The 288,358-nt window shown below is 36.8% G+C and overlaps 4 protein-coding genes and 1 non-coding gene across 8 annotated transcripts; 3 read left to right on the forward strand and 2 right to left on the reverse strand.

Annotated features, from left to right (window-relative positions):
* The first annotated feature begins 51,529 nt into the window (after nucleotides 1-51,529).
* On the forward strand, nucleotides 51,530-98,194 carry LOC149780707 (DENN domain-containing protein 11-like). Of its 2 annotated transcripts, XM_089937753.1 has the most exons (9): nucleotides 51,530-51,778; nucleotides 58,523-58,622; nucleotides 59,781-59,939; nucleotides 61,030-61,189; nucleotides 74,915-75,053; nucleotides 81,178-81,300; nucleotides 82,314-82,464; nucleotides 86,499-86,567; nucleotides 92,367-98,194. In XM_089937753.1, exons 1-9 carry the CDS (start codon nucleotides 51,550-51,552, stop codon nucleotides 92,563-92,565), a joined length of 1,329 nt encoding a protein of 442 aa, XP_089793879.1. In that variant the 5' UTR covers nucleotides 51,530-51,549; the 3' UTR covers nucleotides 92,566-98,194. The 2 variants fall into 2 exon arrangements, with proteins under 2 accessions (XP_089793879.1, XP_089793880.1); XM_089937754.1 differs by lacking the exon at nucleotides 86,499-86,567.
* Nucleotides 98,195-103,178: 4,984 nt separating this feature from the next.
* On the reverse strand, nucleotides 103,179-103,250 carry Trnaq-cug (transfer RNA glutamine (anticodon CUG)). The gene has a single exon. It is a non-coding gene; the product is annotated as a tRNA-Gln (tRNA).
* Nucleotides 103,251-103,456: 206 nt separating this feature from the next.
* On the forward strand, nucleotides 103,457-133,642 carry LOC149780709 (WW domain-containing oxidoreductase-like). The gene is made up of 8 exons (XM_089937755.1): nucleotides 103,457-103,754; nucleotides 109,069-109,133; nucleotides 111,920-111,977; nucleotides 112,365-112,543; nucleotides 118,483-118,678; nucleotides 119,416-119,601; nucleotides 127,404-127,662; nucleotides 130,901-133,642. The coding sequence occupies exons 1-8, from the start codon at nucleotides 103,657-103,659 to the stop codon at nucleotides 131,084-131,086; spliced, it is 1,227 nt and encodes a 408-aa protein (XP_089793881.1). The 5' UTR covers nucleotides 103,457-103,656; the 3' UTR covers nucleotides 131,087-133,642.
* Nucleotides 133,643-143,878: 10,236 nt separating this feature from the next.
* LOC149780710 (uncharacterized) lies at nucleotides 143,879-193,987 on the reverse strand. The gene is made up of 6 exons (XM_089937757.1): nucleotides 193,323-193,987; nucleotides 187,956-188,039; nucleotides 179,914-180,062; nucleotides 170,467-170,536; nucleotides 165,766-165,902; nucleotides 143,879-160,252 (listed from the first exon to the last, which is right to left on the reverse strand). Exons 1-6 carry the CDS (start codon nucleotides 193,944-193,946, stop codon nucleotides 160,075-160,077), a joined length of 1,242 nt encoding a protein of 413 aa, XP_089793883.1. The 5' UTR covers nucleotides 193,947-193,987; the 3' UTR covers nucleotides 143,879-160,074.
* Nucleotides 193,988-210,436: 16,449 nt separating this feature from the next.
* LOC149780711 (heat shock 70 kDa protein 12A-like) lies at nucleotides 210,437-264,996 on the forward strand. 3 transcript variants are annotated; one of them, XM_089937758.1, is made up of 5 exons: nucleotides 210,437-210,520; nucleotides 212,342-212,692; nucleotides 230,319-230,537; nucleotides 251,091-251,250; nucleotides 263,244-264,996. In XM_089937758.1, exons 2-5 carry the CDS (start codon nucleotides 212,387-212,389, stop codon nucleotides 264,293-264,295), a joined length of 1,737 nt encoding a protein of 578 aa, XP_089793884.1. In that variant the 5' UTR covers nucleotides 210,437-210,520; nucleotides 212,342-212,386; the 3' UTR covers nucleotides 264,296-264,996. The 3 variants fall into 3 exon arrangements, with proteins under 3 accessions (XP_089793884.1, XP_089793886.1, XP_089793885.1); XM_089937760.1 differs by having other exon boundaries at nucleotides 230,319-230,531; XM_089937759.1 differs by lacking the exon at nucleotides 210,437-210,520 and adding an exon at nucleotides 210,671-210,933.
* The last annotated feature ends 23,362 nt before the right edge of the window (nucleotides 264,997-288,358 follow it).

The raw sequence follows: 288,358 nt of genomic DNA on the forward strand, positions 1-288,358 counted from the left end.
GCCGCCAAATCGCGAGTAAACCAAAAGTGTAAAAAAAACAACACCAAACTAAAACAAACTACAGCATATTGTTACAATAGACGAGATCCCCGGTGTTACGAACTATCCCACCAGACCGTAAAAAGACATTATTTTACGATTATATCACTTTTGGCAAGCACCTTCTATCATAGAATCCACACTTCTCTGCAAGAGCTTTTTCCAAATAGAAAGGGTTTGTTGCTTAGATGTTATCACTGGATAACAATTTAAAAATCATTACTTATGTATGAATATGCGTTACCTTTTACTAAGTGAAATTAGTATTTCGTTGCATTAAATGAGACATGGCATTATAAAACTGTCTGAGCACACGAGTGTCTTCCAAGTTGCCATGAATGTCTACATCCTTAATGGCTTAAAGTTCCCTGATAGGCTCATTATTCTTTTTGAAAAGTCGATAAGTCTGAAGAAATTAAACCTTTCGTTTAGAACATAATGCGTTCATGAACTTAATAATACATTTCATATTCCCATGACTTTTTTATGGCTAAGACATGATGAGAGAAATGAGGTTGCTGCATGAATTTAAGATCTATGAAACGGTTAGACTATTTGTAGCATTTGTGTAAATGTGAATAACAGTAGAATTGGAGATAGTGTAACAGAATTGAAACCGAGTGGGTTTTGGATTAAATGAATAACACAAACACAATGTGTGAAAGATGGAAATTTATAAAATGAATTAATAAAGAAAAAAATATACAGTGTATAAATACAATGATTCTCTCACGCTCTCAACATACGATTGATCCAATCACTCTACACAAACATTCACAAATTGAAAAACGAAAATATGATTCTTGTAATCTTATGTATAGAAAGTGAGATTCAAATGACCTCATGAACTGCAAATACGTTTCAAATAATAGTAAGCAATGTAAGAGAGATTCACATAATCTCACGTATGGAATACGATTAAGATTCAAATAATCTCAAGGAATTCAAATATGGTTCAAATAATATTATGCACTGTAAAGTGAGATTCACATAATCTCCTATATTATGCATTGTAAGTGAGATTCACATAATCTCCTGGAATACAAATAAGATTCAAAATAATCTCATGTAATTGAAAATATACTCAACTGAACATCAATTGGAACAAACATATGACTCTTGACACTTGTACAGTCGTATGATTCATAAACTGATGAACCGCACAGTTTCACCGAATCCTTGGGTTGGCCGCTCACGGATCCACCACATGTACAGACATACGTATACACATACGTACAGACAGCATACAGCACCCTTGTATTGGCTACACCTACATTCGTGGCTCCACCACATGTACAGACATACATATACACATACGTATAGACAGCACACAGCACTAAACAGCAACAGTCAGTCCTAAACAGCTACCGTCAGCCCTAAACAGCTACTGTCAGCCCTAAACAGCTACCGTCAGCCCTAAACATCTTCAGTCAGCTCTAAACAGCCATATGGCTGGAGAACACAATGGAGAACGTTCACTCCTTGACAAGATCCAAAACTATCAGTGTATCGGTTAGAAATGGAATCTACCTTAAATCCATAGGAGAGTGAGTAATAGTCAGGGTAAAATACCCGTGCATATCGTGCTTTTAATGTCTCTCGTCGCAAGTAATTTTCGACGAGATACATGCTAGTACAGTCGCTTACCTAGAAAAACAATTATTCACCCTAGGTAACGTTGTACGCATGTACAACGAAAAATGATCAAATAGTTCTAAGGCAAAACCAAGTTATTTCTTGCCTTATTCTGTGACAGATAGATACAGGCCTGATTTGTTTGATTCTTATTTTGTAATTTTGACATGGTAATTCCTAGGAATGCTTGACGTTTGGGGATGGAATCACTCAAAACAAAAATGAAAAATGTCTTTGTTTCTGGAAGAAAAGAAATTTAAAGTTTGATTCAAAATCAAAGATCTCGTGTTTTGAAAAACAATGTTTTTCTCTTCAAAGTCATAACACATGTATCCCTTGTAGGCATCACTAATACTGAATTAGACAGGCTTTTAGCAGGGTTCTGGTTCCTTCAGAACCTATTCAACTACGTGCACACGGAGATGGCTCTATGAAGTTGAATTAGTTCTGAAGTAAGCATAGCTTAAAAAAATATATTTTCTACCTTTAGAGAATATCTTTAATTTTTGCACAAATCACAGATATCTCGACTGAGCAATGTTGAACGATTTTAATTCCTAAAAAGAGGACAAAAAGGATTGATTAATCAGTAGATGAAAAAATTTAATTGTAGGGCCAGAAACTGTTCCATTTCGGTTTTTGCAAAGTGATAAAGTGTTATTTTTTCATACAGAGTTGAAGATCTCTTTACAATTATGACCCGTTTTGAATGTCAAAATATATCGATCTATCTAACTATATGTGGATACAGCTTGACAAAAGGGTTTTAAATTTCATAGTGATGTCTTGTATGCTCTGCAGTTCTACAGATCTACATACATTTTACAAACGGGTATAAAGTTTTCTGGTAGGAAGATGTTAATCAACTGGATTAATTGAAACCATCAAATTAAATTATAAGGAAACCTGTATTGTACATTATAATCAACTGGGTAAAGCTTCACTTCAGATTTTAACACTTGAACGTAAAGTAAAAACGTGACTTTCTCTAATCATAAGAATACACTTTTAATAGTACAGACAACAGTAACAAAGCCCACTTATTGACACGTGGTTGAAGGTTACTTGATTGTATACTGACACAATATTAGCCTTAGCCAATGAGTGGCTATGTAGCAATGACGCTTAGAGCAAATATGCGTTTTGATCCGCAAAGGGACGGAATACCTTTGACCACTTTCGTTTTGTGGTGTGTTGTCATATGAAAAGTTTATGTATATTGGACGAATTCTATTTACTACCGTTCGTTAATGTTCTGACACTTAATCGGTACAAGTAAAATAAGAATAAAAAGAAATAATGTTGTAACAGAGTGTAATATGTACCTTCTATGTGAATGGATACTGTGACTACTATACTATACTATAACACCTTATCTCCATAGGCCTGTTTCAAAAATTGCATTAACAAGCTTTAACAGAAAATGATCAAGAATATCAACGGAATTAACAATTACTTCAAATTTTATAATTTCTAATCCTGCAGACATTTTGGTTTGACGTAACATATATTTTTTAACTCTCATCTAGGGTAATACCGAAAACTTAATGAGTGTTTCAGGTGTATCCTTACTCAAAAAGTCTGGAGCACGTGTTCATGTACTTCTAAAATATTCAATAAAGACGTTTGTTGGTTATTCGTTCATTTGTTTTCTATTCTTTTTTGTAACGTTCGTTAATATGCAATGGCCATGTAACTATCAGTATTATTAATAATATGTTTCTTGTGACAAACATCTGATATACTTATTAAGATGTTGGTATTACGTTTGTCGTGTGACTTAGCAGCCCATCTGAATAGTAAACACCACCCATTTCAAGGTAATGCAGCAGGTATTGACTGGCTGAAAGGCCTAACGAAACGGCTTCCAAACCTGGCCATTAGAGCTCCAGAGGCAACGAGTGTCTGCCGAGCTGTGTGTTTTAACCGGCCACAGGTTGCCAATTTTAACCAAGTATATAAGGAATCACTTGATGCAACACGTGTTGATGGTCTCAGAATGTGGAACATGGATGATTCGGGCATTAGTATTGTGCGCAAGCCAGTAAACGTCGTTGCCTCAAAAGGCATTAGATGCGTCGGTAAAATTACAAGTGGTGAACGTGGTCAAACTATTACTGTTATATGTGTCAGGAATGCAGTTGGTACCTTTGTACCGCCAGCATTTATCTAGCCAGTTAAACGAATGGTTCCATCACTGATGAATCGCGCTCTTCAGTAGGAGCACTGGTCTTGTGTATGCCAATTGTGTGGACAGTCATATTTTCTTGCGATGGTTAGAAGATTTCACTAATTTTGTGAAATGTACGAAAGTCTCTCCACACATTCTTCTTTTTGATGGGTACCATAGCGATAAAACGTTCGAAGCTGTTCTCTATGCACGCGAGAAAAGGATTGTGTTGATAATGTTTCTCCCCATTGCAAATATCGGCTCCAGCCTCATGATGCCACATGTTTCAAGGCGCTAAAAAGTGCTTACAATATGGTGTCTGGAAATTGGATGACATGCAATCCAGAAAGACGAATGTGTGCATTTGAAGTTGCTACAATTTTTCTGCAGCATTCAACATATCTACGGGCTTACAGAAAGCTAATACTGACTTTGAAGCCTGCGAGCTTTGGCCTTTTAATCCAAAATAAGTTCATAGATGACAATTTCGCTCCCTCTATGGTAACTCGTGTACCTCATCGGTATCTGATCTGCATAATGCCTGTCAACAAGCACTACCTACGTCACCACGATTGAATGAATAGGACGAGTCATGTTGGAGGGTTCTGGTGACGCAGAAACATCTGTTCAAGTGGACAAGATAGTTGACAAGCTATCAGTTAGTAATCTTGTAGCTACTGCAGGTGGGTCAGGAAATACAGAAACATTGAATGAAGCTAATAAGTCAGTTGATGATCAATCGCTTAGTAGTGTTATTATCACTTCCGAAGTGTGGCAATGCAGAACATTGGCTGAACCAGACAAACGGGTTTACACTCTGCTAACTGGTAGTTCTACAGCCACTGTGAATGGGTCAGGCAATCCAGAGACATCATACGAAGCAGACAAAACAATTTATACTCAGTCCGTGGTAATCAACAAACACGTCATTCTGCAGTCATCGTCGAAGAGTCTGGAAAGTTTGGACGAAGCTATTCTTGCTGGAAGAACTGCTGGTGCTACCTTAGAGGCACCTCATAATGAAGCAAAAGGCAGACGATTCTACATATATAGATATACTACTTCAACTTTCGCCCAAGTCTAGAACACCCATTCAGCGCACAATAAAGCGAAAGACAGAACGGGCATGAACTTAACATCGTCACCGTATAAAAAGATGCGTATGGAAAAGCAAGGAAAGGCGATGACAAGTACAAAAAGCAGATGTGATAGGACTGTATAGGGAAGTGGGAACAAACGGAATGAAGTCTAGGATTCAGGACAGAAAGAAATGCAGACAAAGAATCAGGCAGAGAGAAGAAAAAGATATGCAGAAAACCGTATAAAAACAACGAAGAAACTTGTAGGGAGAACAGTGCAAAGGGAAAAAAGACATTAGGTCCAAAGTCTATTGTTAAACATATGTTGCCTTATCAGCAGAAATAACAAAGAACAAGACAGCATTTGCGTAAACTGCAAATTTGAATATGGGGAAGTGATAATTCATTAATAGAAGATTTCTAGTCGCAGTGCAAGGAATGCCATAAATCCTTTCGCACTACTCTCATTACTCAGCTTCGCTGTGCTAAGTGTGAGTAAGAAATAACTTACCTTAAATATTCACGACTTTTGGGTTTTGTCTTTCTCTTCATTAACGGTATTACTAGAGACTGATTGAGACTTGGGCATTGTTGTAGGTGTTTGCTTGTATACATTGTTTTGCTAATTTGAATGATGAAAGAGGGTATACTGTTAGCATATTTGTCATATATAAAATGCCCTCATAGGAATAATAATTGATTTTTATAGTTCAGTATTTTCCCCATTGTTTTACAAACGTTTAAAGATGTCAAATGCACTTGTGGGGTAAAATGCCCCCGTGGGGGTGGGTGTTGCCTCACCACAGGAGCAAAATGTCCCTTTAAAAATTTGTACCATTTTTCAATTTTCTCGTAAACAGTTTCTTCACTATGATCAAACATCATTCCATATTTTAGACGTAAATCATACTTCAAATGAAATTGTCCCGCTGCAAGTAAAGTCGTGTGAATCATGCCATAAATTACCAAAAGTTGTTAAAAGGGGAATATTTCCCCCTCACCTATTTACCTTATGTACTCCGGCGTGATTGTTGTAAATCTAGATTTGGTGATTTAAGTAATTTCATGCGTAAAACAAAGACCTCATTCGAATATACTCTTCGCATCTGTCACAAAAATTGATTGAAATTTTTATTTCCTCCGTACATTACGAAGAGTACAGTCAATAATATAAAGAATATGGAAAATATGGAAAGCAGCAGTGGTTGAAGGAGAGAAATACCATCCATTTACAAATTATCATAAAGGAATAAACGCTTACATAATGATCAATGAGCATGAGGTCTTAGAACAAATATCATCAAGGATAAATGATCGGTATATTGTCAAGGACGAATCACAAGGGCTCGTTACGAAGAAAATTAAAACTACGTCAATGAATAGAGCGCGGGGTGGGTGGGTGGTGGTGTCCAACCAGTAACAATATAACACAATGGAAGACACGAGTCCGCACCCCTCAGTTTTTCCAACCCTGCTACTTTGTCCTAATTAGGAAAGGTCGAGATTATTTGGATCTTACCTTTGGATCAATGGTGAAATGCGAAACTTTCCGAATGCTAAGGACAGCTTCCTTTCATGTACTTTTTGATTCATCAAAATCGGCGAACAATTGTTGGCTTTTCTCCAATATGTCACTAACTGAACGAAGCGTGTTAAGCTGTTTTTGGAAAATGAACTATTCTTGATTACGGCTGACGTAAGTTGGAAATTAGCAGACGTAATTAGGACAAAGTTAGCAGGTTGGAAATAACCGAGCGGTGCTGACTCTTGTCTTGCATTGGGTTATACTGTTACAGGTTGGATCCCCTCCCCTCCCCCAGCCCTCTTTTCATTGATGGATAGTCTTAATTTACCTGGTACAGAGCCCCTTTGGGACGAATAACTCGAAATATCGTCAGGTGATAATTCGTTTTTCAACATTTTCCCCCACTCATATAACACTGAGATTAACATTTAAGTGAACACAGTTAGCACGGTTGCAATGAAGATGTCTGCCTACAGCAACAAGGAAATGCAATTTCAGAAATTTAATTAAAGGAGTAACGTTACTAAACCTTGAACGGTTGGTACCACACAAGCTCGCATTAGTACTACAGGTGAAACACAATATATTTGTTCCAAAATATTCCTTACCAAATAGTCATTGTTTACTGCGTATAGTGACAGGGTGATTCTCAGACGTCGTGATGTGCAGTATTCATGAGACTTATGACATCATGGATTAGTTTCGTAAACCAGACCCCCTCTCATTTCTTAACATAGGGGACTCTCTTGATATTTTTGGGTCTACGTGTTAGTAATTTGAAATAAAAAGAAGTCCTTGTATAATGTGTTTGGTTCGTATTTTGCATTGCATGGCGTGAAGCACTAAAATTCGACGCAAAAAAGCTATCTGCATACAAATGTGAAACGAAATAAACCATGCAAGTGTGAATATATATTTTTGCGATATGTGGTTGTTAGGTGATTAGGCAACAATTTACTGTAGTATTTGCGTGTGTTTCAGTTGACAAGGACTGTTGTCTTGCTGTCCATGGAAAGAGAGGAAAACATGGAATTTCAAGTCACGCTCACACAAGTGTTTTATTTTTACGGCATGATTCTCCTTCCGAGGAACAACAAGTTCATTATCCCCATCAATACAGTCAATAGACGCAACAATATAAAATACATATCAGATGGAAGTACATAAGTTTTTTGTTGCTCAAAATAATTACCCAAATCATAGCTCTTCTTTCACAGGAGATTATTCACAAAGTCAGTATTGGACATTGAATCTAAATACATGTAAAGATGCTCCCCAAATTGGTCAGTAAATATGACACTAAAACTTCACAATGTTTGACAATGAGTACACGCATCTTCTTCCAGGACTCACGGTACTAATTAGGTGCCCATAGTAAACCTATGCAAACACCATGATAATAAGAATTCAATAACTTAAATTTTTTGAGTGCTCATGATCAAGCCTATATTTATCAGTATAGATGAAACCTGGATGTCAGCTTCTGTGGGGAGGAAAGGATATGAGCCACAGCATTTTCTGGATCTGCATGTGTTTGCAATATGTGCTTTCAAATCCGCACCAAAGAATCAGGTGCTAATTTTAGTAAAGAGTGTTCCAAACTCAAGACTGTTAAAGGACTGAAATTCCATCAATAAAACAATGTCTCTATTTTTTCACTTACAACTAGGATAAGCTCTCAAAAGATTCTTGTTCCTAAAATATAACTTACATTATTAACCAATCCTGGTCAGCCAGACCCATATGTTCTCTATTATATGTTCAGGGCTGGTTCCCATTTTTCCATATTATTATTACCAAGTGTCCTCCAGTGATGAATACAGTCTAGTTACAATACTGGCAACGTGACAGCTGCGATTTTCCCCTACTTCTCATATTACAGAAGGAATTAAACTGCAATCAAGTAAAAACGTCTAGGATAGACTAAAAGAAATATCTCCATAAAGTCAACATTGTAAAGCCTTTTCATAAAACAAATAAGTTTGGAATTTAACAACATTCTTCCATTCAGATTTCCTAACCGGGAATTGACCTTGAAGAAAGTACGATTATGTAATACCATTTAGGGATCTATGTATCTCTAGATATACACGATGACGTTTCTTGAAGCATTTTATGTATTTTACCAGTTGAAGCTTACATTGATATATAAAAAAAAAATCTTTGCACAAGGATACAAGCTGTCTGCAGGTTATTTTGAAAAAATAATTTTACTTCTCTTTTTTAAACTATTCGATCCCTGAATGACAATATAGAATCGTGCTGATTGTAAAACAGTAGATCTTCAAGTAATTCTTCTAGAAAGGTTAACTAATGATATCAACAAAATGGGAGAGTGGTCAAGGATATGCCACTGGAAATCAAGGCAGCCATGTGCAAGATGATGCACGTAATCTACACCATTTTATATATATATATATATATATATATATATATATATATATATATATATATATATATATATATATATATATATATATATATATATATATATATATATATATATATATACATACATACATATATATATATATATATATATATATATATATATATATATATATATATATATATATATATATATATATATATATATATATATATATAAAATCCATAGACGGAACAGTTATCGAGTTGGCAAGAGTATCAAAAGAAAATAAAACCTGTGTGTCCTGATTGATGACGATCTGAAATTTTGCAAAAAGATGGCTGCAGCAGTTAAGAAAGTCAATAGGGTCAATAGGCCATTTAATAGCGTCATCATCAGCAAAGTGCATATCCTGCAGTTTAATGGGGAGCTTTGTCAGTCGGCAGTTGTTCGTAATGTGTGACATGATCTGTTACAGGAAGAGTCAGTGGCCTGGTCCCATCGGACAAGGTTGACTGCACATCACCCGTCCTATTCAGCAATGGTTCAGCTTGGTACAAAGATTTCATGGAACGATGAAGCCAGGAGAGCAGACAGATGGCTCAGCTACGAGGGAGTGGTTTACAACATCTTTTGAAGACAACTCATTACTCCATGTCGAAATAGCTCTCATATCCTCAGACAACGGACCTGGGTGTCTCGAAGCCAAGAAAACTGCTGGATGTGAAGTGATGTCCTTGTACAGTGGAAGTTTCTCGCTGACATAAACCTTAGCCAGCGGTTTTGTGGTTGCTTCCCGGCGACGGAGATGTGGAGGAGGAATGTTTCTAAGTACCGGTAGCCATGGTTAAAGAGTAGGACATAATGTTCCAGAGATTATTCGTATTGTTGTGTTGAGCTTGACATCAATTAGCTTGGTATGGAACGATCGAGCCCAGACAGGAGCGCAATAATCTGATGTCAAATAACAGAGGGTCAGTGCTGATGTATGAGTGTATAAGCACTAACTCCTCTGGTTGATCCAGCCAGTTTGCGGTGAAGGTTGTTTCGAGTGCTCACTTTTACGCAGTTTTCTCCAGGTGGTTGTAGAATGTCAGCGATCTGTCCAAAGTCACATCAAGGTATGTTGGTATCGGGTCGCGTTTTATGTGCTGCCCGTTGAGGAGGATCAAAAGCTCACGTATCGCATTTGCATTGTTAAGGTGGAAGACGCTGGAGACTGTCTTTGTTGCACTTGACTGTAGGCACCATTTCTTGAAGAAGTATGCCATTTTCTCCAGGTCCTTGTCCAGTACCTCCTCAAGCTCAGTAAACGAGCGACTTTAGGTCCCGAGAGCTATGTCAACTGCAAACATGAGCGTGCGCGACCGTGCTTCAGGCAAGTCATTGGTATAAAAATTGAGCAGACTTGGCAAGAGAACAGGCCCCAGTTGGAATCTATTAGTTCTCGGATGTGCTGTCTGAATAGCCTGTAGCGAAGGTACGTTTCAATAGTTTCAACTAGCCAGCGCGAAAATACCCTGGAAATTTTCAACACCAGCCATGCATGCTAGACCGTGTCATATGCCGCTGTTAGATCAAGGAAAACAACTCCACTTTTGATGTTCATCTGAAAACCGTTTTCAACAAACGTAGTCAGGGCAAGAACTTGATCGCAAGTACTGAAGTCATGCCTGAAGCCTGGCTGCACAAGAGTTATGACGTTCTCCATCTACGGACAGATTCTTTGGAGAATCAGGCGCTCAAGTACCTTAAAACAGACTGAAAGCAAGGAGACTGCCAGATAGCTCGCCGCATTATGGGGATCATTGTCAGGCTTAGGGATCGCAATAATCTTTTCCTGGCGCCATAAAGTCGGCATGCACTTTTCCCTAACAACCCGGGTGTGCAAAGCGGCGAGCCATACCTTTGCCTTCCGGCCAAGATGCTTCAGGACTTCAGGAACTCAGACAGGGTATCCTGCTGCTTTGCATGATTTGATGTAGCAGAGCAACTTTCAAGCCCTGTTGTTATAAATGCCTCTGGAGTATTTTGATCTAGTTCATCTGACCTCCGACGTCAGTATTGTCGCCACTCATCTCGTACTTGTCGTCGGTGCTGTTTCTCCAGGGGGGTGTTTGCCACTTGTAGTAAATAGTTAGCAACATCATTTGGTTTGACAACAGGGTGGACTTGAATCGGTGGGTGCTCAACGGTGCCAAGTCGACATATCAACCTCCAACATTTCCAGCTGGAGTGCGTGAATTTGAGTGACCCTGTAAAGTCCAGGGATTCAAACAGGTGATCTGCTATGTCTGGGTCTCCAGATGCTTCATACTCCTTGAGAAGAGCCTGACACTCTTCATCCAAACAGGGTGTATAGACTGAACGACGGCCGCGAGGGACAGACTGAGTGGTTGCCTTGAATTTGGCTCTTTGGAACTGCTGGTAAGCTTTATTGATTGGGATGCATCGAGTAGTGACTATGCTGCGCTCCAGTATGTCACTGTACTTTGTCCAGTCTGCTTTGCGAAAGTTTCAGCGCCGCTGCGAAGAACTGTGTATAGTCCAATATGTATAAGAATTGATCTGTACTGATTGTGTGGGAAGTCGCCTAGAACTGTTTGGCTTGCTGGTTGAGGATTGTCACCAACATAGGTCCGGTGAATAGTTCTTTTGCCATCTTGCAGAATGAAAGTTCCCACGGTGCTTGGAGTCGTGGGTCAGTAGGTGGTCATTGTTCGTTTTCCACTCTACCAAGTGTTCCCCGTCTTGATCGAGGTGCAAATATCCACATTCAGGGTGATGACTGTTGACGTCGCCAGCATAGACGGCTGGGTGTTCGACAGTTGGAATCATATAGTTGTCCCAATGGTCACTGGGCGGTTTGTAGACATTAGCAATCTTGTACCCTCCAACCTAGACCACATCGCATAATCTGGTGGAGGAAACTGGAGAGGCATCAGATATGTCACAGCGTGCATACGCTGGACCGCCGAATTTGGATTGATGAGGTGAGGTCAAAGCATTCAATGGTGTATATTCCTGCTACTTGGTCTGCTATGTGAGTGTTCTACGTACATATTATATCAATATTATGACGGTAGCATATAGGACTGATGATGGTTCTTTTGGCTGCCGAGAACCCTCGACGTTAAGTTGTAAATTCGTAGGGCCGGTCCAATGACTTGAAAGTTAGAGGTCATTTGCGAGTCGGGGGATGCTCTTGGTAGTGGCACATAACCGGGATCCAATGCTGAATTCGGTTTGCAAGGTGGATGTGACGTTTGCACGCATTGGGGTGGGGTTCTTCCAATATAATTTAATTAAATTATGATGAAAGTTCCACCCTGGCTCGTGAGGTTAGAAAGTTAAATTAGTGACGAGGTAGATTTACAGCTCTGAGCCCCCAGTCAACTATGCCGACGGCTAAATTATAAGAACACGAAGATGAAATTCAATCAATAAAAATTTAATAAATTCGATAATTTAAAAACGATAACTTCCAATCACTCGTCTTTCCCTCGACCAAGTGACAGCCTAATTCATCCCGTGATTTACAGTGTGAGTTCGATTTTCTCCCTGTCCTTGAATCTACTCATCTCTTTCTTTCCCACTAATTCCTTCCTTTTTCCGTTCCTCTAACTCCTCCTTTGTCTCCGTTTCCCTCTCTACTATCTCCTCCTCCAATTTCGCTCCCAGACTTCAACTTCTCCTTTCTTCTCCTTTCCTCCGTCTCTCTATCTGAGACTACGGGACCAAACTGTAACTGGTCTGTCCCTCAAAGCTTCCTGTGAAAAACCACAAGGCGTTAACATATGTTTTATCGAATCTCACCTCACACTATATCGACAATTAATCATCAGGTAAGGCCATCACGGTTTCTGTCACGCATGCGTACACATCGAAATTCCCACACACTTCTTGCAGGGTAAACAATAGCGTAATAACACGGTATCAGCGAATTGTCATACAGACATCAATACATTGCGTCACATCAGTATATACACGTATATATTTAATCTCATGGTACTACAATCTGACAACAATAAGACGCATGTCTGTACATTACAAATATTCAACAATGGCAAAATCTATAATCATATGAACACATGTGTTAGTCTACTATAAAATACCCACATAGTGAATTACAATATTAACTCTTACGACGGCTAGCAAGCTATATAATTCTTTATAAATATCAACTCATTTCTTCAAAATATGCAAACATATTAACAAAACAAAGTAATTCTTCGTACTATGATTCTAGCAATAATAAAGTATACATACGACCTACAATTCAAATGCAGTCGCATTCCACAAAGACCGAACAAATACCCCACTGACCTTATTTGAAGCTCTCTGTACTTAGAATTTCCTGCTGTACGATTTCCCGCCAATAACGAATGGCTATTCGGAGTTACGCTAATCTCCACTCTGGGTAATTTCTCTTAGCGAACTAATTCTTGCCGGAAGACGCGGAGGTATCATTCTACCCAAATCAAGGTCTCTCCCCTATCTCGATTCTTATTGGGTGGCGCTGTGACCCTGTCCAATCGTCTTAGCGGCCAGTTCAACCTGTCTGTCTGTCTGCGGGGAAAAGAAGTTAAGACACTCCCACTTCTTCAGGCATCTTCTTTTGATCTTGGACAAACATTTACACACCTAGGTGATAATTGGCTGTCTGTGACTTCGCAACTCCGAGGTCCGGCTCTCCACTTCTAGCTACGGCAATCTTATGTAATGGATTAGTGCTAGCCTGCGGCAATGTTTAACATCAAACAATGGCTTGTCAGAATTACTTTGATTATACATGTTTCAACTGGGCTACTCTGGGTCGGGGTAAACATGACAGTGGATCTTTTTTCTCCCCAGCCTCGGGCGGAGCCTTGGCTGAGTAAAGACGGGGATCGCGACAACAACCAGAAGGGTCAAGATAGATATGGATAACATAGAGGAAAAAAAATATGAGAGCAACAAGGTTATTTAAAGACCTTAAGGGACTGGCATATGAGGATAGGCTGAAAACCCTCAACATCCACTCACTGCACCACATACGAAGGCTTGGTGACATGGTCAAAGCGTACAAGGTGTTGAATGGGGAAGTCGCAGTTTCATCAGAGAAGTTATTCGCTTTTTCAGAATTGACAACAATGGGGCACAAGGAAGATGCTACTGAAGAATGATTGTAGGCTGGGTACACACAAATATTTCTTTTTATTTAGAGTGATCAAATAATGGAATTAACTCCCCCGGTGATACGTATTACGGTAAGCATCCTATCACTGGTCAACTTTAAGAACCGACTTAACCAAAACTGGTGGATTATGAGATTTGATTATCCGTAAAACTTCAAAGAAGCATGAAAGTAATACCCCCAAAAATGTTATCTATTTATTTTTACGACCACACAACAAGTATGCAAGAAGTATTTAAAGTATTTTTTGTAAGAAAAGGAGGTACATATGATCAGCCTTTTAACCATTCAGCAAGACTTTATTTTTCAGAAAGCTTCAGGTCCTATATCTTATTTAATGAAATTTTATTATAAAAATTTTTACAAATTACTGGTGGATGCGTTAATGGCCGGTAATTATTCGAATTTTTGTTTTGTTCCATCCCCTAAAATGATTTTTCTCAGACCTTTAGTTGATCAGAAATATGAACACATATCGACATAAAGCTGAACAAGCAACCAAGACTGACGCACATGTAATTCCACCTTTCTTAAGGTGTCCATAATTTGTATTATCTACTATTATCTGCTCCATCTGCCTTTACAGGTAGAGAAATCATAAAGAGTACAGATGAAAGCTCTTCGTGTGAGCTGTAATCCGACTCCCCACCACAGGAAGACTTTATACATGTACCGCCAATTTCAGTAATTTTCTCGTGTAAATCTATATACGTGTTGTCCGGATTCGAAGATGAATATAAAGTTTCAAAGTATACTGTCCATCGATCTACAACATTTGCACGAAAACCAATGTTGCTAAATTTAAGATTTCTGAATTGGTTTGGTACATTGATGGCTGTCCAAAATTGGTTTTGGTCAAACTTATCAATGTCATCATTATCTTGATTAAACTTTTCATGGTACTCATTTCCTCTGAGTTTCAGAAAGGTTGTTTTGTATTTTCATATTTTTATAAAGGGAGATATTTGTTATGAGCATTATCCTTTTTAAACTCACTCTTGCCTTCTGTTATGTAATGCCCTCAAATGAAGTCAGTAGGGCTTTAAGAAAGGTTTTTATCTTGAAATGGCAAGAATGTTTCAGTCCGCAAGAGTAGTAGTTGTTGTTGTGGGGTTTAACGCCATATTTCAGCACACGATAGGTTATGCAAGGCGGCCAGTATTAATGGTGGAGGAAGAACCCGGGAAAACCCGGGAAAGAACCACCGACCCACGAGAAGCTACTGGCAAGATTTTCTCACATACCCACATTGGCTGAATCCTAGACTCGAACCCACGCAGACAAAGGTGAGATGGCAGTGATCCGTAACGGAGAGCGCTTTAGACCACGCGGCCACTCCGGGCCCCTCCGCAAGAGTAATGGCATGAACTATTTAGCTATTTAGCTATGCAACCAATCATTTTGCTTCTTGTACAGTAAAATAAACGTCTTACGGTGCTCTAAAAATCGATCTAATCATTGCTCATACTCATATTTTTTTACCAGTTGTAAATGAAACTAGTGAAGTTTCTATCACACATTTTGTAAAACTGAAATTTAAGAGATCCAAATGTAGGTATGTGATTGAAAAACTATAAAGCCTTTTCATCAATTATCATTGTCCCTTTGGCAGGGTTCAGGATAAAATTCCCAAGCACTCATCCCTGCGACGAGTGTTGAGCAGTAGTTACTCGTCTCTGCCCTCATTGTACTTAACTCAGCACAGTTCTCCACCAAACTTCTTACAATTTTACTGAAGAACCACATGTTTGTGTTACAAGCTTGATACTAAAATCGGTAAATGTCATAAAAATAGCATGTACGAATACATGGAATTTTAAATAAACATATAACGAGAGACAGCGATTGTAAAATGAAAATGAACAGTTGTATATAGTCCTTGCTTTCTTGGTGGTATTCGTATTTACAATGAAACCTTCGAATAATGTATGTGTTATAATTCATAGTTTGATCGCGCACATCTTCATGATTTTTATATGGGAGAAGCATGAGTTTGATATGGGAGAAACCAAGAGACTGAGGATGCTAAATTTTTTGATTATCGTCTGGTCAGACATTGTTACGCTTGCCTCAGATCGACATTATTTACAAGGCTGCACGGCTTTGTTGCTGCATTGTCACGCCAGAGTAAAGACGCAAATATGTACTTATTTAAGTATATATTTACTTTTCAAAGGGCAACCTAAAAATAGATGTATGATTGATCAAAAGAATTGGAGCATTTCTATGTTATTACCAAACTAGATTTCTGCCGATCAGCTGTTGTCTTGACATTAACATCTTTATAAATAGATGATAACAGCATATATTGCATGAAGTTTGTGGGAATTTCTCCAGAGACTTAAAGTACTCAATTGTCAACATTTGACTAGTAAAAAGTAATTATTTATAGAAAAGATTTGCTTGCATTTTCCCTTTTGTCATTAGTCCTGAAAATATTGGGGACCTGGGGCAACTTTAACATTGCCTGACAAGATCAAAAACCACACAAATTGGAACATTCTCTGTTTCTTAACTTCTAATATACTTGATTCATGAAGATGTATGATAGATTGTTGAAATGGAAACTTTCTCCACAACAGACACGCCATAATTACTGAAAAGGGCCACTGTAAATGCGAACATAATTAGAAAATCGAAAACTGCAATATAATATGCTGATAACATTTACTCATTTCAGCATCAAGCTTAGATCGGGCATCTGTGTAAAAAGAACGAAGTCGCCACCTTTGCGACGTATTCTAAACTTACAACAAATCGAGAAATAGGCTAATGTTATTTGTTATTGAAGCACACCAATGCTAAGCGATTCTGAACTTCGGCGCTTGTCAACGGCAGAAAATGGATTCAGATTTATCCTCGAGGTACGAATCTGCATCTACTAGGCCTAGGGTAGATACATGAAGTATTGGTTTTATCCGGCCAATTCAATATTTGCCTGGCCAGGACGTGAGGACAAGTGGTTTTCCTGAACCCTGCTCTCTAACCATATCAATATTCAAAGTGGCAGAAGCTATCAGTCAGATTCTCTTGCACCAGAATAGGAGACATGTGTATGGCAGGGACAAGTCTGTCTTGTTAGATTGAGATTGACAACCTTTTGGCGATCGGCAAATAGAGAGACGGGCAAAGTCATGCCACTTGCTTCAGTGGTGAATGATGCATCAGGTGAAACATCCATGTGGAAATTAAAGTCAGAATATAACAACGAACACTTTTGATGGCGACAAAATACAATGTTTATTTATGAATGATTCAATGAAAAAGACTGTTTGATTCGTGCGCCAACACAATCCGAATATTGGATATTTAACAAAATATTCACGAATCTGATAATTTATTGCTATTAAAATGAATTGTGCACTGATATGCAAGAAAACACTTAAATGGTGAAAAGATACAATGATTACTGATTCAAAGCGATTCCACACAAACAATGGGAAAAATGACTCACGCAAACACCGACAATTCCCTCACAAATAGTAATACATGATATAGTTCACTCAATAGTGATGTATGATATGTTTCATATATCTAATGATATATGATGAGTTTCCACTCAACTAATGATATATGATGAGTTTCCACTCATCTAATGATATATGATTAGTTTTCACTCATCTAATGACATATGATGAGTTTCCATTCAACTAATGATATATGATGAGTTTCCATTCAACTAATGATATATGATGAGTTTCCACTCATCTAATGATATATGATGAGTTTCCATTCAACTAATGGTATATGATTAGTTTTCACTCAAATAGTGAAATATGAAACATTGGGACATATATCTTGCGGAGTCTAACAAAAATCCGAAAGGTCTTAGCCTCAGCGTTCTGTCGAATGGTTGAGAGCCACCCCGAACAGTCTGCCCCTCCTGGTCTGCCTAAAGATTCGTAAAATCTCTTGTTCTCTGCAGACCCGTTGGTCCAGAAGCCTTGGTTCTTCACCACGTGATGATCTTTATCTTCTTACGGACCAACGTCACCCCCTATAGCAGCACCATTGGGTATAACACAACCCGAATTAGCACCATGGCTAAACAAACACATACAATATGGTGCATATACAGAGATACGGCATAACTATCACCCCATCCCTCCTTCAGCACTACCCTCAGCATTCAATAGTCACCATTCATCAGTCACCGGCCATCAATCAATCACCAATCAGTCAGTAGAAAATATAATATCCATGTACTACAAATGACATGGTCATGTACAACAGCACGTACCGACGTTATGCACTGTAAACTTGAATTGATTATTTTATAAAAATTTTATTATCCGGACTACTGTGCAAGGTGATAATCAGGTTCAGAATATCATAGTACTTAACCTTCTATTCCTTAATAAATACAACATTATTGCGAATGTAATCGTTTTGTTAAGTCACATACAGGTAAACTAGGAAACATGCTATAACACTGCATTTTACGACATAAGTCGGAATTACCTATAAAACAAGATAAATGTGACAGTAAAACAATTAGGAAAATAATATTTAACTCACATACATCTACAACTGGAGATCAAGCGTCATAAAGTGGACTGCTCACTGACAGGACTCTTCGCAATGTGATGTTCAACTCAACGATGAGGTAATTTATACACAGGCCATGTAGCCATACACTGCCTGAGCCCTCAAGGTATATCGGTTTTCCCATCGTAAGCACTTTGCTCGTATAGCATGGGATGAACCGAACTCACCATTTTGAAATAATATACGATATACATAAACCACCCTCGGGTAACGCTGTTCACCAAAAACGAAACCCTAGTATATGTATTTAATCCAAATAATAAATAAACGATAGATATATACAATGCCTTGACTATATATATATATATATATATATATATATATATATATATATATATATATATATATATATATATATATATATATATATATATATATAGTGAAGGGACAAATTTCTGGCGATCTATGAAGTACACATTTACACTATATATATATAGTGAAGGGACAAATTTCTGGCGATCTATGAAGTACACATTAACTTGGGCCAGAGAACAATTAATTAGATTTATGGGGACAGGCGCGTATCTAATAGCCTTACTGCCATGATCGGTAATGTCATTTCGAGGGGAGAATTTTATTCTTAATAAAGCGTTCGTTTATTTAGCCAACAGAAGACCGTTGGAAACAAGAGCTTATTTCGATTCCTTAGTGTAAATGACAGGATTGAAAGATTGCAGAACTCTGTTACTCAAACTACAAGGTCATGTTGACCACGACTTTGGCGCCTCTGGAAAAATGGCGGCAAATATATTTGAGTCTGATTGGTTACGCTAAATAAGGGGCGTGTTTCCTACACTAAATTTCCTAGTTTAATATCGCCACATCGAAAATTTGGATCAGTCTGAGCTTTTCTGCAATAGAAAACAATTGTAAGAAGAAATCGAGAGTAAATTTGGGAGAAATTCTCTCGTAAAACTGTTGTCCAAGAGGACTGGTGTCGAGAAAAACCTACGAACAAATTTGGCGGTAGAAGCGATCAACGCTGAAAGCTCAAAGGTATATGTGACAATTCCATATAATTTGTTGATGTGATGCCATGTATAATGCTTTGCTGAATTTATTTACTTATATTTGCCTGAATCTATTCGCTAGGTTCGTATATCAGTTTTCTTTATGAGTTATAACTGTTGAGTTATACATAGGAAGTCGTAATTAATCTTCTTTAGATAAGTTTGACGAATTGTTTAAATGTGTCGTCTTGTTTGCATAAGAATTAGGTTCTAAGAATTTCATGCATTACCTAAGTTAATATGAGTTACGAGAATCCGTGTGAATTCACCGAATTTAGAAGATTCCACTTATGATTAAGGTTGAATGTGTATTGACTGAAAATGATGTAGTAAGGCATGTAATGTATTTCAATCATTCACTTGTGTAAATTGAGGCTGGCTTGGAACCGTTGTGCCTCGTGTGGTGTTAATGTGTGATGCTAATTCGTGATAACTAGGGTCATTATAGGACATGTGGAGCCGACTGTTAGCCTTATCATCTGTTTAGCACCGATAGTAAGATCTGATAACGAGAGGGGGATATTGCAAGCCCCTGTTATGATAAACAACAGAAAATTAAGGTTGTCTCTATTTATATTTTTTAAAAGGAAGAAAATAGCTCCTGGGACGTATTATCTCTGAGAAGTATCCTGAGATGTATCCTGTGAAGTGTTAACTCTGGGACGTATCCTATGATGTATTATCTCTGAGACGTATTCTGTGGCGTATCCTGAGACGTATAGTGAGACGTATTATCCTGAGATCCAGGTATATGTGAATCTACGTGCTACGCACAGAGTTGAGGACCGGAAGAGACAAGACAGAGGGAAGTCGAAGGAACAGCTACAGTGGACGTGGAGAAAACCGGAGAAGCAGGTTATGCAATTGTACATGGCATTGACTTCGATTGTTCACTCGATCCTATGATGAACTAAATCTATCAGTAAAACAGATAGGCTACTTTATTTAAATATATTTGTGGGTTTTTTTTGTAATTCGATGAAAGTTTTATTTCTAGAAGCAGAGTATATTCCTGAGGTAATGAATCTTCACAGGTGTTTTGTGTAATTGATTAAATTGTTGTTTACATGTACGGGGGCTCGTGTTGATCTGTTCTATATATCTGCTCAGATCTCTATATATTCCACCTATAAGTTTCACCACTTATATTTATATTTACTCGAACCGGGCAATAACATCGAGAGTGGTCAACCTCTAGATAACGAGAACCACATTAAGCGGACACCTTGAATGAAGGTACAATCCGCCAACCCACAAACCTCTTGCAAGAAGAGGGGACTTTGTGTAAGGTTTCTACAAAGTGGACCATAGGTCGCTTATATATATATATATATATATATATATATATATATATATATATATATATATATATATATATATATATATATATATATATATATATATATATATATATATATATATATATATATATATTCACGCGAAAAGTATAGCAGAACTGAACATTTTTCGGGAGCTAGTTATTCCGAATGATCGATTATACGGGAGACCACTATGTCCCGCGAGTATGTAAAACCTCAATCGATTAAAATAGATTATCCGGATAATTATTTTCCGATGCCTCCGGAGAATCGGCATATTACTGCGTCAAAATCAAATGAGTATGAAAATATTGATTGCTGTAAATTTCACATTAAAATTGCGTGTTTACAGATATAATAATACAAGAAGATTCAATAGTTTGCATCTCGAAAAGGACATATTGAGAAGATTCCGTCTGATGCTGTTACTTTTTCACACTCATTCTCTATACTACTACTACTACTACTACTACTACTAATAATAATAATAATAATAATAATAATAATGATAATAATAACGTAGATTTAGTACATGCCCATATCTTTAGAAGCCCTAAGCGCTTAATATTAGATAATACACACACAAAAAGCAGCGACTTGATTATAAAAGCATAAACCATGAAATTACAAAACTAAATCATGGTGGCAATAATTAAGGAAACAAACATTGAGTCCTTATGTCTGTTCTTGTAAATCTTTTTAGAAGCTCATTCTCAATCCAAATCAAGGCACCATATTTAGACTGACCGCAGCTACTCGTGTGAATTTAATCATACCACCTACATGGACATCGGGAGATTAAATCTATTAATCTATTTATTCGCCTATTCATCAGTTATATCAATCAATGATTACACACACACATATACTCACACACAGACACATACACACACATGCATACAAACATAGATACATACATACATACATACATACATACATACATACATACATACATACCCTTACTTATTCCATTTCGAGTTAGATATTGTTTTGAAAATATGCAATATTAACTACACAGTGCGTAAACTGATACCATTGCAAAGTACAAAAGTCGGTTAAGAATTTATTGAAACTGAAGGCTGCTCCTTGAAATCGTATAAAGTTTCATGTTGGTTGCTAGCCTGATGGATGGATCCAGATGTAGACAACATTAACTGGGGGGAGTGAAAGCAATGCTCTCAGCGAATAAAACATGTTAAATTAATACTTCTAGGAATCAAATTTCTATTATTTCTAATTTAGTTGCGTATTTATTTATCAATGTTGTTGTAGGGCTTAACGCCATTTTTCAGCACTAGATAGGCTATACATGGCGGCCAGTATTAATGGTGGAGGAAGAACCCGGAAAAACCCCGGAAAGAACCACCGACCCACGAGAAGCTACTGGCAAGCTTTCTCACATAACCACATTAGCCGAATCCGAGACTCGAACCGACGCAGACAGAGGTGAGATGGCAGTGATCCGTAACGGTCAGCGCTTTAGACCACTCGGCCACTCGGGGCCCCTATTATTACTTATCAGTGAGTTATTATGATGATGATGACTATGATGAAGATGATGATGAAGATGATTATTATTATTTGCAACTTATGTTTTCATTATTTGTCTATTGAACTTCAGCTGATAGGGTCAAGAAAATGAATAGTTGAGAATTAATTTCCCATTAGTGGTTCATATGTTCCAACTAAAATGATGGGTTTTGTTTGTCCTGGTGTTTTATGACACGACAGCGTATGGTTATTTAGTGCCAAAACAAGTGTAGTAAAGTGTCGTGCCCAGGAACACGCCACAATAGTCGATGAGGGCTGATCCGAAGGTAAGATTAGAACCCATATCCGATTTATCGATGGAATGACCTCTGAGCTTTCTTGCATAGAAAGATGGAGGCATTTTTTTTAATAGTGGAAGATGGAAATATGCTACATATAAATAATGAATGCTTTAGGGCAATAAGTACTTTCTAAACTTTGTCATGCTGCATATTGATTTAATTTAAAAGATGCATAGGAATCGTCTTTTGCATTTCCGAAGGATGCTGCTTACATTCATGTCGAATACTTAATTACGTTATTGGATTAAATCAAACCTGGGTCGGCTGTCTCGGAATGTCCTTGGAAACTATGCCCATATTCTCGGCATAAAACTGCAAATATTGTGTTGAAGTGTCATTAAAAAAACCCATATACATTAAATTAAAATAAAAGATTTTGTCCATATTACGCTTGTTTAATAGCATTATGTAATTAAAGGAAAACTAACTGCTTGTGACAAACATATTTTACAATATGTAAAAAAAAATTGGTATCTGCCAAAGCTGTCCAATATAATTTCTCGATTTCTTTTCCTCAGTCGATGATGTCATCGTATGTAAGCTTTTTTGCTGTCTGACAGCAGTAAATCTCCGTACATGTGATATGGTTGAGTCTATTGCTGTTATGCGACGAAATAATAGTCGGTTAAAAGCTTGTTTATTAGAAAGTTTGGATTCAATTTGGATATAAGTTTATTTTAAATGTAAACGTACACGTTATACCATTGTCTCAGAACATCTTTAAAAACTGTTGAGTTTACGCAATTAATCATTTGTAATTATCCCGCCGTGGTGAAATGTGGTAGGTTCTTAGGTTAGCTTGTAATAAACGTCTGACAAACTTTTAAACTCGTCCCTCATTCATTTCGATAATACTAATACTATACCAATACTATCCAAACCTGGAACTAGTATTATTTCATACAATCATATCGTAGGACTTGTAACATGTAATACGCTCCAAATCTGGAAATTGTGTCATCTAATACGATCCAAACCTGGAACATGTACAAGGATCAAAACTTGTAACTTGTATCATCTAATACGGTCTAAATCCTGGAAATTGTATCGTTCTATACGATTCAAACATAGAACTTGTATCATCTTGTATAATCCTAACCTCGAACTTTTATCGTCTCATACGACCCTAACTTGGAACTTGTATCATATCATACGATACTAACCTGGAACGTTTATAAACTCTTGCGATCCAAAATAAAATTCTGTGTCAATGTAAGTTGGTGATTTTGTTTGATTTTTAAGAAGTCTTATTTAGCAGCAGTTCAAATTCAGCTTGTTAACTTTCGAATATGTTAAAAAAATACAGCCTACATTTTGTATTGCTTTTTCATCCCTTGTCTGATAAATGAATTTTTGCTAAATACGTTCTCAAACAGACATTTAAGGACCCTTGTCTTTCTCTAGGCAAATTTTGAAGAAAATTCGAACGACTCGTTTTTATATACATTTTATTGTTACAGTTTCTGATTTAAAGAAGTAGGCGTTACGTCTGATCGTGTACTGTCACCCCCTGTGGTACACATCCTTAAACGGATAGCAACTGCGGTTGGTGAATGTTCGATGCTGACCTTAGCATTCTCGGTCTCCTTTAAATAGTACAGTTTTCCATGACGACTTTCGTTGCTCAGATTATCGAGGCCAAATCATTTCAACTTAATAGGTTATATCTTTAAAACAGTTGAGTAGATATTAAAACAAATTTTGTATATCATTTCCACTTACTTTATATTCGTTTGAAGCAAATATGAAAAAGATGTCATTTTCCTTCAAAGCTGCTACTACAACAACTGCAGGTTATGTTGTTCTGTTGAATAAGTGGTTGATGTAGTCATATTTTATCCATCCATCTGTATGTCTGTCTGTCTATATGTAAACATCTAGAACATTGTGTGTTTAACATGTGCATATTGTTAAGACATGTACGAGTCTACTTGCATATTCGTGCAAACATCGCAACAAAGTTACATTCTTGTTGCACGTTCTGTTCCTTGTAACTTGTCATTCAGAACCTATGTCTTACTGTGGCGGAACGAACTACTTCTTTTAGTGAATGTTGGTTACACAAAGAACGTTTACTGTATGTTAGTTACACAAAAGCTAACAATTACAGATCGTTAGTTACACAATAGCTAATTATTACACAAGAAAGTATTATAACATATTATTTACATATGACACGAATATTCATTTCTTAGGTACGACACAAATACTCGTCATTTGCGACCCAGTCAGTGCCCGTTTACACTGCACCATGCAACCCAAAACTCTCATTTACTAAATAGCCTGTGGAAAGATTAATTTGCAAAGGTATAGAATTATTCTCGAGGATAGTAACTGACATTAACGGCTTGAAATAAAATCAATTACGTCTAAAGATGCCATGCATATTAAGGTTATCTTAAGGTTGAACCAGAAGCAAAATTTACTTATGTAATTATTATTTATATAAAGCTATGTCGTCTGTGACGTTACAAGTCATGATTCCTGCATAAGAAAGCTTTACTGTAGACAACTTGTTAAAGCTACCATGGTATGCTATTGTGCAGCGGCAACACTACGCGGTTAGGGGCAAAACCTTACGTTGGAAGTGACTGCAAGGTTAGCCATTTTGAATAAATCTAGGTTGACGGATATGAATAACATGAAGATGCTAATCTTGATCAAAATTAAACCTCTCTCTCTCTCTCTCTCTCTCTCTCTCTCTCTCTCTCATACATGCATGCATGCATACATACATACATACATACATACGTACAATTGCAACAGTTGGTTATTTACTTGTGTATAGTGCTTGAGGATGCGTAAATAAACTGATTTGGGTTTATTGCAGAGGCGAGAGAAATATTATACTCTTCAACTGTGTCAAAGAGGATATTATATAAAGTTTCAAAGAAAAGACAAACTAGGAAAGTATGCCAATTTTAAATGAAATGACAAAAAAGGTTATTATTGGCGTAGAAAAACGAAACACGTTTTACACAAAGATGGCAAACAAGCTTTGGATGTATATATTACTGTCACATGTGTAAGTCTGAGGGAGGAAATTGACATGTATGTGTGGATGGATGGATGGAAGGATGGTCGAATGGATTAAGGAATTAGGGTGATAATTATATAACATGATAGTTGGTGTTTACTGAATCAAGTTTGTCTCTATTAATGGTGTGTGTGTGTGTGTGTGTGTGTGTGTGAGAGAGAGAGAGAGAGTTCAGCTAGGGTTGCATTGGAAGCCTTTTTGGAATGATTCATCATAAGAACTGGCTTGTACGGTCAGAGAACGTTTGCATTGCACAAGGCATCATTAGCAATACTACATTCGGAAAACTTAGTCTTCTTTGTTCTACTTGAAAAGAGAAGGGGATTTTTTTGTGACTTAAATAAAGATCTCAATAAAAATGATATGTTACCCTTGCTGCCAAGGTAACAATACCACGCTGATAGGGAAATAAAGGAGCCGGGATTTTAAAAAAAGCAAAAAGCAAATGAAATTATCAGTAAAAGTACATGGTCCAATCGGTATTAGACGTAGTGGGTTAGTAGTGTGCATGAATGTGTGAGTAGGTGATATTTGATCGTCTGCGCCCAAATTTTGCGTTGCTAGAAATTCTACTACATGTAAAATGTGAGAACGTTGTGTGTGTGTGTGTGTGTGTGTGTGTGTATATCGAGAGTGGGATATATGTGTGTGGATAGTAGGTATGTGTGTATATCGAGAGTGGATATGTGTGTGTGAAGAGTGGATGTGTGTGTGTGAGAGAGAGAGAGTGTTGATATATATGTGTGTTGAGTGAGATATTTATGTGTGTATGGAAAGTGCAGTAATGTCCTTAGGAAACGCGGGACCCGAATTGGATTATTTTGGCGACACCCCTTGGATTTACGCGTGGGGCTCCCCGTGAGCACGCATTTGGAAATAAACTTTTAAACAAGTTTTATATGATATTGAACATAAAAATTTCTTCCATCGCTTTAAAATTACTTTCTATAGCACCATATCACTACATTGTTAAAGCCTTCAAGGCTAAATTTGTCAACACTATTAAGACTCTCAGGCGTTAGCAAAATATACTTTTATACTGCTGTACAGTATACGTTGGCACACGAAGAGCAGCCAAAAATCTCTTACTGGTGGCACGCGCTCGTTCATTATGTTATTAATTCGGAAAAAAGTGTCACGCTATGTAAAACAGGTTGCCGACCCCTGTTCTATAGATATATTTTTAATAATTACTAACGGGGGCCCCGAGTGGCCGAGTGGTCTAAAGCGCTCTCCGTTACGGATCACTGCCATCTCACCTCTGTCTGCGGCGGTTCGAGTCTAGGATTCAGCCAATGTGGGTATGTGAGAAAGCTTGCCAGTAGCTTCTCGTAGGTCGGTGGTTCTTTCCGGGGTTTTCCCGGGTTCTTCCTCCACCATTAATACTGGCCGCCATGTATAGCCTATCGTGTGCTGAAAAATGGCGTTAAGCCCCAAAACAACAACAAAAACAACAACAATAATTACTAACGCGCAAAGCCCCTGTGAGCGCGGCCCAATCAGCCTAAGACCGGCCCTGGGAAAGTGGATATATATGTTATAGTGTGTGTGTGTGTGAAGAGCGGATGCGAGCGTGTGTGAGTGCATGATGTTACATATACAACTGTATATTTTTCATGTAAACTTGCTGTGTGTGTGTGTGTGTATTTTCGTTCAAGGTCAGTGCGACAATATTCGCTATATGGTATCTTGTGCACGTTGTAAATAAGTTGCAGCTACCCTAGGTATCAAAGGTCTAGTGCGTAACTGGTTGTGGGTATTTATAAGTCTACCACCGTTATGCTTCTGCCGCACAGAGCTCTCATTTCTAGGGAACAAACTCTAGCTTATTAGATGTTTAATGGGCAAGGTGATTGTCTCCCACAGACGGTGAGATCTACAAAATATACTTTTGAAAAATTTGGGTTTCGGATTATGAATTTTCAACGTAACTTTAAAATCTGAATAATATCGCTACGATGTCTGCATGTGGCAATTTAAAGTGATGTCTAGCACTTGAGGCATCATGTCGCAGACATGTGGTATCATGCTCCACCCAGTCACATTATCCTGACACTAAGACGATCAGTCCTAATAGAGGCAGCTGTTTGTATCATTTGCCTAAGTCTTCGGTATGACTCGGCTGGGTTCGTACCCGCGACCTAACGAATTCGATGCGTACAAAAATCTAACGACTTAGGTCACCGGACTAAATAAAACATTGATGCATCAATGTGTGCATGTGTGTGTGTGTTTACGTCTCTGAATGGACGCAGCGTTGACAATTCCACGATGATGTATGTGAACTTAGATACTAGAAAATAAAAGAACTTAGAATTTCTATTTTAAAACTGAACTTGGAAATTTAACGAAAACTCAAGAAAGTTAAAGACAACAGCAAAACATGATCTAGGTAATACTATTTGGAATCTACATTTACCTCGTGCGAAAATACAATAACGTTTGATTATGATGTTTCACTGGTCAAAGTTGGCGAAGAAGAAGGATCAAATTAATAAAGCTGCAAGAAAGCCATATCAAAAATAAGCTAAATAAATTCAAGAACACGGAACAATAGGGACAGATAGGATGTAAGAGCGAATATGATTTAAATTGCAATTTCGTAGTCTAGCGGTAGCAAATGGCCCCTGGATTTCAACCTAACAAGCTATGGACATAATTAGATCTTACTTGCAAAATGGCATTAAGTTTTTTTTTTTAAATGTTCATGGTGGAGGGCTCCTTTGTGTAGGATACCAAGTTATTTGCCTTAGCCACTACAACTAATAAAGAGTCGAAAGAGGAAATTACCTTGGGAGAAAATATGTGTTTAAAGATTTTAATACGGCCTAAAGTTTAGAGATTTTTTAAAAATGTTTTCTAAATGCGCAATATCATTCATTATTTCACTATAAACGGTGAACAGGTCCAAACAGAGTTTATGTGAAAGAAACCCAATTTTTTTAAAACTAGCATAAACTATCGTCGTGTCTCACCTGCACATAGACTGAAGACCATGCTGGTATCTTTTTTTAAACTGATATTAGTTGTGTACGTCTCAATTTAAATAATGGCTAAGAAAGCGATGAGATGACTTTCAGAGTTAGATGAACGTTTCTTAAATATAGTCTGTATGTACAATATTTTGTTTTAACTACACAAATAGTTACATTTTGTTGTTTATTTTATATACTTTTTTAAAAGTCAGGACAGGAGTAAAACAAATGTCCTTTCTCAGAATTCACCGTTGAAGAGTTGTACCTGTAAACATACCAAAGACACATGTCGTTAGAAAGACAAGGATGCCAAGTGATAGAAATGTGGGAACGCGATTACGATCGACGTTTCAAAACTGATTAGAATTTAAACGCATTACCGAAAATTGTGTGATACCTTGGAACTTTTAGGAGATCGAGTATTTACTTTGACAACGACATTTGTCTGTAAATACTCATATCAATCACTCAAACATCGAAGGGGATCGTTTATCCTCATGGTCTGATGAACGTCGAAAATTACAATATTGTATATGGGTTACAATATTGTATATGGGTTACAATACAGAGACCAATATAAAACAATCATGACAAGTGAAGAAATTTATACCAAGTGAAGAAAGTCATGACAAGTGCTAATTCAAATGACTAACTGAATTATCGTTTGAATCAAGTACAAATTTAAAATAGTGGAAAGAAAATTTACAGGTCGGGCAAGATCCAGTGTTTCGAGTGAAAACATTGCATCCACACAAAATTGTACTATTACAAAACCACCAAATTGTCAGTAGACCTTAAGATCAAATCGGTCAAATTATTTACCATTAATGAGTGCGACCACGGACACACTATTTTACTGTAGGGATAAAGGAGAGAGTTCCGCGATAAACAATTCATTCCGAAAACAAACACCGGACTGGAAAGATGAATAATTTAACACAGCAAAAGAATTTGGTACTCAATATGGACTTAAAAGTTAAGTTATGAAGCCGGCACACTTTCGTCGATAATAACAAATTCGGTTGAGCAACCCATTGTGTTCCAACTTCACTCAACTCAAGTGCGATGTTGTGCCTTGCAATTAGAGTGATGCCGTACTCTGCGACATCAGTGATGCAGCACGACCTTCCTGCTCCTCTACAACTATAGAAACCGGTGTCATCCGTCTGCCTTACCGCTCTACCAGCAAAAGCGATGCAGTACGATATTTCTGCTTTACTGGCAAAAATGATGCCGTGCGTGTACCTATCTGGATTTATTATTGCACTCAGCAACCACTCTGTATAACAATAACTCATCGAGATGTACAAATCAAAGACTAGTTTCCTTTGGCTTTGTCTGACTATTGTGACTTCTTCCCCCACATCACATGCGTATGAACGCGTATCCGCGGATTGTAATTCGTGAACGTTGCCAATAGGCACCCATGCAAGATGATAGTCATGTGTAGTAGAAGGGTGTGACCTTGAACAGGAAACAACCAAAAACCGCAATTATGTCACTACTGTTCCCAATCACAAGAGTGTTGATACTTGCAAACTGGCAACCATTTACTCGATTTTTACCGCCTATAAATCTACTACGTGTTTTGGCTCACCCATGGTGCTTAAATGTGCTTAAAGTCCCTGGTAGTTTTCCAATTCCGCGAACACGGTGTCCAACTTAACAATGCTAATTATTTTTATCTTCAATAGCTATCGAATACCGTTTCCTAACCGTAATATGACTAATGTTGTGTATTTGAATTTGTATTCGCGAAGCAGCCTTGATGATATGTTTTTACCAGCGCCACCAGTCACATCGGTTATAGGAACAGAAAAATGTCGGCAATCAGAAAAACAAACTAGACACAAGCACAAAAATGTTTGTAAGCCCATTTTGCTCCTTTATTAAACAGCAAAATGTTTCGATTGGTCTTGTATCGGCCCATATATTTTGTCCACCAGTGCAAACGTATATAGCAAGCCGAAACTAATTTTGTTCCCCTACTGGAGAATATTGCCCTAATACATATGGGCAACAGTAGTGTGCCGAAGTAAATTTCAGCAACAAAGACGGAAGCGAATACAAAAAAAAAAACAGTTAAATATTGTGTGGTGCGCACAACCAATTTTAACATGTCAAACATTACCAAAGGGTCGATAGTGACGTTATTTCAAACCCAGTCAGTGTGTCTTACCATTCCTCATCGACTGTGTACAGAACACAGAAATAGTAAAATGAAAACATTGCCAATTGCTCGAATTTATGGAAGATACCACCTTCATGAGTTTAGTGGAACAGATGGAATTCAAGCGGCAGTTAAAGCGGGAAAAACCTCTCTGACAATTGTTTAAGAGTTTGTCAGAGCCTCAATTGAGACTCGTGGTCTCCACCAGGAAGTCATGGAACAAATGGCGTCACAAATATAGTGTCAGACCCAAAAGTTTCATTGGCTGTTAAATGTAACGGTAGCAAAACTTCAGGGACACCTACATCTCTAGAATAGAGAGATAATAATCATTTGTCAATTAAATTTGTTTTTGTGTGTATTTGTTTGTGTATGCCTTTGTTTTCCACAATAGATAAAACTTTAAGCAATTTATCCCTTGTGTGGGCCATCATATTTGTTTGTGCAATGGTATGGTTGAATGTCTTTAATCAGTTTCTACCCTTGTGTGACAGTTATTATGTGTGTGTGTGTGTGTGTGTGTGTGTGTGTGTGTGTGTGTGTATATATATATATATATATATATATATATATATATATATATATATATATATGTGTGTGTGTGTGTGTGTGTGTGTGTGTGTGTGTGTGTGAACACTCCTACAGTTGTTTTTTTGATAATTAGGTGATCCGCTTCGATAGTCGAGTATGTGTTTGGATGGTAATAAAAACGCGGTTGATGGATTGCAGGGGAGTATATTTTGGATATTATGAGGTATGTTTGGATTGTATCTAAAAAAAATGTAACATTACCATTCCCGTGTGTCGTAACAAACTTTCGACCTATCGTCCATATAAACTTTCGACCTTTTTTGTGAGTCTAAAACGTTTGATCCCACAATACTATTATCATGTTAACATATGTTGACAATTTTTATAGGATTTTCCATTTGACCCCATGCCGCCCTATAATGTAAACCTATGGGCTAAAGTTAATTCCCGTTAGACCCAAATAGCCACATCTAACTAGTGATTTTCAGTGTTCTGCTGATATTTTTCTTGCATTAGTATTATTAATGTCAATATGATTTTGCAAATCATTATCCGCATCAAACATTAAATTAAAATCTCCACATGTAATAGCATGTGCATTTCCGACATATTTTTGAATTACATTTGCTTACAGTGACGAACAATCATTACTTTGGCCATATACATTTATTAGTGGATTTGGTTTCTTTGAATTGCTGCATCCACTATAAAATAATTACCTACAGTATCCATTTAAAATTTATCTTAAATTCAAAATCACATTTTAAAAGAGCTGTTACTCATCTAAGGTATCTGCTGTTATTTCTATAAAAACTGAAAATGACTATTTGTTTACATCCTCTCTCTCTCTCTCATCTATTAGAAAATATTTGTTCTTCAGTGGATATATCTTACGTCTTTTCTTTTGTTCAAAACCTGGTGCATCGGAATACAGGGAGTGCTGCCTTTTTGGTAACACGGGAATTTTAATAAATGTAACAATGTAAACATTTGGTTCTGGATCACCTGGTTATAAAATCAAAGAACACAATTGTTTTCAAACTGGATGCAAATTTATTGCATTTTTTATATATAATCAAAGTCGTTTTTATTAAAGAATGAAATGTGCTTGTTCTGGAAAAAGCTAGTGGGAGTAATTTTGGGACTAGGATGTTTATTTGGTTATTCATGGCTATGAACATACATACAGATTAATATGATTATTATTTGCTGTTTCTGTACTGTCATCTATGTATGCGGAACATTCTCTCCAATGTCTTATTCTACCATAAAAAAAATATTTTTACTCCAGTTTAAGTTTGTAAACTACCCAGTTCATCAGGATTTTCTGTAACAATCTGCCAGTTGCTAATTCCGGTTTTGAACATTACCATTGATGGAATGTTTGTTCAAGTTTAGTTTGTTCAATCATTTGGTGTTCCTTAACTAAATATCATAAGTTAAATTGGCAGAGAAAGATAATGAAAAGTCTCCTTTGTTAGAACGTGATAAAGACTCATATGAGAGTCTTAGACAACGCTGATAGAGTCATAATGCCCATGAGTCTACATGGACAAAAACTTCCACAGGCAGACCAAATCATCCTCTCAGCAAACCATCTCTCAAGACGACTGATGCTAACCAGAGTGTATGGTTGGATGAGCCCTTTGTCACAAGACCAGGTTGTGCATATGTGATAGTGAATCTGCTACTTATTGTTGCTCACATTATATTGTCAAGAACCTATAATCACTAAAAGCCAGTATAATGTCACACAGAGAGAGAGAGAGAGCATTGTTTCATAATCACATGATCGCCAAATCACGTGACATCATTATTCAATAACAGTGGTCTATTTCCAAGCATTGCGTGTTTGTGTTAGATAATACCTTGATCTCTGGTGTAAGAAAAATGTTAAGTTACGATATTTGGATCATTTGTCAATGAAATGTAAGAAATTGCAAAATCAGTGTCTTCAGTAAATTTGGCTAATACTTTGGTTCATTAAACAGATGAAAAACGTTTGGATTGCTATGAATGAGAAGCTAAAGCAAAGTACAATAAAGTGAAAGCAAATTTTACTTCGGCACATATATACATGAAAACCAATAACATGAGCTTTCATGAGCTCTTACAGCCGACTGGAACTTATTTGCAAACATTCATATAAAAAAATTAAATGCATACAGATGCTAGCATACTGTAAAAAGTTACAGGCAAGGAAACATTATTAATAAATGAATGAAATTGCACAGTCTTAGTACACAAGCAAAGCAACATATCCATAACGTTTAGATGGATATTCTGCGTATTGATATCAGATACGTAGGGTTTTATGCAATGCTGCTTAATTGTATTTGCCCATTTAAAATGATTATCTTCTGGTGCTAATGAGTGGTTTTGGTGAAGTCCAAGTCTTTGATAGGGAACCTGCTCAACCTTCCCACTCAAATATAAGTATCCAAATATACTAATTAAGTTGTGAAGGGCAGAGGAAACTCTGACTACAGACAGATTATTACTTTCTGAAGGTTATCGTATTTGTCTTCAGTAAAGAAATGTTGAAAAGTAAACGTCTAACATTAAAACAGCATAGTCATCTTTTAACCATTTAATCTTAACCTTTTATCTTTCACTTCCATCTTCCTAGCAAATAACTGCCATAGTGCCATTTAAAATCATTATTGCAAGCCACCGGTGAATATATACTGTCATTGGATCTGGGGCTGCATGCAATAAGATTTATTTGTTTGTCATAGATCTGTATAAAGAACAATACATAATCTGCAAGCTAATGAAATATGCTTTTAGGTATTAATAAACGTTACTTTTAATCAAAACATCAGTGACAGAATGGAATAGAAACTCTGATTGTCTCACTCAATCAACATGAATCAACCTTCCGAATAAACTCAGACTGGCAATGATTGGTTAAGAAGGTGTATGCATATTCGTGAGATTTGCTTCTGTCGTTTCAACAATGCTGCAAAATACATCATTAATATTTGTATTGCTAATTATATTTTGGGGATATACTATAGTTGGTAATGCCCCTCCATACATCCATCCAAACAAGCCAGTTTCTATTATAACTCGAATTCAGTGTGAACTGGCCGAGGAAGAGGAATCAATCATGATTTGGTATTTTGTTTCTGGAGGAAGTGTAGATGACAATGAAATTTCCTATCATCCTTGATGCAGCCTTATCGTGCTTGAGGGAATAGAGGTTAAAAGTTAATTTGTATAAGTATATTACAGTTGCGGGTTGTGTGGAAAGTAACTTGAGTGTACCTTGGGAAGTGAAAATGAAAAAGAAAAACAAAGCCATTGTTTCTGATGGTTTCAATCTCTAGTGTTCAAATGGAAAAGATAGAGATGAAATGTTCCAGTATTTTTTAGATTTATGAGAGAGTGTAATAGAACATGGATATGAAAATGAATTTTATTAGAACATGATAATTAAGAAGAAAATTAGAAAGTATTAAGTGATATTATATAATTTCTAACGAATGCAACAATGACCCTGTTTGGATTTTGGAATATGGTACTGACTGAAAATATCCCATTTGTGTTAACCCCAAATATAAAATCTGCAATCCTCTTTTTCAAACAAATATCGACTTTTTATGACAAACTCTGAATGTATAATGGCATATAAGCATTGATAATTTGTTCTGCATCATGCCAAAATTTTATGTTTATATTTTAAAACTGCACATATTTCATTTGCATATATAATTAGTTATTATAATTACTTGCAATTAGTATTATTCAATTAATACATTTAACTTGTTTGCATAATATGCATTTTTGTCCAGTTAACACATTACTCCATTTGTAATAAAGTGTAAACTTTATGTATGTTTACAGTGTTTTAACAATGATTCAAAGACATTGTATACAACTACATATTCTGAAAAATTTATTGCACTAAGCAGTATTTATTATGAAAGAAATTTTGTATATAAAGCAATAAATATATTTGTATTTGTCATAACTTCCATTATTAAAAAGTTGTACATCTATTAGTGCAGGTTAATGTAAGGCACATTATAATAAAGGTGATAATCGTTCAATGTAGTCTCTTTTTCAAATACATTTCCCGATCATAATACCTTAGAAGAACTACTGCCATCTCGCAATCCAGCCCTTCCAGGCTAAAACGTTTTAGCTAAACAGTTATCTGCATATCTAGGTAACAGTCAGATACATTGATACCCACGTGACACAAGGATTGGTGTCAAAGCCTGTGAAAACGTCTGTTACTACTTCTGCTTGTGCCAAGTAGTATTCTCTGTACAGGCTGAGAGACTTTGCATTCAAGTGTACTGGAAGTTTAAACTATAAAGCAAGCTTGAGGAATATTCTCTTCTAAATATTACAATTTACCATCTTTTTGGCATGATCACTTTGCTGTCTTCATACACTTATGCACCCTTGGTATGTACCTGCATGGGTCGCTAATGGGTCCCATCACATTGCTATAGCTATATATCAATATGTGCAGGTTTGGTGTATGAATATAAAACACTAATACACTATTGCTGTGTAATTTCCCTATAGAAAGCAACAATTAACATACATACGAGATTGAAGTACACAAGTTTTTATTGCCTAAAGAAATTACCAAGTCACAGGTCATTATTCCCAATAGAATAGTCACAAAGTCAATATTGGACATTGAATCTAAATAAACGAAAAGACGTTCCCCAGATTGGTCAATAAATATGACATAAAAACTTCTCGATGTTTGATAATAAGTACATACAGCTTCTTACAGAGATGAACAAAAGTTTAGTTATAATATTGGCAACGTGCCAATATGACAAAGACATTTTCGACATTTTCCCTACGTTTCATATTACAGAGGGAATCGGACTGCAATCAAGCCAATACTTATGGAATCGACTAAAATAAATATATCCATAAAGTCTACATTTTAAATCACTTTCGTATAACAAACAGGCTTGGAATCTAACAACACATTTACATTCGGAGATCCTAACTGGGAATCGAACTTGAAGAATGTACGATTATGTAATGTCATTTAGGGATCTAGAAGGTATCTCTATATATACACGATGACGTTTATTGGAGCTTAATGTGTATTTTACCAGTTTCTATTGATAGAAACAAAATCTTTGCACGAAGATGCAAGCTGTCTGCATGTTATTTTGAAAAACAAGTACTTTTACTTCTCGTTGTTAACAATTAGGTCCCTGAATGACAATACAGATTCGTGTTGCTTGTAAAACAGGACATCTTCAAGCAATTATTCTAGAAAGGATTACTATTGATATCAAGAAAATGGGAGAGTGGTCAAGGATTTGGCAACTGCAAAATCAAGGTAGCCATGTGGAAGATGATGCACCTAATCCAAACTATACCTAATATACGAAATCCATAAATGGAGCAGTTACCGAGCTTGCAAGCGTATCAGAAGAAAATATCCTGGGTGTTCTGATTGATGACGAACTGAAGTTTCACAAACAGGTGGCTGCAGCGGTTAAGAAATTCAATAGTGTCTTATTTTGATCAAGAAAAGTTTTTTGTCACGTTGACGGGACTACGCTAACTAAGCTCTACTTGGCAATGATTAGACCAATCTTACCGTATGGGAACGAGGTCCGCCCTTGAAGATTCAAGATAGATATAGATAACACAGAGTAATACATATGACAGCAACGATGTTAATTGAAGATTTCTCCACATGTCGTTACAGTGGAGAAATCATAAACTTCATAAGAAAGCCCATAATGTGAGATGTAATCTAACTCTCCATCACAAGAAGACTCTTTACATGTTCCGCCAATTTCAATAACTTTCTAGTGGAAATCTGTACATGCATTACATGTATCTGAATTTAATGCATGTACAGATTTCCACGAGAAAGTTTTTGAAATTGGTGGAACATACTAGTCTTCGAGACTAGTATAAAGTTGCAATGTATACTACCCAATGATCTACACAATAGGCAATAATACCAAAGTTGCTGAATTGAAGATTCCTTGATTTTTTTTTTTACATTAATTGCTGTCCAAAATTGGTTTCGGTCAACTTTATCAATGTCATCATTTTCTTCATTAAAATAACAGGACACTCATTTTCTTTTAGTTACCAAAAGGTTTTCTTGTGTTTTAATATATTTTTATAACGGGCGAAAGAGATATCTTTATTATCATGAGCAAACACACTCATGCCTTCTTTTGTGCAATGTTCTCAAATGAAGTTAGCAGGGTTTCAAGAAAGTTTTGAAGTTTAAAATGGGGAGTGTGTTTCAGTTCTAATGAGCCATATCATGAAATATATAACCATGCAATTAATCAATTTGCTTCTGGTACAGTAAAAGAAACGTCTTAAGTGCTCTAACAATCGATCTAATTATTGCTCATACTCATATTTATTACCAATTGTAAATGAAACGAGTGAAATTTCTATCACACATTTTGTAATACTGAATTTTAAAAGATCCAAATGTAGGTCTGTGATTGAAAAACTATAAAGCATTATCATCAGTTATCATTGTCCCTTTGGCAGAGTTCAAGATAAAATTCTCAAGCACTCATTCCTGAGACGAGTGTTGTGCAGTAGTTACTCGTCTCTGCCATCAGTTTACTCAACACAGCACAGTTCTGCACTACACTTCTCACACTTTTACCAAATAATTACAGGTTCTTGTTGCATGCTTGATCCTAAACTGGGTGAAAGTTATGAAAATATCATGTTCCAATACATAGATTCTTAAATGAACATATTATGAGAGACAGAGTTTTTAACTCTAAAATGTGCAGTTGTCCAAATACCCGTTTCTTTCTTGGTGTTATTCGTGTTTACAATGAAACATATGTGTAATGTACGTGTAATGTATGTGTAATACTTTCTTTTTAATCAGCTATATGTATCTTCATGAGTTTTATATTAGAGAAACATGAGTTTGATATGGGAGAAGCCAGGAAACTGAAAATGTCAGAATTTTATGAGTATAGTCTTGTCAGACATTGTTACGCGTGCCCCACATCAACAGTATTTACAAGACTGCACAGCTTTTATTTAAGCATGTAATTACATTTCATTGACTCCATAAAAGAATATTTCTTACTGGTCAAAAGAAGTGGAGCATTTCTAGGTTATAACCTCAACAAAAATGTATACCAATCATTTCTTGTCTTGAAATTAACGTTTTAATAAATAGACTATAACAGCATATAGTATGTAAAAGTTGGATGGGAAATAGCGCAGACACTTACAATAATCAATTGTCAGCACACAAAAATGGTGAAATCTAAATACTTATTAAAATATCTGCTAGCATCTTCCCTTCTGGCATGAAGTGTGTTAATAAAGTTTATGTCTTGAAAATACTGAGGACCTGGGTCAACTTTAACATTGTCTAACCAGATGAAAACTCCAGGGGACATTCTCTGTCTCTTGACTTTTCGGATATCTGAATAATAAAAATGCATGATAACTCGTTAAAACGGAAAGTTTCTCCACATCACAGTGACGCCTTAATTGCTGGAAAGTGTCACTGTAAATATGAACATAATTAGGAAATAAGAGACGTGTGTGGCAGGGACCTTTGCAAGAGACACAGTCTTGTTGAATTTGCAATCTTTTTGGCGATCGGCAAATATTGAGACGGCAACGTTATGCCACTTGATTCGATGGAGAATGATGCATCAGGTGACACATCCGAGTAGAAGTCAAAATTTCAAGGATCTGTTAATTTGGCTTGTTGATGCCACATGTAAGTTAATCACCGTTTAAATCTGAATGGTGCTAAAATTTAGAATGTTGACCTGTCAAGTCTCCATGAAATTGCACAAGATCATGGGCCGACGGAGAACGATAGTTTAGGGGAACCGTAACAGAATAGGTCTGGAATCCTGGGATATGGAACTCACATTGGGGGCCCAAGGGAAAAACCGTAGCAGCTTCAGCATTTTTAGCGTTTCCTTGTCGTAACTGTAACCATATTACGTTAATAATAACTATTAATTCGCTATAATTTGTTGATGGTGGCATGGGTTGGTCTAAAGTCACTAAATTTAAGCAAACCAAGTGTTCCAGATTCAATTTCGACTGAACACTTTCAATATGCTAATGACCTCTTGATCTTACAAGGATATATACTAACTACTCTTTCCTTCTGTGAAAAGCAAATCTGGTGTTATCACATACAAAGATCATTACTGGCATATAACTCCTGCCACTTTACTTTATAAACTGTACGAAAATGGCGTGCTGAAACGATTCCAGTCTGATGAATTATTATCTGATAATCAGCTTTCGACTAAAAATACAGCATTCTACTGATCAAATTTTATTTGCGTACCGGAAAGCTGTGTAGTATTATATATTTTAATGTAATCTAATATTTGCTTGTTTTTATATATCTTCGAAAAGGCATTGTATAGGGGCAACCACATGAAAATCCGTTTAAAACTTTTGGATAAGGTTGTCTCTCTAATTCATGTTTTTTGTCTTGAGTGTCACTTGTATCGTGTTCAGTTATTCCGTGTAAGATTGGGAAAAGCCAGTCAGGTGTCTGTCGCGTATCGAATGGGCTACAATAGAATAGTTTTGCTCCCTTTCTTGTTAACATTTTCATTGATGTTCTGAATCAGAGATTATCTGGACCTAATGTAATTTGTTGCATCAATAGTGTATGTCTGAATCACTTTGGCTATCGGGAGTCTATGTCCATATTTGACCAAACTGTAAAGCTATTCGAGAGGAGTACACTGTTGAAAATGATATATTGTATTAGTACTGTGTTCATTGAAACTAAGAACAGATGCCTTTCTGTAGCATAATAGGTTATGACTCCTTAGCTTTTGACCTTGTCACAAGGCCTTCATCAGAGGAATGAAATCTGGACTGGAGTCACGTGATCAACTAAATGTTGACCTCGTGACAAAACAATTATGTACAAACGGCGGAAGTTCCAATCCAGAATCATGGTTCAACACTGGCTCCCCCTCCATGATTCCAACAGCTTCTCTGATTTTCCTCTACAGGGTATTGTGTGTGTGTGTGTGTGTGTGTGTGATTTGGATTTTTAACGTAGCCTTAAAAAAATCAGTCATATCGCTACGATGCCTGCAGTGTAACAGTTTCTAGTGATGTCTATCACTGGGGCATCATGCCGCAGACATGTAGCATGATGTCCGACCCAGTCACATTATCCTGACACCAGGCCGAACAGTCCTCACACTAACCTGTTAATGGCGAGCGCTAAGCGAGGTAGCTGTTAGTACCATTATTGTAAGTCTTTTGTATGACTCGGCCGGGGGTCGAACCCACGATCTCCCGCATCCAAGGCGGACGCTCTAACCACTAGGCCACCGGAACGGTCGCATGATTTTTGATGACCCGGTCTATTGCATAATGCTATTAATGTACATATTCTATTGTCCGTCTATTCTTATACCCGTCATGGTCAAGGTCCCGCACCCTGGCGGATAATTGAAGTTCTACTATATAATATATAATATATATATATATATATATATATATATATATATATATATATATATATATATATATATATATATATATATATATATACATATACATACCTTCCCTCGGAGGTCAACCATGTCCCTCGAGAAAGTAAAACCTCAATCGATTGAAATAGATTATCAGGATATTTATTTCCCGCGGGGGGGGGGGGGTGAGTGGCCGAGTGGTCTAAAGCGCTCTCCGTTATGGATCACTGCCATCTCACCTCTGTCTGCGTGGGTTCGAGTCTCGGATTCAGCCAATGTGGGTATGTGAGAAAGCTTGCCAGTAGCTTCTGGTGGGTCGGTGGTTCTTTCCGGGGTTTTCCCGGGTTCTTCCTCCACTATTAATACTGGCCGCCATGTATCTTGTGCTGAAAAATGGCGTTAAACCCTACAACAACAATTTCCCGAGGGGTCCGGGGAAATGACATTTTACTGTATGATATCAAATGAGTATGAAACCATTGATTCCACTCAGAGTATTGAAGTAAATTTCACATTAAAACTCAATGATTGAAGATATAAGAATAAAAGAAGATTCAATAGTTTGTGCCACGAAAAGGACAAACTGAGAAGATTCCGTCTGATGCTGGCACTTTTTCACGATCATTCTTAATAATAATAATAATAATAATAATAATAATAATGTATATTTAGCATATTGCCTAATCTTTATAAGCTCTAAGCGCTTAACGATATTAGATAATACATAAAAACCAAATACAACGACGAGATTACAAAAACATCAACCATGAAATTATAGAACAAAAAGGTTGTCTCTGTAAATATTGTCTTTTTTGTCTTTAGTGTCACTTGTAAGGTCGAAGTGACGTTTCACAAAGACTTTTCTGTCTTAAATGTGACACACACACACACACACACACACACACACACACACACACACACTTATTCCATTTCAAGATAGATATTGTTTTTCAAATATACAATATTAACTACACACATTAAACTACAAAAGTCGGTTAAGAATTTATTCAAATTGAAGACTGCTCCTTGAAATCATATAAAGTTTCATGTTCGTTGCTGGCTAGTTGGATGGATCCAGATGTAAACAACATTAACTGGGGGAAGTGAAGGCAATGCTCTCAGCGAATAAAACATGTTTAATTAATACTTCATGGAATGAAATTTCTATTATTTCTAATTTAGTTGAGTATTTATTTATGTATGTGTTATTGTTATGATGATGATTATGATGAAGATGATGATGAAGATGATTATTATTATTTGCAAATTATATTTTTATTATTTGTCCATTGAACTTCAGCAGATAGGGCATTGAAAATGAATAGTTGATAATTAATTTCCCATTAGTTGTTTATATGTGATGATGGGTTTGGTTTGGCCAGGTGTTTGATGACATGACAGCGTATGAAGGTTATTTAGTGCCAAAACAAGTATAGTAAAGTGCCGTATCCAGAGAAACGCCACAGTACCCGACGAGGGCTGATCCGAAGTTGAATTCGAACCCATATCCGATTTTTGTTGGTGGAATCAGCATTGAACGTTCTCTCATAGAAAGATGATTAGTGGGAGAGGTGGTTTTAAAAGATAGTGAAAGGTCGAAATTTGCTATATGTAAATTATGAATGCTTTAGGGCAATAAGCATTTTCTAAACTTTTACATTGTCTATAATCATACTGAATTAATCGAAAAGATGCGTAGGAATCGTCTTTTACATTTCGGAAGGACGCTGCATGAATTCATAGTGAGTGCCTAGTTTCATCATTGAATTAAATCAATGAAAGCAGCGACGGTAGCTCGGCTGGAATCCAAGGGTCGTGGGTTCTAAAACTGGGTCGGCTGCCACTGAATATCATTGGAAAAGGTTCCAACCCATATTCTCAGCATGATATTGCTAATACTGTGTTGAAATGTCATTAAAAACCAATAAATGTTATATTAAAATCAAAGATTTTGTAAATATTACGCTGTGTAATAGCATTATGTAATCAAAGGACACCTAATTGCTTGTGACAAACATATTGTATTAAATGTACAAGTACACGTTAAAGCAATGCCTCAGAACATCTTTAAAAACTGTTGAGGGAACCAATAAATCATTTATAATTATCCTGTCATGAAGAAATGTGGTAGGTCCTTAGGTTATCTTGTAATAAACGTCGAAAAGCCTTATAAAATCTTCCCTCGTTCATCTCGATAACCCGAGGTCTTGTTCATCACATAGTTAACACCGTTAACCTGTATTACTTTTTCCAAATTGAACTTTAGACTAACCTCCACAGTTTTCACAAGATTTCGCTTTCTCACACGTACGTCTTATGTTTGAGGTTCAAACTTCGCCATGAAACTGCCCTAACCTGGATAGTTTATCATGTAATACAATCCAAAACTGGAACCTGTATCATCTAGTACGATCCAAACCTGGAACTTGTATCATCTAATACGATCCAAACTTGGAACTTTTTTCATCTGATTCGATTCAAACCTATAATTTGTATCATCTAACTCGGTCCAAACCTGGAACTTGTATCATCTAATACGTTCATAACCTATAACTTGTATCATCTAATACGATCAGATACTGGGAATTGTATCACCTAATACAATCCAAAACCTGGAATTTGTATGATATAATAATGATCCAAACCTGCAACTTGTATCATCTTTTACGATCCAAACCTGGACCTTGTATCATGTAATACAATCCTAACCTGGAATATTTATCGTCTCATACGACCCTTTCTTGAAATTTGTATCATCTTATACGATCCTAACATAGACATTTCATAATCTGTTATAATCCGACCGCTCCGGTGGCCTAAGTGGTTAGAGTGTCCGCCTCGGATGCGGGAGGTCGCGGGTTCGAAGCCCGGCCTAGTCATACCAAAGAATTATAAAAATGGTACTTGCAGCTGCCTCGCTTTGCGCTCAGCCTTAAGATATTAGTTTTAGGAGTGGTCGGCATGGTGTCAGGATAATGTAACTGGGTGGGACGCGCCCCCGTGCTAGACATCACTATAAACTGCCACACTGCAGACATCGTAGCGATATGACTGGAAAATTGTTAAAAGACTCACGGTACCAATTCAGTTCCATAGTAAACCTATGCAAACACCATGATATTAATAATTCAATAACTTTAAATTTCTGCGTGATCATGATCAAACCTATATTTATGAGTATAGATGAATCCTGGATGTCCGCTTCTGTGTAGAGAAAAGGATATGAACCGCGGCATTTTCTGGACCTACATGTGTTTGAAACATATGTTTTCAATTCCGCACCAAAGCGTCAGGTTCTAATTTATGTGATATGTGTTCCAAACTCACGACTGTTAAAGGACTGAAATTCCATCAATAAAACAATGTCTATATTTTCTTCAGTTACAACTAGGATAAGTTCTCACAAGATTCTTTTTCCTAAAAGATAACTTACATTATTAACCAATCCTGGCCAGCCAAACCCATATTTAATCTATTTTATCTTCACACATTTCCAGACTAGTTCATATTTTTCCATACATTTAGTACAGTGTGTCATAAAGCTACGTTACAAATCAAAATCACACACACACACACACACACACACACACATCTCTTATGATCCAAAATAAACTTCTTTATCAGTGTCAGTTGGTGATTTTGTCTGATTTTTAAGAAGACTTATTTTGAAGCAGTTTAAATCTAGCTTATTAATTTGCAAAGATGTTTAAAAATACAATCGAAGCCATGTATTGTTTTTTCATCCCTTTTTTGATAAATGAATTTTCCTAAATGCTCGCTCAAACGGATATTTAAGTATCCTTATTTGCCTTTCTCTAGACAGCTTCTGATGTAAATAACTGGGAGTTCCAGCTGATCATGTACTGTCCCATGTGTACCCGCTATGGTACTCTTACTTTAATGGATACCAAAAGCAGTTGGTGCATGATGGATGCTTTCCTAAGCATTCTCTGTCTCCCTTCCAGAGTATATTATCACGTAACGTCTTTCATAGCCCATATTATCGACGCCAAATCATTTCATTTTAATTGTCCGTATCTTACAAACAGTGAAGTGGATATTTAAACAAATGTTGTATATCATTTCCTTTTACTTCATATTCATTCGAAGCACATGTGAAAAAGAGGTAACTTTGCTTTAAAGCTGCAACACCAACAAATGCAGGTTATGTTTTCTGTTGAATAAATGGTTGATATTGTCATAGTTGTATCTATTCATCTGCCTGTCTGAATGTCTATCTATAAACACGTACACGTGCGCGCACATTGTGTGTTTAACATTTACATATTGTTAAGACCAATACGAGTCTATTGGCACATACGTGCAAACGTCGCAACACAGTTACATTCTTGTTGCACGTTCTGTTCCTTGTAACTTGTTATTCAGTACCTATATCTTACTGTAGCGGAACGAACTATTCACAGAATGTTGGTTGCACAAAAGACATGTAGTTAGTTAGTTACACGAGAGCAAACTATTACAGATTGTTAGTTACACAAGAGCTAGTACATCTTGTTAGTTACACAAGAGCTAATTATTACAGCTTGTTAGTTACACAAGAGCTAGTACATCTTGTTAGTTATACAGGAGTTAACTATTACATCTGGTTAGTTACACAAGAAAGTATTATAACATATGCAAATAGGACACGGATACTCGTTTATTACGTAAGACACGAATACTCGTTTGGTACGTAAGAAAAAGCGATGGTAATTATAAGAAGTTTTGAAGCAGTATGAAAGATGTATGAAGATATTTTAGTCACAGATTATGAGAGTTTTATAACTCTCTCTCTCTCTCTCTCTCTTTATTTATATATATATATATATATATATATATATATATATATATATATATATATATATATATATATATATATGTGTGTGTGTGTGTGTGTGTGTGTGTGTGTGTGTGTGTGTACACATTTATCAGTTGCGACCCAATCAGTGCTCATTTTCATTGCACGAACTCTAGTTTGCTTGATAGCCCTGGGGAAAGATTAATTTGCAAAGTTATAGAATTAAACTCTAAGATAGTCACTGACATTAACGGCCGTGAAATAAAATCAGTTACTTACTTTATGTATGGTACCTGAGGATGCGTAAGTAAACTAATTTGGGTTACTTGCAGACGATAGAAAAATAGTGTACTCTTCAGCCATGAATTAAAAAGAGGATATTTTATAAAGTTTTAAAGAAAATACAAAACTATACATATTTTAAAAATAAATGGCCAAAAAGTTACAATTGGCGTAGAAAAGTCAACACAAGCATTACACGCAGACAGTAATGTATATGTTATGTATATGTTTCTGTAACATTTGTAACTGACGGGGAGGAATATGACTTGCATGTATATATTCATGGGAAGGATGGTCGAATGGATGATGGAATTAGAATTATGATTATATAACACGATGGTTATTGTTTGATTATATAACACGATGGTTGTTGTTTGATTATATAACACGATGGTTGTTGTTTACTGAATCATATTTGTGTCTCTACGAGAGAGAGAGAGAGAGAGAGAGAGAGAGAGAGAGAGGCTTCAGCTAGGATTGCATTAGAAACCTTATTTTGGAATAATACATCATAAGAACTGATCTGTACAGTCAGAGAATGACTTCAGTAAGGATCTGACCTTTCTATTTTACCCTCATTGAAAAGGTACAGATACAACGCTGAAAGTAATCTACCACACATTTCAAAGCAAATAAAAAGCCGGGACTAAGAAGACAAAAAGAAACAAAATGCATTGGATAAAAATCAAGTGTGTGATATGTGAACGTCTTCGCCCAAATTTTGCGTTGCTTTTAGGTCTACGCGCGTATGTATGATAATGCGTCTAAAACTGTAAATATTTCCATGTAAACTTGCTGAATTGTATGTTGGTGTCGTTTCATTCAAGGTCAGAGCTACAATATCTGTTCCTGGGTATCTTGTGTATATTATAAATAAGTTGCAGCTACTTTAGCTGTCATAAGTCTAGTGTATGACTGGGGGTATTTATAACACTGCCCCCATTATACCTGTGCCGCACAGGGCTCTCTTTTCCAGAGAGCAAACTCTAGTTACTAAGATGTTTAATGGACAAGGTTGTTGTTATTGTTGTTATAGGGTTTAACGCCATTTTTCAGCGCAAGATAGGCTATACATGGCGGCCAGTATTAATGGTGGAGGAAGAACCCGGGAAAACCTCGGAAAGAACCACCGACCCACGAGAAGCTACCGGCAAGCTTTCTCACATATCCACATTGGCCGAGCCCGAGACTCGAACCTACGCAGACAGAGGTGAGATGGCAGTGATCCATGACGGAGAGCGCTTTAGACCACTCGGCCACTCCGGGCCCCCTTAATGGACAAGGTGATTGTCTCCCAGAGATGGCGGTGGTATATTCGTACACATTTTCATTCTATAAATGCCACATCCTTTTGGTTACTTCATATATCGCAATGTTTTTGTCGCAATTCATTAAACCGCTCCGGTGGCCTAGTGGTTAGAGCATCCGCCTCGGATGCGGGAGGTCGTGGGTTCGATCCCCGGCCGAGTCATACCAGAGACTTAAAAAATGGTACTAACAGCTGCCTCGCTTGGCGTTCAGCATTAAGAGGTTAGTGTTAGGACTGTTCGGCCTGGTGTCAGAATAATGTTACTGGGTGGGACATCATGCTACATGTCTGCGGCATGATACCCCAGTGCTAGACATCACTATAAACTGCCACATTGCAGACATCGTAGCGATATGACTGAAAAATTGTTAAAAGCTACGATAAAAATAAAAATTACATCACATCACATCACATCACATCACATCACAACTCATTACGTCATATTTTCCTTCCCGTGTTTCTTTTGCGAATTCATTTTAGGCTTGGTCAAGACAAAGCAGAATGTGTGTGTGTGTGTGTGTGTGTGTGTGTGTGTGTGTTTGTTTGTGTTAACGTCTCTGAATGGACACAAGGTTGGTAGTTCAACAAAGATGGTGGTTGTGAACATATATGTAAAAAATTATAAGATTTTAACTGATATTTTAAAACTCAGTTATGTAATTTAATGAAAACCTTCGAAAGTTAAAGACAACAACAACAACAAGATGACCATCTAGGTCATGCTATAAGGTATCTACATCCGCTTCTAGAAAAAATGCAAACACAATTGACTATGATGCTTCGATAGGTCACAACAGGCTGAGAAGAACGATTAAATAAATAAAGATATAAAAAAAAAACATAGCAAAAATAATTTTACAAAATAAATTAAAGAACACAGAATAATAAGGATAGAAAGGATGTACGAAAAAAAGACGATTCAAGTTACAGTTTCTTAGTCTGCCAGTATCACGTGATTTCAACCTAATAAACTCAACACATCATTGCAAACGTTTTTATTTAATCTTCAGGGTGGAGAAGGATACCAAGTCATTTGCTTTAGCTACTGCAGCTGATATTCCAAAGAGGAAATGACCTTGGGAAAAAGGTGTGTGGATGTTTATTCTGCCTAGATTTTCTAAAATTATTTTTTTATTTTATGACTCTTTATTTTTTCTAAATGTTTAATATAATTCAATATTTCAAAATATATGGCGGCGTCCAGAGAGATTATCTGTAACAAACTCAAAATGTAGATAGATAGATAGATAGATAGATAGATAGACAGACAGTCAGACAGACAGACAGGCAGGCAGACAGACAGACAGACAGATAGATAGATAGATAGATAGATAGATAGATAGATAGATAGATAGATAGATAGATAGGTAGATAGATAGAGAGATAGATAGATAGATATACTACAAGAAGCAATAACACAGGAAAGTATTGCCATTTTAAGCTCTAACACATTAATTATATCTAAACTGTCATTTTATTTGGCATACATATTGATTGGAGGCCATTTTTATTACATATTTATTAATATTAGCTGTGTTATTATCAGTTTGATAATGGCTTTTAAAAACAGTGAGACGACTTTAAAAATTATATGAAATTGTTTTAAAGACAGTCGGTATGTACAATATTTTGTAACAACACAAAAGTATTCCAAATACTTCTAGAGTTATACTTAGATTGTTATTTAGCCAGTGTTGTACATACATTCTTCATTTCACAACAGGAGTACAATAAATGATTTCCGCAACGAAACCTGACAAGTCCTTTATCAGAGTTTACCGTGGACGAGTTGTACGAGCAAACATACCAATGACACCTGGGGTTAGAAAGACAAGGATTCCAAGTGATATAATGTGGGAACACGATTACGATCGACGAGTCAAAACCGATCTAGAAGTTAGACGCATTACCGAACGTTAAGACATGGTGGTCATCGAACTATTGTTTGTTTGGAGGACGAACCGATGCGACACGCTTGCTATATGACGTGAAAGAATCTCAAGGAGTGCAAATCAAAAACATCGGTGTGTGTTCCTTGTATATAATACTATCAGAACGACGACTCCAATGGAGGAATTGCTTTCGGGTACGTCAACAAGTTCTTAATAACTGAAGCAAGATGCTAGCGGCAATCCTTCTTTGTGTAAGATATAAAGACAAATTCAAACAAAAAAGGTACCGAACTCAACGCGGCATCGTTTTGGAACACGTAGAAAAGAACGAAGTTAGATGATCTTCTACCAAAGTCATGTTTTATTTTTTTTCAGGGAAAACTGTTTCAGTGTCGGATATTACTGAAGACGGAATACTTGGCTGATTAAAGTCGCTGCATACAACTGTTTTACAACAAGGGACAACGTATGAAATGCATGGAGATCGTCCGTGAAGATTTTATCTTGATAAATTATGAAGAAGAAACGTAATCTGCACCATTGACGAATTTGTAAATGTTAACATCCATTTAAAATTGTCTGATTGACACCGATAGTTGTATGCACATCCATCGCATTCAGAGCAGCCACCCATACATCAAAGGTATTCGTTTAGGCCCATGGACTAACAGTGACCAGGAAGACTTTTATTGTATACGGGTTCCAATACAGAAGACCGACATGAAGAAATTCATACCAAGCGCAAATGCACAGGATTGACACTGAACTATCGTTCGAGTCAAGTAGTCAACTTTTACGTGTTGAAAGAACATTTACAGTTAAGGCAAAATCAAGACTTTCATGTGAAAACATGGCATCAGCACACAACTGTACGATTGCAAAATCACCAAATTGTCATTGTCATTCAGCCTTTAGAAAAGGTTGGTAAAATTGTGTAACCAAAAATGAGTGCGAGCCCAGACCATAACATTTTACTGTAGGGACACGATATGTTCCAGTACAGAATATATATATATATAGTTCTAAGAAAAACAATTCATGCCAAATACAATGACCTGTCTGGAAAGATGAATTTAACACAGCAACAGAGTGAGGGACACATTTTCACCGATAACGACAAATTTGACAGAACAACTGACTTAAGTTCACTCAACTCGAGTACGGCCAGAGCGATGTTGTGCTTGGAACATCATTGATGCAGTACAACCTTTCGGCGATACCACGATAGAAACCATTCTTGTTTGTCCCCATAAACTTTCGACCTATCGTCCCTATAAACTTTCGATACATTTTTGTCCGTCTAAAACTTCCACTTTTGACCCCATATTATTATCCTCATGTTAAAGCCTACGGACAATTTATACATAGGACTTTCCGTGTGACCCCATTTCGCCCCATTATATAAACATGTGAGCTAAGGTTAATTATCGTTAGATCTCCAATAGCCACATACGAGTATTCATGTTTCACCGATATGCAGGCCTTCGTTTCTTGCATTAGTATCACTTTTGTCAATATCATTACGCAAATCATTTTCCGCGTTAAGCATCAAATTAAAATCCGCACGTGTAATAACATATTCATACGCCCCCACGTGTAGTAACATATATTTGAATTACATTAGCTTAAAATGACGAACAATCATTATTTGGGTCATATAAATGTATTAGGGTGATTTGTTTCCCTTTAACTTTAGCATCCAATATTAAATAACTACCTTCAGTATCGATATTAACGTGATTTATTTTATTGTTATACCTCTTTCTTCATATCTGTAAGAACTGAAAATGTCTACTTGTTTTCATTATACATTTTTTCTTCAGAATGGATGTATCTTTTCTTAAGTTCAAAACTTGACACATCGACATGCATATAATGCCGATTATTTGGCACCTTGGAAATTTTGATCGATAAAAGAACGTCAAATTTTGATTTATGAGCACCACAAATGTTCCAGAATGTATCACAGTTTCTTGCGTTTATATCTGTAATCAAGACGATTTTTTTCTCTAAAAGAATCGACTGTTCTTTTTCTGGAAAATGCTGGGTAATAAATTCTGGGACTGTGATGTCGATAACGTTATTCGTGGTTTTGAATATGCATACATATTTATGCAACAAATTATTGACGCTTTTGAAATGCAGTATAATCACATAGAACAATCTCTCTGCTGTTTTCTTGTTACATACAAATATTTTCACTTCAGTTTTTTTTCTCAGTAAGACTACATTGTAGTCAGAATTTTCCCCGAGAAGCCGCCAGGGGCTCATTCCGTTTTTGAAGATTACCTTTGTTAGGCTGTTTGTTCTCGTTTTAGTTTGTTCAATCATTTGGTCTTCTTTGGCTGTGTAGGTTAAGTTAAACTATAGTAACTGTCAAATCGATGCAGAATATGGCAGAGCAGGAGGATGAAAAATCTCCTTTGTTAGAACGTGATGAAGACTCATATAAGAGTCTTAGACACCGTGGAGAGGGTCATAATGCCCATGAGTCTACATGGACAGAAGCTTCCACCGACAGACCAACTCATCCTCTCAGCAAACCATCTCCCAAGACCACCGCGGTTGACCAGATTGTGTGTATTTTTGTTGTGGCTTTTGACACACGATCAGGTAATCCATAGTCAGGGAATCTTCTAATTATTGTTGCTAAAAATGTATTGTCAACAATCTGTAGTCACTAAAAATCAGTCTAATGCCATAGAGAGATCATTGGCTATTCATATGATCGCCAAATCACGTGGCAGTAGTATTACAATTTCCCTGCATTGGTCGTTTATGTTAGAGAATCCATTGATCTCTGATGTAAATAAAATCTAAACTACGATATTTAGATCACATGGCCATGTAAGAATTGTCAAAGTATGGTGTCTTCAGTAATACTGGCTAATACCTTTCGTGAAGTGTCGAATTTTGAATTTCAGTGAATTTTAAGAGTTGAATGCATTAAGCATTAAAATTTGTATCGCATTTAAGCCAGAAAAGTCTTTGTGAAGGATTACTTCGACCTTTCTTCGTTCATCTCCCCCATGTCAATGTAAACTTCAAAGGGGCAGCATGTGAACTTCAGTGAAATTTACAGGGGTATCTTAACATGGTCCTTAGAAAGTAAACATTTGAGCTACCAACCTTAACTGCTTGGTAGGAACCTGTGTCCACTTATCTTTTTTTTCAAAGGGAAATTGTCATGCGCTATTGTTCACAGATTCTGAGCTGTCTAAACCTGATGAAAGGAATTATTTCTTTGGGAAATATTAGGGACGACTGCCTACGATTGGGCAGAATAAATTAAGGCATACACTTTAGAGCAATCAGATTTTAAAGTGACGACCTTAGTCGAAATTCTTTAGTCTGAAAATTTCCTAGAAGAGGAAATGTAGTCGACTCCGTGGAAAGCAGATGGAGAATAGTGCTTTCCTTGTGAAACAGGAAAGGTACCAGGTGGTCATCTTGTAAACAGACAGACATGGTTTAGTGCTAGGATGCACAATTCTGACAGAACGGCAGTAAGGAGGTTCTGAAAGAGAACAGTAATAAGGTACGCAATTTTTGTTTCACGTAATATTCTATTATTTGATCGTTTGTTTTATGCAAATGTGTTTGCTATGATTAGGTTTCCATATTATGTATTGTTTATTCAATTCATGGAAATGTGTTGATGCTAGAGATGTTATGCAATTTATTTTATTCTTGTTTATGGAAATGTGTTGATGCTAGAGATGTTATGCAATTTATTTTATTCTTGTTTATGGAAGTGTGTTGATGCTAGAGTTATTATGCAATTTATTTTCATTCAGTTTTATGGAAAGTGTTGATGCTAGAATTGTGATGCAGTTTACCTTTTAATTTTACAGCTATTATTTCATTGGTAGAATTGATTACATGCGATCCAAATGTTCAAATGTGTAGGATTTCATAGGGTTATATGAAATAACTTCCTTTGTTTGTTAGGACAATACAGATTTCGTGAGCTAACGATACTTACCTAATTATATCTGATTTTGTAATGTTTGAATAATCTTGTAGGTTATGGATTGCTGTGAGTTACAATTTGTGAATTTCATGCACTAGTAATCGAACATGTAGTAGCATATGTAAAATAATACGATAATATTCGATAGACGCTTCCGTGGTAATTTAAGACTTGCTGCTGGAAGCGATGTTAATGTCCTACTGTACTAAGTCAGAATTTACGCAATGTGTGGATAGCAGCATGCTCTGAATAATGTAAGTGAATTGTATGTACCTCTAGAAAGTGGAGTATACAGAATTCTGGGGTAATTTTGTCTTTTAAGGAACAGCTTTCTGAGAGAAAGACCGGACAGTCTAGAGACAGAAGTCCGAGGGAAAAGGCATAGAGCTTAGGAAGGATGAACTAGGACACATTGATATATGGTCCAGACAGGAAGGTGATGCAAATCGGTCGTGGACATTGCGCTCTTTTCACCTCTCGTTATGATGATGATGAAATAAATCCAAATTGGACACACCTGTTAAATTATATTAATATGATCTAACTTGAATTGGAATTGCTGTTATTAATTTGTTATGATTAAATTTGTTATTTTCTTGTCAAAATAGGGCACGTATTGCTTTATTTCTTCCATTCTTCTTTCACTCCTGTCAGGCTATAATATCAAGAGAGATCAGCCTCTAGATAATGCCAGCCAAATCCAATTAACCACCCCTCTTACTAAGAGGGCGATGTTACACTTCTGGATTATTAAATGGATGAAAATGTTTTGATTGTTATAAATGAGAAGGTGAATATTCTACTTATTGATATCAGTGATGTAGGGTTTTATACAAAATTGCTTAATTCTACTAGCCTATTTAAAATGCTATTCTATGTGCAGCTGAGAGGTTTTGGTGATTTCTAATTTTTTTAAATAGGGAACCTGGATAATTTCCTGTATAACTGCAAATATGTTAATGTGTTAGTAAGTGTAAGGGTACATAGGGATAAGGGCTTTATGACAGTTATAGGAATTGCCTTAGGTAATGAAAGGTTAAAAAATAAAGTTCAGTCTAACATCAGATCAGCGCAGTCATCCTTTACCCAATTCATCATAACCTTTGATGTTTCAATTTCATCTTCCAAACTCCATCTGCAGAGGTCAATGAACTGTTTTGAATAGCAACATATAATTGCCATAGCACCATTGAAATCATGTTTGCAAGCCATGGGAAAATATCCACTTCACTGCCATTGCATCTGTGGCTGCCTGCATTAAGATTTCATTGTTTCTGATGGATATTTATAAACGAAATTATGTAATTTACAAGTTAATGAAATGTGCTTATATATATAAATTTAAGTGATTTTTTTGTCAAAAGATAATTGAAGAGAAACTCTGATTGGCTATTTAATTGTCATGAAAGGTCATGTTCAGTCAACCTTCTGAGAAAATTGTACTCAGATTGGCAATGATTGGTTAAGAAGGTATATGAATATTTATGAGATTTGTATCTGTCTGACATTTGCTTTTTTATTGCTAATTATATTTTGTGGATATACTATAGTAGGTAATGTTCTTCCGTAAATCCAGGCAGCCATTTCAGTTTCTCTTGAAACTAGAACTAAAGTTGGCATTGGGTGAGGAAGAGGAATCATAATTTGTTATTATGTTTCTGGAGAAGGAGTAAATGATGATTAAATTTGATATTTTTCTTGATGCAGTTCCTTGTTAGATAATGGAATAGGGCTTAAGGTTACATTTTTAAAGGTATATTAGAGTGGTGGGTTATGTGGAATTTAATTTGGATGTAGTTTGGAAAGAGCACATGAAAAAGTAAAAACAAAAACTGATAATATTTCAGATGGTTTCCGTCTCTAGTGTTCAGATAAGAAACATTCAGAAAAAATGTTCCAGTAGTGTTTACATTTTATGAAGTAACATTTAGATTTTATGATAGTGAAACAGAAAATTGAGGCAAAGAATGGACTTTATTGGAGCATAATAATTAAAAAACAAACCAGAAAGTATTATGTATAAAAAAAAGGAACACTTAGAAATTGTGTATGTGCAGTCTGCTGTCAGATGCTAGTATTTGTTGAAAAAATCATGTGAAAAGCAAATCAGACTTTAATTGTTCTTAAATATTATTTATTATATATATTTATGTGCTACTTTGACAATAAAGTTAGTTTGGACATAAAATATTTGTTTGTTGATGTTTGTTGATTATTAGCTGCTGCTGCCATTTCCAAAAACATTACATTCTAGTTAGATCAAAATGGGACTTCACTCATCTACATGAAAAAGTTAAAATAGCTTTTTTTATGTTTGCAAGTACATAAAACTATATATACTTGGTATGAACTTGTGTATTCTGATTTCTAATCTGTACATTTGTCTTGATTGTTGAAAAGGTAATGTTAAAAAATAAATTTTTAACACCCCACTGTTGCATCTGATGTGGCTGTCTGACTGCTGACTTGATGATCAATGACTTGCCCTGTCATAATACTTTCAGTAAATAAATAGTAATATATGGAGTCATTTTATATTTATGTTTGAATCAAGAAAAGTTAAATATTTTTATATATTCAACATTTGACAAATTTATGAATTTAAAGACAAACCATCAGTGTTTATCCACTTTCACCATTATGTGAGGAAATTGTTGGTTTCTATTTTTACCGAAAACCCGAACAGTTGCACACAATCTTCAGTTTGCATATGGCACACTTGCTATTCTTTGTCAAAAACCATCGTGGAACTGATCAGAGGTTGTTTACAGCTGATAGGATGCTTGCTAAAAATGTCGTTAAGATGTTATGTGAACCAGTAAGTTATGTGTAAAATAAGAGAATTCTTTGCAAAACAGACTTAACATATATTGTTTATCTTTAATTACAAATATGTGATGACCTTTAAAATGAAAGATTTCAGTGAGGGAACACCAGTAATTTCTTTGTACTTTTGAGATGGTTGTTTATGACTGACATGAAAACAAACCTCGCATAAGATTTATGGACTGGAAGTGTTTGACCATGTTATGTTGTTGTGCATAAATGTATCCCATTGACATGCCTGAAAGTAGGCTTAACACTGACATTTGGTCTTTTTGCAGTGCAATCAATAGTTTTCTTTCTGACCAACCTGTTTGCTAATAACATGATTTGGACAGAATGGCAGTCAAAAAACTTTATTATTATTTAGTGATTGCTGTTTGTTGTTATTTTAAGAGGATAGCACTCATATGCACCTAATTAAACTTCAATTAATACTGCATTTCCAATTAAGGAGTGTGTATAATTTGGTTACTTCTAATTAACATATGTTCATCTTGTGTAACAATTATGAAACAGAAATTGGCAGTCATAGTAAATGTGATTCTTTTCTCTAGTAAAGTTCCACATTACTTTGCTTAGTAAAAGATTTTGAAAGAATTTACATTGAGTACTTCCAAGAGACTTTATAGCAACAGCAGAATTTACATTGAGTACTGCCTAGAGACTTTATAGCAACAGCAGAATTTACATTGAGTACTGCCTAGAGACTTTATAGCAGCAGCAAAATTTACATTGAGTACTGCCTAGAGACTTTATAGCAACAGCAGAATTTACATTGAGTACTGCCTAGAGACTTTGTAGCAACAGCAGAATTTACATTGAGTACTGCCTAGAGACTTTATAGCAACAGCAGAATTTACATTGAGTACTGCCTAGAGACTTTATTGCAACAGCAGAATTTACATTGAGTACTGCCTAGAGACTTTATAGCAACAGCAGAATTTACATTGAGTACTGCCTAGAGACTTTATAGCAACAGCAGCATCAGGTCAGCAATAAGGACCACAAAGTTTCCTTTGACATCAAGTGCTTACGGTAGTTCAAAAATCACCTTAAGCAAATTGGCATGCCACTAAGCTTACGTAAAAGCCAAGAAGTGCATGATGAATAAATATTATGTGATGCAGATGAAAATAATGCAACAAAATATAAATCTACCTGCATGTACTAATATGTTACAGACCCAGCATATTAAATAATTAGTACATTGTACAATAATATTTATGTTTTTCGATTACATCAAAATTACCACTGGAGGCCAATTTTGTTATGAAAGTTGGCACAATAAGCAGTAACTGAAGCATTCACAGGATTTGGCACCAATCCCTGTATCAAGGGGAGATCAATCCAACTGCCAGCTAGGTTGGCCTATAGCTTTTTAGCAACATTTTAGCCTGGGAGGGTTGGATTTGTGAGGTAGTAGTAGTTCTCCTAAGGTATTATGACTGGGTAAGTATTAGTAAAGAAGACTGATCTTGTGACCTATTTGGTTAGAGCATCCACCTCAAATGCGTGAGATTCTGGGTTTGAACCCTGGCTGAGTCTTACCAGAGACTTATAAAATTGGTACTAGCAGGTGCCTTACTTGGTACTAAGCATTAAGAGGATAGTGTTAGGACTGGTTGGCCTGGTGTTAGGATAGTATGACTGGGTCGGATATGGAGCTAGATGTCTGTGGTATGATGACAACATGCTAGACATCACTATAAACTGCTACTCTGAGACATCGTAGTGATATGACTGAAATTGTTAAAACTATGTTAAAAATTTAAAAAATGCACACATTAAAGAAACATCTTTAACTTTAATTTTTTTTTAAATGTTGTTATTTCAAGAATAATTTCATTGTGTGTCAGGCAGAGTTTTATGATATAATCCAAAGAGGAAATAATGCAACATGTATACCACAAACAGAAGTAAAATGTCTGCCATCATACATCATTTGAACTGTGATCTGTTGAATGTAATATAGAAATGAGGTAATAATAATGCGTGTCTTTCCACTGATTGAAGCAGTGTCATAGTTAAAATTAGCACTACAATGGGCCATTGGCAGCCTCCCTTAACATAATTGGATTCTATATGAATGAATGCAGTTTAAGAAATCAATCAAAGAAAAAGCCTGAGATAGGTTTATAAGGATGATATTGATTGTACAAAGTAATTAATAGCTTTTCAGTTTGCTTTAGGACATTTGTGATACTCAATAATATGACATTATGGATGTCTATATGCATCATTATGTTATAGTATTTTATTTAAAATAATACTATTTTTGAGGCTGAAAAATGGGAATTTATGGAGAAAAATGTCACTTAAAATTGGGAATGATCTGATATGTGAAATACAGTTCTAATGAAGCTGGGTTGGTAACAGTGTATCTATCATAGTTTTTATTCATTAAAAGGTTGGTAACAAACAAGTAGATCCTGTTAAAAAAAAAAATCCTTATGTATTCCATTACTTTTCCCCATACACTGTAACAGAGTCATGTATGTCAGAACATGCAGACCTGGATATTTTATATTTTACATGTGTATTCCATTACTTTTCCATAGGTAATGTAATAGAGTGGTGCATGCCAGAAGATGTGGACCTAGATGGTGTAGAATTTAAGGCCATGGTCAGTGGTTCCCACACACTTACAACAGATTTTGTGTAAGTCTCACAATTCATCAGCACTAAACTATATTTTATACTTCTTATTGCTAAAGCATTTTCTGTCTAAAATACATAATCAAAATTAAATTAACATAACATTCAGAAGGCATTTTATGTATTAAACTATCAAATTGTAAAAATATTGTAAAATTTTATAACCATCTACAGAAGATAAAAACATTTTAAAATTTTTATTTTGCATATTACAGGACTCCTTTATTATAATGATATCCATGGGAGTCCTATGGTGAGACTGCCTTATAATGTAGTGCATTAAACATATAGTTTCACTATGATTTATTGAAATGGGATCCATTTGCAAACCTGCCTTATAAAAGGAACAGTGTTATTATGAAGTGCTTTATAATGAGGATGGTCTGTATTATCTTTCAAAAATAAGACATAGGAATTACAGTGTCAAGAATGTTCTGGCAACCATCCTTTTTTGGGATAAAGATATTTACACTCTAACCTAAATACACAGAATGATTGATATAAAATGGATTGAAGTTTGTTTCTTGGATATTTGTAAAGGAAAATTTCATAAGATGTATGTAACAATTATTGATACAACTCTTGATTTCAGGAAGACCATCAGTGAAAAACTTTAAAAGCAAGAAAATAATTTGGTCCTCATGACTGTCATCGGCACTCTACATGACAGCTCCTGTGGCCTAGTGGTTAGAGTGTCCTCCTTGGATGCGGGAGGACGCAGATTTGAACCCCGGTTGAGTTATACCAAAAACTGATAAAAATGGTACTAAAAGCTGCCTCGCTAGGTGCTCAGCATTAAGAAGTTATCATTAGGACTGGTTGGCATGGTGTCAGGTTAATGTGACTTGGTGGGACATCGTGCCATGTGTCTGTGGCATGATGTCCCGGTGCTAGACATCACTATAAACTGCCACACTGCAGATATCATAGCGATATGACTGAAAAATTGTTAAAGCCACATTGAAAATCCAAATCTCACACACTCTAAATGCTTTTATTATGCATTTCTTTGAGACATCTTCACTGCATCATGAAAATGTTAAAAATTAATAAACCTTGAGTTAAAAACATAATTATTTTAAAATCTGTTCACTTTTTAAACATTTTAGTTTGGTATTCAGAAACAGTCTAAACTAGATATTTTCTTTTCTTTTCTTACAGTTACTTTAGAAAAGACAACATGTATGGTTTGGCTTGTTTTGAGAATATGCCAGTAGAGAGTGAGATTGAGAGAGGAGCTAGAATGAAGTCTGTGGGGATCTTGGCCACCTCTTATACCCTGCTATATAGACACATGCAGTTTCTAGAAACTCAAGTCAGGTAAAATCTACCAGTTCTGATCATAACACATTGGAATATTATAATTAAATTTGTTGGATGATTACTGTGTTATTTACATTAATATACCTTAGATCTATAATGCATGTAATAACACCCATGACATCACATAACATCACCAGTGATGTCATAATATTTTGCAAAGGAAGGGCATATTGACAGAGGCATCCAGACGTGTTTTCAAGTCATTTCACTACACAATAGTGCGATATGGTCAAATTGGTATTTTTCATTATGTCATAAGAAGAATCTCACATTTCAACTCATTTCAAGTACAATTTATGAAACTTCTAAAATAATTTACATTTGTTGGTTGCAAAAGATTGTAAAGATAGAATTTGTTTGCACTCATTTCATACATTTTATTTGTTATGAGTACTCATGTAGGATCCCTTGGTGTGTTTATTTTTTACCCATCCACTGTTAAAACATCTTGGTCAGTGAACCAACATTTTTAAAGAAATTCCTTCTTTTTACTGTGAATAATTTATGTGAGGTTCAGCATTCTGTAGAATTATAGTTCATGGGATGATAAATATCTTTAATTGCAGCCAACTTAAGCTTACTTTGACCTTTTCTTTTTTACTGTCATCAGTTGTTATCTCATTTTCTTTCGACTGCTCCCGTGGCCTAATGGTTAGAGCATCTGCCTCAGATGCAGGAGGTCATGGGTTCAATCCCTGACCAAGTCTACCAAAGACTTACAAAAATGGTACTAACAGCTTTGATGCTTGGCATTAAGAGGTTAGTGTTAGGACTGGTCTGCCTGGTGTCAGGATAATGCGACTGGGTGGGACATCATACTACATGTCTGTGGCATGATGTCCCAGTGCTAGACATCACTATAAACTGTCACACTGCATTCATCGTAGTGATATGACTGAAACATTGTTAAAGCTACGTTAGAAATCCAAATCATGCACACACACACACAACACACACACATTTTCTTTCCCAGCAATATATACCCATTTATTCTGACATGTAGTTCCTACATATTTTGTTTTTGTGACCCAAATTGTTATTATTAAATGAGAGGAAAATTGTTTTAATGGTCGATTTTAATTCCAAGGCATCAGTTGGAAACTCCAGGAAAATACTCACAACTTCTGGCATTCTATGAAGATAAGAAAGGATTGCTGCCTTCTAGCAGTGTTATGACTGACGGTTGCACAATTCTCTCCCCAGCTTCCACACCATCATCCAGCAGTGAACCATTTCTAGATATGAAGGTAACCCTGAGCTTTGTAATTTAGCATTCTGATCTTACATGTCGTAATAGCAACCTTTAATATTGTATTTAATCATTATCGTAGAGGAGTTTGTTTGGGCGAGTGTATGAAGATACCCAGGGTGTGACAGACTTAAAAAGCAAATTGTGGGCTAAAAGAAAAGCTGGCTAGCGTAAATGTAGAAGCTAATTGAAAGCAAACTAGACACCTGTATTTATAGCTGTTAGCTTCAAGGCTATACTTTTACTTTTTTATATCTCAGTATGTGATGTTTTACCCCAACCCCTTGTATTATACATGTATTTATAAGTCTGTAAGTGGAGCCAGGTAAGCTTTGTTTTTCCAAGTGCCTAAGTTGGCTAATCCTCTTACGTAACCCAGTCTTTGTTTGAGCTCTTGAGTGGAAATCTGGCGGGAATCTTTGTACATGGGAACACGTGACGTAGACAACTTCAAAGAGCCGGAAGCCGACAATGGTAGGCTGGACAGTACATGGGGACACACAGACTGACATTTTTATGATTGACAGTTCGATCAAATGACCAGAGTCCGTCGCCATCCAATCGGGATGCGTTGTAGGTGGGACTTGATTCGAGAAGCTGGAATAAGACTTGTACAAGCCTGAAATTCGTCAGTTGGTGTTTAAGAGTCGCAGTGACACACACTCCGTTAGCCATTCGTAAAAATTGGCGGAATTTAGGAAATTCATGAAATAGCTTCGATCAGGAAGCTTTCGGGGGACGAAAGAATCTCAGAGAATTTCGGGGGACGAGAGAAGTTCAGAGAATTTCGGGTGACGGTGAGAGATACCGAGTGAATTTCGGGTGACCTCAAGGGATACCGTCAAGGGTTCCGGATACTAGAAGAGGAACCGGAAGTCAAGATAACGGCAAGGAACAAGGATAATAGAAGAGGAAGCGGAAGTGGAGATCACGAAAGGAGAGAAAGACAAGGGAACGAAGAGATTTAGATGAGTAGCACTCAAGAAGGGAAAAATCTCCTCACACTGTGAACTCAAATGATGATCAAAGGGATCATTGGGTGAAAGAGAGACATTGATTACTTTAAATTCTTTTAAATTTCATTTATTAAATTGTTATTGTTTAAATTTCATCTTTGTATTTCTTTTAATTTAACTGTCGGCATTGCTGACTGGGGGCTCGTAGCCATAAATATATTTAGTCAATAAATAATATAGTGTCCAGAATTAACCTTCTGAATAAGGACCAGGGGAACTTCTCATAATTCGTTAAAGTCTATAAGAAGAACCCCACCCCTAGACAACCACAACACCCCCACAGTGGGCGCTTCGTCCGGGATATGAATTAGACATATATATTATTTTGGGACTTAAAGTTATTGGTAGAAGTATTAGTGAACAGTGTGAGATATTTTCCATTCTTTGTATCTGAAATTTTGTGATTTTCTCATCTTGTATTTTTATTGTCATATGTGCAGGCTTTGTAGATCTTCCATTCATAGCAGTACGTGTGAAGCAGATATCGAACAAATATCTTACCTGAACGAAACTAGTTGTTGTCGACAGGTAAGTATTTAAACTGGTATTACAAATATCTGTATATTGTTTGAATTTTGAGACAAGGTATCAATTTACATTAGTATAATGGCTATCGAACGACAAATGATAAAGGAATACCGCGCCATGGGGTCGGAAGATCTTGGATACGAGGGAGATCGCCTGGCAACCTTTATAGAAGAAAGGATCAAGGAATGGAAGGCCGAAAAAGCAGCGGAAAGAGAAGCCCAGAGAGAACTAGCCAAGATAGCAGCGGACCAAGAGTTAGCCAAGATCGCAGCGGATCAAGCCAAGATAGCCGCGGACCGAGAAGCAGCGGACCGAGACGCCCAGAAAGAGCTGGAGCTAGCCAGACTCGCTCACACTCTGGAGATGGAAAAGGTCAGAGTTGAAGCTAGGACCAACGGACGGGACGACGCCAGTACAAGCTCTGGAACAACCGGCCGACCTTTCATCGACCACCGGATAGTCCAGATCAACATGTCACGCTTCAATGATAGGGAGGAGGCTATTGACGATTTTCTCGTCCAGTTTGAGAAACTCGCACGCGCTCATCAGGTCCCTGAACAGCACTGGGCCATTAATGTCTCAGCCTTTTTGCAAGGTGCAGCTCGGGAAGTCTACCACGGCTTAACTGCAGAAGAGGCTGATGACTACACTGCCCTCAAGAAGGCGCTTCTCTGCCATTATCGGCTGACCGCCGAGACTTACCGGAAACTTTTCCGGGACTCGGTGAAAAAGGTAACAGAGACCCACTCTCAATTCCACAACCGTGTTCGAGGTTTATTTGAGAAGTGGATGAAAATGGCCGAAGTCGAACGCACGTACGAAGGGCTACGCGAGGTAATACTCAAGGAACATGTCCTGGGTACTTACCGTCGCGAGTTGACAGTTTTCTTAGCAGAAAGAGAACACCGGACGCTCGAAGAGATCGCTAACATGGCGGAGCGATACGAGCAGGCGCACTCGAAGAGTGGAGGTTCCGGGGTTGCTGACCGACCCCGACCCTCTGAGTCGCGTCGTATGGGGGAGGTTGAGCCGGCTGTCCGTAACCGTCAGGGCGACGGGAAGGTCGGAGGGGCACCTACAGGTAGGGCTGCCGCCTATCGACCTGGACAGGCCTCACCCACGAAACCAGGACTTGCAAGTCGGCGAGGGCCGCCGACATGTTTTAATTGCAAGCGCCTGGGGCATTTTGCCAGGGACTGTCCCAAGGGCAGGCAGACCCAGGTGAATGTCGTAGCTAAGAAGGAAGGTGTGCCGGAAGCGAGTCGCAACCCAGCCAACCTTGCGGCCGCAACTGTCAATGGTGAAGGCGCCACCATCTTGTATGACACTGGGTGCAGCGTCCCCGCGCTTGTCGACGAGAAATATGTCAAGCCGGAGGACTATACAGGGGAGGTAATAGAAGTTCAGTACGCGAACTGCGCGCGTGACTCATTACCAGTAGCTGTCATTGACCTCGATTCACCATACGTGAAGGGGAAAATTGAAGCTGCTTGCTTGGAGGGGCTATCACATGACGTCATATTGGGTTGCCGTTATGTGTTACCCCAGCCGAACCCCGAAACCTGCACACCTATGCCAGTGAGTGCTGTTGAAACCAGGGCCATGAGTCGACAGCCGAAACAAAAGCCAATCCAAGTTACATCGACACCGGTTAGTAATGTTATTCCAGCGGAGTTAAGGAAGCTGCAACAGGAGGACGCAACTCTGGCGCAGTTGCACAAACACGCAGAAGCGGGAACAGAAAGGGAAACTCCGAACGGCGCGGTGAAGTTTGTCTACAAGAAGGGAATCTTGTATCGCCACGCCAGGAAACACAACGAACACTTCAAGCAAGTCGTCGTGCCAAAGGAAAAGCGTTGCGAAGTACTGAAACTTGCACACGAGAGTCTCATGGGTGGACACATGGGAATTGCTAAGACGCGTGACCGTCTTGTAAAAGAGTTTTACTGGCCAGGGGTCCAGGGAGACGTAAAACGGTTCTGTCTCTCCTGTGACAAATGCCAGAGAATGGCACCGAAAACGGATCAGCGACCCATCCCTTTGGGGAGTACGCCCCTTATCGATGAACCATTTAGACGTGTTGCCATGGATTTAATCGGACCGATAAAACCCGCGTCTGCGCACGGAAATCGATATATTTTAACGGTTGTCGATTATGCTACACGCTATCCGGAGGCCGTTGCGTTGCGTAACATTGACACGGAAACCGTCGCGGAAGCTCTGTTTGCGATCTGGTCAAGAGTCGGAGTGCCCGACGAGATCTTGACCGATCAAGGAACACAATTTATGAGTCGTGTGATGGCGGAGGTGAATCGTCTCATGTCGATTAAACACCTCACGACTACACCGTATCACCCCCAATGTAACGGATTGGTCGAACGGTTTAATGGGACCTTGAAAAACACGCTCAAGAAATTGTGCGAAGGCCGCCCCAAGGATTGGGACCGGTATATTCCGGCCATGCTTTTTGCATACCGGGAAGTACCGCAAGCGAGTTTGGGGTTCTCTCCCTTTGAACTCTTGTACGGGAGAACCGTACGCGGCCCAATCGCCGTACTGAGACAGCTGTGGACAGACGACCACGCTGTAGAGGAAGTACGCACTACCTACCAGTACGTCGCGGACTTGCGCAACAAACTGGAAGAGGTTTGTTCTCTCGCGCAAGAAAATCTCAAACGAGCTAGGGCGCAACAGGCGAAAAATTACAATAAGCGCGCAAAACCACGTCAGTTTGAGGTAGGGGACAAAGTGTTGTTGTTGTTGCCCCAGGAACACAACAAGTTGCAAGTTTCCTGGAGGGGTCCATACGTCGTCACCAAGAAGGTCGGAGGTCAAACCTACCGGATACAGCTACCGACGAAAGAGAAATTGTACCATGCCAATTTGCTCAAGAGGTACCGGGAAAGGGAGACCGCCAGCGATTTTGTTGTCGCAGCGATAGTCACCGAGGATATCGAAGGCGATACGGAAGGTGCTAACACTGTCCCGAGCTGTCCATTAACGAGGGCCGAGACTCCGTCGGACGTGGAGTGTGACCCCATGTTAACTGAAGGGCAGCGGAACGAGATAGAGACCTTGCTGGCCGGATATTCCGACGTGCTAACAGAAAAACCCGGGAGGACGACGCTTGTCGAGTTCGGGTTAAAGATGGTGGACGACCGACCAGTTCAGCGTAAACCCTACCCCTTGCCCCACGCGAAACGACAAGTTGTAAGGGAAGAAATCGAGCAGATGATTGCTCTGGGAGTAATCGAACCTGCCGACTCTCCGTACAGCTCACCAGTAGTCTTAGTGCAGAAGAAGGACGGCACCCATCGGTTCTGCGTCGACTACCGGAAGCTGAATCAGGTGACAGAATTTCAAGTTGAAATGCTACCTGACCCCGAACATATCTTCGCTTCGGTCTCGAAAGCGAAATATTTTTCCAAACTGGATTTGTCCAAGGGGTATTGGCAAATTCCGGTAAGGAAAGAAGACCGACCGAAGCTTGCTTTTGCTACTCCCGACGGGACATACCAATGGTTGGTGATGCCGTTCGGGGTACAAAACGCGCCCAGCGTCTTTACCAGAATGATGCGGAAGTTGTTGGAGCCCTTGCGCGATAGGGGTGTCCACAACTTCATGGATGACCTCTTGTTAGCTACAGAGACATGGGGTGAACACCTCGCTCTGTTAGCTGACGTTTTGGAGCGGCTACGTCAGGAGGGCTTGACAGCCCGCCCTTCCAAATGTCACCTTGGTTTCAGGACATTAGACTATTTAGGACATACCCTGAGCCAAGGCACGCTGTCTCCAGAGAAGTCGAAGGTGGAGCAGTTGAGAAACGCCGCACGCCCCACCACGAAAACGGAAGTGAGGTCATTCCTGGGACTGGCCGGATATTACCGGAGGTATGTCGCTAATTTCAGCGCGATTGCGGGCCCGTTGTCTGACCTAACCAAGAAACGGACCCCGAGTAAGTTCGTTTGGACAGATGCGTGTGAGCACGCATTCCAAACGCTAAAGGATAGACTTACATCCGACGCAGTTGTTCGTCTACCGGACTTGGATAAAGAATTCGTTCTGCGCACCGATGCATGCGACACGGGACTGGGAGCAGTACTGCTCCAGGAGCATGACAAGACGCTTTTTCCTGTCGCATACGGCAGCCGGAAGTTGTCTGCTGCCGAGAAGAATTACTCAGTATCGGAGAGGGAATGTCTCGGAATCGTGTTCGGCATATCACGGTTCGAGCGATACCTATATGGACGTAAGTTCATATTGGAGACCGACCACCAACCACTCGCCTATCTGGTGCAGGCAAAGTTGTCCAATGGTCGATTGATGCGATGGTCGCTGTTTTTACAGCAGTACCAGATGCAGATCAGATACGTGAAAGGATCTGAAAACGTAGGCGCAGATTTCATGAGTAGAAGCGCCGAAATGATATAGATCATTTGTTATATTTTCGTGTTCATACTCAGTTTAGCATTTAGTTCATTTTGCTGATTTTGTTCTTTATATCGTGTAACACTTTTGCTTTTTTAGTTTGAGTGAATAAAATCCTGATTTTATTCTCAAGCGTGGGGGGATGTGATGTTTTACCCCAACCCCTTGTATTATACATGTATTTATAAGTCTGTAAGTGGAGCCAGGTAAGCTTTGTTTTTCCAAGTGCCTAAGTTGGCTAATCCTCTTACGTAACCCAGTCTTTGTTTGAGCTCTTGAGTGGAAATCTGGCGGGAATCTTTGTACATGGGAACACGTGACGTAGACAACTTCAAAGAGCCGGAAGCCGACAATGGTAGGCTGGACAGTACATGGGGACACACAGACTGACATTTTTATGATTGACAGTTCGATCAAATGACCAGAGTCCGTCGCCATCCAATCGGGATGCGTTGTAGGTGGGACTTGATTCGAGAAGCTGGAATAAGACTTGTACAAGCCTGAAATTCGTCAGTTGGTGTTTAAGAGTCGCAGTGACACACACTCCGTTAGCCATTCGTAAAAATTGGCGGAATTTAGGAAATTCATGAAATAGCTTCGATCAGGAAGCTTTCGGGGGACGAAAGAATCTCAGAGAATTTCGGGGGACGAGAGAAGTTCAGAGAATTTCGGGTGACGGTGAGAGATACCGAGTGAATTTCGGGTGACCTCAAGGGATACCGTCAAGGGTTCCGGATACTAGAAGAGGAACCGGAAGTCAAGATAACGGCAAGGAACAAGGATAATAGAAGAGGAAGCGGAAGTGGAGATCACGAAAGGAGAGAAAGACAAGGGAACGAAGAGATTTAGATGAGTAGCACTCAAGAAGGGAAAAATCTCCTCACACTGTGAACTCAAATGATGATCAAAGGGATCATTGGGTGAAAGAGAGACATTGATTACTTTAAATTCTTTTAAATTTCATTTATTAAATTGTTATTGTTTAAATTTCATCTTTGTATTTCTTTTAATTTAACTGTCGGCATTGCTGACTGGGGGCTCGTAGCCATAAATATATTTAGTCAATAAATAATATAGTGTCCAGAATTAACCTTCTGAATAAGGACCAGGGGAACTTCTCATAATTCGTTAAAGTCTATAAGAAGAACCCCACCCCTAGACAACCGCTACACCCCCACACAGTAACAGTTTTTATCCTTGTAAAGCATTTTCCTTTGTGTGTTTTGAAAAGAAATACATTGTATAACATTTGATGATATGAAATAATAGCCCACTGGGATACCTCACCTCAATGTATGTTAGCCCAGACTCAGCATTTAGTAGTTCTTGGGCTCTGAGCACATTATTTGTTGGACCCTGTACAATATCATTATTGGAAATTATTGAAAATATTTAAGCATTCACCCAGCTTCAGACCGCATTGAGCCAAACTTGCTGGAACATAACCAAGCTATATGCTATTTGTTCAGCTTATTATTTACAGCACACATGGACTTTGATCTGCATGCTCATTTAGGTCAATGTTATGATATTCACAGCTGGGTCTATGTTAGACATATGAGTCTATCATAGATTTATTAATATGATTATTATACTCAAATTAATACATTGTGACTTATTGATTTTTTATGCACTGAAAAGCTTTGAAGGTCAGAGGCCATTGGTGAAGTAATGCCTGCAGTTATAAGAGAATTCAGTTTGGTTGTTATAGATTCAATGCCATCTATTAGCATGATAGACAATTTCTGGTGGCCAGTGTATATGGTGGAGGAAGAACCTGGGAAAACTCTGGGAAGAACCAACAGCCCACAGGAAGCCACTGGCAGTCTTTCTCACATACCCACATTGGCCAAGCCACAGACTGGAAACCGCACAGACAGAAGTGAGATGTCAGTGATCTGTAAAGGTGAGCACCTTAGACCACAAAGCCAACAAGGACCCTGAGAATTTAAGAATTTGATTACTAAAGTACAGTCCTTCTTCTATACTTAAAAGCACCACTTGTAATTCAATTTAAAATAAGAGGAGGGGTGTTTAGAGATAACAAAAAGTGTTTTTTATCTACGGAGGTGTCTGTATTAGTGCACTTGAGCGAAATAAGCAGCATTTTACAGTTGAGATTAAGTAATCTACTCATATGAGCCAATAACAATGACTAGAAATTCAAACTTGAATAAATTAAAATGATATGATTTCCTTGAGATATTTAGTTCACTTCCAGACAAAAACTGGAATTTATTGTCATGTATCATTAACACACACATGCACACACATATGTGTAGGCAATAACAAAATCAAAACCAAACATATTAAATAAAAATTAGGCACAGTTTCTGTCCTTGAAATCCGTTTGATCAATTATTAAAATTTAGTTGTTGACTTTTGTTACTCTCAGTAATCTGTCGGATGCTTTGAATTTGTCACATGTGTCATTACTTTTTATCTTTGTATTCATTTGAGACTGGACAGTAATGTTGTTTAGACCTCTCTGAAGAACTTTCAGAACTTTTATGAGCATTAAAAATGCTCTTTCTGAATCTTCCTAATGCAAGATGGTGTTGTGTTGACACATGTTGCATACATTACTTCAGAATGACTAATGCTGGTGTGATGCTTACAGTATAAAATGAAAGTTTACAATGTACCACCACTAGCTGCTGAGTTTCATAAAATCTGACTCTGTCAGCCAGAAGTTCTGAAATTTGGGTTTGCTTCACTTTGCTCACTTCACAAATGTCTTATCCTTCACAGACTCATTTGTGTTTCAAAATTTGCCATCAAAATTAATCACTGCGCTTGCTTTACCATTTCAGCTGCCAGATTAATCATATTTTACATTTTTTGTATGAAGTCAAATTGGACTTCAAAGAAATATTGCCATTGATCATGTAATAGTTAGTAATCCTTAATAAAGATGTTGTAAGCAAAGTGTAACAACTTTTATTTCTTCAACACACATCTCTGATTTTCTGAAATGCAAGTAAATTGGGTCGTTCACTTTATGTACTTTGCCAACGCAAACTAGCCTAATGAGCTCTCCCACAGATGTACTCTAAGGAATACCAAACACAAAATCTCTTTTTTTTTCTGGTTGTACATACTACAGTACTTTTCACTATCCTTCAGTAAAGGATGAAATTCCCAAGTAAAAAGGATAACAATTTAATGATATTAACAGCATGTTTTCATTTTCAGGACAAATTAATTAAAAAAATGATTATAATTTTGTACAAAACAGTTGTATTTTTTAAAATCTATTTTAAATGTTACTAATATAATTATATTTCTGATTCTTTAATCACTTGTCTGATGTGTGTCAGATATGCCTACATGCTGGCCAAATAGGATTTCATGATAGATATTTGAGCCAAATAACTTCTGTAAAAATTTAATTTAAAAAAGAACACTCTGCTAACTCAGAATGTCATTTTGTTTAGTTATATACTTGCATTTGATAATGTGTTAAGAACAATTAATGCAGGGAATCATCCAAAGTTTTTCAGGTAAGCAGTTGTTCAAATTTTGCATAATTTCTCAAGTCCACTAAATATTTTCTTATTGTTTGAGTGAGTGTTTTATGTTTACTGATCCTTTCTGATAAATATCTTGCCTGGGTGTTGGCATCCAAGTTTATTTGCCAATTATTACAACATGTAGCAAGTAAATTGTAGGCTTCACTGGGTGTCAGCTATAGTGCTAACTTAATCATCCTACCTGTAATGTCAGCACAATATCTTTCATAGGGTGTCAATTGTAGTGCTAACTTAATCATCCTACCTGTAATGTCAGCACATTATCTTTCATAGGGTGTTAGCTATAGTGCTGACTTAATCAAACTACATGTAATGTCAGCACAATATCTTTCATAGGGTGTCAGTTGTAGTGCTAACTTAATCATCCTACCTGTAATGTCAGCACAATATATTTCATAGGGTGTCAGTTTTAGTGCTAACTTAATCATCCTACCTGGAATGTCAGCACAGTATCTTTCATAGGGTGTCAGTTGTAGTGCTAACTTAATCATCCTACCTGGAATGTCAGCACAGTATCTTTCATAGGGTGTCAGTTGTAGTGCTAACTTAATCATCCTACCTGAAATGTCAGCACAATATCTTTCATAGGGTGTCAGCTATAGTGCTGACTTAATCATCCTACATGTAATGTCAGCACAATATCTTTCATAGGGTGTCAATTGTAGTGCTGACTTAATCATCCTACCTGTAATGTCAGCACAATATATTTCATAGGGTGTCAGTTGTAGCGCTAACTTAATCATCTTACCTGTAATGTCAGCACAATATATTTCATGGGGTGTCAGCAGTAGTGCTAACTTAATAATCCTACCTGTAATGCCAGCACACTATCAGTCAAAGGGTGTCAGCTAACTTAATCATCCTATCTGTAATGTCAGCACAATATCTTTATAGGGTGTCAGCTATAGTGCTAACTTAATCATCCTACCTGTAATGTCAGCACAATATCTTTCATAGGGTGTCAGCTATAGTGCTAATTTAATCATCCTACCTGTAATGTCAGCACAGTATCTTTCATAGGGTGTCAGCTATAGTGCTGACTTAATCATCCTACATGGAATGTCAGCACAATATTTTTCGTAGGGTGTCAGTTGTAGTGTTAACTTAATCATCCTACCTGTAATGTCAGCACAATATCTCAAGGAAGGACTATCTGTATTCATAATATTTTCTGGAATTTGTGTATTTACAAACATGATCATTTTTGTGGGTTTGGGGATAAAAGCTTTTGCATTTTGTGTGACATTGTAACCTGACTGGTATGAGTTTTTGAGATCACTTACTGATCATTCCAGCTGGTCTCAACATGTAAGTCTAATGGTATGCACGTGTTATTGTGTGCCCTTGTAACCTGACAGTACATTAGTCATTTACTCATCATTCCAGCTGGTTTCAACATGTAAGTCTAGTGGTATGTATGTCTGAGTGTGTGACATTTTAATCTGACAGTACTTGAGGTCACATATTAATCATTCCAGCTGGTCTCAGTGTGTAAATCAAGTGGTATGTATGTCTGATTGTGTTACATTGTAACCTGTTTGGTATGAGTACATGATGTCACATATTGATCATTCCAGTTGGTCTCGAGATGCAGGTCTATTGGTATATGTGTCTAATTGTGTGACATTGTAACCTGATAGTACATGAGGTCACTTACTCATCATTCCAGCTTGTCTCAACATGTAAGTCTAGTGGTATGTATGTCTGATTGTGTAACATTGTAACCTGTTTGGTATGAGTACATGAGGTCACATATTGATAATTCCAGCTGGTCTCACCCTGTAAATCTAGTGGCATATGTGCCTCGTTATGATGTACAAGCTGTGGTGACTCAATGGTTAGCATAACATGGTGTGTTCTTGAGGAAGGCATTGTCTTGTAATAAATGTCAAATTAAACCTGATTGTGATGCAGAGGACCTGCATTAAAATCGTGACACATATGCTTTCTTTCTCTTTTACTGTTAAAGATAGTTCAGAAAGACTCCTTAAGATTAAAAATTGAGAAAACATCCTTCTGTGAAAGAGATTTTATCCTTTTTTTTTAATTTTCCTTTGTAGAAAGGTTATACAGGATTTGAGATTTGATATACAGTGGTATCATTTACTCTTGTGGGTACTTAAATTTGTGCTTTTGTCTTTCAAAGTTTGCATGTTTGTAAGTACAGGTACTCCGGATACATGTAAACTGCAACATATGTAAACTTTTTCAATCTTCAAATCAAGTGCACCCACAGCACATAGTTCTGCTTCTCCTCACATGTATATGTGTACGTCATTCCTGTTATATTTCTTCATAATCTTAAGGATTTTTGTTGTGTTGTTTTAAAGTTACCCTTCACCGTGATATCAAACCATATGTAGCCTAGTAAAACCCAACTTTTGTACAGACTAAAATACCTACAAGTCCCAGGGACATAACCATTACGTATCTCAGGGAGTACCTGCATTTAACTTTCGTACAAACTGAAATACCTACAAGTCCCAGAGACATAACCATTACATATCTCAGGGATTACCTGTATTTAATTTTATACAAACTGAAATACCTACAAGTCCCAGGGACATAACCATTACATATCTCAGGGATTACCTGTATTTAACTTTTGTACAAACTGAAATACCTACAAGTCCCAGGGACATAACCATTACATATCTCAGGGATTACCTGTATTTAACTTTTGTACAGACTGAAATACCTACCAGTTCCAGGGACATAACCATTACATATCTCAGGTAATATCTGCATTTAACTTTTGGATTAACATCTATATATCCCAAATAGAGAACACAGAAAAATAACAAAACTATACTGATAACAGTGGTTGCCTCAGTGGTTAAAGCGGTACTACTACATATATGCACACAAATCTAACACCTGTTAAAATGAATCAGTTCATCTCAACCTCAGTTTGAACCAATGCAGCCAACAGTAACTAAGTTTATCAGTTATTAAAGTACATTTATATGATCTCTTCAATAAACCAATGTTCACAAAGTTAAAACTTCAGTTGCTTTTTGATGACCATAGGATTAACAAGGTGGATTAAGAGTGGTCACATTCAGCGTTGAACCCCATCTATTTAGATAATGTCATTATTCCACATGCAAACCAGATATGTGACCAGTTGACCCTTGGTCAGTGCATTAGGAATCAGTAACAATGTCAGTGTTTTTAGAACTCATCAAAGTGTGATGATGCTAACTAAACTGAAAAACAATGGAATCACTCCTTTCTTTGAGTCTGCCTTAAGTACAAAGCAACTTCAACAACAAGAGTTTACTTAAAACTTCATCAGTCAGGCCAGTTGATACTAAATGTATAATTGTGCCTCATGCAAAAATGTGTGAAGGATTGGACCTAATTTTCTAGACTTGTTTAATTCAACAGTTTCAGGATTATTTAATCTGTGCGTACAGGTAGACTTACTTTAATGTTGATTTAGTGGTTTTGTCCAAAGATCAGTGAAATGTAAGTTTCAGTGCTCTGCAGTATTTAACGTATATACCTGCTGTTTCATTACTGTTTGTGCTTCAAGTGATAGTTCTAATATTTTACAGTCATATTGTTCATTTGGATTAATCATGAATGGATAAACTCAGACATGCTTTCACAAGGATTTAAATTTTATGACAACAATTCAACTTCAAGGAAGAATGTTTTGAATAAGTATTAAATCTAATTTTCATATACATGTACTAATATAATTTATTATTCTTTCTTTCCTTTTCATTGGTACAAGTGTTTGAATACCTTAGGATTTTTCTCATATCTCACTATATTTATGTAACAAAGAGTGAAAATAGTATTTGCTGGATACTGTATAGAAGATACATGTACATTGAAATAATATAGAATTCATCATAATTCTTTTTGTAAAGGGTGCAAATAAAACAAACACAAATAAAGTTATTATGTTATTATCAGATTACAGAAAAGATATTGATTTGTTATATGTGTACAATTTTCCATTGTCTTTAAAAATTTGTGGTTCAGGGCAACAACAAAATCCATGAAAATTGGTACCCCACAAAAATTAATGATACTGCAGTATATGTCTTGGTAAAGGCTCCGTTGGTTTTGTAAATCTGTGATATTACTATAAACCTTGTTTATGCTGTTCCTTTACAGAGCACGTTTACTTAGTTTTAGCTGCATTTGTGGCAGAAAAATAAGAGACTTGCAGTCCTACAAATAATAATACTGTCTATCTTGCAGATTACGCATCCAGCTGGCTGCTTCTCTCAGTTTACACGATTTTTTGGGGAACAGATATTCATTATGTGGAAGTATGCTTTACTCAGAAGAAGGATATTATTCTTCTCTCCTCCTCCTATTGGTGTTGTTTGTTACAGAGGTAATATTATCTTTTGTATGTACTGTAAGACTCCATTTTTGGTATACCCATGTTTTACGATATGCACGTCTTGCTATAAAGTATTCATACATGGTTATCACTGTTTAAAAGTTTTCCAACTAGCAATAGATTGTTCATATATGGTTACCAATGCTTAAAACTTTGTCAAACTTGCTGGACATATTCTGTTCGTGTAAATATATGGGTTCATATCAGGACTTGATTCTGTGTTTAATTTTTTGCTGATAATGGAATTATATGGAAATAAGATGAAAAATATATACTTGCAGATCAATATGCCTGTTAAGAGGCACATAAAGTAATTACTTGATAGGCATTTGTTCATCATCCTTATAAAAAAACCAAGAAAACATTATGAAACTTACAGTCACTGTTTATGCATCTGTAGATAAGCAGTGCTTATTGTGGTGAACACAACACTAGATAAACACAAGGGCAAACTTAGAAGTCAAACTTAGAAGTCACATTCACTTATACGAAGGAAAGAAATGGGGACAAATCTAATTTATCATATTTAATGTAAGTCAACGTTTCAGCATTAGTAAATTTTAGCACATCTTTAATTGGAGCCATTTATCATCATACAGTTCTGGAGATTAATTTATGAGTAAAACTATAAATGTGTGGAGTAGTTGTACTCTGCCTAATTAACTATGATAAGCAGTTTCATGCAGTGCTGTCAAGACACCTGTAATGAAGTCTTGTCATTTTTATTCAGATATGAGGTTTTAGCAAACTGAATAGCTCCCTATTGTTAGGAACATTAAACTAACCAATAAAATTAGGCAAATCAGACTATTTCTTCAAATTATGACACCCAGTATTAATACCTGAGGTGAGAACTACTAGTATCTCGCAAATCCAGTCCTCCCAGGTTGAAACTTGTAGATAAGGTGGCGCTCTACAGTTTCGTATTTTGCATAGGGTTAGGATTTTAAAGAAAAAGAATTTCCCACGCTTTCCTCACTGGTTATACTGGCTATTTAAAAAAGACCTTGTATATCTTAGGTATAATTCAAAGAACCTTTAATTCCCTTTATTTTGGTGTATGATTGGTGGGTGTACTATAGGTTATAGAGTATACAGTTTGGCTTTACTTCAGATGTGCACCTTTCAAAAAAGTGCTAGCTCTACTTGGTCATTTTCACTTCCTGAGCTTCAGAGGTAAACTGTATAAAAAAGAGCCAATAACTTTTTTTATATTTTATATATTTGGTAATTCATTCATTACACTTTCAGAAGCTGGTATTGTCTAGTCTAGCAAAATTCATTTTCCCTATTTTAATAGCTGCTATGGATAGTGAACTTTAGACTAATTCAGGCTGATTTTTTAACACAAGGGAGCAGTCATTTTAGTTAGCAGTGTGTTTAAATCATGTAAAATTTCCAAAAGTACAATATCCAAAGAAATATCATCCGCATTACATTAATGTAGCATAGAGGTATGCCAACATTCTCTCCATTGGGCATGTTTTAAATGCAAACTACTTCACCTTACATACGTCACTCTCTCAAAAGTACATATTAACTGGAGAGCGCCCCCTAAATAGCTAAATGTTATCTGCACCTAGGTGGCAGCTGGATAGAGTGATCTCCCCTTGATACCAGGATTGGTGCCAAAGCCTGTGAAATTACCAGTTACTAATTCTGCTTGTGCCAAGTAGCATGCTCTGTACAGACAGAGAGGCCTCACAAAATCCATACAATTAGTTTGTAAGTTTTCAGTACAAACTCGGAAGTGGTATCTATAAAAACTGAGTCGTTGCATTGAGGGAAATCACGCCTCATTTTGCCTTCGAAAAGGGGAAAGGATGCTGAGTCAACCCAAACACTTTTGTCCAGAATATTTTTTCCACATATGAGACTGAACCCATACCAATGAATTTGCTTTACATATCATCTGACAGCGTTAGGACAGTTGCCATGAACATTGCATATGAGTGAAACTGTTCTTTAACTGCAATTATCCATGCCATGGGATGGAGATCCGAGTGCACTTATAAAAAGTCTTTTCAGAGATCTTTCATCTTAAAATGGTTGATTCAGTCAGAAGGAACATTTGCCCATAGTGCAAAAGGTTACCTTTCCAGGTCATTTGACAGCTGTGTAAAGATGCAGTTTCATGACTTATGACAGATTTGCAGGAGGGAAAATTGCTCCCTTTTTGAAGCCACTCCCTAATGTATGGAGTCTATTTCCAGTCAGGCTATCTAGAAGCTGTCTCACATACCTTAGGGAACTGGAGATGACCTCTCCGGGGTAAAGAGATGTATTTCCCTCCAACTCTTGCCTATTCTCCTAAGGTATTATGATTGGGTAATGTTTTTTTTTTGAAGAAACTAATTTTTTTCTTGTGAAGTCTGATTCTTCATAAAACTTACCCAATCACAATACACATACACCCTCCCAGCTTCCCTGCAATTACGTTACTGTAGAGAGCATGCCTTCTGCTCCAGTAGTAACTGATGATTTCATGGGATATGGTGCCAATCCAGATGTCAGGGGAAGATAACTCTAACTGCCACCTAGGTGGGCAGATAACTTTTATCTTTCTTGTTAAACATTTTGACCTGGGAGAGCTGGATTAGCAAGTAGTAGTAGTTTTTGTCAGTCGGTATTATGGTTGGGTAAGTGTTATTGAAGAAACACATTTTACTAGGAATTTTATATTTTTAGGTTACTCTAAAAATTTCAGCTGTTCACTTTTGCTATTACATTCTTAGTATGATCTTCTGCTTATGTAATGGTGGCTACTAATATATGTCCCCAACTACAAAATTTCAGAGCGTTTGTTCACTTTTGTTATCATATTTAGTGGCTGCTTTTACCTGTCCCCTGTACCAGACTTTCAGAACATGTTTTTCTGTTATTACAATCTTAATAGAACATTGTACTTGTGTAACAGTGGCTACTATTATGTGTCCTCTGTGTGTGACTTTCTGTTTATTCTTGTTTTTACCTTCTTAGTAGAACACTGTATCTATGTAATGGTTGCTGCTATTACCTGTCCCCTTTTAGAGACCTTGAGGACATCAGTTTTTCATATTTGTGTAACATAGTGTTTATGGTAGCTTCTAATATTTGTCCCCAGTTACAGACTTTCAGAACAGTTGTTTGCTCTTGTTATTACATTCTTAGCTCTTGTTATTACATTCTTAGCTCTTGTTATTACATTCTTAGCTCTTGTTATTACATTCTTAGTATAGCTTGATGCTTTATGTAATAGGATTTTCTTTTACCTGTCCCCATTTATTGGCTTTTAGAACATCTGATTATTCTCTTGTTGCATTCATGAAGAAAATTGTCTTGTGTGATGGTGGCTGCTGATACCTGTCTCTTGTTACATGTTTCAGAACATTTTTTCAATCCTGTTGTTACAGTCTTAGTAGAACACTGTACTTGGGTGGGCAGTGTTGAAATATTTGTTTACTATTATTATCACATACTTAATAGAATATAGTGCTTTTATGATAGTAGTTACTTGTATCTGTCCCTGGCTACAAAAGCTCTGAACTTCAAGGCATATATATATATATATATATATATATATATATATATATATATATATATATATATATATATATATATATACCATGTCAGCCAATTCTGCATGTCAAGTAATTCTGCACAATGATACATCATTTCTGTAAACATTGGATCGTGTGTTTTTTTGGGGTCAAAAATCTATTTTTTTAATAAAGAAAGAACTATTTTACTGTAAGGAAATTGATATTCATAAAGTGTACAAAAATATCCCACATTTCGACTCAAAATGAATATCAAAATGTGATTTCTAAATGTCAACATGAAGACCCACTCTATGACCTTCTTGAACCCGTAACCCAGAAAATCATATTTACTATATATCTTTTAGAATCATACAAATAAATACATTATATAAAAGATGGAAATGTATGCCTTAAAACGATTCTACATAACATGATTATTGTAATATAATATTTTCATGTATAACATGATTATTGTAATATAATATTTTCATGTATAACATGACTATTGTAATATTTTTATTTAAGTAGCATGTATAAATAACACCTGCTGATGTCACAATGACATCATGTAATGGCCAAATGAGGAAGGTATTAGAATGTGTTATATTGAAGATAATATTTATGATCTGGTGTTATCAAATGAAATAATTATTTATGCCCCCACCGCAAACACTGCCATGCTCATGTCTGGCAATCATTCTGTCTTGATAAGCTTGTTTGCAAGATTGTTAAAAAACTACTTGACTTAGAGCAATGAAATTTATATACCGTATCTGTATACATATACGGTACAACTCACATGTATTTTTGGAACCCCACACAACATGGTGGGTCAGGAGAGTGGAGAGGATTAAGAAGAAAAAAAATTTCCACCATCTCTCTATGCATCCTGACAGAATTGCCATGGTGGCTCGTGGAGAATTGCTCAGCACACCAATCTTTCTCATGGAGTTGTTGAGGATTTTCATCACATAATAGATGTGGTCTCTATCAAGTGGGTGTAGTTTACTATATGTTACCCTTGCAAGTGTGCTCTACAGAGGTTTATGGAGAGAGAGAAAGAGAGAGATGTCAATTTATCTAAATCTCTATCAGACAATTATACACATTTCTAATGAAGATTATATAATAGATATAATGCAAATCAAGTTTTAGATAATATTCACATAGTCGCAATGCTTCAAAAACTACTATTACTACTGTACTTTTTTCATTTATAAAAGGTTGATTGTAAACCTTTTGCAGTAAGTTTATGCTTTTACTTTATTCAAAGGAATCTGAACAGAATTACAAACTGACATGAGACCTTTTTGGTCTTCTCATGAACAGTGCAAAGTTATCTTACTGTTTAAAAATGTAACATAATCCACTGAGGTATGGATAATTCAACTCCCAATGATAGCAGCTTCTGTTTAAAAAGAAAAGAAAAACCCACTCAGTTTACACTTAAATGTGAACCACATGTCTAATCCTTGAAAAGTAAATGTGATTCATGAGGCTAAATCTATATGTACACAGTTATGAACTTTAGATTAATTCTGACTGCATTTATACTCTATGGGACTGGTCGTTTAATTTAAGTTTATGAATTTTGTTTAATTCTTTCATTCATCACAAGATATAATTATTCGAATAATATAACACTTTGGAAACTTAAATGGTCTCTCCCTAATAAAGAATTAGCTTGAGTGGATGTTCAATTGAAATAAAGATAGTAACCATTGTAAAAACTGTTATAAAATTTAGCATGCATTAGTCAACGTAACATCCAAAAGGATGAAACATACCCAAAGCTAGCCGTAAAATGTTTTTTGTGTTAAATATATGTGTTAGATAAGCATTAGGGGTTGTAAATTCATGTATATGGTTCTCTTGAAATTGGTGAAAAGGTCTTGGAAAAGTTTTGAAAAAGTCATGGAATTACATTTTTTAAAGTTTGTAGGAACCCTGGCATTTGGCTGATTTCCGTATTTGATATACTGCTTTGCAGCTAAAATGGATTCAGTGGAAGACATGGAATTGATTTCTCATCTCTCCTTCTCTTTCTCTCCCTCCCTCTCTCTTCCTCTCTCTCTCTCTCTCTTGCTCTCTCTCTCTCTCTCTCTCGATTGATTGATTGAGATCAATAAAATTATGTCTTGTATCTTGCAAATAAAATATCAATAACAGTAATACCATGTTTGGTATCTTCTTTTATTATCAGGTTAGTTTAAGTGCTTTCTACTGCATATTATGGAGCCCTCTACTTATAACAGAACAAAAACTTCAGAAAGTGCTAATAGATCTATTTCTAGCACAGATCGTGCACCGAATCATATTTTTAAAATTCTCTCTATACTATGTTTTTGTAATGTACAAGATGCATTAAGTTCCATATTTATGTCGCAGTTCATGAAAAGAACGATAATGAACAGTAGACATTCATTTACCTGTATAGATTTTTGCTGATCATAATAGCAAGGTCTTCATTTTAAAAATGTCTAAAAAAATGCATATATTTACAGTACAGATGTTTTAAGTGTTTAATGTAACATAACTTATTGTATTATCAGTATTCATATTACCTATTTTAAGCATTTTTGTTAATGTTGCAGTCTACTGTGCTTGCTGCCTAGCCCTTCACAGTGTACCTGGCCTGGGAGAGGACATAAAACCACATTTTTATGTAAATGTTGCAGATATAGAGACCTTAGAAACAGAAGTAGCTTACATCGCTTGTAAGTATATACATTACTTATTATCAGAACACACACAGTGAATTTAAAACTTACGTCATCATTATCTATCTTGGATTTTCCATCAGGATTCAAACTTGAAATTATTAGAACATTTATTACTAGGGCTTTTGCAATTTAATTCGTGGATTATTCTTAGATTATTTTTGGATTTGATTCTTGAAGCCATAAGTTCTTCTCCTTTTTTCATTTTTACATAATTCTTCCAGGAAAATAAATTATTTGTTAAATTTTAAAAAGCTTATTATTTTCACTCTTTCTCTGTTACTGTTTATTCGAGCCTAAACATGTTACAACACACACAGTGAATTTAAAACTTGGCAGCATAAGGCAGTCCATTATATGGTATAAATATAGTCATGGATTCTCAGATATTGGATGACTCATTTTTTAAGTTACTAGGTGATTTACATTACTTTATGTTAGTTCTGATCAATTTTAATCCCTTAAAAGTCAATTTTTCATCGAGCATGTACTATCATCATTTGTTTTTTTATGTACAGCATACCAAGTATGACACACTCACTTGTTATGTACCTCAGCATAGGGTATCATTATCCACAGGGTAGTACTTATTGATGTAGGCTTGAGAATTGAGAGTGAAATTTTCCTAAGGTATCCATTTGGTATTCTCTTGCAGACTAGCCATGATTTGGTCCCAGTCAATCTTTTCTAATGATGATTAGAGCTTTGTATATTGCCCATATCTCTGAATTGGCCAAAAATGTTGGTCCCAAAATTGACTTGTTTAAGGTTGGTCCCAATTGTGACCAGTCTAAGGAAGTTTCACCGTATATAATTTCGGTGAAGAATCAAGCAACTTACATGTGCATATTTGGGAAAGAGCAATATAAATTTGATCAGGTTAACTTTACGTTAAATATTCCCAGTTAAAAATAAATTTATAATTTATTGCAAAGAGGATAAATGGACTATTTGTTAAAATTATAATTCAAAATAAAAAAGACTACATTAAAAATTGTTTCCTTAAAAAGGTACAACGGAGAAGATTTTTGAGAGCAAACATGACCTCTATGATGTATATGTCGATAACCAGGTTGTGCGAACACATTTCCCAGCCCTGAAGGAATTGCTGAAAATTAGTTCTGCAGACAGAGAAAAATACCAAAAGTTAAATAATTTAAGGTAAAGTCTTTGTCATCTTGCAAAATATTATTTTTTAGCATATATCATTGTTTACACTTTGTAACTCTTTTGCCAGGAAAAATTGTCCATTCATATTTATTACATTGTTTATGACAATTTGAGAATAATTAGTTATAGGGACCACTGTAAATTCATGAACTTTTTTTGTTGTATGTATCCATTTTTGGTTTGTGAAAAGAAAATATTTTTTACATGGATACTTAAATTTTAATAATGTGCTTTTGTTGAGTCTTAAAACTCGTGGCTCAAAGGAGATAAACATTTGATTTAATTGAAGACAGACAGCATTCCACTATCAAATACATCACCTGATGACAATAGCATTTAGAAACAACTTTTACTTCCTCTGAATCTAGCCTTCTCTGAAAGATGAGAAAAGTTTTTCCATCAATATAGTATCATAGATAAAGGGAAGTAGCTCTTACAGATTATCTCCCCTTGCTCCCACTTTATGGCAACCGGGATATTTTTAAGGTGGTGAAGAGATCTACAGAAATTTTCCACAGTATCAATATGTAAGGTCAAGACCTCAGTAGGCAAAGATTGCTGAAACTACCAAGAATTGCTTGGATACAATTCATAACCTGATAATTACCATTTATTGCAAGGATAAGATTTGTAACCTGATAATTGCCAAGCATTGCTTGAATAAGATTTGTAACCTGATAATTACCAGGTATTGCTTGGATAAGATTCGTAACCTGATAATTACCAAGCATTACTTGGATAAGATTTGTAACCTGATAATTACCAAGCATTGCTTGGATAAGATTCATAACCTGATAATTACCAAGCATTGCTTGAATAAGATTCGCAACTTGATTATTCAGGTTCCTTCGTTTTGGTTAGTCTGTGCAACTTGCTCAGTTTGTTTGTGTTAAGTCAAATTCTGATGCTTACCTTACCTTCTTGACTTAATGCTCTTGTCATCTTTCACCTAGCCAAGAAGCCAAAGATCCTACACAGTCAAACAAAACTGATATTTCTTGGTCTTTTGCTCAGATATTTTGACTACTAAGCAGATATCAACCATATGATCAATCCCAGGCCCACTTATGCTGCATAATTCCCAGGGGATCTTACAAGATGTTGTAGATGATCTCATATACATTTGGTTTTAGTATGCAGCACGCAGTACAAGATGTAGAATATTCCTGCAGAGGATCATGTATGAGTATGTTAATTATAGGTTACTGCATTTGTATGGGAAAATGTGAACGAGTTTTTCAGATGGAAGTACTGCATAACCTTGTGAGTACAGTATATCCATCCAACAAAACGAGTTCATATTTTCCCACACAAATACAGTAACGATTTTATTATATGCTCATTTTCTTATTCTACCTAAGGCTTAATTACATAAACAAAAATACACTACAAGAAACAAAGTAACTGAATATATGCTGTATTCCAAACTAAATACACAAGCGCAAAATCATCATTACACAACAACATTATTAATGCGCACAGAACTAATACCCAGATAAATATGAACTTAGTCACGTGCTAGACAAAAATAACTTTCAGAAGAAAATAGCATTTATTTCTACTTAAAAATGAAATTTGGAGTCGTATGGTGAATGAATGAGCATTGCAATAACTTTTCCATATGATCTGGAATGAATATGTGTCAATTCTACATGAAGTTCATTGGATTTCTGCAGTGAGGGAGCAGCATGTTGACAACTGCAAGTGTGTTTCTGTTTTGTCATTGGATGTGGAGAAAAATGTGAAGTCTTTCAATTGCAATTATCAAAACGATGCTATGGAATATTATGTTTATTTCATTTTGAGTGCAGTAAGGAGGATGTAATTGCGCTTGGAATATAGTCGAAATTACAGTACAATTTCTAAATGTCTAATCAAGCTTGAGAACCCATGACATGGCTCATGTAATTCAGATTTGCAGAACTAAGAAAGTACATTTTGAGGAAATTCAGGATGTGAAACGGTAAGTATATTTTTTGCCATTCTTATTACCAACTAAAGAAGACAGTTTATGCCCTGTCACTTGCATCGTCACTTGCATCATCTTTGTAGGGACCCAGCAATTTTATGAAATCTGGCGTCTATTGCTAGCTGAAATCCAAAACATTGTATCAAGAAAGTTAACATGAATAAGGCAAAGCAACTCTTATGTGGCAGTCCACGAAACATCTGGTTTAGTTTATTCAGAAACAAATTTAATCAACCAAAATGTAAAGTGCCTACTACGTGAGTGTACATAATGTGTTTACAAAGTAGTTCCTAATATACTATTGGGCGTATGTGAGTGTAGTATGAAGTACACGTGAGTGCTGTATCATAAATTATTATATGCTCATTTTTATCCCTGTTAGCTTTACATTGTCAGAATCATACAGTATTACCCGATATTGAATCCGCGTGTCAATACACATATAGCATTCACATGCTTAAAGGGACTGCTTTCTGTTGTAAACAAACAATGGACGCAGACGCCAGCACTTTTGATTTGTACACAAATCATGTACACTCGCGTAAGAGGCTCTTTACATTGTGGTTGTTTAAATTTGTTTCTGAATGAACTAAAACATGTTTCGTGGACTGCCACATACCAGCTGCTTTGGCACATTCCGCATTGATACAGTATTACGGATTTAGTCTAGCTACAGTATATAACAGACGCAAGATAAGGTCCTTACAAATAACGTACAAGTGACAAGTCATATACTCTCTTTAGCCGGTGATAAGAATGGCAAAATAAAATATACTTAGTTTTACATCCTGAATTTCCTCAAAATGTATGTTCTTAATTCTGCAAATCCGAATTACATGAGCCATGTCATAGGTTTTCAATCTGGATTACACATTTCAAAATTGTGCTGTAATTTTGATGATAAGTGCAATTGCATCCTCCTTACTGCACTCAAAATGAAATAAGCATTAAATTCCATAGCGTCTTTTTGATAACTGCAATTGAAAGACTTCCTATTTTTCCCACATTAGGATTTCAAACATTCAGTGACAGAAACAGAAACACATTTGCAGATGTAAACATGCTTCTCCTGTGCCGCTTCAATCTGATGTATTTCGTGTATAATTTGCACAGATGAATCCAGTCCAAAATCACAAACTTTCATTGAATTGAAACAAAATACCAAAATATATTCATTCCAGATCAAATGGAAAAGTTGTTGCAATGCGCATTCATTCACCATATTAATGCAAAAATTTCAATTTTAACTAGACACACCATTTTCTTTCAAAAGTTATGTCGAGCGCGTGACTAAGTTCAGATTTATCTGGGCAGAGTTATGTGTGCTTTAATAATGATGTTGTTATGTTATGATAAATCTGCACTTGTGTATTTAGTTTGGAATACGGCATTCATTCATTTACATTGTTTCTTGTAGTGTGTTTTGTTTATATAAGTAAGCCTTAGGTAGAATAAGAAAATGAGCATATAATAAAAAGGTTACTGCATTTTTATGGGAAAATATGAACTCGTTGTGTCGGATGGATATACTGCACTCTTAAGGTCGTGCAGTATTCCAGCCAAAAAACTGGTTCATATTTTCCCATACAAATGCAGTAACCGATAAACACTGAATGTTTCTGACAATGTACAGTTAATGGAGAAAAAACTGAGCATATAATAAAGATATATACTGAGACACTCACACAGACATACCCTTAGAGGATCACACCTGAATGTGTTAACTAGATATGAAATGTGTGAGTTGCATAATATACTGTGTATACTATACTGTGTATTATTCAGATAGTTAATGAACTTCATGTCAAAAATATTTTAGTTCAGTATCATTTTTATCACATTCTTTAAGTTCACAATTTAAATTGCTCCATGATATTGCACTGTTAAGTTGCTCAGTATTATGTCGGCATCGTACAATAATTATTATGATTTGATATTACAGTGTTAGGAGTGTTACATGAAAAATATCATCAATAATCTCTGCTACAAAACTATCTTAATTAATACTCATAAGATTCTACGCAAATGAAACCATGGTGTATCTTATTGCTTTTAGATCGGCCCATCAGTTTTCATATGAAGAACTAGGAGAGGAAACCTTGGATGAGGAGGAGTTGTTTATAACGTTAGTAGAAGATGAAAAAATTTGATGGCATATAAGGATCATACATAAATTTATAGTCATGGTGACATAATGACTTCCACTTGTTCTATCTCTTATGTAGAAGATATTAGAGTACTCTGTCAGTGTAAGGTGCCTCACTATAAGGTATTCTCTTGTATTAAGATGTGTATGGGTATGAAACCCATTTACTTAATAGTAATATTGTGTATAATATACCTCACTATAAGGGGTCCCTTTTATAAGTTGTGTATATTCATGAAACCCATTCTATTAATTGTAATATTGCATATACTTCATTATAAGGTGATCCCTTGTATTAAGATGTGTACGGTCATGAAACCAGTTTCCTAAATAGTAATATTGTGTATGATATAACTCATTATAAGGGGGTCCCTTGTATAAAGTGTATATGTTCATGAAACCCATTTCATTAATAGTAATATTGTGTATAATATACCTCACTATAAGGGGGTCCCTTGTACAAGTTGTGTATGTTCATGAAGCCCATTTCATTATTAGCAATATTGTGTATAATATACCTCACTATAAGGGGGGACCTTGTACAAGTTGTGTATGTTCATGAAGCCCATTTCATTAATAGCAATATTGCATGTACCTCATTATAAGGTCCCTTGATTAAGATGTGTATGCTCATGAAACCTATTCCATTAATAGTAATATTGTGTATAATATACCTCACTATAAGGGGGTAGTTTGTACAAGTTGTGTATGTTCATGAAGCCCATTTCATTAATAGCAATATTGTGTATAATATACCTCACTATAAGGGGGGACCTTGTACAAGTTGTGTATGTTCATGAAGCCCATTTCATTAATAGTAATTATGCATGTACCTCATTATAAGGTCCCTTTATTAAGGTGTGCATGCTCGTGAAACCTGTTCCATTAATAGTAATATTGTGTATAATATACCTCACTATATGGGATCCCTGGTATAAAGTGTTAATGCTTATGAAACCCAATCCATTATTGGTAATATTGTATATAATATATCTCACTGTAAAGAGGTCCCTTGTATAAGGTATGTATGTTCATGCAACCCATTTCCTTAATAGTAATAGTGTGTATAATATATTTAAGTATAAAGTAATGTCATGTATAAGGTTATCCACTTGTATGATTTCTATCAACAGCTTTATATTGAGGGAGTAATGTATTTGTCATCATTACTTGCATATGACTATGATTCTAAGTGCAGACATTGTAGTTCTCAATATGCAGTTACATTATGTGACAGCATTGTCAGTTCTATGGTGTTTAGTCTCTTTGAACATTGTAAACCCTGTTCATCCAGCACATCATGTGACACCAGTACTGTGATGTTCATGGTTGGATGCTGATGATATGAGTGGATATGTTTCCAGCTCTTCTAATCACTTTGGTTGTGTCTGTAGAGACTGATTGGAATGGGATCTATAAGATTGGTATCCTGGAGTGCATTTCATTCACTTTTGATTGCATTTGAACTAAAAGCAGGTGCTACCTGATAGGATGTGGGAGCATTCCCGCCCATCTGATGGGGGGTCTAAGTCTTGTCAATTTAAAAAAAAAACGGTCAGGGACCAGCAGTGACTAAACCACCCTATTAGATGAGAGGGAATACTTCCACATCCAACCATTAGCAGCATTTGAACCTGTCTCTGTGGATTTTGTATGTACAATCCTGATGAAGATTGCACCAAAGTCATGTGAACTTGATCCAATTCCAACATCACTGCTGCTTGAGTGCTTAGATGCAGTATTGCCTTCACTAACTGATGTTATTAATACCTCTCTCTCATCCGGGGAATTCCCATCATTTTTCAAAACTGCCATTGTAAAGCCTTTGCTGAAGAAACCAACACTAGACCATAATAATTTAAAGAACTACCACCCAGTTTCTAATCTCCCATTCATATAAAAATCTTAGAAAAGGTTGTTCTATCCCAGCTTGTATCTCATCTAAATTCAAAGTCTTTTTAGCAATGTACAATCTGCATATCACACTTGTCACAGTACTGAAACTACTCTTCTAAAAGTAGTTAATGACATTCTCTCTGCATTGGATAGCAGAAAGATTACAGCTCTCACCCTCCTTGATTTGTATGCAGCATTTGACACAATAGACCATGATATATTACTTCACCGTCTCCAGCATGTATTTGGCATTCATGATACAGTATTACTGTGGTTTAAGTCCTACTTGGTCAACAGGACACAAATTGTATCTGCAAATGGAATACACTCCAGTCCAGTTGATCTATGTTGTGGTGTTCCACAGGGGTCTGTTCTTGGACCTGTTCTCTTCATTCTGTACACTCAGTCACTCTCAAGTGTCATATATCATCATCCAGTGTCTCGTCAATTGTACGCTGATGACACCCAGATATACAAGTCTAGCCACCCAACTGCAGTTGATGCTAACATCCAAGGTGTAGAGAGGTGCATTTCTGATGTGAAATCATGGATGACATGTAACAAGCTGCAGATGAATGATGATAAAACTGAGGCCATTCTGATCACAACACAAAGACTTTCTCATTCACATCCTTTACCTCAAACAATAAATATCAGCAACACCAACATTAAATTCACACAATCAGTACGAAACCTAGGTGTTGCTCTGGACAGTACTCTCACATTGCACCAACATGTCATGAACATATGCAGGGCTGCATATCTTGAGCTGAGATGCATCAGCTCAATTCACAAATATCTTTCAGTTGATGCCACTAAAACACTTGTGTGTTCATTAGTACTTTCAAGACTGGACTATTGTAACTCAGTTCTTTCTGGTTCATCTCAATATCTGCTCCAGAAACTTCAAAAAGTTCAAAACACAGCTGCTCAGATCATACTTAGAGTACCTCGATCAGAGCACACCTCCCCACTGCTCTGTACCCTACACTGGCTATCCATTCGATCCAGAATCAAACACAAAATTTGTTCCCTGTGCTACGTTTCACTATCAGACACTTCCAAAATACCTATCTGACCTCACCCATGTGTACACACCAGCAAGATATTTATGTTCATCTTCTGACAATTGTATACTCATTATTCCAAGTATGAAAACAAAGTCATATGGACAGCGTTCTTTTGTATACCAGGGCTCAGCAACGTGGAATGAATTGCCCACTGAACTTAGACACAAAGACACAGTGATCACATTCAAGAGGGCTCTCAAAACTCACTTATTTTGACTGCAAGAACAAACTTAAAGACCTAATAATGTTTCCTACCTTAAATATTCTCAGCATGTTTTCTCATTTCATGGTGTTAGTTTTTGTAATCATATTATGATGTTTTTTACGTTATAGGTGTTGTCTAATGTTGTAAAGCGCTTAGAGCTTCTAAAGATTAGGCGCTATACAAAGTCCTCATTATTATTATTATTATTATTTAGCACCAATCCTTGTAACAAAGGGAGATCAATCTAATTGCCATCTAGTTGGGCAGATAACTTTTAGCTTTTTATCTTTTTATCTGAGAGGACTGGATTTATGAGGTATTGTAGTTCTCCATAAGTATTATGATTGGGTAACTGTTGCTGAATAAACATATTTTACTAAAAAAAATTGGTTTCCTAACATTTACATTGGTCAATATTTTTTGTATATGGTCTTATTTATTGAGAAAATGTTTTTCTTTTTATAAGTCTTGCAAAATAGTTTAGTTAAAATTTGCTAATTTCATATTGTCGATTCCATATTAATACACAAACAATTTTCAACTATTAAATGAGTGATTTATTGAGCAGTCATCTACCATTTTGGAACATGAGTTTTAAAAATTAGGCAAATAGGAGCATGTTTTTGACCTCTTATATTAGAAAGATCCACGTCTGCTTCTGTGCTATCAGCAGAGTCACAATTTATTGGAGATTCACTATTGAGTGAATAGTTTATGTTATTGATCTTGGATGACTTTTGATAATGAGTCAGTGCTTATTAATGAGGTGATCTTGCATTTGATTGTCTCTGTTGTTACCACTCTGGAAGTTATATGTTTGATGAAACTTTGAATGTAAGCTTGTATGATCAAGATCTTTTATGAGTATGTTAGTGTGTTGGATCCACTTATATTACTGTGGTGACCTACGTGTGAGTGACTCAGCTTGTTACCAGTGTAGAGACTATTTCTGATCATATTTTGATTACACTTGGTTTACAGCATTGAGATCATGGATGAGTACAGTTGTGAGCATGATTCTTATTCATGGGATGTCATTCTATTGGCCTGACTAAACTTGTCAACAATTTACTCTTTTTTGGATCATTTTTAAAAAAAACTATGCAAATAGGCTTATATCATCAAGATATATAACGTGTTTTAGTATGAGCAAGGTCTATGCATTAATATGCATAAGGTGATTTTGCATGTGATAGACTGAGCTTCTTAGCACTTGAAGAACTATTTCTGGAACACTTTTTATCAGATTTGGCAAACAGACTAATAAAAAAATGTCAGACAGTTTTTATTATGATCAAAACCCGTTGGATATGCAGGGCTCGAATTTAACATTATTTGTGAGTTGATCTTGGACTATTTGGCTGAGTTAGTTTCCACTCTGTAACTGTAATTTTGGTTTGGAGTATGATTATGAGTGAAATTCATGCATATTAGTGATGTGACCTTGCATCTGATTGGCTGAGCTTGTCACCAATAGTACATGTATGTTTCTGGTCAGATTTTAGTCTTGTAAGACTTTGGATGAGTATGATTATGAGCAAGATCTATACATATTAATGCAGCCATCTTTTATCTGATTGGCTAAGATTATTAGCCCTCGGGATTCTGAATCCCATCTGAATTTTGTTCCACCTTTGTAAATAAGCTTGTTTTGTCATTGTCATAGACAGGTTCTATAGTAATAGAGATCTGCACATATTAATGACATACCTTACATCTGCGTGGCAGACCTTATTCCACAATTAGCTTTAGAGACTTTATTTTCCTTCCAAAAGATGAGTTATAAAATGAGCATGATGTTTGCATATTAAGGAGATGATCATGCATTTGATAAGTTTGTTACCACTCTAGAGACCATATCTCTGATCTTGTTATAATCAAATAATATATATATATATATATACTACAATATGTACTCACTGGTGTAGCTTATATCATCAAGACCTTTGATTAAGTAAATATCAAGCAGAATGCATCCATCTTGATAAAGTGAGTTGCATTTGATTGGCTGAATTTGTTTCTCTCTGGAAGCCATATATCTGATTCAGTCATGATCAGAACCTAGATGAATAAACTTGTATTACACAGATCCTGTATGAGGTGTGCAATGAGCAAGATTCATGCATTTTGATATGGTGATCTTACATCTGATTTCCAGAACTTGTTACAACTCTAGTGGCTGTTTATTTGATCCAATTTAGATTAAACTTAAGCAATATATTTAGATTTAAATAATTTAGATTGTGGATACATTTAAAAGTGAAATTCTTGTATTTTAATGAGGTAAGCTTGTATCTGATTGGCTGCGCTTGTCAATATGTTTGTGACTATTATCAGATTTTTATCAAATTTAGTTTATCATTGAGCTTTGCATACATTGATGATGTGGTCTTACATGCGATTGTATGAACTTTTTACCACTCGGTAGATGAAATTTCTGACCTGATTTAGTCAGATTTGGTAAATAGACAGATATCAAGATGTTGGATCATTAAAGTATAATTTGCTACCAAATTGTTATCAATATTTTGACATTACTCATCTCACTTCTTGTTACAGCAGTATCATGGTATTGATTAAAATTGCCGTTAACTTACTATATTTCAGGTTCTTCTCAGAGCAGAACAACAGGATATTTCAGACCTTGTTGGATGTTGCTAACTCTCAGGATCAGCAGTTGACCAATGAGCACATGAAGAGCATGGGGTTGGACCCTGTTGGAGATCGACAGTTTCTGATGGAATTAGTGGAGCATTATGGGATTGATGTGGTTTTAATGGTGGACAATCCATGTTGCCCAAAGTAAAAGGTGCAGCTAAATCCATTGTTCTACAAGAAATCATGGGACCAGGTTGTCACAGGATTGATTTATTATAGTAAATCATGACATTGTATACTCATCAACTTATTAGAAGTACATTGTATTTTGAAAGTAGCATATTTCTAAGATTTAATTTGTGCAGATAAATGATTGTCTAAGTGAGTAATGCCTTGCAGTAAGGTTTCTTGCTTTTGATAATAGTTGATGCAAATCAAGTTTATCTTCTAAATTATAAAAATTCTGTGCTTAAGAAAATTGAGCGATCTACTGTATTTTTAGAGCAACAAGTTTACAAGTCTATAATTTGTTTTCATGAAGAACAAACTTGTGTTTTAGACATATCTTTATGAGAGTGACACAGTGTAGGGGCAGTATCAATTGTCTAATGATTCAAGGACATACTCTTTGCTCACAAACTATGAGCCTTAAGAAAACAAACCAGATTGCAGTTTTACTTGCTACTCGCATTGCTTCTGATATTGTTCTGCCAATTTCAACTGTCAGCAGTCCACTGCAGAGTTTCTGCACTTCTGACATTTTCAAGAACCCAGTTCATCAAGGGTTATTCATAATCTCCCGAGTCACTGAGTTATATCAAGCCGAGCTGAATCTACAGTACCAGTTTTTGCATCTGTCAGTGCCATTGTGGTCAAACTGTATGACATTTTATCAGTCAGATGGCAGTATTTCAACTTTTCATTAATGTAATCATCATGATCATTATTCCTTTTGCCGGTGACACACAACTGCCTGAACACAAGATTGAACTCGGACTCAAAGCTTTGAAATGAAAATCATTCTCATAACCTCACAGTATTACTGCAAGTTGGCAGGTATGTAGAGATGCAAAAATTAAGGAAGAATTATCATGATTGTAACATCACAAAGTCAGAATCTTAAATTGGTGTAGAAGCTCAGTTTTTGTCTTTTTTGACTGCAGGGCCTGGTTTTTGAGTCATTTGGGAGTTCATTTTTGCAGCAAGTTCCCATTGAAATCCTTTAGAACACATTTTTATAAACCATGACTAGATTTTAGTGCAGTGATTATTCTCAAGTATACATGTCTTTTTGTTGTTTTTGTTTCCATGAAGAAAAGGACAACACATATATATGGAAATAGTTGCAATGAGAAAATAATTTAAATAAAGAGCTTTGAATTTTAAAAAGCAATGTAGGTAAGTACAAATATTTCATTCTTAAGTGTTAATGTGATCTGCATTCATTTTTCCTGCCTGAAGAAAATTTCGCTTAGTGAACAAATTTTACTGTTGTTTTTATTTGCTACAGATACATTTCACTGATTTCTTTTTTGTATGCAGAATAATCTCAGAAGAATAATAACAGATAACACTTAATTCTGACTTTTGTGACAAAGACAATTCATAGATTTGTAATTCTTACTTTTCTTTCTCAGGTTGTCAAGTGTTGGTTGTATTGGCTGATTATGTAATAATGTTATATAAGACTTGATGATGTCATACTGTTCATTGTCTTTGTAAAATAATTGTTTCATTGTCTTTGTAAAAATATTTGTTTAGAAAAATAATTGACATAGGGAGTTGACAGCAAGGCAAGGAAGAGTCAGAGTTGTATTATTTTGTTTGCTGCACATTAGAGTGTGAGAGAAGGCAAATTAAATGTCTTAGAGCAAATCCAAAAAAAATTCTATTAGTTTGAATATTGACTGGTATCTCTCAGCCTGTGGTGAAAGTTCTTATAAATTGCTATGTATCCTGCAGGAGTGGATCCAAGATTATTTCCTGGAGGTTTAATTTTTCAAAAGTCCTTTATGGGTTTTAGATTTCAGTGTAGAGCACCTTGAATGACCTAATGGTTAGAAGGTCAGAGATCAAGGTCATGTGTGAACATTTATCATTACAAGTGACATACAATTTCTGGACTTAAGTTGAAGTAAATACAATTTAACTTCACTGTATTTACTGTTGGAAGGTCTGATCACCAGACTGCAGATACAACTTGATAGCAACAAATTCCATCTGCAGCTCATCTGCCAATCAGGTTAAGTGGAAAACTTATATTTGAATGAAGTCTTGATCAAATACAGAGCTATTAAAGCAGGGAAAATCAGCTTTTATATTTGTTCTAAGTTATTTTTTTTATGTATATGTGAATGTAAGTTACTATTTATTTTTGTATATTTACCTGTGATTGACTTCTTGTTCACATTCATGAAAGTTTGGCTTTTTTGTTAATTGATAAATTATTTTGCTTATATAATCAGATCATATGGCTTCAGAATTGTTGTATTCAGTTTGTTCTTCTGCGAGAAACCATTCCTGTGATGCATCTACAAACATATAAAATTTAAGTATTTGTGTGAATGAGATTTTTTTGTAGCATTTTTATTATCTTGTAAACCAAAGAGGTTTTATCACAGGTAATACAATAGTATGTCAAATAAAAAAAAAATGTCTGGAATTTTGAAAATCAGTGTACACGGTCACAGAATACTTATTCTGCACAAAAGGCAGTTAGACTTATCTTTAAAGATTGAGAGGTATTTTTGAACATACTGATAACAGTAAATTGACAGGTTAGGGTGGTCTGAAGATATTACATATCAATTTCATAATTGCAAGAATATGTGAAAGATTGTATGGTTGACAGAGTATATTTTCTTGTATTATAAATAAATAAATGCACACTTGGAGATATATCAAATCTGGACCCTGACTAATCAAAATTCTTATTAAATCTGGACAGATGATTCTATTTCATAATTAAATTATCAACAAAACTACCAAGTGCTAATCATTTGGAAAAGATTTTCTGGTCGGTAATAGTCCAGAGTGCACACATATCACAGTACTTACTACTGTCACTATGGATAAAACAAATGCCTGCAAGCCTGTTATAAAGTTAATCAGATTGTGATTCAGTTTCAAAGAATATTTCAAATCCTGATGTCTTCTCTAAATAATCATAGATCATCTATCTCCTCAACCTGGCAGTGAAAATTCACCATTGCTTTGTGTCTTCAATTTTTGCTGAAACAGTCACACATGCAGGTTTTCAGACAGAATGCAGAAATAATGAAACTGCATATACCTTTCCTGCAGCTCTCAATGAATTGCAGAAAGTGAGGAAATCAGAGTTCCAACTGAACCTTGTTGTTTCCCCCAAGTTGTAAAAATCACAGATCTGTGATAACTTCAACTTGACAAAGGAGATTCTCAGGATGAAATCGCTTTCTCTGCATCAAATGAAACAACTGCAGATGCTGGTTTTCCATCCAAATAAGGAGGTATTGGGAGATTCATTTCTCCAAAACAAGTGGTAGCCAGAATTACTCAAAGGTCAACCACTCTGAAACCTATAAGGGAATAGAAGGGATGTTCTTCTGGTACAAGCAGAGACACATCTCTCTTATAAAAACTATATATAAATGGCAAACATCCTCCATTATCTCTTTCAGGAGAAGTTAGCTCCCTGCATCATCAAGGAATACTGTTCCAAATATGCTTAGAGAAGGGGATAGAGGCAAAAAAAAATAATCCCTCTCTATCCTTCTTGTAAACATTGACCCTATCTTGAATGAAGGCCTTGGCTCTTTGTCTGACTCAGAAATCATGCATGAATTATCATTTGATTAGAACTGTCTGCATTATCGTCATGATGGTTCGGTTTTCTTACGACGGCTCCTGCTATCATGGTCAAGAACAGGCTCCCACTCAAAGGGAATCAGTCCTTTGATATACCACTGCCTTTTTTATATGCATTAAAGCAAACAGCTATCAAAATGTTTGCTCCCATGAACTTAGAAAATGAGACTGAACTAGTACAAAAGTAAACTAATTTTAGGAGTTATTAATATTAGGAAAATTAATCTTGCCAGAGTAGACAATACCTATTTCTGACTGTGTAACAAATGGATGATAATATATATATATATATATATATATATATATATATATATATATATATATATATATATATATATATATATATATATATATAATTATTTTAAGTCCAGGCAGTGAAAAGGATTGAGTGGAGCTAGCAGTCTTGAAAGGTGCACAACTGAAGAAAGACCAATCTAAATTCTCTATATCCCAAATTACACCTGTCAATCATATACCAAAATAAAGGGAATTAAATCTTATTTTAACAATACCTAACATTAGGAGACCAGCAACAGGGCCAGTCTTGGTGAAGGGGAAGTAACTCTTTTTACCTCATGACCATTTTCTTGATGTAATATGATTGGGTAATGTAATTGAAGCAGAAAACAGTTTATGAAGTAAAATGTTTCTTTGATTATACCCATTTATAATATGGGCACACCTTCCCAAGGAATCCCCGAATTTAATAGCCTGAAAGAAGAAGCACATTGGCTCCAGTATGATTTAATCTGGCGCCAGTGTGTCCAAGAGGAGTTCACTCTAGTCTGATTTCTACTTGGTAGGATGTCTACCTTTTGACATTTCTGTTGCTAAACAAGCCAAAAATCATGGTGACTTTTTGAGTTTGGAAGGGCTGAATTTGCTAGGTAGTGGATATAGTCCCTAACATATTATGATTGAATACAAATTTTAATAAGAAAGTTTGTATGTTTTGATTTCTCTGTACCAAAGAATGGTAAAATGTAGTATTAGTTGATGGATCATAGTTGTTCCACCAAGTCATCAGCATGAATATTTAATTTAAAATTGGGTAAAAAAGATATCCTTTGCATGTAAATTTAATTCTCAGGAGTTACTGAAAATATATAAATTAAATGAGAAATCTGGAGTTATGACTATTTGAATTTGAAATGTCTTGTATAGTGGCAGTCATGTGGGTGTTGGAGCCTTTCTGACAAATCATGGAACAAGCTTTCAGTTATGTAACACTTAACACCTAGTCATTGATAGGACTGGAAAGTGGGCCATTGTTAGTTGCAATCAATCTATTAACATCTGTGTAGCTGTTAGGTGGAGTTGGCGATCCACAAATTGGTAACCATGTGAAAATGCACTGGTCTTTTTCACCGAATTAAAGCCACACCCAAATTAATACCTCTTGTCTACAGTGATTGATATTCTTAAATGGGACATTTTACCTTAGGTTTTGTAGATTCACTGTTAATGTTTATACACTTAGTTTACAAACAATGTGTTCATTTTATTTTTCCTTTTTAATTTCTTTCCAGGAAAAATATTATGAATGTGAAATAGTTATATAGCAAGAAGACATTTTTATGTTTATTGCACAAGTATACATGTCTGGTACACTGGATATTCTCCAGACTTGTGATAATATTTCTATTTTTTTGTCTATTCACATTTTTGAAGCTTTTATGATGGGTAAAGTGCAAATATTGACTTGCTTATGTACATGTACATATTAATTATTGCTTATTATATAATCATTTTCTTGGTGTATTTTCCTCTCGTCTTATCAGTGAAGTTATAAATTCCTTGTGAGTATATAAACATTTGTCTAAAAAATGTATTTCAGTTACTGTCTTTAAGCTGTCGATAACATTTTGTTTTATTTCTAAATACATATACAATGGCAGACTTTGTTAACTGTTTTGTTTGTATCTCATGTTCAGCTAGTGAATTAAATGTATTCTTTACATAAGGTGGAAAGAATTAAACTCCGAATCTTACATGTCTTTGTTTAGTCTATATGTCAGGTTTTAGAACCCTTGTACTACATCTCTGGCTAATTGTTACAACACCATTTATAAATACATCCATTGCAGTAACATTTAGTGAAAAAAGCAGTTTTCCACACATATCTGAATATGGCTTACCACACACATCTTATGGCTACATCACCCCTCTTCAGCATAAACATAAATCTTAAAATGGTGAGTTTTCATCTGCTTAGGTTTCAGAAGAGTAAAATACATTTCCATTTATTGATTTCAAGTCTGTAGCTAAAGGTTATTTGGAAATACTCTAAAACACAAAGGAACACCATCTGACCCATTTCAGCTCATGCCTGAAACACAAAGGAATAACATCTGACCCGATTTAGTTCCTGCATGGAACGTAATGGAACATCTGACTCAAGGTTAGTTTATGCATGGAACATGAAGATATAACATCGGACTTGATTTAGTTCATGCGTGGAACACAAAGGAATAACATCTGACATGATTTAGTTCATGCCTGGAACACAAAGGAATAAGTTCTGACTTGATTTAGTCCCTGCATGGAACATGGAGGAATAACATCGGACTTGATTTAGTTCATGCATGAAATGCAAAGGAATAACATTGGACTTGATTTAGTTAATGCATGCAACATAAAGGAATAACATTGGACTTGATTTAGTTCATGCCTGGAACATAAAGGAATAACATCTGACTTGATTTAGTTCATGTGTGGAACACAAAGGAATAACATCTGACATGATTTAGTTCATGCCTGGAACACAAAGGAATAACTTCTGACTTTATTTAGTCCCTGCATGGAACATGGAGGAATAACATCGGACTTGATTTAGTTCATGTGTGGAATGCAAAGGAATAACATTGGACTTGATTTAGTTCATGCCTGGAACATAAAGGAATAACATCAGACTTTATTTAGTTAATGCATGCAACATAATTGAACAACATCTGACCCATATCAGCTCATGACTGGAAGACAAAGGAACAAAATCAGACCCATTTAAGTGATTGCCAGGAACACAATGGAAAACATCTGACCCTTTTCAGCTAATATCTGGAAGACAAAGGAACCATATTGACCCTTCTCAGTTTATGCCTGAAACACAAAGGAACCATAACTGATCCATTGCAGCTCATGCTTGGAACACAAAGATACACTATCTGACCCATTTCAGTTCATACCTGGAAAAAACAATGGAACACCATCTAACTTGATTTGGTTCATTCACTGAACATACAGGAACAAAATGTTACCCATTTTAGCTCATGACTGGAGGACAAAGGAACAAAATCAGACCCCTTTAAGTGTTTGCCAGGAACACAGTGGAAAAACATCTAACCAATTTCAGCTTATGTCTGGAACACAATGGAACAAGATCTGAGTTTTAGTTCATGCCAGGAATACCAAAGAACAGCATGTGAATCATTTCAGCTCATGCATGAACACAAAGGGGCAACATCTGACTCAAGCCAGGAACACAAAGGGGCAACATCTGACTCAAGCCAGGAATGCAGAAGGACATTTGACCCATTTCAGCTCCTGCAGGGAAAAGGAAAGGAACAATATCCGATTTATTGCAGCTCATGCTAGGAACATAAAGGAATAACAACATACTCATATTCTGGGGATAAGTGAATGCTAAAGATGTTTCTATTAACTTCATATCAAGTCAGTTATACACAAAATTATCATTTGAACATGCCTGGCTTACAACAGTTGTTATAGGAAGATGAAAAACAGCATTTATGAACATGTGATCTGCCATGTAATTTAACTATTTTATACAGTTGCTCTATCCATTTCAGGGTGTAAGATATTCTATAGTTTCCTGTATTTTTAGGATAATCCAATATATTCCTATATTTCATTTATTTGGGTAAAATAAAAAAATACAAAACTGAGAAAAGATTCTAAATTTGGTGTCTCTTTTCAAAGTAAACAATTATATTATGTTTCCTTTAAGTGTATTTCTTTCCTACCCAGCCCAGTCATTTTGACAGCTGATGTGTACAGGTTATAATGGGAATGTACTAAAAAAATATTGAGCACAATATCATGTGGTGCAGAATGCCCAGCCTTGTTAAGGAATTCTGTGCCACATGAACAAGGGTACAGTAGTTTTAAGCATTTAATTTTTTTATTTAATTATGGTCAATACTGCTGGATATTCATGGGTATCAACAATGTTAAGCTAATGGGAATGTGTATATAATGTTTGATATTTCATAAGATTAAAAATAGAATTCTTGGATTTACTGTATCACATTTCTTTAATATTTCTAAACATAAATTGTTATGAATCTATGTCCTTAAACAATATAACAGAAAAGAGCAAAAACAAAACCAAAACAAGTGTTGTATAATTTACAAAACAATTTATTTCCTTAAAATACAAGAGTGAAAATGTACAAAAACCAAAGGTATTCAAATTAAATCCCAAATAAATAATCTTAAAATTTCTAATACAAGTCCTAATGATTAAAGTTCTGAATAAACTTTAGTGATGTTTCAAAATAAATCCAGTGCTGAACTTGTTGATGTGCCTGTGATGGCCAGAATAGTAATGATGTGCAAACAGTCTTTTGTTGAATCACGATAATAATATCCAAGAATATATCCTTATTTCAATTTCACTTTAAATCCAAATCTTTATTTCCAAGAATATTATAGATGAGACTTTGTATTTCCAGTGAATAAATAATTTGAATAAATAAATTCCAGCCCAAATGAAATACTAGACTCAACAGTAAGACTGAGTTTCTGCTTTAGATGTTATTGCTGGAATCATTAATTTTCCCAAAAAACAAGATATTAAACTTCTCTACCTGACCTAGGTCACAATTAGTATTTTCTTTATAAAAAAAATCTATTACCTAATGGAAAATTTCATACTAGAAGATTACTGATGTGTACAAGATAAAATTTTACTTATAATTAGAAGGTCTGTTACTAAAATTATAATAAAGAACATGGCAAACACAATGTCCTTGACGTAGACCAAGACAATAATCCTAATATTTATCCTTCGGTCAAAAAAAGGTCAACCGTGTTGTTTACAAAACTGTCACTGATTTTTGACAAGGTAAGCTACAGAAAAACAATTTTACATAACCTACAGAATATCATGAAAGAAACAAAAATATATAAGAAAATAACTAGCAAAACAATGGAAATTAAATACATGTATACATAACATAAAACTGTAATAATATATAACACGATGAGGTGTATGTATTCACACAAATAGTATCAGTACACATTGTGCTTAGAACAATATAACACTCATGAAAATATGCCCATGACCACTATTAGCACATATTCCCAAATAAAGTTTCTTGCATCATTTGCTTTAACCAAAGAGAGATTTCAGAATCTTAGTTACAAATTCATGGTCGGCCTCTATTCACTGTATAATCTTAGTTACATATGGTCAGCCTCTAGTCAAAGTATAACCTTAGTTACAAATTCATGGTCAACTTCTATTCACATTATAACCTTAGTTGCAAATGGTCAACCTCTGTTTACATTATAACATTAGATACAAATTCATGGTGAACCTCTATTCACATTATAACATTAGTTACAAATTCATGTTTAACCTCTATTCACATTATAGCCTTAGTTACAAATTCATGATTAACCTCTATTGACATTACAACCCTCTCTTACTAATTCATGATCAACCTCTATTCACATTATAACCTTAATTACTAATTCATGGTCAACCTCTATTCACATTATAACCTTAATTACTAATTCATAGTCAACCTCTATTCACATTATAACCTTAATTACTAATTCATAGTCAACCTCTATTCACATTATAACCTTAATTACTAATTCATGGTCAACCTCTATTCACATTATAACCTTAATTACTAATTCATGGTCAACCTCTATTCACATTATAACCTTAATTACTAATTCATGGTCAACCTCTATTCACATTATAACCTTAATTACTAATTCATGATGAGATTGGCTTACTTACTGTCATAGAACTTTTTCCATTTGCAGCATCTTGTGAAGAAGTGTTTGAATGTTGATTTTTTTAAAAGTTTTTAATTCTGGCTACTGGTAAATGGATAGAGTTCATGTTTGGAAGAAGATAATTATACCCTGTCCCTGTTCTCATTTACTTTTCTTATATTTTTGTGTACTTGTACAACAAAATTCATGTTTTTTTTTTCTCCAACACCATAACTATATAACTGTCAATAAATGATATCTTGACTCCCTGACCCTTGTGGGGTGGAATGTCTTATACAGTACTAGTTTTGAAAAGCAACAAACTTCGAGATGTCACAAAAGGTACGTGTGCAAGGGTATTAGATTAATCATGATTATCCATTTCAGAGTTTGATTTTACATTATCAAAATTAGTAAATACGGTCATTTTTTGTGATTTTATTAGAATAAAATTGGTACATTAAAATTCAAAATCAGTAAATACAGCCATTTTTGTTTGATTTTATTAGAATAAAATTAGTGCATTAAAATTAAAAATTAGTAAATATGGTCATTTTTGTGTGATTTTATTAGAATAAAATTGGTACATTAAAATTCAAAAAGGACTAATGAGAATAATCACTTCCCCATATGTGGCATTTTTAGTGTAAAGAAAATGCACATTAGGAGACATTGGAAATGTTACTGTAAATAAGGTATATATTATGTTACTGGGGAGAGCTATTGTTCCAAAGGTGTATTGAACGATGAATTGCACCAGATAAGTTTAAATTATGCATGGCAAAGTATTTGTAAAATTATATTGTCCACAATATTAGGTATCACTGTCATCTTCACAACACCCAGTAGTACTAAAAAGGTGCTCAAGCACAAACTTTAAACCAGAATCAAGATAAAAAATATGAAGTAAAATTTGTGTTGGCTTGAGGTTATAAGAAAATATGGAAGAAATAGCTTAATAATATTTTGAAATAATTTGGAGGAAAAAAAAAAAGTTTCATCAGGTCCCACCGAGATTTGAACTCGGATTGCTGGATTCAGAGTCCAGAGTGCTAACCATTACACCATGGGACCTTTGATGAGTTAAGGGGATGCAAAGTAGGTAATTAACAGTAATCAATCATTATTCAACGTATTTTATATTTTTTTAATGGTGTGTTTCAGCTTAAATATAATGTTGTAATTCTATATATCATATATACATATGGTGTTGATTTCTGATTCCAAATAGCTATCCGAACATTGTTCGTCCCTTTCCGTCAATAGCCTGGTTCCCATGTGTTTGAGATAACTCTGTGTAAGGACGGCATACTCTTCAGTCAAACACTCTATTGACGTCAGTTTGATGAACGCATAACTTTATTCTTGAATTTATAAAAAGCGTCTTATTCGTGATCATGCGACAGCATTCGTTACTCCTTATCCATGTACACCTACCGCTGGTCCTTGCCATCTAGTACTGACCCAAAGTTGACAACAGATGGCAGACAACGCAATTTTGGACACTGATAGCGATGATGAAGTACCGCCGGGATGGGAAGAAAGAGTTACACTTAGTGGAAAAGTCTATTATGCGAAGTATATCTCACTCGCACCACATGAATCTGACGTTGTATCAGTAATGGACGTATTCCTACATATAAGACCTTGACGCTGATATTTGTTTTGGGCGTCAGGGTCTTACGGCCTAACTAACAGCGCTGTATAGTTTGTTTTGATGTCGACAAACAGTGTAACGTCGTAACGAAAGTCACATTTTCAGGAATATCTCACACAACTGGCAACTAAAATGACGCTTTCCTACAAAATAAAGTAATAATGTTTTAGTCAGACTTTATTTACTCTGATGTCTTTTCTATAATAAATTCAAATTCTCATAAAAGAAATAGACCTGTTTTCAAGTTTCGTTGGCCTATATTTCAGTGGACTGGAAAGCGATGAAAGCCAGGAATGCCGAAATCGGGTTAAGTTGAAAAATTATTCTTAAACGAATACAAATATATTATACCTATTGGAACTGTAAAGCAACGTTTCATTTCGTTCATGAAACATATCCGCCACATGAACCTACTTAAACATACTTTGGCATACCTCGACTACTGTCACATTGCAACAGATTCAAATGTATGTCAACAGAACATGAAAATACGTTTATTTGCTTGTGTCATATTTTCATTCTGCCAGGATAAAGACAGCACAGTAAGTATATTAATTACACATAAATTAGTGGAAGAGTGACGATATATGCTGCCAAATGTGTGAGATATTCTTGAAACATTGACCACTCATTCCGATGTCAACTACATCGGAACACGCTATACAAGGCCATTATTTGGATAATAAGACATAGCACTAAAATAAAACCAACATGTGCTGTGTCTTACGTTGTAGGACTATAATGGACAATGAAATCGCTGACAACACAAAATCACCTCATCAGTACTATAAATTAGCACAAGGAGTGCAAGCATGACACCAGCCTCCGCTAGATTTGACTTTTGTCTTTTATCGTTTCAGAATCACCAAAATAATGAAAAGCTATACACATCCATTCAAAATACAATAACATAGTCCTAGAATGTAAGACATAGCACATACAAAGATTCCTCTTTCACAAATTTGGATGTGTGTCAGTTTATCTTGCTCTGATTGGTCAAATTATAGAGGCATGTTATAAATTGATCACTTAATCTTGTGTGGAAAAACTTAAAGTAGCATGACTATTATAACCAGTAATTATATAAATAATGTGGTTTTGCTACTTTATACCAATAGTGGTATTCATAATTAAATAAATACACTTGGATCAATTGTTCACACTTTTGACATGGTTTATAAATTATGTGTGCCATTAAGTCTCTTTGTTGTTTACCTATTGTATATAACAATCACAGTCTGTTGCTGGCTGTACATAAAACATTGATTGATTTAAGCTTCTGGACAGCATAGGGCTTCATTTCAAAATGTAATGTCAATTACGCCTCCTTAGAAGCTCTAACAGTTGTCAAATACAACTTATAACAATAACTGCATTTTATTAGTTTACCATATTGCATTTAAATGCAAACCATAAGTTTGTATTCTTTGTACCTTTTACATTACATGCATTATGATGACATCATCAAGCAAGCATAAATGAGTAGAAATAATGGCTGGCATAAAAAGGATTTTGCCAGTAAATTTTTTTTAAACTTATATTTATGTACAAGTCAGGGATCATGCTACTTGGCAAAGTATGTGACTAAATCGCCTAAAAAAAAGTTAACCGCGCCTCCTTTTATTAGGAAAGTGAAAATGACTTTGCCCTGTGATTTTTTAGAGATACACGACCATCCATTTTTAGATGCTTCCTCGCCTTAGCCAGTTTAGTCCCAGTGTTATCTTATTGCTCAAGGTGAAATGTAGTCATCAAGCCATCAAATAGCTGATGTTGATATCAGTTGCACCAACAAAAAAACTCTTGCACATTCACAGGCGTGTGTTTTGATAACTGATTGACCATTAACCCTTTCCCAAGTATGTTAGCAACTATTACTGCCCAATTTCTGTAAGTTATCCTTTGATAATAAAAGCATACAAACTTGTGTTCTTAAACTTAAACTTATGTAAATACCAATTTGTGTTTTATGAATATAATCAGTAGTATGAATATTTTAACAGCTGTGTTCTTCATAAATATCAGTTTGGAACCATAAGTGAACCCATCATGGGGAAATAATGGCAGATCAGAGATCTCGGTAATGCTTAATTACGCGTATTTGGATGCCAATATTTGATCTGGGACACAGAAAATCACTGAGGCGGGGGTCCTCCATACACATGTAATAGGTGTGCGGCAAAATTCAAAGACTTGCTAATTCTGCTTCAGCCACCTGCTTAGTGGGAAAATGTGTTGATCAGTTAGCTGTGCTGATATTTACAATGACAGAATTCAATGACTGAAAGACCCCTTGATAAATACATGTTGCCATTTTATAAAAGTACATAAAAAAGAACATGATGCAATAATGGGAGGCAAATTCAAAGGCTTTGACTGGTGGCTGCGTGGGAAAATGTAGATATTTACAGATTGAATTCAGAGGCAGAAAGACCCAGAGATGTACATGTGGTCATTTATAAAAGTACGTCAAATAAACAACTTTAGCTTTCGTTATTGTGTTCATTTCCGAATGTAGCGGAATAAGCAGTGCTCGTGACCTCAGAATCAAGACATTCTGGTCCAAAACATTGTTGTAGTGTCATCCCTACTTGATTTAGTTGCTTTTTTCTATTTTCTGCATGCCGAGGTTAATAAGAGAGTGGCACACCAAATAATTACTCTTATGTCTTCATGCAACAAAGACTTCGGAAGATTGAATTTCTCTCTACACTTGTTACTTAAATCAGAAGCAGGTTGCACAGGAACTGCCCCATCAACTATTATTGCCAGCCACTTCCACTTTATGGCTGCATTAGTCTCAAATACAGAAGTGAAATGTTCCTCACCAGAAGGATAAGAGTGCAGCTTCAACACCAGCATATCTTCTGCACTCATAGAGCTTTGGGTTGTGACAGGCCCTATCATTTTGTAGGAAGTCTTGGAGATGGAAGAAACAGTTGTTTTTCCTTCCCCAAACCAGCTAGTTCACAAGAAACTTGGAAACTCCAAATTCATAAGACATAAGAGTAATTATTTGGTGTGCCACTCTCTTATTAACTCCAAATTCAGTATCAAGGGAGATATTTTACAAGTGATTGAGCTGCTACCCTCAGAGATGGCATTAGAGATATAGTGTAGATTGCAGGCTAAACTTTCCAGATCTTTACCTTTAGTTTTCTGGTTACCAAAGGTCAGGGGAACATGGAGTGATCTTTCAATCCTTTGGGCTTTGTTCACTGTTTAACTGTCTGATGATAGACATCTTTGCAATAAGGAGGAACCACAAATTACCTGCCTTTCTATCCATTTCTAGATCCACATGTTATGAGTACCCTACAAATCAAGTGGGAGGGGTTTTGTAACTGTCTTTACCCCATACATCTTGTTCTTGAAGGTGGTAAAGAAAGTGAGGGTTCATAATTGCAGATTGGTTCTGATCAACAGTTGCCACTGGGTAAAGTCAAGTCCTTGGTTAGTAAGTTACTCAACTTGCAGAAGCATGTGAGGTTCCAGGTTTTCTATCCATGTCCAGAGAGTCAGGAGAACCATGACAGCTAGAAGGCCATTCACTTTCAAGTCATACAGAGGAAATTGGCTTGCCATTCTACACTGGTGTAAGGACAAAAACATCATTACCTTCCAGGTCATTGTTCCTAAATTTTCTGATTTCTTCCTTTGCCTCTTTAATGTGTAGCTAGCCATCATTCAAGGTTATTAATGTGTGATTTCTGACATATTCCTATTATCATGGGAGAAAAGATATTATTCCTTGAGTATGCTATTATTATCAAAGGGTGACTAAGGTTTTCCTTTTCCTGTTAAAAGAAATATAATACTGTTGAAACAGTTTGAAATGTTCAGATATGTCATGCAGCACAAAGGAATAATTGTTGTCCAACTTTTAATATCTGTTCTGAGCAGACGAGAAAGGATTTGAACTAAGAATGCCATGAATGATCATTATACATGCATGAGAAAGTACATAATTAATAAACTTACTTATTAGTTTTCAAAAAGCATGGTTGTCTACCAGACAATTCTTTTGTAAAAAATCTGAAGCCCTGCAAAATTGTCTTATTAAAAAATTATTTTATAATGAACTGTTGGAGTTCTTAAAAATTATGTGAAAATGAGTGTCGGCATCTATAATTTTACTTTTATCATTTCATATAGAGAGCGTATTTTATTGATTTTTCATCATGGCAAACACTTATTTTCAACTATTGCCACCAAAAGTTCGTTGTTTGGCTGGGATTTGACCAGTAGTGGTTGTGCATCAGAGCTTTGACTTGAAATCATATGGCTGCCAAGCTTTTACTGATAAGTTGTCCAGGATTACTATGCAGTTTATGTTTCTACTTCAGCGGGGCCCCGAGTGGCCGAGTGGTCTAAAGCGCTCACTGTTCTGGATCACTGCCATCTCACCTCTGTCTGCGTGGGTTCGAGTCCAAGGCTTGGCTAGCGTGGGTACGTGGAAAAGCCTGCCAGTAGCTTCTTGTGGGTCGGTGGTTCTTCCCTGGGTTTTCCAAGGTTCTTCCTCCACCAGTTATACTGGCCGCCATGTGTAGCCTATCCAGTGCTGAAAAATGGCATTAAACCCTAGAACAACAACAACATTTCTACTTCAGCTCTTGATCTGAGATACCAGAATAGTTTATTTTTTTACCATTTTGTCAGCCACATGAAAGGTCACCCCTATTATGAGATCACCTTTTCATTGCAGGAAAGATAGCCTCATAATAGGGAACCACAATACCTAAAACAAAATGTTGAGAGTTTTAAAAAAATGTTACAAAGGAAGATAAACTTGGAAGTCAGCATATGGAATTCTAGTAACACCTGCACATTTATTGACTTAGATGAAAGCAGCCTGAAGAAGTTAGAAATATTTTGATGTTACACATTGTACATGTACAGTGCCCCTCTTGATAATGCCTGTTACGGGAGCCTGTGTTCTAAGAGAGGTAACATTAAACTGAATCCTGTTATAACAAAGCTGAGTCAAATAGAGCATTGAACCATAACAATAGTATTATTTAATAAGATGTGAGGTTGTTATATACCACGGTAATTGGTTATTATTAACCAAGAACTGAAATAAACAAAGTTAAGCAGCACAGATGAAGTAGAACTCTGGCAATTTAATCTGATTCATTGCATGCATGGCCATGCTTAACAGTGTTTTATAATGGGCAATACTATTCTGATCTTTTCATAGGGAACAATCATTGTTCTTGACATCTTTATTTTCAGTCATGAGACTAAATCAACACAGTGGACACATCCAACAACAGGCAAAAGAAAAACTATTAAAGGAGGTATGAAAAATGTATGACTTAACCCCCAAGGACATTTTTTCATTGCCATTCAGACATCCTTTTATGATGTCTAGTTTGTCCTAATGAAAATGGTGCCATACTGACATCCAGCATGGCCACCATGGCAGCCATCTTTTAAAAAATCTTGTTATTAATACTCCTCATTAACCCAAAGATGTATCACCAGACAACTTTTTATGGTGTCATTGTGATTGAAAATGGTGCATATCTAACAATGAATATGGCCACAATCACAGCCATCTTACAAATCTTGTTATTAATACTCATAAATGGAATGTAATATCAGCAAGTAATTTCCCCGAGATGTTTTACTTGGATGTCTAGTTCTGTGTTAAAATGGTGCCAATCTGCCCTCTGATATGGCCCCAAGATATTATGAAAATCTTGTTATTTCTAATCCTCAATGATTAATGGCCATATGAACAATCGTCTTTTGCCCAAAGACACGTGCACACAATATCTGTATATTGTTACGACATTAGGTCATATACTATGTAACAAGCAAAATCAACAAGTATAGTAAAAACAACACATAATTTAATTCTCTAAGTTACAATGTGAAAATTTAAGATACACATTATTAAATCCCAAATAATCCTAAATGTACTGTCACAAGACCAAAAGTATAGAAATATTCCAAATGTATTCCGATAGTCTCGAATGATATGATGTACCACATATACAATCCAGAATGTATTTGAATGAGTTCTCAGAAATTCTACAGTAATGTTTTAGCTTAAAAAGTCAATGGCTACTTTGTAATTCTAATGAATATTTTAAATAAATAATTCTTTTATAATTATATCTGATCATAGATTGCCAGAGAATGATAAGAAACAGGAAGGGTAATTGTTTACCAAATCTATATACACAAATTTCACTTGACCTATGATAGAAAAACCTAGTTTAAATTTAAACAAGACTGACCTCTGACACAGATTTAGTAAACATCATGTTTACTACTTAACATCATGTCAAAGTCAGGTAGACAAAAGCTCCAAACCCCTCAGTCACAGACAAAACTTGAGCACACAAGAAGACCAGGTTGGATTTCAAATTCACAACAGAACACTTTTGATGGTTGATACAAATACAATATTAATTGACGAATGACTTGAATGAAAAAAGAATTAAGATTAATATGTGCATGTATAAAATCCAGATATTGGACCAGTTAACACAATCCGCACGAACCTAATAATTAACATAAATGTGAATAGAAGTAAATGACCTTGCATAGTACAAGGACAAAGGTTAATGATTCACTATAATTTCACACGACAAAAATGATGTTTCACTCGAATAGTACAAATGATTACTTTACTCATATAGTAAAATGATGTATTCACTCAAATAGTGAAAAATGATGCACTTTACTCAGTAAAATGATGTGAAAATGGGATAGATATTATACAGTATATCTTTACAATCACCAAAAACACTGGATATAAAAATAAAAAAAACTATCCAATGGCTAAAAGAATACATGTATGGAGTTACACAAAACGCTCCATCACCAGAATACTTGGCTACCAGTCACACTGGTCAATCAAGCAGTCAGCATTACAGGTAGTCACTGACCACCATTCAATCACTGGGTCAGTCAGTCAGTCAGTCAGTGCCTGCCAATTGGTGAGCAACGTTCGATCACCTGCTACTCGACCAGCAAAACACTGTTCAGTCAGCTCTACGGCTGCTATGGTCAGCTTCTATGGTCAGCTGTACAGCTGGTACCCCACCAACTCTGATCAGCTGAAAATAAATCTAACACCGTGTACTAAGAATGACACGTAATGATGTTATATACGATAAGCTATGCAAATATAAATTATCGGCACACCATTACAAATCAGTAAACAGGTTTTGAAGTGAACCTACCTGTGTCAGAAACAAATACTATGATACTAAATGTTTCTTAATAAATTGCAACTGTATTGCTAATATAGATCTCCTGTTAAGTCACATACAGGAATAGAAAATCTTTGCATTATACTACACCTGCTGGAGCTACATAGAAAATATACAAAAAACTAAACGTGGTAGTACAGTAGCTGTAACTTATAATATACTTTAAGAAATTAATAAGTAACTCTCATACCTCTACAGCTGAAGATGCAAAAGACCTTAAGTAGACTGCTCACTGACAAGGCATTTCTGTAGTATATTGATTTTGACCTATGGTGAGGTATTTATACACATTATTAAACTATTACAAAGCAATAAACAGGTTTAGAAGTGAACCTAACTGTGTCCAATAATACAATGGTGAGGTAATTATGCACAGACAATGTAGCCCTACATTGTGTGTTTGATGAATATATAAGTTTTTCCCATCGAAAGCACTTTGCACATGCGGCATAGGATGAACTGAACTCACTGTTTCGAAATATTGTACAATATACATAAATCACCCTCTGGTATTGCTGTACACAAAAAACGAAGCCAGAGTACATGTATTTAATAAATAAAGGGATTCATACAATTCCTTGACTCTGTGTGTGTGTTCTTTAAAAGATATTTTACTTAAAATTGTTCATAACATAATCTTATGAAGTATAATAGAAAACAGATTTCTTATAGGTTTCTGGATTTGCATTTTGACCAGTGGAGTACACATCTTTTGGGGAGACTATTGTTTACAGAATATTTGACATTTCATCATACTGTATTATATAATGTCATTGCCTAATAAAATACGTTTTTTTATATATCAGCATCTGTTACAGAAAATGTACTTGTAAATTAAATTTTTACAATAATTTCAGAATTGCCCTATGGTTGGGAGAGGAAGGTTGGAGAAGATGGACTTGTATTTTATGTGGAGTAAGTCAAACCAATACCATAGACTTTTGCACAATGCTGAAAATAGTTTGAGAAACATTTTTTTAAAATCTGATATGACTCAGTCTGTTTAATTCCAGGGCATTTGTAAATCATCATTTGAAACCCATGGAAGTTCCTCTTTAAATTTCTACATATTTATTATTTTAAGACATTCTGGGTATTTAATTTTGGGGAATATGGCACTTTGTGACACAAATAGTTTACTTCTGTACTTTGTCTGCTTTACCATAAAAGTTGTGAAAATATAACCATGCAGAAATTACCCCATGCATATGCTGAATTTGACAGAATTTGTAAAACTGTTATGATTCTAAAGCATCATGTTCTACAATATACCTTACAAAATATTTACTACTATTTTTCCAGCCACGTCAATCAGAAGACCACTCTGACAGACCCCCGGCTGGCTTTTGCAGAAATAGTGAAGGAGGATAACACAACATTCAGACAGAAATTTGATGGAAACAGTACAGCTCTTGAAGTTTTACAGGGGAGGGATCTGACAGGACAATATGCTATTGTAACAGGGGCCAACAGTGGCATTGGTTTGTATTCAGAGAGCACACATAGAAAAGTCACTAGGCTTATTAATCAAATATATCTGTCAGCTCGGTTTCTCCGTCTCTATTTAACTGACTTTCTTTGGACTTAAAGTTTAAGTGACAGTCTCATGTTCAAGCTCTGGTACTGGACATGTACAAATCAACCGTTTATTGATCCATTGCTGTAATCAACTGCCTCATTGGTTAAATGATGTGAGATGTGTTAAGTTGGTTTACTGTGCTTGTAATAATGAAAATGTAAAACCAGAGGTGTATCAAATGCAGTAGTCAAGGGGTGTAATGTACATGCCAGTAACTTAGCCAAATTAATCGTCTCTTTCATGAACTTGAATACATATCAATACCTGTACAAAGGTATAGTAGGTCTGTAGGTAATTTTTGTTGGATAAATGACAGTACACTGTATCATATGTCTTACAGAGTAACTTACTGCAGATCATTCCAAATCTTAATCCAGTTAATGGTAATGTTGATTGATTATTAGTGGGTTAATTAACTTTATTGGGAAAATAACAACTGACAGTATATACTTGCTTATTGGAGATTAAGGATGGATGAGCCTGGCACTGGTATATGACTGAATTAATGTTTTGTCAATGGAAGTAACTCCAGTTTGCTAAATATGCATCATCTTTACTGAACAAGGACAATTCAGCACTGTTATAAAAAATTTGATAGAAGAAGATGAGAGTGATGCAGTACAGCAATTGGATTGAGGACAGAGTTTGTGGACTTTATGATTTACCATCATTTGGCAAAAGGTTTAGACATGTAGACAAGTTAAAGTGAGTGTTGAATATAAATAAGTTTTCAGTATGTTTTGTGTTTGTATTCTGGGTCTAATCCATGTGGATTTGGCCCATTTGTGCCAAGTATTTTGACCTGCAGATCAGGTTAGTAGTAATAAATAAATTACATTTTTCATACAGTGTACTTTAATTATGGCATGTAATATATTAGCTGCAATGTCATAGCAAAGTAAGGGTTCTAATCTTAGTAACAATAATACATAGATTACGCTTTTTATGCTCTGATTGCACTTTTTCCACCAATAATAGCAAAAATTACACATATACATATCTTGGTATTGGCACGTGTGCCAAAGATCATTGATAGATTATATTTTGTACAGACTGGATGGATGTTTTTAAAGTTTTAACTCATTATTTGTTATCTGGACCCTCCACTCTCATCTTTCTGTTTTCTTGAAGGAACTTTGAAGTGATCCCATGGAGGAGAATGTTTTTACACAAGAAAATCCAGTTTTTTGCTTTTAATGGATGGTGTAAATGGTATAAAACACACAACCATGGTTTTTACTCCAGAACATTTCTTGTTATGAAGTCTACTGGTACTTGAGATTTGCGATAGGGATGTAACTAGTACTTTATCAGTTTTAACATGTCCAACAAGTACTTCAGTATACTATTTCATACGGCCCCAATCTAAGCCAATGGGTCTCACTAAGAGTTTAGGCCTTCCACTCTAGAGACAGAAACATTTCTACACAACACACCATAAAAAGATTGGGGAAGTTTGGCTTTTGGTTTTTAGGTTAATGACGTGAGCAACCTTACTTTGCTCATTGTGTGGTGGATAATTATTGCAGAGAAGTCATGCTTTCTCCCTTCTCAATATTTTGGTTTATATAGATATGGAACCCTTAACTTTCACTCAAATGCATAAAAAGAATAATTCATGGGTTGGAGAAGGCATCAACCATGATATTGAAGTTGGACCATAAGTATAACATTAGACCAAATCATATCCCAGTTCAGGACATCTTCCACAGACAAGGCAGCATTCCTGGATAACACACTACCAAACCATTTGGTGATGGTTTTGGGCTAAAGACATGAACAACTTTAAATACAACTTCAACGTCAGTCACAGTTCATGGTAGATAATCACTGTACAAAATGTCCGACCTTATCTCTGTTCAACATTTTGTCCATCACGATGTGGAACTCTTAACAAATATTAACTTTGCACCTTTCTCCCAAAAACATTGAAAGTATAATTGTACAATGGAGAAAGCATCAGACATGACATTGTTTAGGCTCCATTTCCTACTAAATGCAGGGATGGACCAGTTTCAGTGCTAGATTACCAGTAGACCTGTGATCGTCAGTGGCATAACTTTTCTTAACGAGAAAGTTGTTCATATTTAGCCCCTGGGAAATGAAAGCTATTCTCAGTGCCTTCCAATTATAGATGAAACATATCTATGAAACATGGTACAGATAATATCAGAAAATTTACTTGTGATGCAGAACAATCAGCTGACCTTGTCCTCACTGTGGGGGAAATACCTTCATGGGTACTCACAATATCAGTTAATATTCAAGTCCATCACATCCTGTCTGGTTCAGAGTTCTGTCTTGCTTGTTATCAAGGGAAGAAAATGGCTTCATACAAAGTTGTCCCTCCAAGAACGTTCCATCAGGTCTGTATCCTTTGGGGCAATCCAACGCTTGACATTTATTTTACATTTTTCCACTACCCTTGAGGTACCGGCTGTACATATTCTTTAATCACCTGGGTGGTACCGCAATTGGAGTGTAATCCTTCCCTTCATCAGTTTTGATTGCAAAAACAATAATAAATTATGGGGACATGCTGCAGTACCTCTGATTGATGCCTTACTAAGATGAAACACCCTGGATCAAAGATCTGCTTGATATGGTGACAAATGTACCCAGACAAATCGTATCAATCTCAATTCTGCCCAAGCTGTCACGATCTCCACCAATCCCTCCATGTCCAAACAAACTCCTTCTTTCCTGGCTCTTTTAAGGAATGCCCTGATTGAAGAGGAATTTGGACCGTTAGTCTTGGAGAGGATTGAAATAGCCATGATCCTCCACTTTGAGGACATAAAGGGGGAAATTGTATGTTGTCAGTGATTGGAGTCAGATCTAAGAAGTCACACCACTCTCACTGATCATTCCCCAATGTGAACTTTTTTCTCATTCTCTTTATAGACAAGAAGTTAGCCCCTGTCACAATAAAGGGATACTATTCAATGATCTCAGATAAATTTGGACTTCATAGAAGAGATGATGTTTACTGCAGCAAGTTAATCTCTGATTTGCAATCCAATTCTGACAAATCTGAACTTACTCACTTGCGTTATTCTCAGTGGAATCTGTCATGGGGCTTGACACGCCAAGCTCATCAAAGTTTAAACCACGGTCTTCCTCTCTCACCACACACATTGAAGCAGCTGTCATACATGACTTGCAGTTTGTTAACACTAACATCAACATGCATATACGATACACATAGATCCAGACTACACATAGTTCTATTCTAATGGTTTATTTGTTTTAATGACACAACCTGGTTCCTTCCTAAGAACAGCTTGCTGTCACTAGTCAACAAACAATGACTATCCATTCCCTGGCCTTGATTGATCTTTCGAGAGTAGCAAAGATGCAGGACCCAGTATGTCTATCCTCAGCTGTTGCCTGAGATGCATGGACAGTAACAGCATCAACTGTGAAAGACTACTGCAGAAGGCAGGAATGCCATACATAACTCCACAAGCACAGTCTCCGTGGCTAAAGTGAGTTCTTAAGTGAGCATACTCTGAACTCTCACAAGATCAGGTGAAGATTTCAGCTCATGAAATACAAGTGACTTCTGTGAGCCTTGTCTTGAATGTAATGTTTAAATTCTGAACATAGTGCAGTTAGCTGACTGATATGCCAAGTCCACCTTCTCTAGTTTCATTTACATGAAATGGCCTTGCTAAGGAGAGAATGGAATCACATTGGGTAGTGGTAGCTGCACAGACAGTAATCACTCCCCATTCATGAAAGCACAACCTCTAGCCCAGATATAAATTTACCACTTTCATTTGATTTGCCTCTGAAACTTTTGATGGTCAGACAATACTCAGGTGCAGAATCTCACATGGATTTCCCACGCATGTGTATAAACAAATGGTCTTTTATTGTAGTAAATTACCATTAGGAAAGTTCACCCATTTAGTACTACAGTCATGCTCCTGCTGGGTGACACAGGAGACTGGATGCTCAGCATTGTCTCATTCTCTGACTTGTTCTCTTAATGTAATATGATCAGGTAATGTATTTGATGGAGAACGCACATTTTTTAGCAAATTATGTTTCTCTGATAATACTTACATGATCACATTACAAATGGTTCCTCCCTCCCTTCTCCTTAATATGAGCATCCTTTGAGGTCTTGCTTAAATGAAAAACTGGTTTAAATCAGCTATAATAGTGGCCAATTTGCAGGTTGATAGGGGAGTAAACCTGTAAGAGTTGCTTCCCTGTGTCTACATAACACACATGCACACAGGTCATTCTGAGAGGGCTGGATTCAGAGGTAGCAAAGAATGTTATTCTAATGTAATGCAATGAGGTTAGTCTTATTGAGGGAACATGATTTACTAAACTTTTGTTTTCTTAACATGCATTGGGTGAACCAAGCTCAGTATTTTGAATTAACAATGGCTAAAATTAAATCATGTTTGGGTCATTTGCTGTAATCATGAATAATAAAAGGTATTTTGAAACATTACCATTTAAAAGAAATTGAAAATCAAAGATGAAATGTTTTTGTACATGATGGTGGTAAAATTAGCTTGTCAAAAGGAGACAAAATGAGTGCAATTTTAATAATATGGTCATGTGTCTAAAATGATAATTTACATTGGTCCCAGTATAATGGTTTAGACAAGTTTCAATCTTTGCATGTACTAAAATGCATAGAGGAAGGATTTAGCCCACCTGGCCAAAGGACAACATTAGATAATTATAGAACAAAGTATAGGTTAGAAGTGTGCAGCTTCCTTTCATGGTGACTTTGATTTTCTCTAATCCAAACCCAAGATTGTATATTCAAGTTTGAATAGGAAAAATCTCACCAAAAAATTGTCAATAAGGAAAACAAATGACAGTTTGTGACATTGGTGAAACCTCGCAATCTCAATTGTATCTGAGTTTGTGAACATTCTAGAGGTCATATTTTTTTTATTATACATATTATGTAAGCTTATGTCATCAAAATCTTCAATCAGTTAATTATAAGTGAAATCCCAGCATATTGATGAGGTGATGTTGTATCTCATTGGATGACTTTGTGAACACTACAGAGGCCATCTTCTAATCTAATTTGATATGTAAGCGTATATTAATGAGATCTCACATGGGTTTGATATTTGAATGACAGCCACACATATCAGTGAAGCTATTTTGCATCTGATTGGCTGAGCCAGTGGACACTCCTAGATTTTGATTGGACATGGTATGTGAGTTATTGTGTGTCTGATCAGTTATGAGCAACATCAACTTATATTGTGTATGTGTTCTTCTATCAGATTGATTGTGATTGTGAACACTCAAGAGGCCACTTATTTTGAGCATATTTGGTGAGTAAAGCTTTATCAGGATCTTGGGTGGTCAATTCATTTATTTTTGACATTGATGCATAATGATGAGGTCATCTTGCATTTGATGGGTTGAGCTGGGGAACACTCTAGAACACTCTGTTTTCTGATTAGATCTTGATTAGATTTAGTAAGCTTATATCTTTAAGATCTCCTATGAGATATTAGATCGTATTGGCTGAGCTTGTGAACACTCTTGAAGCCACGTTTCTGATTGGATTTTGATCTGATTTGAAATGTAAACTTGATACATCAAGATTGCAGATGAGTTCAGTCTTGAACAATATCAACACACATTAAAGAGGATCCAGGCCAAGCAGTTAGCGAGAGTCAAATATAAATTAGGGTTGTAAAATTATACTTTGTACATGCTTACACTGATACTTAAACAATTTGTAAATTTTACAGTATTTGCACAATATGTTGTCTTTTTCATAAATGAAACTTCCGAGTAATTATACACATTACGTTGACTTACGGTCCATCATTCATTTTTTTCCAGGTTATGAGACAGCAAGATCTATGGCATTCCATGGGGCCTGGGTCATAATGGCTTGCCGCAATCTAAATTCTGCAGAATTGTGTAAAAAGGCAATCGTGACAGAACGTCCAGATTCACAAGTTGAAGTAATGCATTTGGATCTTTCATCCCTAGCCAGTGTTAAAGATTTTGCCGATAAATACAAAGAGAATAAATGGTAATACTTTGTTTGATATCCTGGTTTTCTAATTTTATAAAAGATCTTGGAATTTTAGGACTGTGTCCAAAGTGAATTTTGACAATGAAATATGGGGTTTGGCTACCTGGGACAATTCTGTCAACTTTGGATTCAGAGACAGTGTTCTGCAGTCTAAAGGTAGTTTTTTTTAAAGGGATGGTCATGTGATGGGGATAATATGGTAACAATACCAAGAAAAAAGAGGGGGTAGGATAAGATATTTTGAAACATGACCTCTAAAATGAAAGTTTCAAGATACTCTGTGCAGTAAAAAATAGCCTAAAGCTAGATCTTTTGTATGTTGATCAATTTTTCCTTAATCAAAATAATCAGTGAACATGACAAAACAGTTTGTACAATAAAGTGTCAAAAATTATATTCCTTCCCCCCGCCCCCCCCCAAAAAAAGATTTTTAGAAAAGCTGCTGTTCAATTCTATCCTAAATTCTTATAGACTGGTCTTAAATTGTTGAAACATAATTTTTACATTGATTGTTCAAGAGTTTTTCACAGACTGTATTAAGCACTCTTAACAGGTCAGTTGCTAGTAAAGAGTATACCTAGAGAACAGGTAGAACAAATTCCAGTATTGGATGAAAACAGTTACTTTATGATGCACATGCAAAAGCAATGTGTTGAACCTGAGACCAAAGATGATCTGACTCTGTGATTCCAGTTCTAATGCTTGTATTCTGTATGTTTTTACTGTGATTTTAGGCCTTTGCATATGTTGATTTTGAATGCAGCTGTGTTTGGTATGCAGCACACTTGGACAGAAGACCACCTGGAGATGACCTTTCAGGTGAACCACCTGTCCCATTTTTACCTGACCAAGCTATTATGGGATATTCTGATGAAAAGTGCACCAGCTCGAGTCATAGTTGTGTCCTCAGAGTCACACAGGTGAATAGAATGTGGTATTTGCGTGAATAAATATGTATGCATTTGTAAACAACATAAACCAGAGTTTCTGCAAGTCAGGCATGGGGTTGATTGCAGGTGCTCAATTACATTATGATTATGACTATCGGTTGTTGGGCACTAATGATTACAATTATGATAATTACACTTTGTTTGGAAACCGTTATTACAACATGAATACAGCGGGATGATTTGCTTTGCATTTGCTTGTTATTTTGTTTTGTTTTTGGCGGATATCATACATTGTATAACAGAAAAACAAACAGTTTTAACTCTATGTAAATGTTTACTGACAATTATTTACATACAGATTAACATTCTAAATGAGCACTACTTAGCAGTGTTTACATTCACATCAACAATTTTAGTTGTTATTACTGTTACAATGGGTAAACATTAAGCGTTCAAAGTTTGCATCTGTCAGATCACATCTGTCTGCTGTGAAGATTTTGCCTGCAACAGAGAACAGGAATTCAACTGAATCACTTGATGCAGGAATCTGTCGGTAGAAACATGCAAGCTTGGACAAAATAGGGGTGAGGTCCTGTTGTCATGGCTATTAAATAATAAAATTCAGACATTTAAAGGCAGTGGAAGACAATCGTGAATCCTGCCTTGCCTCCGTTAATGCCCATTGTCCAAATTCTTTAAGGTGTAGTCTTTGTGGACAGAAGACATAAGGTCATGTTCTTCAGAGACAGCTCTAGAGCAGGGAAAAAAGGGCTTAATTCAAATCTAGTAATCAAGACATTTTAAGTTCACACCCTCCCTCTGATTCATTATATAATTTAGCTATGGATGTGGGAATGCCTCCACCTCCACCCATTAAATTACATTGTATGATGGAGATGTTGCAAATGATCGGCAACAGTGATCTAGAATTGAGGGTGATCAATATGATTCATAATGCTTTATCAACAAAAATGTCAGCAAGTGATATGTTCAAGTGGCATGATAAAAATCTAGGCAACCCACTTGGTATAAGTCCAGCTCCCCACCTGGACATGATATAGCATGAAGCCAGGTGTATGGGAGTGTTTTTTTTAATTTTGTTATCCATTCCTGCCAGTGTCATTCTTATGGTGATTTATTTACTGCTCCAGCTATTGACTAACCCATCCAGCCATCTGTCCAACAAACTAACCATGGGTAATATATGTGCAGTCCCAACTGCAGACAGGATTATCCAGCTGTTCAGACACAGTAAATACAGTACAGATTTGGTTTTAAACATCATTCATTGGTACCATCATCAACAATGTCTTATGCTGACTTTGCTGTTGGGCCATCAACAGAACCGTCCAGCCACTCAGACACAGCCGATACAGCACAGGTTGAGTTTTCAAACATTGTTCATCAGTACCATCAGTAATGATGTCTTATGATGACTTTGCTGCCTGGACTGTCTAGCCAGCCATACAACTGACCTGGCAGCACCCATAATGCTGGTTGTGTGCACAAGTGCAGCAGCCTAACCAGTCAAACGAGCTGGCCATACCAACCTAGTCAGCCATATCAGACAATCATATTAACATATAAGTGGACTGAACTGTTCTAAGACCACCTTTCATAGCCATCCAGTGCAGAAGATTTTTGGCAGTACATGCCGATGTGATGGCAGTGCCTTTGCCATCTGGTCTGACATATCTCTGTACTTTCCCATTGAAGGAGGAGTACCCTATAGTCAATGACTGCTCAAACTTAACTGTCTTATGACCCTGCAAAGAACTGAACTCATTTTCAAAGCTGCAGTAGAAGAAATTTTTTGTATCCTACCCTCTACGGACTGACCCCAACCACTGGTTACAAAGTCAGTTCTTTGGCTAATAAAGATAAGTGTATATACTATCATATAAGCCAAATAATTTAGGAAACAATAAAGGCCTGGAAGAAGGGGGGTCGGCTTAACCATGGGCCAATGTCTAAACTTTACAGTTTTTAGGTCTTTTTGTTGACTGCTGTAATGGCTGTAAATCTTAGGACACAAAAAAAAAAATCCGTGTCCTAAGACAAAGGCGTGTAAAAAGAATTAATTTATGTTGACCCAATAGTTATTAAACTGTTATAGATTACTATGATTGATTTTGTTATTATTTTTCATGTGCATATTTTCTGATTTCTCCAACATGAAATTAAATAAAGGTAAATACAGACTTCATAATTCGCAGGCCGGTTGAGTTTACATGGGAGAGCAGGCACAATTATAATTTACAATGCTTACACAGTGCAAAGCGTGCATAGCGTCACTTAAATCCTTATTTATTCACAAATATATTAGATGCAGATTTCGCTTTATTGTTTCAACCAAATTGCATTCTTCCAGATAACATTTCAGCTAATCTTTAATAGCTGCTTCATTTACATTGAATCACGCGCTCACTAGTTACTCATTTTCAATGATATAAGTGATACTACAAATTGAGGTAATATTTTTAAAAAAGTATGCATGTTTAATTGTACAAGGCACATAACCAGCATAATTTACATTTTCATGAACAGTGGTAATAATAAAGGCTAAAATTCTCATCTAGATCAACTAAGATCATAACTTTCCACTCAATGGAAAGCTTAATGTTTTTGTGTCTCCTATGTTAAACAGTCAGTGAATTTGATTTCGTTTTATACAGGCAAATTAATCATTAAAAACCTGAAACTGGCTTGTGTTAAGAGGGAATTTTTACTGGCAACTATACCATTACATTGATGTGTAATTGCCTTTTATTCCATAATATTGGCACGTTTACTGTAGTTTTGTAAAACAAGGTGTAAGGCATACCTATGAACTTTTCAAAAGCCAATTAGGGAGTCTGAAAATAAAAAAATAGAGATTGGGACCTAAAATTGGGAGGTTTTTCATGGGTTTTTTAAAGCCTTGTTTTCACTAAATATTGACTGATCTTCCTGATCCAGTATGCATGAAATTTGCAAGACTTGCCGTTTCTCCCTGTGATGAGCCCTATTTTCCCCCAGGACATGCCCTATTTTCATATTCTGCTGAGCTGTGGTCATACTGCGCAATAGCTAAAGATTAGTCTTAAATAAACAAGCAAGAAAGCCAGCACGACTAATTAAAAGTTAATCTTTATCAATGCAACTATTATGTGAAAACAACTGGCCCTCCATCGTAATTCAAAGAAACCACATTCTACACTATTGTGTGTTATGCAAGCACCAGCAATTGATTGGCAAATAAAGGATTCCCAGTTTTGTTGAACTATAGGTACTTACCGTTAAGTAGGTAGCCTTATGGTACTGTACATGTGGCAACTATTTTTTGCTTGTATATCCAACCTTATTCCCTTATTGTCAACTCATAAAGCATTTAGTATTCTTTGCTATAAAACATGTACTCTGAATTAGTTTTTTGAGGACACATTTGCTGCATGGTATGTATTTAATTCCTTCTTTTAATTTAATGATGGTAATTAACATTGGTATATATGGTATACAAATGTCAGATGTTCACTCGTGAAAGTTTCTTTTGTGGGAAGTGTCGCAATAGTGTATGGAGTTACAGCATTTGTAGTGATCATTCTTGGGATTGAAAATTAATTGTGGTTGATTTTATTGTTGTGGTTTATTTTTTTGTTCTGGTTTAATTTTTTATTTTTGTATTGTTGTAGAGGTAAAAAAATATTAATTTACGTGATTAATGTTTAACCTTAAGATTCTATTCAGTGAATAAGTGAATTCTTTCTAGTAAAGTAATTATTTCGTAACAACAATTATTTACTGGTGATAAAACAGAACATTTAGGGCTTTTCTTGTTTAGAAGAAATGAAAATCGAAGATATAATGTAATAATCTGGACTTCTCTGCAAAAATCGGAAGATATTATGAAATCAGGAGGTAGACTTGGGGCGATCCCAAAAATCAGGAGGTTTTTTTTTCTCCTCCTGGCGTGAAAGTTTACAGGTATGGTGTAAGGTCGCTTACATCAAAGCAAACTTCAACTCAGCTTTTATGGTATTAGAATAATTTTCAGAGCATTATTTCTGAAACTTCATTATTGTATTTTGGAGATATCATTAAAGTTTAACGCAGTGGTGCCCATGATTTGACTCCAAGGGATGAACTTAATTCAGTGTGTAATGAAACCTACAATGTACATGCAGTTGCACCATTATGTAAATACGTTCAGTAGCCTAATTGCGAGCGTTGAATCGAAGCATATTTTTATTGTGTTGTCATACTGGGATTACATTTCAATGAGTCAGGTATTTACAATATCAAAGCAAAGTAAAAACGTAATTACTGGTGCACTGATATAAAATGTCCAATGCAATAATGCATAAACAAACAAGTCAAATGGGAGAGGTGGTGTTACAGCAAAAACGTGATTGCTAAATTCTTGTCATCGTTAAGTCAAATGATACACAAATTTAAATTAGGCAGAAACAGTAAGAAAGCAGAAAATTAAATAAATTACTTTTCAAACAAGTTTATACCTTTTTTTTTAATAATCATGCATAAGTTTGCCTAAATAAATGATTTAGACTTTACCTTGTGCATCTTGAGATGTCTAGGAGTTGTGGGTTGGGTTATACGAGGGTCATACACTTTTTAGTGTTTATACCTGTTCAGTTTGGGGGTGGGCTTATACACAAATGGGCTTATACAAGAGTATATACAGTACATCAGTACTTCAGTTTTACCTCAGTCTTGGAAGATTGCAGAAATAGCCAGTCATTTATCAGAAAAAAATCCACAGTTGTGGTCATAAGAGGACCTTTTATGCCAGACCAACTTCCAGCCACCTTTATTCTTTATTGGTACAGGTAGCACAACAACATCCGTCATACAGATCAGCCTGGTCTTGACAAAGATTTCACAGCCATAAGTATTTTGTCCCATCTGAATTACAATGTGGACAGACAAGTTTTCAAATGCCACCTGAAAACTTGTAGGGACTGTGGTTTCTGTTTCCTCTCTGTTGGATTGGCCTCTCTTTAGCAGATTACCAGTTGGCAGAGAGAGCAAAGAATGATCACACTTTGGATGCAGTCAGTTGAATCTCCCGAGTCATTAATGGGGCAGCCCATCATGCTATGACTAATGCCCTAACAGCCTCATCTAACCTAGATGTAATATGAAAGGATACTCTGTTGCACTCTGCATCACTCAAACCACACCATGTAGTGACTTTGCATTCCCTTCCTTTCAGATCCCCCTCATGTTTGGGGGATTATAGAGAAATCATAAAACAGGCAGCACAGGAGATGGGGTTAGCATCCGAGGTATGATGGAGATTATACACAGATGTGACTTCCTTTGTTGGTGTTCCCAGCATCATATAAACATTCAGGTATGACACATTCCAGGAAGGCTCACTGTTCTGGTCTGTTCTTTATGAAGGAGGGGACAGTTACTGCACACAGTATTCCCTCTATCCATCTTTCTTTCATCCAGTGTGCAACCTGTGGGGTTGACTTGCAAAGTGGAACAAAAAGCTGCCCACCTTCACCCCATTCACAAATCTAAAAGCGTGGGCTTGGTAACCACCTTTGATCTATCCCAACCCTGCTCGCTTACTCTGTTTCTGAAGTGGAATCTGTCCTCGGTCTTGACATAGTTCAACTAAGTTTGAAACTTTATCCATTGTGTGGCTGAAGCAACTATCGTGCTAGATGTGCTTCATGATTGCCTTGGCTTCGGCATCATGAGTAAGTTAGCTCCATGTTCTGTTCACAGAACAAAATTACCTACAGTTTCGTTCCATTGGTTCAGTTGTTTTAATGACAAGATGGATTTTGTTGTTAAGAACAGGCTTCCAATTACTGGCAGCCAGAAATAATTGTCCTGCCCTTTTTGTTGTTTGATCCTTTGAGAGAGGCAAGGTTACAGGACCCAGTATGTGCTCTCCAAATTTATCTGAAACACATGAAGTCCATGCAGTACAGATGCTAGAGGCTTTCCTCCCACTAAAACCAGAGAAACACGACTTAACCCCACCGACATTATCATCCTTGCTAGAGGGAGTCATCCATTATACATACTCTAATCTCACAATAACTGTTTTGTCTGATGGTGATTCTATCTCATGAAATGCAAGCTATTTCTACGATCCTTACCATTTAGTGTAATGTCTTAGTTAAGATTATAATGGAATCTGTCAGCTGGCATGCCCAGATCACTTATTCATCTTTCAGTTTGCTTGACATGGCCTCACAATACAAGGAGTTGAATCTAGTTGGTCCGTTCCACTCCTGACATAACTGCATCCTTAGGTAGTACCTGTTCATTTTGCTGGATTGATGCATGATAAGAAAACCTTTTTTTTGTAATTATTTTTTATTTATCAAGCTTGGGAGTCGGGTTAGTTCTTTGCACATATATATACACTTATATTCATTTTTGTCAACTATTATTAGGAGAGTGCTCAAGTTTAAAGTGACGATAGCAATATATGGTGCACCAACTAGTTGGGTAAGGGTAGATAATCTGTAAGAGTTACTTCCCTACAGAAACATTTTAAGTCTGCAGACGGGCTGGATTTGGAAGTAACAGAAGAAATTACATATGTTAATGTGATGGGATAAGTATTTCAGAGAAACAAAATTTGCTTTAAAATTTCCTTTATTCAAACTAACCAATGGGAAAGTTGTCTATTGCTTGTCCTATAATTTGAACAAAACAGCATGAACATGCAGTCAGGGTGGTCTAATTGGCCAGAGGGAAAACAAAAATACTGGAACTGGTTATCCTGGCTCAAGATTGTCTGATCAGCTAATTAGGTAGGCAAAAAGTAGAATAATAACTGCAGTTGGTGACATTATTGCAGTTACAAATGATTTTAAATTGAATGGTCTCAGATGTGCCATCATGTAATGCACTAGCAGATCTATATCTGTGGGGGAGTAATCAGTAGAACAAATAACATAGACATTGATCTGCAGTCACTTGATGAACTGGTAGATCAGGGTCTGTGTTGTTTGCAGATGTATTTGACTTACAGTTGAGTATATGCAGTAGGTGGAGCTTAGAGAATCATGAGATTAATAGCTTTTAAAGTTCTTGAGGAATTATCATTGATCCCTCTTTATTAATGGCATAAATAGTTGTAAGGTTAACACAAAAATTTAGTAGATACTAAAGATGGATTTAAAGATTTTTGCTTCCCAAGATGATACATGTACAAAAAAAGTTATTTATATGATTTTAAAGTACATTCCAGTGTAAGTTGTTGAGTACTGTGATAAATAGGATTTTTCCAGTAAAATATATTTGGAACTTGGGGAATTTTGAAGATTGAATAGTCACCCATAAGTGCATTGTAAAAATTTCATAGAACTCTGTGAGTAATAAGAGCATACCAAGAATGTTTTCTTAAAAACTTCCTTCTCTGGATGTGTATTTAAATGGAAGAGACCTTATTATACAATTCTGTAATGGTTATCACAATTAAATTTTTTAATTTTTGGGGTACTTTTTGTATTTCTAACCTTCACCAGCCTTTTTAGAGTGAATCCTTTGTACATGGCTAACCCTTGTCTATCCTTAGTTATGTTACAGAGTGACTATAACTTGTTAGGTGTGGGTGACAAACATGCAAGCAAGTACAGACACAATTACAGTGTTATATTTTATGATTATATAATATGCTTTTAAATCATGTTTTATATTAACTTTTTTGCTAAACTTTATGACATCCCAATGCCAAATGAGTTTGCATGATTTTATAATGACTGATATGGTGGTAAAATAGGTACTTATCAGCATTGAAAACCATGATTGTTTAATTTATGAATTTCTTAATTATTTGACACTGTTCTTTTTCATTTTAGAGGCACAGACTTGAGTATGGCAAATATAAGTGAAGAAAAGTTGTCACCAAATGCTGAAAACTACAGTGATCTCAAAGCTTACAATTTGTCCAAGTTGTGCAATGTACTTTTCTCCATGCATCTCAATAGACTTTTATCACCGTACAGAGTTACATCCCTTTCACTACATCCAGGAAACATTATGTACAGTGGACTGCAGAGAAATTGGTGGTTATACAGACTATTATTCTTTATAGCGCGACCTTTTACCAAATCAATGGTAAGTTTTATCATCTAAAAATGCCTAGCATTCTTTATATCTGTAACTGTAATGAATTTCCATCCTTACAAAAAAAATGTGTGGGCAACATTGTGGCTTTGATGTTTTGTTTATCCTTCTGCAGGCCACACCAATTCAGATTACTTGCATTGTATGTGTATTGACTTAAAACATTCAATCCTCATTGGTTCTCCAGTTGCACAGAAGGGACAAAATTTCCAAGAAGAGAAATGAGATGAGCTACCTAGCCCCAATACATCTTACTTATTCTGTGATACAAATAACAATGAACACAAAGGGGAGTTTTCGACTTGTCTGACCAACAGCAACTGGTGTATATTTTCAGTTGCTTGTAAACCCGAACATATAGTTCAGAAACTGAATAGTTTCATATAATTAGCTGCTAGAGATCTGGTAGTTGCTGTACTCCTCAGAAGTTACATGTTTTATATGGACTATACCCTCAGGATTTTGTGAACATTTTATATCAGTAAATAATGTACAATCTCAATATTAAAAGTTTACATGGTGTAGCTATTTCTTGAATTTCAAACCTGGCTATTCTGTGTGATTCTCATCCATTTTAATCAACCACTTGTGAGTGCATTTTGCCCTGGAAAAAGATTAAACATGGTCAACAGATTGGTAATTTAAATTTTACAAGGTTGCTTTTTTTCTAATTTTTTATGCAAAAAATAGTAATCATACCTTTTTTCTGGTATAAACATTTACTGAATCTTTTCAGTGCTTAAACCCTTGCTCTTTTGGCTCTGGCTTCAACAACACCCTCAGGATTTCGTGAACATTTTATATCAAAAAGTAATATACAATCCCTACATTATGTCAAGACCCAGGACAGATTCCACGTCAGGAACAGAGTTAGCGAGCAGGGTTGGGATAGATCAAAGGTGGTTACCACCTACTGCATATACTCAATTGTAATTTTGGGACTTTGTTTTCTCATCTGTGCAAGCATTGTAAGATGTCATTTTTTGAATGGTGCAGATGGCACTATGAATGGTGTTCAAATTTGACAGAGTTTATGAAACACATTTTCTATATCTGAGGCTGCATTGAACTGAAACTCTCGGATGATATTACCATGTGTCTGAGCCCCTATTGGCCAAGTATAAAGTGCTCACCATTATGGATCATTGCCTTCTCACACCTGTCAGCCTCAGGTTCAGCCAATGTGGGTATGTGAGAAAGCATGCCAGTAGCTTCTTGTGGCTTGGTGGTTCTTTCTGGGGTTTTCCTCCACCATTTATACTGGCCACCATGTATAGCCTATCTTGTGCTGAAAAATGGTTTTAACCCTACAACAGCAACAACCATGTTTCTAAAGTTTTTATTCTGGTATGCTTAATAATCTAAGGAAAATTAACTGTTTGTGACATATCAATTTTATTAATGTAAAATGTGTAGAAAATTTGGTTTTTACCAAAGTTTTGCTTTTCAGCACTTTTGTAAGACATTATTTCTTGATTTCATTTCTGCAATTGGTGACTTTCCCAATGCACAGTATGTCACTGTTGTTGCAAATGGACAAAATCTTGATGTATTGAAGATTCTGGGATGCTAATGAAAAAACATTATTAAGGGTCTGTCAATGAATTATTGATTTTCATGTTTTATTTTCTGTGCAAGGTGCAGAAACCTGGATGATATTTTAGGGTAGAGTGAACTATTGGTAAAATATTTTAGCCATCACTTTGTCTTCTTGGCATTTTATTTGACTGTACTTCATATACATTACTTATTTGTGACCTGAGCTCAAAGCTACTCTTATGTTTCCTGGTTAAACGACAAATATCTGCAGCATTCTAAGAATAAAAAAGGAACTGTCCCGTCTTTACTTAATAAATGAAGTGCAATCACATCACTGGAAAACTCCTCATTTTCTTCATGTAATGGTTTTTTGATGCAGTTCAGTCACTTTCATTAGTTTGGATTGGATTAACTACAAATAAAATGGATGGCAATATTTTCTTATAACAGTGATAATTACCTGGTTAATCTAACCATTACTTTATCAGATGTGTCATCAAGATGTATCTGATTTAGTTCATGATGGTGTTACCATTTTGAAAATACATGTTACAATAATTTTGTTATTAAGCTGAAACTTTTGTGGATTACTCTTTTTCTGCTTGGATTACACTTTTTCCTCGCCAAGGGTTGGCATGTATGTAATTATGACAATGGCAACTCGATATGTCTGCCTCATTACTGTGCCTTACCTATGACAGAGCCATCTAGACCTGCCTGCCTAATTACTGTGCCTTACCTATGACAGTGGCAACTAGACATGCCTGCCTAATTACTGTACCTTACCTATGACAGTTGCAACTAGACATGCCGGCCTAATTACTGTACCTTACCTATGACATTGGCAACTAGACCTGCCTGCCTAATTACTGTGCCTTACCTATGACAGTGGCAGCTAGACATGCCTGCCTAATTACTGTACCTTACCTATGACAGTGGCAACTAGACATGCTTGGCTCATTACTGTCCCTTACCTATGACAGTGGCAACTAAACATGCTTGCCTAATTACTGTACCTTACCTATGACAATTACATCTAGATATGTCTGCCTCTTTACTATACTTTACCTATGACAGATGCAGCTACATATGCCTGCCTCATTACTGTGCCTTACCTATGACAATGCCAACTAGACATGCCTGCCTAATTACTGTGCCTTACATATGACAATGGCAACTAGACATGCATGCCACATTACTGTATAATGCCAGTGACAGTGGTAACTAGACATGCCTGCTACATTACTGTACCTGACCTGTGACAATGACAACTAGATATACATATCTTATATTACTTTTCCATCTAGACATGCATGCATCATTACTTACCATGCTTGTGACAATGGCAACCAGGCATTCCTTATTACTATAAAATGCCAGTGACAGTGGCAACTAGACAAGCTTGCTTCATTACTGTACTTTACCTGTGACAATGGCAACAAAGACATGCCTGCCACATTACTGTACCTTACCTGTGACAATGGCCACAGGATATACATACCTCATGATATTGTACAATGCCTATTAACAATGCTTCAAAACTTTAGTGCACTTGCACCTAAGGACCTTTTAGCGTAGACTGAAGTCAGCACACATCTAAATCAGAACATAAAAATACTAAACAGAATATTTTTTCTTGTACTGTTATTACTTGTTTGACAGTTGGATTTTTTTTCTCTTCTTATTTCAGCAACAAGGAGCTGCTACCACTGTGTACTGTGCAACATCTCATGACTTGGAGGATATTGGAGGAATGTATTTTAATAATTGCTGCAGGTGCCCACCATCTGCTGCTGCTGAGGATGAGAATCTAGCCAAAGCCTTGTGGGACATTAGTGAACAAATGTTGAGCAAGAGGATAGGTCGGCCAATCTAGTGCAAATCATTAGCAACAATTCTGATGTGAAAACTAAATATATTTTGTATGCGCAAGGAAGGATACTCATTCTGCAAGCTTCAAAGCACTGATCTATGTATTCTTAGGCCACCTTTCCCCCAATCTTCAGATGTAAAAAACAGATAAGGGTTGTGACTTGTCTCCTTGACATTTATGAAATTTTATCTTAATCACTTACTGGGTCAATAAAGTTTCTAAACTACTTTGCAGCTGTGAACTAGTTGAATGCAAATTGTCACAAATTTGTGGTCAAATATTAATGTATCATAAATCTGTGTTTTTTTAAATAATAATATGCTACAATGAAAAAAAGTTATGTTATTAACACAAAAACACCAGAAAGAAATAAGTTACTTTGGACTGCTTCTGTGGCCTAGTGGTTAGAGTGTCTGCCTTGGATGCGGGAGGTCATAGGTTTGATTCCCAGCTGAGTCTTACCAAAGACTTACAAAAAATGGTACTAACAGCTACCTCGCTTGGCGCTCAGCATTAAGAGGTTAGTGTTAGGACTGATCGGCCTGGTGTCAGGATAATGTGACTGGGTGGGACATCATGGTACATGTCTGTGACATGATGCCCCTGTGCTAGGCATCACTATAAACTGCCACACTGCAGACATTGTAGTGATATGACTGAAAAGTTATTAAAGCTACGTTAAAAATCCAAATATCACACACACACACACACACACACACTCACACTCTCTCTCTCTCTGTGCCTTCTTGGAGACTGAATATGACATTTAAGCCAGTGAATTATTTACACCTCATTGCCATGGTCAGAGTTCAGGATTGAGTGTGTGCACTAAAAAATGTTTTATCAAAAAATTGGTTTGTAGTGAGTTAGCAAGTTTTCAGGTAAGACAAAATTTTACACTGAGATTTAAGCAAGTTATTAAAATGATTCAGAAATATTAAGGTGGCATCACCATGTCATCCCATTGATGCAGAATAGTAATTTAGCAGGCAAGATAAAGTTTTACCCTTTTAGTGGTATAAGGGTTTAAGGTAGCATATGCAAGCCAATCCAGTGATTGACACAGAGTATTAATATAACAGGAAAGAGAAAGTTTTACACTTGGACTGAACACATTATGACAGTGGTGCAGAGGGTTAAAGTAGCATGAACAACTCATTCCACTGAATAGAGTATTAAGGTAGCAGGTAAGAGAAAGATTTACATTTGGACTGAACAGATTATTAAAGTAGTGCAAGGATTAAGGTAGCATGAACAAGTCAATCCACTGATGCAGAGTATTAAGATATCAGGCAAGAGAATGTTTTACATTAAAGTGATGCAAAGTTTTAAGTAACTGATGTTTGATTTAATGGAGATTGTATTTAAGAAATCAAGAAAAACCTATTTCCTCAGAGTTTGTTTTCTTTTTCTTTACATGTAGATATGATTGACACTTTAGTTAAATAGAATTATAATTGACAGTATTATGTATAGCTATCTGTGTTTAACTTTTGTCCAAGATTGTAGACTGAATGTTTACTTGTTAAAAGCATAGCACACACCTGTATGTGGAGCTGCAAGGGGCTGATACGAGGTATATAGGGACACTGATAACCGAAACTCAGTAAGTCTGATCCTGAGGATTGCTATGATAATAAACATCAGCCAATACTCCATACATGCATCGTAGGAAGCGGGTATGAAGTATATGGGCATAATAGTACATTTAAATACTGACACAAATTGGGGGTCGAAAGCAAAGTTGTGAATGCAGGAATACCTCAGGAAGAGATATTCGGGGGAGTTTGTAGGTATGTGAAGAGTGTCCGACACCTGTATGTGGAACCACAAGGGGCTGATGCGAGGTATATAGGGACACTGATAACCGAAACTCAATAAGTCTGATCCTGAGGATTGCTATAATAACAAACCTCTGCCGATACTCTATTCATGCACCATAGGCAGCTGGTATGAAGTATATGGGCATAATAGTTGAGTACTTTTAAGTACTGACACAAATAAGGGGTCAAAAGCAAAGCTGTAAATGCATGAAACTTGGCAATGGCTATACCTCAGGAAGGGAGACTTGGGGAGTTTGTAGCATTGTGAAGAATGTCCGAAACCTATGTGGAGCCGCAAGGGGCTGATACGAGGTATATAGGGACACCAATAACTGAAGGAGGGGAGTCGGATCCTGAGGATTGCCATGATAATGTAAAGCCCTTTTTGGTCCTTAAGGTTGCTACATATTTTTGTACATAGGAACTGATAGTGTTATGTTAGAAAAGGTCAAAAGCTTGGGGTTGGGGCGATGGAAGAGGGGTTATATCATCAACATAAAATCGAGAACAATTTGACAATGTTTAATGAATTGTGAAAATAAATAAATAAGAGCTATAGTTATTGTGTACAACCAGATTATGTAATTCTAATATAACAAACTGGAAATGGGGGGCTGTCAGGTGTGGTGGGAAACAACTGTTAACAATCTATTTTTGTTGGAATAAATATATTATTCTTGTTCATTCGATATTGTAAAACATGCTATTTATAAAGATCCAAAATGTACTAACTTGACACTTTGCTTTTTCTTTTTGTCACTTTGGATTTTGGCGCCAACTGTACTCGTCAGTTGTCTGACCAACAATGACAGCGCTCCCCTATTTATAACCTTCTCACAGACACCACATGACACAATTCAACCAATCGCTGAATGCATGGCAACCCATGCAGCCAATCAGTGTCTTGTATTGTGTGCCATGTATTGCATTGTAAACAATAGTTTTGCATGGTATACCATGTCAACATTACAAATACATAAATTACATAACAAGAAGTATTTGAATACTGTATGACTTGTCTATGAAATGAATAAGAACATTTTATGAGATCAAGTTTATGTGAAATTAAACTTTATAATGATAACTTAAGTCTTGAATAATTGAATCGATTCATGTAGACGCGGGTTCTGCACTTGATGCAGACGACCGGTACTGTCACATCAAAACATGAATTGCATACATCAGTACAACTGTATTGCAATGATGTTATCACTAAAACATACAAATTACTTTCTTACAGTACCCTACTATCATTAGAGAGAATAATTGCGAATGCGAAAGTATAGAATCTCTAAATACGAAACACTCATGCTAATGCAAAATGGCGGACATCGTGATATAAGGATATACATGGACTTTTCTAGTCATGATTTTGCAGGTATTTTACATAGATTACAAATAGTAATAGCATAAGAGCATAATATATGTAGCAGATAAGCTAAACAGTACACTCTGAAAACTTTATGACAGACTTTCAAAGACATTTTACCGAAAGAACCTCTACCTCGAAAATAGGTTACACATGTTAAGATTGGTTGCCAGGATTGGCTGCTAGTTTGACAGTCGATAGACATTAGAGATAAATATAATTGCTATGCTTTGTAAGCAAACATTCTAATTCATATTCGTATTCACCATCTTTATAAAAACAAACTTAACGGAAGCAAAGACTGAAAATAGTATCCAAGTTATTGTGGTTCTAGCCATGGTCATTACACTCCTCTCCGCCAAGTTACAAAATTCTCCTGAATTTTCTTTTCACAGTAAATCAGATTCAGAGTTTTTAGCATTTTTTTATATAAAGAAAGCATCTAGTCAGCATCTAGGCGCAGGTTAACCCCATCAGTCTTTTGTATTAAAGAATCATAACCATTGTCACGACTTTCTGCCCCTTGTTCCAATATGGACAACCAATGTTTCATTGCAGGTTCTTCTCCACCTTCCTTGGCTACTTGTCTTAAAACTTCATAGGTGTAATATCTGCTTTTTGCCAAGCATTGGTCCTTTTTCCTCAAATGATAAGTTGCTGTTCCTGGTAGGGCCAGGAAGTTGAAGGTGTCTAATAGATCTAGCCTTTCCTGGGGTGGGAACTGCAGACCACTCTTTGCAGAAGATTATGCCATAGCTGTATATTCCCATATCAGCAGATTTCTGTCAGGGGTCATTCCCTCCCATCCTTTTGGTGGCCACTTGATGGATGTCTGGCCAATTGAAAATGTGATGTCTTCTTCAGGCACCGAGTTCCAGTCCCTCCTGGATGGTGGAAATAGTGGCATGCATCCTTGAGACAGCAAGGCAACTGCTCTGGCCTGATTTGTAGACATTTCCTCTTGGGGTTTGGTTCCATCTGTTTTGGATGTTTTAGCACACTGTTTGCGGACAGGAGAAAACTTTGATGGCTTCGATGGGAATGACACAGTGACTAATGCTGCTGGTAATGCTAGTTCTAGTTCCAGCTGCAAAATCATGGCAGACTCTGGCAAAGATGGTTCTTCTATCTCCCTAGCCCTTGCTCTTTTGGCTGGTTTCCACTCTGAGGAGATTGCACGGGAAACAGATAAAATGTATTCTGGTGACACATCAAGTGCATCTCTTACGGGAAGTCAGGGTCTGGTCAGACAGTGGCAGAAACTGGCCATCAGGGGCAGATGAAATATTTGGCATCAAAGTTGCCATTCTTCTAGCGATGGCAGCCATGGCCTTAGGGTCATATAGGACTTGATCCTTCAACAATGCTTTGTATTTTGTCATGGCCTGCAATACTGTTGCATTTATATTTTGTGGGACCAAGGAAATCTCACATAGGATCATTTTCCCCATGTCTGGTCTAGTAGGGTTATATGCATTCATTGTCATCCTCCTAATCGGACTGGAAATGCGACTCCGACAAGGGGGTGGCACCATCAAATCTGTAAGTCATGGCATTGGTCTGCTGGTCCTGGCTCGTCAGCTGGGGTGTGGGTTGGCGTGTATTTTGTCTACCTTCTGCTTCCCAGCCTTGTAGCCACTCACTTCTGCTTCGGGTGGATCTCATGATCTTCCTTGCCCATTCTAGTACTACAACTCTTGCTCTAATGACTCTTCAGGTCAGGTATGCGCTTCAATGTTCGCTCCTCGTGGTAGCACCATGGGCAGATAACCACCAGGTGAGCATGTGGTGCTGGAATCGTGGTTTTTCAGCTCTCTCTTGCTGTTGAAAGTTTTGCTGCATAGCCAACAAGTCTCCACCATTCTGCAAGGACACAAAAATGATTCATTGTTGGTTGCTGGAATTACTCTTTCTTCCAGCATATGTTATAGCTATATCACAGATTTGGAAGGGAGGTGGGGGATGAAAGGACTAATCAGGTTCTACATAATACATAAGGGTAATAATGCTATGTATTTCTGATTCCATCCATGTCAACTTTACTGATATGGAACATGCTCGGTTAATTAGTTCCTGTCAGGTCAGTGGTATAAGCAGGCACTTAATTTGTGTTTTGACCATTTCTTTCTCATTAGTCATGTCCAAACAAGGATTATCTTGTATGCTTTGTTGAACTCATTTTACTCAGCATGGGAGGGAACATGGTTGATCAGGCCAGATCCCTTACCATTGTATACCATAGGATTCATCTTTGCTTTGACTTGGTCCATCCTGGATCACCATCTGTCAGACTTATATTGCTCATACTTAATAATACCTCTAAGTTCTGTAAAATCTGACATGGCCCATCCCGGATCACCATCTGTCAATAAAGGCTCACTATAGTACTCATCAGTTATCATTGGAGACGTATATACTATTCCTTGAATGGTTACCACTGAGGGTTCATATACTTCTATACTGAAAGGAAAAGGAATATGTACCAAACATCCTATAGTTGTGGCAAACTAAAACTATAAATATATATATATATATATATATATATATATATATATATATATATATATATATATATATATATATATATATATATATATAAAATCTTTATGAAGAATTCAGATATCTGTCATATGCAAAGATGACTCTAACTTTGAAGGTTTACTGATCTTTACTAAACCAAGTAGGTGGGTTTCTACCCTGGTACAGCAGGGGTCTGTCAATATGGTATACTTTAGAGAGCTGTTTTGGTGACCTCTTAATAAGGTAAGTAACATCATCAATCTTCTTGACAACAACAAATGGTCTTTTCCATTTTGAGGTAAATTTGTGGCATACGCCAACTCTTTTGGATGCATGATAGATCCAAACTGGCTGTCCTGCTGTAAAGGAACGTTTCTTTACATGCAAGTCATAATGCCTTTTCTGATATTAAGAGTTCTTTCTAAGATATTGTCGAGCGATATTATGGGCATTCTCCATGTTGGCGTGCAGTCGTTCCAGATAGTGGTCTGGGCCTACTTCATCATCACTAAATTAAGATGGGTATGGTCTCCCTACAACTGCTTCCATTGGTAAGGTGACGTTTCTTCCCAGCATCATCATATTTGGTGTTTTTCCTGTTGTGGAGTTTATTGAAGCTCGATCAGCCATCATGACTTGGGACAGGTAAGTATCCCAGTGCTTTTGATCCTTTTCAGCATACATGGTCAGCATTTGTTGTAAGGTCCTATCAAATCTCTCAACTGTTCCATTGGCCTGTGGCCTCATACTAGTAGTTCTTGTTTGATCTATTTTCAGAAAGTCGCACATTTCTTGAAATATCTTGGACTGCAAGTTTTGGCCTTGATCTGTCAAGACCTTTAATGGTGTGCCAAAACAACATACAAATTCATTTACAAATGTTTTAATAATGGTGCTGGACTCTTGGTCTGGAATGGGGAAAGCCTCGCTCCACTTGGTAAAGCAGTCACAGACAACCAGGATAAACAACATGGTGGAAGGAGGGGAGGCGAGTGGTTCTTTCCGCAAATAATGTTAAAATATAAATGCAGCATCTGTACTGAAAAGAATGCATCTCCACAGGTGTATTAGTTATATGAATGATGCCTAACTGACACAATGTTTGATCACATGCTTCAACTCAGTCATCTGATTGGTTCAAGATGACAACGTATCTAAATTTAGTTACTAGCTTATTAACATCTATTGGCTGCAATGACATCATTTCTGGACAGAGAACCCTGGTAGACAAAGAGGGGCCCATCAAGGAGCCAGAGAAGAATGTACTGTGTATTACTTAGAGTACATTTATCCAATTAAATTGTAATTTAAATAACACACAGTACATATGTTCAATATAAACTTTATTGTTAATATAAATATTCTTTGGCATAATGGTGGCAAATCCTGTCACAGCACACTGCACCAGCCTAGCTCTAAATTGTTCCTATAGGAATACCCCAGGAAGAGAGACTTGGGGGAGTTTGTACAGTTGTGAAGAGTGTCCAACACCTGTATGTGGAGCTGCAAGGGGCTGATACGAGGTATATAGGGACACTGATAACTGGAACTCGATAAGTCTGATCCTGAGGATTGCTATGATAACAAACAGCCGTTACTCCATACATGCACTGTAGGAAGTGGGTATGAAGTATATGGGCATAATAGTTGAGTACATTTAAGTACTGACACAAATTGGGGATCAAAAGCAAAGTTGTGAATGTGGGAAACTTGGCAATGGCCCAAACGAAGTGACTATGGAACGGTGTGACTGTAACAAAGGCCCCCAATTTAAGGAAATGTAAAGAAAAAGAAAAATGATGGATAACGCAATAATGTGGAAAATACATGAACTAGATTTCAAACTGCATAATCCAGATGTGCCTAAAGGTATCAATATTAGATATATGTATTTGATAACCAGTTAGGAATTCACATGTCCACTAATAGAAGGTACAGCTAAAATGGAAATGTAGCAAAGGATGTGAAAATGAACAACTGGCATGAACAGCTACACAATGTCTCTGAAGTATTACACATTTGTATGATGGGATCTATAAGTAAAGAAGCGGAATAGTGCATTGATCAACACAAGTGTGTACCGACAAGTGAGGCACACGCTATGATATATGCCTCAACACAAAGCAAATTCTATTCTATCAGAGTGCCCCTGAATATATCTACAAGATACATTAAAGGACCATTGACCCAAGGCTGGATCAGATGGTACATCGTTACAGCCTTAGCAGCACTGGTATTTGCCGCAGTGTGGCAGGTATGTACATCATAGTGATGTGAATCATAACCTAACCTGAGCAAAACAGCCTCAATGGTAGCGATAAGGATAGTAGTTATACTTGATGCACAAGCATTGTCCACGAGAAACAGTGGATCACAGAGGCAAGCTCCAGCTAATATCTGAATACGATGGAATTTCCTCTTCACCTGGAAAGGACATCATAGTTCATATCATTAATATGATATCCTCATGTTGATGGTAAATATCATTCTTAGATGCTCTACAATACTGAATGAATAGGCATTTATCCATAAGAAATATCATGTCTGACATACACTGATTGTTTGTTGCAGAAATAATGGGCGCCACAAATAGCAAATTATCCACACTACAACAAAGCAAAAGAAACCAGTGCACAATTTGTAGAAATAGATCAGTGGACTCCATATCAAATTAGAGGCCCCAAAGAGAATGCCAGTTTGAACCTAACAATCCTTTTGGAAGGAATGGGGTCCAAAGCATGACACTAAATGTATGTACACAAATGTTCCTGAGCAGAAAAAAGATGGTTAGGAAGAAATCTAATGTAGCACATATAACATGACAAAGACTATTGTCCTAAAGTTAAAATAAAATGGTCCTCCGTACCATCTCCAGCTGTAAATGTGGCTGCACCATGACCTCCAGCCAAAGCGCTTTGCTGCTGCAGACTCAAATACTGCTCCATATTGGACATTGGACACAACCACGAGTTCCCAAGGATTGATATGTTGACATTAGCATGAACAGAGGTCACATCTTGAATCCTCAGGCAGTTGCATGTGGACTTTATCTGCAATGCTCGAACTGTAAATTCACCATATTGCAAGAATCCAAGAAATACCACTAGACACATGCACTGCAGCAACAAGTCCACAGCCGGTGAACTCCCTCTCACAACATAGGTGACAACTGCACCACCATCCTGTATGAAATAGGGAATCGGGACTTATTATGATATGTTGTTCAGTTTTTTCCCACAAAGTATACTCTGTAACCTATCTGACTCCTGAAATGGTTACTATGACCAAATAGTAGGTTATGGAATCTAATTCCTGCATGGTACAGCTTAATTGTGTTCTGTAGCTGCAGGCTGGTGTGACAGCCTATGACAAATTAAATCAAAACATCTGAGAATTTATTAAAGAGTACAAATGAACAACAATGCCTGACATTGCCAAAAATTTCAACAAACAATTGAAGCCATTTGTGTACACTGACCTAGTTAACAGACAGAAAAACACAAATTATTGTGCAGTTTATGTCAAAATAGCATGAATTCTGAAATCAGGGGGCATACAATATCCAGAAACATTTGTATTCCATGTCACAGAATGTCTGTGGGAAACTGAAGTGTTGTAAAATAGTTACGTCTTCAATGAACCCATAAGAAGTGCTCTTCAACGAACTGATATGGAGTGCAGTGCCATATGATATGGATGGCTCTTTCGGTCTGTGCACCCCCAAGCCTGCCAAACTGTGCACACAATATCCAGAAATGCTTGTATTCTATGTCACAGGACACCAGTGGAAGAATATGTTGTAAGAAGGTCACGTCTTCAGTGAACCCATATGAAGTGAAGTGCTCTCCAAGGAACCCATATGAAGTGCAGTGCCTGTATGATGTGGACGGCTGTGTCAATTTGTGCACCAATGAAACCTGAAAGCAGGACAAATTGGAAAGCAGAACCAGGCAGTAGGAAGTGCTATAGTAATGTGTAGAAAAAACTGAAGTCAGCACTGAATTACAAACTAGAAATTCTATTGCTCAGGTGGATTTATTTCTAAAGGCATCAGACTGCCACCTATGTAAGACCCAAATAGCTGCCCAATCCTAAAACTACGAGTCTTGAATAATTGAGGATTAAAACCACGCACCAAGAGCAGCGTGGGCAAGGATTGGTTGAACTCCTGTATAGTTATGGGCAACCCTTTCACAGATAAGGAAGAGTGGGTCCAAATGACAACCCAGCATTTGTAAATATTGAAGCAGCGCATGGCCAGGGCTCTGGTCTTTTGAATAGGAGGGTGGGAGTGTTTAAGGCAATAAAGGGTACCCATGGAGTGTTGTAATGCTTAATAAACTCGACAACTAAACCATTGTCACTGATCTGAACCTGAGAGAACTGAAGTTAAGTTTGGGTTCCTGCAACCAGGTTGTCTTACTGTCATTCCCCAACTCACAGGAATGCCCAAAATGCAAGTTAAAAAATGGACTTAAATAGACCTACACAGAAGGCATTGTGTGTGGATCGTGGCAGGACTTATTTTTTAGAATACATTGTCAATTGGTAGACTGGCATCTGTGTGCGGTAAAAGTTTACAAAGCAATTGCATTAGTTTGGAAAAATAAAAGAATTTGTTGGATCAGGGATATTATTCAGTGTGTGTTATCCTAACCAATAGCCAAGATATAGGTAGATAATGCATAGTGTTTTGCAAAAGATACAAATGAAAAGTACCAAATTTTTTAAACCGGGTAAGTGCTGTGGAGTTTTAATGTGGTTAAAATGATGCACTGTATTCTAAGCCTCCATCAAACAGGGAATGGGCACTTTATAGTAAAATGAAACAATATTACTCCCTGTCTGTTAATGTAGATAGCTCTGGGCCCTGTTCTGGGATTTTTTCTGCATAGGCTGGGTCAAAAAACCTGGTAGTTTTTCACATACAGGGCATTTTCAATGCATAGTTATGACTGCTGAGGTGAAAGCAGCCTCCATTTTTCTTGGTGACCTCGCAATATTGCAGAAAGTAGGTCACTAAGCCAGTGACATCATCCTGGAAGAATCTATGAACTTTCTTGAATTTGTAAGCAACAACGGCAAGGACTCCACTGCGTATCATTTGATTGTTTTAATGAAATTGGCTGCAGTTAGCTCAAATGCCAAACAGGTCTGAGATTATGTTGTGACCATCACAGATGGGATGGAAGTTGTCTTTAGCGTTGCATTGTTGTCAAAGATGGGGCCATCCTGCAGCAATGATTCTGCATGCCGAAAGAATAGTGTCCAATGGATCCGTGCTTCCCTCGTGCCAATATTCATGGAGTTCTTCAAGGAGTGATTACTTTCGGCTGATGTAACTACCATATTTTGCAGCACCACCACTGCGTACCCATCAAACCATGAGGCTCTCCCGGACTCCATGAAGATTGTGAAGCTGTTGTACCTCGCGGTGGTATGGCAGTCATTGTGGAAGATTGTGTTAATGCGGCGACAGATGATTCTAATTCAGTTAATTCTTGCTTGACAGCTGCCATGTCCAACATGTTTAGATCATGTGGTGTATCAGCTGTTTGCAGGTCACGTAACAATGCTGTTGAAGACACATGAAACACCCATCTGGTCACATGATGATGCTCTTGAACACAAAGAAGAATCACCCGTCTGCTGCACATTATCTCTGTACAGTTGAAGAAGATGCTTCTTTCCAATTTAAACTGAGACCTTGATGTTCTCAGCTAACTGTTTAACCAATTTTTTTAATGCAGTCCAATTTTCTGGAATGAGCGCCCAAGTTGAATTTGTCTTAGTGATGGTGCCCTGGTTAAGTTCAGTATTGCAAATGCTGGCCAAACATTTAACAGTTGTTACTGTTGTTGTGGGGTTTAACGCCATTTTTCAGCACACGATGGGCTATGCATGGCGGCCAGTATTAATGGTGGAGGAAGAACCCGGGAAAAACACGCAAAGAATCAACGACCCACGAGAAGGTACTGGCAAGCTTTCTCACATACCCACATTGACCGAATCCTAGACTCAGATCCATGCAGACAGAGGTGAGATGGCAGTGATCCATAAGGGAGAGCACTTTAGACCACTCGGCCACTCAGGTCCCCTTTAAACAGTTAGTCTTGATATACGAGAGGCTATTGTGAGTTGAATAAACATATGATTCCCAAAAGACGGAAAGTCACATGTGGTATCAGCAAACAGAAGGAGGACTGTTTCTTTCCACAAATAATGTTAAAAAATAAATGCAGAATCTGTACTGAAAGGAATGCATCTCTACAGGCGTATCAGTTATATGAATGATGCCTAACTGACACCATGTTTGATCACAAGCTTGAACTCAGTCATCAGATTGGTTCAACATGACATATCTAAATTTAGTTAATAAGATAATGATCATTTTTAAGCAATGTGTTTACTTGGGTTTAAGATCAGGACATTGTTTTTTCCCTTAGAAAAAAAAACATGGTCAGATTGATTTTCTAAAATTTAAGTAAACAGACCTGACCTTGTTTACAGTCTGAGGTAATTTTCCATTAAGATTACATATTTTTCAGAAAAGATTATTGCAACTCAAGTGACAGTCTGTAAATTCTTCCTATTTTAATTTCTGTTTAGTGGAATCGGTCATTAATTGAGTTCAGTTATAATTTGAGAGGAAATTATTTATTTAAATTATTCATTGGAATTACAGAGTGCTCATTAAATCAGTTTTTAAAAATAATAAAAATTGTGAATTAATTCAAGAACATTCTGGATTATGTGATTGTGAATTCAGTTAGCACATAAGCTTATCCACGACTATTGTCACATTTGCTCATCTATATTGGAATTCGTTTGGAACACTATACTTTTGGACATATGAATAGAACTTTTAGGATTATTTGGGATTTATTTCACAATACTGTGAGTTCCTTTAAATATTCGTTTTGTATTCTAGAGTGTTAAATTATTTGTTGAATTTTACTAAACTTGTTGGTTTTTTATTTTCTATTTAAGACACAAGGTTGTAACATCGGTAGACATCAGTAATTTGTTAGGATATAGCTATCAAACTACCATTTTTCAACATAATAACTACCAGACACATGCTTGTATCAAAAATTGTTCTTTATTTCTTATAGTAATGTACGATATTGTTCACATGTATTCATTTAACAAAATTATAAATATAAGATGCTTTTAATGAGGCTTTTGACTTCAAGCTGTTCTAGAATTAAAGATGTGTCAGTGTAAGGGACTGTTTCCAAGACTCTACCAGTCATTAAATTTTTAATTTAGCAGTCCAAATTAAACACTTAAAATATTTGGTGATTAAATTGAGTGACTTTTGATTTTCCCTCCTTTAGTCTTGAACAGTCATCAAACAAGCAATTACAAGTCCTTTGATATTAAAATCATATTCATATCACTTGGGAAAATGTGTTGTTTCAGAGTAAGATATACTGACATAAGCTTAGTAAAAAAATCTTTTCATTTAGCAGTGGTACAGGCCATGCTTAATAAACTTGTGACTTGTAAGGGGAAAAAATTATTATCAATAAACCGTTATTACATTTTTAAAAATCACAACCTTACCCCACCTTTTTCATTGTGCATGAAAGAGTAACTAAAAAGATTCAATGTTTAGTTGTTTTCACTTAAAGTAAGCTTATACTGTATGCATCTATAAATAGGACATTGGTGCAGGCTAGGCTTGTAGTGTGTTTACATACAGGGAAGCAGTGGTCCTGAAACTCGCATGCCATTCTTATATATCTTTTCCCAATAATTAATTAATAATGCAGCTTGAGTTTTAGTGTCAATATGTTAATAGAAGTACAGATATTACAAGCTGTAATAAAAATCAATTACAGGATGTAGTTTGATGATGTGGTGTTTGTGTGAAACGTCTGCTATTACTACAGTTCTAGTAGACGAATATATTTTCTTCTTTAATATGGAGGATTTTCTTGTATAAAAATAGCAGTATTGTAATATTGTACAATAAACATTGAAAATGAATTCTAAACATGTCAAGTAAATTATGATCATCAAGATAAAATGAAAAGAAATTTTGCTATAACATTTTTAATGGCAATTCCCAAATACATTACAAACATGTATCAAATCAAAGAGTTTGATAAAATTATTTATTTCTACAAGTATAAACTTTACAATTCTCTCACTCTCGATATATATAATTTCGATCTGACAAATTGGAGAGGTAACATAATGTCTTGTTGGCAATGGGGGTGGTTGGGCTGGGCTGGATAACTTTTTGTTGCAACATTAAATCTATGGTCCAGCTGGTCCCTGCAAGCCACTTTAATTGACACCATGAAAAAAAAAGAATTCCCAACACTTCTTTTTTTTCCTTCATTTTACTGCATTAAAAATATGATTTTCCCCATAAAAATGATGCTACTAATTTGCTAAGGTTTATGGATGTGTTTGTGTCCCCTCTCATAGTTCATTTTAAAACTGATTGATTTCTTTTCATTTCTTTCATTTATTTGTTTCTACTTTTGTTGAAGAACACTATAATTTTGCATGTAAATCTAGGTTAGTTCAGTGTAACGTGAACCTCGACTAGTTGAAACAATGATGTTTTAAACATAAAGGTTATAAAAAGGAAAAGGTGACTAGGCACAAGGCACATAATGCATGTTTATATTACATAGTCAATTGCAAAACTGAAAAAATATTGCATTCTGGGATATTATGCACATTAATAAATAACGAACATGAGCAAATTATATATCTCAAAATACTGTACAACAGGATTTCTTATTTTCAAATGTCAATCTTCAAAATGTTATAACCAACTATTTGTCCTATTAAAAGTGACAAATCCTAAGGTCTGAATAAAACTGTGTGGGATATGAAATAATCCCAGATAGTCCATTTTGAGCAAACAAATGCTTTTAATCCTTTTGTACTTGAATTATTCTTCAAGCCTTTATAACAATTTAACAACTGACAACATCAGTTGTTTCAAATGTTAACAACCACTTCATTAGAAGCAAAATAAATCAAGCATCACAATAAAATGTAATGAAATCTTAAGCACAAAAAAAAGACGTTTACAGCAAGAGAAGCACTTTCATATTATCAAAGCAAATAAATCAATACCCCATTTCTGTCTGAACAGAATTTATATACATATAATAAATTAACAACATGGCAGAGATCCTTAAAATGCCTTTGAATTTCTATTATTGACTCGCAGGCAATTGATATGAAATTAACAAAACTAGACCTGAAACTAATGATGATAACAGACTTAAATGTATCTGACTTCTCTGTTTATTAAATTGTGGATCCAATGATCTGCACTGTAGCAACAAAGTAGTTTATTGTCTCTACCTTTTTTTGCAAACAAAATGGAACACAGTAATATATGTTTCCATCTTCACACTTGTTTAGGTTCTATAGCTGTGAAACCCTTTGAGATGAAGGATTGAACAGGGTATACTTACATGCTCATTTTGTCAGTAGAAGGTGTATTACATACCACTCTTGGGTCCTGTTTATATGGTCAAGGTTAGATACAAAATTATTTTGCAAGTAGCTCTGGATCTATTTGAAATATATCAATCTTTGGATCATAACTAGTGGAGAGTCTTAGATTCAAAGTCAAGTTCATTGACAAATATAATTTCACATTTTTGCTCTGTTGTATGATTTTGAGAGACAACCTTGAAACTTGCCAAACTATCTTTCCACTGTAGGACAAATTCACTGTATTGCAATGGTAATGGACACATGTGGCTTGAAAAACTAGAGAACACTCAATTTCAGTTTTAATCTGTTGCTAAGATTAGGACAAGTCACCTTTTGTGTATTAAAATTACTGTGAAATCATTCCTTTTTCATTGAAATCACTTTTCAAAGTTTTTCAATAAATGACAATTGCATCAATATTAATTAATTAGATAAGCCTATGTTTGATGATTTAGATTTTGAAAGTGGATCAGGCAACTGGTCAAGCCTATACAATACATACCCTTTATCTAGAATATGGTACACAGATATTGTACAGAATTTCTATGTAATAAATTTACAATAAGATACTCATTCTGTTAGGTTTATAAATAGTAATGATGATGATAATAATGATGTATTCGTGTGATTTAGATTTTTAATGTAGCTTTAACAATTTTCCACTCATATTGCTACAGTCTGCAGTGGCGCAGTTTAAAGCGATGTCGAGCACTGGGGCATCATGCCGCAGACATGTAGTATGATGTCTCACCCAGCCACATTATTCTGACATCAGGCTGACCAGTCCTAACACTAACCTCGTAATGCTGAGCGCCAAGTGAGGCAGCTGTTAGTACCATTTTTAGAAGTCTTTGGTATGACTCGGCCGGGGTTCGAACTCACGACTTCCCGTATCCGGGGTGGACACTCTAACCACTAGGCCACTGGAGCAGTCAGATAATAATGATAATAATAATACAAATCTTAATGTCAATAATGATAATAATTATAATAGTAAAAAACTTGCCAACTCTTACGATTTTGCTGTTAAGTCTTACAAAAATTACCCTTAAAATACAGACTTACGGCATACTAGCAAAAACTATGGAAAAATCATTGCCAAAAACTCCGGATAATTGGTTCATCCATGTTTTATTTGGATTCGGGTTTGATCTTAGAATTGGTGAAATTAGTCAAGGAACCAGACTAACTTTACAGCAGCACCCCAAACACTCTAAACTGCATCTATTTGTTCATATGCAACATTTGCATGATCAAACTGTTGATTATAGAATTTTTACATACTTAAGATGAAAGGGAAAATAAGCTTTTGAAAAATGTTAATAATCAACACAGAAGAATAAAAAAAAGTATTCAGATTCTTGTGAATAAAAGCTGGAAAGTCCACAATTATGTTTATTGGACATCACATGCCAATTTGAGTATGTCTCATGGTGGGAGATATGATTGACATTGTCAAGTGAAATGGAAAAGAATTTCCAAGAATTATGTCAAGTTGAGAGATAGCAACAAGCCATTCAGCTGCATAGGGTTTGGAGCTAGAGTTTGTGCATCTGTACTAGTGGTAAATAAAGTCTATGCGTGCTTTACTAACTTTTCAATTGAACATAATGATAACGTCAATGCGTCAAACTTTTAATTGTTTTCAGCTTTACAATAGCAGTTATTGATATTTTGTTACACCTTACTGAAAAATGGTCAATCTTACGTAAAAGAAAAAAATCAATGTACATCATACGAAATTGATCCAGCTAATAAATGCAGTCCATCAAAAGTAGAATTAAAAACAAAATCCATTAATTCCAGACCAAATGGAAAAGTTGTTTCAATGCACATCCATTCACAATATGACTCAAAATGTCAAGTAGGCCAAAATGAGTTTTATTTTTTAAACTATAACAAGCATGCAACAAAGTTAAATTAATTGGTAATTGGGTGGTGCTATATGCACTTTAATATTGTTACTTTGTATTGATGAAACTATGGTTGTGTATTTATTTGGGAATTATGCATAAACTACGTTACTGTGTTTCTTGAAGTGTTTTTTTATATTATTAAGCCTTAGGTAGAAAAACAACACGAGTGGATAATAAAAAGGTTACTGCATTTGAAAGTGAAAATATGACCTCATTTTTTTCTGAGTAATACTCCCAAGGTCATGCAGTATTACTTAGAAGAACTTGTTCCTATTTTCCCATACAAATGCAGTAACCCTATAATTACCTGAATAGTATTGTTGTATCTAGATGCATTACAGCTTTATCCTTGACAGGTGTGACTCGAGTGATTGTAGGCTAGCTTTATCCTTGACAGGTGTGACTTTAATGATTGTAGGCTAGCTTTATCCTTGACAGGTGACTTTAATGATTGTAGGCTAGCTTTATCCTTGATATGTGTGACTTTAATGATTGTAGGCTAGCTTTATCCTTGACAGGTGACTTTAATGATTGTAGGCTAGCTTTATCCTTGATATGTGTGACTTTAATGATTGTAGGCTAGCTTTATCCTTGACAGGTGACTTTAATGATTGTAGGCTAGCTTTATCCTTGATATGTGTGACTTTAATGATTGTAGGCTAGCTTTATCCTTGACAGGTGTGACTTTAATGATTGTAGGCTAGCTTTATCCTTGACAGGTGACTTTAATGATTGTAGGCTAGCTTTATCCTTGACAGGTGACTTTAATGATTGTAGGCTAGCTTTATCCTTGATATGTGTGACTTTAATGATTGTAGGCTAGCTTTATCCTTGATATGTGTGACTTTAATGATTGTAGGCTAGCTTTATCCTTGATATGTGTGACTTTAATGATTGTAGGCTAGCTTTATCCTTGATATGTGTGACTCGAGTGATTGTAGGCTAGCTTTATCCTTGACAGGTGTGACTTTAATGATTGTAGGCTAGCTTTATCCTTGACAGGTGACTTTAATGATTGTAGGCTAGCTTTATCCTTGATATGTGTGACTTTAATGATTGTAGGCTAGATTTATAATTGATCTGATGTGACTTAGTTATTGTTGGCTAATGGTATCATTGCATCTGTTTGTCTGAGTGTAGCTTTATCCTTGACCAGAAGTGACTTGTGCTAATATGCAGAAAATGGCACATGGATAAAGATAACTAGGTCATTATTAGGGATTACAGTAGTACAAATTAAAGTGCTGATACATTTTCTGTAGTTGATAGCAAGCTTGATAAGAAGCCTACTCCTGTTTCATAAACTTATGGTAAATTTTGTTTAGTAAAAAAAACTATCTTCCATACTGTTGAACAAAATTACATGGCTTGAGTCAATAATTTTCAACATATAGAAGCTTCAGTTATAATTTACTTAATGTGAAAAAAATATACATGGTTCCTGCAGACTTTACAAAAACAAATTCCATGACTTTTCCAAAACTTTTCCAGTGCCATTTCACAAAACTCAAGGACCAAAATCTCCATGAAATGAAACTGTTTATTTATCATCAATGTGTCATGTTCAAAACAAGTTTCTGGAATCATTGGTCAGTGCTGTATGAAATATTTTGAACTCCAATGTCACATGACTTTTCCAAAACTTTGCAAGGTTTTGAAAAATTCCATGACTTTTGAAGTCCCTTGAAATTAATTTTTTATATTCCAATACTTTTCCAGAATTCCAGGACCTGCACAAACCCTGTACAAATGCTGATCAATGACAGACAATAATTAAGTATGAAGAACGTCCAGTGAAAACTTAAAGTACAATTTGCATTTATTAAACAGTCATATTATCAAATCTTCTGAAAAGCAAAATTAATGAAAGAAGATATATGTGTTTAATCAGGAAACAGTTGCAGACTGTAAATATCATTTTTCCACATTTTCTAGAGGTTGCAGCTATGTAAGGTTTGATTATAAAATGTTTATGTTTCTCAAACAGATCATACTACAGGCTAAATAATAATAATAAATGACCTTATTTAAAGAGGGTAACACAATTAGCTAAGAACTAATCTACGTTGAGGCTCTCAAAGTGTTTGAAGAATACATACTATTTATTGCTCTGGTACACACTACCCTAAGTGGTTAGAGTATCCACCTTTGATTCAGGAGGTCACAGGTTTAAACCTCTTCTGAATCGTACCAAGTAGTTATAGAAATGGTATTAGTGGCTGCCTTGTGTGGCACCCATCATTAAAAGGTTACTGTTAGGGCTGGTTGGCCTGGCATCGGGATAATTTGACTGGGTGGGAATGATACTACATGTCTGCAGCATGATGCGCCAATGCTAGACATCACTATAAATTGCCACACTGTAGACGTCGTAACGATATGACTGAAATTGTTAAAGCTACGCTAAAATTCTCAATCACGCACACATTGATACACACAAGCCCAAAATATCATATATACTCACTTATAATTTGAGACAAATGGCAAACAACAAAGATCCTGATCTGCCATAATGTACCTGCAGATCAGGACCTATATTGTCTTTCAACTGTTTCATAATAAACTGCACAGACTTAGATCTGCTGGCTCATTATGGAGTGGCAGATCTGAGTTTGCAGTTGGACTTCTTTTATAATCGAGTATATATGCTAACTTGAAATGCTTATGGAACATCAGTAGCTCACCATACTTGAATGTGGAACTAAACAGGATCCTGTTCGTATGTCCAGTAACAGTTACATAGCATTGCAAAGTGCTTATAGAACTTACATGTCTCACCACATTAACACAGATGTGGAACTTCACAGAATGTATGGACATACATATCGGCAAGTGTATCACAGAGTAAAAGGAATGTGCTTTTGGAACATCAATGCCTTATTATAATAACATAAAAGTGGAACATGACAGAATGTATTGATTTACATAAGGGCAAGACTAATGCATACAACTACACAGCACTAGTAATACGTGTATGGAACATCTATGCCTCACCAGTGACTTGAAAGCAACACCTTAAGATGCATGGGTGTACACTTGTAATATTAGCTCCATGTTTTCCAGTGCAAGTTTTGTGCTTCAAGTTTTTCTGTCATGCCTTTCCCACGGACAATGCGAGGCGGTATTACAAATTAATTTCAATAAATAAACTAGAGATCAAATCAAATTTTAATACTGTAAACTTGTCTATTTTCTGGGTTTTGCAAAAGATACTTTTTATTTGCTCTTTAGTCTGGATTTGGAAAGGTGGTCCTAATGTTTCAATAGTAAGAACACTGTTTCCAGGGTATCTTAATTTGTTGTAACAATCATGAAAGTCACAAAAAATGGTACCCACAAGTAACAGTATATTTATAGCATGTCAGAACTTTTGACTGACTAGTTAACAAAAAGTCTCACACTCAAACGCTGAAGGAAATCTAAGCATGTTAATGTACAGTTAATTCTATCTTACAGGACAAATTTGTATGAAGAAAATATCCCCACCTCCACTCCAAAAAGGAAAAAAGTTCCTAACTTGCAATAGAAGATCTAGGCTGGGCAGAAAACATTTTGTACAAAATGTACATAACAGAACATGGTATGTTGTCATGCAAATGCAACTGGCTGTTAACATTCTGTTTTGTTTTAAATTTCATTCAAAATGAATTTAAATGGACAGGTATAGAGCCTTAATTATGTCCTCACCAAAAAGAACAATCAATTCATTTGTATAAAACTTTTGTAAGAACAATTTTTGTAGCTGCAGATTGATATTTCAGAAGCTCATTAGTTGTAGTCATTATAAAGTTTCATATAAAACTGAAATTGTTTTAAGATTAAGGTGCCAATAATTGAAAACCAGAGACGGACAGATTATGTGAACATCACCTAAGAATTTTTAAAGCAATACTTTTAGGACAACCTTAAGAGAGACTTTTTGAAATTTTTGAGTGATTTTCAAATCTTGATATCCAAAATAAGAAAGCTCTTGCTGAGTTTCAGGAAAATTTCCAGTTTTTAATCTCCTGTTTTAGTCAGATTTCAAGAAGTCAGAAAGTCTCACTGATAATCAGGAAAGAATCACATGGATTGAAGAAAGCTCTTGCAAACTGAACGATGAAGTTATTTATTACAAAATACAGAGTTTGTCTATGGTATTATGATTACCACTAACATGCTACAGACTGCAGGGATAATAATAGGCAGCAGAACTTAAACACTTCTTCATACAACCTCCTTTATATCAACTTGATCATAATATAGTTGCTTCTTTTACAAAATGATTCATTTACAAAAATCCTCGATTGAACTGCAAAATTTAAATATTACACACACAGGATAACACCTAAAATGTACAAAATAATCTTGTATAAAAATGAAAGACATGGTACCAAAAATGTAAAGAAACTCTGTACCTTGAAGAAAAATATATCACAATGGTATTCACTTATTTATGGCACAGGCTAACTTTGATATACCACAATGGTATTCACTTATTTATGGCACAGGCTAACTTTGATACACCACAATGGTATTCACTTATTTATGGCACAGGCTAACTTTGATATACCACAATGGTATTCACTTATTTTATGGCACAGGCTAACTTTGATACACCACAGTGGTATTCACTTATTTATGACACAGGCTAACTTTGATATATCACAATGGTATTCACTTACTTATGGCACAGGCTAACTTTGATACACCACAATGGCATTCACTTATTTATGACACAGGCTAACTTTGACAAGGTATCGAAGTCTGTTCTTAAAATGTGATACACTGGTCTAATTACCAACCAGTCACCACCTATTTTTGATCAAATCTCGAGATATATCACATACTTTTCCACTGAAATTTACACTTTTAGCAGAAAAGGAAATTTCTTTTTTTTCATTGCTTGGAAGAAAAAGAAAGTTCATGAAAATTTAAAAATGATTTTGAAATTATGGAAATCAGAAATTCTATTATGTGATATAGAATAATCTAAATATGTGATGCACTTGACTCCACATGTGACACACTGGGTTCCTAACAGATTGCTTGACAGACTCCACATATGACAGACTGAGGTCCTGACAAACTGCTTGATAGACTCCACATGTAGAACACCAGGCTCATTATAGACAACCTGAACAACCCCATATGTATATAAATAATGTAGACATTTTATTTTTGGCCCAAAATAGCTTAAATTTTCTTGCTCAGATTTGTATTAGAAGGAATTAATAATATTTCATTATGTTACATTAGTTAAAAAATTAAATTAGCTTGCAGTAAAGAGATATAAAAAAATATCCTGTTCAAAAGCCCTCTTCCTCCCTCAATAAAGGGTCAGTAATGAAACATTCATCCATAGACAGGCAATTAGATTGTTCAATAGGCCATCAAATTTAGGCTTTGAAATAGTTGATTGACAGTTGTCATGTCAGTTTGAGAGGTCCTCAAGACCTCATAATGCAAAAGATTAAGACCCTACACATAACATTCAGTACTGATTTTGTTTTGTTGTCCAAAAATCTCTTTTTTCAAGTTCATCTCTTGAAAGTTTCATGTGATAATGAAGATATATTTTTTTCTGCTTTGAAAATTTCATTTCAGTACATTTAGTATAAGAGAAGACATTTATAATGGATGGTGACCAGTTATTAATTTTGACTAGTATCTTTCTTGCTGTAGAAAATACCAGAAAATATTAAATGCAAATCAGCAATGAAAATAAAACACTGAGCATTCACTATAATTCATGGCACTTGTTTGACTTTCATGGGTAAATATGAATTTAAATTCACAACAAAATATGAACCAAGTTCATATTTAAAGCAACCACTGTTATGTCATGGTAAATCATGAATCATTTGTTTTTATATCCAACAATATATGGTATTGAGCAATATATATCATAATATGAAAGCTAATTAATATTAGAAATTAAATACAATGCGAAATTTGAGCCACTTGAAAGCTATGTACTAATATAATAGCTCAATTTTATATGAAGTATTAATGTAAAATTATGGTTTGTGGCCTCCTTACAACTCAAAACAAAAATTATATCCATTTGTAATAATCAATAATCACAAAAACGTTTTGCAGTCAAATGAAATTTGAAAACCTCTGAGACGTGTGACAGTATTAAAGTTAATGAAAATTAAATATCTATCCCAGTTTGCACATTTTAAGCTCACCATTATTTCAACATGAAAATAACATAATACATGAATCACAGATGAAATCTATTGTTAGACTTTGTTCCAGAGTGAAGGTGTTACCAGTATTGTTAAATCAATTACCGTGTCTGATTGAAACAATGGTTGTTTCATGAATAAAAATACTTATTCAATGCACATTTAATTCTGCTGATCACAAGTACTAGTTACTATTCCATTAAGTAAAGAGAACTATATAGCACATTGTTATTGTTACATATTACATACACATCAACTAAGGAGCCATCCATTTAGTATGTACACAAAAATCTGGCAAAGCTTGACCCCTCGACCCCCACATGTACACATGCATACTTTTTTTACACACCTCACCTGCGTATTAATGCTTGATGCACCCCACCCACCCCGGAATTCTAAAGAATAGTATATATCTAATCCACGCAGAAATGATCAATGATTAATAATATTAACGTGTTTAATAAAACAGATAGTCCACCGGCGTTGAATGTCTGGCTGCATCAAAAAGAAATAATCTGTGTAACTTTAAAAAGTTTGTCTAGTGTCCGCTAAAATTCAAATACCAACTGAACCCAGTAGAACAGGTTACATATTAGACAAATTATTATCAAGGTTTCACCAGCCCTATTTCCTATGCTTACGTACATTATCAGTAGACCCCCATACGCAAACGGGTTACCCCCCCCATGTGTACGTACTAAATGGATGGCACCTGACTGCTAAATAAACCAGTAACATCAGTCTTGCTTTCTCACAACCCATTTTAATCAAGCCCATTGGATGTGATACTTGTACTGTGTACTCTTTGTTTGAACTGAATTAATGGTAGATATTTTCTGACCAATCAAAACCTTATCTGAAGGTAAAATTCCACTGTCCTCTAGCTAATTTAATTGAGCAATCACATGTGTTGTGACAAATAAATTCAGGGGTAGTGACTTATCATACAGCTGGTACAAACAGTGATATGATGCCATATTACATTAATGAAATCCATTTGACAAATAAAAGACACTTTAGGGCCTGGCAAACCCACGATACAAGAATTTGCTTGAAGTTTCCTGCTCTCATAGTTAAGACAAACTTTATTTTGACAAAACTGTTCATATTTGGAGAAGACGGTCTTTGTTGCCAAAAAATCTTCATTTGTTTTCAATGATGCAGAGTTTTAACAATAGCACACCTAACTAACCTAATTATAGCAGCTTGTTTTTTGGAAAATGAGGGAAGTAAATATCTGCATAATTTTCTTAAACAGAGATATACATTGCCACTCAATATTTTATGGGTTTTTTTCCTCAAATGACACATCCATTAAATTTGGTTCACATGAATAGCAAATTTTATTGTAAATTATGTTTCTCTGTGAATTCTTACCTGATCACATTAACATAATGGATATAAGCCTGCTATCTCCTGAATCCAACCCTACTAAAAGATGGAAATTCCTCTTTTCTGATTATATCCTACAAAGGGCAATAAGTCTTGCCCATTATTTTTATTGTCAACTGTTAAGTGTCAACAGTTTTTAAGCAGAATGAACTACCAATAAGGATGGTAGGATGGTATGGATGGTCTCTTAATGCTAATATGATTGGGTAAGTATTTTCTGAGAAACATAGTTCACTATAATATTTGCTTTCTCCATTGAATACATTCCCCAATTACATTAGGAGAACAGGTAATAGGTGGAAGGAATGCTGAACATCTTACCTATACCTTGGGTATTCTTCTAGGGAAGAAAGATTTGATTCCCCATGTGAATGAACGATAACCAGTTATCTTACCTTAAGCAACAATGCCTATGGTCACATGATCTGTGACCGCTTTATCAGGTTAAGATGAAGATTACTGAATTTTTCTTACTGTCAGTATTCACTGGTGAATTGAGTGAAGCTGAGCAGTTGTGCGGGTTTAAATAAATAGGTCTAGTGGTTGTGTGGGCTGCAGCAACAGGACCCAGCAGATGATTTCTGTCTCTTTGAAGCTAAATCTCCAAGAGAAAAACTCTGGAAGGTTGACTCTGCACGCCATCCAACAGCGTCTAAGTCTCATCGAAACATTAGTTTCAAACACAAGGCTTGATGAGATTGCTCTAATTTCATGGGCTGAAATCCTCATGAAGTGACTTTATGTTTCTGCCACAAAGAAGGGGTTTGAGGGTTGATATCTTGCTTTCCTGCATTCATGGGTAGAAAGAGTCACTTGTAGTAGTCACAACTTGTCACGATGAGCTTCAGGCTGTGCTCGAGGGTGCTGTCAGGGTTTTGCATGGCCATTGTACTTATGTACAAGATTGAGATTGGTTACAAACTCCACACCAAGGTGGACAAAACACCATGGATAAAAGTTAGATTTTTTCCCAGTTCACTAGAAAACAGGTGATTCAAAAGGGATAGAACATCATTACTGTTCTTGAGAAGAATAGTACTTACCACATGATTTTGTTGGAGATCGTACAGATACACTGCTGTTGTCACAGAGGATGTTGACTAGAACAGGATGACTACACAATCCATAATTTTTGTGAAGATGCAGTGGGTGATATTGAGATTGAAGGAAAGGACTCTAAACTGGTTAACTCTGTCGCAGTCATCAGACCAAAGAAATTTTAGAGATGCCTGGTGAATAGGGAGGGATTCAGACAGACCTTGCTGTCTTCATCTTGAACCTCAGCATTTGAATGAATTTGGTGAGGTGATTTAGGTCTATGATTGGTCTCAATTTATTGTCAGCCTTTTTGTTAAGGAACAGCCATGAACAGAACCCTGCTTTTGTAAATTTCCACCCATCTGTCAATGTGTCCCCTGCTGAAGAATAAATCCTTCTACCAATATGATTTACATCCATTAGAAGGGTAGAAGAAGAAAGAGGAGGAGTTTTGTTAAATGAAATCTGAAGCCACACTGAAATGACTTGGGTCACCCATCCATTCTGCAGAAGACAGGGTTCCTGCAATCTTTAAAAAAATGTAATTCCATGATTTTTCCAAAACTTTACTATGACCTTTTTGCCAATTTCAAAGACTGCTCCGGTGGCCTAGTGGTTAGAAGTGTCTGCCTTGGATGCAGGAGGTTTCAGGTTTCGAACCCTGGCCGAATCATACCAAAGACTTATAAAAATGGTATGAACAGCTGCTTCACTAGGCGCTCAGCATTAAGAGGTTAGTGTTAGGACTGGTCGACCTAGTGTCAGGATAATGTGATTTGGTCGGACATCATGCTCCATGTCTGCGGCCTGATGCCCCAGTGTTAGACATAACTATAAACTGTCACAATGTAGTCATCATTAGCAATGTAACTGAAAAAGTGTTAAAGCTATGATAAAAATCCAAATCAGTCCGACCAATTTCAAGTGTACATATACTACATTAATCTATGACTTCTAATACTTACCCAATACAAAAATTTAACACAAAAACATATTTTACAACTGGCTTAGGCCATACTTCATCCATTCATATAGGTCATGAGTGCAATGATTTTGAATGGCAGTAAGATCCATAGATGTAATCTTGCTATGAAGTTTATGGGGAACCTACTTTAACAAATCCATTGTTGAAGTAATATAGGTTGGCAAACCTTTTGCATCAGCAAATGAAAAAGCAAGTGGATAATGCAAAATAACCAAATTCTATGACTTTTCCAAAACCTTGAATGACTGATGAAAATTACAGAACTTTTTATGGATGAATATTAATCCAAACAAATTCAAACTTTTGAATGTATGGCTTAAATTTCACATACATAGCCTTGGATATAATGGGAAGCTTATTCCATGCATTGTTCTGTTAGGAATCTAAGCTTAAAAACTGGCAAAATTTAGCACTGGCAAGGGGAGATGATGGTCAAGAGTTAATGCCCATTCTCTATGTGATCTAGACAGAAAAGGCAAAGTATAGTCTTTTAGTAGAGTTGGATTTGGGAGGTAGCAGGCTTATATCCCTGATGCTAATATGATCAGGGAATGTATTCAAAAGAGAATTTTACACAAAACCACAAAATCAGACACCCATTCATGAATATTAAGTGATTCAAAGCATATCACGAAGTCTTAGTTTTACTTAATACATTATACTCTTGAGATAAACTAGTCTTATGGCCACAAATGAGTTTCCATGCTAGAATTCCCTCTGACTTGTATAACAAATAACATCTTTTAAATAATGTTTCTTTTGAAGACACTGAAAAAAAGATTTTCAGTAGTAATACATTTATTTGTGGCAGGACCTCACAATACGACAAGTGTTTGTGAAATTGCATTATCTATTTTCAGATGAATTTACTGTGAAATGTACCTACATATCTTTATGCATTGATTTATTCAAATAATGATTCTATAAGAAAAATATTTTTAAAAATGAGACCAACCTTTGTTGTTAATTTTAATGAAAATGATGACCTTTAGATGTGCAAAATCCAAACCTGAATAGACTGATTCACCTGGTGACCGTCATAAGCATTTGTACCCTTTCTTAGCATAGCAGGCAGTGTGAGATTAGAGCAGACTGGTTCCTCAAATAAACATATTACACTCCTGTAAAGTGTGTTTAATTATTCCATTTGGAAACTGGTCTAACTTGCATTAATTAAGCATGTGATGGCATACATGCTATCAGTTAATGAGCAGTCAAATTTTTAATTAGGGATACATTAAATCATTTTATGCCCAACACTGTTACAAACTGACTGGTCTGTACTACACCTGAAAGAACATGGCCATGGACCATGCCCCATTGCCATTTTCAGCCCCATATACACTAAAAACAAATACAAACATGCTGATGTGTGGATATATAGACAAACTGCTGCTAAACAATATCCAAGAGTATGAAAAAAGGTGTTGTGCATTTTATTTCAGGTTATCAAAATCTTGTAGGGTATAAATGATGCTGTCCTCAATTTCATTATGAATTCTTGAAAATTATAAACAATGATATATCATCCACCTCACTCCATCAATTTGTTTCTTCTTATTATTATTTTTATTATTATTATTAAATTTATTTCTTTTTCAATTTTTGTTCAATGAAAAATGATGATTTTCTTTATAGTTAAATAATAATGGGGGTCATCTTTCCACAGAGGATAATTTTTTAGTCTTTAAATTTGAAGTCTGTAGTATCTACAGAATCGAGGGAAATTTGTTCTCCACAAATAACAAATGATTTACAGTAGTGACAAAATCCTTTAGAAAATATCATTCACAATGGGATTAAGCCACAAACAATATGTTCAGAAATAAACTTATGCGAGGGGAGGGACTAAAAGGCAAATTTTAATGTACCAATTAACTATAAAATGTTAATGAAGAATACTGGACATGCGTAAAAGAAAAGAAAATTAACAACCACCAGAATTCAATTAAATGTACAATTCAACCTCCCTATTTGTTCTTCTTTAATAGCCCAGATAAGATAAACAAACCAAAACAAACTGTTGTTCTGAAAATAAGGGCTTTGTCACAAGCTTAATGCATTTGTAAAAATCTCTGTATCTCTTTGACAAAAATAAATTTGATACACATCAAGGTAAATATCTAACGCAAGATAAATGCTAAATGTAAATAATCATTTTAATGGATTTGAGTCTCTATATCAAGCAATTAAATAAGAATGGCATCTCTTTAGCTCTGAGGTAAGAAAACACTCTATACCAAGAGATCCTAAATGAAAAACATAGCATTTATGTTCGAATATGAAATCTGCTATCTATTATCTAGGCTTTGGCTTAGCTGGTGATGATACTTTAAGATCAATGGAATGTTGGGACTGTTTATCTTTCATTTCTTCTGATTGGCTAGCACCAGGTTGGGTCAAAAGGTCACATTCAGCCAATGAACCAGCTGGAGACTGGTCCACTGTTGTTTTTGCTGAATTTGCAGTTTTCTCCCTGAAAATAGAGCATACAACTTTTAGATACAACTGCAAACATGATAATATTCACTGAAGATTTTAATCTCTGAGTATGAAATTCCTCAAGATGAAAGTATTTGTTAAATTCTACAACTGTACATGCAACAATGTTCTAACTATGGAATGAAATGTCACTCAGAATAAAAAAATGTTGATGCCACAGTTGCCACCACTACAGGTGGAAATGTGATTGCCATATCTTGTGTACGTTTTGCATAACAAACAAATTTAATGGAAATAATAACTACATAAAAACTGAGAAATATGACATTTAGGAATTACTGTCAACTTTATACATATCTTGGTTTAAGTTACACTAGGACTATTTCAGCCAAATGTATGACAGAATATTTATGGGAGCCACTGAAAACATTGCAATCTGACCATCCCTGGATTTGACACCCAGATCATAAACAAAAAAGAAAGAGAAACTAATGAGAAGAAATATGATGGAATTTCTGATTCCTTACTGAATGTTTTAACACAATTTATGAAGTACAAGTCACCAGATTTGTCTCTGGTAAAAACAAATTTTTCAGTGAATTATTTTTCTCCTAGAATATTTACCCGATCACAATAATATTAGAAATATAAACCCTACTACCTCCTGAATCCATCCTTCCCAAAAATGCACCATTCCAGTCTATATTATTTAGACTAAGAACAATGATTCTTGTCCATTACCTTCCTTAACGATCACCAGGTGGTACTAGTTGAGCAGAACATTGTGAACAGGATGCTCACATTCCAGAAAAGATGGGAGGGCATGAAAGTAATGTGATTCTGCAACTATTCAAAGAAAAAATTTTTTACTAAAAAGTTTACTTTCTCCTTTGAATTCATTCCCCAAACTGATAAACTTTAGTAGAATAGGTAATAGGAGGAGGGACTGTTGAGCATTTTACCTATACTGAGTTAATCTCCGTGGGAAAAATGTTGCATTCCTGATATGAAGGATAAGCCACTCTCTAACCTGTGAGCGGCAGGGAGGCAACATGGCTTCATGTATGGTAAGAAGAAATGAATTAAATCCTACCAAATAAAATTTCCAGACAAATCCAGTGAAAGATGCAAAGGGTGCCCATCTGGAGATTGTTTTTGATGGGAATTGGATCTGGTAGCCAACTGTGTAGCTGAGACTGGGCTGCCAATATTTAGAACGTGATGGTGTGCAGCTAAATCTTATAGCTAAAATCTCGAGAAAGCTGACTGCCTCAATGGTGTCTCGGAAAGAAACATTGTGGTCAAAGGCAGGGCTTGCAGAAACTGTCTAGATCTTATGAACAGATATTTTCATGAGATGACTCTGTTCTGGTGAGATGCCAGAGGATGCCATGTATATCGGCCACTTCATCCACAATGAGAGGGCTTGAGGGGTTATATCCTCCCAGGCTTATCTGGAAGAAAGAGATGCTTTCAAGCTCCATGACTTGACTCAGTTTGTTTCAGATAAATCTTGAGAGCATGAACCAGATCCTTTCTGAACACCTGATGGGATGTGTCAGTACTGGATAGGGGTCATATGGAGACCATCTGATTGCCCACTGACAGCAACCAGTTCTTGGTGATGAAAATGGATTGCATTACAAGGACTGTTGAGCCATCTGATAAAACTGAAAATGGGCAGGGTCAAAAGAGATGGAATGTAACACACTGACTATGCAAGCTACCAAGAAACCAGTTTTGTGTGAAAGTAGTTTTAGCAAGGTCCTAACTAAGGACTCAGATTTGTTTGAATTCAGCCATGTCAGACTCTAAGAAAGATTCCACTTGGGAAACTGTGTGCATGATTTAGACCTGTGCAAATCAAAGTTGGCCAACAAGTCTGAGAGGTCTTCATCATGACAAAGATGCCATGATGATGGAAAATGTCAGATTTCATAGAGCAGTATCCATCTATAATTATTAGGGTCAAGAAAAAGCCAGAGACAAGAAGTCAGCTACTTGTGGGATTGAGGCACACAAAGGGATGATGTTATTGACTTTTAACAAATCCCTGAAGATATGCCACTATACCTCAAGAGCCTTTAAAGTATATCACCTTCTTGCTTGTACAATTCTTTCCACGACTGAAGGATTCAATTATTTGTGCTGCATGACTCTCCTGACATGAGCAAGATCTGAAGGAGAAGCTGGTCAGGACAAGGATGGAATGCTTTGGTCTGATGCTGTTTTTGAGAAGATTTTGCTTGGTTGGGATCTTCCTGGACATATATATTGCTAGACTGAGATCATGGATTCAGGACTTATCCCAGCAGTAGAGGATCAATCAGAATCATTTTGTACTTCTGGCCCCTCAATTTCTGAATCATTTTTGGTACCAAGACCCTCCCAACTGATAGAAGGGATACTAACAGTCCAAACCTCAGGCTCTGGTACTGGCAACAATAGCGGGCAGCTTGTATTTCATCCTGGCTGCCAAAAGGTCCATCATCAGATTCCTCCATAGCAGGTGAATCTGTTGAAATAACCAATGGGTGTAGGGATCATTCTATATTAAGCATCTTGCCCTTCCTGTCCAGAGAATTGGCCAAGACATTTAGTCTGCTGTGAATATGTCTGATCTGGATGTTGATGTTGCAGCATGCACACAAACATGAGAATTCCCTGACCAGAAAATATAGTTGGGGTGACTCGGTACTGCCCTGTTTGATGAGTACATCACTACCACCAAGTTGTCTGACATTGTGAGCAAGATGCTCTCAACAGAAATGAACGAACTTAATGATAGCCTTCACCTCCAAGAGACTGACATTAAGACCTGTGACCTCTGGATTCTGTTGTCTGCTAAAGCGCTGAAGCCAGGCAACAGATGGTCTCGCCAACCATGGGTACTTGCATCTGCGCAACTGGGGTTGTTCCAGGGACATTAGTGCTGTGAGCCAACCTTGGTTGCACCACTGATCCAGGAATGATACTATCTCATTATGCTGATCCTGTAATAAAGCGAGCATTGAAAATGGTGCCACTGAGACAATAAGGCCATCTGCAAAGGGTGCATGTAAAGGTAACTCAGTGGGATTATGTCCAATGCCACAGTGAACAATCCAAGAAGTTGCAGTAAGGAGGCTGTAATCCATTTCTTGTTAGCAATGGATTCTACAAGCTTGAAACCACCCAATGGTTGGTCAATCAAGTTTGTGTTGAGTGAGAAATTAAAAACTCAGATGATGAAATGCTGGGAAGAACAAAGACTGGACTTTTGCCAATTGATCAGAAAGCCAAGGTGAGTTTAACAGGATAGGATATTGTTCCTTCCTTGAAAAGAACCAAACTTACCACGTGCTTCTGGTGGATGATGTAGAAGTATGCTAACATCAATGTAGATGAAGTCTATGGAACAGGGGAATGGCACTGCTGATTAGTTCAAAAGAAGTAAGACTTGTCTTCCAGTCAAAAGGGAGATTGTGAAATATAAAACTTCCTTGATATGCGAAGTGGAGGAATTCCCATGAAGGTAGATGGATGGGAATGTGAAAAAATGCATCTATCAGGTCAAGGTTGATAGCAAACCCAATCAGATGGATGGAAATGCAGACTAACCGTGCCAGTTTGAATATAGTAGATAGACTCATTTTGTCAACCCAGGTGAATCATTGGCCTTTGAAACCAGAAAAAGCCTGGAGCAGAATCCTGGAGATTGTCGATTTCAAGCAATCTCCAGTGCCTGCTTCTAAATAAGCATCATGATCTCTTGCAGTAAAAGTGCATCATTTACACAGTATGAAGGTACTTCAGCCAGGAATGGGGAGGATGAAGAAGGAGTGGGTTGGCAAATAGAGATCTAAAGCTGCTCAGAAATGATTTTGACCATCATTTGTGAAGAAGATCACCATCCCAATGCACTCTGAAGTGCAAGAGTCTGGTGCCCACTGGACGACAGTCTGCAGGCAGCTGGGGATTCAAGTCAACAATGAGAGAATGGAGGTTTGGGCTCTTACCCCCTCTATGAGACTGGTTCCAAGCCTGATAATCAGGTTATCTCCATACATAAGGTTGAGATCATGACTGATTCTGGAAGTATGCAGCCACCTGCAAAATAATCCTCAATATATCAGAAAATGTGAGATTCCTCAGTGAATGGAGGAACACTTCCAATGGATTTTGGCAGGTGATGTGAATGACATATTTTCCGTTCACAGCAAAAAGTTCAGAACTAGCACCACCTGACAATGGTAAGGAGAGGTAAAGGACAAGAGTTATTGAGTTATGTCTATACAATACTGAACGGAAAGAAGAATTTTCATCTTTTGCAAGGGCTTTATTCACGTGATAGGACTTATATTCCTGATTATGAATGTGATCGGGGAAGGAGAAAATTATACATGTTGTTTATGGTGTGTGAATTTGACAAGAAATTAGACTAAGTTTCTAAATGGACTGCACTACAATGGCAGACTGCTTTAAATGGATTGCACTACAATGGCAAACCATCATATACATTTAAAATGCTGGAAAGAAACAAAATGTTAACTGTCAATTGACATAAAGGACATCATAACAAAAGATTATTGTATTTTCAACAGTTGTAAAATTTACAACAGGCTTAGATGCTAAATGAACCAAATTCATTTGTATTTGCCTTTTCTTACCCATTTGCTGTTAAAATTTATAAATGCCTTTTTGTTATCCTTTTGCTGTTGCAATTTACCTTATTTCCTAGCAATGAACTTGAGCCCAAACACTCTTTTTTGCCAGTATAATGGTTCTATATTTCAATAATTTGTTTATATTCCCCATAGGGCATCAGGCTTGTAATCCAAAGACTGCACATTTCATATGTGCCCAGACCGGCCTAAAATGGCTGCATTAGTGTGTCATTGGAAAGGAACTTAATCTCCTTTCCTCAGCAAGATACAGCCAATAATGTGTTAAAAGTGCGGATAAACCAACAGAACAAACATATTCTGCAGTAGCAACTATAAGAATTAGAATATTAAAACTTTTAAGGGTTTTGTTTGTTAGACATCAAAATGGGATAGGATTTTGGAAAGAAGTCCAACCCCTTCATTGCCTAAGCCGCGCAATCATAAAGCGTTTCTCAGCGTTTTCAAGTAAAATATAGTTCTCCAGAATTTTACTCCAGATCAATCAATACAGCATTTTGATTGGTCAGAAAAACTGGTGAATAAGATATGGAGTAAAGTTTAATGACAAAGAGACCATTTCGAGAGATCTGTCTTCACATAATGTTCAGAAAAAAATTGGGAGTCACATGTTATGTTATACGATGGTTTGTGAGTTATATGAGCATAAATCAATGAGGGTCTGATGTATCATTCAAAGTGTTTCATAAATTTCATATCAAACCAACATGAACTTAAGATTCTATTTATCACACAAAATTAAAGGGTTTGCATTACTCAGTGCTTTTATTTGGCATTGCTAAGTCTTACATACAATGTGTTAAACATTTTTTATTTGATATGATATCATGAATATAATCAAGCTGAACATACAGAGATCTAGGAAAATCTTCTGACATGTTACCTGAGAGCATTGCTGAGCATTTCCACTTGAGATCTGTACAAACTAAGCTCCTCTTTCAAAAGCTCTATTTCAGAGTCCTTCTGCTGCAACTCTTTCTTCAGGTTGTATACTGCCTCTTCTAAAGTCTCACACATAGCCTGAAATGAGCAAAAGTGTCACATAAAATCTTGTGCATGATCTACAGAAAACCAAGTTAACAGCAACACAATGATGACATAAAATACAGAACTTAAACATGTTGAGTTGCTTGCTCCTGCTGATGACAACAAAGTGATTTATATGGTTCATTCACTCTTGCAGACAAGACCAATAGAATCTTCCCCATGTTTTGGGGCAGTATGGGGAAAATTAATCCATAATACAATTTGTGTCAGGCACAAGTGTCGTTGATCACCTGGTATAAATTTCAAACCCTGAAGGTTACATCTCTCGATGTGCAAATGCCAACATGCCAGAAAGATTTCACTTCACATCCATTACATTTTGGGGTGTGAAAAGTTTGCAGATAAAGCTCTATATCCATCTTCTTGCATCCATAATTTTATGACGACATCAATTTGGGCAATCAACCATTCAACTACCACTACCGTAACTCATTAGAGACTGACATGGGATTTTATCTATTTCCATTAACTCTGACAGTAAATAAATGCCTTCTAGACTGCCATTTTTGTTTAAAGTCTTGAAATAAGTATTTGAAAAGAGTGAAAACAGCTGTATTCCAACCAAATTTGGCTCCAAGCCTTATATTAAATAACCCTGATTTCCAGTGTAACATATCATTATTTGAAGGAGTTATTCTTCCTGACAGTCAGTCCTCCTGACTTTAGATTTTGCAGGATAACTTTACTACAAATAGTTGAACTTCCGCCTAACTGGGCATGTAGATTATATTGGGAAGACCTTGCGTGAGTTCACTTTCTAGTGATCCATGACATCTTTTACAGGATTTATGTTCCTGATTGTCAATACGCCTGATTGGTTTCTGCAGATTTACTTTATCAAGGCTAAATTTCAACCATATTTTTCCTGCTGCTTTATACTGATCGGGCTTTGATTTTGTTCAATTTCCAACATTCCACGGGATCATGTTCAGGAGTTATGGCCCTGGGCTATCTGTCATCCTAACTTGAGTTTCCACAGCATAATTTTACTAAGGAATGTTACACTACAATCAGATTTATCATATACCTTTCTACAGATAAGACTTTGAATGAGTTGGATTTCCAACACTCTACATCTCTTCCACAGGAATCATGGTCAAGATAATGTTGCTCAGATCATAACATACAAATTTTTAGAGCAAGCTTGTTCTGGGGACATAATCTATCAAACAAAGTCCTTAATTAACTTCAAGCTGTACAAAGCAATCATAAAGAAAAAAACAGTTTGTCATCACTTGAAGGAATTAATATAAGGCTTGGAGCCAAATTTGGTTGGAATACAACTGTTCTAAGTTAAGTTACAATGTGAAAACAAACTTCAGGAGGACAGGCAATAGCTTCTGTAAATGCTGCCTAATAAAAATGTATTTATCATGAAACTGCTGATTTAAAACTGACTGGGTATTCTTCAGTCACACTTTAATTTGAAATTTCTTTTGCAAAAAGGAAACAAGAAAAAGGCGACACATTCATGTGTGTATATGTGTGATTCGGATTTTTAACATAGCTTTAAAAAAAATTCAGTCATATTGCTATGTATGTAGTGTGGCAGTTATTGTCATGTCAAGCAATGGGGCATCATGCACGAGACATGCAGCATCATGTCCCACCCAGTCACATTATCTTGACACCAGACCAACCAGTCCTAAAACTAACCTCTTAATGCTGAATGCCTAGCGAGGCAGCTGTTAGTTCCATTTTTATAAATCTTTGGTATGTCTTGGCTGGGGTTCAAACCCACAACCTCTCACACATCTGAGGTAGATGCTCTAACCTATAGTATGTATGAATTAACATACCTGGTTTGATTTTTTAAAACTCAGTACTGGAGGAGATAATACTAATGGTAATGTTCATTCCTGAAATGAGAAAAGTGGGGTCCTGTGGTCCCTCCAAGATCCAATTGTGGGGTCATTTAGAAGATATGGGTTGCAAATACCCTTACCTGTTTCTTGTTTAATCAAGAAAATCAAACACCTATCATTATCACAAGTACTAGTGTCATGGATCTTGTCAAGAACTCCCCTACACTTAGTCAACTTCTTATACAGGAGGGTGAATATCTGGTACAGGTGATTTAAATATTAAATGTACTGACATGCCACACTTATAATGCACACACTTACACATCTTCAGCTCTTTTAATTGTACAGTTCTATCATTGCACTACATTAGGAACTCACCAAAGTAAAAAAAAATCCACTTGTAACTTGGTCTGAATATCATTCCACAGTTTGGCTCCATAAATTTACACAATTCTTCTGTCCATTAAGTCACCAAGATATATAACAGCTAAACACGAACACAGCTGAACACAGTTCAATTCTTTGCTAATATTTCCAATTTGTCTCCACTGACCAAAACGCTCAGTGCGGACCTATAGAGATGTGCTCTACTACACTTCTATTGTTCTGACTAACTTCTTTATATTCTTCTAACACATCAATATATGTATGAGAGCTTGCTTTCCACACAGTATGGGTATCTTGCAAAAACACGTTTTTCCTTACAATCATAATGTCAGTACAGCTCAGTAAATATAACCTATGCTCACTCTTGGCAACAAGTTTTGCTCAAAGTGTTAATCTGACAGGTTTGTGCGACATTCCTCCCCACTTTAGGACAAAGAATAGGTCTGTTTGGTGTCACCGGACCAGTTCACACAAATAATAATACTCAATTACAAAAATCTATCATCATCCATAGAGGATTCACATCCACACAGAATAACTTATATACAGTATCTCTGAAATTGTTCTCTTTGGTAGAGAGTTCTTTGTTACTTTGAGAACTTAAATGATCATCTATATCTATGTTCACAATGAGTTCAAGGTGCAGTTACAAATCAGGGGACATGTGTGAGTGTGTGAACTATTACTGTTATATGTCAATAAACGTAATATTATTCATGTACTTTTTTTAAGTTTGTCTTCATCACTTGAGTGACTATCGCCTGTCCCAAATATTCACCCTCCCCAATCTTAAGTAGTTGACAAAGTGTAGGGGAGTTCACGACAGATCAATTGATTTATGCAATAAACAGTAAATTTTCAAGCATTATTTTCTTTGACTTGGTTGTTATGGAGTCAGACTATGTACAATTTTCTACAAATTCCTTGTCTGATAAAAAAACAAAAACATGTCCACTGTAGACTCATGGTTATTTAAGTTGACAAGGAAACTGTACCAAAATGTGTTATAGTCTGTCTTAAAAGTGACTGATTCAAAGTATATAATGCATAAAAAAGTGAATATCATTATCACACTCTCCTGTCACAAGCTTTCCATAGTGAAATTTGAATTTCTCATGCTTGAGTAACCAAATCCCTCTAATAAGAATTTATTTTGGACACATCAGACATTCATTATGATCTCCCAGTACTCTACTCTGGTAATAAATGCAGCAGTGTTTTCAGTCATGATTTCATCAAGAACCATAGATCACGTGCTCTTGATTGGTGACCAAGCTAATCAATATTAGTAACTTAAAGACATTTCTGTCAGCCAATGAAACTGATCATCTTATGCTTCTTTGGCAGTGAGTGCACTCTATTCAGAAAGCTTGGTATGCACTCATCTCAATCCAAAATCAATGTCTGATCTTTATTTTCTTGGGTCCTTTTTATGTGACCTATGGGCATCATGTGGTAGGCGAGGCATTTCATGTGTCAAAGATTAAATATATGGGTCACTGGACTAAAGGTGCAGCCTAGAATCAACCCTAGCATGGAAATGAATTTTTAGTTTTCAAGGTTAGCTTGGCACAAAAGGTGTCATACCCAACAGAAAATAAACCATATTCAAAAAACAATTATCATAATTCCCTTATTGCAATTTGATATGTTGCTATTTATGTAAGTGAAATTATAGTCAAGTTAGCTGTCTCACTGAATTCACTAAATATTTATGACAATTTTTGCATTGTAGAGAATTTGCCAACTGAAAACTGCATTATATATAATTTCTGCAGATGATGTTAATGAGTAGCAGTTATTTCTACAAATAATGTTAACGAATAGCAGTTATTTCTACAAATGATGTTAATGAACAGTTATTTCTACATATGATGTTAATAAATAGCAGATATTTCTATAAATGATGTTAATGAATAGCACATATTTCCAGAGATGATGTTAATGAATAGCAGATATTTCTACAGACGATGTTAATGAATAGCATATATTTCCACAGATGATGTTAATGAACAGCATTTCTACAGATGATGTTAATGAATGGCAGTTATTTCTACAGATGATGTTAATGAAAAGAAGTTATTTCTACATTTGATTTTTAATGAACAGCAGTTATTTCTACTGATGATGTTAATGAATAGCAGTTTTTGTACATACCTGATCTTACATCATCTTTGTGGTGTTTTATTTTCATGCTGCTGTCTGTTGGATGTAATTACCTGAGATCAAATTTATATCCTTTAGATTTTATGAAAATGTCTTGGATGATTTATTTTTGTGCAGGACTGAGTGCAAATATAGTAAAAATGAAAACACATCCTGTTGTTCAATACTTCAAAAATTACCCTGCTTTCCTCAAGGCTATCATGTGGCCCAGGTGGATCTTTAAAGCAGAAAAATTCACAAACTGGCTCACTGGAATAAAGACAAATGTAAACATGGTGTGGATCAGTAAACAAGGCAGTGGCATAGTTATCAATACTAAGTCCTGAATTTCCTTCATGATAAACCTGAGCTTTATAAGCCCATATCCAATCTCTGTTTTATAAAATCATGAGACAAATTTGAATCAAAGGAAAGCCCTGACCATACAAATCCCACTCATACTTCCTCCACCCCATGCACCCTCCTACCTGGCCATGGTGGCTGAGTCAGTAGATAGCATACAAGTATCTGTACCATCAGATCAGTGCAGGTCGACTACCATGACATGTAATTGGGCAAGACACTTTACTTCAGTCATCTGAGTTCTAAATAATATACTTGTGTTGGTGTGATCTTTCTGACACAAGTTGTAAGTGTTTTTACACAACGTCACCAGTCCACTATCCCTCTGATAAACATTATTAGTACTGATGAGTTAATCACTTGTATCATCCTGATTAAAACAAATGCAAAACAAACTTGCAATAGCAAGTATGAATTATCAGCAAACAAAGACAGCAATATTCTGAACAGAGTATCCTTTTCCTTAAAATGAAACACTGGTAACCCACAAATCAGTGCTTGTCCAAAGGGAAGTTTTCACTTGCCACTCTGAGATGAATTTTTAACTTCTCTTGTAATATTATAAGTTTCATTACTAAGAAACCCAATTTAACATGACAGTCAGAACTGACAGATTGTGGTTGAATTGCATTGTTCTAAACAAAAAGTCAGTTATGCAAAGAAAACATTGCATATGCATCCTCTGACTATACAAAACAGGGCAGGGTGGGGTCTGATGGATTAGATTAAGGTTGGTTGAAAAATAATGGTCTTCAATCATGAAGTTACCAATATAAATTAATGCATGTCAAACAAAAAACTGTGACAACACAGTGACTGAACCATGCAGTTACCAATGTAAATGAACGCATGTCAAACAAAAAATAGTGACAACACAGTGACTGAACCATGCAGTTACCAATGTAAATGAATGCATGTCAAACAAAAAATAGTGACAACACAGTGATTGAACCATGCAGTTACCAATGTAAATGAATGCATGTCAAACAAAAAACAGTGACAACACAGTGATTGAACCATGCAGTTACCAATGTAAATGAATGCATGTCAAACAAAAAACAGTGACAACACAGTGATTGAACCATGCAGTTACCAACATAAATTGATGCATATTAAACAGAAAAGTGACATATTGATTCAATCATGCAGGTAACTTAAATTAATGCATATTAAACAAAAACACAATGACAGAGTAATTAAACCATGCAGATACAAACATAATGCATATTAAACAAAAATGTGACAACATGGTGATTCAACCATGCAGTTACCAATGTAAATCAATGCATATTATACAAAACACAATGATGACACAGTGACTCAATCATGCAGTTATCAATGCAAATTAATGCATATTAAATTAAAAAATGAGACAACAAAGTGATTAAACATCTAGAACCATGATTTGGCAGATAAAGATGCAAGAAAATCGTCCAATGAATAGTACTCTGTACGAATAGTACTCTGTATGAATAGTACTCTGTATGAATAGTACTCTGTATGAATAGTTTAAGTACATGTTTACTCACTGATCTCTGTGCCCCAGTAACCGTAAATATATGATTCATCAAAAATGTCCATAAAGAAACATAACTCACAAAGTGTCTGAATTCAAAGGAGTAAATCAATAACAATTCATCAAAAATGTCCACAAAGAAGCATTGCTCAAAAAGTGTTTGAACTCCATGGAATTTTTTAAAATTAAGAATAATGTAAGGAAAGATGGGATTTACACTTCAGTATGCACATATATGTTCATAAAGGTCACTAAGCTACATCTACATAAATTTTGATTCTTACAAAAAAATCTTAGTTCAATTCCAATTAAATCTAAATACCTGATTCCTTATTACTAAACTCACATAAACTATTGAAAGACTCCACACACACACAAAATGTCTCAATACCACTTATACAGTGATAAACATCAAAAACAGATTTTACTGTTTTCCAAAAATATAATTTTCAACTGCTGGGAAACAAATAATATGACAATTGGATGACAATAATGTCAAGCCACATATGCATTTTTGTTTTCTTATTCAGTGTATGATGGTATATATTTTGTTATACAGTGTCTGATAGTATCTATTTTGTTATCCAGTGTCTGATGGCATCTATTGTGTTATCCTGTATCTGATAATATCTGTTTTGTTATCCTGTGTCTGATAGTATCTATTTTGCTATCCAGTGTATGATAGTATCTGTTTTGTTATACCATGTCTGATATTATTTATTTTGTTATCCAGTGTCTCATAGTATCTATTTTGTTATCCAGTGTATGATAGTATCTGTTTTGTTATACTGTGTCTGATAGTATTTATTTTGTTATCCAGTGTCTGATAGTATCTATTTTGTTATCCAGTGTCTGATAGTGTCTGTTTTGCTATCCTGACTGATAGAGTCTGCTTTGCTATCCTGACTGATAGTGTCTGTTTTGTTATCCAGTGTCTGTTTTGCTATCCAGTGTCTGATAGTTGCAAGAACCTTTCACTGCAAAATTAACTTTGATAATTTGGAATTACTAAATGAGTGTTACATATACAATAATAAGGGCAGCTGTACCCCCCTCCCTCCAAATCTGGAGGAGTCTCACCATTTAAGAAGGACAAATGAAAATAGTATTATATAATGCACTAATTGAGCTAAAACATTGATATAATCTTGTTTGCTTCAAGTTTTGCCACCTTAACTTTGTGATTTGCACTTAAAAGTCATATTTTCTTTGAAAACTTACATTATTTCAATAAATGTTTTATCATGTCTTCAAGTAACTCATGAAAACATCATCTGGTTACCTCAAATGAGCTGTGTCCTCAAGTAACTCATGAAAACATTATCTGGTTACCTCAAATGAGCTGTGTCTTCAAGTAACTCATGAAAACATTATATGTTATCTGGTTACCTCAAATGAGCTCTGTCTTCAAGTAACTCATGAAAACATTATCTGGTTACCTCAAATGAGCTGTCCTCAAGTAACTCATGAAAACATTATCTGTTTACCTCAAATGAGCTGTGTCTTCAAGTAACTCATGAAAACATTATCTGTTATCTGGTTACCTCAAATGAGCGGTGTCTTCAAGTAACTCATGAAAACATTATATGGTTACCTCAAATCAGCTGTCCTCAAGTAACTCATGAAAACATTATCTGTTTACCTCAAATGAGCTGTGTCTTCAAGTAACTCATGAAAACATTATCTGTTATCTGGTTACCTCAAATGAGCTGTCTTCAAGTAACTCATGAAAACATTATCTGGTTACCTCAAATGAGCTGTCCTCAAGTAACTCATGAAAACATTATATGGTTACCTCAAATAAGCTGTGTCCTCAAGTAACTCATTAAGACATCTGGTTACCTCAAATGAGCTGTCCTCAAGTAACTCATGAAAACATTATCTGGTTACCTCAAATGAGCTGTGTCTTCAAGTAACTCATGAAAACATTATCTGGTTACCTCAAATGATCCGTGTCTTCAAGTAACTCATGAAAACGTTATATGGTTACCTCAAATGAGCTCTGTTCTCAAGTAACTCATGAAACCATTATATGGTTACCTCAAATGAGCTGTCCTCAAGTAACTCATGAAAACATTATCTGGTTACCTCAAATAAGCTGTCCTCAAGTAACTCATGAAAACATTACCTGGTTACCTCAAATGAGCTGTCCTCAAGTAACTCATGAAAACATTATCTGGTTACTTCAAATGAGCTGTGTTCTCCAGTAACTCATTAAAACATGATCTGGTTACCTCAAATGAGCTGTCCTCAAGTAACTCATGAAAACATTATCTGGTTACCTCAAATGAGCTGTCTTCAAGTAACGCATGTAAACATTATCTGTTATCTGGTTACCTCAAATGAGCTGTGTGTTCAAGTAACTCATGAAAACATTATCTGGTTACCTCAAATGAGCTGTCCTCAAGTAACTCATGAAAACATTATCTGGTTACTTCAAATGAGCTGCACCATGAAACTTTTCATCTCAGATCCTGCTCTCTCATTTAACTTTAGTGGACACTCATTTTCTACCACCATTTATTATACTAATACCTATATTCTACATTTTTTCTTAATTACTTTTCTTTCCAAACTAATAAATTATTAATTACATGACAAATTGTGTATCTGTATCAAATTAGTCACCCTTTTCATCCTCAAAATGAATTAAATCTTCCTCGCTGTAGAGATGACAGTAACCTTGACAACATGTTATGCAATGGCTCTCAAACATGATACACTGCAACTCAGGCAACTATCACAAACTGTGAATGTTTTCATCACCAGATGAATTGTTTTAAAATAGATCTTCAATGTCACCATACAGTTTTATTGCCTTTTGTGACTTTGAACACTGCTAGTGCTAAAGAGAAACGGGGTGGACATCCACTAATGAAAAGTTATTGGTATATTGATTTTGTTTCTGTTAAAAAAGCTGCCTCAAGATTTGGGGGATATGAGACAAAAAATTGCAGGGCACCCACTGGCCCACCCTCTGTGCAACACTCCTTAATAAAGTGGGGATATTAACTGATTAATCAATTCAGGTGATAAACTTGTTTCAAAAAAGGCATTGTCTGAAGCACTGGAGTTTATGCCAGTTGACTGGGCAAGCAGTGGTGAACTATCTGTTGCCCCGAGGGAACAACAGTTGCACTGGTAGTTCATGCCAGTTTATTGGGCAAGCGGTGGTGAACTAGTATTTGCCTTAAGAGAACAACATCTGCACTGGTGTTCATGCCAGGTGAGTGGGCAAGCGGTGGTGAACTAGTGTTTGGCTTGAGTAAACAAGAATGCAAATCAGATTAACAGTTAATTAACAGACTTTTAAAGAACTGTATCATGGCCACCAGGCTGAGACTATGTTCCCATGCCATATTAAATGAGTTCTTTCACTCGAGTTCTTTTGACTCAGAGCAAAGCACATGGTTTTTAATTAATTACATATCCTCTTTTTATTTACATATTCTTTCTTTAAAAATTAACCTATACTTAAAAAGTTAATTATGAAAGATAAGCATACAGCCCAAAATGTACATGCATTTAACCGTGGCTAAATCCATATACACTGTGCAGTTGCATCATCTGTCTGTATATCAAATATGGATTTACTCTTTAGCTTTGAATTTTTTTAAATGTTGTATGAGACATATGCATGGATGTAATCCATAGTCACAGGCAAGTGAATTTTATCCTTACTTCTCAACTAAACATCGATTTTGAACCAGTAAGAGGCTTCTTACAAGCTACTTACTAAATATACACTCTACTTTAGGGCAAATTTTACTCACCAAGAGTAATTAAATACATTCAAGTTTACACAGAAAGCTCCCTCATTTACAGTACATTCAAACTCTCTATTGTTATATTTGCAGATAATGCAAGAAATTATTCATGGATTTAACATAAAGTGATAATTTCTTCTTCTTCCAATAATGGGCTAAGTTGCTCTGGAACAAACCTGCACATGGAAATCAAAGATTCTATCTCTTTCTAACATGTGACAAGATTTTTAACATTCTATTGAATATATTTTAACAAGAAAAGTTTAAACAATATTGCAGTAATATCTGTTTCCTTCTCTTTATTTTCTATCTGAACAGTCGCATGAATTTAAATTGTAAACTTACATTTCCTCATTGTCCCCCAGTGTCTCCAATACTGTACATGACAGAGGTAATACTTCTAATCTGGGCCACATCAATACTGCAGTTGCTGTCTGTGAAACGTTTACCTTTATGTTTTGCAACCATTATGTCAGTTTTATCTTCATATTTACTAATCAAATTTGATTCCTCTGTAATTTTAGTAGCCAAATTGAACCATTTATCCTTGGGTATAAACCCATTTGCGTATAAGCTGACCCCCCAAATTAAATAGGTATAAACACTAAAAAAGTGCATGACCTGCATATAAGTCGACCTACAACTTCGAGACATCTCAAGATGCACAAGGTAAGTTCTAAATGCATTTATTTAGGCAAAGTTATATTTAAAAGAATTACATGTATACTTATCTACAGGTTGGCATGCATGATTATTAAAAAGAAATGGTATAAACTTGTCTGAAAAGTAATTTATTTAATTTTCTGTTTTCTTATTGTTTCTGCCTAATTTAGATTTGTGTATAATTTGATCAAACGATGACAAGAATTCAGCAATCACGAGTTGATGTAACACTACCTCTCCCTTTTTACTCGATTATTGTTTGTTTATGCATTATTGCATTGGACATTTTATATTAGTGCACCGGTAATTACGTTTTTACTTTACTCTGAAATTGTAAACACCTAACTCATTTAAATGCAATCCCAGTATGACAACACAATGAACAAACAATACAGTTTGACTGAACACTCACAATTAGGCTACTGAATGTATTTACATAATGGCACCACTGCACGTACATTGTAGGTTTGATTACATGCTAAATTAAGTACATTCCTTGGAGTTGAATCATGGGCACCACTGTGCTAAACTTAAATCATATCTCCAAAATACAATAACAAAGTTTCGGAAATAATGCTTCGAAAATTATGCTAATACCATGAAAGCTGAGTTGTAGTTTGCTTTGATGTAAGTGACCTTATACCATACCTGTCAAGTTTCACGCCAGGAGGGAAAAAAACTCCTGATTTTTGGGGTCGCTCCACATCTACCTCTTGATTGCATAATATCTTCTAATTTTTGCAGAAAACTCAGTTATTACATTATGTCTTCGATTTTCATTTCTTCTGAACAAGAAAAGTCCTACATGTTCTGTTGTATCACACGTGAATTATTGTTGTGACAAAATAATTACTTTAAAGATTTCGCTTCTTCACTGAATAGAATGTTATTAAAGTTTAAACATTATTCACATAAATTAATGATTTTTTTACCACTACAATAATAAAAAAATGAAGAAAAAAAAAACAGAACAAAAAAATAAACCACAATTAATTTCAATCCCAAGAACGATCATTACGGATGCTGTAACTCCATATGCTACAGTGCCATTCCCACGAATGAAACTTACAAGAGTGAACACCTGACATTTTTATACCATATATATCAATGTTAATTACCATGATTAAATTAAAAGAAGGAATGAAATACATACCATGCAGCAAATGTGTCCTCAAAAAACTAATTCAGAATACATGTTTTATAGTAAACAATACTAAATGCTTTATGACTTGGCAATAAGGGAATAAGGTCAGATATGCAAAGAGGGGAACATAGTTGCCACATGTACAGTAAAATGAGGCTGGCTATTTTGGTACCTTTAGTTCAACAAAATTGTGAATCCTTTATATGCCAATCAATTGCTGGTGCTTGCATAACACACAATAGTGTAGAACATGGTTTCTTTGAATTATGACGGAGGGTCAATCATTTTCACAAAATAGTTACATGGATAAGGATTAATTTTTAATCAGTCACACTGGCTTTTTTGCTTGTTTATTTAAGACTAATCTTTAGCTATTATGCACTCTGACCACAGCTGACCAGAATATAAAAATAGGACATGTCACAGGAAGAAATGGTGAGTCCTTTAGCAAATTTCACTTATATTGGACCAGGAAGATCGATCAATATTTAGTGAAAACAAGGTTTTAAAAATGTCACAAAAAACCTTCCGATTTTAGGTCCCAATCTCTATTTTATTATTCAGTTTCCCTTCTTGGCTTTTGAAAAGTTCAAAGGTATGCCTTACACCCCGTTTTACAAACTACGGTAATTGTGCTAATATTATGGAACAAAAGGCAATTACACACCAATGTACTGGCATAGTTACGAATCAAAATTCTCTCTTATCACAACCCAGTTTCAGGGTTTTAATGATTAACTGGCCTGTACTGGTGTTGCAAAACGAAAGACAAATTCGCCAACTATCAACACAGGAGACGCTGAAACATCAAGCTTTCCACTGTGTGGAAACCTGTGATGTTTGTTCAGCTAAAACACAAACCTAAAATTGACTGATCATGTTGATCTATATGAGAATTTTAGTCTTTATTATTATCGCTCTTCGTGAACATGTAAATTATGATGATTATGTGCCTTATACAATTAAATGTGCATACCTTTTTAAAATGATTACCTCAATTTGTAGGATCACTTATATCTATGAAAATAACTCGTGAGTACATGATTCAACGTAAATATAACAGATATTAAGGACTAGCTGAAATGTTATCTGGAAGAATGAAACTTGGTCGAAATAATGATTAAAGCAAAATCTGCATGTAATATGTTTGGGAATAAATAAGGATTTAAGTGATGCTATGCATGCTTTGCACTGTGTAAGTACTGTACATTATAGTTCAGCCTGGTCTCCTAGGTAAATTCAACTGGCCCGAAATTATGAAGCCTGTATTTACCTTTATTTAATTTCGTGTTTGAAAAAAAAAATGAAAATATACATATGCAAAATAATAAAAAAAATCATAGTACTTTATAACAGTTTAATAACTTGGGTCATCAAAAGTTACTTTTTTTTACATGCTTATGTCTTAGGACACAGAAAAAATTACTGTTTCGTGTCCCAAGAATTACAGCCATCATAGTAGTCAACAAAAAGACCTAAAAACTGTCAAGTTTAGATATTGGCCCATGGATAAGCCACCACCCCCCCTCTTCCAGGCCCTTATCTTTTTCCTAAATTATTCGGCTGATGCAAATATATTTGGTAAGTAGCTCTGCTTAAACTTGCTCATAAAAAGTATAATTGAGAAGACAATATTTTTGAAACTCTGAAGCTGAAATTGATTTTAACGATGTTTTGTATTTTTTTAAGATGATTTACATTGTGGAATGTCCCGTGGGAATTAAACGTGGGGTAAAGTAAAGTTTTGTCCAAACATGGAGCATTTCAAACCATATGTTGAATCATGGCATGACTCCACCAGTCTTTCTTATTTTGTCTGGATTGTTAAAAATTTCAATACAAGATTTCAGAAGCAAAGCTCTCTCTCTCTCTCTCTATCTCTCATCCTTAATGTCAGTCTGCACACGAACTTCATCTAAGAACTCACTGTCAAACATTCTGTCCAAGATACTGCTGTCCACCTCAACAAACTCTAATTTCTTGGCCTATATACCATGAAAAGCATATAAAATGAACATCTGTATCAAACACCAGATCAGCTGATAAGATTAAACTGGCATGTAATAATGTGATTTATCACTGCAATGATGACATTGTACTGCCTATATCATGATGCCAAGCACTATGAAGAAATATTCCACAGATTTGACAATGTCAAGTTAATGATGGAAAAAAACGATCATATATGTTTTACCTATTGCACACATCCTTATGACACAGGACACTATTTACAAATGTCTGAAGTCCAAGGAGCCGATCCTCCAGAAAGTCCTTCTCATAGTTATCCTTAAACCAGCGTTTGGGAGGTAGTTTGAATCTAAGACCAGGAAAAAGTCTCTTCAACTGAAAAATTGAGACACAATTAACACAAAACATAATTTCAATATTTTGGAAATATTAAGCTTGAATACAGAATAGTCTTATCCATCTTACACATAACAGTAGCATTACCCATGCAGAATGGATCACCAGTCAGTATTACACAGGCCAATAGCATTACCCATGCAGAATGGATCACCAGTCAGTATTACACAGGCCAATAGCATTACCCATGCAGAATGGATCACCAGTCAGTATTACACAGGCCAATAGCATTACCCATGCAGAATGGATCACCAGTCAGTATTACACAGGCCAATAGCACTACCCATGCAGAATGGATCACCAGTCAGTATTACACAGGCCAATAGCATTACCCATGCAGAATGGATCACCAGTCAGTATTACACAGGCCAATAGCATTACCCATGCAGAATGGATCACCAGTCAGTATTACACAGGCCAATAGCATTACCCATGCAGAATGGATCACCAGTCAGTATTACACAGGCCAATAGCATTACCCATGCAGAATGGATCATCAATCAATATTACAAAAGCCAACAGCATTACCCATGCAGAATGGATCACCAGTCAGTATTACAAAAGCCAATAGCATTACCCATGCAGAATGGATCACCAGTCAGTATTACAAAAGCCAACAGCATTACCCATGCAGAATGGATCACCAGTCAGTATTACAAAAGCCAATAGCATTACCCATGCAGAATGGATCACCAGTCAGTATTACACAAGTCAATGGCATTACCCATGCAGAATGGATCACCAGTCAGTATTACAAAAGCCAACAGCATCACCCATGCAGAATGGATCACCAGTCAGTATTACAAAAGCCAACAGCATCACCCATGCAGAATGGATCACCAGTCAGTATTACAAAAGCCAACAGCATCACCCATGCAGAATGGATCAACAATCAATATTACACAAGTCAATGGCATTACCCATGCAGAATGGATCATCAATCAATATTACACAAGCCAATAGCATTACCCATGCAGAATGGATCACCAATCAATATTACACAAGCCAATAGCATTACCCATGCAGAATGAATGACCAATCAATATTACACAGGCCAGTAGCATCTTCCCATGCAGAATGGATCATTAATCAATATTACACAAGCTAACAGCATTACCCACGCATAATGAATCACCAATCACTATTACACAAGCCAATAGCATTATCTAATCATGCAGAATGGATCACCAATCAATATTACACAAGCCAATAGCATTACCCATGCAGAATGAATGACCAATCAATATTACACAAGCCAATAGCATCTTCCCATGCAGAATGGATCATTAATCAATATTACACAAGCTAACAGCATTACCCATGCATAATGAATCACCAATCAATATTACACAAGCCAATAGCATTACCCATGCAGAATGAATCACCAATCAATATTATACAAGCCAACAGCATTACCCATGCAAAATGGACCACCAAATCAACCTTATACATACCAGTTGCATTATACTGTATTTACCAATGCATAATTGATCACCAAACTACAAAAACTGCTGACTTTGTACAGCTAAACTAATTATTGCTAAATGTGGCAGAAGACCATGCCGGGAAATCAAAAAACTTGTGAGCTTGAATTTCACCTAGAGATTTTTTTATACAGATCAAACACAAATGACATTACTTTTGAAAAGTCAATTCTGATTGGCTGATAGTGGAAACTCAATTTCAGACTCAAGCTCAGAGTTGTATAATCTGCAATCCAGGGTAAACTCTGTTCATTCTCCTTATGATTTGAAGCAAACCATGCAGTCTATGATCTGTCAGCACATCAATGATCTTCTGGGTCCAAGATGTTTTTAGTTGGGTACATTATATTGCTATGGCAGTCAGAGTCCACACTTCTCATGTTTTGGTGCACCTAATACAAAGATATGGAGGGTAATCAATGGATTTTTTCACAAATAACCAAAACTCCCTAATTTTCATCAGCTCTTGATTTTACAATTATCAAGATTAAGGTCAGTTGCAATAAATTTACAACCTCAAACATGCAGCAGTTGAAATCAGGTTAGTGTCCCACAAAGACGACATTTTAAATTGATCAACCCCACTACAGGTACACATCTGTTGTCCACTTTTGATCTGAGAAAGCCATTGTTGTAGCTGTTATTTTTAAAAAGTAATTAATCATTCATTACTTTTCATGATAGGAAAATCAAACCTAGATTGAAGCAGAATTGAGGTCTATATTATTGGTTCTGTTGTTGTAGGCTTTAATGCCATTTTTCAGCACAAGTTAGGCTGGCTATACTTGGTGGCCAGTAAAACTGGTGGTAGAAGAACCCTGGAAAACCCAGGGAAGAACCACTGACCCACGAGAAGCTACTGGCAAGCTTAATGGTCTGTATAATTTATTCTGTTCTGTCTTGGCTTAATCTTAAGGATACCAATTTTTCATAGTAAAACATGTTTCTTCAAGAATGCTTACCCAATCATAAATGACTTGGGAGAACTAATACTACCTCGCAAATCTAGTCCTCCCAAATGCTAATTAAGCTAAAGGGAGCTAAAAGTTGTCTGCTGACATGTGTGGCAGTCAGGCAGAGTGATCTTCCCTTAGGTATAAGACTTGGCAGCAAAGTATGAGAACCCCTTCACTTACTACTTGAGCAGAAGGCATGCTTTCTATGGATGTAACTTCACTGAGGCCTGGAGGGTGTATGTGTATTATGACTGGTAAGTATTTTCAAAAAGAAACATATACTGCTAGGAAAAATTGATTTCTTCTTTAAATACATTACCCAATCATACAGTAAAACCTGTCTTGAGAGACCACTGCTATGAGAGACCGCCTGTCTTGAGAGACCAGGTTCTCCATGAAAAAATTTAGAGATTATATAGTGTTATAACCTGTTATGAGAGACCACCTGTCATGAGAGACCATTATGTTTTGGCAGAAGGGGTGGTCTCTCAAGACAGGTTCCACTGTAATACCTTAGGAGCATAGGAAAGGGGTGGAGGGAGGTACATCCCCTTACCCCAGAGATATTATCTCTGGTCCCCTAAGGTATCTGAGGCATCTTCAAAGTAACCCAACTGGTAGAGACTCCATCTGTTGGGGCGCAGCTTCAAATAGGGAAAAAATCCCCCCCCCCCCAGCAACAAAATCCAATGGAAGTTGTGAAGCCCCATCTCAATAAGCTGTCGACTGACTTGGAAAGATGACCTGTTGAGCTGTGGATATAGGTTCTACTAGCTCCAATTGGGCCCCCTAAAATGACATATCTCAAATAAAAGCTTGAGAATGTGGACTCCAATCTCCATCCCACAGCCTGAATGATGTTGCTTTGCGAACAGTTCCAGTCTAATGCTAGGCTGGTGGCAACTGCTTTAACCTCATGAGCCAATATGCATAATAAGTTCGTCTGAGCTGGAGTTATTTCCCTATATGCTGAGCAAATAATCCACTTAATCCAGAACTAGATAGTCTGTGCTGATATATCCTCCTGTCCTGTCTTGAGTGGTAGAAGGAGGCACGATCTCCCTCGATGCAATGGCTCTGTTCTATTAAGGTACCACTTCAGAGCCTGAACTGGGTCTTGTAGGTGACCTTCAGCTGATGTGTCCAGAAAAGATGGCGGTTTCATGACGATGGTCTGGTTACCTGTGGAAGGAAGACAGTTCTTGGCAACAAAAGAGGATGCCATTATAAATAAGACTAACCCATCTTGTCGGAACTGCATGTAATTCGGGTCCGCTGATAGGGCATGTATTTCACTGATTCTGCCATTGCACACAGTGTGAAATTTCTTCGAAGAATAAGAAGTAATCAGCTATTTGAGGTATAGATGCCTGGAGAGGTATGATGTGTTCATTTGTGCATCACTGGGTGAAAATGTATCATGTGCCTGTGTAAGCTTTCAGAGTGGAGGGCATTCTTGTTAGAGTGATTCTCTCAACTGGTTGTGAGAATTGTTTATTTCAGGGGGCCTGTTTAACATGATCCAGACATGGAGGTTCCATAGCTCTGAGTAGAAATTAAACAACTGCCATCATGGTTGTTTGAGTAGATGATGGAAATCCAAATTCTCTGAAGAGTTCCTGTTGCAAGATTGATGAGGTCATTGATACACAACTCCTCCCATCCAAGTGGTCACCGAGGATAAGGCGACGCTCTGATTCTCTTGCTTTCTGTATCACCTTCAGAATCTGAGGTGTTGGAGGCTAGGTGTATTTCCAATCTACTGAAAGAGCATGGACTGCTCAGACTCTGGGTCTGGGAATGGAGATATGAAGGTTGGAAATTTAGTATTTCAATTTGTCACAAACTGGTCCACCAAAGGTTAGTCCAAATGGGTAAATATATAAATAAAAATTGAGGAATGAAGAGACAATTCTGTCTATATTAGTTGCTTGTTCCACAACAAAGATTCGGATTGAACATTAGGAGTCCCCGGATATGCTGAAATTGTATATGGATTTGTTGTTGACAACACCACTTTAGACAGTCCTACACCGGAATGCAAAGGTCTTGGGACTTGGTTCCTCCTTGACATTTGAGACAAGTCACCACTGTAGGACTTGCTTCCTTGTCATTTGAGAAAAGTCACCACTGTAGAGTTGTCGGACAGAATGAGAACTCCCTTGCCATGCAAATATCCCTGCTAAGAGTGAAAGGCTTTCACAATGGCTGTCAACTCCAGAATTTATTGATATGAAGATGTTGTTCCTGGGGAAAGCACACACCGCTGTCTTCCTGAAAGGATGGTAGTAGGTGGACTCCCCAGCCTTCCATACTTACATCGGTACAGACCACAATCTCAGGTGGTTGTACTTGTAAATATATACTGTGAGCCAAATTAGGTTGTCCCAACACCACAGATGGTGCCTCAATTGTGCATAATGCAAATGGTGAAAGGATGATCCAGAGGGCAAACTTTAGGACTCCATATGGACAGAAGAATTATTTGCAATGGGCGCATAGGATGGCAACCTAGGCCCAAGAAGTCCACTGCAAGATTGAGCAAGCCTAGTAGGTGAAGGAATTCCCATGTGGATAGAATTCCTCAAAAGTAAAGGTGTTACCATGGTTCGGATTTCAATGCCCGATCCTGAGGGAGATGAAATATGTTGCCTGTGTATTGAACTCCTTACCTAACTGAATAAGTTGCTGAGATAATACTAGGTCAGATTTTTCCTTGCTGACAAGAAGTCCAGATTGGTAACAAGGGTTATCATGTTAGATCTAACTCTCAGATGTTTCTGCAGGATGTCGTCCAGGTAACTTGATGTTGCTGCCATAGAAATGGTTCAGACATGCACAATTATTCGATTCACCAGATGAGGACACAGGGGCTGATGATGAGCCCCAGTGGAAGTGCCCTGAATCGTACACAATGTTGTAGGTGAATCGCAGGAATGTCCTGAAAGCCGTGTGAATAGAGACATGAAGGTATGTGCCATTTAAATCCACACTGATGGCAACGTCTCCATCACAGATGGCATTAAAAATGTGCTGTGGTGTTTCCATTGAGAACCAAGGGGTGTGAATGAATTGATTGAGGGCGCTTAGGTCAATGACCAGACACAGTGACCTTTGCTTTTGGAACCAAGAAAAGTCTGGAATGAATGATAGGACCCTCTCTGTGCTATATCCACTTTTGTGAGGTCTCGTGATGAGAACATGCTTCTTGGTAGTAGTAGTAACTGAAGGATTCTTAGACTTTGCTGCCAGTTCTTATAGCTAAGGGGAGATCACTCTGCCTGACCACCGCATAGATCGGCAGACAACTTTTAGATCCCTTTTGCTAAAAGTAATATCTGGATTTGCGAGGTAGTAGTAGTTCTCCTAAGGTATTATGATTCGGTAACAGATTAAGAGAGGAAATTAGTGGATTTTATTCATTCACATCTGTATCATTGTACAAGTGGATTTTAATTTTTGATCCATTCACATCTGTATCATTGTATAAATGGATTTTAATTTTTGATTCATTTACATTATAGCACTGACAAGCTATCTTCAGTCCACAACAATGTGGTTACAGTCTAGTGCTATTACCTCAATGGTTTCAACCACTATTCTTTAATCAATGATATGTGTTAAATTCTCATTAAGTTTTCAATGAAAACCTTACTATTTTATGGTCAATCTAAAGGTAAGGAATTTTCAGACCATATTTTTATCTTTAACGTTGCATCAGTATTCAAAATATACAACGCTGACCATGACCCTCATTTTTCATTCAGAAATGTGAGAAAAATAATTCTTCAATATGTCTTGGATAGGAAATTCCCACCCTTGAGTCCGAATTCTGCATCTGACACTGGACAAAGCCTTGTGTTTGACACAAGATTCTGACCTTCTGTGGTAATTTTCCAATCAAACATGAATGCATATGAAGGAACAGACAACTGCCAGATTATCTCAAGGAACTAGAAAACTGCCAGATTATCTCACAAGCAATTAAGTGTTTTTCCTAACTCATTAGCACAAACTGCAATTAAGTGTTTTTCCTGACTCACTTGCACAAACAGAGCAATCAAGTATTTTTTCTAACTCATTTACACAAACAGAGCAATTAAGTGCTTTTCCTAACTCATTTACACATACAGAGCAATTAAGTCTTTTTTCTAACTCATTAGCACAAACAGAGCAATCAAGTATTTTTCCTACCTCATCAGCACAAACAGAGCAATCACCTCTGTCTGCATGGGTTTGAGTCTTGGGCTCAGTCAATGTAGGTATGTGAGGAAGCTTTCCAGTAGCTTCTTGCAGTTTGGTGGTTCTTTCTGGGGTTTTCCCAGGTTCTTCCTCCACCATTTATACTGGCTGCCACATATAGCCTATCTCATGCTGAAAAATGGCATTAAACCCTATAACAAAATAACAACAAACAGAGCAATTAAGTGTTTTTCCTAACTCATTTACACAAACAGAGCAATAAAGTGCTTTTCCTCATTTGCACCAACAGAGCAATTAAGTGTTTTTCGTAACTCATTTCTGAGAGTATTCTGTTTGGTACACTGTCATCTTGTTTTCGTCTGTTTTCACATCTTCTTCTGATATCAAGTGTTCACGCATTACATTTTCTTAATGTCTTAACATTTTCTTCTGTTATCACATTTTCTAGTATTACATCTTCTTCTGTTATTACACTGACGAGCTAACATCTATCTCTGATATAGTATATTGAATGTATTAATTACATACTGTCGGTTGCTATGGTAATACAGGTATTTCAGTGGGTAAAAGCAATCTAGAGCAAGTTAAACCTTGCTGATACATTTTGCAAATCAGTACTCTTTGCATAGCAGATTAGCAATCATAAAAATTCAAATGCATTCAATATTATGTACATATTCTAACACAGACATACTTTATGAAATACTTTCTACCAGCCCCAACCACCCCCATTTTATTTTTAAAAAAATAAAGTTCTGAATTATGCCTATATGTTCAATAATGTTAAGCCAATTATCATCTAACTACTTCAGTGGCCTAATTGGTTAGAATCTCAACATGAATGCAGAAGGTCGCCAGTTCGAACCTTGGCTGAGTCCTATCAAAAACTTATGAAAATGGTACAAGCAGCTGACTTGCTTGGTGCTCAGCATTAAAAGATTAGTGTTAAGACTGGTCGGCCAGGTGTCAGGATAATGTGAATGGGTGGGACATGATGCTACATGTCTGTGGCATGATGCCCCAGTGCCAGACATCACTATAAACTGTCACACTGCAGTCGTCATAGCAATATGACTAAAGCTGTTAAAGCTACATTAAAAATCTAAATTACACACACCAATTATTATCTGTTAAGATCTAATTCTCATGGTAATTTTATTTCTACATGATAATTTAGTGAAAACTGTTTGAATATTTTCTATATCAATTTGTCTTTAAATTTATATTACCTTATCCTGAAGTTGTGTAAAGTCTGTGTACCTCCTGAAGACAAACCAACTGTCATTCTTCACAAGAACATTCAATTTGAACACCTAATAATAATAACAATAATAATAATAATAATATCACATCAACATGATCATAATTATTAGCACCACAATACAAACATCCTATATTATACTATTATCATACACAATGTAAATTTAGATTTTTATCCAATATAATATTTAAGTACAAGTTAAATATGAATTATAGACTCAACAAAGAAATTTTAAAAATGATTTCCTTCTTTACAAACTGGATTTGGGATCAACAAATTGAAAGTATTCTGCCTGATCCATCTAACAGCATGCACGACAAGTATTTTTTATTCACATGTGCCGGTGAAGTTACCCAGAAAGTTGCTAAAAAAGAATCACTTGTCCTGAAGAACTGATCACCTGTCCTTGGATTTAAGTAGTGCAGAAATGCACTAATTATTGGCAAGCAGGTAAATTCATTTTCATATAAAATTAAATTTAATTTTACAGATGTAACTTTATGAATGTTTTAAATATCTTATTTTATTCTACAACTTGTACAGCAGTGGGCAAACCAAAGGTCATTTATGACAACAATCATATTCAATGTATGGATGAATTTTAAATGTACCATCAAGAGTGACCACCGGCTTAAAAGAACCAGTCACCATGACCATGATTTTAAGGCAAAATATGTGTCTCAACACTGCTATGAATGACCATATCACACTGATAGATATAAATGCGAATGACCTTTATTAAATCTGTTGTAAAAACAATTGCTGAAAAGAGTGCTAGTGGAATGCAGATTGTTCTGAACTGAAATGTACAAAACAATTAGGGGAAAGTTGAGACTGGTTACTGGTTTCATTAGATTTATAAAGGTAAAGTTGAATGCCAGTGACCATAGACCAAATTTAAGCACTTGTCACAAAATGCCACTCTAGTGCCATAGCTACCAAAATCTATATTACTATTAACTATTCTATTTTACACATTGTGTATTCAATGTTCATATTGTGAATATGTTGTGGAAAATCCCTACAAAAATGCTGGTAATGTCATCATCTTTTCATCCAGCTTTTACTGTAGCATGACGTAGTTAGTGGAGTTCGAATACATAATGACCAAGGTGTATGAGATCTCAGTGTGTTTTTCTTTTAATACGTTATTGCATTTTCTGAGTGAGTTCAGAGGTCTCAATAGGATTTTAAAACTAAGAGTACAGGACTCCTAATTTGGACAAAATTGGAGTCCCATCAACAAACGTTGCAGTCCCCTTCCATAGGCATATTGGGCATATCTGAAGCTGAACAATGTCCGGATGAGAAGAATCTATGGTTGCCAATGAGTTTAATTTTCCAAATTATTTGCACAACTGACATATATAGCTCATGTTTGCCCATCAGAGTGAGACTGAATTTTGTCAATCCAAGGAAAGGTATAATTCCAAACACTAATCCAGGCATGACACACTTTCCGAACTACCAGTTCTAGCAATTGTATCACTCTTATGAATCTCATTAAATCTTCAGCAATTTGCCATTTAACCCCAAAATACTTATCCAAATTTGCAAACAACATTTTGTCTAAGTCTTGATGTGTCCTGATTTTGAAGTTACATGAACTACTTATCTGGCTACAGTAAAAAATGAACACATCAATTCAAACAAAAGTTGTTCATCTGATGTACTCTTATAATGACCACATGTATATCTCTGGGTCTTTGTGCCTCTGAATTCATTAACTGTAAATATCAGCACATTTTCCCTACCACACAAAAGGTAGTCAAAGTCTTTGAACTTGCAGCCCAGCTACTGGGTCATGTTCTTTTGATATACTCCTATAATGACAACATGCACATCTGGGGGGTCTTTCTGCCACTGAATTCTGTCATTGTAAATATCAGCACAGCTAAAATGATTAATTGATCAACATATTTTACCACTCAGCAGGTAGCTGAAGAAGGACTGTCAAGACTCTGAATTTGCCAGCCAGCTCATTAAGGAGGACTCATGCATAGGTGACTTTCTGCATCCCAGATAAACAAATGTGCATCCACATATGTGTGATTAAGCATTTCTGAGACCTATGGAGTTCATTCTATAGTTGCTGTAATGGTTTGTAGTTTCTGTGGCCTTACTGACATTACTAATAACTACAAACCGTATGAGGAAAAAGGTGCAGTGCAGTTGATCTCTTTCTAAGTTATGTCATAGGTGAATCAAGATTTGACTTTGTCTTTAAATAATTTTACTGAGCATGTGTCTTCGTTAATTTTGCAGTTTTATGAACAGGATAATGTTACCTTGTACTTGATTGTACAATTTATAAACAGGATAATGTTACCTTATACTTGACTTTACAATTTATGGACAGGTTAAGTGTTACCTTGTACTTGATTTTACAATTTATGGACAGAATAAGTGTTACCTTATACTTGACTTTATGAACAGAATAAGTGTTACCGTATACTTGACTTTACAATTTATGGACAGGATAAGTGTTACCTTATACCTGATTGTACAATTTATGGACAGGATAAGTGTTACCTTATTCTTGACTTTGCAATTGCATGCAGAAAGACTACATATGAGATTCAAATATAAATGATAAAGTTTATGATCAATGTATTTTTAGTACTATACAATTTTCTTTCTTTATGATGTGTCAATATTTTATCAGGTGCTATGAATAAGGTACAATATGTATGTCTTTCCAGCAACCTTTTGTGAAAAGGTAGAGATTAAAGTTGAATAATAAACATGGACATACTAGCTATCTCTTTAGTTCAGGCTGCCTCTACGTTCTTAAAGTTTATGTGCCCATTTTTGTCATGACACATTGAATCATGCCACATCATTTCAAATGAGCATATCAGAAACTATAAATTGTAATTAATGGCAACTGACAAGAGTACCTAGATTACATTATTGTAATTAAAAATATGTAAAAGTATTTAATTAACAGCCATATAGACAAGCAATTGAATTTTGTTTCAGTTTCCAAACTTCATAAAAAAATTAAAAAGTGCACAAGATTTACATTCAGTTAAGTGTTCCCTTAAATGTGTTTTTGAAAGATTGAAGTTACCTGTAATATTTGTGACTATTAAGTATGCATATACTAACATTTAAATATCTTTAAAATGTTTTGTACTTTTTAGCTATGTTTTACAAACTAAAAAAAAATTAAATTGTTTGTTCTATTGGCAGTTGATTAAATCTTTGTACATATTCATAATTATAACAATGTAATAAAGATATTCAGATAAGTTTTAATCAATTGCAATGAATACTTTCTGCTCTCAGCTTGATACCACAGTCAGTCTTCTGGTTAAACCCCACAGTGATATCACTAAACATTTAGAAGAAATAGCAATATAAGATTTTCAAGATAGCTTCCATGATGGTCACGAAAGATGTCAGAACAGCACCATTTTCACTTAATAACAAACAAATATCATACAAAGTCTTCTGATAAAAAAACAACAACAATGCTGATATGACTTCCCATCAAGGAACAGTGATGTGATTTTCAAGATGGCTACTATGATGGTCATACTGGAGATCAGATTGCCACAATTTTCATTTAAAACAAACTATACACCACAGAAAGTCTTCTGATGAAAACCTTGTGTTAATATGACTTTCCATTCAGGAGCAGCACTCACGAGATATTCAAGGTGGCTGCCGTGGTGGCCATATTGGATGTCACATCCACACCTTTTTCACTGAAGTCCAACTTGACATGATAAGAAGTCTTTTATTTAATGCCCCATACTGATATGACCATCCATTCAGGTGGAATAGCAAAACCAAGATTTACAAGATGACCACTGTGGTGGCCATACTGGATGTTCAGGTAAAACCATTTCATTTAGAACCAACTAGACGTCATAAGATGTCTTCCAATGAAAACCCCATGTCAACAGGACTTTCCATTCAGGAGAAGTAGCCATAACAAGATCTTCAAGCTGGCTGCAGTGAGGTCAAATTGCAATGGAGGTCAAATTAGATCAATGCTATTTTCATTCAGGACCAACTAGACATCATATAAATGTCCTTTAGTTCAAACCCTGTGCTGATATGGCCATCCAAAGAGAAGTAGTTATAATCAGATTCCAGGATGGCCATTGTTGTGCTAGGGTTTAACGCCACTTTGCAGCACATGGCGGCCAGTATAACAGGTGGAGGAAGAGCCCTGGAAAACCCAGGGAAGAACCACCGACCCATGAGAAGCTACTGGCAGGCTTTCAGACGTACCCATGCTAGCCAAGGCTTGGACTCGAATCCACGCAGACGGAGGTAAGAGCTTTAGACCACTCGGCCACTCGGGGACCCAAGATGGCCATTAATGGCAGCCATACTGGATGTCCTAATGGAACCATTTTCATTTAGGACCAACTAGGCTTCATATAAGTTTCATAGCAAGTAGTTTAGGAGAAGCGAGAAAAAATGTGTGCTAATGGATGGAATTTTGTTGGACAATGGACAACAGACTACAGGCCATCTCACTGCATCTTCTGGTATATGATGACCTAAAAAAAAAAATTTTTCTTCTTCTGGAGATTCATGAATTCAAGAACAATGGAATGTGAATCAGCAAAGACTTTGGGAAAACCGCTTGCAGCAGAAGAAGGGCTCAACATGATAAGTTTACTAATTCTGGTGCACATTTTTTTAAAGCTCTTACAGCAACTTTAAGAATTTTTATGCTGTGTCTCACATGCAGTGTTTTCCTTAAAAGGCAGCTGCCAGCCGAATGAATCACTTATTTCAGTATGTGTAACAGCTACTTTGATTCAAGCAGCCTTTGCTGAACACAGGCTGAAAACAGCACATTTATGCAAGTTGTTACCAATTTTAAAGTTATATTACTCTTTTCTTCTTCAAACTAATGGAAAAACTGATGTTGTCAAAGCAATACCTATGGCTGCATTAGAAAAGCTCTATCATAAACAGTATGAACATAGCATAAGCTTTTGAAATGCTGTCACACAAAATACAAAAATGTTCATCTTTCACATCCTTTTTACGACATAAAACTAATAAACACCAACATGTAGCTTCTTTCTAACTCCAACCTGTGAATGTTCCTGACTTTTAAAAATGAGCAAATATTAACTTGGGACAGCTTGCAGAAAAGAACTACATACATCACATAAACTGCTAAAGTACTCCAAATGGGACTTCTTAGTTCAAAACATATACAAATAACACTGAGGCACTCTACATGTAAAAAATATCTAGTTGTGTACAAGACACATTTACATTCACAATAAATAAACCATTCAAGCATAAAATGTAAAACCATTACTGAAGATTGGAAATGATGGTTAGAGGATAAACTCACTGTAAATCTGGCTCTTTGTTCCATCAGCTCAAACCCAATGATGGGAGCTTTAATATCTACTGGATTAAGTTCTCCCCTCCTTGAAGAGGAAGAACTACTTTCTTCATTCTCCCCTACAGAAAATCCAACAGTTCCTCTCCTCGGATTAACTTCCACCCCACTCTCAGACCTTGACTTGGGAGTGCTAGTTCTGGATCGTGTCAATTTAGAAATATTGGGACTAATGGCACCCCTAATCTCTCCTCCAATGCTGGAAAACTCAGCTGAACTCCTACTATTGGCAGATATATTACTATTTGTTTCTTCTTGCTCTGCAGCAGTTTTACTTCGTGAAATTGGTTGTATCTCGGTGTAAGTTATTTCTCCTTGACTAGACTCAATACTGCTGGTGTCCTCATTTATACTGACAGTTCTGTGAAAGTTTGACAAGGGCAGCTTTGGGTCCTTGGGTGGGGACCTTACAGTCCTATCTGATTCTGGAATGATACTGGCTGTTTCTTCCAAAGCACTATTCCTATCATGGATAGAACCATTTTCTGTTCCTGGCTGGAGATGCTGTGAAGATTCCTGTATATTAAGAAACTTTCTACTTTTTGCATTGGAGGAACCACTTGATTCTGCCATGTCTTACAAGTTCTGGCATACTTCAAATTCTTTGACTTCTCTTTCTTGTTCTGAAAATACAAGGAAACTATGAAGCCTGCTGCACCTGCAAAGTGGGAAATACATTATTCCCTGCCTTTTCTACCCTTAATATCCATGTAGTAATACTTGAACTCCAATCCCACCGTTTGGACTCAAACTCTTCATTCAGCTTGAATCCTTACATGTGAACAATGGTACATATTCAAGTCCAAGGACAGACAAATACACTGCATACAGCCCAAGGCTTAAAAGAATGATGGGCAACCAAATAACTCAGAGTCAAAGCACATCTAACAACTAGATTCTGATGGTAATGGTTTAAAAGAAGCATGTTTGCCATGGTGCAAATTCAATAAAATGGGCTCTCTACATAAGAAAAATAAAATACTTCTGACTTTTGAGCTCATTAAACGCTAGATATATTCCATGTCCCATGGTGAATTCATATACAATCAGATGTTTGCAATGTCTGGTGATAATTTATAAAAATGAAAACTGGTGATACAACCAGATCCCCAATCTAATGAAAACCCCTCTTAACAACTGCCTACTGTGACCTCCAGCTTTACTATTTTACCTCCCCATACCCAGGTATGTTTCTTATCATCTGAAGAAGGTGTAGGAACCTTTGTGATAATGATCCACCGATGCAAGCTGGAGACAATGCTTTAAGAAAATATGACACAAAGTTGCGCTGAGTGATGGACCAATGAATAGTTAGAAGCTGGACAGATTGATATTGTGACTACTATGTCTCACCACATTTGTTGCAGTCAATGAAATATAATCTTTTCCTTCTTCAAAATTGGGAGGTGCTGTAATTCAGAAGGTAAGTTATTTGACTCAGAATCCACGTATTGCAGGTTCAATACTGTCTTGGGAAAGACATACTGTAGCTCCCATTTGCTCTGCATGAATGTAGACAATACTGTGCTGAAAGTGCCTTTTAAAAAGTTACAAGAAGAAAAAATAATATCTTTAAAAACTCAGAAGCCATGGTAATTTCAGGTGGTAGAGCATTAGACTTATAATCAAAAGGTTGCATATACAATATATGCCCAGTCTAGACTGGGTCAACAGACTTGCAAAAGGCACTTAGCTCCCATTTCCATTGCACGATTTAGCTAATACGGTGTAGAAAGTACCATTTAAAACCAGTCAATAACAAGCAAACAAATCACTTTAAATCAATGAAATAATAAATAAGTGAATTCCAGAAATTATGTTCCCATAAATGATTGGAAACTATGTAGAATATGGTTATTATTTAAGTTCAATGGTAAATATATCGGGCTTCAAATCATACTAAGTTTCAGAGTTTCTTTTCCTGTGAACATTTCTGTCTTCTGTGTGCTATAGGAACAGCAAAGCTGAAAGGAACAAATGGCCCTTGCACAGTCAACACTATATATGTAAAATAAGACACAAAACTGATATACGTCTAACAGTTTGCCACTTTCCACACATTCTAAAAAAACACACACAAATTAACCAAATGTGCAAAAAATTGAAAAATCATATTTTCCAGCCCTACCATTGTTTATGTATTAAATCCCACCTATATTCAGAATTTCCTCGTTTTTCAAATAGGAATTAGGGTGAGAAGATGGAATTCCCCATATAACATTTCAGTCCTATAGTTAGCTCGGGATTATTTTAATGGTCACTGGACATGACTTAGGACAACCAACTTAGAAATATCACTTTACAAAAGACTATGGCTGAGACCCAATACAAAACATCTCCATGACAGTATGCAACATCAGTCAGAACACATGATGCCCAGCTAATTTCACTCACTGAGAGGTTTGACTTTTTCATATTAATTATTACTGACGTTATGATTATCATTTGTAGATTGACAAAAGCATGGACCATTTGAAGCGAGCTCATGAGATAGCACATTTCAATTGATAAATTCCATAATGCTTTTTGAAAATTGTACTCAATAGGAAAGTCTGTCATTAAATCAGAACTGAGCATAGTAAAATTTTCAAAATGACCCAAGAACAATATCAATACCAAGAAAGCATGCACAACATTAACAATATTATTATAGCATACATGAACTAAAAGTCACACGAGTCCAGTAGTCCTACAACGTAAGACACATCACCCGCTATTTTGTTCGGCACAAAAAAAACACATGGGCTATGTCTTACATTGTAAGACTGAGTCCAGGTGTGACATTGTATTATGTAGAAATTCGGTGTCCCAATTAGTTGTCGATTGAAGACATGCGTGTTGAACCTCCAGACTTGAATCTATGTTCCTCTCGTCTATTATCAAAAGAGCTAGTGACTGAATAAAATGACTTAATAATGGAACTTATTTTGAACTTTCTGTTTTCTACGGTGGGACGAATTCACACTACCGACACCGGTCATAAGGACTACTTCTCGATCTATCTCATCATCACGCAAACGGTGAAAGATCAGAAAAATGCCATGGTATGAATAACCGGGAAATTGTAAATCACTAAAACTTCGTGAGATTTATCCACTTCATGATAACACATAATTATGGTAAAGATGCTTGATACTTATCATATTTTAGGCATTTTATCTACTAAATGCGATATATATTTTTTTCTTCTACTTAGCCAAACTACTACAAGTCTGTGAGATATAAATAATGGGTATGCGGAGAACTCGCCCCATGGAGAACTCGCCCTGGGAGAACTCGCCCCAACGTATCTGGAGAAGTCGCCCCAGAGTGGTTGGAGAAGTCGCCCCAATTGGTTGAAGAAGTCATCCCAAAACTTGTCACCCAAATAACCTTTTTATAACAGAATTAAGTCATCTTTTACGTGATTCATATTTAGATTTTTATATATACGCGACCACAAAAGAGATATTAACTGGTAATCATAAAAAGCAATATCATAGTAATATTTCTAAGGACGAAATTAAGTCTTTATATAATCTAATGAATGACGACAGTATAGTGATTAAAAAGGATCATAAGTCAGACACTATTATTATTATGAATCACGATGATTATGTTAAAGAAGTTGAACGTCAATTAGAAATTAAATAAAAAAAATCAACATGCATTAATGAGATCGCTATATAAAAAAATCCGTATATGAGGAATTTGATACTTTCCCTCTTAACATCCGTACACCTCAATTCTACATATTACCCAAAACTCATAAAAATCTTGACCATAATTTACCTTTAAATTATCCAGGATGACCCATTATAACAGGTTGTAATTCATATACTGAAAACCTATCAAAATTTATTGATAGTGTTTTACAATCTTTAATGAAATCACATCCTTCATACATTAAAGATACAACTACTTTCATTAAAAAGTTGAAGTCTATTCCACAGCTGTCTGATAATTTCAATCCTGGTATCATTAGATGTAACATCACTATCTACCAACATTCCGCATGCAGATGGTATTGAAGCGTGTAAATATTTTCTTGATAACAATCCTAATAATAGCACACTATCTAGTGAAGATATTTGTAAAATAATAAAACTTATCTTGGAAAATGATTATTTTCAATCTAATAATACGAATTACATACAAATAATGGGTACGGCAATGGGTATTAATATGGCTCCTTCATACTCTTCCCTTTCATGGGTAAATTAGAAAAAGATTTTCTTTAAAACGAAAAGTTTAATCCATCTCTTTGGTTCCGATTTTTAGATGATATATTTATGATATTAAAGCATTCAAATGAATAACTGAAAAAATGTATTGATCGCCTAACTCATTTTCACCCGACGATTAAATTTACTTATACTGCATCTAGTATGCATGTTTCATTTTTAGATGCAAATGTAATTTTAAAAAATATTGATAACACTCTCTGCAAATATTCATATCAAGGAAACTAATATCCACCAATATGTACGCGTGATCATGGTGTTTTTATATATAATAAAATAACGTAATCTTATTTATTTTGCATCGGTAATTTAGTAGTGAAATATTTTTAAAACTTCTCGTTCAACTTGAAATAGTTTGTTATTATTGAGAAATAATAAAATTACGAACACTGACAAAAAAGAAGAAATAAACTAAATGATGGGCATAGTACAAGTGATCTTTCAGAAACCGTCCAAAGTCTGCGCATTAGCCATGATGATGAACTCGGTAGCGACCGCATTTCCTGAGTAGGCGTCAATGATACTTTTTATCGAGTTCAAGTATCATTCGTCAATGGTTAGCAAATCTCAATAAACAATCAGATTAAATTGTTATTTTAGAGAGATGATAATAACCCTTTGGCTTATTGACGGTCATCGCCAATTCAGTCGATTGCGGGTTATAGAGGTCCATGCCATAAAGTTATCTCAGGATGACTTAGGTTTTTAGGTTGGAACCCTTAAATATATAAAACTGCAGATATCACATCATGCTTACACCCTCTCTATTTTTCCAAATAAAATGCATCTAATGATTTGAAGAGCAGAGCAAAAGGGACAGATAACACTTATTTTTCGTTAAGTACAGAAGCGGAGTTGATCAAATGGAAAAGTTGAAAAATTGCAAATTTTATAGATTTAGTAAGTTATTAAGTTGAAGAAAAACAACATTAAATAAAGCCTTAACAAACATGTGGCGACATCTCAGAATTACTATAGAAGCAGGGGAGGCGAACAGACCTTTTGTAGAAGCGTCCAAAATACGAAATAAACCTTCCTAACAAACAATGATTAATAACCTTAAAAATCAAATAACTAAATACACTGAGGATTCTCTTCGAAAGTTCCTTAAAGAATTTCCCTCTTGGGGGTTAGTCCACGTTATTTCTCCAACTGAAAACTTGTCGATGGCGAGTATATTACAAAAACGAACCAACCTGAGATCGTACCTCCCCTGCTGCTGTAATTAAATCATTATGTTATATCAAAATAATGGTACATCCGGAATCTCATACTACAAGAATAGCTCGAGAGCGACTAGAAGCAATCAAAAAATTTCTTCCTGTTCGTGATTCTGTAAGACAAAAACTTCAAGAACGTCATCAAGCACAAGTTGAATTCGCAGAAGGTGCAGAACAATTATTTAAACCCGTCACTGCAGCTACTGAGAAAGTTACAACTGTCATCAAGGAAGATCTTCTTCCGGTATCAAAACAAACTGCAGAAAAAAATGAAAAAAATAGCAAGAAGAACTAAACAAACAAAAAAGATTTTACGAGATCTTCCAACTGATATAGCTGCAGCTCAACCTCAACGTGAAGAAGAAGAAAAAACACATGAAGGTGTTACTGGTAAAGAACCAAAAAAAAAAAAAAAGGAAGAAAAGGAACTAGTTTTATTGAGAAATTTACTGAAAACGGTATACAAATAATAAAAGGATTTCAACCAATGAAACATGATGCAATAGTCAGGTTTGTTGAGTTTCCTGCTCAAAGTTATTATTCAAAAGCAAGATTTTTAAAACCCGAATATGTTAAAGATGTAGGTCGTAATTTATGGATTGATTTGGTGTTTAAAATAAATCGAAATGTTAATCAGATAAACAAACGAGAACTATTTTATACCACATATTAATCAGGAGTAAACGAATATGATAAAATGATGCGAGAGCAGAAACAAGAACAAGAACAAAAGCAAAAACTGAAACGAAAAGAAAGTGAACAAAAGCGAGAACAAAAACAAAAACAAGAGCAAGAAGAAAAGAAAAGAAGAAACAGAAACAAATGTGGCGAAAACAAAAACACCAGCAAGATCCTTCCTATCAACTTCCTTCTCCATTGCAACAAACGGAAACAGATGAAGACTTTTATAAACTATATGGAGAACCTACAGAAGAAGAATTTCATGATGCACCTGGTGCTACTGGTAGTGGTTTGGGAATTTGTCCTGATAATATCCTCAATGATGTGTCACGGTTAGAAGTTCTCATAGGAGGAAAACGTGCCGGAAATAACTCACCAGAAATAATTAATGAAGCAGCTGATATTTGTCAACGATTATTTCAAGGTGGTATCATGAACATTAATGTTTATCGGATATTCATTGATGAGCTCGTTGATGATTATCATAGCGACTAGTTGTTATCGCGATTAGATAAATAAATAATTAAATAAAAGTGATCGTACATAGTTCTCACCGTGGACCCGTACCGGTCAGGGTTATAAACTCGTGATTGCCAGTATACAGTATGATTTACGGAGATGGATTTGGTGATGTTGTTCCGGGTTTATTCAGAAGGATAAAACCCAAAGCAGTACCGATCGCAAAACAACTATCGATGAAAGCAATAGATATTATTCGTGATAAAGCTCCTGCTGCTATTGGTAACGTTGCCAGTAAAGCTTTCTTGGCAATCAAGGACAGACTAGCACGATTAATACGCAGACCGCCACAACCAGTGAAATTGCCAAGTACTGACGTGATCCCCGCGGATGTTAGTAAAGTAATAAATCAAGCCGCAAATCAAAAACTAGCAGTGCTGATGAATCAAGGGGCTGAACAAATAAATACAAGTTTGATATCAGGAAGTGGTCTTCGTTTTAGAAGATAACAAATTATAATAAAATGTTTAAACGTACATCTGACCCAGCGTTTGACATGGACTCACCAGTATACAATAATGAGTATGTGCGTGATTATCAATAGTATTCTTATGAAGCAATATCGCCAAATCAACATGGACGAAATGAATTACGAGTTCAGGATACAGGTAGGTATTTTTTGCCTTACGGAGAAAATGTCAGAGTTGGTTTTGCTAATAACGACATCATGGCGTTATTCAAAAGTGCCATATACATGATTGATGGAAAAGAAATTGAGACAATCCAGGATAATATTGACGTTGCTACAACGATTATAGGCCTAGCAAGATATTCAGATGATTATACTAGATCAGCTGGTCCGAGTATGATGTTCGCTAAGGATAATTCTAATCATCCCGATGGGAGACCGTATAATATAAGACGACCGAGAAACAATGCCAATAACGCTGACGCCAATGTGTGGCCGGTGGTTCATGGTGCTAATCCAAATTACAATTTAGGTTTTGGAATTCGTCAATCAATGCTGAATACTAATACTAGAAAATTTTCATGTGCAAAAAGGTTATTTTTGGAGCCAAACACACAGTTGTACTTGTGAAAAAAGGTGATGACAATGATGCTATCTAGCGAGAAGATGGCGCTGATGATGGTAAAGTAAAATTATCTAAACTCTCATTGTGGATGCCGGTAATGACTCCATCACTCGCTGAAGAACAGCGGCTACTTTCTTTTATGGATCAAGGCGGTAAATCAGTATTATCGTGGCTGACAACAACTACCGATAGTAATAATCGAAATCCCGCCGGTAGTGAATTTACTTGGCATATATCATCACAGCAAGGTGTTTCTGCACCAAGACATATCTTTGTTGCTTTTCAAAATATTGCACGATTAAATAATCAAGAAGGAAATCCAATGGTATTTGACAACTTTGGTTGTCACTGAAGTATCTTTAAGAATAAACTCGTATCCGACATGGAATATTTTGACCAGCGATTAATTCAGGCAATAATTATTGAAAAGTCAGACGATATAAATAGAAAGCAGCAATTTTTAACTGAATACAAAATAACAGAAGCGTCGCTGCCAAATTATAAATTTCCCGGGTATAACGCACCCGAATTAAGAAAATCAATCAATGATGTAATAAATGAAAACTTCTCTAAAATACTTGCACAGTACAAAGAAACACTACCACCGGCAACTATTCTCCGGCACAACAATGATCCAGTCGGGCAAGGATGACATGTATCTCCGGAAATCATAAATATAACGCAAGTGGTCGCGGTCAATCTTGTGTTTGATATCGTCGATAACAGCTACATCACGGACACAACAATATCAAATCAAGCCCAGCAAGGATTTATTCTTTATTCATTTACACCAAAAGAACCACCTGGAGTTTTGACTGTGTAAGAGCCGATCAATCCGGTCTATCTACGATGTCATAATCGTCTATTATCAAGAATAAATTTCACACTAACAGACCAATTAGGCCACTTATTGGACTTGAGAAGTGAAACGATAATTATTAAATTAATTGTGAAATCGTGAGACTGTTTCAAATCTACGATTTTCAATCGTGAATACGATTCAAGAAAAATAATTATTCTGAAATATTTTTAATGTTTTCTTCGATAATCCTATGTTTTTAGTCAAATTTGTCATTTTTTCAGCTATTTTAGTCGATTTTGTCAAGGAAAATTCATCAAATTTCCTAAATTATTCGGGTTAAACCTGACGCGATTCTCTAATTGATTTATCAATTTATCGATAAAACCCCCTTTTTTCTCGAAAATCACCAGAAAAATTAACAAAAATCGCATGAAAACCCTCATGTTTTGAGCTAATTTTACTAGTTTTTAATGATTTATCGATAAATCAATTAGAGAATCGCTTGAGGTCTGACCCAACGAAAAAATGATTTGATGAATTTTCCTTGACAAAATCGACTAAAATAACCGAAAAAATGATAAATTTGACTAAAATAGCCGGAAAAAATGACAAATTTGACTAAAAACATAGGATTATCGAAGAAAAATTAAAAATATTTCGGAATAATAAAATATTTCATAATAATAATAAAAATATTACACAATTTCGATTGCTTCGTGATCTCACATTATTTTGTCTTAGTTGCCTCACACGAGTATTAATTATTTTTTTGCTTCATATTCGTGAGATAATTCCGACCTAATTTTTTCAATTGCACAAGACAACGAAACAAACTCTTTTATCTGCGTTTATTTTACCACAGCTAGTGACTGAAACATCGCCGCCAGAATTTTCTTTATAAATCTATATTTAGACGGCAAAATATATCTTCCTTCCTGTTTAGCTTCTTGTAATGTTTCAAAATCAGAAATAATTTTTTTCAGGATTTAATTCATCGGATATATTTATACCGTTATTTTTTAATTTTTTAAAAGCAACAATTATATCATTGATATTTTCATGAGTCATTATACAGTATATATATATATATATATATATATATATATATATATATATATATATATATATATATATATATATATATATATATATATATATATATATATGCATCTTAAAAAATTTTTTTTAACAATCTGAAGTGTTCAATATATAGTTTCTTTAGTAAATAATAATAAAAAAATTAAATAAATAGTTAATAAATATAATTCGAGGTAATTACTTGCTAAAGATGATAGTTTATTTCCCTAACAAGAATAGAAAATAATTTTTTGTTTGTATTTTTAGAGAATGTGGATTTGGTTATATTTTTTGCGACTTTTTGTACTGAGGGTACACACATGTCAAAATATCTGCCAGCTGCATACATTGATTGAAATATCATTTCTTCGCTGGTCTCTACATTAAAGGATTTAATCGCTCTAGGAATCTTTTTGAATTTTCCAGTCCCTCTTCGTGCAGAGTTCTCACTTTGTGTGATAGCTTGCAGGTCAGATAAATTATTATCGGTTTTTCCACTGTTGATGTGATCAATCACAGACCGTCTTTGATCACCCCAAAGAAACACTCGTACACGAAACGATGACAAAAATGAGGTTTATTTCCATTAGCAGTAAACGCGATATAACCGTGATTATTAACTGCACCAACTGGTTTTTTCAACCGACAGTGTCTAATCACACCATCACGATTTGCTTCGTAATCCTTGATGATAGGATGCCTGACAAACTGTCTTTGCTCCATTTTATATATAATGTATTTGTCTAAATCAGAATTTGCCTAAATCATAATTTGTGTGAGAATTTATTTTATAGCTCCGTCCTTGACAACATGTTTTTATCATAATATCTTTTAAGCTCTCTGTATCTTTTACCAACGCGGCGTACACACAACTGTATTTTTGTTCGTACTCCAACACCACATCGCAGACACGGTATTGGTTCTAAGCTTCCACCACGAACGCTTTGGAAGTGTTGTCCGCAGAATTCCTTTTTACAAGGTTTATTATAATGAATTAGTGAACCGATCATCAACCATTTACATCGAGACATTGTATATATAATATTTTAATTTAAATATTTGCTTGAAATATAATATGAACGAATTCGATGAATTTTCCAGTATCAAACCTTGGAAAACGGATAAATTTAATCTCGACAGGATATTTCCTGACCTACCGATGCGAGATCTGGTTGATCCGAAAAATAAAAGTTTGATTAATAAAATTCACGACGCCAAGAAAGAATTTCACACAGATGGTGCATCTCATGTATGGTCAACATTCAAGATTATACGCAACACCGAAGGTGTCATCGACAATACGATGAATGACAAACGAGCAGCAACCATCATTAACTACCTCCTTGATAATCGAAAATATCTTTTCAGAATAAAATTTGTCGTGCTAACAGAAACAGATAATTGGATTATCCGTGAAAAATATGATCCTGTACGTCATTTTGAAAAAAATTGCCATACTGAGTAAAATTTCCAAACCAGGTCTATTGACTGGAATTGACAAACCGTAATATGAGCGAGCATATCCTGTAACAGCAGTTATTTATGGAATCTATCCAACAAATGAAAAACCCATCGCTGATAATCTGAAACCGATGAAATTTTCAAAAATAATCTGTGTAGCCGAACGAGTAATAGAACATTTTACTATTTCGACTCGTGGAAACGGTCTAACGGATAAAAGACGTAAAATAATAAACGAGTGGGAAGAAATGCTTAAAGATACCGGGGCGTCCATCAAAGATGTCGCTGAGTTAGGAAAAAAATTAAAATTCCCAATAACCGTAGCGACGATAACAGGAGAGATTTTGTATGAATCAAAATATAAATCAAAAGGAGCTTCGATTGAAATTATTGATCATAACGCGCACGTGTGGACTAGCGCAGTAACAGTGTTTCCACGAAATCGAACTGTTAAATTTTATGGGGGAGACATGTTTGATTTTATTAACGAAATAAGTAAAAACGATCCTGTGTCAGTATGGTTATTTCAGAGTTCTGAGAACGACGAATCAGATGGAAGTATTTGTATGGAAGGAAAAAGTAAATTTGATAAGTTTGTACGACCTAATGGTGTTATTTATCGAACAGATCTTCACACAAAATGTAAAATCTTGCGCTGCGATATACTGATGATACTGGCGAACTATTGAGCAACTGTTTTACTGTTCCGTTAGTTGCGGCTCATTTTGCTAGAAAGAAAAATTCGTGGAAACCAACTAGATTTGATTTTCTTGATGATATAATATCGAGTCGTGTCGACTACGGACACGGTGGATTCTGGAATACTAAATACGATAATAAAGATGTTATTTCGGTTGATATGGTTGCATGTTATCCGGGAAGTTTTCTCGGATACGGAGATTGTTCTGTATACTTCATAAACGACATTGTACAAGATTGATTATGGACGATGCTGAGTTAGATTTTATAATCGCTGATACAACGAAAAGAAACACGTTTATAAGTCGAGAAATAGCTTTCTTGTCAAACAGAACTAAACTAGGTACAATTGTGAGCTACATGGACGGTGAGTCACCTCAATATACCCATTTAAGATCTTCAATGTTAGCATACGTTTCGATAAATCTATTATCGACGATAAATAAGGTTTCTGAGTTTGCTGTCAGAGTTGCTACGGATTCGTTTTCTATCAGTAAAAAAATTCAGGATTGTTGGAAAAATTAAATATCGATACTTGTGCATTATGGGGTTCGTGGAGAATAAAATAATTAAATATACTTAATTATTCCGAATCCGCTGATGTTGAAGTTAAAGATATTTATTATAAAAAATACCAATCGTTAAAACTATCGTCGTCACCATCGGTGTACGATCCAATAACCAGAAATAAAACGGTTTATCTAAACGGACCTGGAGGTTCTGGTAAAATCACTCGAGCAATCGAATTATTTCAGAATTCACATATCATTGTTTTAACTCCTACACACAGAGTCGCGCGAGAAATGAAACAACGAGGAGTACAATCATGTACTTGTCACAGTTTCTTCCGATGGAAGGGTGATACATGGACTTTTTCGAGGATGGGAGAGAAATACATTCCAGGGATTATAATCTGGGATGAAATATGTACAGTGTCATTGGAAACATTACAAATATTTATTGATTGGTTATTAACAAGAAATACTGCTGCGATAATGTGCGGCGATCATGGTCAACCACCACCCGTAGTTGGACCATCTCCACATGATTGGCTGAGAAATTTCGTTGATTATTACGAAAAAATAAATAATGATCATAGAGCACTTGATGCAGAATTAAAACAGTTTAAAAAATTAATCAGACTACAACCGAATAAAATTCAATGTGAAATTATGCGTAAAATAATTTCAGAAACTTCAATGAACGACTTTCTGCAAACGTAGAGACCAAACAATTTGATAGTGGCAACTAGAAAGATAGTTCGTGATACACTTCAGCAGCGGTTGTTTCAGTTACATAAAGAAAAGCTTCCAACGTTGTCAGTTCCGTTATGTTATCGACCAGCAGATACACGGCGGCAGAATATTGACGTTGATATACCAGAAGAGTCAAGGAAGAAACAAAATCTCGTTCTTAATGATATTGTCGCAGTTGATGTCAGTGTTGTTGAGGATTCTCTACACGCTGATAAATCCCTGTGGACGCTAGGATACGCAATGACAATTCACTCATCTCAATGATTAACTATTACTGATACAGTTGTTTGGATCGTAGATGATCGTATCGAATGGTCAAACTTAGTTTATCTTTCAGTATCTCGAGTTAGAAAAATAACTCAACTACGGAGAATCGTCATGGACTTGTCAGTGATCAATGATGATATTGACAATGATATAATAAGAAAAAAATTAGCTGGTTATAAACAAAGTGACAAAAAAAAATAAACGCGACTTTGATCTCGACGTTGAATTTATTAACGCGCTGAAACAACGGCAGAATAATCACTGTGCAAGTTGTAATTGTATAATGTTATGGAAGTATTCGAATAATAATCAAGACAATTTACCGAAAATAGAAAAGATAATCGTTTTGGCCATATACGTGAAAATGTGATGTTGACCTGTCTTGAGTGTAATCGTAGTAGGGGTGCTAGTTAAGTGATTGCGGTGGTATTTGCGTATGTTCAGGAATTACTTGTAATTGTTCACGTGTAAATCCACGTTGAGGAGCAGTTGAATCCAGTCTGTAGATCGCAGGTCTACCAGTAGATCTTGTTATGGTAGATATATTGTGCGTCGTAATACTCCAAATAGGATCAGTCGCTCTTTTTTTTACTACCTTCAAGTTCACCGGGTTCATATAAATATCTTACAGTGATATTACATAATACTGGCTGTGTTGAAACATCACGTCGTTGTACTGGTATATTTTTTTTGTTGTAATTGCATCAACGGGTTTCATGTTGGTTGTTCGAGTGATCTCATTATTTAACGCAGTTATCACATTTGGTAATCTTGCAACCCATTTACGAGATCTTTTATCTTGAATGAATTCCTTCGCGTATTGATATCCAAATAACCGCTCAGCGAGTGTTCGATTAAATCGTTCAACAATAGCTTGATCACGATGAATTGCAGTATGTCCACGTCGTATTTTGACATTATGTCGCTTCATCAACGATGACACTGGACCGAGAAATTCTTTGCCAGGATCAACCTGTAATAGTTGTGGCCATCGTAGACCACTTCGTTGATAAATTCGTTCAAACGCAGAAGCAACTTCAGATGGTGTCTTAGTTAAGAATGGTTCTGCATCTTTATATCTACTTGCAACATCAACTACAGTTAGCGCGTGCTTGTATGTTATTTGACGTCTTTGGATTTTAACGGTATCGTGTGGTAGAATAATATATCAGCTTGATGAACTTCATTAGGAACACTAACATCGAAATTCGAGTACTGAATTCGTTTCGGTATTGGTAGGTAAATTTGCCATTTTTTAGCAGTAGAACGTGTAACCGCTGCTGCATCAGCGAGTTTACTAATTGCTGCTTTACCTTTCCAGTATCCTGTTGGGGAATAATAAATCGATTCCATTATAATCAATTACCAGCACTAGCGCTAATTTACCTTTCATCGTGGATCTTATTAACCAACTAGCCAATGATTCCTTGAAGGATTTATTTTTATGGAATTTAGCGCGTGAATTAATTTTACATCTGCTATGTGTCTATGCTGTTTATCTTTACTTTTATAAGCTACATCATGAGCATAACACGCTTTATCAATGGCGTTTATTGGATATTCACCTGGTTTTGGTTGGTCTTGGTTGTCAAGTCTGATATCAAGTCGGGTTCCTGGGCCACAGTAATTATATCCTGGAAGATGTTTTTCTCCTGGGCATTTAGCCCACGGAATCCCTGGTAATTTTCCTAATTTTGCTGCAATATCACCTCCTCGTTTTTTTATATAATATTATTTGACTGTGAGGGAATAAATTTAAATTTCTTTGTACCGCATTGTTCACACTTACCCGTAACCGCTGATCTGTTATTTTTTGTTGTAACCGTTGATAGATCACTTGTTGGGGTACGCGTCCTACATTTCACACAATATAAATCCATAATTATTTTATATATAACATGGATATAATTGATTTTTCCGCGACAAGAAAACGAGAACCAGTCAAGCATCATCCTGCGTTACCGAATTCCATCAGAATGATAATAATAGGGCCATCTGGAAGCGGAAAGACACAGTTGTTGCTTAATCTTATAATGAGATGGTTAAAATGGGATAAGTTGTGTTTGGTAGCCCCGTCTGTAGATGATCAACGATGTTATGATGTACTTAAAGATTTTAATGAAAACGCAAGATTGTTGGATAAAGATAACGATGTTATCGAGTTTATCACCGATATTAATGAAGCACCGTCCGAAGGTGATTTAGACGGATTTATTAGTAATTTAGTTGTATACGATGATGTGATGCTGGACAAACAATCAAATCCAGCTAGAATTTTTTCTTCAGGTAGACATGAAAACACTGATGTGATCTATGTTACTCAACGATACACACAAATACCAAAAGTAATTAGAGACAACTGTAATATTTTAGTTGTGTTTAATGGAGTCGATACTCATACGTTGCGAAATATTCATCAAACTTGGTGTGGTGGTGACATGGATATAAATACATTTAGAAACTTTTTTCACGAGCGCAAGATACTCTACATGGATTTATAACAATAAATTTACATGATCCTAGAACAAGATATCGTGTGGGTATTGATAAAAAAATTTGGATAAATTTACAGCAGCACGGGAGGTATGACCTCAAGTTGGTTCGTTTTTGTAATACTCTCGCCATCGACAAGTTTTCAGTTGGAGAAATAACGTGGACTAACCCCCAAGAGGGAAATTCTTTTAGGAACTTTCGAAGAGAATCCTTAGCGTATTTAGTTATTTTGATTTTTAAGGTTATTAATCATTTTTTTAGGAAGGTTTATTTCGTATTTTGGACGCTTCTACAAAAGGTCTGTTCGCCTCCCCTGCTGCTACTATATATGATCCTTGGGGCGACTTCTCCAGGCGAAGTGGTGCGACTTCTCCGACCACCATGGGGCGACTTCTTCTGACACATGGGATGAGTTCACCCAAGGCGAGATCTCCATGGGGCGAGTTCTCCCAGGGCGAGTTCTCCATGGGGCGATTTCTCTTTCAATTTTTCACTCTATTTATAAATACTTATTCAACTCAGAAAATAGGCAGAGTAGGCCCGGTGGCAACGGATCAAAATAATATTGATAAAACGTATTAGAAGATAATTTGCGAGGGGGGCCCCCAAGATTTCAGCTGCCTAAGGGCCTTCACAGGGTTTAATCCGGCACTGAATATTGGTTTAGTTTTATTATGACTAAGAATGAAATTCTATTACCTTAAAAATGCTGAATTATTGACTATTTCTAATCTGATCTGATGCTACCGACTGGCTGGCTAGTTCTTCGGTAATAAATAAAGAATAAATTTAGCCCCCTCCCTTCTCAATCCCCCCCCCCAAAATATAGACAGTGATTGTTGACAAAGATCAAACAGAATTTGAAATAATTGCCATATTTTCACTTTTATTGTTTTTACAGTAGTTTTGAAATTATTTATCAAATGTTGATTACTTGCGCTTGTGAATAAGATAAGTAAATCAAAGGTGTGAGAACAGCCAACATGATAAGTGAATATTAAAGAATACGTTATGTCAATGGAGCGGAGTAGTTTAGGCAAGTAAAAAGGGAGGGGAGATAAATAGTTAAAGTTTCACCGAAATACCTTAAGACTCGAAGATTAAACCTGGGTATTTCATGTCAATGAATGTAAAGATTTGAGATAAGGAAAGCACATTATTCTTTCTTTGTTTGAAAAAGTTCATATCCATCCAGAAATAAGGGGATTTATAATAATGTTTACTTAATATTTAGCTGAATACTCAATGACCGTCTTAAAATTAGACAGTTGCAGGAAGTAAATTATACGTAAATACCATTGTCCTGAAAGGTTTAGTTAGATTTATTGCCCCTTAATTCTAGATATACCGTTTCTTGACATGCCAAGATGGTCTAGTATTTTGTACACCTGGTTGAGACTTTGTCTTGGTTATTGGTAGGTACACATAACTCATTAGTAATTCTAAATACTTCTTTAAGTTTTAGAATATCATTAAATTAGATGCAATATAGCTTTTCAGGTACTCGTTATTACAAGCATGAAAATGTTTACTGTTATTTAGATGCAAATTACATACAACCAGGATGTTGTTGTTGTTGTGGGGTTTAACGCCATTTTTCAGCACACGATAGGCTATACATGGCGGCCAGTATTAATGGTGGAGGAAGAACCCGAGAAAACCCCGGAAAGAACCACCGACCCACGAGAAGCTACAGGCAAGCTTTCTCACATACCCACATTGGCTGAATCCTAGACTCGAACCGCCGCAGACAGAGGTGAGATGGCAGTGATCCGTAACGAAGAGCGCTTTAGACCACTCGGCCACTCGGGGCCCCTACAACCAGGATGTAAATTGTCTAAAAATTTATATGTGTCGTATTTGTTGTAGTCTCACTATCCCAGTTTATACATTTACCTTTCTGATCTTTCTTTTCAGATAAATTATTCTTAATTTCTTACATTTCATAGAGAATTTTGTCATGTTTGGCAATATTCCGTTGTGTATATTTTATATTCTCACACCTCCTCTTTGTTGGTACCCCCACCCCACCGATTGTAATAAAACAGAAGACATCGGAAATAAAAATTGCGCAAAACCTATTCATCATTTATTGATTTATAATTTCCAACTGATTTTCGCAAAGGGTCCCAAACACTGTCGACTTGATTGCATTTCGAATTAATAGGGAGTTTCATTTGCAACACGGTCGCCATATTTGCTTGAGTCAGTCTATGTTTTCAAGAAACAGATGTGATGTAATTCACGGTTTTTGAAAATCTCATTAGTTCCGTAAATTTTGGATTTACATTTCTTTGAAGACATGTGTACAAGAGTTCCTCCTATTTATTTGTTCAATTTGATTCAGAAATATTAAAACTAGGCAATGCAAATAGTGGGTGAAGACGACAGTTTCTTCGCATGTTTACATCGGGAGCTTCCGTTTACGTTGAAACGCCAATAATTCGAAGTGTTAGGGACCCCTTGGCCACAGTTAGGTTAGAAATTATAAATCAATGACTGAAATGACTAAGTCTTGTGTATTTATTTACATCCTTGATGCTTTTCGTTTTTAAAATGGGTGGGGTGATGGTGGGGTTTACAGACAAGCGGGATGGTATGAGAATAGGAATTCGCACTGTAGTCACTACCGCAATACTTGCTTTTATATGTTGTTTTATTTTATCTATTTCTTCCAGCACCTTTTATACAAGCCAGTATACAAAATAGGGTTCAGTCGCAATTAAGAACAATTTATGTGCCATAAAACAAAAAATTCGCACCAATGTATTTGTAATCAGTTTTATTTTGGCTTTTGAAATCAAGCGAGCATCACATGCACCTTTTATTAAATATACGATTGAGTGAAATAAACCACTGTCATCTTGATTTTCTTTACATAATTTTCATTCCACGAAGAAAATCTTTTATGTCATTTGGAAGTGATTAAATTTTGCTCTGAGTTTCTGGTCAAATGTTATCTTTAGTTGTTAAACTTGACCACACATATGAAAAGAAGTTGAGAAACTTGTATCCCATGATCTGAAAATAACCTTATATTAGCTGATAAACATGTCAAGATTTATATCGGTATCTATAAAAACAACAGATCTTATATTAAGGGATGTATACCTGATACAGACAAGGCAGCAGTTTAATCACACAATTTCCAGGAAACGACAGCAAAGACGCGGTCTACATAAAGTTCTGGCTCTAATTTCGAACATTAAATAAGCTGCCTTTTTCTATATGCTTAGGAACATATATGAGACGGAGAACAGATCTGGAACGATTGAGCTAAGATGGCATTTAAATCTGAATGTGGGCGACTTCTTGTCGCCGCAGTTGACTTTGGGACAACCTTTAGCGGATATGCATTTTCGTTTTCGAGCGATCCAATGAAGGTACAAGTTAACCAGGCCTGGGTAGCTGGGTCAACACAGCTGATATCACTGAAGACTCCAACATGTATCCTCCTGACACCAAAACAGGAGTTCCATTCCTTCGGTTATGAGGCAGAGAACAAGTATGCCGACCTAGCTCTAGACGGAGAACACGAAAACTGGTATTTCTTCAAGCAGTTCAAAATGCTCCTTCACAATACAGAGGTAGGTCATATTTGTATGCTTTAGCAAATCTTATGCATTGTTATAGCTCGTTTCATCAGATATTTCAGAGCAAATATTTGATCTGACTAATTACTGTTAAACCTACGTACCTAATAGTCAGACGTTTAAGGTTCATACGAAGTGGGAATGGGAAAATCTGAAGTAGCACATCGTTGTTGAACAAAATGTTGTTTTACTAATTATATATGAGTTGACAACATTATGTACATTATTAGACGCACATATTTTCAAACAGCAAATGTTGTGAACTGAAATATTGAGACATTCAAAATTTGATCATTATATTCATAGATGGTAGATAGTGAACAGGAGTAGTATAGTAGGGCTGTTTTAGGTCAATGGGAGATCCAGTCAAAAAGGTCGTGGGCACGTTTAGGGTCAACACTTTTTAAATCACCCTGGGCATGTTTAGGGTCTATGATAAAATACGTTACAGACATTACAGACCCCCCCCCCCCCTTCTTGGGCACGTTTAGGGTCAAGATTTTTGTTTAGCACAGCCTGAGCACGTTTAGCGTCAAGGGAAATTGAGTTAGTTCAGCGGGTCGCGGGTGACGGGTAAGTTCAGCTAGTTCATAAACTATACCTAGAAAACAGCGCTTGGCGGGGCGAGACATACAACTTCTTTATAGACAGAGACATAGATATACGACACATACATAGATTGATGAACATCGATATATCACACAAATAACTATACAACCGACTAAAAACTTTTTTAGGCAAGAAAGCAAATCTTTTCGAGGCATATGAGTCGCCCTGAAAAGGGCCTTTGGTATTTTTGTTAACACCATTACGTAGAAGGCATTGCATAGGTCTTCTTCTCTTCCTCAAACTTCTTCTGACTTCAGGATCTTAGATGAGGACTCTCTTCAGAGAGCCTTGTCTCTCTACCTAGATTCCTCTTTTCCAAACGGTCGTATCGGTGATCCGGATGATTGTCCATGATGATCTGACATACATGGGTAAGTCGGTACGGAACAGCATCGACGATACGAGGGTAGATGAGTCAACGTTAGTCCACATCTTGCGACGAGAACCGGTGAAGGGAATGAAGTGAAAGAGGTTATTTATAGTGGAAAGGGACATATTTTTTTCACCAATCCTAACACGCGTTACAAAATTCAGTCACAGTGTGGAGCCTGTCTTCCAATCCGAAGAGAGCTACCTGTGACGTCAAATTCCCTATATAGGTTCGCTAGCGTCTGTGAATCAACGCGACAGGGTTTTCAAACATGACGGAAACTAAGAAGACGATGAATTGGGGTGCACCGGCAGTGGAGACGAGAAGCGACGGTATAGCAGCAGCTACCAAAGTCAACACTGTCCTACTTCCAGAAGAGGCCGATTTTAATTGGGATTTAGTGGATTTTCTCTCTTCAGCACCTTCACCACCTTCTCTTTCTTTACCACACGTTGATGATTGTAAACAGAGACAAGAAGAATTGGAGAAATTTTTACAGCAGAAGAAAGAAGCAGAACAAGTTTTTCTCCTTCAACAGCAGCAGCAAGAAGAAGAGGCAAGAAGAAGGAAACGACAGGAAGAAGAAGAATCAGCAGAGAAGAAACAAGGTCTAGGTGAGAAGGGGGACAGTGAAAGTCAAGCGATGAAGGTACTCTTAGATATTTTAGCAGGGTTAAGGAGCCTAAAACAAATCTATAAGACTTCTTTATTACGACCCAAGAGGAAAAGACCTTCTCGTGCCAAACTGTCCAACCCTGTTACTACGCCTGATATATCCACCCTAGTGATTTCTACCAAATCATTGACAGAAGCCAGTCCAAAAGTAGGCCTTGGCCGTGGCAAAGTCTTAAGGCAGTTAAAGCTGATTACTTCCCGTTACTGATTTTTTTTTATATAAAACAACACACCCAACGGTCCATTTCAGGGCCATTCACTTCTCTCGAAAAGAGATAGCATTAATTTTGCCAAAATCAATTAAAACTCAAAATCCCTATTTTGTCCTTTGATGTACGTGTGTGTGAGTGAGTGTGTCAGTGCTTGTTCTTATTATGATTATAGAAATAAAAACCAAGAGACACGTTTTCTGTCTGGTCTATTCTCTTACAAATATTACAATCCAGTTCACAACACAACACTTTAAAAAGTTCATAGACTTCTTCTGTGTCTTTTTTCACAACGTCTGTTTGTTGTTTTTTTTAATTTCTTCACTTTCACGGGTTTTTCTTCCTCACTTTCTCCTCGTCTTCTTTTCTTCTACTTTTGTCTCTTTCTGGACGTGTCTAGGTTCTTCCTATTGGGAGGGTACCTCATCTGCCTGTTCTGAACCCCTCTCGTCCTCTTGCTCCTGTTGTTTCTTAGGGCATTCTGAAGACCAATGTCCTTTCTCTTTACAATGATAACATGTATCTTGACCTTTGTCTCTTCTGACACCCGACTTGGTTTTCTGACGGTCTGGATACTTTGTAGCTCAATGCCCTTTCTTACAGACATAGCAAGTATCTTGACATTTATCTCAAAAGGAGGGGGAGTAGTACGTCGGCTTGTCTAAAGAAAACTTTCGTATGACACCTCGCAAAGCTCTGATCAGAAGTTCGATCTATGTGGGCTCTTCCATCGTTCTGGTCGGTTTGAGAGTGAAATGAATACTGGAAGGGAAGACATTGGCTCTTTATATATGGAAGACACTGGTTTGAAATCGATATAGGGACCCATGAAGTTCAAAATGTAGTCATTTGACTTTTTGCAGTCAAAATGAAACGATTGCATCATTTCGTGCAACAAGGAGAAGAAAGTAAGAGGCAGAAACGTGATTTATCACCTCGCACAGTATCTGAATCTTGGCTCAAATTCATACCAGCAATTTTGAAAATGACATGAGTGAGCCAGAATCCAGACCCGGAGATTCTTCACCCAACCATAGTCAACCATTAACTCCTCAAAAGTACTACCACATTCGAGAGACGGAAAAGCGCTCCGCTAGAAAATTTTGAACTGCGACTTACACGTACACAGTGAAGTTTAAAGATTTCAAGTCCAACTTACCGCTGGAGAAAGAACAAGGGTTCATCACCGAGTTGTGGGATTCTTCTTTAGCTACACTGAAACGGCAATGCGAAGCCAAAGAAGACGATCGCTTGAGACTTTCCATTCATCACGAGAGTTTGAAGTTCCCTTTTTGGATCGAGTTTTGCAGCCCAGCAGAATTGACACCTTCCAAAGTCTTCGACAACATTCAACACGTGCAAGAATCCAACAACACGTTTCACATCACCGATGGAAAATCAACACTGTTCATGTGCCATGTGCCTCTTCCCCAAGGGACAGGACGCAAAAGGGTGTTATTGGTGGACTACCTTCGCAGCACCAAAAAGAGTCTCGTCCGAATTAACAACCCTCAAGATAAGATGTATTTATTCCGTGCCATCGTCGTAGGACGAACGTATGCCGACAAGAACGACACGTTAGAATGGAAAAGAGACTGGGAGAACAGTCGACAATCGGACCGAACCAAACAACTAAGAGAATCAGAACTCTTGTTACAGCAAGCGGGGTTATCCAAAGACACACTCTGTGGTATTCTTGAAATGAAAAAATTGCAAGACGCCTTGGCTCCACGCTACACCTTGAAAGCACACCCTCAAGAAGTGCGTGGACCTTTGTTGTTTCGAGGCAAAGATTTCAAAGACGGAAAATACATTCACGTCTATCATCACTTTGAACTTTTCGATGCCTTCACCAGTATCGCTGCATTCCTGGGATACATTTATTATTGTGAAAAATGTGACTATGGCTATAACAATCGAGAGCAACACAATCATTGTGGATCGAAATGCTCACGATGTTTGGTCACTCAAATTTGTCTTGACGAAGGACAAGAACGAGTGAATTGCCCTGCATGACGACTTCAGTAATCTCCGAATGGATACTTTACAAGAGAACATTCGTGGTTTGCCACGTAATTGAGAGAACGCATTTACCAAGAGTTGGTCCAAATATAAGTGAAACGCAAACTCAAAATCATTTCTCCATTTTGAAACTATGCTCTTTTACAAACTAAACGAAGACTGATTATTGGAGGACACTACTTCAGTCACAAATATACACGAGGCTACTGGCCACGACCTAGCGATTTTTGGAGGACAGTGAATGGATACTTTACAAGAGAACATTCCTGGTTTGCCTGTGGAGTTGAGAGAACGCGTTTACCGAGAGCTGGTGAAAATACAAATGAAACGCATATAACAATTTCATCCGTCACATTAACGATGTTGGAACCACTGGTACCTGAATGTTATAAGAGGACTGATTCAGATGAAAGTGATCCAGTGGTCAGACATTGTTAGACTGGACATGGGCGAGAAGGATTGGTTTGTTGTGACTGCTTCTTTTTACTACAAGGTAGACATACTGCAACAAATTCCAGAGGACGAGTTAGATGATTGCCAAAATTTTTTACACAGCATAAACTTAGCTCAAGAAGAAACTTCTGAACTGTGTGTTTTGATGTGCAAGTTAGTGACTAAACCATTTAGATTCGCATCTGGAGTACGATCATCTTTGTGCAGAATGTACACTTATTGCCTCCGACAAAATGAGGTTTAAAAACAGGCTACCATGCCACGTCCTTTATCAGAAGTGATACAACATGTTCCGTGGAAGGAAATCATAAGAGTATTCAAACGGTGGAGGATTACCAACACTTATTACGTGAACTGTGTTTATTGAATTGGGATCGTCGTATGGCGTGTGTCTTAGTATCTTCCTATCTGGGATTTCGTTTACCAGCCGATTTCTTGTGGGCTCTTTACGAACAGTACTTAACACAAATAAAACATGAAAGTCGGCCTTTTAAATGTCCACGAGAGACTCATCTTGTTAAAAGCCTTGCGTTTGCATCTGGATACATTTCGACATCTACGGGCAAAAAGATTCGCCAAACTTTAGGTACTGAAGATGTGTACGACAATGTGTGTGTAACTTGTGACTTAAACCCTCACTGGACAGATGTACGTGACTGGAAACGTTGGTGTTTCCAGGCTTGGACCAAACAAATGGCAAATTACGCACAAGAGGTGTGATCCTAAATTGAAACGTCCAGTGAAAAAAGTAACTTTTAAATCCGTGTTAGTGACAGTGCCAGAAGAAGAACGTGACACCAATGACAACCACTCCCTTCAGGACAGGATTCTCATGGACATTCCTGAAAGGCCATTCCGGGAGGACACCTGTACCCAATGTAGAGACTGTAAGAACATTACACCTTTGGTACCAAAAACATGTTATACAGTCACTTGTTTATATTCCACTTTGATCATTGTGATATGTATTGTATCGCTGTACTTAACAATTTGGCTTGTATGTAATTTTGTCTTTCGTGTTGTTCCATTTCAAAAGAATAAACGCGTCCTGAAAAAAAGTGTAAAATCTCTTGTCTTGTCTTCGTGTCAAAAGTGACATTCCTTACACTATGGCTACCTCTACTGTCTCTACTCCCTTTTCCTCCATTTTCAAAGTCATCGGCGAACACTTAGATCGTGCTAGATGGGAGGCCTTGTATCTTCGCCATCGTTTAACATGTTAATTGCCGGACCTAGCGGTTCAGGCGAAACCGAATATGTCAAACGTCTGATCCATCATAAACATCATTTGATCGTTCGTCAAGCTCAACGGATCGTGTGGTGTTACAAAGAGTGGCAATCGGCGTACAGTCTCTTGCGAGAAAGTCAAGGCGATTTCATCGTGTTTGTGGAAGGCATTCCTAGCGAAGACGACGGGATCGTGTCTGACCCTAGTCAAACACATCTGATTATTTTCGACGACATGTTTCTACAAAGTAAAGCCTATCGCGCCATCAGCCTCAATGTTCATTACGTGGTCTTGTTTAAAAGTGCTAGATATAAATCACAAGTGCAAGTCTTATCTTAACAGTTAGGATCGCCTTGGCTGACTCATGCGTACGACGATGCCACTCAAACCCCACACGTCTATTTACTTGTGGATTTAAAACCCGCCACCTCCGATTATTTGCGATTTCGTACCTTTTTCCTTTGGGTCTATCTCACACAGCAGCAACATAACGTCCCTTCAGTCTGATCTTCCCGTCAAATTGATTCGTACCTTTTACGGCATCAGTCGCGAACAAAAATCCACAAATACGTGCTCGTGTGTTAGAAGCCAGTCTCAAAGAATTCTTACGATGGTTTACGGTGACAGCACGTCAATTACTGAAAGGCATCATTTACATTCCTCATCAAACCAAACGCTTTTTTGGAGAGAAACAAAGTGGCCTTGACGCAACTGCCCAGTCTCCGCATCGGCACTCAAACCAAAAGGCAAATCATTTTGAAATCTGGAGGTAGCGGTTCTCTAGGAGGTGTCATCATTCGCTCTCTCTCTTAAAATGGGATCATAATGCCCCCAATGTTCTCCCTAAGAATAAAGCCACTCCCAAAATAAGCCAAACAAACCCAAAAGAAGAAAAAGAGCAACGGTGTGAAGACCAGATCACAGCCCAAGAAAAAGAAAAGCCCACAAAAAAAGAAAAAGAAAAGTCGCCAGAAAAAGAAATCCAACAGAAAACAGCTTCTACCCGCAAGAGAGGCACTTCAGCCAGGGTGCAACCTTACATTCAAAAGCCACGACCTGCAGCGACGGTGACCACGTCTCGAGTAGCCTCAGGTTGTTCCACTTCTCCGTTGTTGTGGATGTCTGCCAAACCCAATTTGACACCCGTTCTTCCTCGTTTCATGAAACAATGGAAACCCGCGTCTCCAAGAACTTCTCCAACGGTGACACACTCCTCCTCTTTAGCTGCAGCAGCACCTGCTCACTAAGTACCTGCCCCAAAATCAAATTCCAAGTGAGATCGGGCATGTTACACAGTTTACTGGATTTGTTCAAGCAAGGAAGAACTATCCCGATTTAGTCCATTGCGATCCCCTCCACGATGTGTGATGCCTGTCATCAATTTGATACGACGTAAAGACAATCAGTGGCGACACATTCCAGTATAAAAAAGGACTTGTTGCAAAGGCATGGGGATCAGTGCTTTTGTACTTCTGAGTACCCAAAGATGTCCCCTCAAAGAAATGCACACCGTCACCATCGTCGTTCTCCTGCACAAAAAGAAAAAGGAGAAAGAATAGGACAATTTTGTCATCCGAAAAAACGCTTAGCAAAGCATCGACGTCACCCCAGAAACGACACAGGCGTCCAAAGAAAAAGATAAGCAACCAAAGAGCAGGATTCTTTGGCGATTTTGGAAAATACATCGTCACCTTTTTGACGAAGCGATAGTCATAAAAAGATAAAACGGCGTGTACTAAGTCACGACGTCAGTGTATTTTTGGTGTGTGCCCTGGAATTGACAATGATGTCACCTCCCAGAAAACATCCTTCTTCACTCCCCAAAGGAAAGAAAAGGAAAAGACTGCCTCCTTGTTTAGCCAGACATTGGGACGTGTTGTCCGTCCTGTTCAAAGCCTCTCTACCCATGCGAAAACAAATGATTCAGACCGCCTCCAAAAATATCATCGATACCGTGTGCGAATGTCGTTTGAATGTCGTGAAAGTTACGATACCTTTGTTTACACGTAAGAAAAAATGCTTAGCCAAGCATCGATACGTTCTTCACCAAATGGTCCAAAAGAAAATACCCATTCGTCAAAAGAAAAAGATGTTGGTGCAACGCAGAGGAATTTTACCTCTGTTAGGAATCCTTACCTAAGTAATAGTAGGATCTACGTTGGGACTCTTGGAAAATGTTTTACTCGCCAAAGGTCCAAGATAAAAGGGACAAGAAGATAAAAGGCACCTCAGGAGTTAAAAGATATCAAACATGACACTTGGAAACTGATGGAAGGACGATAACTGACTTTAGTGCCTTATAAACGATGGATGGAATTCCATCGTTGTCAAGAACAACAGACCCCGCATTTGCCTCCCAATCTAAATATGACCAAGATGTCCCAGTTACAACACGAATTGCAATCGTTAATGGATCGCAACGATTTGTCCGAAACAGAATAATCGCAAAAGTATCGTCAACTATTGCAACGACTGAACTCTTTCACCATAAAGCTGTAGACGAAACAGCTCTGCTCACTCTGAAAGATTTTAAAGTCCTGATGAAAAGTCCATCACCATCACCTCCAGAGGTCAAGCCAGACTCAGCGCCTCGAATGCCTGAGGAAGAAGAGGTACGAGACATCTTTCAAACACCGTCAGCAGCTCCCATTCCTAGTAAGATTTCCTCCTCCTTGTTGACCCCTTCCCCCACTCCCCAAAGAGAAGAACAGAAAGCTTAGGTTAAAAGGGTGATGTCCACACCTCCTTCGACAGAAGTCAAAAAAGAAGGAAGGGAAACCAGAAGTGAAAAAAGAAAAGAAGACTAAAGCCATCTCATTACCACCCCAACTATCACCACTTTCCTCGACCTCTACTCCAGTGGAACATCGGAGACGTAAAGCCGTTTCCAAGCCACCATTTCACCTATCCAAAGTAGCATCACCGAAGAATGGGTGAGTTATTAGAAAATGGAGAAGGTGTTATCCAGCATTTACTATGATCCAGCCCATCCTGCGGAATACGGAGGAGTTCAGGAATTGTATCGTGCGCCAAAATCCGTCTGAAAAGTCTCCGTTTGTCTCAAGCGCAACGATGGTTACAGGAACAAGCTACATGCACTTTACACACATCCAATCTTTTCCTGAAGTCGCACCCGAGTGGAGGGCATCGATCATTAATGGCAAGCCGATTTTGCCCATGTCTCTCATTTGGCTACCTACAATCGTGGCTATAAATATATGTTTTGTGTCGTCGACGTCTTTTCCAAATTTGCCTGTATCGTGCCATTGACTTCGAAATCGAGCAGTGAGTTCGTTCGAACCCTCAAACTCGTGTTAAAACAAAGCGGTCATCACCCTCTTCGATGGCAAACCGACAAAAACACTGAATTTCTGAACCAAGCGTTCCACACAAAATTCAGTTTTCCCCACCGAGAATCACGAACCCAAAGCCAACACCGTGGAACAAAAGCCAGCATTGTGGAACAAAAGCCAGCATTATGGAGTGTTTCTAACGCACTTTGAAAAAATGCATGTGGAAATATTTTACGCATCAACATACTCTCAAGTACATCGACCTCTTACCGCACTTGGTTCAAGCTTACAACCAATCTTACCATCGAAGCGTCTGATGTGCACCCCCCCCAAGACGTGACTTCCGACAACAAAGTGGAGCGCCTGTTTGGTACATCCCCGACGGTGACTGTCCCGAAGAAAGGTGGAGTGGTGGCAGCAGGATATTTGGTGCGCATTGGCAAACACAAACACACTTTCGACAAAGGTTACTTACCCAACTGAACCACCGAACTGTTTCGTGTCACTGGACGAGTGCGTGGCCGTCATCCTGCCGTCTATAAATTGGAAGACGTGAACGGGGAAGTGTTCAAAGGAGCGTTTTACTTGCCCCATTCACAACGCGTGACCAAAATAGAAGACGAAGTGTACAACATCTAGAGCATTCTCGAACGAAAGTGGGAAAACGACGTGTCAAAGAAGTCAAAGTACGTTGGAAAGGATATCTTCCCAGATTTGATTCTTAGATCTACGCTTCGCAAGTCATCGGCTATAAAAAGATGTGACCACCATGCCCTCAAGACAATCTCAACCGCTACCACCGCAGTGACCATTTCTTCACCCAGTTCTTCTCGGCAAGATCTACAAAAGCAACCCTTGTGGGCGTGGTGTGCAGAACGTGTGCCTAAAACGCAAATCGTCTTTTTCTGCCAAATCTTTGTGGTGTATTGTGTCATCGGTGCAACTATTGCAAATTTGAGCTTGCAACAAGGAGGCAACAAATTGTGGATCATTTTACTGAGCAGTTGCATCGGTTACCTTCTCCCTAATCATTTCCTGAAATACTCCTCAAACGGGAACAATGGGAGTCTTGTGTACAACGTCAGTCACCACTATAACAATAGCCAGAACAGGAATGCTCTTTTAGACACTCATCTGACTTCGTGGGACACATCGGACAGCAGCAGAACTCTGGAATTATGAACAACGACAACCAGTTTTACTTGCCACTACCCAGTGACAGTTCCATGGAGGAGTTTCCTAACAATACTTTATGTTGTTACACGGCCAAATTACCTCAGACCATGCAATTTGATCACAATCCCCATTGGAAAGTGGCTTTGGTGGAAATCATTCTCCCCATACATATAAAAAATATCACTGAAAATCAAAACAGTTTTGCGGTCGAAGTATATGACTAACAAGTGCAAGATTACTTGCAAAATCACAAAACTGTAGTAACTGTATATCTGGCGCTATGATTGATCCACTTAGCAACAAATATAAATGCTACCCCTATCTGTTGAATATTCCTGAAGGCTATTATTTTCGCGGTCAACATCTGGTGAACGCGATTGCTACCAAATTCAATGCCATGTTTAGCAAAATCTTGGAGAAAAAAATGTCATCCTGGAGTACCATAGATTAGCCCGTCGCCTACTGATAAAATTTTCCGGATGACTAAATTATAGGTATTAGATTTTATACTGGATTATATAATATTTTGGGTTGAGACGCCAAAATGCTCAAGGATGGAGCCACGCCAACCATTACCGGATTTTGCAAAACATTTTCCTTCCACCGTAGAACTGAACCAAGAACCGAATTTGATCTTTGTGTACTCCGATGTAGTGGAGTACAACGTAGTGGGACACACCTCCGTACCCTTACTGCGTGTCATTCCTTTTAAAGTGAATTATTCCCCGAACGCTGACGAGGAAGGTGGAAACATCTAGCACGTTCACCACGAATTTGTACATCCTCACTATTTACCCATCAGTAAGTCGTATTTCTACAGTGTAATGTGTCAACATTGCTATAAAAGTAGATCTGGGACAAAATATTTTAATAACCAACGGGAAAGTCACGGTGAAACTCCATTTTCGTAAAAAAGATTCTTTAACGACTCGTAAAGTCATATATCCAGTGTACTGAGGAGTCGCTCGACAGCGAGGACGTGGTTTAGGATATATGATGAAATCGGCCTTTCGTTCGGTGCCTCACGTGTTGAAACCGGTGGTGACAAGAGGACTGCATGCTTTGAAAGATGCCGCGTTGACGCAAGGCAATGAATTTCCCCAAAATGTCATCATCGAGAAACAAAACCCCAGAGAAGCTTTCTTGAGAGCAGGCAAGAATGTCTTGCTTCAAACAGGCTAAGACATTTTGGGCCGACGAGAAACGCATAAAAATGCCCTGGACAAGGACAAGATAGCAAGGACAAGACAGAAAGAGACGACGAAAATACCACTTCAGAAGCCTTCACACTCATAATACTAGAAAAACTAAGAAAAGAAGAGCCGTCCGAGGCTTAGACATTTTAGATTACTAAATAAATCACAGAGAGAAAGAAAGAAAGAAAGAAAGAAAAAATGATGCACCGAGAGTCTTGCGCCTGTTCCAAGTCGGAACCAGATCTGTCTGCCTTGCCACCTACCATGATGACAATTCAAGAATCCCAATGGGTTGAATTTCATCCTGTCTCCTCTTTGACGGATTCAGCTCCCATCGTATTTGACACCAAAGGACAGCCCGAAGATTAGATCGATCTTAATAGCAGTTAATTGTACTTGAAAGTCCAAGTGAAAAAAGCGACAGATAACGCCAATCCGGGAGAGAATGGCCGAGTAGCTCCCGTCAACAATTTCATGCATTCCTTGTTTAGCGGAGTGGATTTGTACTTGAATTACAAACTAGTCAGTAGCAGCATGGATGCTTACCCTTACCAAGCGTACCTGGACAATCTCTTGGCGTACAGAAAAGAAGCCAGAAACACTCATCTGGATGCTTGCGTGGTATAAAAACCTGACGCAGAGGGCGAGAACACGTTTAACGACACAATAGTTTAATCAGAAGATGACAACCCTCACAATGCGGGATATATCGGTCGACGACAGAAAATGCAGCAAGGACGTATTTTAGAACTGATTATCGTTTGCATTTGGATATGTGGATGCAACACAAGTATTTGCTGAACGGTGTGGATATCCGCCTGAGACTGAATCTCAGCAGTACCGCTTTCCATTTAATGGCTCATACCAACGAGTAGAAAACCATCATCCAAGAAGCAAGACTCTGCGTGCAACGCGTGGAAGTGTTACCTAAAGTGGGAAACGAGATCAGTCACACTTTAAGCCGAACGACTGCCAATACGACGCGTGGAAGTTATAACCTTCACCATTCCTAGGGGACAGCGATCCATGATCGAAGATCATCTGTTCCAAGGACAGTTACCCAAACGTTTAATTATTGGTATCGTCAGGACTTCAGCCTTCAGTGGAAACCAATATGAAAATCCTTTCGAGTTTAAGCACTACAAATTGAGCAAAATTGAAGTCAGTTGCGATGACAAGACCTTGTGTACCAGACCTATTGAACCTAACTTTGAGCAGAAAAATTACTTGAGATCGTAATTGTCCCTGTACGAAGCTACCGGACAGTTAGGGACCAACACCAGTCACTGTATTGCGTACGAGAATTATGCAGGATTCAACGCATTGTGGGATTTTACTCCAGACCAAGGCAGCGACGAGGGACATTTCCACCCTATAAAATTAAGCCCAACTCGTGTGGAACTTCAGTTGGCAATCCCATCCTCAGACCACACGGTGGATATCATCTTGTATTCCGAATTCGATAATAACATAGCAATCAACAGTTTGAAAGAAGTCATTATAGATTATTAGAGGCTATGAAAGACTGTTATCCCTCTTTGAATTGTGGAGAATCTATGGAGATATAATGGGAGGATACCGTGGATGTACAACCCAAAGACAAAGACAAAGAGGTCATAGTGATGAAGTCCAGATGGCCAGAAAAAGAACATTTAGTCTCCTGTTTTGCCACAAACCTGTCAGGAAAAGGTACGGAATTGACCGAGAAAGATTGCTATGGATGTCAAAATAATCATCCTAGTCTATTCAACACGATAAATGTCTAATGCTGAGTCAAGAAGACAAATTGGACGAGTATCTGGACGAAGCATGGAGTCTCATCTCGGAAGAAGCCATGTTGCATCAGTGATATAAAGACTTGCGTGATCATTCCTCTCCTCCACTGATGGCACAAGAGATCCATCACATCGAAACTCTCTTGGCTCAAAGTGCGGAGACGCTGCGTCGAAACGGTTACTTGTCAGAGATTTTCAGGCAAACAGTTCGGATTGAATTGATGACTTATCATTACCTGTGGAAAAAAAGAAAACCAAAACAACACAAATCTGGATACGATACCTGGGAACTGTATTACCTTGTTAACCACAGTTCGTACACTGCTTCTTGGAATCCTGTCGTGTGTGCTAAAGATGAACTGCCTCATCGCAAACCTCAAGACCATCAATCTTATGTCATCAACACGGACAACAGTCATCTCACAGGATGCCACTGGAAAGCCGTCTACTTTCCTGAAGAAGGTAGTGTGGAGTATTTTGATTCGTATGGATTGCCACCTTTGGAAGACAACATCATCGACTTTATGATTAGAAATGCCCAGACGACACGTTTCTATGATGAAGAATTACAAAGCACAGATTCCATGGTGTGTGGACAATACTGTGTGTATTTTCTTCATCAACGCAGTATTAGATATTCTTTAGAACATTTAGTGACCTATTTTGATCGTCACTCTTCTAGAAACGCTGACAAAGTAGATCGATGGTTTTTTAACCATTATGGATGTCTTTTGTCTTTAGCTAGGAAATGTAGTGCATATCAATGGCTCAATGACTTCCATTAGTGGAAGTCTAGCTTAACTCCATAACGTTGTCAACCTGGTCAAAAATTGTTTTATGGTTAATTGTTGCTTGTTGTTTGAATAAAAATGTTGTGTTTTGAAAATATTGTTTGTCGTTTGTTTTCAAGTTTTTGATGATACATGCTCTTTGACTTCTCTCTATCCTTCTCCCACAAATCAAACTATCATAGCGTTCCAACTCTAAACATTCTCAGGATGTTTTCTATCGCGTCTGCGATTTAACCATATAAAGCTAGACAGTCTCCAGTCTGACTATCCATTGTTGACTCATCCTCCTATGAAGATGTGTTCGAGACTAGCCAAGATACGTGAATTTACATCGTGTCAGGCAAAGTCTGATACCAAGGCCTGAAGAGATAGAGAATGTCAGAATGCTGAAAGTGACAGAAGAACTGATAGAAGAGCACTTCATAGAATAAATCAAGAAGAGAAAGAAGAATGGACGGAGAAGTACATATTTGAAAAGCAGAGAGAGAGAGAGAGAGAGAGAGAGAGAGAGAGAGAGAGCAGCAGCAAAGCAGGAACCAGACATGATTGTTGACTGTGGTGTGGACATGAAAGAGTTCTCCTTCTCTTTCCGAAGCAGCAGGCCCTTTGCTGTGGGAAAGGCTGTCACCAGACGGGGACACAATCTTAGACGATAAAAGATTGCCATAACTCCACGTCCACAAAAAGCATCCCTTTTCAGAGCTACCCCAATACTCTAGAAAAGAGATACTAATTCAAGTGCTAATTGTATGTTGGTAAGTTCAAAAATTGAAGTGTGTCTATAATCACTTAGTTTCTTTGTGTTATGTATGAAAATTAGAAGTGTCTATCCACATTTCGTTTCCGTAGCTTGTCAAAATGCAGTCTGTGTGTTTTTGTTTGTAGTTAGTATTTGTATTTAAAATAATTGAGTGAGTGTTTCTTTTAGGTCCGCGCGTTCCATGTTTTTTTTTTGTAATCATATGAACCTTGTGAATTTTGGTGTCAGAGGTGTTTTCCTTCATGACTGCGCTTCACATATATAAAGGGAAGCGCTCGCCAATCTAGCTACCCATCGTTGATTCATCAACTTGAAAAATGAGCAGACTCACCAAGCTTCTGGAACTTCGGATGTACCTAGAGTACGCCGGACGCCTGCTGGATGAGCTGCCATAGAGTGCAGCATTAGAAGAGGAAGAGGAGAAGATAAAAAAGAAAGAAGAGGAGGAAAAGCAAAAACCTATATTACCTCACCTCATCATGAGACAGACCAGCGAAGTGAAGTCTATGGTTAGGACACCGCCTCAGCGACAAGCACCACAGCTACTACAACCTCCAAGACCCGCGGTTCCCCAGACAGACGGAAGACTGGGAAGAGGAAATAAGGAGGCCACATTATCCACGAGTGTGGCTTAGGAGTAGGGAACAAGAGCAATTCATCACTATCTCTCAAATGGAGGAGTGGGATAGTGAAACAACTGAAGACCTGTCTGCGCTCCCAAGAACAACTGTGAACTGTGAATTGGAAGCAAGATTGGAGCCGACGTTGTGTATGTGTTGGCCGGCCTGGGAGGTGCCAGTATTAAGCTGGTGCATCTAAAGTTAGAAAAAACAGACCTTTTCAGGGCTAACCAAATCTCTAGAAAAGAGACTATACTAGTTGCCAATTGGTGAGAATGTGGGGTAGTGTGATTATACACACTCACTCCTTTCCTGATGCGCGCGCGCGTGTGTGTGTGTTTGTGTGTGTGTGTGTGTGTGTGTGTGTGTGTGTGTGTGTGTGTGTGTGTGTGTGTGTGTGTGTGTGTGTGTTTGTGTGGTTGTTTAAGTCATCGTAAGTTTGTATAGATATTAGATATTTTTATTTTATTTTTTGCTCTTCCCGTGTGTGGATAGTATATTTGGGGTTTGTGGATTGTATGTAATAGGGTTTTCTTCTTCCCGTGTGTGGATAGTATATTTGTGATTGCTTTTTCTTCTACCTGTGTGTGGATAGTAGATATTGGGGGTTTGGTAGTATATTTTGGGTTTGTAGATATTATATAATAGTTTTTTTCCTTCTTCTCGTGTGTAAATAGTATATTTGTGATAGTTTTTTCTTCTTGTTGAAGGTGACACCACAGCAAGAGTGACTCTGATTATGAATATGAATAATGTACCATAGCTATTCTTATTTTTACATACTGGTCAGAAAGGACCTCACGAAGTGTTTCAGACGCAGTTGTTTCACCGGATCATTAGTGATAAGGCATGTATGTATTTCTTTACCACCCGAATCCTGTTAGTAATATAGTGGGGCTGTTTAGGGTCACTGAGTCACTCTTGCTGTGGTGTCACCTTCAACAAGTTTGCTGTTGCTGTATATAAGGAAGGAAAAAGACGACATTTACCACAAACATAATATAGTGTTTACACACTAGTGTAGATAAAACAAACGTTTGCACCAAAAGTAGCATTTTGGATACCGTCGTGGAATTCGTTCCAATGAACAATCCTTGATGGGGAAAAATACGTCTGAAAAATCGAAAGTCTCGTAGGGAATATTCTGTACAAAGTAACTAGATGCCTCATATCTCGTTTGAGCAAGACGATCGCTTAAATGGTTCGATACTTCGTGAATTATACTCTAATATAGTATGTATGCTATTTTCGTTTTCCTTCCTTATGCAAGAGGTTACCAGCCAGTTTCTTTGGCCCTGATACCTATTAGACGTGTGAAGTTTTAGCTTTTCATCTGACCTTGTATGAATATAGATTCCCTTGTTTTGATGAGCCAAATGAATGTTTAGCTGGAGAGGGAAGAATATTCTGATAAGTACAGGGGCAAGAACACATCCCTGCTGTAATCCGCTACGTATTTCATAAACCTCTGAGGATTAGTCGTCAAACTAAACTGTATTATGCGTGTTTTCATGGAACAATTCGATCATGTCGAGGAGCTTTGTGGGAAATCTGATCTTTTCTAGCAGCTTGAACAATCCGCTACTGCTGACAAAGTTGAAAGTCTTTGTGAAGCCAACGATGAATATGTAGAGTGACCCTCTCTGTTCTCTGCAATTCAATTGCAGTTGTCTGATTGAGAAAATCATGTTGATCGTGGTCCTTTCTGTTTTGATGCCGAACTGTGACTCAAGGTAGACATACTTTGCAAGGTTCTGAAGTCTGTTTAGGACAATCAGAGCAAAAACATTTCCTTTGTTGCACATCAGGGATATGCCACGATGTTATTGTCGCCCGTGTTTTTGTAGAGAGTGATGATTTTAGTGTTTCTCATATCTTGTGGTACTTCAACCTCTTTCCAGCAGAGACTAAGAAGCTCTTGGAGGTGTTTGATTACAATAGATTTTGCACCTTTGACAGCTTCTGCTGTCTGTCATATTTTTCTGTTTTGCTGTGCTATTTATGGCCTTGCTTAGTTCATCAACGGTTGGTTTATGATCGAGTTTGTCCAGTGTAGGTAAGATATAGATGGCATTGAGGACTGTGTCATTTACAAACGGACAGATTTGGGCTCTATTCTGGATTTTCTTGTCAGGATTAAGTCTCTTAGCCTGCATTTCTCCATTGGTAAGCAAAATTTTCTTACACTGTCATAGCCGTTTGGAAAGCATTTTTCTGTTCTGCCGTCGAGACTTTGTGTTTTGAAGTTCTTCAGATCATTATGAGTACCAAGTAAAATTGAAGACATCATGTGACAAAATCTAAAGTATATTAAGAAAACAAATCTATGTTCCCTGTAGACGACAATGATTTTTAAACTTTGAAATGATCGGAATAATGAATACACATTGAATTTAGAAAATGAGATATGCTAAGCGATAAACCTTTATTGTTTATTTCTCAGGGTTTGAAACAAAACACCATGATGGAAGACGCATTAGGCCACAAGATGCCGGCGATGACGATAGTCTCATTGTCAATCAAATACCTCAAAGATCATTTGATCGGTACACTAAAGGATCGTGTCACTGATATAGTACAAGAGGATATCCACTTCGTTATTACCGTACCTGCCATATGGGACGACAAGGCAAAACAATACATGAGGGATGCAGCAGTAAAGGTTAACTTTATTGCATTTAGGTTACTGAAGGTGAAATGTTGAAAACTATTCAAAAAGCTGAACTTTAGGAATTTTTAAATAAGCCAAACGTTTTACCTCATCTCTGATTCAAAGATCGCAGGTCCTTTCATCAAACCACCTTCTTAAAATACTCCTTCATTTTATCTTTCAAAGTCCGAAAAAAAGAATTGTATCTTTTATATTGTTTTTTAAATTCACATCCTATAACTTGCGTTTTTAAAGGTTAGCAATATTATCTTCAAAGTTCTTCCTGCAGTTTCAATATTTGTATTCATGGATCATAGGACGCATGCGATTCCGTTTAATATTTTGCAAAGTCCATTTGAGGTCAGTAAAATTTTAATCCAATAAGAAAAAATATTCAAAAATGTCATGGGATATATCCTATGAATCTCTGTTTCAGAATCCTTTTCATCGGCAGCTATCCAGTTCTCATCAAAATTGTCTTCACCAAGGCTTCTTTTAATGCGCCAATTAAGGAATAAATAAATAAATAGATAAATAAATTTAAAAAAAGAAAACTATTATACAAATGATACAAAGCGACTCTTAACGCGTATTGAACCTGTTTTGAAATATGTTATTGAAGAAAACTTTTGATATGATTGCCGCACTGACTTTACTTACACACATATTATTCCAAGTAAACCAAACTATGTGGCGTTTGTATGTTGTTCAATGGAGCACAGATTATATTTGACAAGTATTTATTGAAAATGTATTTCCAATTTTGAAGTAATTATTAATTGAAAAGTTTTTAAAAACTGAAATATTTTTCCCATTAATGACGATTTATAAAATTATTATGTTATGTATATTTGATTTAATTTATATTTGATTTAAATTTAATTGTTTGTTTAATAGTTTTGATTTCTTTTTATTCCATTACATGTTAAAGTAATGTAATTTTGTTTACTGGAATTTGACATTTTTCGGAAATTAGTTTGACCTTACTGTTTTTTCGTAAACACCTACTAATAGGACGTTGTATCTAAAAGCTGACTTAGTTCCTGATCTTGATTGAGAATTAAGTAAGCAACTTCTTTTTTATTCATTCGTAATGTGGGATTATTAAGAGTGAAATCGAGGCTGACTAGGAGCACGTGATGTTAAGCATTTGAAGCTTCGATCTGCTTCTAGAAAATGATCACTTGACCCTCATACGGGTATCTCTTTTGCGTCTTACTTAGACTGTATAATCGTTTTCTTGAAATGAACCAACCAGTTGGGCTTTAAAACACTTGCTGTCAAGGTGTTCGTTTTGCTGTGACCAGTTGGAGTTACACTTTAATTTTTCTTCAAATTATTTGGATTCTGAGAGATCATATCTGTTCCCTGGAGAATATTTAAGTGCTCATACAGAATTCTTAGAAAAGACAATTATTGAAATTCTATTCGGAATTCAATCACCGGATTATTATTTTCCGTGGTAGAACAAAAAACTGTAGACACATCAGTACTACACCGAATATAGCATACGTTTTCACCTTCCATTTTAGAGTTTTCGTCGGGACTCGAAGTCAAATTCATTAGAACATTTTATTACTAGGACTTCTAATTTTTAATTCTTGGACTATTCTTGGATTAATTTTGGATTTGATTCTTAAAACAGTAAGTTCTTTTTTCCATTGTTACCTTGTTTTTCTAGGGAAATACATTGTTAAATTGCACAAAGCTTGTTGTCTTCACTCTTTTCTTGTTGCGTTTTTTAAGAGCATAAACGTAAAAATTATATTATATCCACAATTTATTCCCCATTCTCAAATTTTATTATGATGCATGCTACAGTTTGATTGCATTGATTTTGATGTTATTCTCAAGAATTTAGTTTTCCGTGCGATAGGTTCTGAGATCATCGAAATAGAGATACCTGTCACGATTCTGGCACATTTTTATCCATTTTTGCAACACTATTATCATGATTATAGGTGTCTGAAGCACGAACTAGAAATAGTTTAAAAAAATCCATGTTGCAGTATATTTTACTTACACAGTCTTCAGGGTTATGAAATTCATTATGTATTCTTTGTTTTGCTATACGTTTTTTCCATTCACAGAAAATTCTTCATATATAATTTAGAAATATTGTCATCATTATTGGAAGAATCTCAATATTCGATTACCAAATTGACTGGCAAATAATTCCACCTGACCCCATCTCTGATTGTTAAGGGGAAACTTAACAGGTAATGTGAAATAAATAAAGATAATTAGACTGTCATCATGTAGACTGGGCAAAGATTTATTTGTCTGAACGAAATCAGAAGCTTTATGCGCCAGTCTCATTGGTGTCCACAACTTAAATGTTTATAAAAAGGTGTCAGTTCATAAGTTTTCATTTTAACTGAGAAGTGTTTTACATCATTTGCTTCTTGTCACAAAACGATGCTGTTTTCATTTACGTCAGAATTCGGTATTTTTATATTATTTCAATGATGAATAACTTTGAACCAAGTGCTGCCGGAATCTTGAGAATATCTTATCGTTGTCTACATACAATGACATACTATTTCAATCATATCGAAATGCTTTCAGCAGCAGGGAAGTTGAACAGACCAGTGCGTCCAGCCAAAATAAACCTTCCTACGCGAACTTTCTCCGTAGAAGCCTCAGAATTCAAAAATAAAGCCTTCTACGGAGATCAATTTTCATGCATTTCAGACCGGATGCATCGGTTGGTCGCGCCGGTGTGTTAGTAAATATAGCATCCGAGACAGGAAAAATAAATTACCGGGGATAGATTTTTGTGTTAATTTTTTTGTTGCAACGTTGGGCTGCTTTGGCCAATTTTACGTCGCATTAAAATAATATACTTGAAAATAATATGAGTCAGAAAACTAGCACAGTTGGAGAGCCTCATTCTGCTAGATTAGCGCGAGAACAATTAGCGGCGGTAAAGAAACTTATCCCGGCAAAAGAATTATATAAGAAAAAGGTCCGAGCACACGAAGACACAGAATTTGAAATTACCGAGATATCGTCAAAATGGTTAAAGCCAGTTACCGAAACAACCGAGCGAGTCGTATATGGTGAGAAAAAAGATAAGGATATCATGAAAAGTGGAATTTATCCCATGTTGAAAGGTATCGAGGAACAATCACGAGTATTACCGGAACGATTAGCAATACTAGCACAACAACGCGGGCAACAACCAGGAGGAGGAAAACCTGCAATTGGTTTTAAAATAAGTAAAGGAAAACCTGGAGAAGGAAAACCTGGAGTAAGAAAACCTGGAGTAGGAAAAAAAGCGTTCCATCTCGAGGATTTAAGAGGAAATTTCACCGAGGCGGGATGGGAAATAATATCACAGCCGCTCTCGACGTTGTATAGTAATATAGATCAATTTGGTCAATTTGCGGAAGATTATTTTGATGGTCGAAGAGAATATCTGACTGATGAAGGAAAAAAAAGATACGCAAACCGTAAAAATTGGTATAATATGTTATATAAAGTTTACACGGGAAAATCACAGGCGAGAGAAACGGATCCATATTACAGAAGATTTTTAACAGCCGCAAAGGAAACGTATAATTATAATGTGCAACAAGCGAAAGAAGAAAAGCAACAAACGAAAAAAGAAAAGCAACAAGCGAAAGAAAGAAGACGACAGGAGAAAGAAGAAAAGGCTAAATCTTCACGGAAAAGAAAAGCAAAATTAAAAGAAGATATTCAACCACAGGAGGAAGATATTCAACCACAAGAAGAAGATATTCAACCACAAGAAGAAGATATTCAACCACAGGAATTGGAAGAAAAATTAACTGAGGAAGAAATTGAATCTCATTTAAGAGGAAAAGTTGATTATACTAAACCCGCTAATATTTATTTGAGAGAAGACAATATCGATATGCTCAAAGATAATTTTACAAGATTAATTGTAGCTGCGGATTATTCTCCAGAAAATAAAAAAATATTCGTGAAAGAAGAGTACATTGATTCGTTTGGACCAGGAACATGGCCGCAGTTAATTTATTTTGGTAGTTTGGGAAAACCGATGGATTTATTCGATATCGGATATTCAAATTTTAAAAAGGAGCTCGATGAATATCAAAAAAGACTTGGAAGAAGATCGTTTCCACAACATCCTAGCGGGGTACCAGGGGATCCTTATCCTTGACCAGGTACCCCACCACCACAAAATTCTAAAATAGGAAGCGGATATACCGTTTGCCCTGACAGCGTTGTCAACGACGTATCTCGACTTGAAATATTAATAGGAGGAAAGCGAGCCGGAAACAATTCTTCTGAAATAATCAACGAGGCCTCAGATATTTGTCAGCGATTATTCCGCGGCGGTGTCATCGATTCTTACATTTACAAGGAACTCGTCGATGAACTCATCGATTAAAACAACACAATTGAAATAACATGATTGTTCACAAACATCAGCGCAGACCTAGACAGGTCCGCGTAGTTAACTCTCGATTGCCTGTATACAAATATATCCACGGCAATGGACTCGGAGATATCGTCAAAAGTTTCGTCACGCGAGTAGTTCCTAAAATAGGACCCGCAGCTAAGCAAATCGCATCAAAGGCAATAGGAAAGATTGGCGAGACTGTCATTTCTGGTGTTGGCAATTTGGCCACTAAAGGCTTCGATTTTGTCAGAGGTAAAATATCAAATTTAACGCGTAAAAAAAAGCAGCCCGTCAAATTACCTAGCACCAGCGAAATGCCTCCCGAGATCAGTAAAGCTATAAACGACGCGGCAAATAAAAAAATAAATGAGCTAGCACAGGAAGTTGCTAACACAAATCTAGCAAAGGAAGTCGCGAACACAAGTTTTATTTCGGGTAGCGGTCTTCGTTTTAGATAAAATTCTTATTAATAAATGTTCGCACAAGTGTCAAATGAAGTGTTCGACATGGACGAGCCTGTAGGTAGAGATACATCCGTGCGGGATTTCCAGTATTTCTCATACGATGCAGTTGAACCAAATACTGGAAATCGCTTGGAAATTCAAGTTCACGATACAACAAGATATTTTCTTCCATCTGAGGCGTATATCGAAGTTGTTGGGGAAGTTATTAAAACGGATAATACCGCCTATGGAGCAGATTTTAGAGTCGGATTTGTTAACAACGGTATTATGGCATTATTCAAGAACGCTACTTACATGATCGACGGAAGAGAGATTGAGTCAATTACTAATGATGTTGACTTAGCAACAACGATAATAGGCCTAGCCAGATACTCGGATGATTTTACTAGATCAGCTGGCCCTAGTATGATGTTTGCCAAGGATAATTCTGATCGCCCCGATAATAGGCCGTTTATCGTCAGACAGCCCAACGATCGTGCCGCTAATCCCGCCCCCTTTGCAAATATCGAAAATATGATTATTAATACTAATCCTGATTATAATCTCGGATTTGCCACGCGAAAATTTATGCTAGAAGGAGGTCGCAGAAGATTCTCTTGTGCTATTCCGTTATCCCATATATTCGGATTTTGCAGGCATTTCAGGAAAATTATCTACGGAGCAAAACACAGCATAACATTTGTCAGAAAAGGAAATAGCGATGATGCTATCTGGCGAGAAGGTAATATCGATTACGCTACTAACGTGATAAATGCCCTCGATGCGGGAAATGCCGGCCAGGTAAAATTACTTAAATTTACCTTGTGGATGCCAGCGATAACTCCATCAATAATCGAGGATGAAAAATTATTATCGTTCATGAACCAAGGCGGTAAATCTGTCATGTCATGGCTGACAACAACAACAGATTCCATAAATACCGATATTGATGGTGATTTTACCTGGCGTATTGCATCGCAGCAAGGTACCTCTGCACCTAGGCATATCTTTATCGCTTTTTTGCACACAAGAAGGTATCATCAATTATACAGCCACATGATATTTGATAGTATACACGCAACAAACGTATCACTGAGAGTAAATGGTCAACAAGAACCATCAGAGGAAATATCAATTAATTTTGAAAATTATTCGACAGCTCGCGCGTATCATCGCTTGCTAAGTTTCATGGGTCGCGATCAAAATATCGATACCGGATTGCAAATATCACAGCTGGATTTTAATAAACTTTATCCTATCTATTACTTTTCCCTGGAACATCTCGTTTGGTAAAACAATCCGTCGTTGATATCCATTTCAAGGCAAGAATTCGCACGGGAAATAATTTATATAAAGCGATCGCGGTGATTCTCAGCGATAGAACAATGATCTTGGAGGGAATCAGCGGAAGAATGAGAATTATCGACGCTCCTGTCGAGAAAATGTAACAAAAACCTAGATTTTCTAAATTTAGATTAAACGATTATTATATGCCATACGAACACGTCAGCGTAACTCTGACCCCGGGTCAGATGAAAAAGCTTCAGTCAGCGATATCAAAGCGATGCGGTACGAAATTAACCCTGAAAAACGATCAAATTCAGGGCGGTCCTAACAAGCTGTCGCTAACTAAGAATCAACGTGAACGTTTCACCAAAGCCAAATCAGCGAATTCCGGCGTTCATGTGAATCTTAGTATAGGTGCCATCAGAGACATGGTCAAAACGGGCGGAATTTTCCCTTTCCTAGCTGCTATTCCTGGATTATTATCCGGGGCTCTTCCGGCAATTGCAAAAGCGATAGGATTAGGTGCGGCCGGAGCTGTAGGCGACAAACTAGTACACAAAGTAATGGGAGGGCGATATGGTAAAAAAAAGGGAAGCGGCCTTTATCTAAGACACCCCCCATACGGATCCGGCCTAAGATTAGCACGGCCTATTCAAATTTAGATTTATTCAACGAAGCAAATATAAAAAAATAAAATTTTTCAGAGGCGTATTTATGCGGGATCAACTACCAGAAAAACCAAATTCCACCGAGACGGGAATAATAAATCTCGATTCAAATACCGGCCCTGGCACACACTGGGTCGCCTACGCGATTAATCCTCGCGAAGTTGTTTATTTTGACTCGTACGGACTAGCTCCACCAAAAGAATTTATCGATTACGTGTCAAAGTTAAATATTCCAATTTGGTATTCGACACTTCCGACGCAGACGTTAATGGATCCACCGATATGCGGCCCAGAATCAATTGATGTCCTCGACGCAATTTCAAAATCATCCGGTCCGTATCATAGAATCGTATTTGAATATGCCATAGATAAATATCATGGTTGATATTTACGGGAGATTCCTCTACAGGAAGAAGGAAGCAGAAGTGACTGACGTCGATCTATCAAAATTCGCAACCAGGGATGATATTAATAATCTTCTGTCGCTGTCAGAAGTAGATCCTGGCGAAGTTGCTATTTTTCAGAGCCGCGAAGGGAGATTACAAACAAGCAACGTCAAAATAACTGATATAATCAAGCGAGACGAATATAACGATCGCATTAATCAATTTACTAGCCTGTCAGATTCGGTATCAAAATCCATCGCTGATATCGCCGATATTATAGCGAAGTTACCCCTGAAGGCTAATATCGCGGATGTGGAAAAAAAGGACAACGAGCTATCAGCAACGTTGCTTCTGAAGCCGATAAAACATTATACGACGATCTTCAGGACAGAGTGACAAAAAGACTTAACAGGCTAAATAACGATCTTAAAAAACTCGACGATGCCTTAGCTAAATTTAGCAAAAAATTTGAGGATGATATAAAAACATCCAGCGATACTTCCTCCGCCGCAAACGAACTAGCAAAGAAAAAAGCCGATCAAGCATCGCATGACGATCTTAGCGATAAAGTAAGAAAAATCAACGAGGATATTACTAATATTCTCGCCGATATTACCGAAATAAATATCGTAATGAGTCAGAAAAGCGATAAAACATCGCACGATGATATCAGCGAGAAAACGAAAAAAATCAACGAGGATATTACTAAAATCAACGAGGAAATTAACGTGATACGTGAATTGGCGCGTCAAAAGATCGATGTATCGTTGTACGACGGAGAAATTCGAGATTTTAACACGAAACTTCTTGACGCAACTACAAAAATTAGCGATATTAACACAAAAATATCGTCAATGAATCTTGGAATATTAGCGCGTATTTCGATACCAGCGGAGGTAGAAACAAAAAATATTAGTTGTCATGTACCATTTGTGGTAAAAATACAAGATGTTGAGTGGACACCTGAGAATAACACATTTAGCTTTACTTCGCCAATTACTGGCGTATATCGAGTATATATTATCTCCTTTATGACAAAATTCAATGTAATAATGGACGATATTTATGATCTTCGTGAATATTATCCTGGGTTTTTTGTTACTACTATATTTGAAAATACAACAAAAACCTTTAGGCTAGAACCACTAATTAGAACCATGATGATGGCCAATTGTCAAGTAATTTTCGAATATTTATCCGGAATACACGCAATTGGTTAGATAAACTAACTAATAAATGACCGCATCGGATTACCGATACAATCAGGCGCGTTTATGGCAGGATTCGCTAAAAAAAGCTCCTCGACGAGTATCAGGTAAAAATAATGAAATACCAGCGCAGATTAATTGCCATCGATGTTGCTGTGTACGCGGTAAGTGCAATAATCGCCGGTGCGGGAATAATCTTATCCGCGGTAACAACAATCGCGCCAATCGTAGTAACGATAATAATCTCATCGACAACGACAATCGCCGGTGTTCTCAATATTATCGCAAAAAAAATATCATCATGCACGAATGAAAAATTATCCCTGTACACGAGTAAACTATCCCAGGTCAACGAAGCGTATTCGAAATTATCATCGCTGCTTTCTGAGAGTCTCAACGACGGCGTTATATCCGATCTAGAATTTTCTGTGATGGTAAATATCTACTCTGAGATTGAACAAATGAATATCAATAATGTCGGAACTAACTCAAATCGTGACAAACACGACACCGCCGATAACAACGCTGATATCGGCAAGCTCAACCAGGCCAGAATTTAGTATCGATTTTCCAATACCAATTAGCGTCAAGGAAATTGCGCTGTCACAGTTACGCGTCTATAATAGCTGGCCCAATGTTAGGTCGAAATCATTTGGTAGATTATCATCGAATAATTCGCTTGTTTTTGCCAATAAAAACCGTCCCGATGGAACTCCCGATTGGATCGTCGTTGGCATACCAACAGGCAGTTACGAAATTGAGCAACTAGATAAGGAATTCACATATAGGATATCAAATATAACCGGCGATGCTGAACCAGGAATAAAAATATTAGCACACGAACCAACGTTGTCATCGATAATCGAAGTAAAATCGCCATATGTCGTCGATATTTACCAGTCATCGATTAGGACAGTTCTAGGTTGGCCCGAAATCGCACCTCTGGCAAAACCAGAAAAATCTGATTTTATTATTCCAGGTTGGCACGAAGAAGCTCCTCCAGAACTACCGGAGCCAAAAAAATCAGATTTTACCACCGACGAAGGATGGTACGGAGATATCAGACATAAACCTATAATCCACAGCGCCATTAATCTCATGAACAACCACAAATTTAACCTGGTAATGTTCGCTTTTACTTTTAGGGACGAAAGAATTCTCTCGTGGTTGTCTCTTCCTAAAATTCCCCCCGGTGTAAAAATCTTCGACGCTACCAATATTAACAGGATAATAACCCCCGTAGACGGTATCTTGATAAGAAGAACCCTCGACGAATTTATTCAAGAACATAAATTACAATTAAATTTATTGCGGGAATCCTTTCATGAATGCTTCTTAAATAAATCAGGTTCATGTAGCGAAATTATCGAACGCGTGAAGATTTTAAATCAACTCGCGAATGATGTTGAATATTATCATGGTATGTTCATTCGGGCGATAACACTGGACAACAAATTTTTACAAAAGTCATGTTACTGAAATAAAATTAGTCAATTCTTATCAATTTTTATGTGCTGAACACGAATATGACAGTCAAATTGCAAAATTGGCTCTAGTTTTTTTGTAATCTGCAAGAAATTAATGTTTACATAACGAAATGCATTCCAATAGTAAAAGGTCAACTGTAATAGCCTACCTATAAAAAATCAAGTCATTGACTACATCTTAGATTTCTTCGCCTGTCTCTTGTACAGCTGTTCGGGAGCATCTCTGAGGAGTGTCCAGCAGTAGTCAGCCAGCATTGTAGTGGACCATTTTCCCTGGTATCTTTGTTCCATTGTTGCGATATCTTGATGAAAACGTTCGCCGTGTTCATCACTAACAATACCACAGTTGCTAGGAAAGAAATCCAAATGGGAATGAAGGAAGTGAATCTTTAGAGACATATTGCAGCCAAGTTTCTTATACTTCATCAACATGTCTTCTACTAGTTCCTTATAGTTTTCTGCCCTAACATTTCCGAGGAAGTTTGTAGAAACTAGGCGAAAAGCATTCCATGCTTGTTTCGCGTCACCTTCCAGCAAGTTGTTGAACCGGTCATCTTTGAAAAGCTCTCGAATCTGAGGACCCACAAAACCTCCCTCTTTAATCTTTGCTTCGCTGAGTCGAGGGAATTTTTCATGCAGGTATCGGAATGCTGGCAAAGTCCGGTCAATGGCTTTCACGAAGTTCTTCATCAAACCTAGTTTGATGTGAAGGGGTGGTAGCAAGATTTTCTGAGCCTCAACCAGAGCTGGGTGTTGGATATTCTTCTCTCCAATGGCTACATTCTGCCTGTGAGTCCATTCCTTCCTCATGTAGTGCATTTCCCTTGCTCGGCTATCCCACTCGCATAAGAAACACATGTATTTTGTATATCCTTGCTGCAGTCCCATTAAAAGGGCAACTACCTTCAAATCACCACAGAGGTGCCAGCTGTACTTGTTATACTCAATGGAATTCAGTAGCTGCCTTAAGTTATCGTATGTCTCTTTCATGTGGACAGCATACGCTACTGGAATAGATGGAAGAATGTTTCCATTGTGCAAAAGCACAGCCTTGAGACTCAGTTTCGAAGAGTCCACAAATAGTCTCCATTCTTGTGGGTCATGAGTGATTTTTAAAGCATTCATGAGGCCCTCAATATCGGAACAGAATATCAGATTACTTTCCTTTCTGAAGAAAGGCTCCAATTGCTGGTGGCGCTTTCGATATGCAGTAATTGTGACATCTTCTTCTAGAAGATTCCATTGTTGGAGTCTTGATCCTAGCAATTCTGCCTTGTTCTTTGATAAGTCCAAATCACGAATCAGGTCATTTAGTTCTTCCTGTGTTATTCTGTGTGGGGTTGATGATGCACCACAGTGAAAATCTGGATCACTGCATGCTGATGGACCAGGAGAAGAACAGGTCGACACACCTTTGTCTTCGTCAGATGAATCAAGAGAATATTCTGCTGGAGGTTCTGGAATAGGAAGTCCCTCACCATGTGGAACTGGTCTCAATGCAGACGGAATGTTTGGGTAGACTATTCTCGACTTCTTTCGCTTCGTTATTCCGCCGGAAAGAGGAGGAACCAAGCAGAAGTAACAGTCATTTAGGTGGTTGCTTGGCTCTCTCCACACCATTGGGACTGCAAACGGCATTGATGACCTTTTGCAATTCAACCACTGTGAAAGCTGTGTTGTACATGTAGCACAGCATATATGCGGAGCCCAAGGCTTGTCTTGGTCACCAACCTTGCATCCGAAGTAAAGATGATATGCCTTCTTCACTTGAGAATTGATACTTTTCTTCTGGTTGGCAAATGTCACTTCCCCACAAATATAGCAAAAATTGTCCGCGGTATTAACACACTTTCGAGGCATTACTGTTCTTTATTGTACGTAAATGGATAAAATAATAAGTTTTATGTAACAGTAGCTTGAACTGTCTCGCACAACGTCTAAAATATTTTAAATGCTGAACCTATCTGATTGGGCTTTATATAGTACACTGCTTACGTCAGCTTCAGCAGCCGCCTGGCATTAGTATAATAGGCCTACACATGTATAGTACACTGCTGACGTCAACTTACTTCAGCAGCCGCATGGCATTAGTATTGCATTGCATCAGAAAATGATGCAATCAACTGTGGATGATGTGAGCATGATGGTATTATGCAATGTTACATCATTATTCCGGATGTTGCTGCAGTCCTACTGGAGAAATTTACACAGTGAAACATAGAAAATGAGGTATATGAATATCTTCAAAACGAGAGCCAATACAAATTTTTCACGGTTATATTCGTGTTCGGCACACCGAAATACTACAGATTAGGGCCTTTTCAAGTCAGTAATGATTTCACTGTTGACCAGTGTAATCGACGATATATCAATTGCCGATTATGTTCTTCCTATTAGCAAATTCGAGTTGATCAGAAATTCAGGAGAAAAACAAAAATTCATGAGAGTATTTGGATTAACCGAGGAAACGCTACCAAATTTCAAATTTCCCGATTATGATGTTGATAAAATGAGAAAATCAGTCACTGATACCATCGATGATTTATTTCCGAAATTACATGCCGCGTGGACTAAAAAAATACAATCGGAATCAATTCTCAAACACAATAATGATCCTGCCGGGCAAGGGCGGCATATCTCGCCAGGTATCGTTAACATAACGGAAGTTATCGCGATTTATCTTCACGCGGATGTCGTTGAAGGTAGCTACAACGTGGATTCGTCTGTGTCAGAGCAGGCACAGCAGGGATTTATCTTATATTCGTTTTCACCTAGCGCCTCTCCGGGTTTTTTGATAATAAAAGAGCCAGTAAATCCGTTTTATCTGCGATGTCACAATCGCTTATTATCGAAGATAAATTTCAAACTGACGGATCAAAACGGAAATTTGCTTGATATACGCGGGGAAACACTGAGTATCAACTTGCTGGTGAGATCGTAATCTTTCCGCCAAAGAAAAATGGCCAAAAAAATAAATAAAAACCAGGAAATTTTTCAAAATTAGTAAAATTTTTTAATTTTGATGGGGTAAATACCCGTCAAATTGAGTAATTTATATAATTTCGTAAATCTGTTGGGGTAAATACCCGTCAAATTGAGTAATTTATATAATTTTATGTTTTTGATGGGGTAAATACCCGTCAAAATTAAGAAAATTGTACAATTTCAGTAAATAAATTAATTTAGTAAATAATAAAAAAAATAATAAAAATCAGGGAAATTAAGAAATTTGTGTAATTTTATGTTTTTGATGGGGTAAATACCCAACAAATTGTGTAATTTATATAATTTCGTGAATCTGCTGGGGTAAATACCCGTCAAATTGTGCAATTTATATAATTTCGTAAATTTGATGGGGTAAATGGTAGTCAGAAACAAGAAAATTGTACAATTTCAGTAAAATGAATAAAAAAAAAATAATAAAAATTAGAATTGGAATCGAAGATTCTTAAGATTCTTAAAATTTTGTTTTTTTTGTGGCAAGAATGAAAATCAAAGATTTTTAAGAATCTTTGACGCTAATTTTACTTTCATCGACCAGCTTTTTTAGCTGCCTGACGCGCGAGCTAGTAATTTTTCTTGACTCGTACTCGTCTGATAAACTCGATCTCACTTTTTCTACCAACGTCGATAATTTAACAAAATCCTCGATTTGATCATCACTGACAGTCGCAAGTGATTGATACATCGCAATCTGGATTTTCTTTATAAACTTGTATTCTGACGGTAGCGTGTACCTATATTCGAGTTTTCCTTGGACGATCGTTTCAAATTCGGACCGGATTTTACCTGTGTCCAAATCTGAGGATAAATTTACATTTTTTTTTCAGATCCTCGATGGCTTCGATGATGTTATTTATATTCTCCTCGTTCATTATATAAATTTTGTAATATTTAATTAATTTTCTTCGGATATTATCGGAATATAAGAAAACTCGATCCACTCGCCAAATCGATAAGAAAATGTCGCGTTGATTATTTTTTCTGTTGCACGTCGCACGGAGGCTATATGAATATCAAAGTATTTTGCAGCGGCCCTCATCGATGTAAATGCAAGTTCCTCGCTTGTTTCTTTATTTATTGATTTAACCGCCTTAGCTGGTCGTCGTACACCGCCGCCGTTACCAAACTTACAATTTTCACTCTGAGTTACCGCTCGAAGATTAGACAGTTTGTTGTTGAGCTTATCTCCGTCGATATGGTCGATTACCAAATTATTCTTGATGGGTCCATGAAAACACTCGTATATGAACCTGTGGTTGTAATATGCATTTCTTTTCTTTTCTGGACCGAAAGTAAAAATAAGATAACCCGAATTATTAACATAGCCGACATGATACCTCGTTCTGGTATTTCTGACGATACCATCGGACGACGCCTCGTATCCAGTGATCGTTGGGTGAGATTTAAACTCGCATGTCATTGTTGTTTCTGGAATCACTGATTTCAAGTTCATTATATAATAATTATATGTCTAAATCGTTATTTGCCTTGAATCGATTAATATAATCTTCTTCACATGTTATCACCGACGAGGATCTTTTTTCATAATATCGCCGCAATTCCCGATAATTCTTTCCTCCGCAGGCCAAACACAACCGAGTTTTTCCTCGCGTGCCAACTTGACAAACTAAACATCGCTGTGGTCCTTTACTGCCACGCCGAATCGCATGTATATGAGCGCCACAATAATCGCCTCTACAAGATTTGTCACAATTATTTGTTGAGCCGATTAGTATCCATTTGCATTGATTCATTATAATTTAAACATTTGTCTAAAATATAATCATGGATGTATTTGATCTTGATGAGGCAGAATATATTATACCTGAGGCTGATCTGGCGAAGAAAGAATTTTTCGATGACGGAGCCGTTCACACTTGGTCGACATGGAAAACAAATTCCATCGATGCCACGATGAACCTGGAGCGAGCTAAGAAAATAATCGAGTACATAAAAACCGAACACAAAGAAGAGCGATTTATCTTTGGAATAAAATTTATCGCACAAATGCCCGACGATACTTGGATTATTCGCGATAAACGAGATCCAGTGCGTGGCGGTAAGATAAACGTTATTCTCGATAAGAATTCTAAGCCCGGATTGTTATTGGGAATCGATGGTCCTTATTATGCTAGGGCATATCCATCTAGTGCAGTCGTTTATGGAATTTATCGGCTAAATAATAATCCGGATGTGAAAAATCTACCTGCGATGAAAGAATCGCCGATGATAAATTGCGTAGCTGAGCGTGTTATCGAACATATGAAAAACGCTCGACGTGGATCTGGTTTGACCCAGTTGAGGTTGGATAAAATTAATGCGTGGACGAAGACTGTCGCTGATGGTGCATCGGTGGACGATGTAGCTGCGTTGAGTAAAAAACTTAAATTTCCGATCACGGTGAAAACGTTATCGGGAGAAATATTATACTCGTCGCCGTACAGATCCCGAGGAGCGCCAATCGAGATTGTCGATCACAATTCCCATGCGTGGTCGCAGTCGGTAATGATATTTCCACGAGATCGTGTGGTTAAATTTTATCCTATAGATGCCGCGAAGGACAATTCCGATTCCATGTTCAGATTTATCAAAAAATTAAGCGCATCTGATCCAATATCGATATGGTTATTCTAGAGCGAGGAAAGATACGATCAGTTTATTTTGCCATGCGGCGATATTTACCGGGATGAGATATTACACGAGTCGATGAAAAAACTTGCGGTAAAATATTCGTCGAATCCCGATCAGTTGCTAAGGAATTGCTTTACAGTTCCGTCTGTGGCCGCTCATGCCGCTAGAGAGAAAAACTCGTGGAAGCCTACGAGGAACGAATATCTTGCTGATATTCAACTTAGTTGTATCGAATACGGCCATGGTGGATTGTGGAATACCAAGTACGATTTCGAAGATATGATCTCTGTTGACATGAGCGCGTGTTATCCTGGAAGTTTCCTTGGATATGGCGATTGTGCAGATTATTTTGCTAAATTCGGCCATCCTACCAGCGAGATGACAAGAGTAGCGATTAACGGACCGTTACCTAATTTTGTCATGACCGGATTCGCTTGTGTTACTTCGTTCGAGTTTGCTGAAAATTTACATAAAATTTGCTACATTTGGTTCGGTAGGCATTTATCTCAGCGTCGCTGGGTCCCTACGGTGTTGTTAAGATATATGCTAGATTCATCGATGTTAGTGTCGTTGACGGTGAGCGAGGCGATTATATCTTACAGAAAACAGATCGAGGTGTGGTTGCCGACGGACTGTGACAACGCAAAAGATATAGGAAGAAAAATAATTGGTAAATTTACTCAAGGCGGATCCGTTGATCATAAACACCGGCACGCTAGATTATTTATCAACGACGCCGAGATGGATTTTATAATCGCCGATACGGTATCACGAGGAATATTTTGCAACAGAGATAATATTATGATTGATGGAGCAAAATTAGGTACCGTGATTAGCTATCTTGACGGAGAATCAGCGCAATATACGCATTTACGGTCGTCGATGCTCGCTTATGTAAGTATAAATTTACTCTCGATGATAAACAAATTTTCTGATATCGCGGTAAGAGTCGCAACGGATTCATTTTATATCGATAAAAAATACCAGTGTAGGCTAGAAAATTTAATCACCGATGGTAGCTCATGGGGGACGTGGAGGATAAAAAACGAGGATATCCTAGATTATTGTGAAGACGCCGATGTTGAAGATCGCGATGAATTTCATCGAGGTAAATTTGGAGAATCTTCAATTTTGGAATCTTCTGCGGCAGCATCTGCATTTGACCCAATTTCACGCAGTAAATTCGTTTACCTAAATGGACCTGGTGGTAGCGGTAAAACAACGCGAGTAATAAACTTATTTACGAACTCCGATATGATTGTGTTGACTCCGACACATAGATTAGCGCGAGAAATAAAGCAGCGTGGCGTTGGTTCTTGCACGTATCACAGTTATTTCAAGTACAGCGGTGGATCATGGGACTCGGCTCGCATGGGAGACAAATATATCAACATGATCATTATATTTGATGAGATTTGCACGGTAAATTTAGATATATTAAAATCGATATTAGCTTGGCTGGGAGGAAAATATACCGCTGTAATAATGTGCGGAGATCACGGCCAACCTAATCCTATAGATGGCGAATCGCCTCACGAATGGCTTAGAAACTTCGTTGATTATTACGAGGAAATCGACGCTGATTATAGATCTACAGATATTTTGTTGACCGAATTCAAAAAATTGATTCGATTACAACCGAATAAGATTCAGTGTGACGTTATGAGGAAAATAATCGACGAGACTCCGATGAGCGATTTTCTAAATTTGTGGCGTCCTGATCATTTGATTGTCGCTAGTAGAAAAATTGTTCGCGATATTATTCAGGAAATGTTATTCAAGCTGCATTGTGAGAAATTTCCAACGCTGCAGGTACCATTATGCTACAGGCCCGCTAATACTAGGCGACAAAATATTAATATTATTTTGCCATGCGGAAAGGAAAAGATTTTGGTCCTAAATGATATTATCTTTGTTGATATTAATCTTGTTAATGACGCGATAAATGCAGAAAAATCACCGTGGAAATTAGGCTACGCAACAACGATACACTCGTCGCAGGGATTGACCGTAGATGGACAAGTTTGGATCGTCGATGATAGAATTTCTTGGTCAAATTTGGTATATTTAGCCGTGTCGAGAGTAAGAAAATTATCTCAGCTAGGACGAATTCGAGTAAATTACATCAGTGACTCTGGTGGTAATTGAGTATCTTCTGGTACTATTTGTAATTCTTCTTTGGTAAATCCGCGTTGAGGCGCTAACGAATCTAGGATATAAATCGCTGGTCTTCCTGACGATCTTGTTACGGCGGATATTTTATGTATTGTGACACTCAGGTTGGGTCGGTTGCTCTTTTACTTCCTCCTTCGGCCTCGCCTTCTTTATATAAATATCTGACTGTGACGCTACCTAGTACAGGCTGAATTGTGGAATCTCGCTTTAGGGGTATATTCGATTTTGTAATTGCAATTGCGGGTTTCATTGCTATTGTTCGAGTCGTCTCATTATTCAGCGCGTTGATTACATGAGGCAATCTTGATACCCAATCATGAGATCGATTATCTTGAATAAACTCACGCGCGTTCTGGTATCCAAATAATCGTTCTGCGAGCGTTTTATTGAATCTTTCGACGATAGCTTGATTGTGATGAACACCTACAATACCGCGACGGATTTTAACATTATTCTTTTTCATCAGTGAAGTAACCGCACCAAGAAATTCTCGACCCGGATCAACCTGGAGAAGATTCGGCCATGTTAACGGGGATCGAGAATAAATTTCGTTAAACGCCTTAGCGATTTCCGTTGCTGTTTTATTTGATAATGGCTCGGCTTCTTTATACCTGCTAGCGATATCAACGATGGTCAAAACGTATTTATATGTGACTCCGTCGACGGTATCGTGAGGAAGAAACATAAGATCCGCTTGATGGACCTCATTGGGGACGCTGACGGTAAAACTCGCGTATGGTATTTTCTTAGGTGGAGGAAGATATATTTGCCAAATTGCCTGTTTTGATAACCACGATTCAGCGACGGATTGTTTTACTTTAGCGGCTTTGGCGAGTTTGGCAATTGCTGATTTTCCTCGCCAAAATCCTCGCGGAGAATAATATATCTGCTCCATATTTATTTACCAGCACCGAATACTAATTTGCCTTTCATCGCGCCTTTTATCAACCAGGATGCCAATTTCTCTTTGAAACTTTTATCGGGAATCGCGTCTAATGCGTGAATTAGCTTGATATCAGCGAGATGTCTTTGTTGTAAATCTCCGCTGCGATACGCGAGGTCGTGATAGTAACAAGCTCTATCGATTGCGTTTACCGGATCTTCACCCTGAAATGGTTGGTTATTATCGTCGAGTCTGATATCGAGCCTCGTTCCAGGTCCACAATAATTGTACCCTGGTAGATGCTTCTCTCCGGGATATTTCGCCCAGGGTAATCCAGGTAGATTTGTCAAGGAGGCTGCGATATCTCCTCCGGTTCTTCTATTTTTTTTTTTTACAAATTTGAACTTGCGCGTCTTACAAACTTCGCATTCTCCTGCAATTGCGTTTCTGTTGTTGCGTGTGACAATTTCGGTTGGATTTATCGTAGCTGTGTGAGTGCGACACTTAACACAATATAAATCCATGTATTTTATTAACATGAATGTAATTGATTTTTCAGCCACGAAGCGACGCGAGCAAATAAAACATAATGCGGTATTACCGAATTCGATTAGAATGATAATCATTGGTCCATCTGGATCTGGTAAGACGCAGTTGTTATTGAATTTGATCATGCGATGGCTAAAATGGGACAAATTGTACTTGGTTGCACCATCCGTTGATGATCAACGTTGTTATCAAGTGTTAAAAGAATTCAGTGACAATACCGACGAAGGCACAATCGAATTCATCACAGACATCAATGAAGCTCCATCCGTGGAGAATTTGGACGGCGATGTTAATAATCTTGTTGTTTTCGATGACGTTATGCTGGACAAGCAGACCAACCCGGCTAGGATATTCTCGCGTGGCAGACACAAGAACACCGATGTTATTTACGTAACACAGAGATATACGCAAATTCCAAAGGTGATTAGGGACAATTGCAATATTTTATCGGTGTTCAACGGCGTAGACACGCACACGTTGAGAAATATCCATCAGACCTGGTGCAAAGGCGACATGGATATAAATAGATTCAAAAATTTATTCAGCCGCGCTCAGTCAACACCGCATGGTTTTATCACGATCAATCTTCATGATCCACGAAGTCGGTATCGAATTGGTCTTGATCAAATTTATTCATAAAAAAGCAGCCCCACGTTGCAACAAAAGAAACAAAAATTATTCCCCGACATTTATTTTTCCTGTCTCGGGGGCTATATTTACTAATACACCCGGCGCGACCACCCGATGCATCCGGTCTGAAATGCATAAAAATTAGCTTCCGTAGAAGGCTTTATTTTTGAATTCTGAGGCTTCTACGGAGAAAGTTCTCGTAGGAAGGTTTATTTTGGCTGGACGCACTGGTCTGTTCAACTTCCCTGCTGCTTGCTTTCCCATACTGACGAAACGTCATTAGCATAATATTTAAATTCAGACGAAACGTTCCATTTTGTACTCATATTTTATGTACTATATTCCGATTACAAGTGGAATTTGTAAAATGCCTGCGTTGATAATACATTGGTTACTTTATTTATTTCTCTCATCTCACAGATGCGAAAATAATATACTAATGGTAGTTTCTTATTTGGAGTCTAAATTTATGGTCATTTCTGTGCTCGGGCAGTTTTATAACGAAAGTGTATGCTTTTAAAAATAATTTTCCGAAAATGTTCTTTTCTCACAGTCACTTTCTTGACGAATGTTTGTGATGCTTAATCCGCAGAGTGTTTAGCTAGTTTATTTAGCAATTTAACCTGGCAGGTCATATGGATTTTGGGTTTAAGTTGTTGCCTTGTATACGTATAAAATGTCCTCAGCGCACGTGGAACTGTAAGGATCAAACACTGGAAATATGTTAACAGAAGTATTTTATAAACGGAAAAAATAAAGTCAATTTTTTATATTTAATTTTGAGTAATTTTAAGATTAGTAAAACCCTTTTTTCTACAAAAGGCGGGAATCAGTAATGCTCAACTGTCCATCGCCCTGGAGCCTGAAGCAGCTGCCATTTGGTGTCAGCAACTAGAATCTTTGAAGGCATCTCGATCGGGCTCATCCTCCATGGAAAGGATGTTCTGTCCCGGAATGACATACATGGTTGTGGATCTGGGAGGCACGTAATGTATATACAACTTACCCGTACTCAACTCATAAACAGATTTTAAAAAATCAATTGCTGTTTTGTACTGGCATCATTTAGATTTGCTTCTACTTCTGCTTTTATTGCGCTTCTTTCTGGCGTTACTACAATTTCAGTTTATGTTGCTTCAGTTGATAATATTTTGTGACTAATCATATAATTATTATAATATATGCATGTACCTTCCCTCTTCATTTCCTTCTTTTACTTTATTTAATTCATTATGGTGGAAACTATAATAACAGATCACTCGGCACTGAATATTCGTCCCACTGAAGCATCAACTGCATTAGGGTCGCAGACGAATGACAAAGTTTTAAGCTTAGCAAACGGAACATCAGTGATATATCTGAATAGTCTGCGTTTCCTACGATGGCACTGTGTATTCCCGGTTTCGTCCACCATACTATGGCGGCAAATATTTAATTCCACAACAAGTGTTGGATAAGTGGCGCATTGTAAACGCAAAAGTCCCTCACGCATAATCAGTGTTTGAGAGTGCAGCGTTGATCTCTGTACTTCACTAATTGAATGTGTTCTGTGGCTTTGGTGTGTGGGGTGTGATTTTTGTTGTTGCTTTAACGGCTCATGAAATGATAGATCGTGCTATGGTAATTTAAATCAAATGCCTTGCCGAAATACAAACTACAGTGGCTGACACGCCCTTGCATTGACAGGAGTTGAACTCTCTCACTTGACAGTAGTAATATACGGTATTAGGGGTCAATGGGAAACTCCATACAAAAAGGTGAAAAGAAATATAGACTCAAAATGCATACGGTCATAATAGCACCTTGGGGGGTAAATGGAAAATTAACATCGGTGATGGAAACGGTGGAAAAATGGGAACAGTGTTACAAATGGCTGATCCCAATACACGCTACTCTGTGGAAAATCCTATGTGAAAAGGGTTGATGGGGACAAACATAGACATAAACAAACAAACAAATACTTTTACAACAGAGAGACAAAAGGAAATTTGGTAAGAGTGAAAGATATATCTTTTCTAAGCAAGTGACTGGCCCTGAAAAGGGCTGTTTGGTGTTCTTCTCTTATGGAAAACTCTTATAGAAAAACCCGGGTATGTATTTATAGCTTCATCTTGTGGGAAATCATATGGAAAATCCTAGTATATATGTATAGGTACAACATGTGGAAAATCCTTTGGATATACCCTAGCATATAGTTATAGCCTCAAAACTAGCAGTATTACGAGTGGCTGACCTTAGTTGGGCGGTGACTTAGCAACAGTATTCGAGTTGACCTCAATACGAGCTAGTCAAGGTAAGTATGAAAAATTATATGTTAAACGGGTCAAAGAGTTAATATGCGCGGTACACCAGCAATCAGAAGATCTGGCTATTGTGTAGAAGAAAGAGATGAAATCTCACAAACTATCCAAACATACCTATACAGTCAAACACTACACACACACACACACACACACACACACACACACGCACGACTCCAACTAGCAGACCAAACTCAATGTTTTGAAACAAACTACATTTAATGGAACAAACATGCTATCCATCACATCACATCTGAACGCCATGTGTTAGTGTAAAGTGTTTGTGTTAGCACAGAGTTAAAACATTAGATGAAATCTCACAAACATATTATCACACACCATCAACTATCCAATACACAATATATAAGACCTCTATTGTTATAGTAGAATTTAAAAGAAGAGGAAATCTCACAAATATACTATCATTCACACCACCTATACCATCCAACAACAACAACACACACACACACTCAAACACGTCTTGTGTCCTTTCAACACACCATCTATCAGCACCAACTGGGAAGCCTTTTTAAACAAACTACATGTAAAGTAACATACATACTTTCCATCACATCACCTCTAAAATCCAACACCCCATACACAACCCAAAACGCGTTGTGTTGTGTTCCCATAACTATATTAGACGAAAAGGGTGACGTGTAAAGGAGAGGAGATGAAATCGCATAAACATAATATCCATCACATCAATTGCACAGTCAAATACAATATCCAAAATCCCTTTACCCCATCACGATGGAATGACGTACATGTGTGAGTAAGTGTATGTGTTTATTCATACTAAAACAATCAAGACAAATAGCCACTTACGTTTCATTGGTATATTTACTCTCTGTCTCTCCTTTTTAATTTCTTGAGGGACACTTGTTTTTCACCGTTGTCACTTCCTTCTCATGGTCTAGATTTCTTGGATTTCTTGGTGGGGAGGGTTCTTCTGAAGATCTCTCCTCTTTTTCCTCTTCCTTCTCTTGTTTGTTTTTCTTAAAGCACTCTGATGACCAGTGTCATTTCTTTTGACAATGATAACAGGTATCACGACCTTTGTCTCTCTTTTCTCCTGTCGTTCCTTTGCTGTGACGTTGTGGGCATACTGGGGCCCAATGTCCTTTTTCCAGACAAATATAGCAAGTATCTTTACATTTATCTCGAGAGGAGTAGTCCGTCGTCATCACGGAAGTAAAGTTTTGAATGACTCTCACTAAATGTATGATGGCAACAGCGGTCTGTCGTGCTAAAAGCTATCTTAACTCTTCCATTTTAATCATTTGAGAGTTGAATGAATACTTTGTCTCTAAGACACTCGTCCTATATACAGGGACCACTGCGTATAAAACTGATATTTTTCTGTCTAAGCTAACGCATGGCGTTATAGATAGCGTGTTTATGGAATTTTGAATGGTATAGGGTGGTGTGTGATTGTATGTTATTGAGATTTCGTCTCCTGTTCTTACATTCTGAGCTAACACACTGTGTTTTGGATAGTGTGTGTATGGGGTGTTGGATGGTATATAAGAATTTCTGATAGTATTTTTGTTGGATTTCATCTTCTTCGCTTACGCCCTTAAGCTAAAACAAGACGGTGTGTGTGTGTGTGTCTAATTTGAGAATTCAAACTTAAAACCCTTTTCCATTACCCTTCCCCTTTGACCCAATAAATACTTAACTATAAACCATTTATGATGACGTAATCTCTATGGCCCGTTTAACATAGCATTTCCCATACCTACCTAGACTAGCGCATATTGATGTCAACTCGAGCACTGTTACCAAGTCACAACCCGGTTGAGGTCAGTCACAGGTAACAACGCTACATTTTGAGGCTATACATATATGTTTGGGTTTTTCCATAGTATTTCCCACAAGTTGTACTTATAAATATATACCAGGTTTTTCCACAGGACGTGCGCACAAGAACCCCAAACAACCCTTTTCAGTGCCATTCACTTGTTTGAAGGGATATACTCTTTCACTCTTGCCAAAACATTTGTGTCTCTCTGTTGTATACATATATGTTTGTTTGTTTGTTTGTTTGTATATGTCTGTTTGTCTGTTTGTATATGTCTGTTTGTCCCTCTCAACCCTTTTGACCCTATAAATATTTCACATAGGATTTTCCATACCTTCCTAGAGTAGCACATATTGAGGTCAACGCTTGTAATTATATAAATATTATTCCGCCAAAGTTTTTATGTAGGAGAACTACTGTAGTTGCGGTATGTGTTTCCGCTAATGTGTCAGAAGCACTTAGCACAAAGCAAGAGTATGGTTCAAATGAAAAACAAATACAAATGTTATTAAAATTACAAACTTTTCAGGTAAGATATATGAACAGTTGCATACTTTAGAAGAGGATACGTCGCACAGTTCTGTTGTATGTTACGATTTTCACTTATCGTGAATGTTAAAGTATAGCGCAACGAGCTTAGTGGCGTTGAAGATGATATTCATAAATGTACATATCCATGTGGTTTTCTGCAGTGGATTCTACAATAAACCAAGTATAGGGAAATATTTGATGCTTGTTTGTACAATTAGTTATATACATATTAGTTGTGATCAATGACATTTGTGATAAATAGTTATTAATATTGTTTGGTATGTGACAGTTGAACACTGGGTAAATTAATTTTTATCGTTGTACAGTTCAGACATTTGCAAAGACATGTGATGATAGGGTGTAGGATACAAAGATGGGGTTCAATTTGGCTGGTGGTCTTCATAAACGGGATATAGTGGACCAGTATGATCTATCTTTTACATTTTGCAATTTGCACTGAACCCATTGCAATGCTGCAAAGAAAGTGGTTAGAGTTTTAAACTCATGACACATAAATTACTAAAGTATGGAAAACTAAATTACCAATTGTGGCAGACTAGATAGATAGACAGACATACAGATAGACAAACAGATAGATAGATAGATAGGTAGGTAGATAGAGAGATGTACATCATGTGCTGAAAGACGTAAACAGAGAATATAAAAGTATTTCACACTGTGCATATTGGGGATAATCATAATATTTTTACTGAAAATTGTGTCATTATTATTATTACCAAAATACATGTACAAGTGTCATTGGGTTCATCATAAAATGCTGCTTATGGTCTCTACAGGCCTCTCTACCTTTTTTAAGGTACTAATGTCAAGGTTGTTCAGGACTGACAAAAATCCATTTTATTTGCAAACAGTAAGCGTAGAAAACACATGATATTCAATTTCTCCACGCTAGTGGACTACTCATAAGCGTAAATGGCATATCTTTTTCACTCCATACAGATTCCATATTGGTGTACATTGCATCAAAGTTTGTGGATACAAATGTATGGAATTTATTTTTAGTTAACAGTTATTCTCTCAGACACTCATTGCTGACACTTAATTGAAAGAATGGGATATCCCTATTACCAAGATTTTTAGCTGTTTGTTGAAACTCAGAGTACCATCCCTGACCGATCTTTACTGAATTGTGCATTACTATACCATTCGCCATCAAGACCAATGACCAAAGCACGCTACGCCATACATTGAAACTAACATAACCGTGTAGTACAGTAGAAGTAAACATTGTATAATTTATATAGAGATCAAAACAGCAAAGACTTGAACGTAAAAACTAGAATGTTCGACTGAAAATATTTTAATGAAATCAGACAGAAGTGTATATTAACTAACACACACATGTAAATTAGGCCGCTTGAAAAGAATGTCAATCGTTCATCAAACAGCATGTCTGTCTCGTTCTGATAAAAATTGACGGTGATTTGGGTAAACATGATCTCGGGTTACAAGCGCCAGCCAGAGGATATCTTAAACTACCGTATATTTGAATAAATCTGTATACATGGGCCTTCCGCTAGGAGGAGGACAGAATAATATTTCAGTTGTGGCTGCCCTCCATACATAGACTGACGAACAGATGGCAGACAGACAGATGCTACTGAAGTTATTTTTTCATGTATATTGTGTCCTGATGTCTTATCAGGCTAAACATATACATCTGTTAAGTAGACTGCATAGCCGTGACAGGTAAAGCGGTGGTATACACATTCAAGGCACTGCATATACATCAAAGTCTTATTTTCATCTATGTGGGGTATGAACCTTAGGTCAGTTTGTAAATTTTTTTTAAAAATTATGTTTGGTTGGTTTTTGTTTTTGTTTGGTTTTTGGTTTGTTTCTTTTTAACTTGGGGATGTGCCATCGTCTCTTGTCAATCTTTCTTCAGTATGAGAGTTTGATTGAGATGTTGGTCTTGAATGAATGTGTGTGTGTGTGTGTGATTTGGATTTTTAATGTATCTTTAAACAAATTCAGTCATGTCTGCAGTGTGACAGTTTTATAGTGATGTCTGTAGTGTAAGCCTTGATCTAATTAGCTTTGTAATATCACTTGACAGTAATCAGATATTCCACACTGGATTAGAACTGATATACACCAACAGCTGGTTTATGTTATACATTCAACTAGGGTTTATGTTCCATGGGAAAAATACTTTCAGGGCAGTCTTTACTCACCTTCCTAACTGATGTATTGTACTTAATAAATAGTATAGAACGCCTTGTGCAGTTATTCTTCAATAACAAATACCATTACAATATCTAGCACTGGGTCATCATGCCGCAGACTAGAGCAACAAGAAGGACTCTTCTTTTTTTTCTTCTGACATTACTGGTAGCGACGTCAGATAAAAAGCGAAGACATACTTGTTGGTCTAGCCGCAGACATGTCCCACCCAATCACATTATTCTGACAACTGGCCGACCAGTCCTAGCACTAACCTCTTAATGGTGAGCGTCGTGGGCGCCAAGTCAGACAGTTGCTAGTATCATTTTTATAAGTCTTTGGTATGACTCGTCCGTGATTCGAACCGCAACCTCCGCATCTGAGACGGACGCGGTTAAATGAATAAGGAAATCGACCTGAAGTTGGTGTGAAGGGTAAAGAGTCGAAGTTGATTATGTACTCACAATTGGTCAGTTTTGTTACTAATCGTCTGAGGGATTGGCCTGTCTGCATCTGTAATTGTAATCAGTGGAGGCGACATTAAGACTGATGTAGGGTAGGATCCATGGACGAGACAACCAGCATAACTGACTGTGGCAGTAAAAAAGTTGTATGCCAGGGGTTTTCAAAATACACTCCTCAGAGAATGTTTGCCTTAGCGACTGACAGACTAGAGCTTGTCATGTGCGGTTTTGCAAATACTAACCAAATGGTAGAACTAAATTAAATAAATATATAATATCTGAAAATTTATTTGAAGGCGATCTTATTACATTAGAAATATAATTTATTTATAGACAGGCATTTTAAATTTTACATCGACTTTTTAACCGTTGAAGGTAAATAAAATGTCTCATGTATATTCAGAAGTTTTCTCAATCTATAATTGAGTTGAATAAACTGGTCTTCAGCGTTGAATTTCCATTGAAATTCTGAAAATTTGTTCCGAAAATAAATTTCTGTTCTTGGTGAGACGTTATATATAGATCTGGCAAAGGTTAAAATGTGTTAAAGATGTAATATTAAAACAGTTAAGAAAGAGTCTGAAAATATGTTTGAATTAAATATTAAGTAAAACTCGAGATTCATATTTCGTACTATTTTCAGTTTTGCTCTCTCCAATAGAGCTTAACATGTCAACGTCATGTTCGTTAAATTTTAAATGCACTTCTGGTGTTCTTTTGAAACATGTAAGAACATTTTACTTGATGTATGAAATAGGAAGATTAATATGTCTGATCCAATTCCTATTAGTTCCCGTGACTTCTATCTTATTCTATTTTTACACTGTCTAAACCAGAAAATAAGAAAACATTTATTTTACATAGTGACTTGCTACAAAGGTGGACGATATACACATTAGCCCTTCAAAACCCTATGATTTGATCACATTAAGGCTCATTTAAAACAATAATTTCACAGACGGCTCTCCGTAACCATCTACCTTAAGTGTGCCGTGTTTCGTCTATCAACTTAAAACCACACCTTACCTTTGAATTAAAACTATTCTGTCCGGCCAAAGTTCCATTTATAATTAGATAGCGTTTTGTACACCGCGATATCGACAATGTTGCAAGTAACTTAAATCATTCTTCTAAACTGAATTTTGATGGACAGCCAGTTCTGTAGCATGCTCCTTTAAATGTGCACGAGAGACTCATTCTGTGAAAAGCGTTGCGCTTTCATCTCGATACTTCTCAACCTCTACTACGTGAAGAAAAGTGTCCTTGAATTTTAGCAACTTGGGATGCTTACGAATATGTGTGTATAACCTGTGACCTACAGCATCACTGAAAAGATGTGCGTGACTGAAAAAGTCATGGTTTCGATGCTTCGATGAAAGAAATGGCTAACTATGCCTAAGATTTGTGTTAATGACTTCAAACGTTAAGTGAACAATGTGACATTTAAACCCGTGTTAGCCAAAGTGTCAGAAAAAGAAGAACTTGGCACAGAAGAAAATCAGATTCAGGACAGCAGCAGTACCATCGTCGACATCGACACGAACGAAAAGCCATTCTGGCAGGAAACATTAGAGAATGTGCATAGTGTAGAGACTCCAAGAACATTACAAAGTGCCCCTAGACATTCTAGGACACCATGCATTCATCGAAACTGTTGTGCAGTAGCTTGTTTGTGTTGCATTTTGATTGTTTTGCATGTCATGTTAGATTTATCCATTTGGCTCTTATGTATTTTTGTGTTTCGTTTCAACTTTGAATAAAAGTGTCCTGATAAGTATAAAATCTCTTGTCTTTTCTGTGTTATTTTCAGTATTCTGAACACCTTAGCTATGGCCACATCTTTCTCTTCTATCTCTTCCTCGACTTTCAAAGTCATCGATGAAACGTTAGATCATTCCAGTTGTGAGCCACTGTATCTTCCCCATCCCTTTAACATGTTGATTACTGGATAGAGTGGTTCAGGCAAAACCTAATTTGTCACACGTTTGATCGAACACAAAACCCATTTAATCGATCGTTCACCTCAACGCTTCGTTGGGTTTTACAAAGAGTGGCATTCGGCGTAAGTCTCCTTCGAGAACGTCAATTAGATTCCACTTTCCTTGTGGAAGGCATTTCTTGCGAAGACGACGGGATCGTATGTAACACGAGTCAAACGCATCTGGTTATCTTCGACGACATGTTAAGAGAAGACCAAGAAGAAATTAAACTTTGATTTACATACAAAAGGCATCTTCGTAATGCCAGTGCCATTTGCATTACCTAAAATATGTTTCAACAAAGTAAAGCCCATTGCACCAACATTCTCAATGCTCATTATGATGTTTTGTTTAAAATTTCCAGAGATAAATCTCAAGTGCAAGTGTTAGATTAGCCAAACCGTTAGGAACTCCTTGGCTGCCTCATGCACAGGAAGATGCTATTCAAACACCTCACGCCTATTTCTCGTCGATTTAAAACCCACCACACCCGATTATTTGCGATTTCGTACACATATGTTTCACGACTGGAGCGTCACTGCTTAAAAAGTACCCTCCCCCAAGATCAAAGTTCAATGGAGATCTGGAGTGTTACAGAGATTACTGGATTTAGTTCACTGCAAACCCTTCAACGTCGAGTGATGCCCATCATGAAGATAATACGACTTACATACAATAAGTAGAGACGCATTCCAATATACAAAAAGCTAGTACAGGACGATTCGCTTCAGTGCTCCTTTTAGCTCCTGAAAGAAAATAGATGTCACTCCAAGGAAGTGCACACCACTACCACTCTCCTGTCACAAAAGGGAAAAGAAAAGGTCAGTTCTGTCGAAATCCCCTCAACACATGCGAAAACAACTCATTCAAGCAGCCTCCAAATAACCATCGAGACCTTGTGTGAACTTTGTCTGATGGTCTTGAAAGTAACGATAGCTTTGTCTAAACACCGGCAAGAACACTTATCCAAGCATTGAAACGTTCTTCGCTAAATGGTCCAAAAGAAAATACCCATCCGTCAAAAGAAAAAGATGTTGTTGCGACGCGGAGAAATTCTGCCTTGAATAATATGACCCTTGATCAAAGGAGTGGCTGTTCCTTTGTTTGGAGGACTTGTTGGAAACATTTTAGACAGCACTTTGAAATAAGGAGGAGGAAGAAGAAGGCAAAAAGGATCCCTTTTGTGGAAAGACCTGATACGCGTCTTTTGGAATGATATGGAAGGACGAAAGATGAATTTAGTGCCCTAAAACGATGATGGGATTCCATCACTGGCAAGAACAGAAGACTCTTCATTTTCCTCTCAATTCTCATTTCACCGAGATTTCACATTTACAACACCAATTGCAATCGTTGATGGATCGCATCAATTTGTCAGAAACTGAAAATCTCAACGGCATGGCCAAATGTTGCAACTTCTTCAACTGTTTCGCCAAAAAGATTTAGACGAAATAGCTAAACCGACTCTGAAAGATTTCAAGGCCATGATGGAAAGCCAGTTGCCACCATCGCCAACATCTCATGCGACCAAGTCAGACGCAGCCGCACGGATAACAGAGGAAGAGGACGCACGAGAAGTCTTTCAAACGCCATAGGCTCCCATCCCTGGTAAGAATGTAGCGTCCTTGTTAACCCCTTCTCCTACTCCCCCAGCGAGAAGAGCTGAAAGCTTGGGTTAAAAAGATGATATGGACTCCTACTTCGATAGAAACGAAAAGGAAAGAGGGGAAACCAGAAGCGAATAAAGAAATCAAGAAAAAAGTGAAGCCCTTTGCCACCACCACCACAAAAACCACCACTCTCAACTCCTACTTGTGTGGCACGTCGGCCACGCCAAGCAGTTTCGAAACAATCCCACGAAAGCAAGAGTAGCATCAGTGAACAGTGGGTGAATTATTGAAGAGAGTCATGATGGATAATCTTTTAGCCAACATTTGCTACAATCCTGCCCATCCTGCTGATTACGGAGCAGTTCAAAAATTGTATCGTGCTGCCAAACCCGACTGAAAAGTGTACATTTACCTCAGGTGCATCGATGGTTACAAGAACAAGCCAGTACATGTTGCACATACCCATTCGACGACAATTTTTAGAAGTCGCACCAAAGTTGCGAGCAAGACTTGGAAAAGAATAACCGCCAGAGAATTAGACGCCATTCGTTATTAAACAGAAAACAATGATGCACTGAGAGTCTTGCGAATGTTCCAAGTAGAAGATCATCTTTTCCAAGGCCAGTTACCCCAACCTTTAAATCATTGGTATGGTCAGAAATAAAGCCGTCTCTATCCCTCAGGGACATGTTTTATTTAGAATTGAAATGGAAGGAATGTTCTCCTTCACGTACGCTCATTAGGCATGCAAATAGGAAAAATGCGTCTGTTATCATTGTTGTGTCATGATTTTTTAAAATTTTGGATAAATACTCACACACGCAGACACTGACACATAGAATGTTGGGTTAAGGGGAATTTTAAGTGTGTGTGTGTTTGTATGGGATGTTGATTGATATTGGGTTATTGGATGATATAGTGGTGTGATGGCAGTATTTTGGGTGGTTTAAGGGAGAATATATTTTGCGAGATTTCATCTCATTTTTCTACACTCTAAGCTAACACATGACGCTTGTGATAGAATGAGTAAGGGGTGTCGGATGGTATAGGTGATGCTTTAGATATTATGTTTGCGAGATTTCTTCTCCTTCTATTACATTCTAAGCTAACACAAGCTGTTTAGGATAGAGCGTATAATGGGGTGTTTGATGGCATGTCAGGTATGTGAAAGTACTTTTGTTCGATTTCATCTTCTTCGCTTACACTCTAAGCTAACACAAGGTGGTTTGGACAGTGTGTGTATATGTGTGTGTGTCTGTGTTGACAATTCAAACTTAAAAGATCTTTACCATTACCCTTCCCCTATGACCCTTTAAACCTTTATGACTCCATAAACCCCTTTGTCCCTTTAAACCCTTCCGCCCCTTCATCCCTTTTATCCCTATTCATATTTCACATAACCTTTTCCATATCTACCTACAGTAGTGCGTATCGAGGTCAATTCGAACACTATTACTAAACCACAGCCCAATCGAGGTAAGCCACTTGCAACACTGTTGACATTTTTCCCTAGTGCCCATGACCATGACGTCACCCATGTTCCATTTCTCATTGAGGCTATAGTACCCCACCATGTTAAATTCCCATTGAGGTTATACATTTTTTTGAGGTAATACATTTCCTTGAAGCTATAGTGCAAAACACCTATTTCAGTGGTAAGTCCCAATGAGGCTAAAGTGCAATACATTACTGCTCTCGGTCGAAGCGAAGCATTCGCGACACATACAAAGTCGGATCTCAGATTTGGAGAAAAGGACCTTAGAGCGGGGGATGTTTATTTTAGGAAAATGAAATTAGTGTTCTTTGTTGCTGAGCTAGAAAACATACTAAGTGTGCTTGTTATGAGAGATTATATTGTCTTGCAAGAGGCTCTTTATGGCTCAGCCAGAATGCATAATGTGTAAGTGTTGGCTGTTATTTTTTTATTGCGTTGATGGATGAGGGTTGCTAGGGTGTTGGATTTTGAAAATGAAAATAAGGCAGGTTTGGAATATATCGTAGTGAATCACTCCTATATTTCTATAGTACCTTTCAGTTATTTTTCTGTCATTAGACATTCTGCACATTACAAACGTCAGTTATTTTTATGTATAATTTTAGGTGGAACAGTAGATATCTCTGTACATGAAATGAAGCAGGACAGATCTTTGAGAGAACTGTATAAAGCATCCGGTGGCCCTTGGGGAGGGACATGTGTAGACAAAAACTTCCTTGCCTTTATCGGCAAGATCGTCGGACAAGACGTTCTACGTGAATTCGCGAGGAAGGAGATGTCGGATTACATAGATCTTCTTAGAGAATTTGAAACAAAGAAGAGGGCGATAAAGACCAATATGGACGCAAAGATTACTTGTAAGATGTCACCTTCGATGATGAAAATGTTTGAAGAAAAGGGGGGTGATGTGAAAAGCGCTATCTCTCGAGCTGGTTTTGAGGGCAGAGTTTCATGGATAGGAGACAAGTTCAGACTCGATCCAAGTATTGGAATCGGTTTTTTCGACGACTCGATCAAAAGCACTATTAATCATGTAAGAAAGCTGTTGTCGTATCCTTGCTTGAAAACTTTAACGACAGTTCTCTTGGCTGGAGGATTCGCTGAATGTGAACTGGTTAGGGATGCATTCAAAAGTAATTTTGGACAGAAAACGATCATCATTCCCGATGAAGGAGGTCTCGTTATCCTTAAGGGTGCAGTTATCTCTGGACATGTCCCTAGATCAATTACTACACGAATAGCCCGCTTTACGTACGGAATCAAGAGAGCAGCGAAATTCAATCCTACCATTCACCCCATAGAAAAGTTAATAGTGTGCAACGGTAAATCTAGATGCAAAGATATTTTTTACAAATATGTAGAAATAGGTGAAGCTTTGGAAGTTGGTCGAAATATCACCACGACATGGTATCCAACGAGTGCGGATCAAATGTCAGTTGAATGCGATCTCTATACGTCTACAGAGAAAAGTCCTACTTTTGTAACTGCTCCATCATGTCGTTTTCTTGGAACATTCGTTGTTCCTTTGCCAGAAGGTGCAACAATAAAAGACAAGGGAAATGAGCAGTCCATGATATTTGGCGACACAGAACTCATTTTCAAGGTAAGGCACACAAAAACTGGAGAAGTATTCACAACATATTTTAGATATGAATAAATGAAGCAACAAACACAAAGAAAAATTTGACATGAAGATGAATTGGTTGTTTGTGTCTAAATATGTACACAATCTAAATGATGATGAAAATGTTATTGGGATTTGTTGCTTTTGACTTCTGATATCGACTTTTTTTCACATCGAACTGCTACTAATGTTGCTGTAGAAGTTGATGGTCGCATGTAAATACGAGTGTAACGAATATGACTAAGAGCTGCATCCCAAAAAAAGCTGCATCGTAAAAAAAGAAAACATAGATTGACCAAGACGACGGAGGAAAAAAAAGTAAACAATAAACAATACAACAGATAAAAAAATATAGACGCTTACAATATATGGAAAATGGCAACAAGTTAGCTGACATAAGAAATAAGGTGTATCTGAAAACAACGGTTTACGAATGCTGGATCAATATTGATCTATTTGATGCTTTCTAAACATGGTTTCCTATCGATAATTGCAGCAACTTTAAAATAGTTATGACTTTTTCGCAGATGAATGTGGAGAGTAATGGACAGTTCAATATACAATATCTTTTCATGAAGTCTCACTATTATGGCCTTTAATCGTGTGCATGTTATCTATTCAACCAAAAACTGAATTTCAGTGTCATTGACCTTGTTTAATTCTCATTACTGGAATTAATGTCTATCTCTCTCTGTTATCTATATAACCAGAATTATTTATATATTATCTATATAACCAGAATTATATATATATATATATATATATATATATATATATATATATATATATATATATATATATATATATATATATATATATATATATATATATATGTCATATACATGTTTTGCGGAATTAAACTGTGCTTTAAGATTTTGGGCATTTCATATACAATGATTCAAAATGCTAATTATTTAAACCTAAAATTTAAGTCAAGTAAGGATTATTTATAGTCTGTTTTTTTACAATATCACACAAAACCCCGACTGAGCTAGTACACCAACCTTATTTTGAGGTAGATACCTAAGACATGCATCAGGAACTTAAAATGTATGCCAAATATGGATAGTTTGCAACACATAATATGTTAAGATTCATCCAACATTAGGAATAGACACGTCGCATTTATGCTGAACTGGCATCCTAATCGGCAGAGGAGTGACTAGTAGGCTTGAATTGATGATACAACATACTACACAACAGTGAAATGACAGTTATGTGTTATTATAAATACGGTTGCATGGTGAATCTATAAGTAGCAAATTAGTTCAAAGGTATTTAGTACCGATGAAAATGGGACTGAACTTGCCATCAGCATACAAATAACAAAATCATCTATAAAGCTGTACATGCATCCATTTTAACAAATCAGTGGGAAATACACGTACACATGTGTATGCGGTAGAAAGGTTGTACAAGACAAGGGGTACAGATTAGATCTAAACGCTTATTAAACAAGTATTGAAAGAACGATAAGAGTCCATATCAAATCATTATATTATGTATACTGTTAGACAGATTATAACTCACTGATCGCAGGACAGTGGACTATTTTCTTTATTATAATGTATTGAAAAGTTCAGCTATGTTAAGAATTTATATTTATTTGTAATAATAATATTGATTATTGTAAATGACGATTTCCCTATCAACTTCATGCTCAGTAATAAGTAATTTATAAATAAAATATTATTTAATATTTTGGTATTTTAGGTCAAATTCAGTGAAATACATTTCCACAAAATGATTACTGTATTAGCCTGAAATATTCATTTTGTTCACTCTTTAGCTATTGTTAATGTATTCGATATTTAATTATTTACATTATATTCAAAAAGACAGAAATTACATAATTGTATGAAGTTGGTAAGCTTGAAGGAATATTGTAATTTTATATGTATTTCTTATATCTAATAAAGTTTACGTAGATGTATTTCTATATCTAAAATGTAATTTTATATATCAGTTATATCAATAAAGCTCGTTCGCCAGAACTCACTGCTCGTCTTTCTTGCGGTCAATTCCGCACATCTTGTTCAGCCTTCCCCAATGATGTACATTTACACCGTTAGGAGTGACACCCCTTTTAAGGGAGCATGAACTGTCTCACTCTCTAACCATGTGTGAAAGACAAAACATTTTATAATCAGTATTGATGGAGGTGAAATACACTTATTAGAACGTTATGACATTCTTTTCATAACATCAGTGTCACTGGGTTGTGTCTGTGTATACATGCATGTGTTCAAGTAAAGACCGATACCCAAAATTTCTTGCAAGTTCCTTTTTCATATTTACTAATTAATAAAATAAAAACAGAAAGGTTTTTTCTTCTTTTTTTACAAGCAAAATGCAGCTCATGGGGATCATGTTGTTGGAGAAAAATATTTGGCTCTACTACTTTACCAGTACTGAAGCATGAACTTTACTTATTGCAGTGTACGTGCAGCCCTGGTAATGACTAAAACCGATATGACAAATTTGACTAGTCAATCTCGCGAAAACTAACCTAACATTAAGACAAATTGATTGTCTAACTGACACTCAGTTGTGAAGAATACCACCACAGTAAACAATCAACACGTGTGTGTAGTTAGCAATACTCCACACGTACCAGCACTATACAATGCACACGTCGTCTGTATTGACCAAACACCCAACAACTTCTATACAGCGTTCACACCATACCATCCACACATTGTTTCTAGTGACCAATAACCCACACTTACTCACGAGGAACTGAACTATACTTGGATAATGAACTAAATTAATCGGACGAGAAATCAAGGACTTACAATTAGGCAAATACCATGGTTCAGAGCTTTCTCATTTGCATCCCCAGCCGCTAGATATAATATCTTCAGTCTTCTACAAAACTCCTCTACATTGCCTGTGCAGAGCTGCTAGGTTGTATCTCTCTAAAGACCAAACGCTCTAATGACAAAGTGGGATGTCCTCCAAACATTAGGAATAATGGTGACTGATCTGTACTATCGTGTTGTGTGAAGTTATAAGCGTGGACACGTGGAGCTATATCTTGTCCAGTCTGGTTGTCTAGAGGCCTCAAATATTCCTAACATGTCAAGGAGTGTCCCGCGCAAACGCTCACATAGATCATTGCCCCATTAGATAGTATTGTGTTGTTTCCGACCTGATGCCACTAAGCAAGAACAACTCAAATAATTGTCTTTTCTCGAAGCTGGAGCCTTTATCAGAGTATATATATACCTTAATGAACGAAATGGAGATGAAGTCAATGAAAAGGGAATCTGCAGTTACTTTGGCAATCATGTTTTAGTTGGGATATCTGCATGCTTTGTGAAATGGTCGGTTATGATTAGTTCATGATCATATCCTCTTAAGATTTTTCAAGTCTCTGCCTTGAGTTGTGAAGAATACCACCACAGTAAACAATCAACACGTGTGTGCAGTTAGCAATACTCCACACGTACCAGCACTATACAATGCACACGTCGTCTGTATTGACCAAACACCCAACAACTTCTATCCAGCGTTCACACCATACCATCCACACGTTGTTTCTAGTGACCAATAACCCACACTTACTCACGAGGAACTAAACTATACCATCCACACTCGTATGTAGTTAGTGACCAGTACGCTTATCTCCACACATTACTATCTACAACCCGTGTGTAGTGATCAGTACCCCACACTATACCATCCACACGCCGTGTGTAATGGTGTATGGTTTCTCAATGTATATGTGAGATCGTTTCATGGCGGTGGACAATTCAAATTTAATTTGGCTAGGTCACATCTCTCTCCATCTATATACGGAGACACACTCACCCTTGGAAAATACACTCATTCAGTTTTCAATCTGTAAAGATGGAAGAGTCACATCAGATTGCACTTTTGGTCAGAGATTAACAGCAAATCATTATAAAGTACACTTCCAAGAAGACTTCTGACTACGCTAGAGATAAACATCAAGATACCAGCTATATCTGTCAGACAAAATGATATTGTCAAAGAAAAGAAACCACAACAACAAGAAAGAAGAGATATGAAACCAAACACGCTTGTTCTCGATGTCTAGAAAGGGCATTGGTTTTCAGAGTGTCCGTAGAGAGAAAAAAAACCCAATGAGAATGAGTATTAAGAATCAGAAACCGAAGAAGAAAAATCTATTCTAGTAACGAAATTCAAGAAGTAGAGGTAAGCAGAAGAAATAGTAGAAGAAGAAGCAATTTTGTCTCTGAAGAAATTCAAAAGAGATTGACAGCAAAAGAAGTGGACATCTGTGATGTGTAATTAAATTGCATGGCGATTCTAAATCAAAATAATATAGCAAAACACGTAAGTTTATCGTTGTCGCTAAGGAGGTTAAAGAGAATTTAACGTGAGGATGCCACTAAATCATGGCGTATCTTGTACCTATTATATGTATTACTAACACCAAGGTCACTGGGGAAGATTATCAATTGTTTTATCAAGGAATGTTATTTCGAAAGCCATTGATGGTAATGTAATACATCTTATATTGACCTCTGATGTGATGTCAATCTTTTAGCAAAGCTTTAACAATTTTTCCGTCATATAGCTAAGGTGTCTGCAGTTTGGCAATTTACAGTGATGTCTCGCACTGGGACATCATGCTGCAGACATGTAGTATCATGTTCCACCCAATCACATTATCCTGACACTAGGTCGATCAGTCCTAACACTAACCTCTTAATGCTGAGCACCAAGCGAAGCAGCTGTTTGTACAATTTTTTAAAGTCTTTGGTATGACTCGAACGGGTTCGAACCCGCTACCTCCTGCATCCGATGCGGTCGCTCTAACCACTTAGGTCACTGAAGCGGTCTTATATTGACATTGTAACATCTGAAAGTGTCATTTATTTTTTATTATCTTTTTACCAAGCTTTCGTCTATCTATCTATCTAAGGAAAGTGTGTATACTGACACTTATTGCCTTGAGACCATTTTGCATGCCACGTTCGAGGCAATTTTTCAAGGTCAAGGTTAGGCAAGAACACTTGTGGTGATAAAGATGTTTATGTAACTCTGGTATCATGTTAAATTATGATATGGATGTTAATGGATTTTGACATGCAGTCTCAAAGTTGAGTTATGTCTTATATTTTGGGTCTCAACCGCAATATCAATATTTTTCCATAGATGTCCACTAAATGCTGTGTATTTATCCAGCTGATATATGCATTTTATCTTTTACTTCATTCTTTTAAATAAGACATGTGCTGTAAGAATCAAGCGTAAATTGAGACCACTTACATAAAAACTGCTGAAAATTGGTGGACGCATAGTCAAATGTTGAGTTTTCGCAGCTGTTAGGAATTAAGTCGGATATTTTTGTGCTGGGATTTATGGCACATTTATAACCAATATTTTTTCAAGAGCAAACATAGTACGTTTCAGTTTCATAGATTCGGTAATTAGAATGAAATTGTCAACAGTAAACAAACAGTAATAGCTATAATCTTTTTGATTGCATATACGTAAGTTATTGTCTGGAACACATGTAGGTAAAATGATAATTAGATAGGCGTCCATAGGTTAACATGCTCTAATCACTTGGGGGCCATATCATATTATGTAGGCCCATAGTTTTAGCATGGGAGTGGTATTATGGGGCTTCATGTGTTTATAGAGTGAAATGGGAATGGTAATAATAAGCTTTTTAAGTTTTAGTTGTTGTTGTCAACAAAATGGACAAACAAGCACATATATAAAATAGATAAACACAAATGACAATGATTGAGTAGTATCTCCCTTTTCTAGAGACGTGGGTAGCCTTTAAAAGCACCATTTTTGTTTGATGAGTTGTCCTGGGCTTTTTTTATCATCTTAAAAGACGACACCGTCTCACCGCAAGCTGCAGCACAACATAAGGCATACTCCTTAGGAAAAAGAGAACTCATTGTCTCCATGAGACATTCTACTTCTTATTCCTCTTGCCGTTTCTGCTGTTGTTGATTTTGCCTCTGCTGTTCCTATTGTTGCTTCTTCTGTTGTTGCCTTTGTCACACCGGTCTTCTTTATCATTCACGATTTCTTCGCACAAGACATCTTATACTAGGCCTTGTGCTATTTTTGAAGAACAGTGTGTTCTTCCTTTCGGTGGGAGTCTGAATCAGGCGCTGCCTGAAACGGTGTATGTGCACAATAGCCTTATTCAATCTCGCAACTTTGAAGTCATTTTAGCTGTTGACGCGTTAGCGATGGTGGCCTGACTGACTATTGATTGTTATAGTCATGTAATGCAGCATAAGACATCCGGTGGGAATAAAACCGCACACGTTTGGATTAGAGTCGTATTCGCCAAAATGGCATGCACTACTAGTTTATGCCCACAACGTGTGCTACTATTTTATCGTGGGGTTGGGCGAATCATAGCCACACTCCCACACGCGTTTATACATAAAATGTATGCTACTTAATTGATCAAATTTCGGGACAATTAAGCCCCATATGACATAGATTTTAAGATGAGTGGGAATTGATCCACACACACACACACACACACACACACATACACACACATCATAATACAATCTGTATCGCACATGAGACGCCTTGTGAGAATTAAAACCATACACATGGCGCCACCCCGGTTCCGTGCGTGCACGCTTTTCGTGGCACCTGATTACTAGACGAGTGGGAATCGCCCAACACACTCGTCCTTGCATGTCCGAGGAGGAAAATGTGGCAGAGGACTCGGCTGGATGGCACAACGTCGACCGGAACGTTAAATGAAACGCAATAGGTATACAAGAATCAAATTCTGTCCAGTTATACTATATGACATTCCCTATTGCCATTTCTGTGTTAGACACAATTGTAATTAGAGTCAAGCAAAATGTAAGTTGTAAATTTTCCTGTCTCGTAATTTAGACATTTTGGTACAGTGTACATAATAGACCGAATGCACAGCAAAATATAAACTAAAAATGACCAAATGGATTTTTGTTCTATCTTATGAGATAATTTTGAACGGTGATCAAAGGATCAAGGTAGGTTTCTGGTGTTATCGAAATGGGTTTCCAAGCCAGAATTGAACTTCTAGTACAATGAGGCATTTGGTTAGTAATATTCCTTAAAAGAGTTGTTAGGATGGCAGATTGAAGGATTTGCAGAAGATGTCTTTTTCCCAATATTCTGCAGCACTTCTAGTTTCTTCATACTACTTTTGCCTCATAGTGCCTCAAACCCATGAATTTCCGTTGGATAATCAGAAGCTACTACCAGGGCAGAGAGGGCGTTTTTCATAGGCATTTTGATACTGTTGTGGCCTAGGTTCTGGAGACTTCATAGCTTTTAAACCAAGTCTTTTACAACACTTATGAAATTCCTGGCCTTCTTCGAGTCCTCAGTGGCGTTCTGTAGTCGCATATCCACTAGTCTTTGCTAGTCTGGCCGTCCTCTTCTTCCTCTTCTGTTTCTTTAACATCCGAAGTCTCCTCTTGTTATGCTTTTTCCATTTTCTTTTCATCTGGAACAGTATCAGCACTGGTGATGTCCCTTCGAATATTAGCCAATGCTGACAATAGTTTGATTAGCACTGGTGATGTCCCTTCGAATATTAGCCAATGCTGACAATAGTTTGATCAGCACTGGTGATGTCCCTTCGAATATTAGCCAATGCTGACAATAGTTTGATCAGCACTGGTGATGTCCCTTCGAATATTAGCCAATGCTGACAATAGTTTGATCAGCACTGGTGATGTCCCTTCGAACATTAGCCAATGCTGACAATAGTTTCATCAGCACTGGTGATGTCCCTTCGAATATTAGCCAATGCTGACAATAGTTTGATCAGCACTGGTGATGTACCTTCGAATATTAGCCAATGCTGACAATAGTTTGATCAGCACTGGTGACGTCCCTTCGAATATTAGCCAATGCTGACAATAGTTTGATCAGCACTGGTGACGTCCCTTCGAATATTAGCCAATGCTGACAATAGTTTGATCAGCACTGGTGATGTCCCTTCGAATATTAGCCAATGCTGACAATAGTTTCATCAGCACTGGTGATGTCCCTTCGAATATTAGCCAATGCTGACAATAGTTTGTTTAGCACTGGTGATGTCCCTTCGAATATTAGCCAATGCTGACAATAGTTTGATCAGCACTGGTGATGTCCCTTCGAATATTAGCCAATGCTGACAATAGTTTGATCAGCACTGGTGATGTCCCTTCGAATATTAGCCAATGCTGACAATAGTTTGATTAGCACTGGCGATGTCCCTTCGAATATTAGCCAATGCTGACAATAATTTGATTAGCACTGGTGATGTCCCTTAGAATATTAGCCAATGCTGACAATAGTTTGATTAGCACTGGTGATGTCCCTTCGAATATTAGCCAATGCTGACAATAGTTTGTAGCTCATGATCAGATGTTGTTTTCTGCCATGTCGGGAAGGGCAGAGTGCTTCTCGGCAATTCAACGATTTGAGGTCGGGTGACAGGTTCACACTTTGCTCATCCACGTTAATATGACTGTTGTTCCGTTAACTCCGGCTCGCAAGCTCCAGGTATTAGCTAGAGCTTTGCCATGGGACTAATGGGTAGTGCAGGGGCTGGTATAATGGCAGTGGCTGGCAGCCGAAATGGCGCCTTGCCGTGTTTCTCTGCTCTGCTTGACTCAACCGCTGAAATGCTCACTAGCTAGAATCACAGAGACTGAATCGCTATACTTTATCTCCTTTTCTTGGATTAAAGTCAACTGCACCCATCAGGACATGTGCGACTAGTTAATGCCCACACAGGGGGCTTTTTTATTTATCGCATGGGAGGAATAAAGAGCCACAATTCCCTACGATTTAATGTACAGAAGGTGTGCTACCTAATTAGGTCCAGTTATAGTAGCAATGAAGTCCCTATCTACATCGTCAAACAACCAGATGGATGGGAATCGAAACCACTCATTATGGCACAGTTACTGCATCATGCATTATGACGCCAGGTTAGGATTAGTACCATACACAGACGCCACCCCGGCTCCGTGCGTACACGCTCATCGGTGTACCTGATTACTATACGAGTGGGAATCGGCCCACAAACTCGTCTTTGTCTATCCGAGGAGGTAAAGGATGCAAAGGATTCGGATGGAAGGCACACAGTCGACTGGAACGAAAAGGTTTCTCGAGCCAAAATGGAACCCCTGGCAATTTGGTAAGAACTCTAAAGAGGGTTCTTATCATTTTGCTTCGGTATGCTAAAACGCCCACTCGTTACATTGGCTTCGACTGCCTCTGCCACACTACTGGATCCATCGGTTTCAGGTATGGGAAGGGTCAGTTAATCCTTCTTGAATCCCGTATGAATGAGCTGTTGTTTTTTCTGGGTCTTTCTCTTCCTCTTCCACCTCTTCTTATTCCTCTACATCTTGTTGTTCTCTAGAGGAGGTGCTTTGCTGGTCAACCTCTGGTTCAGTATTTGGCTGAGGTTCAAGGTTGTCGGTCTGAGTTTCCCGGTTGACCGTTGTGACTTACTGAATCGTGAAAATAGGAGTGATGGATGAGGTATTAGTCAAGACAGCAATTTGGTCCTTGGATTCGGGTTGAGAAGTTTGACCTGACTGATCTCTCTGAGATGTAGAGTGGTCTTGAGACCTGCGAAAGGCCTCTCTCCTCTCCGCCCTATTCATATTTCTCCTCGATCTATTCTCCTCCCACGTATCCGTATACGAGTTTGTACTGTCTTCCTCATTATCCCACACCAGCAAGAGGATAGTTCTCTGTATTCCAGCTCGGAGGTTCCGACTCGATACAAGTGCTTCTGCCAGGGCCTGAAGGGATCGTAAAGCTTGTGAAGGTACAACAGCGCTGGCTGGAATTTTTAGGTTTCCTCGCCACGTGTTGTTGTATTGTGTTCCATCGCCAATATTGGTTGTCGTTTGGTTCACTGCGACTTATGGCCAGACTGACTTGACTTGACTTGAATTAAGGTCATGTTCATCCGTGCATGTACCACCAGTTAATATTCATACAGTGAACTAAGTAACGTATTGTGTGTGGTGGAATCAGAACCACTCCCCAAATGCATTTATGCATACAAAGGTTACTTCTTAATTATTTCAGATTTCGCCCAACTTTACTTAATTTATTTAAATACGATTTGATTCGCTTACGCGAAAAGGCATTGCGACTAGTTTATGTCTACAAAGTGGACTTCTTAATTGATCGTGTGTGTGTTGTGTGTGTGTTGCGTGTGTGTGTGTTTCTCAGAGCCACACTCTAACCTCATTTATGCATGTAAAGTATGCATTTTAACTGCGTCCGATTCCAGAGCAATTAAGCCCCACGGAACATAAGATGAGTAGGAATTGAATCACTCGCATACTAATCTTGAAACAGTCTGTGTCATCCGCTGATCAAGTTAAAACGAAACATAATCTCAGATGCACTTTCATGTGTAATGAAATTCTATAGCTGGACTCGGCGTACGTACATATGTTCTATTTTGAGATATCAAAGTACGTAAAATTACATAGGATCTATAAATAGATGCTTATGTACGTGTGGACTATTATAATAATAGAACTATTAGTAAATAAATATACCAAGTTCTGGCTTTATCCCATTGGACAGGTCGAGCTGTTGTTCTCTTATCTTTTGGATGGGTTAAATCATGTGAGTTATTCTAATGTCTTGTAAATTTTCACGTAGGCAGTAGTAGTAAAATGCGTTTTCACCCTTTTGCTAGCATCTAAATACGTCCTGCTAGAAATTTAGATTTACCCTTATTTCTCATGTTTTTGTTGCAACATCAAGTCTACTGATGTCTTTTATTTTATATTAATATATTAATTGAGAGGTAAACAGTTAGGATTCATTAGTGGAAATAGAAAGTGCTCATTGGTCTATAATATTATTCAGGAACTATTGTGACTTAATCGAAGGAGTTCTGGGCTGTTTTGACAACTTCACTCGTCTCGGCGGACCAATACATTTCCGGTTCTGAAATGTATACGAAACTTTGCATTCTTTTGGACTTTAATAGAACGTTTTAGAATTATTTTGGATTCACTTCATAATACTGTAAGTTTCGCTCACATTTTCATGTATAGCTTTGATAATTAAATTATTTATAACGTTTTACAAGACTTGCTGGTTTTGCTTCTTTCTGTTACTTAGTTTATGACCATATATTCGTAACATTGGAAACACATCTATAGAACTGTCACTCGGTAAAGTTTAAAAAAATTGGTTATTCATAACTAGATGGTACTAGTTTCCGGGAAGTTACTTGATGTCAAAGGAGAATTGATTTTCCAAACGTTCCAAAAGAGGGCTGTTGATTCTGTTGTTGTGGCTTACGCTGGTCACAACGATACCATTGCTACTCCCTGCATAATAGTTCAAGAAAGAATTAAGAAGTAGATAACCAATATAACTGCTGTGTAAAATGGTCCAACATTTTTGTCTATGTGTGTTCCAAATTCAATGCTCCGATGACACAATACACCAGAACGATTTGGCAGAAAAAGACGATCTGTGTTTTAGCCACATGTTCTCTACGCCACACCCACATATGCTGCTTTAGTAGTTCTTGAACTGAGAACTCTGAGAACGAGTGGCAGCTGCTGTGCTTAACGGTACGATGGTTACTTCTTCTTCTTTTTATAGTCGATGACTTGCAAAACTGCAATCCAAGAATCGAACTCAGTTTCACTTATTCGTGTCGGTGTTTGCCTACTTTACGCATTTTTCGATCGAGAATGCTTTCGACATGATACATGTCACCGTACTTTTGCGTCACTCTTTGTAATTCTAGCAATTACAAGGATCATTTTAACACTTCACCGTTCTTGCCTTCCACTTCATAGACGTGAGCATCACAGTCACGTACTTGTCCAGTGACACTAAAAAATTCGTTAGTCTAGTTAGACAAATAACCTTTGTCAAAGGTGTATTTGGTTTTTCCAATGTGAACTCAATCCGTCCTCCGTAACATTCCTCTTTTCTTTGAGGTAGTAGGTGACGTTCCAAACAATCGACCAAACACTATCACTTCCTATTCGGGGGTCATTTCTTGTGGTACACATCTGATGCTAGGATGATACGATTGATTGTAAGCTTTAAAGAGACGCGGTAACACGTCGATGCACTGAAGAGTTTGTTGATGTGTAAAATATATCCACATACGTTCTTTCATAGTTCTTTGAAACTTGATACAACATTTGCTTTCGTTTCGGGATTCTCGGTGGTGAAGAAAATGAATGTTTTATTCAATTCCTTTGAAAAAACTTTGTTAAGAAATAAAGTACATTTGTCTGTTTGCCATCGTGAGGATGGCGATTACTTTGTTTCAAAACCGATTTTAAAGCTCTTTCCAACTCGCAGCTTTTTTTTAAAAAAACGTAAAAGGAGTGACCCAAGCTGATATTGAAAACAAGTCGATGGCACAAAACAAATATTTGTAATCACGAGTGTACGCTGCCAAATAAGAGACATCGGCTAAATCTGCTTGCCATTGATGATCGATGCCTGCCACTTTGGTTTCACTTCTGGAAAATTTTCGTCGAATGGGTTTGCACATCGATTGTTCTTATTATCTGGTAAACGTACACTTTTAAGTTGGGTTTTAGCAGCGAAATACAATTTTTAAACTCCTCTGTAACCAGCAGCACGTGCTGGATTGAAGCAAATGCTAGCAAATTCTGTCTCAGTTATTACTCCTCAATAAAACAAACAATGTTCAACGATACTAATTTTAGATTCGTGTGGTTTGGATGAGACTTGACGTGTTCGACCAGTCACAAAAGTAGGAGCCAGTGAACTTGCAGTGGCACAGTTGGCAGTCTTTTTTTTTTGGGGGGGGGGGGGAAGGATTTTGGATCTCTTCTTTGTTGCGGCTTCGAATTTTGAATCCCATTATAAAAGGAAACAAATGTTAACATTTCCTAGAGAAAGAATTCCACTAAGTTTCAAAATGATTTGTTGTTTGGTTTGAGTATCGATTCTTGGATTTGCCAGTTGTGACAATGCCACTTTATGTTTTTCAAAAAACCCTTTAGCTTGATGAGGGATGTGTATGATATTTGAAGTAATATTCGTGCTGTCAAAGTTAACATTCGGAAGACTTCTTTGAGACATATTTTTAACAGAAAGGCATGGGCTTGTACATATTTTTTGCGACTGATGCCATACAGAATATGAATCATTTTGGCTGGAAGATATGATATAAAGGAAATCATGTCTGCTTCTGTTTAAAGAAGTTATGATTTTTTTAATAGTTTTTTGAGGGTCTTCAGAAAGACTCCAAAGATGACGTTTGTTATGTATTTCATATATTATGTGTGTTCGCTTTTACGATTATAGATTGTAATTGTCATTTTTAAACGCATTACATAGCTTCAGGATAGTGGGTTTTTTACTTTAAAATGAGATCATTCTATTTGGTAGGCATGTCATTTGCGGCAATTTGACATTGGAAGCTATAGAAAAATCTTGTTGACGAGGTTGATGGGATCTGAGTTCAGATCAGGGGATTCATCCTTGAAAAACTATATGACCCAATTTATTATTGGTTAGCAGTTAAAGAACCTGATCTTGTCGACATGCAGAATATTCTGGGAATGATTATTCGACCCTCGTTCTGATTCTGAAACTGCATCTTAGTTTTTTTTACAAAAGAGTTATTTACCTGAGAATCAGTTAATTCCTATGTTAAACATCAGTCATAGTGGAGTCATTTCGTTGAATTTAATTTTTATTTATTTCAATTATTCATTGAAATTTCAAGGTGCTCATAAACGTTGGATTAATTCGCTGTTTTAGAGTTATTGTGATTCATTTAAAGAAATTTTGGATTGTACGTTGTAGAGCATCAGACTATTCCAGACTGTTGGTAGATGAGAGTAATAGATTGGAAATCATTCGAAACACCACTGGAACTCATTTGGAATACTCGATACTATTGGACTTGTCATTGAATGCTTAGGACTATTTAGGATTTCATTCACCATACAGCAGGTTATTTTTAAATTTTCACATTGTGTTCTTTGTTGCACTTTACAAAACTTGATAATTTTCAATCTTTTCTGTTACAAAGTTTATGACCATATAGTCGTTGCAAGAACATTGTAAAGGGGCGGTTGGGGGGCGATACGAATTTCTTTAAAATATTTAAAAGAAATTACATTTGGTTTTCAAGTACATATTTGCTATGGTTTGGAATTTTCTGGATCCCTGGTAATTGAATGTTACATATTTGAGAAATCTTTAGTGAAACCAAAATGCTCACACCATGTTTCACCATAGCTACGTCAAGATCTACTTTGGTGAGAAAAAAAGTAGAAATTGTAGCAAACGCTGCCCGTACAGCTGATGTATATTGCTTGACTCACAAAGTTCCAGTTGTCAACAAATCTTTCTCTCAGTATGGTTTTAGTAAAACACATTTGCAGTCTCACACGAATGCTTCCATATTTAAATCTGGTATAACCAAACTTCTAATAAGACTAATCAGAAATCTGTATCTCTTCACACGTGCGCTTATTGTGACGAAAGGGCACTTTATTTAGGATTGCTATAGGTTGAAAAATGAGTAGCATAATCAAGACAGGATTTCTCCAGATGCTCTTGTTTCTAAGACGTCAAGGTCACGGTCATGTATTGAAGGCAATACATTTGTTGGGTCAAACAAACCCAGTCTGACTTTATTATGGAGAATTATGAAACATTCGTGTCGAAAGTTTCTGTATAGCTTACCTTGTTGGTGATTTTGCCAAGCCTTTCGGTATTAAAATATTAAAACACACATACGTTTCACAGAGTCGTTCCATCAATTACTTTGTCTTTTTCTGATAGGTCTTCTTCTGGTGAAAGTGTTCTTATTCAGGGAGTGCACAGTGGCTTTGTTAACGTTCCTCTCCATTGTGTTGATTAGTCATCAGTTAGTCTCAGGACCCATGACTTTAAAAGCGGGGATGTGTTTGCCCATTTAGGGTCTTCATTTATTAATAGACTATGACCTAGCTGGAAATAAGGTCGTAGTTAATCCACTTGCAACTCACAAGCTTTGTTTCGATCAGAAGGTTGATCCTGTAGAGAATGAAATCCCCGGTTTTTAAAGCTATGGCATAAAGAGCTTCTGTGAATGATGTTGATCAGGATATGATTTGCAGAGTCGATATATTTATCGATCAGTCGTTTGATGAAGTCACTTTTGCTCCAAGTATTAATCAAACAAGAGGTAATGAAAACAGTGATCGTAATTTTACTACTCATTCTCTTCTAATCCGGGTGAGAAAAGATAATCACTTGTCAAACAGGAGCACGATTTCGAGACCTCTTGATTGTTTCAGAACAAAACTGAAGCCACACAAATCTCAGTTTTCATTTTGTGAAAAATGTGGTCCTTATGAGAAAATGGAAATACCTGAAGAATCTGCTGGAGACATGTGACCAGTGAACTATCAAATTGTTGTTTGTAAATCATATCAATAGTAAATTCTTAGTCTATCCCATGCAAATCCCTTGGTTGGTCATATATTAGTCAATAAGATGAATTACTTGAAGAACCATGTAGCAGAATAATTGCAGATTGTGTCAGTCCCTTACCTAAGACCAAGTCAGGCAACCAATACTTGTCTATCATAACGTTTGCTCCCAGATTCCAGAGGAAATTCATTTGATGAATGTTAAAACTAAAATCATATTAAAAGCGTTGATAAATTATCTTTTGTATGCACTTTTTGGCCTCCCAAAATCTGTCTAGTCCGCTCAATGTTCAAATTTTATAGCGGGAATTTTCCAACAAGTTATACTTGAATGAGGCATCCAACAGTTTCAATGTTCTGCCTATCACCATGAAAGTCGAAGGAGTTTGGAAAGATTTAATCAGATGTTGAAGACTATGATTAAGGAAATACTACGTTGATACTGAACAAGATTGGGACGAGGGTGCTTATTTGCTGTTAAGGATTCAGTTCAAGAATGATTAGGTTTTACTAATTTCAAATAATTTTTGGATATACTGACCGTTGAACATTGAACTTATTAAGCGATAAACTTCCTCACCCGAAGATTCCGAAACCAACCTTTTTTTTGTCAAAGGCGTATGAAGCAGCAGGAACAAATCTACAAGAAAACAGCTACTACGTAAATATGAGCACTTGTTTCTAGATGTCCCAGTACGAACAAATAAAATCTACCATTGCGTTGAAGCTGTAGATTCCACACCTGTGAAAAATCATTTATAGGATGATGCTCGCAAGCATAATAATAAATTTGCTGGAGAATGAATTTTTTTTATCCAAGTAAATGTAACTGTAATTAGCCATGCAGTCTGATAAATTAAAGGCCATAGTTAAAAGTGCACTATTTCTTTCAGTTCCTATTTCAATCGCATCAAATGTCTCTTGATGCTAGTGATGTAGGGGTTGGTGGAGCATTGACTCAAGAAGACAAACAAAAAACGGCGTGTATCATCCAGTACTGTTTTGCTAGATCATTAAACAAGCATCAGAGAAATTATCCCACAATCTAGAAGGAACTTTTGGCTTAAATATTGGCTTTGCAACACTTTGAAGTATATATTAGTGTTAAACTTCTCCGATTATTGTATACAGCGATCACAACGCCCTTACTTTCCTGAACAAAATGAAAAAGAAACATCAGTGATTGTTGAGATGGAGTTTGATGTTGCGAGAATATAGCATTGACATTAGGCATATCAAAGGAAAAGATAATCACGTCTACAGAAGTACCTTATTGCCTTATGGATATTTTGTGCTATTCATAAGACATCTAGTATGATCTATATTTTTGATTAATATGTAAAATCGTTCTTTTACTTTATGATGGGAGGTGTAATGTATATATAATCTGCATTATCCGTTTGATTTCTCTAATGTTTGTCTTGCAAGTAAGCTAAATAGAGGTTATTTACTTAGGTATTTAGGGATTATTGTGAATTCATTTAAGGGCAGTCATTACATCGTTGTGATACGTTAAGACTATTAGCACATCAGTACATTCCAGAATGGAATTCATTTGGAACACAACTGGAATTACTTCGGAACACTCTAACTCTTTAGACTTGCGATAGAACTTTTTGGGATATTTAAGGATTTAGTTCACACTACTTTGAGTTCCTTTTTTCTGTTACTTCGTTTAAGACCATATAAACGTAACATACCCCATCCCCATAAATACATTTGACCCTATAATTCCAGCCCCAAGTTAAACATATGCACCTATTTAATATGATATGACCCACAGGCGGTGCCCACATGTTAACGTATGGTCGTTATGTAATGATCATATGACTCACACTACAATCATACAACTACTTAATTACAAATTCTCTCAGACATACCAACAAAAAAAATCATTGTGAAGGCATACAATTACTTCTGAAGGCAACGCTTTGTTCTGATTAACTGCATGTCCCTAACATTATGAATCAGACTACTTATTTCGAAACATTTTGTGGTTACCCATATTTTTCAATCCATCTTATTCTATAATCTGTAAACAATAATAAACTTACGAAGACGACATAGCAGAAGATTTTGCTTTACTATCCCGCCTTCTTGTTATTCCTTAGGACCAGATATATGGACAGTTCGATGAAAAAATGGATGGAACTAGATTGATGGAGAGAGTTGTTGCAAGTCTTTAAGTTGTCTGTTGAAAGTGTGTTTTAGTTAGAAAGTATTTGAATGGGGTAGTCTTAGGAATGTGCAATTTCATACAGGCGATGGTGCTTTATCGATTTTTAAATGCGCCCGTCCATATAATCACACCATGATTTATAAAGGCACAATAGCTCGAAGCGGACTTCTCTTCAGAGGAATATATCTACATAATACGATTTTATATTTCTTACCACCATTTACTATCCAACGTACAATACGTTCTCGCAACGCTGGAGTGGTAATTGCATTTAAATCATGTATCAAAAGGACGCCAGCAAGTTGGCGAGCATTTTTTAATAAGCAGCATCATGTCAATTACAAGCGGCATCAGTTCTGTTTAAGGGTTTTTCTCCAATGCGCGGTTAATCGTTGTCATCTAGATGTATATCTAACCGTGTTCTAGGTCCACAGTCATACTATTCTGGGATATGTTTTTCTCCAGGATATTTTGCACCCGATAAACAATGAAGTATTCCGAGTGCGTATGCTGTATCACCACCACGATTCACCTTCTCTGCGTTGATACCCGCAAATCAGTATTTTAATATTCCGTATTGTATACATAGTCCGTTGATGGCCAGTCGTCCATTTGTCAATGTGACCGGTATTGCGTCTTTGGGTCGTGTTAAATTACATCATCGTACACAATATGGACTAATATTAGTTAATTTTTTCACCATCATGTCATCAATTAATTCCATAGTCCACTTACCATTGTAGGCTTTTCCGCGAGCATGCAACTGCACGTAAACGTTTCAAAGATATGTTAACAGCACGTCAACCAGCTAAGAAGAACTCACCGAAAAATTAATTCAAAGTGTGCCAGCACGCGAGATTTAAACACGCAATGTATAATCCTGTCAGACCTTGTTATTTATTAAATACATTTACACGGGTTTTATGTGATTAATGTATATTGTACAATATTTCGCAACAGCGAATTCGGTTCATCCTATGCCGCACGTGCGAAGTACTTTCCATGGAGAAAAAAAAACAGATATTCACTAAGCACAAAGATGATGTAGGGCTACATCGTCTGTGTAAAAGTACCTCACCGTAGACGAAAGCATTAAACTACGGAAACGTCTTGTCAGTGAGCAGTGTACTTAAGGACTTGCAGATCTCCAGCTATAGAGGTATGCGAGATGTGTATTAATTTCTAATGTATATTATAGGTTATAACTATTGTACTACCATGTTTATTTTTGTATATTTTCTATGTAGGTTCGGTTTGCTTAGCATAATGCAAATATTTTCTATTCTTGTATGTGACTTAACAGGAGATCTATATTAGCGATAAAGTAGCATTTTATTAAGAAACGTTTATTACCATAGGTTTCTTATCGGACACTGGTAGGTTCACTTCTGAACCTGTTTATTGCTTTGTAATGTTGTCCCGATAATGTAATTGGTATAGCTTACCGTATATAACGTCATTACGTGTTATCGTATATGCCCGTGTCTTTCTTAGTACACGTTGTTAGATTTATTTTCAGCTGATCAGATTTGACAGGGTAGCAGCTGTACAGCTGCTCATAAAGCTGACCATAGCAGCTGTAGAGCTGACCATAGTGGTCAGAGATGACTGGATAGCAGCTGTTGAGCTGACCATAGAGTTGACCATAGCAGCTGTAAAGCTGACCATATCAGCCATAGAGCTGACGATAAAGCTGACGACAGATCTAGTTGAATAGCAGCCGTCGAGTTGATTGAACAGTGTTTTTCTGGTTGGGTAGCAGGTGATCGGACGTTGCTGAGCGATTGGTGGGCGCTGATTGCTTGATTGACCAAGTGATTGAATGGTGGTCGTGATCACCTGTAAAGCTGACTGCTTGATTGACCAGTGTGATTGGTAGCTAAGTATTCTAGTGACGGAGTGTTTTATGTAATTCCATATATGTACTCTTTCATCCGTGTGCCAAATTTGGTCTTTGTTATACCCAGTATTTTGGGACTGTAAATATATATTGTATGATATCTGTCCCATTTTTACAACATATTACTATTTGAGTTAATTACTTCATTTTTCACTATTTGAGGGAATACGTTATTTTTACTATATGAGTAAAGTACATCATTTTTACTATTCGAGTAAAACACGTCATTCTTTTTGTCGTGTGAAATTACTGTGAATCATTAAAATTTGTCCTTGTACTATGTAAGGTCATTTACTTGTATTCACACTTATGTTACATTATTACGTTCGTGAGGATTGTGTTCATTTGTCCAATAATTGGATCTAATACACGCGCGTATTAATCGTAATTCTTTTTCATTTAGTCATTCATCAATAACATTGTATTTGTATCAATCATCATTAGTGTTTCGTTATAAATCCGACCACAACCCGGTTATTTTGTACTCCTTGCGGATTGGTTAGAATTGTTGTTTGGGTCTATGCGAGCCGGTAATGCATCAAAAACGAAGTAACATATTTGCCTATAATTATTTATCCAAGACATCATGGACGCTGATATATATCGGTTGCTCATGTACAAGTTAGTCGACAAAGTCTACACGTATACGATATGGATATAAATTTACTGCTTGAAATGAATCATACGTTGCACATCATCATGATGAATACTATGCCGATATACCATCAGGACATTATCAGTAAGTTCTACACGGCCAGAATTTAACATGGTTTTCCTAACATCATTCAAGCACCCTCTAGGTCGTTTACTAGAAACTGCGCTAGCGTTGCTGTGTGTGTATTACGGTTGGCCAGTTATACGAAAAGGGCCGTTTTGCGGTCTTCCCAAGTATAGTGGGGTTGTGTTTTCTGCGGACAGCGGCGCGATATGGAAGGCTGTAAATCTTTCCACAGGAGCGTACAAAATATACTCAATCACAGAAGATATTCAACGAAGAATAAAATTGCTGTCCAACAGGGAATTCATAATTTTTATATGTTAATGAACCGTTGTTAAGTTCAGCCATAGAAATAGCCACTGATGGTTATCGGTAAATATCGTTATGTCAAATATCAGAACGGTGTTGGGTTGGTCTAGGCATAAATGAAATAACCAAAGATGAACGAATTCTGCGAACGGGTTATTATAAACCGCCAGACAGTAAAGATTGCTACAACGGCCGCGATTAACTTTTAACATGTGACGCAATTGTGGGTAGTTACCAAAGCAATGCCAATGCGGCGTTTACCGGTCAGGGTTATATTTTATAGGTTTTGACAAGATGTCGTTCGGGGCCATCTTATTATGTTCCCGCCATCGAGTCCAGTATATCTGCCGTGTAATAACCCGAAACTAAACCGATTACTTTCTTCTCTTACAGACCAGCATGGTCATTAACTTTACATACGTAGCGAGACTCTCACGGTTGGACTACATATTCGCGACCGTGCAGATACTTGATTCGCTAGCGAATTAACGCGATAATTATTTTATACCATGACAATTGTGCACATTCCAGTGATACACGTCACAATAGTCAATGCACGCCGACATGTATACGAAACAATACGGAAATGGCTATGGCAACGTTGTCAAAGGTTTATTAAGATGTGCACCATTGTTGTTGACAAAATTAGCGCCATTTGATAAAAAATGCGCGATGCGTGTCGTTAATGTAGTTAAAGCGCGTGTTAGACTAAATTAGATCTAGTGCCGATAAGCCACACGAAAGTGTAGCCAAATTAGAAAATTGTGAGAAACAGTGAAAATATATTATAGTGCAATTGCTAATCTAGAGTTAGATACCGGACTGAGAATGTTCCCGAAGATAAACGACATCAAGTTTAATAACATGGCGATCATAGAAGAAGTATCTCAAGTCGCGTTCGATATTGACAAACCAATGCTTGTTGGTCGTGCTTTCTAATCGCGCACGATATCTCATTGACAGTAAAGAAAATTAAGCAATTATCAATGACATAGAAGTAGATAATGGGACTCGCCAGCGAAGATTGTGCTAGCATCATTAGATTAACTATGATGTGGACCAAAGATTCTAGTGATAGTCCTAATCATGCGCTTTATCTTAGACTATGGCACGCCAAATCGTTCAAAGTGGATGAGCTGGGGCGATTGTAGGGGAACCCGAAGTAATCAAAGGATGTGTAGGAGTAATCATAGGGTGATCTGCAGTAGTGGTAGGGCTAGCTCAGCCTGCCAGAATGGTACCCAGACCATCTTCCGATTTTGCTTTTCTGCACATCAACCCAGATTTGCACAACGCCGTGGTTAACTTAATTTTCATGCGCGATTCTGCTGAATCATATATTTCGTTTTTCCAAAGATGTCCGTCAAGTTAGTTTTGGCACCAAACAAACCTTGGTGTTAACACGATGACTTGATGATAACGAACCTATTTGGCAAGATGAATTATTTGTAGTTGGTGAAGTCGTCGTGCAGAAATTCGCGTTGTGGATGCTAGTGTTGCCATTATAGTTCACCACAGAAGCACGCTTGTCCTGGCCTTCTACGACTTGAGATCATGTAGAAAATATAATCAATAATTTATTTTTGCAAATTAGTGCCAAACACGGAATATCAGTACCGCGTCACAAATTAATAGCTGTGCAGAACAGAGATTACAAAAAAAATAAGAGCCAAGAACCCAGTTGCATAATGTCGTTTGACAATCTTGGCGCATCTGATGTGTCGTAAGGATTAAATGGTCTTCAAAAGCCTTCCGAAGAAGTTTTACTTAATTTTTAAATAAACGACGTTGTAAGTGCATTTTACGTGCTGACATTATATAATGTTCGTGATCAAATTGTCGGCATTGGACTACAAAACTTCCTGAAGGGTTTTACATCGTTGTGGCCAACATATAACTTTCCTTTGTAGCAGACAATCTTCCGTCAACATGTATTTGAGAACATGATTAAATACTGTAGTGAATTTCAGATTCATTGCAGTAATAATATCAGATAAAATGATTACTCTGGGAGGAGCAGGTAGTCGTATGAATGTCGTTGACACACCTGTGACTAACGTGTGAACAAGACACATGTGATATTTCACTTAAATGTGTACTAACAAAATGTCACATCAAGGTGTATCAGTAACTGTGAAGCCAAACTAGATTTTTTTATAAAAAATTTCATTGCGTACGGTTGCGGGGTAAGTATAAAATTATCCAGGAATAATATTTATGGAACATATATATTTACCGTGACTGCGAGGCAGTTAAATCATTTTGAAACTGCAGCACGTAAACAACTTTGAACTTTTCTCACCCATGCGACGGAGGAATCTACCTGTTTTACTAACCTTATATTTCCTATCTCAGTCGTGTTATCCTAGACGTGTCATCTCATTCATGATGTCCACGCGCTTGGAGTTACTTTTACAAAGAAACCCTTGATGTCTTCTGCTGTGCCCGATGGAGTTGTTATAAAATCCAACAACAACAACAGATATGTAACAAAAACGAAATCCTCTCATAAACCAACTTAAGGTTTCTCCAACTTTGATGACACCATACAAAACATTTTGACACACACACACACACACACACACACACACACACACACACACACACACACACACATCGAACTATTTGATAGAGCTCCAGACACAGGCAATACACACCACTGGCCACACAAAACCAAACTCTCTCTAGTGCTATTGCAAATCCAGCAAAAATCAGAAAAGTGTTATGTCAAACTGGTTTCTTCTAACTTTGTAGAACACCTACAATCTGCCCCAGCTTAATCAAATATAATAATGCGATTGCAAATGCAAACTCCTGCACTTACCAACCAGAGTGGGAAATTCATCAGTCCATATGTTATTCCACAAGATTTCCACGTAGCGTATCATTGCACTAGTGATAGCAACACTTGCCATATTTCCAGGATGGAAAATATATATTTCAAAGAAATTCACAAATTAGAAATTTCTTCAGCCACTATACACTTCGTTACAACTGTACCCGGTAGGCCTATTGTAATGCACAGTATCGTAACTTTGCGTAATAAATAGAACGTTTTCCAAACTAGAACTGATGAAAGTTAAAATTTAACCGTATAAAAGATATTAATTATTTATTGCTATTTTGAGATGATATCCATGGATTAAATGTGATATAAAATATCTAATGTTTTTATGTTTCTATTTTGTCGTGTGTAGAACTTGTATACTTAGGGTCGACAGGTTACCCCATTGCCCTCATTAACATATTCGTCTGAATGCGCGTTTACAAAATAAAAGCACGTGGCTCGAGATGCTGTTGCGCAATATTTGCAATACGTAACGATTAGAACTTTTCAGTTGATTTTGTTTCTAAGGACAGCGTATATAGTTAGATTATACTAAGACAATTTTTTTTCTATTTTCATAAAAAAGTTCAAATAGTTAAGCCCTTTATACAGAGTGAGAGGCAATAATAGTACCTGATGAATACTGTGTTTTGAATCTGCTAATTATATTGCAAAAGTTCAAGGTTGTTTTAATTTAATTGGGAAAAATTGGTGAGAAAAATA

Source organism: Sinohyriopsis cumingii, chromosome 16, assembly GCF_028554795.1.
Source record: "Sinohyriopsis cumingii isolate HCF-2022 chromosome 16, ASM2855479v2, whole genome shotgun sequence".
In the NCBI taxonomy this organism is placed as follows: Eukaryota; Metazoa; Mollusca; class Bivalvia; order Unionida; family Unionidae; genus Sinohyriopsis; species Sinohyriopsis cumingii.

Excerpts from the sequence above, each read along its gene's own strand:
- LOC149780707 (XM_089937753.1), top strand. The coding sequence starts at position 51,550 with ATGCAGAATATGGCAGAGCAGGAGGATGAAAAATCTCCTTTGTTAGAA. Across the intron at positions 51,779-58,522 it reads GGCTTTTGACACACGATCAG|GTAATGTAATAGAGTGGTGC; the intron begins GTAATCCATAGT and ends ACTTTTCCATAG. Across the intron at positions 82,465-86,498 it reads CAAAAGTTAAATAATTTAAG|ATCGGCCCATCAGTTTTCAT; the intron begins GTAAAGTCTTTG and ends TATTGCTTTTAG.
- LOC149780709 (XM_089937755.1), top strand. The coding sequence starts at position 103,657 with ATGGCAGACAACGCAATTTTGGACACTGATAGCGATGATGAAGTACCG. Across the intron at positions 118,679-119,415 it reads AAATACAAAGAGAATAAATG|GCCTTTGCATATGTTGATTT; the intron begins GTAATACTTTGT and ends CTGTGATTTTAG. Across the intron at positions 127,663-130,900 it reads GACCTTTTACCAAATCAATG|CAACAAGGAGCTGCTACCAC; the intron begins GTAAGTTTTATC and ends TTCTTATTTCAG.
- LOC149780710 (XM_089937757.1), bottom strand. The coding sequence starts at position 193,946 with ATGGCAGAATCAAGTGGTTCCTCCAATGCAAAAAGTAGAAAGTTTCTT. Across the intron at positions 170,537-179,913 it reads CATAAGGATGTGTGCAATAG|TGAGCCAGTTTGTGAATTTT; the intron begins GTAAAACATATA and ends TCTTTATTCCAG. Across the intron at positions 160,253-165,765 it reads ATGCTCAGCAATGCTCTCAG|GGAGAAAACTGCAAATTCAG; the intron begins GTAACATGTCAG and ends CTCTATTTTCAG.
- LOC149780711 (XM_089937758.1), top strand. The coding sequence starts at position 212,387 with ATGGCATTTAAATCTGAATGTGGGCGACTTCTTGTCGCCGCAGTTGAC. Across the intron at positions 212,693-230,318 it reads TGCTCCTTCACAATACAGAG|GGTTTGAAACAAAACACCAT; the intron begins GTAGGTCATATT and ends TTTATTTCTCAG. Across the intron at positions 251,251-263,243 it reads CATGGTTGTGGATCTGGGAG|GTGGAACAGTAGATATCTCT; the intron begins GCACGTAATGTA and ends GTATAATTTTAG.